General features: G+C 35.9%; 1 protein-coding gene and 2 pseudogenes across 5 annotated transcripts; 2 read left to right on the top strand and 1 right to left on the bottom strand.

The window, feature by feature from the left end:
- The first annotated feature begins 88,525 nt into the window (after nt 1-88,525).
- Nucleotides 88,526-225,768, top strand: PPP1R12A (protein phosphatase 1 regulatory subunit 12A). Of its 5 annotated transcripts, none has more exons than XM_074325370.1 (26): nt 88,526-88,658; nt 89,067-89,323; nt 133,767-133,897; nt 154,344-154,462; nt 164,684-164,843; nt 169,202-169,346; nt 175,121-175,195; nt 175,856-175,944; nt 176,101-176,258; nt 181,254-181,378; nt 188,164-188,379; nt 189,571-189,665; nt 190,475-190,579; nt 191,658-191,825; nt 192,232-192,408; nt 197,273-197,363; nt 198,299-198,499; nt 198,778-198,946; nt 200,776-200,897; nt 205,060-205,125; nt 210,248-210,264; nt 211,375-211,510; nt 213,470-213,574; nt 217,742-217,789; nt 220,988-221,038; nt 223,567-225,768. In XM_074325370.1, exons 2-26 carry the CDS (start codon nt 89,087-89,089, stop codon nt 223,651-223,653), a joined length of 3,093 nt encoding a protein of 1,030 aa, XP_074181471.1. In that variant the 5' UTR covers nt 88,526-88,658; nt 89,067-89,086; the 3' UTR covers nt 223,654-225,768. The 5 variants fall into 5 exon arrangements, with proteins under 5 accessions (XP_074181471.1, XP_074181473.1, XP_074181475.1 ...); XM_074325371.1 differs by lacking the exon at nt 88,526-88,658 and adding an exon at nt 220,220-220,250 and having other exon boundaries at nt 88,822-89,323; XM_074325372.1 differs by lacking the exon at nt 192,232-192,408.
- On the top strand, nt 149,279-150,918 carry LOC109457974 (uncharacterized; annotated as a pseudogene).
- On the bottom strand, nt 201,593-202,532 carry LOC109457975 (mitochondrial inner membrane protease subunit 1; annotated as a pseudogene).
- Nucleotides 225,769-264,758: the final 38,990 nt, after the last annotated feature.

The following is a 264,758-nucleotide window of genomic DNA, read 5'->3' on the forward strand; positions in this document are numbered from 1 at the left end:
TTGAGTACGATATCCACGAATAGTGCTTAAAATATTGGCAAATGAAAGGCACCCACCTTTCAAGTAACATTATAATGTATCAACTTCTAGCTAATGTGCCCATGGTATCTGGATAAAGAGCCAGGAGAATAAAGCACCCTTGCAAAAAATTTTACTCAGACCAAGATTCCACTTTTGGGGTGAATGAAGGAGATAAAGATTTCAATTGATATAATAACAAATGTTGAGCCTAGAATGAATAAAAGTATCCTCTATGTATAGAAAAGTAAATTCTGAGTGAAGGGTACATGTAGAATATCTGATCAAGGAACAAAGAAAACATTTATATTCTACTAGAAAGAAAATAGGCTTATTTGGAGGCATATAGGAGCTAAAGCAATCAATTATTAAGATGAAATCAGTTCAGAAGATCATTTGTCAGTGGCTGCTAAAATCAACGTAGACATGCTCATGACCCAGCAATCCCACTCCTGGGTGTGTAGCAAACAGAAATGTATATAATGTATATTAAAAGATGTATACAAGAATATGCCCAGCAGCACTATTTGTTACAGAAAAAAGAAATATGGGGAAAAAAACCCAAAGTCCATTCAATAGTAGAATGGGTAAATAGTGGTATATCTACATAATAAAGTACTAAAATACAATTATGTATTAACAGTGAAAGAGTTTTTCTTGCACACAACTTAATGAGTGAATCTTACTTATATCCTCTATGATTCCATGATCCATTTATATGAAGTAGAAAAATGAGCAAAATATCTACACTGTTAGAAATCTGAATATTAGTTACCCTTTGTAGGGGTGTTGTGATGATATGAGGGGTTTCTGGGGTGCTGGAAAGATTCTGCTTCTTGATCTATTTGCTGGTTGCACAGATATGTTCCCTTTGTGAAAGTTCATTCAGCTGTTCATTTTTCTGTTTTACATTATACTTTATTTAAAAGTTTACTTAAATTAATACAAAGCTGACTCTATATTCAAGTCCTGACTCCAGTCTTACAAGCTGCATGATCTTAAGCAAATTACATAACCTCTCTTAGCCTCAACTTTTCAATTTATAGACCATGGATAATAATAATGCCTACCTCAAAGAGTACTTACAATTACATAAGTTAATGGGTCTGGCACAAATAAGTGTTTAATAAATTATTTAGTGCATGTCATGAAGCAGACTGATTCTTTAATGGTGAGTTACAGAAGAAAACAACCTAAAAGCTAAAAGGAATGTCACTGGAGAGAAGACTTATGGCAGATAAGGAAGTAGACCATTTCGAAGCAAGAGCCATCAACAATGCCAAGTGCTACAGAGAACTCAAGGAACATAAGGAGAAAAATGATTTGGCAATATGGATGACATTGGTATTCTTTATCTGAGCTGATTGAATGGAATTATGGGCAAAACGTACACTATAGTGAATTAAATGAGAGGTGAGGAGATGAGATATTGAAGTAACTACTTCAAGAAGTGTGGCTGTGAAGGAAAAATAACAAAGAAGAGGTCATAGGCAGAGGAGGATATGGAATTGAGAAGATTTTTTTAAAGGGAAAGAGAGAGACGACATATGGAAAACCAGTAGAGATTGATAACATAGGAAACAGGAAGATCAACAGGGTTATGACCACAGGGAGGTGAAGAAAATGGAAATGAAAGCTCCAGATAAAGTCATCTCGTGCAGGAAGAAGGACATCTCTTCCTGTGTGCCAAGAGGAAAAGAAGAAAGGAAGAGTGCAGATACTGAGCCACTGGTAGGGAGGGAGACATTCTCACTACATGGTTTCAGTTTTTTCAGGGAGGTAAGGGGCAGCATTATCTACCAAGACTAAAGGTAGAATTGGTAGCATAGGGAGTATAATAAGATTTTTTTTAATAAAATAAAATTACTGAGAGAATGGGAAAGACCCTAACCAGAGATACAAAAAATATTGCTAAGCAATGTTGAGGTCCCAACTGTTCTGTGAACCATGGCTGTTCTGTGAACAGAAAAAAGGGGGGTGTTCTATGGAAAGTAATACCACAGGGTGATCTAATCAGAAATTCCTAACTAGGCAGGTCATGGTGAGTAGTCATGCCCCAGGCATACCACCTTTTTAGTAAAAGGTTTATCTAAAGCTTTTAGTCATAATGGCAGAGTAGGTTAATGCTGTGCTCACCCCCTCCCACGGCCACATCAAAATTACAACTAAACTACAGAACAGCCATCATTGAGAATGGCCTGAAGTCCAGCTGAACAGAAGTCCTATAACTAAGGACATACAGAAGAGGGGACATGTGGATCCATAGGTTCATTGCAATATTATTCACAATAGCCAAGACATGTGACTTGATGGACTAAGTGTCCATCAATAAATGAATGTGTAGAAAAAGAAGTGCTATGTACTTGTAAATACAATGAAACATTACTCAGCCAGAAAAAAAGAATGAAATCTTGCCATCCAAAACACCATCGATGGACCTAGAGGATATTGTGCTGAGTGAACTAAATCAGACAAATACAAATACCACGTGATTTCACTTATATGTGGAATCTAAAAGACAAAATAAACAAACCAACAAACTCATAGATACAGAATAGTTTGATGGTTTCCAGATGGGAGAGGGGTTGGGGAGATGGGTGAAAAAGGGGAAGGGATTAAAAAGTATAAATTGGTAGTTACAAAATAGTCATGGGGATGTAAAGTACTGCATAGGGAATGTAGTCAATAGTATTGTAATAACTATGTATGGTGTCAGATGGATACTAGATTTATCAGGGTGATAACTTTGTAAGTTATATGAATGTCTAATCACTATGCTGTACACCTGAAATTAATGTAGCATTGTATGTCAACTGTAATTTAATTTAAAGGGTTTATCTTTGCCTTAAGCAAGCCCTATCCATGTTTCTGTGCTTCTAGGTTAATATGTGTTTGAAATACACCATAAGAACACTCAAAGGAGAACATAATCTTAACTAGCCTGTAATTCAATCCCCTCGTTGCTTTCTCCGACCTTCATGTAATCTTTCTTATATTCCCTCCTTAATTTCAAATGCATAAAGAAGGTGCAAATCTGTTATTCTTTGGGAGTATTTGAGATCTTGCTCCCCAGAATGTTATCAATTTGGCTCAAATAAAGTCTTACAAAAATTCTCTATGGGTTTGGACATTTCTTACATTGACAGTTTCATGGCACCAACCCACTTTGCATCTCTGAGCTATTCTTACAATGACTCCACACATATTACTGATTCTCCATGAAAAACATCTCTTAACTTTGTACCTTGGAGGACTCATTATCTCTCCAGGGGCAGACGGAGATTATATATAAAAACTGATAATGGCCCTCTTTGCGAAATTAAAGATGTTGGCCAACTACCTCTTTGGCAGCTGTCCAATTTGCATAATTGCATTTGCCTTTCTAAATTTCCCCTGCAGTTTCAGTTGAATAAGGTGTTCTTTTGCATTTGCATTTTGAAAAGGCTTAATTGTGCTGCACTAAACAGCTGCCCCCAGCTGCAGTCTCAGACCTGGCGGGTGTTGGTGAACTTCCTGTGTGTTGGCAAATCACTATGAGAATTTTCCAATCAATGGAGAGCCATTAGTAATCATGCACTTACGTGAGCAAAATGTTTAGATTATGTCAATTAGCTGCAATGAACATTCCTAAGGTAACTTTCCTACAACTCTACTCAGAGTTAATAGCACATTCAGTAGGGTTTGCTTACTGAGGATTCTGCTTAGAGTGGCACAACACGTAACAGTCAGGAAAGGGAAGTAGGGTTAGGTTTTACTCCTCTTATATCCACCAAAGACTCTTATCTAATGTCATCTAATCTCTAGTGTAAATAAACTCGAAGTCTGAACTGGAGAAGAGCCTCATGTCTCCAAGACCTGCTATACCTATAGGTAGTTTCTGAGAAAGCAACCAAATGTAACTCCTAATGCAAGACTGCCTGAAGTTGGTTGTATGTGATTTGACTACGCAGACCTCAACCAATTCCTTCCTCAGAAGCACCTGACAAGCTGAACCAAGTGCCTCTTAGATAGCCTGGAACAAAAATTTTGCATGATGGGCTCTATATTGGATGAAAATATTGCTCTGGCTGCAATGTAACAAACTGGTAAAAGAGGTCAGTGGATATGGGGGACCAAATAGAATGACATTGCAGGATTTCAGGCTAGAGAAATTTGTAGTGTGGGCTACAGTAGTGGCAGTAGAAAAGGAGAAAAGTGAATGGATTCACAGAATATTTAGGAGATAGATTTGAAAAGATTTCTTATGAAGTTTAGACACATTAAACTTGAGAACTCTTTGAGACATTCAAGTAAAGATAATGAATAGATAATTGAGTGTATGTGTTAGGAACTCAGAGGTCTGGTATAGATGTCTCAATTTGGAAATCATTAGCCAATCAATAAAAATTGAGCCACTCAGTAAGAGAGAAAACATGTGATAGACAGCAAGATGCACCACTCACATCTCCCGACAGACATTCTCTGGATCTCAGCTCCTTCAGCATCTGCCCCAGATCAGAGAACCTCCTCAAAGGACTACATGCCTTTTCTGGGCATCCCACACCTGGTGAATGAATAAGGCAGGAGTATGAAGGCTCAGCCACTTCAATCCAAATCTATTCATGGTGGATGCGTCCATGATTTAAAATGGACCCCACTCCCAGGTTGGCCAAAACTTTGTTGGAACTGCATCAGAGTTCAATTTATTTCTCACATCTTTGCTTTCTTTCCACAGGTGTCTATTTATAATGAACATTTTGCACCCCAAACACTATCACAACATCTGGTCTAAAAACCTAACCTTTAATAGTGTAAAATGAAAGGGGAAGGTTCTTAGAACAACCCAACCAACCAGAGAAGGGTAAATCTGCAAATCAGAAAAGGAAAAGCTGGAAAGTAAGAGGGAAAACCTGGATAGCATGGTGTCCTGGAGCCGAAATGAACACATGTTTCAGAAAAAACAAAGAATGGACAAGAGTGCTTGGAGATCAGAAAAAATTACTGGAAAATGTCCATTGTATTTCAATCATTGAGGTCATTGGTGACCTTAGCTACAGTTGCTTTGGTGCAGTGCTAGAAACAACGGTCATAATGAAGAGAGTTGAGGAGTTAGAGGTAAGAAAATTGACTCACCAAATAATGAAATCTCCTTAGAAAATTTAGATTTAAATAACGGGAAATACTGAGAAAATTTGGAGGGGGAACATGGGAGTCAAGAAAAGGTGGTTGTTTTTAAGATGGAAGAAACATGAACAGGTTTAAATGTAACTGAAAATAATCCAATTGAGAGGATATGTTGAATAAATAGCAGAGTGGAGGTGGAGAGGCGGAATTGATAACATAAAATTCCTGATAAGACATGAAGAGATGAGATGCAAAACACAGGTGCAGAGATTGGCCTTAAAAGATCAGAAGACTACATCCTACACTAAAATAGAAGAAAAATAGAAGAACATGGGTGCAGATGGAACTGTATAAATTGGGCAGCAGGAAGCTGAGGGAGTTCCCATCTGATGCGTTCTATTTTCTTCAGGAAGTAGGAGGTGAAGTCATCTGCTGAGAATGAGGAGTTAAGAATATTTGAGGTTTTAGAATGTAGAATGTTGAAAACAATTGTTGAAAATAGAGGGAGAGGATTTACCAGAAACATGGAAGGATTAGCAGACTTAAAGGACCCAATGTATTAGCACCAATCTTCCCTGATGGCTGACTTTTCATGGTAGTGCCAGGCTGTTCAGCTGTAGGCATAGAGGAGGCATATAGATGCATTCACCCAGAGTTGGGCTTTTTGTCAGATAAAGGCCGAAAAATGCTTAAGAGACAAAGCAGCAAGAGAGTTAAGAATATTTCTGAGTGTTATTCAAAGAATGGACTGTGGGATCTAAACTAAATGATGATGATGAAAGAATGAAAAAAGATGATTAAGGTGGGAGCTGATGAACTTGGAAAAAATAAAGGGGTTATCACATTAGGGAAATACTTCTTCAGATCTGAGGTACTTGTTAATAGGCAGAATATCATTCAATTCTGGAGGAGGAACCTGAGATTCTGCATTTTTAACAAGTTCCTAGTTAATGCTGATACAGATTTTGAGTAGCAAGGTATTGGAAGTTCAAATAAGACCAAAAGGAGTTTTGAATTTGAGAATGAGAGAAAGTGAAAGACAGGCAGAAGCAACAGGAAAAAAGCAGGGGACAAATAAACAGAGAAAGAGAGAAGCAGAAACAAAGGAAAACTGAGGCATTAAAATTTGAAAGGAGAAATGGATGCCTACTTCTGAGGGCAGGCAAATGACCAGGTCACCAAAGATGCTATTAGATCACTGGAGCTTCAGTAACTGAACACTGAACAATTGATGAATGAGATTCCATGAAGGACATACACCTGCTAAAGACACCCCTCTCTTGCTGTCTATCCCCTCACATCTTTACAAAATACCCCCATTCACATGAAGTTACCTGAGTGACTCTCTGTCCTGGCCATCTCAGCAAGTCTAACTAAAGGAGACGCCTTGCTCTGGTCAGCTAGGTTGTAGTTTAATACGGGAGGGACATCCACACTACTACTAGACAGGTAGAAACGGAAGGACTGGTTTTTAAGGATAACACTATAGCAATAGGAATTTTAAGATTAACTTCCAATATATACCAGAACCCCAAAAGACAGGGTAGGCTAATCTGTAAGATGATATTTTTTAATTGGAATGTTTTGGACTTTAAACATATATAAACAATAAGGAAGGGAAAAGGAAATTTCTTAGAACTTCTAGAAAGGTTCTACTGTGACTTAAGAGATGGTTCAGATGGGATTACCTAACTTTAGGCTCAGATGATACAGATAGGTCCACAAAATCCATTTTTCTATCCCTTCCTATGAACCAAACCTCCCCAAGAAATTATAACTTGCCTTCTAGTTCCTAAGTAAGCAGCTAAAGATTTCCTCAAATACTGAGTGTAATCAACCATCAGGGCCTTGTATTCAAATAACAACAAAAATAATAAAAGTGATAAATAAAAGCAATGCTTGTAATTCAAAGTGAATTGATCAAACTCAAATTTAGGAGGCAAAACAAGGTTGGATTAAACAAATATTGATAACATCTCATTTTCATTTTTGTTAAACTTTAATTGTGCTTAATGTGCAATTTTCTTTAAATCTCACCCTGTATAGGTAATCATTCTCCCTTGGAAATGTACAGATTTGTACAAGAGTAACCATGGAATGGGCATTTGCCTAGTTTATATGATTTGCAGAGTATCGGAAAAAAACTACTGCTCCCCATGTTTGCCCTGCCAGTGGGTCAGGGTGTCAGAAACAACTATATTTCTCATTTATTCAGGTTGGTACAGTAAAGCTATTGTTGAATAGTAAATAAATCCTTTTATGTTTGGGCCATTTGTCATCTCATTGCAGATTTCAGGTTTGCAAGGGTAATTTACATAATGCTGCTTGCTACTTCCTTAATACTCTGCCAGAAAACATATGACATTATTACTTATTACTCAGATACACTTATAACCTACCTGTGCCTAGGTAAGGGGGCTTGTTTGTGGTCCAGAGAGTTTAATTTTTGAAGTATGGTTTTGACGTAATGGTTGTACCCTGTTTTTCTGTTCATTGTTTCTTTTTCATTAAGTTAGAATTCTTTCTTCAAAACAAATATTTACTAATATTCTATCATCACAATTTACTTGCTGCCTGGGACTGTGATTTATTAGGAAGCGTTAGACCAACTAATGTCACCCCAATAAATAAAAAATGAAATTAGCAAACTAATTCTAAAATTTATATGTAAATGAAAGCATCCTAGACTCGTCAAACAAACTTTTTACATCTGTGTTTATCAGGGATATTGTCTTATACTTTTCTTTTTTGTAATGTCTCTTTCTAGTTTTGGAATCTGGATTCTCATTCTATTCCATTGATCTATATGTCTATCCTTATCCAGTGATTACTGGCGTAATCAACCAAACTCTATGGCTTTGCAGTAATTTTTTTTTTTTTAAGATTTTATTGGGGAAAGGAAACAGGACTTTATTGGGGAACAGTGTGTACTTCCACTGCATTGGGGTGCAGCTCAGCTCCAGGTCCAGTTGCTGTTGTTAGTTGCAGGGGGCACAGCCCACCATCCCTTGTGGGAGTCAAGGAATCGAACCAGCAACCTTGTGGTTGAGAGCCCACTGGCCCATGTGGGAATTGAACCGGCAGCCTTTGGCATTAGGAGCACGGAGCTCCAACCTCCTGAGCCACCGGCCAGCCATGCTTTGTAGTAAATTTTGAAATCAGAAAGTGTGAGTCATTCCACCCTCATTCATTTGCAAGTTAGTTTGACTAGTCTGGGACCCTTTCATTTACACATAAATTTTAGAATTAGTTTGTTAATTTCTTTATTTATTAAATTTATTGGGGTGACATTGGTTAGTAAAATTATATAGGTTTCAAGTGTACACTTCTATAATACATCACCATATATTTGACCTCTTTTTCCCTCTTCCACCACCCTTTGCCCCTCTACCATTTGGTAACCACTACACTGTTGTCTCTATCTATGAGGTTTTGTTTTTGTGTTTTGTCTTGTTCCTTTGTTGCTTTCAGTTTTATATCACACATGTAAGTGAAGTCATATGGTTCTTGACTTTTTCTGCCTGACTTATTTTGCTTAGCATGATAACCTCAAGATCCATTCATGTTGTTGCAAATCACAGTATTTCATCTTTCCTTATGGCTGAGTAATATTCCATTGTGTATATATATCACATCTTCTTCATCTAATCATCTGTTGAAGGACACTTAGGCTGTTTCCATGTCTTGCCCACTATGAATAATGCTGCAATGAACATCGGGGTACATATATCTTTACAGATAAATATTTTCAGATGTTTCGGTTATATACCCAGAAGAGGGATTGCTGGGTCATATGGTAATTCTATTCTTAAATTTTTGAGGAAGCTGCATACTGTTTTCCATAGTGGCTGTACCAATTTACATTTCTACCAATAGTGTATGAGGGTTCCTTTTTCTCCACAGACTCTCCAACACTTATTATTTATCTTGTTGATGATAGCCATTCTAAAAGAAAGATCAATGGAATAAAATTGAAAACCCAGAAATAAACCCACATATATATGGGCAGATAATTTTTAACAAAAGAAAAAAGAAAGTCTTTTCAATAAATGGTGCTGGGAAAATTAGAAAGCCAAGTGCAAACGAATGAAACTAACATGCTATCTGTCACCATATACCAAAATTAACTCAAAATGGATCACAGCCCTAAACATAAGACCTGAAACAATATATTTCACAGAAAAAAGCATAGGTACTAAACATAGGGCCCTTGGGTTCAGAGAGGATTTTATGAATTTGACCTCAAAGGCAATGGAAGTAAAAGCAAAAATAAATGAATGAGACTCTAAAAAACTAAAAAGCTTCTGCACAACAAAAGAAGCCATCAACAAAACAAAGAGGCAACCAACTGAATGGGAGAAAATACTTGCAAACAACGCCTCTGATAAGGGACTAATATCCAAAATATATAAAGAACTCGGATAACTCAACAAAAAAACACAACATACAATACAATTAAATGGGCAGAGGACCTGAACATCACTTCTCCCAAGACATACAAATGTCCAACAGAGGTATTAAAAAATGCTCAACTTCACTAGCTATTAGAGAAATGCAAATCAAAACCACAATGAGATACCACCTCACACTCGTTAGGATTTTTTTTTTTTTTTTAAGCAGCTGGAGTTTTGATAGGGAATGTACTGAATCTGTACATCAATTTGGGGAGTATTTCCATCTGAATAATAAGCAAGATATGTATTTCCATTTATTATGGAGCTTCCTTAATATCTTTCAAAAATGTTTTAGTTTTCAGGGTATAAGTATTACACTTTTTTGTTAACTTTATTTCTAAATATTTTATTCTTTTTGATGTTATTGTAAATGAAATTGTTTTCTTAATTTGCTTTTCAATTGTTCGTTCCTGGTATATAGAAAATACAATTAATTTTCATGTATTGATCTTATAACTTGTAACCTTGCCGAATTCGCTTATTAGCTCTAATAGTTTTTTGTGTGTGTATGTGAATTCTTTAGGACTCCTGCACCCAATATCATATCATCTGCAAATAGAGTTTTCCTTTTTTTGTTTCCAATCTAGATGCCCTTTATTTCTTTTTCTTGCCTAATTGTCCTAGCTAGAACTTTTAGCACAACATTGAATATAAGTAAACCATTCTTGTTTTAAAATCATAATCAAATATGACTTGTTTCAGGAACTTAAAGGTTATTTAATATAATAATACAAAGTAATACACTGAATGAGAAATTTCAAATGATCATCTCAATATATTTATATAAGAACACTTATCTCATGCTTGCTATGTTCCTGATAATTTTAAGTACTTTATATGTATTAACTCATTGAATCTTTAAAACAATCCTACGATTAGGTGCTGTCATGCCCAATATTACACATGAGGAAATTAATTTGTCCTATATAACAGCAGTAAGTGACAGAAGTAGAATTTAAACCCAGACAGACTTATCCAGACTCCTAACTCTTAACCATTCGGAATGCTGACTCGTATGTAGCTATTCAGCAAGTAGCTTAATGATGAAATTTGGGAAGCATTCTTATAAATGTCAGGAAAAGACAAGGATGCCAGCTCTCTCTACTGCTGCTTAACATTTAAGAGTAGGTTCAGAAAATGCAAGCCAATACATTTTTTTGGCATAATAATTGAAAAGGAAGAGACTTAATTGTTGTTATTTGTGAAAAATATGGTTGTCTAGACAGAAAATTCAATAGCCTCTAAATTCAGCCATGACAATTTAAAAAGAGTCAGCAGATTTATGGATAAAAGGGCTACATACAAAAAATGATGGCATATTCTTAAGCACCAGTAACAATCCAGTAGACAACATAATTTTAAAAATCCATTCAAAACAAATACCATAGGATATCTAGGAGTACATCTAACAAAAGATAAAGAAGTAGGGGAATAAAGTGTTTGAGAAAAGAAAGAAAAGAAAAAAGGAAAGTAGACTAGAATGACTATAGTATAAGATTTCTCCAGGGGGAAGTTCAAAAAAAGAATTTGGCCAGATTAAAGAGGCTTGAATATACATTCTATATATAGTTTTTGAGCAAAGAAGTGGCAAAATTAACATAATAATTAGGGGAATTTAATCTGACACCAGTTAAATGGAATCCACTGGTGTAAGCAGCCCTGAAATTGTGATACTGATATTCAGTTGTGACCACCTTCTCATGTGGAGATTTTTACAACCAGACCATCCTCAGTGAAGAGCAATATACTGCCAAATAAAAGGAAAACCAGTATTTTAGATCTGATCACGTTTTTCACCTACAGTGAAATTGAAAAGCAGGAAATACTGCTGCAGTGCTACTTGTCTCACAAACTCTGGTCCTCGTATTTTTAATATGAGGTCAAATGACGGAATGTTGAGTCATCCAGAGACCTGGTTGATGACCAGGTCTTCTATCTAATGACTAATTTTGGCATTTAGAAAAAAGACTAAAAATATCACTGTGCTCACCGGCAGAATTCACTTATTTAAAAAAATGAGACTTCAGGCCAGTTTCATAAAATTGTAATGAAACCATGGTAATAAGAGGCAATAGCTTTAAGGGATAAACCAAGGATTAAGAAGATTTTAACATCAAATTTTGGTGTTAGTTTGGCATTATACAGAGGGAATTAAGTCCCCAACGGACCTCTTTTGGTTAAACATAAGTGACTATATTCAGGCCCTTATCTTTTCTGACTTCTCTATAACCTCTTTGTTCACCAAGTATGTCTGAGGCACTCCTATATGTCAGGCACTGTGCTAAGTCTAGGGAACTGAGCCCAAATAAAGCAGAAGCAGCAGCTGCCATCTCAAGGTTTACATTCCTGCCTGAAGCTCACACTGCTGCTTACCCTCATCACTCTCTTTGCTGGTTCCTTTTCTTTTGATTTTCTCTTCATATTGGTTGCCCTCAATCCTCAACCCTCTTCTCTTCTCTCCTGTTATCCATCCAGAGCAATCTCATATACTCCCATTTTTCTGTTTCATTTATGTAGCACAATTATATATATGGATTGCTATATAATATATAGTATATATCTATGGATTACATATATTTAAAATATATATGGATTTCATATATTGGATTAATATATGTACATATGTTACTACGTGCCAAGCACTATTCTAACCATTTTGCAAATATTTATTCATGTATTTCTCATAACAAACCCTTGAGGTAGATACTATCATTTTACTCATTTTCCAGCTGAGGATACAGACTGGTTAAGAAAGTGGCAGAAATAGAATTTGAACCAAGGCGGCCATGACCTAAGCCACTATGCTATGCACACTCCCAACATTCACCTGGGCACCTCTGTAACCCCACCACCACCACCAGGGGCCTTAGGGAGTAAGGATATCAATGCAAATGTGAGGTTCATGCTGCTTGCTGAGCTGTGAGTAATGACCCAGGAATTTCCTGTCTTCTGCCATCATCCATGAAACTGTGACAGACTTGTCAGTGAGGTAAAATCTCAGACTCCTTACAGTTCTAGTCATATAATGAGTGATGAGAAAAGCTTTAACTAAGTAAAGTGACCATGTGAAGCAATGCTGGGGAACAGATTAGAATGATTAGGATAAAGACGATCTAAGGAGGACCACAATCTACAGGTAATAGGCAGCCACTGAAAGTGTTTAGCCTGAGTAAAGCGTGACAAAGGTGTTACTTTAATAAAATTAATCTGGCAGTGGTACGCCAACTGCCAATGGAGAGCAGAAATTAGACCCAAACATCAACAGCCACATTTACTGAGCACTTACCATGAAGAAGGCATTGTGACACAAACTCTATTTAATCCCTGTTACAACTGAATGGAGTCATTATAATAAATAGTAACACTTACATAATAGTTGCTATGTGAATAGATTTAAATACATGAACTCACTAAATGTACATCACAACCTTATACAATAGATGCTATTAATACCACCATTTTGCAAATAAGGAAACGAAGACATGTAAAGATTAAGTAACTTGCCCAAGGTCACAACAAACTACGAACAAGTAAACAGTAGAATTTGGATTTGACCCTGGGAAGTCTTCCTGCCAGAGACTATGTTCTTACTCATTATCCTATGCTACCCCTTAGGTAGGACATATACAATCATTATATCTATTTTATAGCTTAGCAAAGAAATGCAGCAAAATCAAGTTGCTTACTCAAAGTCACAAAGCCAGTAAGTGGTGAAACCAGACGTACTCTGCTAAATATGAAAAAATACAGTCAATTATACAAATTCAATTTGTGGACTTACTTTACTTCTTTTCATCTAACCTTTCTGTGGTTCAGATTTAAAGGATTCCTTTGGAGATTGTTATGGAGAAGGGCCTAACTGAGACTTAAAGGGGACCAGCAGTCATTGTGCTGGTGACCAAAATAAGCAAATGAAGCAAGCAATCAATGACTTACAAGACTGAATCACTTCACGTAGGACCCTGTGACTGAGAGTGACAGGAACACAATTCAAAATTCAACGTCAGCAACAACTGGAACCAGGGCCTCACGCTCCCTCTTTCTCTCTTTGTTTGGTGCCTCTGCTTCTCTCTGACCAACGCTTGTGAGCAACAGGGTCCTCTGCTGGACTAACCCAGGTCACTTCCTCATCCCTGGATGGGGGCACTGTTGGGGAGACTGTAAAGAATAAGTCAGGAAACACTGATCAATAGTTCGTCTACTACCTCGTGGTTGTGGTTAACAAGCTAGTTCCCAAAGGAAGTAAGCACAAAACGGGGCAGTGGTCTCAGGCGACCAGGAGCAACAGAACATCTGAATGGGGACTCTTTCTATTTGGCTTTCGCACCCTTTACATTTGAAACACATTTTGGAATTCAGTACATAATTCAATTAAGTACAAGGCTGGGTTTCATTGCTTTATTCGTGGGTGTCTCGATTTCCTTAAGGAGATGATAATCACCTTGGGGAAGGGGACTGAGCTCCTATTGGGCATTTTCATACACTAAGTAAATTCCTGCTGAAACGATGTTCAGCCTACTTTCTACACTATAAATGTGGAAACCTTCCTTGGATTATGGCAGCAATGGTTTTAGGAAAACTGTCGTTGTTTGAAATTCTTCCTCTTTGATTCACAGCTGGCACAAAGCTCTCTCTCCCAAGGAGTTGGTCCCCACATCATTTTGTCTTTATAGCACTCACAGCTGACTGTCACTAACAGCTTAATGCAGTTGAATTAAATGCGCATTGATTTCTGACTCTGTACTGGTACTTGACATGTTCCAGGTTTTTTAATGTTTATATTACAGTCTTACCAAGCCAGTTTTTAAACTTAAAATAGTACCTACTACTCTTTAAGCATTTGATTTGGTGTTTCTGCATATTTTAGCTAATTAAACAAAGTTAGTTAGCATTCACACACACACACACACACACACACACACACACACACACACACACGCAGAGTTAAGATGATTAAAGAAACTGAGGTCTAGAGAAATTAAGGATGTACCCGAGCTCGTGACCCTTGTATGTTGTATAGCCAGAGTTCCCAACCAGGTCTGTCTGACTTCTAAGGCTGCCTTATGCCAGGCGCTATTTGGCTAAACAATCAAATTCTAATCGCATCCCTAATTATCGCACAGTTAATGTTTCCTTTGCAAGACATTAGTGTACATTGAGTCCAAGCAGAAACATTCACCTCCTAACATAGTGACACTTTCTGCTCCGCACACCCAGCATGGAATTTCCAAACATTCATAATCATCTTCACGTTAAGCTACTTGTTTAGAGAAGTCCTCATCTTGAACACTTTGGGCTGTCAAGAACAGGAACAAATTTGTGTTCTCATGATACAGAGATGATTTTCTAAAATTATCTCCAGGAATAAAATTATAAGAAAGATTTTGGATGGGGATGGGGAAAAGCTCTTTTTTCTTTTTTTTTTAATTTTGTTGGTTTTCTCATATCAAAGAGATTTTTCTCACATATTCTAAAAGCTTCATTTGGGGAAGAAACCAAACCAAAGCCAGCATCAGCCAGGAAAGGGAAGGAAAGGGGAAGGAAGGAAGGAAGGAAGGAAGGAAGGAAGGAAGGAAGGAAGGAAGGAAGGGAAGGAAGGAAGAAAGGAAGGAAGGAAGGAAGGAAGGAAGGAAGGAAGGAAGGAAGGAAGGAAGGAAGGAAGGAAGGAAGGAAGGAAGGAAGGAAGGAAGGAAGGAAGGAAGGAAGGAAAGGAAAGGAAAGGAAAGGAAAGGAAAGGAAAGGAAAGGAAAGGAAAGGAAAGGAAAAAACGTATGAGAAATAGTTGACTGATGGTCTTGAGCACTTATGTGTCAACACCTCTCTTTCTGGTAGCCATGTTGGTACAGTCACCAAGAAAGGCAAAAGGAAAACATTTCAACTATATGAGCTCAGCCAATATTACTGAAGTTACTGAAGAGAACGGTAAAGTAGTGTCAGTAATCAGGATAACTGTGGTTTAGGAGCCGTGTGGTCTCTAACACAAAATTCGGTTTTTATTTCACTACAATGACTACAGAATCAGTGAGGTCAAACATTGCTATCAAAAGGGAAGGTGTTTCTTCTTTCTTAATTATAGAATAAATTGGGTAAACAAGATATGAATCTAAGAAAATTGAATCACAGAGATAAATGATTCCCTAAATTTTCCTTTGGGACTAAAGGGACCCAAGGAGTTTCTTTTCTTTTCCGAAACAAGTTGGAATATATCTGCTGATGTCACTGATATAGTTTGATACTCCCAAAGGAGAGGAGATAGAAACAAAAGACAAGGAAATCACTTCAAGTTGGCATTCTCTTGATTTTACCATCTGGCTAAAAAAAATATTAATCCTAATAAATTGGAGACAGTTCACAGCTGAACTATAATGGAAGGAAAGCCCTGTGAGAGCTCGAAGAAATGTACAAACAGCAGTATTTGTGATAATTTTCATATTGAATCTTTATGTACTCTTGTTTATATGACTATGCAAGTCCATAAACTATCATGCTATCCATATGCTCTGTACAATCATATATACTATAATAAGTTTAACAATAACTTTATGTTTTTTGGAAGGAGAGAATTATTTGTTTTATGTATGGTTTTGGATTTGCGATGTATGTGTGTGCATTTGTAAGCCATTCTTTAAAAGAAACATTCATGTATCCACATAACACCTTAGGAAACACAATGAAAGAATATCATTATAATAGCACTTATAAAAGCAACAATAGAAGATAAAATTCCAAGCAATAAATATAATATGAAATTTGCAAGATCTATATGAAGAAATTTTTTTCTAAATGCTGAGAAAGGGGAAAAAAGAAAACTTGAACAGTTGGAAAAACATATTATGGTCTTGGCTAGGTGCACACAGTAGTATAACAAGAATACCAATTTTATTTACTACAACTTAAAAATTAGCATGATCTTATTAAAATATCTTTAGGATTTCTCAACTGGACAAGCTAATTCCAAAGTTTAAATACAAAATAAATATGAAAGGACAGTTAAGGCAATTCAGAAAAACAAAGGTATAAAATGGAGGAAATTGCCTTATTAGACATTTAAAGCATATTATAAAGCTATAATAATTAAAACAGTCTGTATCTGCGCATGACTAGACATAGAGATCAATGGAACACTATGAAAAGTCCAGAATTAGAGCCACATACATACCTGAATTTAGTGTATAATGAAAGTGGCATTACAAATTGTGAGGAAATGATGGATTAATAAACGATGTTGGGAAACTGGGTAGTCACTTGGAAAACAAGCTCATTCTATCTGTAGCACTCTTACACAAAATAAATTTCAGATGGAAATTGTAAAAAAGAATGTAAAAAATCAAATATAAAAGTTGTAGAAGAAACCATGGTGGGTTTTTAAAAATATGTAATCTTAGACTATGGGACAGTTCTTAAGTATGACTCAAAAGAATAATAGAACAAAGAAATACAACTATAAGAAAGTAAAATTTCTTACAGAGCAAAACATATAAGCAAAATGAAAAGACAAATGAAAGATTTAGAAAACATTCTCAAGAAGTATCACAAAGTGCTATATTAAGGGCTCATACAAATCAAATAGCAAAGCCATTCACCAAATTAAAACAAGGAGTACAAATAGACAGTTTCGTGGAAAAGAAAAGAAAAATGAGAGAAATGTAAATAAATTTTACGTTGATATATCATTTTGTACCCATCAGGTAGTCAAAGATCCAAAAGTTGTATTGCACACTCTGTTGGCAAGTGTATTAGAAACAGGCACTCTCATGCATGCTGAGAGGATTGGGTATTTGTAAAACCTCTTTGGAGTGCAATTTAGCAATGTCTATTGAAGGTACAAGTGTGCCTAACAAAGATAAGCCTATAGATTTACCAACGTACATGTATGGAATGTGAAGGCATAAGATTATACATTACAGACTTTTTTTTAATAGCAAACTATTGAAAACAGCTTAATATCCCACAATAGCAGCTGGCAAAATAAAAGTTGGTGCATCCATTTCACCATTCTTACTTCATAAAACTCCAAACAACAAAGAATAAAGCAGAGTACAGGGCAGAGCATATTTAAAGTGCTGCAAAATCCTGGTTTCCAGAGCAGTTTGAGTTTATGCTTATTGTCCTGGCATTCCATCCAATTCATATAGCCTTTTACTCTCAAAAGTGTTTCTGTCTGCCTGATAATTTGGTCACCCTAAGTATACTTCTTGAAAGTGAGAGAAGAGAGAGGGCTGAGGTATGGAGCAGAATATTAGGTTGGATGACAAGATAAAGAGAGACAACTTGATGTTTTCCTGGGAACCTGGAACAACTCAGTTCTTTCTTGACCTTATTGAGGCCATAAGTCTCTAGAATCAGACAGTCTGCGTTCAAATCATGACTCCATTACTTGCAAGCTATCTAACCTCAGAAAATTCCTTAATCTCTGAGTTTCCTCATCTATAGAGATACATCTCGTAGGGTCATTGTAAGGAGCAGATAAGCTAATGTATCTACAGCACTTAAAAGTGTCTGACATCTGCAAAACACTGTGATTCATAGTGCCTTGGTGTGCCTAACACATCGAGACCTTGACAAAGAGAAATACTTAGCCACTGAGAAGTCACAGTTAAGATCTGCATATAACCTAGAATCATTCATTCAACAGTTTTTCATTGAACACTTATATTTAAGGCTGTGAGCTAAACTCTAGAGGGATACAATTATATAAAATACAGTAGGAAACTAAGGTGAGTTGGCATGTAGCCCACATGCATAAAATGACACTTTTTGCACCATTATAAAAAGAGACCAGAGAGGGGCGGCCAGATGATTCAGTTGATTAGAGCACGAGCTCTGAGTGGCAGGGTTGCCGGTTTGATTCCCACATGGGCCAGTAAGCTGTGCCCTCCACAACTAGATTGAAGGACAACGACTTGGAGCTGAAGGGCCCTGGAGAAACACACTGTTCCCCAATATTCCAATACAAAAAATAAAATAAAATAAAATAAAATAAAATAAAATAAAATAAAATAAAATAAAATAAAATAAAATAAAATAAAATAAAATAAAATAAAATAAAATAAAATAAAATAAAATAAAATAAAATAAAATAAATAAAATAAAATAATAAAATAAAATAATAAAATAAAATAAATAAAATAAAATAAAATAAAATAAAATAAAATAAAATAAAATAAAATAAAATAAAATAAAAAACGGTGACAGGACTTGGAGCTGAGCTGCGCCCTCCACAAGTAGATTAAAGGACAATGACTTGGAGCTGATGAGCCCTAGAGAAACACTGTTACCCCCCCAAAAAAAAAATTTTTAAAAAAGAGAGAAATTTAAGTTTAAAAAAAAGAGAGATTGACCAGAGCGCTTGCTCCGCACCCCCTTATACCACAAGGAAAGGCTACATGAGAACACTGGTGGGAAGGTGGCCATTCACAAAGCAGGAAGAGAGCCCTCACCAAAATCCAAATCCAACCATGTTGGACCCCTGATCTCAGACTTCCAGGCTACAGAACTGTGAGAAAATAAATTTCTGTTATTTAAGCCAAAAAAAAAAAAAAGAAAGAAAGAAAGAAAAGACACTAAGATTTATTGATTATAGTTTTACCTCAATTAAATTTAGCAAAAAAAAAAGTCTAGTTCCAGTAAATTTGTTAATCTCTTGATTATCTGGCAATCTAAACAAAATTTCAAAACAGAATAAAAGCCTATTCATGTAGACCAATTAGCTAATACTGAACAATAAATAAGGATTTAAATGGATTCTCATGGTCAAGAACTAGATCTTTGGAACCCAGATAGGCTCAGGTTTGAAACTGGTTCCGCCACTTTCCATGTGTGACCTTGGGCAAGATATCTAAACGTTCTACCTGTCAATTCTTTGTGTGTAAAATGAGTAACTCTAGCTACCTACTTCAAGTAGGATTAAATGTAGGGCATTTACGTAGTGATGAACACCTAATAAATGCTTAATAAATATTTGCTGGCATCACTTTTATTTCCCTGAATTTAAATAAACAGCAGTTATTTTTTACCCATGTTACATCTTCCCCACCTAACTTGTCTCCATCTATCTCCAAGCAAATGAGACAATAGAGCATTTGTTCTTGTTAGAATATGCAATATTTTTTTAATGTATTTTCAAAAAACAGCAAGTTGCTGATATTTCTCATAGCAGGAATATAGACGAACTCCTCCCGAGGGAGTCACATAGCCAACTGTGTTTAGGTGATTTCTGGATTTCCTTTTCAGGCAAGGCCCTGATCTAGAAGATATAACTTCCTATAATCCTATTCTGATGACACAGCATGAGCAATGGAGCTATAAAGATTCCCTCCTCCTGTACACACCTTGTATCTGCAGAAGGAGGGCCCAGTTAGTGGGAATTCACTTATAAAAGACAAATGGTAAGTACTTCTTTCTTCAGGACACATCTGTAGCACCATAACTTTTCACCTACACACCATCTTCCTCACAGTAACTATCCAAGCCAAAGAAAAAAGTGTTTGCTAGGTTACCAGTTTGTAGGTATTTGTTTTGTCATTTTAGAGTACTAATACTGAAACCAACTTAAAATTATTTAAAGGTTTAAAAAGGAAAAAGTTGAAGAATTACTAATGTAATTAATACAGTGCATCTTAGGAATTTTAATGTCACATGTTCTAATGGGGGGAAAGCATGTTTGAGGACTAAAAAGATTAACTGAGAACTGAACTCTGAAGCAGGTATTTTTAGGAATCTTTGGTAGTGTTTTAATGTCAGTAGCTTAAGAAACTAAAGTGTTTGTTTCTCATAGTTGCTAAGCAACATATTGGGCTTGATTTGGTTTCCAGTTACTTAAAATAACAGTTACTTAAAATAATAATAATTAAGCACTATCACCTTTTTATCAATTTACTATCAAAATACTTAAGAACAACTGGCTTTGATGAAGTCATTATTACTTAACAGATATCTTTGCATTGTTTTCCATATCCTTAGTCCACAATCCTGAAAACGTATACTGTACACTTCAAATAATAACTGATGGTCCAATTGTGCACTAGTCTGTATTTCTATTTTAGATTAGAAATTTACATAAATTTTAAGATATTGAACTTTGTTTCTTTTTGTCTGAGTTTCTACACACTCTGATCACCATATTTCTGAATCGCTAAATATACTCTTTTTTCTAAGAAGGCAAGGGAGCAGCATGTACCTTAGAGAGATTTTCACTGAAAATAGTTAAAATGTTGTTACTGAAGAGGGATAAACTTCAGGTAGCTAAACATACAAACACACACACACACACACACACACACACACACACACGAACCTAACACCCCAACCAAGCTAGAAACATTAAGTGACACTAGTAATGTGTTTTTGTGAGTTTTTAACATAGATATTTTTTATTTTCTTATAAGGTTGATATACTTTTTAATTATTTGTTTAAAATCAGACATTACAAAGGAGTACCAAATTTAAAGTGACCTCCCTCTTCCTAGTTCCTTCTCAAGTTGAATCCAATCCCCAGGAAAAATCCTGCTAACACTTTTTTGTGAGCATATATGTTTTAAAATTCTGCTTGGAAACTGACATTGTAGATTTTACCACCAACGCATCTACTGTTAGAGCTTGACTGCATTCTTTGTTACCACCCATTTGAGAGGGGTTTTTGGTGTTTTGTTTTGTTTTTAACGGCATTTTTTTTTTTTTTTTCAGCAAAACTGTACCTGGACCAAACCTGTCCCTTCTGGCTCTTCTCTGGTAGTACCTCTTTCTCTCATTCCATTTATTTACAACATGCACACACAGTCCAAGGACCCAGCGAACTTACATTTTAGATGGCAGTTACTTGGGTGTATGTTTTTTACTATATGTGCTGCCAAAGCAAGCATTGGGTGTACACTTTTTAAAGGTGAATGTTCCTAGACTGTGTAGATGCCTGACCACTGCACTGTGCACCTGAAGCTGATGTAGAATAATATTGAATGTCAACTATAATTTTATGTGTGTGTGTGTATGTGTGTGTGCGTGTGTGTGGTCACAGGATGTATAGTACAGCATAGGGAACATAGTTAATGGTATAGTAACAGCTATATATGATGTCAGAGGGGTAGCAGACTTGGGGTGGGTGTTATCACTTTGGGAGGGGTATAAATGTCTAATCATTATGTTGTTTTGTACACCTGAAACAAATTTAAAAAAACATATAAAAAATAAAAGGTTAATGTTCTAAAGTAGGTTTTCAGTACTTAGCTGAGTCTAAATTTAAAGTACCAAACAGGCCAGCCCGGTCACTCAGGCTGTTGGAGCTCTGTGCTCCTAACTCCGAAGGCTGCCGGTTGGATTCCCACATGGGCCATGGGCTCTCAACCACAAGGTTGCCAGTTCGATTCCTTGAGTCGCAAGGGATGGTGGGCTCCGCCCCCTGCAACTAAGATTCAACACAGCACCTTGAGCTGAGCAGCTAGGCTCCCAGATGGCTCAGTTGGTTGGAGTGCATCCTCTTAACCACAGGGTTGCCGGTTCGACTCCCGCAAGGGATGGTGGGCTGCGCCCCCTGCAACTAGCAACAGCAACTGGACTTGGAGCTGAGCTGCGCCCTCCACAACTAAGATTGAAAGGACAACTTGACTTGGAAAAAAAAATAATCCTAGAAGTACACACTGTTCCCCAATAAAGTCCTGTTCCCCTTCCCCCCCTAAAAAAGAAAAAAACCTTTGCTCTTTAAAAAAAAAAAAAAAAGTAAAGTACCAAACAATCTCTCTCCCCACTTCCTTTCCCTCGCTCTCTCCCATCCTCCCCTCATTTCATTCTTTCTTTTAACCTTTTTTCGTTTGTATTACTTATTCTCATTTATATGTCACATAAAAGGCTGGAAGGTTGAAATGACCTGGGCCCCTTAGAGGTACAGGAAACCCACTCTAATTACACGTACAAGCTAAGGCTGCAGTAAGAAATCATTAGTAACAGTCCCTGTCTCACACACACACACACACACACACACACACACACAGAGACACGCACACACACACACACACACACACACACACCTTAAATCAGAAGACTTTTCCTCTAAGTCCTGTCCTCCAGATTCTAGTTTTCTGGCTAGTCTAAACAATTTTCATCCTCCAGCCCTAGGACAACCTACTGTGCTTAGACTCATTTTTGATATCTAGAAAGGTTAATGTCCTTCCTGTTTAGGCCTGATTTTTTTCCATAATGGGAATTCTATTCTCTCTCTCTCTCTCTCTCTCTCTCTCTCTCTCTCTCTCTCTCTCAGAAATATGCACACATTTGGAATATCTGCCATAAGCTGTTTTTCCAAACCATTCCTCAGCAGCCACACTCTGAATTAAAGCCATCCTGGGTACTCAGCTCACTGCCTGTCATCACACATTTGAAGGTACTTGCCCAGCTCATGTCTTCTTCTCCAAGAGCTGCCTTGTCCCTCTACAGTCCTGGCTGTTTATAACACAAAACCTCATTCCTCCTTGGCCAACAGCTGATTGGATCACAGGTGGACATCTGACCCTTGTTCTGGTCCCATCAGACTCTTTCACTTAAGTACTTGAACTAAGACTCCCAGAAGCTGGGAATCAGCTAGAGCTGAAAAGATGCTAGTGTCAGAGCTAGGGTGGCCATTTAGGTGTAACCTTGCTGATGAGAAAGCAGAAAGCACCAGATTTCAGAGAGAAGAAAGCAAAATAACACATTCACAAACATGCAGAGACAGGAGGCCATGTAACAAAAGAAAGCAAAACGAGACCAAGAATGTAAGAGAGAACAAATCTTTCTTAATTACTGATAACTTCCCATTTCTTCGTGAAGCAACAGATATCTTTTCTGACTCGGCAGCCTTTAAAAAATCCCAGGATTTTACAATAAACTCACCTTCATTTAAGCAAGCTTAAATGGGCTTTTACGTCTTACAGAAAGAAAAACAAAATCCCTATTTATGCTCTCTGTTACTCTCTTCTCTTTTTTTCTTTTCTTTTCTTCCTTGATTTTTCCTGACCTGAAGGATAATGCTCTCTGGATACTTTCTCTTAATCTCTGAATCACGCCCAGAAATTGCATGGTAGATAGCCAATAAATGTTGACAGACTTTCATAGCATTGGAAGACAAATAATAGGATCATTTGCATAATACAATATAAACGTCCAATTTTTAGTACTAACTTTGATGTGCTGCATCAGATACTTTACAGCCATCAGCTCTTTTCTTTTTTTTCTTTTACTTGTTTGAAATATTTGTTACTTTCTATTCTTAGGAATACCTGAGAACTGAGACGGGAGAAAGGAATAACTCTAAAATTCAAGATAAAAAACATTTAACATTTGGATGAAGGATTAGACACAGCAATAAAAATGACTATTCAGCATGATGGAACAGTGGAAGCTCTCAGGATTAAGGGAAGGAGTTTTGAAGACAGCAGATACTTCAGTATATACGAGAGAAGGTATCAGAAGAAAGAAAAAAGTTGAAAATATGTGTATGTATACATAAAATTTCAATTACTTATCCATCCTAAGATCAGCAGATTAAGTCCGCCTTATTTAATCAAGACATGTACTCTGTTATAGCCAAAAACTAGAACAATAAAACCAAACCAGAAACATAAGCCTGTCAAATAAAGACGATCATATCTTCTTGTTTTTTTAAACCATAGTGCTATTTTTTCAAGGTGCATAAGTACTATTAGAATTTAACTGTGTTATACAAACATAAATAATTCATTATTTTTATTATTATTGTATGCCTTACAAATATCTGAGCCCAATTAACATTTTCTGAGACACTCATAGAATATTGGCAATATAGGGAATTAGTCATCAACTCTTCTTACAGCATCCATTCAAGGTGAGAGTTATTGGTCCATTTTACAGATGAGGAAATAAGAGTCTGAGAACTGTATGGGATAAAGCTGCCCAAGGACACATGGCGAATATGCTCAAGAGTCAAGGTTGTAACCCCAGTTTATCTTGCTCTCAAATAAACTCTCTACTACACCAAGGCCATATAGTTCCATATATTTCATCTTTTAAATACAATATCAGTCTTAAAAAAATCCCAGTCTCCCATCGGAGTGCTCATAAGAAATGACAAAAGCAACAAGGCTTTAGCACTGCTGGAGCCAGAGAGGCAACGTTGCAACACAGCAATAAGAATTATGGAATGAATAAGTTCTGGGCATAGAGGCAAAAGTGCTCCCATCTCAATGCCAAGGCAGAGTACAAAAATCTCTCCCACTTCATCAGCACATCAGAAAACATGCAGAACAGGAGGCTGGGCAAGGAGAAATGCACCTCAGCCATCCCCAGAGGAAGGAGCAGTTGTCACCGGCATTTTGAGAGCCTGTGTTACTCTGGAAACTCCAGGAGGGCAGGGATCCTGTGCTGCAGCAGCTGACATAGTGCCTCCCTAGCGTGTATCGGGAGCTCAGTGAATCCTGTGGAATAAACGAACTCCAACCTCTATAAGTTTTAGCCATTGCACAGAGTCTGACAGTCCTAAGTAGGAAGAGAGCTGAAGAAATACAATTGATAATGACTACAATTGAAAGGATAAAATCTGAGCAAGTGTTGATGGAAAGACTGATCGACCATCCTCTGTAAGTGGGAAGGAGGCGGGGATGTTCCCCAAAATGCAAAGTAACCATTCGGTCACAAACAAGAATGGAAAATGAATTAGCATGGAACGCAGAGGAGAGTCAGTGAATGACAGAGAACCAGGGAAATAAACTTAGAAAAGACTACAGGAAAAACAAAATATCAACACATTTCCCATAGTGACACCTCCATAAGAATATTGCCAATATTCTAGTGGGAAGAGTTGGAAGTTAATGCTGTGAATACATAGTAGATCATATAATAACGACAATAATTATATAATGACATAGCTAAATTTTACTAAGGACTTAAGAAAGTGCTCTAAATGAATCTATTCGCTCAAACTTTGAACTTTGACAACAACCTTTAGGTGGTGGTGATCATTATTCCCATTTTTGCAGATAAAGAAACAGAAATTCAGAGAAGTCATGCAATTTCCTCAAGATGAAAAAGTTAGGAAGTGACAAAGCCAAGTTTTTAGCTTTAACAAAAGTGACATGTTCATAAGCAATGAGCCACACTACTCTTATTGCAAACTGTTAAGTCTGTTCTTCGGTGATTCAGTCATTCTCAGTCCATTGTATTATCATTATAAAGTTCTGAGTTTAAACGAATGAATTCCTTTTAGGCCTAGCTGTAGGTTATATGAGGATCCAAGTCAGCTCCACTTAACATTTGTAGACTGATATGGTAGCCAGAACTTCTGTCCTTTAACCACTCAGAACTTGCCCTTCATCTGTGACCACAGGACTTGAATACAACTAGAGGCAAGAAGTCATTTCCTTTAAAAAACCTTTAATGACTTCTAGGCCTGCCTTTGGCCCTCCCTCGTTACCACTGATGACTACACCTCATTTACAATGCATGCCTGTTTAAACCTTTCAAGGCTCATGGATTTTAAGGGTAGAGATGATAGATGATGGGGGAGGGAGATATGATAGATAATAGATAGATAGATAGATAGATAGATAGATAGATAGATAGATAGATAGATAGATAGACCGACAGATAATAGGTAATAACCTATCTAGTTTGGGGACTACATTCTTAGCTTTGTTTCATGCAGGGACTCTGGTCCCGCTCCCCGCATAAGAACGCTGGATATGGTGAGGCCAAAAAGGAACACTCACGGAGCCATAGATAGGGGAGTCATGCCACTATATTCTGGCTGGTAGCTGGGTTGGAGAAACAGGAAGCAGGAGTCACATAATCCTCAAACTGCCGTCTACTTCTCTGCCAACCAACCCACCCCACTTGCTAACCGCAATCCACGCTTTCTAGCTCAGCCACGGCAGTTATATCAGTGTCCAATGGCTAATTGATTACAGCTGATGGCTAACTAGTTACAGCTGGTGGCCATCTACTACCCAAGCTAGCACCTTTCCACATGAGGCCGAGAGCCTGGAAACTGTTTTCTGGGACTCTTTCCCCACACTTTGGTAACTGGACTTTTGGCTCAGAGAGGAGTTAGTTGTTAAGTTTCAATTCTATGCACTCTTCTAGTTTTGTTATAATTACTAATTTTGCATGTTTGGGTTGGTTTGGTTTCATTTTTCTGTACTTCCTGTACATAGGACCCATTCTCCCATTTAGGCAGCTGTTTAAGCAACTTAGAACAAAAAACGAAAGTGTCAAATTTTTTTACTTTTGAGTTTCTAGGACCTGGGCTTTATAACTTTTAAAGTAGCTAAATAAAGAGCTCAAGGGATAAAGCTATGCTATAAATAATATCTCTGTGAGATCATATTGTCAGTTAGTAGCAATATTTATAACTCCCATCGGAAATCAGATCTGAGTAAGATAATGACTCAGACATCGGAAGAAAAGAATGTGTACTCTGGGTCTCTATAGGAGCCCAGTGCCCTGGCACTATCCACAGACCAAATCCAGAATTTGGGGCAGCAGAGTGGGAAGGATGCCAAATAAGAGAGGCTTGGAGTTCCCTTTCTCAGATGATACTCAAAAGACAGCAAGACTCCGAGATTCCAGGGCTCAGTAAAGCGCAGGACCAATGGAGTAGTATTGACTATAGGGAATGTAGAAGCACACAGAGGCTAAGACATCTCACCAAGATGCCACTGCCCCTGGAGGGGTCACTTAGTAACCAAACGTTTCTCTTTCCCACTAGACCATGAGCAAGAGACAGTGCACCACAACCTGCAAGGACTGATGGCTAGGACCAGACAGATAATGTTCATCTCAGCACATTCTTGGACGAACTGGTCAAAACAATCGAGGCAAACTATAAAACTTCCACACTACTGCATTGGTACTCTATAAACAGTCCGGGAAATTGGCTGCAAGCTTGGAGAAGTGTTGTGAATCCCTGAAGCAACTGGGACGATGTTTCAGCCATTCCATGTAACTAGTGCTCAAAATGGGTGTTAATTTCTGTCGTGCAGGGAGGCCTGCGGGGTCTCTGGTCCCGCTCCCCACATAAGAATGCAGGACATGGTGAGGCCAAAAAGGAACACCCACGGAGCCATAGGTAGGGGAGTCATATCACTATATTCTCACTGGTGGCATCCGCCTTCTCTGCAATCCGCTCTTGCTAGCTCAGCCACCATCCTCTTGCTAGCCCCCATTTTCTTGCTAGCGTAGCCACAGCAGTTATATTAGTGGCCAATGGCTCACTGGCTACAGCTGACGACCAACTAGCCACAGCTGATGGTCATCTAATCACAGTTGATGGCCATTTATTACCTGAGCCAGCAGCTTTCTATGTGAGGCCGAGAGCCTGGAAACTGCTTTTTGGGGTTCTGTCCCCACAATTTCAATCACAGAAAAATTACAGAAGTTAGTTTCTGTGGGTACAGAGCCAGAAGTGTAGTTTCCCGGCTCTCGTCCTCACTTGGAAAGGTGCTGGCTCAGGTAGTAAATAGCCATCAACTGTGACTGGATGGCCATCAGCTGTGGCTAGTTGGCCGTCAGCTGTGGCCGGTGAGCCACTGGCCACTGATATAACTGCCATGGGTACGCTAGCAGCAAATGTGGGCTAGCAAGAAGATGGTGGCTGAGCTAGCAAGAGCAGATTGCAGTTAGCAAGTGAGGTTGGTTTGCAGAGAGAAGTGGATGGCAGGTTGTGGATAGTGTGGCTCCTGTTTCCTGTGTATCCAGCCCAGCCACAAGCGAGACTATAGTGGTATGACTCCCCTATCTATGGCTCCGTGGGTGTTCCTTTTTGGCCTCACCATGTTCTGTGTTCTTATGGAGGGGAGCGGGGCCAGAAGCCATGCATGACACACTACATGACAGTTTCTCACACACATATCTTTGAGAGCTGATACTGCTGCCCTGTTATAACTCAGCTTTCCAATTCATGCCTTTATGAATTATTGTTACTATTTCTCCCATCCACCCCTGATTTAACAGGCATCCACAGCTTTGCTACAATTCCAAGAGAAATCAATCAATACTTTTATGTAGTCTTAATTCTTTGAGTTTTCCTGATAATCAGGTATCAAAAATGTTCACCTATCCTGTATCAGCTTTAATATTAAGAATGTGTCCTACTCATTGTTACATTTTTATGTAATCAACCAGAAAAAAACACGAATTCGTTTTATATGATTTTTGATGATAAATAGAATTCAAATTACAAAGTAACAGAATTGATAGCCTAATAATTACGGTCAAGTACCCCCATGTCATGCAGCTCACTTTATTTTTTCTGAGGTAGAACATTTCACTTCACTAATTAATTTGTACTAAAATATGTCACCCCTGTTATATTAAATTTTAATTAAAATTGTTATAAGAATGTGTTCTAAAGAAAAAAACGCTTTTATTTAACTGTAAAACATCAGAAATATTTGTGTTATTTCCACCTCATGGAGCTATAGCCATTAATTGCATTTTAAAGGTACAGGAAGGGAAGATGTATGAAGGTTAAGAAAGTTTTCTGTGGTTATAAAAGTCAAAACTTTTGACAAGATGAATTTTTTTTAAGATTTACTTTTGTGGATGTGTGGTACCCCCAGACAGGAGGAGCATTCTGGGAAAGGTTATCTCAGCTAAGCACATGTAAGGTGTGAGCAGAACGTGAGGCACACCTGCAGCAGGCCTCGGGGAGTAGGATGGCCTTGTTCAAAGCTGTGAAGGCAGACTGGATTACCAAAAGCCTGTGGATTGTGCAAAGTTGGAATTAAGGTCAAACATCCACACCAAATCCATGCTTCCAATTCACACACCAAAGTCTAGGGGTTAATGGGGTTGTCCTAGCGTAAGACAAGTTGATGCAGCCAAGAGTTGAGAAAGAAGCAGTGCCAGATTGGATTAGCACCCACTCGAAAGTCCTCATTTCAGCTTAATTACCTCTTTGATGCTTCCCATCTCCAAATACAGCCACATTTGGAAGAACCGGGGTTTAGGGCTTCAACATATGAATTTAGAGGGACACAATTCAACCTATAACACTTGTCCCCTCTAAAATTAGACTAACAGCAATAACAAAACAGAAGAAAAAAGTCTCTTAAAACACAGAGTTTTCTGAAATTAATAAAGTGTTTTAGGAAGCTGTACAGAATCTGTTGAATTAATGGCATCCTATAGAATACACAGAAACATTATATCGTATTATTTGAACTGCAAAAGTCTATGCAGCTGCCTAAAAACCCTTAGAACCACTAAATGCTTTATATCTTGGGAACATCTGTATCATTTAAAACCATGTTTATTTTGAATATTGTACATCATGGAATCCAGTGTGTGTGTTATAATGTAAACTCTCCTTAGCCTTCTTTGGTCTCTCAGTCTGTTTTCCATATTCTTTTGTTCACTTTTTCCACTGGGCTTCCATTCCCGGGAGTGGGAACTACTTGTTCTAAAACATATGCACTCTTCCTAGGGACTAATAATGGATGATTAGTAGAAAATGTACTCTTTGATATTCTCTGCTTGCTTACCCATTTATGATTTCTTCAAAGCCAAATTCTTGTCACTGACCTCACTCCAAAGAAGGTCAGGCCTAGGGAGAGGTTCCCTGTATCCAGAGGTCATAACCAGACCATGGCACCAGCGTTCACTTTTCTATACTTTAGAACAATGTATCAGTACTACAGGGCATCAGTATAGTCCACCCTTTGTTAGAGACAGATTCATTCTGTGTAAAACCATTCACTGGAGAGTAAAATTTCACTTCTTTCTTCCTTCAAAAACTTTTTTTCATGGCTTTTGATTTTAAAAAAAAGACAGCTAAACGATTTTTATTTTTGTAATTTGTACTGCTTTGCTCTTGCTATTAAATGACTATAATTCCATCAGAATACATACTGGCATTGCACATAGAAGCCATGGAGTAAAGGCATAATCGTTTAAAATATAAATAAATAGAAAATTTACCAAGCGTGTGACTTTCTACAATGAATGGAAATTTTACTTTGTAATTCTCTGTAGTCCCTGCATTTTTTTAATAAACTATTTAACAAATTTAATTTACTTTGCTCATTGTAAATCATGCTTCAGAGAAGTGGGCTATGGGGGTATAATATTAATATATTTGGGCTTTATCAAAACTGCTGCAAAGTAACGATACTGTACATATTTAAGGTCAGTATCCAACTATTCTGGAAAGCTGATCTACATAAATATAGAACAGCCTCACACTTTTCACCAGTCACTACATAGTTGGGAAACTATGCATCAGTTAAACAAAGAAATTAAACACATAGGGCCTGCTACATTTAAATATTTAAGTGCCATATTTTAAACAAATCATATTATTGTAGGTCAGAGGATTTCCAAGGGAAAAAGTAAAGTCTGGACCTTTCAGAGAACACCTTTTTTTTTTCTCGAGATTTTGAACTTCACACAATAATGTTTTTCATTTCTGTACTTTCTCAAAATGTTTCAACTTCTTAGAGGCTACATTGTTTTGTAAGAATAAACTGTACGTTTTCCAAAGAGCCTCTCTCCCACTCAGCTGCCCTGAGGGAGTTAGAGCTTCTGCCCACAACTTATTTTCATTGCCATCACCCCGAAAATGATCAAATAAGGACTGTTTCCCCACCAACATTTATAGGGCAAGAGGCTCTGACAAGTGCAACCGTTATCACCACAAACATCTCTTCTCTTTCCTGCTCTGGCATGTCCAAAGAAAAAGATTATTTAACGTGCACCAATCGGGATAGAAGCAGGGCTCCAACAATTACAAAGACACACAAGGTGAATATATAGTATTAAGCCACTGGAAAGTGGATATGGTGAGCATCTCTGGAAAGCTCAGCGCATGCTACAGAATCAGTACAATCTCTTTTCAGAATCTGCCCCTTCTTGCCACCAAAATAGATATTTGTTGGCTGCCCGATACTCAGCATCCTGGTTCAAATAAGGATACCGCATATTACATATTCTTTACTATTTTGGAGTTGCCATGACAGAGAAGAAAAGATATTTCTGTTGATGGAATGTCTCTTAACAGAGTTCCTTATTTTGGCCTTCTTGACTTTCTGACGCAGTTTTCAGATCTACTTTAAAATGTTTCCCTGACTTTCTTTTTTTCTTTTTTTTTTAATTATTTAAAGCAGTCAACATTTCAGCATCTGAGAAAGAGCAGAAGATACATTATTAAATGTGCAAATAAGCAGATGATCGTGATTTGAAGACAGCGAATTCAGATGAGAAGAATGGATAATCTGTCAGAAATGTAATGAGCTCTTTAACTTTCAGCCCAAATTTCTCCTGGTTCTTTCCCAGCATCCTTTTCCCTTTTTCTCTTCATTAATTTTTGTCTTCTACTTATTCATTGCTGCCTTATCATTTAAAAAATCAAATTAATGTATCAGACTGGACTAGATTAAGCTGTCATTTGAAAGAGAATTTTGATGGCTTAAAATAAAAAGTTTTATTTTTTTCACACACGGGATATCCTTTGTGGATCATTTGGGGGCTTTGGTCTGTGTTATCCTCCCCCTGGTAATCAGGTTTATGGAGAGCCTCCAACTAAAACAAAGACCAAGCTACGGCCTATAGACCATATCTAGCCTGCTGCCTAATTTTTGTACGACCCAGGAGCTAATAATGGTTTTAACATTTGAAGAGTTAAAATAAATTTTTAATAATATTTTTTATAAAAACTATGTAAAAATTATATGAAATATACATTTGGGTCCACAAATGAAGTGTTATTGGAACATAACTAAGTTCATTCATTTACGTATTTCCAACGGTTGTTTTCCCTCTACAACAGAGTTGAGTGCTTGTAACAGAGACCATACAGCCTACAAACCCTGAAATATTTGTTATCTGGTCCTTCACAGAAAACTTTTGTCAACCCTTGTACCAGACTATGGCTGGTCACTGTGGCAGACAGTAAAAGAATGAATGGTGAATCATGCACTGATTCTTAGGACTTCCACCGAGAATTGACACACAAACTTCTGCTCACTTTTCATTGTCTAAAGCAAATCACATGGCTACACTGAATTCAGCACAGAGGTGAGGAAATACAATCCTACCCTGTGCCCAGGAGAAGAAGCAAAAATATTTTGATGACCAGCACTGATAACTACGACAATTAAGAAAAACAATTAGTTATGAGGTCAATAGATTTGCTATTTTACAAATAATCTATTGGTTGTCATAGAAAAGATGGCAAATTAGCAAGAGCTTCTGACTACTTTCCCTGAAAACAAACTCTGATGATGCCACAGAAATAAGGCAGAGGTTGAGGAATCTCAGAACTTTGCACCAAACGTATGGGAAGCTCATAGGGATAGAGGTCAGAGCATGGTGTAACTGGGGGGGGGGGGGGGGGTTGAGGGTAAGACAGCAACCAAATATAGAAGACTGAGATGCAATTACAGGGGAAAGTCTGCTGACGAGCTTTCTAATGGTGCTCATTTATTTCCATAATGCTACCCTAAAATGTCATTGCTCATCTGTTTGCCAGAGTAAAAGAGATCAGCCCAGAACCAGCAAAATGGTGGAGAATAGCATCAGGAGAGCACAGGAGCTCAGCTGGGGTTAGACTGAAAAACTGTAAGTATAGGCAGGCTGCATCCCATCCTGAGCATTCACTTCCTTCAAATCTTTACTCTTTTTCCTCCCCCTCTATTCCAATCTGCCATAATTTATAGTTACAGCTGGGAAGACAACTCCTTAAAAAGATCCATGCACTGGGAAAAGTCACTGGAGAAGAACACCTGATGGGAGATGGTGAGACAGAGAAGACTGTGTGCATGAAAGTGGTCTAGCCCACAGGTTCTCCATTCTGAGGATTATCTCTCTTCCCCTACTTGGAGCAATGTAATCTATATCTTTTAAAATCAGACAAAATGAGAAATAAATACAAACAACTGAAAATACAACAGAGGTTGAAAAAAATACTACAAACAACTATATGCCAATAAGTGTGAAAACTAGATGAAATTAATAAATTTACTTTAAATTGAAAGCTTGAATAAATTAATATCAAATAAGTAAATTGAAATATTAATCAAAGACCTCTTTAAAAACCACCCAAAAAGCCCCATGTGCAAATTATTTTACATGTGTATGCTCCCAAAATTTTATGTAAGAATTAATTCCTTTCTTATACAAATTAATCAAAGAATTAAAAAACAAACTAATTTTATTATTCTTAATCCAAATAAGAAAAAATTGCCAAAAATTAGTAATTTAAGTAGATTCTAAAAAAAAAGCATTTGATAAATTTAACACATATATATATATATATATATATATATATATATATATATATATATATGTAGGAAAAACTAAAAACACTAGAAGTAGAACTTCATCAATTTGATCAAGACTTTCTACAAAATAACTAATGTAAATATTACAATAAATGGGGAAATTTTAGATACCTTTCCTTAGGATCCAGAACAAGACAAGGAATAGTATTATCACTGTTATTATTCAGTATACTACTAGAGATCCTACCAACAAAATAAGACAAGACAAAAAAATAGAAATAAAGATTATAAAATAAGAAAGAGTTTAGAATGGATTAAGAAGCAACAACTATATGCTGCCTAGAAAAAACAACTTTAAATATAAATACACAGACTGGATGAAAGTAACTGGATGAAAAAAGATGTATTATGTAAATAGCAAGTATAAGAAAGGTAGAGGGACATATTAGTATCTGTCCAAATAGACTTTAAGACAAAGACCATTACCAGAGATAGAGACATTTCATAACAATTTAAAGGTAAGTCATCAGGAATAAATGATGAACATAAATCTTCATGTACTTAATAATAGAGCATCCAAAATTATGAAGCAAAAGTTGACAAAATTAAGTAGAAATATAAACAAAGCTGCCACTGGAAATTTTAACACTCCTCTCAGCAACTGATAGAACAGGACAAACTCAGTAAAAACAGAAGAATTAAAAAAACAGTATCAACCTGCTTAACCTAAAGATGTTTAAACAATACTACACCCAACAAAAACAGAAAACACATTTTCTTCAAGTTCACATGGAATATGGACCAAAATAGAGCATATTCTGGACTCTAAAACAAGTCTAAATAAAGTTTAAATAAATTTATAAGATGAAATCCTAAATAAAGTTTGTTCTCTGACCATATTATGACCATAATGAACATAGTTTAGAAACCAATAATAATAAAATATTTAAAATACCCCAAATATTTACAAATTAGATAACACACTTTTAAATAACTTATGTATTAATAAAGGAATCACAAGGAAATTAGAAATATTTCAAAAATAATGACAATGAAAATACATTTCAAATTTTGTGGGATTTCCAACTAAATATCAAGGAAAATACAATGTATCAAAATTTATGCTTTGAGGAAAATTTATAGCTTTAAATGCTTACATTGAAAAAGAAAAAAGATATAAAATCACCTTAGGAGACTAGAAAGACAACAGCAAAGAAAAGCCAAAGAAAGTAAATGAACAAAATAATAAAGGGAAAAAAATCAATGAAATAGAAAACAAATAATAGAGAAAATTTACAAAGCCAAAAGCTGATTCTTGGATAAGACCAACAAAATTGATAAACCCATTATTAGACTGATTAGGAAATACAAAGGAAGAACACAAATTACAAAATATTAGAAAGTAAAGAGGGCATATCACTACAGATCCCATATACATTAAAAGAATAACAAATAATATTTGCAATTTTATGTCATACATTAAACAACTTAAATGAAATGGACAAATACCTTCAAAAAATACATCTTACCAAAACTGGCACAGATGAAATAATAAATCTGGATAGCCTTATACCTATTGAAGAAATTAAATTCATTTTCAACAGACATTCCTACAAAGAAAGCCCTAAGCCCAGATAGTTTCACTATTGAATTCTATCAAATATATACAATTAGTATATTTTTTAATCTCACACAAAACTCTTTCAAAATGATCAAGGCAACCTAATGTATTGTGGGGAAAACACAGAGCTATATAGCAAGGATTTCTTAAGAATCTAAAATACAGGCTATTAGGCCAAAACACCTCACACCAGAAAGCCACATAAGACTGGCATAGGCAGATACATAGTGAAAGTGAAGATAAATCAAAATTCTGCATGTTTTCCTCCTTCAGCACACCCAGCTCTAGTTCTCAGAATAAGCGGGCCTGTTTATCAGGCCTCTTCCCCATCACCTCCCATCCCCCATTCCCCATCACCACAAAGCTGGATCCTGAACCTTCACCTAAAGAGCCTCTAAGAAGCTGCTCTACTCTGTTTGAGCAATAACCATATCTGTGATGCCATGGTCACTACTGAGGTTTTACTCTTCAGTCTTTGACCTGAGGGAACTCAAACACTAACCGCACCTCCCATTCCACATTCATTAGATAAAGCTCTTAAAATCCTCCTTTGCTTAGCCTGCATCCAAACACCATGATAAATCTTATTTATTTAAGATCTATTTTTTCATTTGTGCTTAATCTTCTGGAGTCTCTTTGTTCCATACCAATAGTGTTATATTAGTTGGCTTGAGGGACACACACACACACACACACACACACACACACTCACACAGTATTCCTTGGGCTACCCAAAGGGGTTATTAACCTCCAGCAGATTTATTCTCTGTGTGCCTGCCCCATTTTCAGGGAAACATATTGCCAAAACTGAAGGAGTTGGACTCCACACCTTCACTTCCATTCTGTAACCAGAAATAGTACCAGATACTTGTGGATTCCTGACAAATCTGAAGCACTCCCACATACCTCAGGTGGAGATTTAACACCAGCTTTCCTTTCCCATCCCAACTTCCTGTTGGTGTCTAGAATGAGTTCTTCTTGGGTTTCCATCTTGCACACCCACACTTAGAAAGTGTACCTTTGGCTTAGCACTGTGTGTACAACACTAGTGAAAAGATGTTGACAGTCGAAGTCTCTTATTCTTGCCATTTGCACTCTCTTCAAAGGAAATTTCTAAAGGATTATGTTTGCTTTAAAAATGAATACAAATGATGTTCTAATCTACTGTTACCTTGTTTCGAATAGCTTTTGTGGGAAGAGTTATCCACCTAACTTCACAGTTAGCCCCTGCTAATGTAATTTCTCATGCACACCAGTATTTGAGAGTAATATATCCAAGTCCCCTTTCTTCACCACAAGGAAATCTTATTCGGAAGTTTGGACAAGTTTGTTGAGCTTCCATTTCGATATCTGCAAATTTGGAATTGTGATTCTTAACTCACAAGGTATTGTGGAGATTATAAAGTGATTGTGAAATCACTTTGTAAACACATCATGAATATATAAATTCAGGTAATGAAATTTTAATAGTATTGACAACTAAAACTCTGCTACTAGGATGTCCTGGTTCTCTTAGTCAGGTCTCATTGATCACAAGTAATATAAACCATATAAAACTAGGTTTTAAAAAATGGAGAAATGTGGAATTTTGGTCAAGATGGCGGAGTAGGTAAATGCTGTGCTTACCTCTTCTCACTACCACATCATAAATACAACTAAATTATAGAACAACCATAATTAAGAATTGCCTGAAGTCTAGCTGAATTGAGGTCCTATAACTAAGGACAGGCAGAAGAAGCCACCTCAAGACTAGTAGGAGAGACAGAGATGCAGACAAGCTGGTCCCACACCTGCATGTGACTGTTAAAAATCGGGAGGGATATGGGGGGAGGAGGGTTATCACTGCATGAGGGCTGTAAATGATAAATGTCTAACTATTACATTGTTTTGTACACCTGAAACTAATTTTTTTTTAATGTTAAAAAAAAATTGTTAGCCAATCTAGAAATAAATAAATAAATAAATACCCTATACCAGTGTTAAAAAAATAAATCGGGAGGAGTATCTTGGCTACGGAGATCCATCCCTGAGGAGCGAAAGATCCCGGCCCCTCCCCAGCCCAGGGTTTCAGTGCCAAGGAGAGAAATCCCCATAACTTATGCCTGTGAAAACCAACGGAGATTGTGTCTTGGTGAGACAAGAGTGGCTACATTCCAAGGTGTTCCTCTTAAAGGGCCTATGCATGGATGTACTCACTGATGGACTCATTCACTCTGAGCTCCAACACTAGAGCAGCAGCTCAAAAGGCACCAGAGACATACGGGAAGGAACTGAATTGTCTGGCTTCAGAGCAAGGGCAGGACGGGGCAGCTTTCTCCCAAACCAAGGAGCTGCCAGAACCCACTGTTTCTTTGTTAAGCTCTCCTCCTTCCTGGCATACACATGCAAGCAGCTGCCATATTTGAGTCTTCATCAACATGGCTCCACCCTGGACATTCTCTGAGACCCCTGCCCCACCCACCTTTTGGTCACACCCAAGCCACGTTCATTGGCTTTTTGATACCAACCGCCTGCCTTGATTCATGCTGCAGACTTTCCTAAAATCTCACAAAGACTCACAAAACCAAAACAAGCAGCATCTGGCCTTGGCATGTCTGGTATCTCTGGCTGAGCTTGGCACTAGCAACACCCAGCTTTGGTTGTCAGCTTGGCCCCTCAAGGCACCTCCAAGCACAGCACGGGCAGCAGATTGTTCTGTAGCTCATGCCAGGTGGCCCTGGAAAGGGTACAGGATGCAGCTGAATTTGGTCTATGACAGGTCCCCTCCCAGGAGGCAATGGGGCTGGAACACCCAGTGGCCAGCTTCAGACCAAGCCAGAGCATTACCCTGCTGCCTCTAAGGATGACACACCCAAAGGGCAAACTGGGCAAGCAGTAGAGCCCTGCTAAAGTGAATCCTGTTCTGCAGGGTCAGCCTTTATACCACAACTCTTCCACTGTAGTCACATCCAGTCTCCACAAATAATCAGCATGAGACTCAATCCCTCCTACTGATATGCAAAAGCAACCAAGGCTCAATTACACCAGGACAGCATACACAACCCATACAAGGGACACACCTGGAGAACCCAGTTCTGGTGATCAAGGAGACTGCACCACTGGGCTCCACAGGATAAGGACTCTACTGAGGCCACCCTACTAAGACTGGGAAACATAGCAGCCCTACATAATACATAGAAACAAACAAAGGGAGGCAGTCAAAATGGGGAGACAAATAAAATAACAGAACAAAGCTCCACAAAAAGAACTAAACAAAATGGGCATGAGCAATCTACCAGACATAGAGTTCAAAACACTGGTTATAAGGATGCTCAGAGATCTCAGGGAGAACTTCAACACAGAGACAGGAAATACAAAAATGGAGATAGAAAGCATAAAAAAGAACCATTAAGAAATGAAGAATACACTAACTGAAATGAAGACTACAGTAGAGGAAATCAACAGAAGATTAGATGAAGCACAGGGTCTTATCAGCAATTTCAAGATAAGGTAACAGAAAAGACCCAATAAGAACAGCAAAAAGAAAAAAGAATCCAAATAGATGCAGACAGTTTAAGAGGCCTCAGGGACAAATCAAGCTTACTAATATTCACATCATAGGGGTATGAGAAGGAGATGGAAAAAAGCAAGGATTGAAAACCTATTATAAGAAATAATGATGAACCCAAAGAGGCCAACACCAAGACACATGGTAATTAAAATGGCAAAGGTTAAAAAAAAAAATCTTAAAAGCAGCAAAAGAAAAGCAGTTAGTTACTTACAAGGGAGCTCCCATATGACTGTCAGCTGATTTCTCAACAATAACTTTTCAGACCAGAAGGGATTGGCAGGAAATATCCAAAGTGATGAAAAGCAGGGGCCTACAACCAAGATTACTCTACCCAGCAAAGCTATCATTTAGTATCAAAGGACATATAAAGAGCTGAATGGATAAGAAAACAAGACCATAAAATGCTGCCTACAAGAGACTCACTTCAGATCGAAAGATACACACAGACTGAAAGTAAAAAAATGGAAAAAGATATTTCATGAAAATGGAAAGAAGAAAAAAATGATAGGCTAGCAATACTTATACCAGACTAAATAGACTTTAAAACAAAGGCTATAACAAGAGACAAAGAAGGACGTAATAATCCCACTTGTGGGTATTTATCCAAAGAAACCCAAAATGCTACTTCAAGGGATGTGCTCATCCATATGTTCACTACAGTATTATTTACAGTAACCAAGATGTGAAGGCAACCTGGGTGTCCCTTGAATGGATGAACAGATAAAGAAGAGGTGGTACATACGAGGTGTGACAATTAAGTTTATGAACTTGTTGCAACAATGTTGCTAACATTTTTTATATAAGAGGGATTATTCAGTATGAATTTGTACCAAATGGACAGTTAACCAAGTTTACTATTTGGAAGTGCTGAAAAGGTTACATAAAAATGTTAAACAACCTGAACTTTTCGCCAACAATTCATGGCCCTTGCATCACGACAACGCACCAGCTCACACAGCACTGTCTGTGAAGGAGGTTTTAGCTAGTAAACAAATAACTGTATTGGAACATTCTCCCTACACACCTTATCTGGCCGCCAATGACTTCTTTCTTTACCCAAAGATGAAGGAAATATTGAAAAGAAGACATTTGGATGACATTTAGGACATCAAGGGTAATACAACAACAGCTCTGATGCCCATTCCAGGAAAAGAGTTCCAAAATTGCTTTGAAGGGTAGACTAGGCTCTGGCATTGGTGCAAAGCTTCCGAAGGGGAGCACTTCGAAGGTAACCATAGTGATATTTAGCAATGAGGTATGTAGCACTTTTTCTAGGATGAGTTCTCAACTTTAATTGTTGACCTCATATATACAGTGGAATATTACACAGCCATAAAAAAGAATGAAATCTTGCCATCTGCAACAACATGGATGGACCTAGAGGGTATTGTGCTGAGTGGAGTAAGTCAGACAGAGAAAGACAAATGTCATATGATTTCACTTATAACTTGAATCTAAAGAACAAAAAAACAAACAAACAAAACAGAAAACTCATAGATACAGAGAACATTTTGATAGTTGCCAGATGGGAGGGGGGTTGGGATGGGTAAAAAAGAAGGGATTAAGAAGTACAAATTGGTTGTTACAAAGTAGTCATGGGGAAGTAGGGTATAGTATAGGAATATAGCCAATACTATTGTAATAACTATGTATGGTGTCAAATGAGTACTAGATTTATCTGGGTGATAGATGGGGGGGTGGGGGACAGCATGAAAAAGGTAAAGGGGTTCAGAAGTACAAATTGGTAGTTACTAAATAGACACAGGGATGTAAAGTAAAGCATAGGGAATATAGTCAATAATATGGCAATAACTATGATTAGTGCCAGGTGGGTACTAGACTAGTCAGGGGAATCACATCTTAAATTATATAAATATCCAACCACTATGCTATACACCTGAAATTAATATAAAATAATATTGAATGTAAACTGTATTTGAAAACTTAAAAATGGGAGGAAAAGATAAGACAATAAGAGGTTCAAATTTCCAGGTATGAAATAAATAAGTCATGGGGATATAATGTACAGCATAGGGAATATAGTCAATAATATTGTGATAGTGTGGTACGGTGTCAGGTGTTTGCTGGACTTACCATGGTGATCACTCCCTTGGGTACATAAATATTGAATAACTGTGGTGCACACCTGAAAGTAATACAATATTGTACATTAGCTGTATTTTAATAAAATCCTTAAAATTTATAATAAAAAACACAAGCACACACAAAAAAATAGAGAAATGCTTTATAAGAATGCCATGGCTTCTTAAAAAAAAAACACACAACAATAACAACAACAAAAAAACTAGAGCAGGGAAATAGCAGAGCCTTACAAGGGACTAAAGCCAGAAATTGGGAGTACCCTGGGACTCTTTCTGTCTTGTCTCTTGTTTTATCACTACAGTCTACCTTACTCTTCTCCAATACTACCCTTAGATCCAGGCAAGAAGGACCTGTGCCCTAGGCTCAGAATTTTAGAGGGACCCACTCTTGCTCTTCCCTTACTGTGCCCTTCCGCATGAGGCAAGGAGTTAACAGGGTTAAAAAGATTATGTCCTGGGGCAGCCGGATGGCTCAGTTGGTTGGAGCACAGGCTCTGAATGACAGGGTTGCCAATACAGTTCATGCATGGAATGGTGGGCTGTGCCCCTTAACTAGAGCTTGAAAGCAGTGACTGGACTTGGGGCTGGGCTGTGCCCTCCATGGCTGGATTGGGGGACGGTGACTTGGAGCTGATGTGCCTGGAGGAACATACTGTCCCCAATATTCCCCAATAAAATTTTTTTTCGGGGAACAGGACTTTATTGGGGAACAGTGTATACTTCCAGGACTTTTTTCCAAGTCAAGTTGTTGTCCTTTCAGTCTTAGTTGTGGATGGTGCAGCTCAGCTCCAGGTTCAGTTGCTGTTGCTAGTTGTAGGGGGCGCAGCCCACCATCCCTTGCGGGACTCAAGGAATTGAACTGGCAACCTTGTGGTTGAGAGCCTGCGCTCCAACCAACTGAGCCATCCGGAAGGCAGCTCAGCTCAAGGTGTCATGTTCAATCTTAGTTGCAGGGGGCAGAGCCCACCATCCCTTACAGGACTGGAGGAGTTGAACCAGCAACATTGTGGTTGAGAGCCCACTGGCCCATGTGGGAATCGAACCGGCACCTCCGGAATTAGGAGCACGGAGCTCTAACCGCCTGAGCCACCAGGCCAAGCACCACCCCCAATAAAATTTTGTTTTTAAATGGGTAGAAGTCTACAAATGTATAGTATAGAAATAATTAAAAAAAAAAAAAAAAAAAGATTATGCCCTCACACATGCAAAGCCTCTCCCCTGTATGGCAGGGGCAGGGGGGCATGGAGTATATAGGAGCTGTCTGTATCATCTACTCAGTATTGCTGTGAACCTAAAACTGCTCCCAAAACATAAATCTATTAAAAAAAAAATAACTGTGTCTTTCCAGAGCCCACAAAGCTCCTTCCAGAATGTGCTCTGGGCACTTGAGTCCCCAGAATTCCCTGCCCCCAGTGGACATGAGTTTATTTCTAAGCCTGCACCAGCCTCTTTCCTGGGTCTGTCTTCCTAAGACAACTGTTCTGCAGGTGCGCACTTCTGGGCCCAAAGCATGGTCAAGGAGAATGGTGCTCAAATGAACTTGTGGAGTGTCCATGTATACGCAATGCATGGCCCACTGTGCTTAACAGAAAGAGGAGAGGCTACAGACTTCTTCTCTCCCCCAGAGTCACTTTCTGTTATGGAATTCTGAGGAGTCTCAGAATTTTCAAACCTCTCTTCCCAGGTTGTTCTGAATTATATTTGTCAAGATAGGAAGACAGACAATATCTTATTTAATAGTTTGGCTTCTTAATTTATGTCTTTCCAATATTTAAACACATGATGTTGGGATCACCACCTCTACTGTTGCTCCTTGTCCCATTAATGTTAAGGATAATCCAGTTCTTTCCCAAAGGTAGGCTATATCCCTAGCTCCAGGGTAACAAGCAGTAGGCCCTGTCACAGGTGAAGAACAAATTCCAGTCTCTCAGCTCCCACTATAAATTCCCAGGAGAGAGTCTGATTGGCTCAGCTCAGGTTGGGGAGAAGAGGCAGACTGCAACCTCTGGTCCAGTCAATTGAGTACTTTGGAAGTGTGCCTTTTCATAGAAAAAGAACTATTAGGTGATGGAGACATCCTTGTGGTAGAATGGACAGTTCACAAAGAAATTTGTCTGGATAGATTCCCCACTAAGTATTCAACTTCACGGATCAAATAAATGCAAGTTTTATTCCTCTTATTTCTACAGGAAAACTGGTGGGAACTATGGAAAATCAAAATATTCCAATTAGAAGACAAATTATGCCTTATTTTTAGCTTTTTCATAGTTGGCTTTAATAGTAATAATTAATATGAACTATAGTGGAAAGGACATTTCTGTTAAAGAGAAATTAAAGTTTTATTAAAATGACATTCATCCTCATATATTTTTAAAAGGTGATTAGTGTGCTAGTACAATTCACTTTTTTCCTTATTAGAAAATCAGCTAAAGTGTTTTTAAAACATTCCATTGACTTATTCTTCCCTATCTCCTTTGTTAAAAAAAAAAAAAAGTAGCAAACCTAATAAGGTATACAATGTTTCATTAAAAAACACTTGCCAAGCCTTCTAGCTATAACAATGAATACAGTTCATAACTGAGATCTCTAACAGTCCTATTTGAAAAAATACAAAGGACTGGAAACTAGTATTTGCTTTGGATACAAGGAAAGCATGTAGAATAACATTGTTTCAGCAAGATTATCTCCATGTCACAGTATGAAATATGGAAGGAATGAGAAAGTATACTTTCAACCTTTTCTGAGAGAAAAGTAAAATTTTATCAAAAGAAGAAAAAACACAGGCATACATTTTACTGTTTCCATATGTGTTTCTTAACCTCAAATAACCTAATGTTACTGCTTACACTTAAACTGAAAGGTCCATCCATTCTACCCAAGTCTGAAGCTTAAACTCTTCTACCGGTTACACAGACAAAATTTCTGCTAATTTCGTTTGACTCCCATAGACAATATGCAACCATCCAGAAGTCATCAGCAATTCTAAACAAAGACGTTATTTGCTCCAGAGTAGCCGAGGATTCCTAATTCTATATAGGAAGGGCTTGTGGGCAGTAATCCGGTTACAATGGGAAATATAATAGAAGTAGCATCTTGAAACATTTTTACGTGAGTATATGTTTAAAGAACATTTAAATACTATGAAGCCCCTCCATCATGTTCAAATCTAAATATAAAATTCCCCCCCCATAAGTTAATATGTTAATAGTAACAAAAGATGCAAATCCAACATATTGTATATGTTGACATTTTAAACATAAAATAGTTATAACACTTTTTTAAATGTATCAGAAAGAATGTAAATAATATGATGATTTGACACCACCATTATTCATTTTAAAAGCATGTAAACAACTTATTCTTTAACAGTTCTTTTTGCTCCTTCAATTCTTATTTTCTTTTCACATGCCTCACAAAATTGTGTAACAATATATTTTGTGTTTTCCATCACATATCAATCACATCTATAATGTTTCTTTGCAATAAAACTTTGTATATAAATTGAAATTAAGTGGGTTTTCCCTATAACCACAATGATCTGTGTCTCATTAAAAGTCTTCTTGTTATCATTAGTTTTAAACATCAATAATTGCAAAAATCATAAAATATTGCATATTTGCAGTATGCTAAGATTGAAGATGGGAGAGAGATAATGGGCCTTTTTTTAGTCAAGTGAGAGAAGGACAATTGTAAAAGGAAAGGCAGCAAAGAAGATATACAATGACTCTTGACCACAGGGAAATTCTCAGGTAGATCAATTTTCAGAAGGAATAAATATGAAAATTTAATATGTATTAACTGACCCTCGTAAACTTATATGTGCCCAAGAACTCACAGGGAAATCTTGTATCCCAGGCGTGGCAGGCTTTGGTTTGAAAATCTTTGACCTTGATGAATTTACTTGAGTTTACATGTACATAGTAAGTACATTCTTTTTACATAGATTGTGCCAATTGTAAATGTTTTGATCTAGGATAAGTATTTGTATTATTTGGTTGATTTCTGTCTTTCCGTCTAGACTAATACTACTTGTAGTATGGTCTACTGGCCAGTGCAAACTATTCATTATTCATCCTCCAGGACATAAATATAAAAATTAAGATTAACTGCTTAGAAACTCTTATAGCAATTTGATATATATTAATTAGGGCTTTTATTTTTCATTGATTTTTTATTTTGTTTTTCTAGTGATTTATTTTTATTATAACCTACAAAGGTGTCTGTCCACAATTTATTTTTTAATTTAACCAATCTTCTCAGAAAACAACTAACATAATGGTAATAGTAAGGCCTACACTATCAATAATAACTTTAAATATAAATGGATTAAATTCTCCAATCAAAAGACAGAGTGGCTGAGTGGATTTAAAAAGAAGAAAGAAAACCAAGACTCACCTGTATGCTGTCTACAAGAAACTCATTTTAGACTTAAGGACACACATAAGATGAAAGTGAAGTCATGGGAAAGGTATCCATGTAAATGGTAATCAAAAGAGAGCAGGGGTAGCTATATTACATTAGACAAAATAGATTTTAAGTTAAAAAAAAATCAGAAGAGAGAAAAAAAGACATTGCATAATAATAAAAGGATCCAGAGACTCCAGTGGGGTGGGGCAGCTGGGACACAGCTTCTAAATGGGAGGGGCAAATGGCCTGTCCTCCTTGGGCCCCTGGGATGGCCACTGCCTCTCTGTGGGCTTTTGTGTCTCCTCAACTGGGACGTGGAGGGCTCACCATCCAGTGCTATGGGCCTCACAGGGTGGTCATGAGGTTCAGGGAGAAAAGGACTGTGCATAGCTTTCTGCCCTGCTGCACCGTGAGGTGTGAGGGTGAGAACAATGTGATAGTAATATGACATACCAAGTCCTCGGGCAACCTGAAGTTCTCACACTTTCCAGAGGAGGAAACTGAGCTCAGGGAAGTCAGGCCCCAGGCTCAAAAAAAAAAAAGGATCAATCCAGCAGGAAGATATAACAACTAGAAATATATATGCACCCAATGTCAGAGCACCTGTATTTATACAGCAAACACTGACAGAACTGAAAGGAGAAATAAACAACAATAAACCAATAATAGGAGACTTCATTTCCCTACTCTTAATAATGTACAGGAACATCTGGACAAAAGATCAATAAAGAAACAGAGGGCTTAAATAACACTATAGAAAAAATGGGCCTAATAAACTTATACAGAACATTTCACCTAACAACAGTAAGCTGCACATTCTTTTCAAGTATACACAGATCTTTCTCCAGGATAGATCACGTTAGGTCAAAAAACAAGTCTTAAAAATTTTAAGAAGATTGAAATAAAACTATGTATCTTTTCTGACCATAATGTAATGAAACTAGAAATCAATAGAAGAAAAACTGAAAACTTCACACATGTGAAAATTAAACAACATACTCTTGAACAACCACTGGTTCAAAGAAGAAATCAAAAAGAAAATTGGGAAATACTTTGAGAAAAACAAAAATGAAAACACAACAAAATGCATGAGATGCCACAAAATCAGTACTAACAGGGAAGGTCATAATGATACATAACTACATTAAAAAAGAAGAAGGATTTCAAATAAACAACCTACCTTTATACCTCAAGAAACTATAAAAAGAGCAAGGTAAGTCCAAAGTTAGCAGAAAGAAAGAAACAACAAAGAGCAGAAGTAATTAAAAAGAAAAGAAAACGACAATAGAAAAAAGCAATGAAACTAAGAGTTGGTTATTTAAAAGATAAACAAATTGACAAACACTTGGCTAGACTAAGAAGAAAAGAGAAGTTTCCAATAAATAAAATCAGAAATGAAATAAGAGACATTATTACTGATGCCACAGAAAGAAAAATAATCATGAGACTACTGTGAACAACTACATAACAACAAATTCAATAACCTAGAAGAAATGGATAAATTCCTGGAAACAAAATAAACTTCCATGACTAAATCATGAATAAATAGGAAGTATGAATAAACCTAAAACCAGTAAAGAGATTGAATCAGTAATCAAAAACCTCCAACAAAGAAAAGCACAGGACTAGATGGCTTCACTGATGAATTCTACTAAACATTTAAAGAACTAATGCCAATCCTTCTCTTTGAAGACGGGGGGGAACCCTTCCAAACTCCTTTTAAGAGACTAGAATTACCTTGGTACAAAATCCAGACAAAAACACAGGAATACTACATGTCATTATCCCTGATAAAAATACATGCAAAAATCCTCTACAAAATATTAGCAAACAAAATTCAACAACATATTAAAATGATAATGCACCATGACCAAGTGGAAATTATCCCTAAATATAAGGATATTTCAACATGAATACCAATTAATGTGATATGCAATATTAATAGACTAAAGAATAAAAATCATATGATCATCTCAATAGATGCAGAGAAAGCATTTGAAAAAGTCCAACACTCTTTTATGATAAAACTCTCAGCAAACTAGGTATTGAAGGAATGTACCTCAACATAATAAAGACTATGTATGATAAGCCCAAAGCTATCATACTCAATGGTGAAAACCTGAAAGCTTTTACTTTAAGATCATGAACAAGACAAGCAGGCCCATTCTCACCATTTCTACCTAAGGTAGTACTGAAAGCCCTGGCTAGAGAAATTAGGAAAGAAATAGAAATTAAAGGCCTCCAGATTAAAAAGGAAGAAGTAAAATTGTTCCTACTTGCAGTCACGATGTATACTATAGAGTATACAAACTATAAGATATACAGAAAACCCTAAAGCACCATTAAAATAAAAAAACAGAACTAATAAACAAATTCAGTAAAGTTGCAGGATACATAATCGACATACAAAAATCATTTGCATTTATATAAAACAACAATGAACTATCTGAAAAGAAAATTATGAAAACAATCCCATTTACAATAACACCCAAAAGAATAAAATACTTAAGAATAAATTTAAAAAGAGGTGAAGACTTGTATACTAAAAACTATGAAACACTGAATAAAGAAATATGTAAAACAAGACACAAATGAAAAGACATTCTGTGTTTATTGACTGGAATAATATTGTTAAAATGTTCATTCTACCCAAAATGATCTACAGATTCAGTGCAATCATTATCAATATCCCAATGGAATTTCTTTTTTACAAAAACAGAAAAACACAATTATAAAATTAATATAAAACCACAAAAGACCATGAACAGCCATGACAAAGAAGAACAAGGCTGGAGATAGCACACTTCGTAATTTCAAAATATATTGCAAAGCTACAGTAATTAAAACAATATAACACAATATTATAGTAATCAAAACATAAAGAAGAAATATAGACCAATGCAACATTGTAAAGAGCCCAGAAATAAATCCATGCATATACGGTTATCTAATCTTCAATAAGATTACCAAGAATACACAATGGGAACAGGATAGTCTCTTCAGCAAACAGTGTGGGAAATGCAAATCAAAACCAATGAGCTATCACCACACCTGTCAGGATGGCTATTATCAAAAAAAAAGATAAGAAGTATTGGTGAGGATGTAGAGAAATTGGAACCCTTGTACAATGTTGGTGGGAATACAAAATGGTTCAGCTGCTATAGAAAACAGGGTGGAGATTCCTGAAAAAATTAACAATAGAACTATCATATGATCCAGCAATTCCACTTCTGGGTATTAATCCAAAAGAATTGAACTCAAGATCTCTGAACAGATATTAGGACTTTTATGTTCATTGCCGCACTATTCACAATAGCCAAGATATAGAAACAACTTAATTGCCCATCAACAATTGAATGGATAAAGAAAATGTGGTATATACATATAATGGATCACTATTTGCCCTTAAGGGGAAAAAAAGGATATTCTGCAATACGCAACAACATGAATGAACCTTGAGGACATGCTCAGTGAAATAAGCCAATCACAGAAAGACAAATACAGTCATGCATCGCATAACATTCTAGTCAACAACGGACAGCATATACAACAGATTTTAATGGAGCTGAAATCTCCTTCCGTCTAGTGAAGTTGTAGCTGTCATAGCATTGGAGTGCAATGCTACACTATTTTTTAAATAAATTTACTGTAGCCTAAGTGTACAGTGTTTTTAAAGTCTACCGTAGTGTATAGTAATGTTCTAAACCTTTATATTTACTCACTGCTCATTCACTGACTCACCCAAAGCAATTTCCAGTCCTGCAAGCTCTAGTTATGGGAAGTGCCATATACAGGTGTATCATTTTTTATCTTTTATACCATATTTTGATTGTACCTTCTTATGTTTAGATACATAAATACTTACCATTACATTACAATTGCCTACAGTATTCAGTACAGTAACATGCTGTACAGTTTGTAGCCTAGGAGCAATAGGCTGCACCATCCAGGCTAGGTGTGTAGTAGGCAATACTAAAAACAACAACAATATCGCCTAACGACACATTTCTCAGAACAAATCCCCATCGTTATGGGACACATGACTGTATTAAATACTACCAGTTATATTAGATATCTAAAGTAATCAGCTTCATAGAATCAAAGAGTAGAATGGTGATTGCCAGGAGGTGAAGACAGGGAGAAGTGCGGAATTATTAATCAATGGGCATAAAGTTTCAGTCAAGCAAAATGAGTAAAGTTCATTACAGATAGTTCAAGAAGCACTGTTCTGCATCAGAGATCAGCAAACTTTTTTCTGTAAAATGTGAAATAGTAAACATATGGGCTTTTCAGGTCATATAATCTCTGTTGCAACAACACAACTCTGTCCTTTTAGTATGAAACTAGCCATCGACAATCCCCCAAAAATGGATGGGACAGTGCTTCAATAAAGCTTTATATTCAAAAACAGATGGTAGGCCAGACTTGATCCACAGGCTGTAGTTTGCCAACCACTATTATAGGCCGTAAACTTCCTGGGAGCAGATGTCTCATTTGTTCTATTCTTCATTGTTTCCCCAGTGCCTAAAATATCTCTCATATAATAGATACTCAATCATATGGATTAAACAGATGAATACTCTACTCTCTGATACAGGCACAGATCTTGCTTGCATTAATGGGGAGGTCACATGTCCAGGGCCACCAATGCCAGGGATGACCATGATAGGGTGTTAACTGGCCTAGGTTAACGACATAAAAACAATGGATCTTCCAGGGATCAAATATGGTGTGGGAAGTAAAGGCAATCACCAGTTGCTTGAAAGAAGAAAGGAAGGGGATATTGGCACTTGGTAGGGTTTTAAGGAAGCTGTGAAAGTTTGGGAGGAGTGGTAAGGAAAGATAAAAGGGGCATGAGATGGATTTCTTAGCTAAGGTTGGAGAGTATGAGTGAGAGGTGGCCATGACCCAGAGGGCAGGAGTTTCCTCTAACAAGGCCCGGGACATAGTGGCCCAAGTAGATTAGCCTAGAAAAGACTGTTGGATATATCGGTGCCACTTTCCTCTTTAAAAACTGTGAGAGTGTGAGGGAGACTGCAAGTTCCGTTTCAAGGCAACACGAAGCCCACTGAGTAGACACCATGAGCAAAGCTCACCCTCCCAAGCCGAAAAAATTTAAGGACAAGAAGTTATCATTGAAATTAAATCATAGCAGACATGTCCAAGGTATATTAAAGGGATTTTTTCCTTTTATGAATCCTAGATGTAGATGAATGTGCAGTGATCACAAGTAGGGGCCACAAAACACTACTTGAATGGTGGTCATCTAAGGAAATCATATCATCGTGTAACTAGCCTTGAAAGGAGTATAAACAATGGCTGTGTTCAGCAGAGAAATCAGTTGCTTCCACATGTCTCCTATTCAACCGGCCTGTTTTACTGTGATGTAAAAATGAGGTAATGTACACTCATCATGTTAAATTCTTTTATTAAAAAAGAAAAGGCTGCTAAGATTTGGTCCAAAACCTCTGACTCATATACAAGGTCCTTCCTCATTTAGTCCCAATCCATCTTTCTCGTCATTTCATGCCAATAGCCCCTTTCCCAATATGTATTTTAACTAGAGCCGCACTGGGCCATTCACCATTTTCCTCAACAACACCGGGCACTTTCCCAAGTTGATGCCTTTGCTCTACCTATTCTCTGCTTTGCAATGCCTGTCTTTTCCTGTCCATCCAGCAAATTCTTATCCCCTGTGAGACCTACACTGTGAAACCTTCATGACTCACTTATCCAGATAGTTGGTCTCTCATTCCACTGCTCTGTCATTACATTATATCGCAATTGTTTGTTTGTATGTCTGCTTTTGTGCTGAGACAGGGAGCTCCTTGAAAGCTAGTTTTAATATTCTGGTGCTTAAGCAGAATTGGTAAAAAATGCAAATGGCCCATGATGTTGCATTTAAAGCAATTTTAGCAGCACTTTTTGTCCAGCATTCTCTCTTGCTACACTAATGTTCCTTTCCGTATTTATCCCTTTCCAGCTGAATCTCCTATTTTGCTGCTCTCAGACCCCAAAACAAGAGAAAACATCTCTATGCAAGGTTGATAAGCTTATCTGTAAGAAGGACTAAATAAATGTTTCAGCTGTGTTTTTAAATTATTGAATATCCAAACCCACAAAGACCCTTTAGAGAACTTTTCAATCCTTTAGAATGACTGTGTGCATTTTCAGGGAACTGTAACTAGTATGTTTTCATAAGTTAATTTACATTTAACTTATCAACATAACGCACTTTCAGTCACTGCACTTCAAATCTAATGTATTTCCTTAGCAAGCAGACAATCTATTTTTTCTCTATTAACAGGGTGTTGTTGTTTTTTCCAATCAAAACTTGGCACATAAATATTAATTGAACCTAGTTCTTAGGTTCTTCAAAATAGTGTTCCCAAGTGAACACAATAGAGGTCACGACTTCTGGGTTAGTACCATCTGGAGACTACAATGAAAACAACCTTTTCTTTCTTCCTTTCTTTCTTTCTTTTCTTCTTAATTTGCTGCATCAGAAAACAGTTTCATATAATAACATTATAGTGTTTTAATTTTACAATAATAAATAAATTTGTAAAGCTATTTGAGGTTACATGGACCACATTCAAAAGTTGTAGCACCAAAATGAAACAGTTTGAATATTGCCATTAAATAAAGATCCTCTGAACGTGGCCATTTTACATTTATTTCATAATAAATATTAAAGTAGGCACATTCTTCTCAAATTTTTCTCACTTAAAAGTTATCAAGATACAAGTTTTCTTTTTGTGAGTCAATCTGACCCTTCCAACAAAATATCTGTGACAAATGATACTAATTTTCAACTGGACGTGCTTATTCAACAACTATTTCCTGAGCAAGATACTACGCTGGACTTGTGGAAGATAACAAAAAGTTAGTTTCATGTATCTTGAGAATCCACCAGATATAGTCCAGTTAACAGCAGGGAAATAAAGGAGGGGCTCAGTTCTGATAACAGACTCATCCATGGGAGTGGGGCAGACATTTGGAACCAACTCAGCCACAGATGCTGGGAGAAGGCCCAGTGAGAGAACAATACTCATTATCTGAAACATTACAACAAACAACAGGGGTAGCCCAGGAAAATAGTCCCTCAGGTGGCTTTTACAAGGAAATAGGAACACTCCTAACCATGAGATGCCTAATGACTATAATCCAATCCTCCAGGAGCTTTCAGAAAAGCTGACAGCAGTACCAGTGAAGACAGACAATTGATGCAGTCATAATCTAACTCTCTAAAACCAAGCGAGAGTCAGGTAAAGCATCAGATTTTCAAGGACAAATTACATGCAGCGACTCAGGCCCCAGGTATGAAGGTGGGTGGCTCATTATTAGAAGTAAGGCACAAAGTCAGTAAACAATATAGGAGCAAAACTCATAATGCTGCATCACAGAATTCTTTAGGTTACTGTTATTTCTCTTTAATATTGGTCCTGAAGTTTAGAGTGAGGTTGAATATGCTTTGGGGTTCAAGAACAATGAGCAGTGTTTGGGGTGCATGGGGTGGAGTACTGCAAAATCCCACTAACAGTGCTGAGAATGGGTCCCTAACATCATGACTTATACTGCAGGAACTTAGAGGAGATAGGGAGATGATACCAAGAGGAAACAGAAGTTAATACTTTACCAAAGGAAGAGTTCATGAATACTGAGTTGGAAAATAAAAAAAACCTGTCCCCTACAGTGAGTTTTCAACACAGTTCTTTTATCTAATGAATAAAAAAGAACAGGAAATTGATAGCATGTATTCTGAGAGATTTATGGAGATTTATGGTCTAGATCCATCCAAAATCATTAACTTCTGTAGGATTCACATGATTTTAATGTATTGGACAATAGCATCTTCATCTTGTTGAAAGTTCTAGGTGAACTTTGGGTTCATAATTGAGCTTGCTGTGTGAATGCAGTAATGAACTTTGCTCTCTTTCAACTTCCCTCGCTCGGCCTACTGAAAGCTATAAGCATATACTTACAGCTTAGCGTATACAGCAAGTGCTTTGAGTAAGTCAGCAAGTGCTTCAAGAACTTGTCACTATTCTTTCTGGTTGTTCAAGATCAATTCAGCTAATTAGTGACATCAAGAATAAAGAGATAAGGAGATAACAAATGCTATTTGAGAACAATCTCATGGCCATTGCCCATCTAGCCCAGGAGTAGAGAATGGGTTGATTCTAGGGCAGCAACCACCAAAGCCTAGGAATATGATCCCAAAATAACCCCCAGCTTCCTTTTATAGCAATTATAGATTTTCACCATTAGCCAATTTTTTTTTCAAAATTATACTTTCTTTTCTACCTGAGTTGAGACCTATAAGTGGATTATGAAATTATTTCAGTGGGTTGGGACTAGAGTTCTTAAACCGAAAATAATAAAATGAAGAATAGAGAAGATGAGCAAAGAGAAGGAAAAAAAACCTTTTGCTTTAGTTGTGTGTTTGTGTGCTGCATCCCAATATAAAATGTATTTTTTTCCTGCGGATTACAGTTTAAAAAATACATATAGACACAGACATAGATATAGATATAAATACAGAGATAGAGAGACAGAGGTTTGACAACTAAGTTCTCGAACTTGTTGCAACGATGTTGCTAACCTTTTTTTGATATCAGAGGGATTATTCATTACGAATTTGCACCAACTAGACAGTTAACCAAGTTTACTATTTGGAAGTGCTGAAAAGGCTGTGTGAAAAAGTTAGACGACCTGAATTTTTTGCCAACAATTCATGGCTCTTGCATCATGACAATTCACCAGCTCCCACGGCACTGTCTGTGAGGGAGTTTTTAGCAAGTAAACAAACAACTATATTGGAACACCCTCCCTACTCACCTGATCTAGCCCCAATGACTTCTTTCTTTACCCAAAGATCAGGAAATATTGGAAGGAAGACATTTTTATGACATTCAGGACATCAAGGGTAATACAATGACAGCTCTGCTGGCCATTCCAGAAAAAGAGTTCCAAAATTGCTTTGAAGAGTGGACTAGGTGTTGGCGTCAGTGCAGCTTCCCAAGGGGAATACTTCGAAGGTAATGGTAATGATATTCAGCAATGAGGTATGTAGCACTCTTTCAAAAATGACTTCACGAACTTAATTGTCTTACCTTGTATATAGAGAAATAGCAAATTCTCCCCAAAATATTATCACCAACCCCATGGAGACATTCTTCACCATAATACTCATGGTCATCTACAGAAATACAATCATAATAAAATGACTACCTTTCACAAGCCCAGGGATAACTAAAAGTTAAAACAGAGAGAACAGGTTACTTAAAGATGGGAAAACAAGCTTCAAACTTAAGTTTAACTTCTCCAAACTTAATTGTCTCGTGTAAAAAAAAAAAAAAATCAGAGATGATTTAAAGAATATCTAAGCTCTCACAATACTTGATACTATTTTATTCTATTCTGTTCTATTCTGCCAACCCCAAAGCTGAGTATTGTCATTTACTTTCATCCAATTCTAATGTCAAATGTTTTTCATATGGAATGTTTATGTCTTTGTTATTTTAAGAAAGTTTCTTTTTTTCTACTATGGAACGAATTCCCATTCAACAGAGAAAATGTAGATGAAAGAAAATCTCTCTTAGGCCTACCATTTAAAGCAAATAGTGAAGATTTATCCAAGCAGTAAAAATTAGCCAATACTTTCAGAGAGATTTACTCTAAACTATAAGATAAGGACAAGTTTAGAGATCACATTATATAGGGTCTTCTGTTTGACTTTCTTTATATCTTTGAGTTATAAAGAGTTATACAAATGTACTTCCTGATAACGTGAAGAGCGAATCAGCATAACATTGCAGTGTCAATTTTTTGTGTTGGCAGAAATACCCAGTGATATTTTGGAGCAGGGGTGAACACTGGAATTCCTTTTGAACAGAGTATCAGCTGCATAATTCTGCTCTAATCTCACACCCACTTATGCCGATCTTCCTTTTTCTCTGCCCAGGCAGAGTAGAGAGATCAGAACAGAATTCTTCCAGGGATGCAGTTTGACCCTCCCCTCCCATTTGCTCCAACTCCAGTTCAAAGATAGAAATGAAATCCAAGCAGGGTGTGGTTCCACTGTGGGATATGAGCTGGGCCAAAGCCTGACCATTGTTATCTCCACTGCTTCACACACTCCCTGAGCTCTCAAAGTCTATCTCTGATTCATTCTTTCTCAACCCTCTGAACCTTGACCAGAAAGAGCTAGCATTTTTAGAACTGGATCAGAGTAATGAGTATCATTAAAGCCAGAGTCCTTACTGTGGTCCATGCAGTGCGTCTTCATCACAAGGCCACTATCTATCCTGTGACCTCCTCTCCTGCCACGCTCCCCTTCATTGCACGGCCCTCCTTGAGAGACTCAGATGCATTCAGAAAGCCCCTGCTGCACACGATATTCCCTGTGCCTGCAAAGCTGAGGTTTCCACACGACCTAATTCAGATCCCGGCTCTACGTCTAGAGCTAAACCTTCTCTGGCGCCATCACTGTCTCCCATGTAACTTGCTCTATTTTTCTTCACACAACTGAATTGCTTAGCTTGATTTCTTCTGCTATAGACATGGGCTTTAGAGTCAGAAACACTGGGGTTAGAATCCTGTCTCAGCCTTTGCTCTGATCTTGGACAAATCACATACTCATATCCCATAGTCTCCATTTCCTTATTTGTAAAAATGAATTATTGTGTAGTTCAAATGGAATTACGTGTCAAATCTCTGAATTCAATGCCTTGTTCCAACAGAAGGCAATTTTCATAAGGACAAGGATTTTGCAGGTTTGAATCTGTACTTCAAGCCCCAGAGCAGTACCAAGAATTGGTTTAATAAATATATTTTGAAGGGAGGGTGGGGAGGAGAAAGAGAGACAAGGAGGGAAGGAAGGAGAGAGGACAATTATGTGGTCAGTCAATGTCAATTTATGATGACTTATATTCACTTATCCACCAAAATGACTCTGAAGTGCTTCTATGAAAGAATACATGTATAATGAATATGCACCTAACTTTTCCTAGCTCACAGCAGTCCCCACCTTCCTTTTTACCATCTGACTTTTTAACAGTATTTAATCTTTATTTTTCGTGACATCAGAAACCAACATATAAAGTAAAGCATGAGAAGTAACATACTAAAGCTAGGATAGCAGTGGTATAGGTCAGACAGGCAATAGTTGAGACCCAGAGTCTAGTGAGCCCAACCAGAGCGAGATAGCCCATATTGTTGATGGCCTGTAATTATCAAGCTCTCCAGACAAGAGAATGAATTCTTTGCCTATTCAGTGGTAGGGACTTTAGAAGACTTGACAAACCAAGTCCAGAATCAGAGGTATCTGTCAATGGAAGTCCTGGCAGAAGTCCATGAAGGCATGAAGTTCACATTGGGAAAAACTAATAGGAGTCCTGCAGTCAGCTGTGAGCTTCATGCGGGCAGGGCCTGCCTCTGATCCTTCTCTCCTATGTCCACAGCACCTCGCCAATTCCTGACAGATCGTGCATCCTCAAAGATTATCTACTGAGTAAATAAATTATGAGTAAAGTAAGATTTGTTTTTCAGTTGTAGCAAGCCCCAACACAAATTCTTTTAAACAACAGCAAAAAAATAATAACATAACCAAGGAGTCCAGGTTTAGCTTTGATGTCAACAGCAGCTGAATGTAGGGCCCAAATATTAGCATCAGGATGTGGTCTCTCCATTTTTCCTTTGGATGACTCCATTCTCAGACCACCAGCTACTGTATGCTTCCCTAGTCTCATCCAGCAAAAGAAAGGCGAAGTCTTTCACACACATGAATTGGCGGGGGGAAGTATATTGCATTGCCTTTGCTTGGAACATACATCGTTTTTGAGCCAATCATGGGAGTTAGGGGAAGGCAAAGTGCTGATTGTCTAAAGCCTCTTGGGGAATAGCATAGGGTCAGCTTCACAGTCACCACTTGTACTGACAGAGAAGGCTTTGCTGAAGCAAAGGTGGTGGTAGCATTCAATGATGAATTAGAGAATAGAGAAGTATTTAAGATGTTAGATGTAGAAAGATCAGGGTGATAGTAAGGTTCAGAGTGTCACCATGGCAACCCATTATTATCTCTTACTTTATTAGGTCTTGCGTATCTTCTCCCATACAGACACTTTACCTTTAAGCATGTTTCAGATTATTATATTAAACTGCATGTTGAATATTATCTACAAAGATGTGCCACAGATACCTAACTGCAGCTTCCACCTCTCCTTGCCCCAACCAATACAATATTTTCTTCCAAACCTGGCTCTTCTCCTATATTGCCAGTCTCAACCTCAGTTAGTAGCACCTTCATCTAAGCCAGAAATCTGTCCATCGTCTCTATCGCTCTCTGTCTCTCCGTGCCTCTTGCTCTCTCGCTCTCACTCTCTCTGTCTCTGTCTCTCTCTGTCTCTATCTCTATTCTTTCTCTTATCTAGTCAATCATCAAATCTTTCCTCTTATATATTGCTTGACTCCAACCCCTTCTGCCCACCCCAAAAACTGTTGCCATGATTCAGGCCCTCATCATTTGTGAAAAGCACTGCAATTGTCCCCTCACTGGATTCCCTACTTTGAGATACATTCCTGAAAACCATGGTCCACATAGTTCCTCTGGGTTTCCACAGAATTCTGTGCTTGGTTACTACTTAACATTTACAATATTATATTGTGATTATGGGTTTATGTGTCAGTCTTTCTGGCTGGATACTGAATTTCTTAAACATGAGAGTTCATCTTTAAATCCTCAGTACCTGACATAGTGTCTATAGAAATGAACCTAATCATCAAGTATTTATAAATTTAAAAGCAAGACTGGACCAATAGATACTACCAATTCTCTGCTAATCACATGACCATACACAAAACTAAGAGTGGCTTATCTTGAGACCAAGTGTAAAGAATTTTCCTTGGCACTTGCAGTGCAACGGACCATACTTTTTCTGAACTAGTAGACAAAATTCTACTTTATTGGAATCTTATGCTTAGACAACATGATTTACTTTCATTAGCAATTTGCAGGTTCAATGGCCTATGGTTCTGTAATATGCATATTATATTTGTGAAAATGAAAGAAAACATTCCAAACTTGGGCTGTCTCCCTCACTTATAATTATACATAGCCTACTTTGCACCATCATTCTGGAGAAGATCCAGAGTATCTTTGGGCACCAGTTTGAAAACTCTACCATAATATTCTAACCTCATCTAAATAATCCATAAAAAAATTCCTAGTAGACACAAGAACATAACACTCTATGAGCAGACATTGAATTTTCTTCTGAATTTATAGATTAATATGTAATCATTTTGGCTCACCTACTTAGATGATGCTTTGATTATGTAAGATAAAAGAATTTTAATCATGTTTCTAGGTTACCACATGTGTTTATCTTTGTTTTGATGTAATATGTGACCTGCTTTAACTATTCAGACAAGAGACATTACATAATATGTTTATAGGTATGTGCTTTGTAGTAAAATTGCTTAAATCTATGATAGACTTTGATTCTAATAACGAAAAATTTTTGAATGTGCTTCCTCTTACCGTTTCCTGCAAAAAAGTTTATGTGAAAATGAACAAATTTTAAAGGATAAAAGTACTTACCAATATTTATACACTTTTAGATACTGTGACTAATGTCCCTTCTTTTCAAAAAATAAGTGTCATGTTAGAGAATGTTCACCTTGTAACTGCAATGAATAACTTACAAGTAAGACTGATGAATTTGCTTAAGACACAGCCTTAGAGCTGTGTAATGAAAAGACTATAGGTGATGGATGCTTTATAAAAATAAGTTATCTAAAGTTTAACCAAAGGATCAAGGGCACAAAAACAAAAAAGGCACAATTTAAAGATAATGTTATTTTCAGAGACAACCAAACATGTAAAATGCATTGTCAAGTCATTCCAAAAGATTTAAAATTTGGTCCTTTGAAAATAATACACAGCCTTGTGTTTACTTTGTAAAATTTATTAAGCTATTTAATGATTTATGGATTTTATACTCCAATTTTAAAAGTTTACTTTAAAAAGGTATACCCTCTAACACATTTAATACGCACTTGAGATGATGACAATTTTAAGCTATCAATACAAAAAGTAAAACTCACTATTCTTTAGTTTTTCCTCAACATGCATCTCTTTAATTTATAAAACAAGATCACTCGTTCATGGCAAGGATTGCCTGTTTGTATTGATGATACATGTTGTGTTAGAAGTTAAATGAAGGGGAGACTTCCAGTCAAGATGGTGGAGTAGATAAATGCTGTGCTTGCCTCCTCTCGTGACCGCATCAAAATTACAACTAAACTACAGAACAACCATCATTGAGAATAGCTTGATGTATAGCTGAAACAAAGTCCTACCTCTAAGGACATACAGAAGAAGTCACCTCGAGAACAGTAGGAGGGTCAGACACTCAGAATGGGTTGGTCCCACAACCACACCTGACCATTAAAAATCAAAAGGGCTATCTTGGCTGTGGACGTCCCTTGGGAGGAGCAAAGGTTCCCCAACCCAGGTATCCAGTGCCAAGGAAAGATATTCTCATAAGCATAATTTCTAGCTGTGAAAACAAGCAGAGATTGTGGCTGAATGAAATGGAGGGAGGCTGCAGTCCCAGGCCCTCCTCTTAAAGAACCCACACCTGGACTTACTGGCTGACGGGCTCCCTCACTTTGAGCTCCAGTGCGGAGACAGAGCCTTAAGAAATGCTGTGGCATGTGGAGTGGCAGCGGGGTGGAACAAGGTTGTCTGGGTTCAGAGTCTGGGAGCTGGAAGGGTAGCTTTCTCCCAGACACAGGTGCTGGTGGAGTCCATTGTTTCTTTGTTGAGCCCTCCCCACTCCTGGTATGCTGATGCAGGCGGCAGGTGGCCGCAAAATCTGAGTCTCCATCAACCTGGCTAACATCGTCTGCCCCACCCTGTCATTCCCTGAGACTCTGCTCCACATACCTTTCAGGCCCACAAAAACCACTTCCAGTGGCTTTTCCATACAAACAGCCTGTCTTGGCTCATACTGCCGACTTTCCTAAAATTTCTCAAAGGTTCACAAAACCCAAACAAGCAGCAGCTGGCTTTGGCGTGTCCCACACTTCCTGCTGAGCAGCCCCAAGCCCAGTTTTAGTGGTAGCCAATCTCAGTTCACAGCTTAGCCTCTTGAGGTAGCTCCAAGCCCAGCATGGGTGGTGGCCATCGATGGACTGCTTTGTGGCTCATGCCACCTGGCCCTGGGCAGGGCACAGACTGAGGCTGAACTTGGCCTGCAGTGAGGCCCCTCCAGGGGGTCCAGGCCTGGCATGCCCGATGGCCAGCTTCGGATCAAGCTGAAGCACCACCCAGCTGCTTCCGTGGATGACACACTGGGCAGGCACCAGATTCCTGCTAAAGCGAACCTGCTCCATAGGGTCAGCCCTACACAGCAGCTCCTCCACTGCAGTCACAGCCAGGCCTCACAGCAATTAGCCTGAGGGTCAATCCCTCCCACTGACATGCAAACAGAAACCAATCAAAAGATCTGGAAATATTGGACTGTCATTACTATATGGACTAAGCCGATTACTGCTACTCCCTTTAAACGGGGTGTGATTCTTCCGTTCAAGGATTGTGTCCATGCTTTGCACACACAGACTGCTGCATCATTCATGTTACCTGCCTGGCTCCTGGGGACATTGGAGGTTGCAATTCCTGGTTTCCATAGAGACTAATTTAATTACCCGGTAAATTTGTTAATCAAAAGTTTATTTTCCCTGTTTCCTTCCTACCCCATAGTGGAGGATACTGATATGTTGACTGAAGTATTCTCTTTATTAGCTTTCAAAATGATCCTTTGTAAGGGTCTTATGATCCTTAAACAAAAACAAAACAAAATCCTTTTTGCTAGTTGTTTTAAAAACCAGAAAGTCAAGTCTTTCTACTCAGCAGATTATCAGTTTTTAAAAAAATATTTTTGTAAGTTCAGATTTCCATATAATTATTTACGTCTTCACTAGAAAAGCATTCTTAATGATAATTGACAAATAACATTACAAAACATTGCATATTTCCATGGAGGTAGCCTAAGATCAAGAACCCCGCCATCAGCAGGGGGAAGTATCTATGCCTTTTATTTCTTTAAAAGTGATTTTTAAAAAAACAATCTTTGAGGGTTTTCCTTAAAGCATGTAGGAGAAGTATGTTTTTGCCATTGACTTTCATTATTATTATTATGTGCTCTATAAACTTTCCCTATTTGTTCAAGTATTAGATGCAGGGGAAAAGCGGGCATACGGATAAACCACCACACTGTCCATCATCGTGATAACTTTACACTGAGAAGCCTTATAGAACAGTCTGCTGATAGCTGTATCGTTCAAGTTTTACCTTGAGTCATTTTCCTAAGGCTGAGTTAAAAACAACATTTTGCATGGAAACATTGAGGCATCCTTAGCTAATGTTAGTGGATGCAGTCTGCTATATTTAAAAGTGAGGCATTTAATTTTTGCCTCCTTATAAGGATGCAAGAGATTAACCTCTAAATTTTTTTAATATCTCTAAGACCTGTTTAATGTGCATAGAAAAAGAGCTACATATTTTACGTGCTGATGTGAATATTTAAATGAACTAATTTTACCAAATGAAACATTTTAGAAGTTATATAACCTAAAAATTATATTACCATTAAGTTAAACATAATTTCCTTGAGAAATTATGTTCTTTCTTCCTAACAATAAATTTGTCTGAAAAAAAGTAACAATTCTTTGTACCAATGATAGCTTTGGGAAATAATTTGAGAAATTTACCATTTATTACTTACTACCTCCTACAAAGATGGTATTTCCACTCACCTTCAGTAGCCTCCAGTTACTTCCCCAGGAATAGCAATGAACGCGTAACCTTCCCCCCATTTCACTTGATGATTTGGATTATTTGTAAGTGGGATGTAGACTGTCCCCAAGAGCAGGAACAATTTGTCCAGTCTCTGTAGGGAACTGAATCGGTGATGGAACTCTAACCAGCTAAGTCAATAGGTATATATATACAGATAATACTGTGTTCACAGACAGGGCATAATTTTCCCTTCAAACCAGATCATCCCAGTTCTCCTACCTTCTCTCCCACCATTTCTCAATGCCCTTTACCAGCTAGTTTTCCTCAACATAAAATAGAATGGGGTCTTCTTTTTACACTCTGAGAGTCTGAAAACTCACTCTTTGTCCTCAGCCACATCAAGAGCTGTTCTTTTCTACAAATACATGGGTCAGGTTAGCCTCGTTGGCATTGGCTAACATGGTTCACCCACTCAGACCTACAGACCCTAATCTGAGGACACCCAGAAGTTGGGGAAATTATAATAAGTGCTTCTTATAGCTTTTTGTGTAAACCTGTTCTCCCTACTCACCCTCAGGACAGAGGATGTTATATTTTTTGTGGATCATAGTACACAGAAGGTGTTAAACATGTTTGCTGACTTAATAAAGGAACATAGGGAATCTCGTGGCTTAAACTGGTTCCCAAATTTTAGTATGCATAAGAAATCACCTAGAGGGTTTGTGAAAACACAGATTCCTGGGCTCTATCCCCAGTGTTTCTGATTTAGCAAGTCTGAGTTCAGGCCCAAAATTTTGCAATTTTAACCAGTTGCCAGATGATGCTAATGTTGCAAGTCTAGAAATTACACACTGAGAGCTATTAGCTTAGCCCATGACAGTGCATTATTGTAAAACTATAAAGCGTTCTCTCCATATATACAGTAAAGTAACTATTTTTCTACCAGTGATCTAGTTCTTGCACTCACATATACAAGACAGGAATATTACCTAAGGTTTAACAGAAATGTAGCAAGACTATAAAATAAATTGATTCCTCCAAACTATACAGGGAACTTTATTTAATTATTATTAAACAGTAATGATAGGTGCAGACTGGTAGGGGAAGAAAATGGCATAGTTCAAAAAGAGGGGAAACTAGAGGTTGTTTCTGGGAGCGGCAAGGGTGGAGTTGCCAATGGCAAAAATAGGACAGTTCTACTAAGAAGCTATGCTGCCTGGCAGCTCCAAAAGGGTGAGCCTGAATTTTCTCCTTTCAAAAACAGAACGTAGCTGCTCTGCCATCTCCCTCACTCTCTCCCCTCCAAATCAAGGAGATCCCTTAATCTAAGCTCTCTCCATTCTGTGGAGAAGAAATGAATCACACATTTCTCTGCTATTTCACCTAAGCTTAAATCTAATTGGAGAGAGGTGATTTTCAGTGCCATTCACTAAGTCCAGATGTCATAGCAGGATAACAGCATCAACAAGAAATGATCCAGTTAGAAGTCTAAACAACATTTAAAAAATCAATGTTAGGGATTAATTTGCCTTCATTGCAAAGAAGGCAAGTGCACATTCAATAAGAACTTAATGCAGCAAGCAGCAAAAAGGGATCAGTGGAACCAAGCAATCAAAATGCCTGAATTTAGACAAGAACAGTTCTTTTATCTAGAGAAAGGTCTTCCATTCCAGGTAGAATTCAATGTTTCTGAAATTTGAATTGCTTCCTCACGTTTAAATTGGAATTGTTCTGTAAAACAAAAAAAATCTTCCTTTGTGTTTGGGTAAAATGCGCAGACCAGCAGCAGCAGCATATTATGCTTGTGAAGGAATACAGCTTTTAATAATAGCTGAGGGACACAGCCCTGCCTGTCTACCTTCTAAATGCAAAGATCCTTCAGGCTTCTCTGCTCAAACCCTTTTGCTAGCTACGTACAAAAATGGCCTTTTGGCAATTTGACTTTCCTTCTGGTGTCATTAAACTAGTTCTTTTTTATTCCTTTTCCTGTAAACTGGGAACGGGGTCTAAAACTTGATTAACTTTAGTTTAAAAATTGGGGGCACAAATACTTCACACTGACACTCTAATCCTGTGGCCACATAATTCAGCTTGTCTGTCAGTGACACTAAGTTTGATAGTTATCTTAAGTGATCAGGTGTCTCCACTGCAAAAGGAAGGTTTTCTTTCCCTTTGCAAATAACAAGTAATCTGTGGTGCTACTTGGACACACTCTGCAAATATGCTTTGCCCCATCTTCTTACCTAATAATTTGGGCTTCTATTGATTATCCTTCCCTGAATCAATAATTGCATTAAAGTTTCCAAATGGTGATTTTTCTCATTGTATTATTTCTTTCATATTAATAAGCTCTCATTCTTTTATTAAAAGAGAGAGAGAGAGAGAGAGAGAGCTGTCACATATTAATTGGTTTCAAAAGACATAAATAGTTTCTTACCTATTTCCAGAGTAAGGTATTGCTATGTCACCTCCAAAGGTGGCAAATGAGTTTCTCTCTCTCTCTCTCTCTCTCTCTCTCTCTCTCTCTCTCTCTCTCCTCAGAACTCATGGATTTATTTATTTATTTATTTATTTAACATTTTATGATAATTTACTTATTTAGGAGGGATGCTTAATTTCTTACAAATTTCATTAATGGAAGCCATGAACTCATGAATTTATTTCATTCAATGTTTTCTAATCATTTGGTTATTCTTCTCAGATGGTTAATTTCTTCCAAACTTGGTATGGAAGCTGCTTCAAACCATCTCCTATGTTTGAGGACTTTCTAGCTTTCTGCCGCAAGATCTTGCAAGCTCAATTTTTACCTAACTGTCTCAGACTTGGCATAAGCCATTCTTTAAGTAAACCTGGTTTCTTTCAGAGAATTGAATAAATAAACAAGATCTGGGCACTATAGAGTTGTCATTGCTTCTAGACCTTTTCAGTAAAGACATATATATATATATATATATATATATATATATATATATATATAATGTATATCATATATGTACCATATATGACATATATTATATATACATTAGATTGATAGATGATAGACAGATATATAGATAGAGTGCATATCAATATTTGCCATTCAAATTTAACATTACAGGATTTTTTTTTAACTTCTTAATTTTTTTCTTAACTTCTTTGATTTCATTTCATGTGTCCTTTTCTTACATGAAATATTGTTCCTGAAACACTTATTTTTTCCCCAAAATATGCAATGATTAAACAATTATAATAATGACATTACTACTAACAATAAAATCAGTAAGTGATATTTAAGTGTTCTTATTGTTCTTTCAGTCCTTAGATTATATCTCACTAAGGATGCACAGAGTATTAAATTCAAATTTTACTGGAAACAAATTTTTTTTGTCTATGTGATTATGTTAGCAATTTGATATACAGTTAAGGTTTATTTACATCTTTTTTTTGTTTTTAGAGGTTTTTTTCTTTTTAAATTAATCCTGTGTTTTTTAATATAAAAATATTTACATGATTCGAAAGCTAAATTAAATAAAAAAGCATACTTAGGTTTCTAAGTGTCAAATCTTTCCCTCCCCCCTCCTTTTCATTCCAAAATCACCCTATAGATAACAATTATTTTAGTTCCTTGGTTATAGTACCAGTGTTCTTTTTAGCAAAAACAAACAAAACATATGTACCATGACATTTTTTTCACTTAGCTATATATCGTAGAGATTTTTTCTTATTCTTTTTATAGCTGCGTAATAATTAAAATAGAGGTGTCATATTTTATTAAATCAATGATTCCTAGAAGTAGGATTACTGGGTCAAAGGACAAACACAAATGTAATTTTCTTGAATAAGTTTCCATATATGTTTCAGTTTTGCAGAAAACTCTGGTAATCAGCCAGCTTTGATAACCAATAACCTATATACCAATAGCCACAGTATACTGTTTTAATAAAAGCAACAAGTTGTAACTGAGCCACCGCTTTGAGCTGGGCATTATGGGAGAATACACGCATTCACTCAGAAAAGCATATATCATTTGAAATACTTGGGTTGGGGGAGAAGAAGAGCAGGAAGTTCAGGTAGTTCATGTGAGAAAAACCATTTTCTCTGGTAGTTTGCTGGAAGGAAAGAGGACAAGGAAAAGAAGATAAAACACAAGAGAAGGGTTGAGTTACCTACAGGACGGTGATTGTTGGAATAGTTAGTGAAGGGAATGGAAGAAGCAGCTGGATTGGGGTATAAAATCAGAATGTCAAGAAGCCCTGTGGGGGAAGCTGAAATTGGACGTCATGTTAGAGTGGCAATGATGTCAATATTTGCTGTTCTCCAAGACTGCTCTCCCTCTCACCCAGGAAGAATTATGCCTCCATGTTCTGCCTTTCTGTGCTCCTACTGCTCCAATAGCACATGTCAATATATTATTATAGCTGTCTAATGTATCTACCTTTACACACTGTGAATGCTTCATCTTTGTATTCCCAGCACCTGGCATAGGGCCTGCCACATAGTAGACACACAATCAATGTGTGTTCAATTGAATTGCTTATGTAAATCAAATGGTTAACCCTCCTGCAGACTAATCTGAAAAACAAGCTAATTAAGTACTTATTTCCATGGGAGTATAAAAATGTGGGGTTTGTTTTTTTGTTTTGTTTTGTTTTTTGGAACCATTGAGATATGACAGGTAAAAATTTATGAGCCCAGTATCATTCAAAAGTGATAAATTTAAAAAAAATCACAACTTATATTATGAGTTGCTTAGATCAGGTTTATGGAAATACAAAATTAAAAGCAAAACTTTGTGAACCAAAGCTACCATGTTGTTGCTTTTTACTGTATGTAGTTGCACTTCCTTATGAGATAACCATCAGATTATGTCAGACTGTTTCTTGTGTAATGCCAAGATTAACTGAGCAAGAGTTTCAAAAATAAAATTGGGTTCACAGTAAAATTGTAGAGGTATAATCATTCAAAATGTTTGTGTTGCTTCTCATGAATCATCTAAAATATTTTAAAATATTTAAAACTCTGTGTATGGTCAGTTCTGTTGAAATTTTCACCTCTTCTGTTGACTTGGGAGAGGAAACTAAGTCTAAGCATCTTAGGTGTTCATATGTGTATAAACATAAAAGGTGATTGGGTATAATGAAAAGGATTAATTCCAATCTGCTAACATTAAAAAAGAAAGGTTTTGTAAATAAAATTTAAGTGGAGTTTTCAAGGAGATATTCTGGCAGGAAGGGAAAAGAACACTCTAGGGAGGAAATAATGCGTTAGGCAAGGGCACCAAACTATCCAGGTAGAAAGGAGGGGTTGAGTAGATTTAAAGTCACTGATTAGGGAGATTTCCAATCCAGATGGAAGAATAGGTAAATGCTGTGCTCACCTCCTCTCAGGACCACACTAGTTACAACTAAACCACAGAACAACCATTATTGAGAACCGCCTGAAGTCTAGCTGAACTAAAGTCCCACAACTACAGGCATACAGAAGAAGCCACCTCGAGACTGGTAGGAGGGTCAGAGACATGGAAAGGGCTGGTCCCACACCTGTGTGTGACCATTAAAAATTGGGAGAAATATCTGGCTGTGGAAGTCCCTCCCCCTGAGGAGTGAGAGGCCCTAGCCCCTCCCCAGCCCAGGATTTCATTGCCAGGGAGAGAAGTCCCCATAACTTCTGGTCGTGAAAAACAGCAGAAACCATTGTGGCTGAGAGAGATAGAGGATGGCTGCACTCCCAAGCATTCCTCTTAAGGGGCCCATGCACAACTTACTCGCTGATGGACTCACCCACTCTGAGCTCCAGTGCTGGTACAGTGGCTCAACAGGCATCAGGGACATACAGGGAGAAATCAAGTTGTCTAGCTTCAGGGTGAAGGCTGGACAGCTTTCTCCTGGATGGAGATGCTGGAAGAAGCCATTGTTTCTTTGTTGAGCCCTTCCTGCTTCCTGTGTGCAGATGCAGGCAGACGCCATATCTGAGTCTCTATCAAATTGGCTATCACCTTTCCTCTGCCCCACCCTAGTGATGTCCTAAGACCACGCCCAACTCAACTTTCCTGCACACCCAAAGCTTCCAGGGGGTTTTCAACACAAACGGCCTGACTTGGCTCATGCTGCCAACTTTCCTAAAATCTCACAAAGGTTCACAAAACCCAAACAAGCAGCATCTGGCTTCAGCATGTCCCGTATCTCTGGCTGAGCAGCCCTAAGCCTGGCATTAGTAGCAGCTGCTTTGTTCGCAGCTTGGCATCTCAAGGCACTTCCAAGCACAATACAGGTGGTGGCTATCTGGGGATTGCTTTGGGGCTCATCCTAGGTAGTCCCGGGCAAAGGCACAGACTGCAGCTGAACTTGGCCTACAGCAGGTCCCATCCTAGGAGGACCACAACCCAGCTTCGGACTGGACCAGAGAATACCCCGGCCCCCTCCAAGTACGATGCACCCAAAGGGCAGACTGGGCAGGCACCAGAGCCCCGCTAGAGCAAACCCTGCTCTATAGGGTCAGCCCCTGCAGAAGAACTCCTCCACTGTAATCACAGCCAGTCCTCACAACCAATCAGCGTAAGGGTCAATCCATCCCATTGATGTGCAAACAGCAATCAAGTCTCAACTACAATAGGAGGGCACACAACCCACACAAAGGACCCACCTGGAGCACCTGGCTCTGGTGACCAGGGAAACTGCACCACTGTGCCCCACAGGACACCTACTACGTAAGGCCACTTTACTAAGACCAGGAGGCATAGCAGCCCTACATAGAAACAAATACAGGAAGGCAGCCAAAATAGGGAGATAAAGATACATTTCCCAAATAAAAGAACAGAACAAAGCTCCAGAAAAAGAATTAAACAAAGTGGAGACAAGCAATTTACCAGACACAGAGTTCCAAACACTTGTTATAAGGATGCTCAATCATCACAGGGAGAACTTCAACAAAGACATAGGAAACATAAAAATGGAGATAGAAAATATAAACAAGGGCAGGTCAGAAATAAAGAATTCAATAACTGAAATGAGGAATGCAGTAGATGGAATCAATAGTACCACTAAATGAAGCAGAGGATCAAATCAGCAATTTAGAAGATAAGGTAGCAGAAAACACCCAATTAGAACAGCATAAAGAAAAACAAATCCCCCAAAATGAGGAAAGTTTAAGGGGCCTCTGGGACAACCTCAAGCATACTAATATTTGCATTATAGGGGTACCAGAAGAAGAAGAAGAAGAGAGAGAGCAAGGAATTGAAATCCTGTTTTAAGAAATAATGGTGGAAAACGTTCCTAAGCTGGCAAAGAAAATAAATACACAAGCCCAGGAAGCACAAAGTCCCAAACAAGATGAACCCAAATAGGCCCTCACCAAGACACATCATAATTAAAATGCCAAAGGTTAAAGGCAAAGAAAGAATCTTAAAAGAAGCAAGAGGAAAGCAGTTAGTTACCTACAAGGGAGCTACCATAAGACTGTCAGCTGATTTCTCAACAGCAACTTTGCAAGCCAAAAGGGATTGGCACAAAATATTGAAAGTGATGAAAAGCAAGGACGTACAACCAAGATTACTCTACCCAGCAAAAAACTGAAGGACAGATAAAGGGCTTCCCAGACAAGAAAAAGCTAAAGGAGCGCCTCACCACCAAACCAGTATTACAAAGAATGTTAGAGTGACTTCTTTAAGACCAAAAATAAATAAATAAAGATAAAAAATATTAATAATAAAATGGTAATAACTATATATCTATCAACAATTACTTTAAACGTAAATGGACTAAATGCTCCAATCAAAAGACATAGGGCCTGCAAGAGACTCACTTCAGATCAAAAGACACACAGACTGAAAGTAAAGGAATGGGGAAATATATATTTCATGAAAATGTAAACAAACAAAAAGCTGTGGTAGCAATGCTTATACCAGACAAAATAGACTTTAAAACAAAGTCTGTAACAAGCGACAAAGAAGGACTCAACAATCCCACCTCTGGGTAATAATCCAAAGAAACCCAAAAGGCTACTTCGAGGGAATGTGTATATCCATATGTTCATTACAGCATTGTTTGCATTGGCCAAGAAGTGGCGGCAGCCTGGGTGTCTGTCAATGGTTGAATGGATAAAGAGGAGGTGGTACATATATACAATGGAAAATTGCTTTCCCATGGAAGGGAATGTATTCTCATCATCTGCAGTGGTATGGATGGATCTGAAGGGTATTGGGCTGAGTGAAGTATGTCAGAGAAAAACCGATGCAATGTGATTTCATTTATATATGGAATTTAAAGAACAAAATAAACAAACAAACAAAACAGAAACAAACTCATAGATACAGAGAACATTTTGATCATTGCCAGGTGGGAGGGATTTTGGGAATGGGTGAAAAAGGGGAAGGGATTAAGAAGTACAAATTGGTTGTTACAAAGTACTCATGGAGATGTAGGGTATAGCATAAGGAATATAGTCAATAATGTTGTAATAACTATGTATGGTGTCAGATGTGTGCTAGATTTATAGGGGTAATAGATGAGAAGGGGCTTGGGGGACAGGGTGAAACAGGTAAAGGGATTAAGAAGTACAAATTTGTAGTTACAGAATAGTCACAGGGATATAAAGTGAAGCATAGGGGCTATAGTCAATAATATGGTAATAACTATGTATAGTGCCAGTTGGGTACTAGACTAGTGTCGTGCAGGAGACCCTGCTCGCTGCGCCATTTGTCGTGCGGGGCGGCCTGCGGGGTCTCTGCTCCCGCTCCCCACACAAGAACGCAGGATATGGCCAGGCCAAAAAGGAACACCCAGGGAGCCATAGGTAGGGGAGTCATACCACTATATTCTCTCTGGCGGCACTATACTCTCACTGGAGGCTGGATCCACACTGTCCACAAACCGCCATCCACGCTTGCCAGCCCAGCCGCCATCTTCTTGCTAGCCCCCATTCTTTCTCCTCTTCTCTTTCTGCTAGCGTAGCCACAGCAGTTATATTAGTGGCCGATGGCTCACTGGTTACAGCTGACGGCCAACTAGCCACAGCTGATGGCCATGCAATCACAGTTGATGGCCATTTACTACCTGAGCCAGGAGCTTCCTATGTGAGGCCGAGAGCCTGGAAACTGCTTTCTGGGGCTCTGTCCCCACAACTAGTCAAAAGGATCACTTCTTAAATTATATAAATGTCTGACTGCTATGCTGTACCCCTAAAATTAATATAAAATAATATTGAATGTCAATTGTAATTGAAAAATTAGAAAATGCAGGGAAAAGGTGAAGAGAAATAAGAGGTACAAATTTCAAGGTATAAAACAAATAAGTCATGGGGATGTAACGTGCAGCATGGGGAATATAGTCAATAATATTGTGATAGCATAGTACTATGTCAGATGTTTGTTGGACTTATGGTGATCACTTCTTTAGGTATATAAAATGTTGAATAACTGTTTGTACACATAAAAGTAATATAAGATTTTATGTTAGCTATATTTTAATGAAAATCTTTTAAAAAAAATAAAGTCACTGATTAGGCAATATTTGATAGTGGGTAAGATTTCCAAGTGTTAAATATTAAAGGTAGGTGCTCTCTCTGATTCACTCCCTTCCAGGCCATCAGAGCAGTAAGACTGGGGCTAACCCAGAATGTCAGAGGCCTGATCAGCTAGCTCATCTCTATTTCACACTAATTTTTGTTCCAAGTGACCAGAATAACACCTAAAATGTGGGTTTGAGTGCTAGATGGTCCTTTGGACTTAGGTCATTTAAATCCAATTAGATTCGAAAAATGGTTGATCCTCTAAAACTGCAGTTTAGTATATGATATTCCTCTTCAGGTGAGGAGTCAAAATGTCAACTTTGCTTTACTTTTCCATTATTTCTTTTGCATTTTAACAAATTTTAACAAATTTTTAAAAATTTAGCAGATAATGCTATAGTAACTTCTTGAGGGGTGTTGAAGTAGGATTTGGGTATTTGTGCTTGGCCATAACACCCTAAACATAACAAAATTTTAACAAATAATGATTTTTTAAAAAATTGGTATGTGTTTTCCTAGGCATTGGTTTGGGCTGTGTAATGCTACTGAAATTACCTCCTTACAGGTTTGTTTCTTCCATTAGACTATTAGTTTCTTAAGGATAGGACTGTTTGGAGTCTACTTTGTATTCCTAGAGTATAACACAGAACTAGGCGCATAGTAAGCACTCAGATGTTTGTTGAGAGGAACTGTTTGTCCAGTGCCAATTGTATAATTAGAATTTCTTTCAGTCTTGCAGAGTTAGGAACAAAGCTGCAGTGACCTGCTGCTATTTTGAGATGCTAACTTTCCTGGAAATTTTCCCGACCTGCTTTGTTGGGATAGCCCAAACACAAGAGCTCTATTCAATGGGAAAAGTGTACCAAGTATCTTTTGTCCAACCTTGGGGCAGTGAGTGTGAGGCTATGCAAGGAATACCAAATTGGGAATGTTCTAATCTTGGCTCTACTACTGATCTACTAACTATGGGAAAGCCACTTTATCTCTCAGAGGCCTTAATTTCTTCCTCTGTCCACTAAGGGGTTTGTATTAAATTACCTCTAAATTCCCTCCCAGCATTAGCATCCACAGTAAATTCATCTTTGTATTCCTAACACAATGCTGGACTTATAATATGAGCTTAATATTTATTGGTTGAATTAGATTGAAGTTGCCCCAGGGTCTCTAATACATTGCTTTACAGTGATTTAGTTTAAACCTTACATTGCTTTCAATGTTACATTTGAAATTAAATTCTAAATGGTCTCAAAGAAAGGTTATTTTTCCTTTATATAGCTAACTTAAAGGGGAAAAAAACACAGTGAGGAAAATCACAGTAAGCCAACCTGTACTTTTGAAAATCTAGGTTCACAAATTTTGCGTTTAATTGTAAGTAAAGAATTTTCTAAGAGAATGAGATTTCAGGGAAAAAATGTTTTAAATTACTTGTGCAGGTACCTCAAGAAGTTTGAGTAACACACAATAACATACTAGCAATCTAGTAGTGAAAAAGCACTACCTTTACCTCTATAACAAAATGTATTCCCTCAAAGAACTTATTGAAAACACTCCTTTTAGTTTACTTGCAATTATTAAATAAATTTAAAAGTAATATAACTATCTTTACTTTATTACAAATTTTGTAATTCCTATTTTTCACTAATTTAGGCTTCTTTCTAACAATAAAATTAGTTGGTGTTACATATTTCTATGACTACACACAAAATTATACAAAACTCTACGTGAATATGGAATTAATTTTAATGGTGATTGTTAATATGTTGAGATTGAACACTCATGTCTCAACAACATTAATTAGTACCTACTGGATATGGAGCATCATTAGGATTATGAGGGAGAAAGACTGATATTTTTTGAGCATTTACCGTATGATAGGCACCTTGCATTGCCTCATATGACCCTCTCAACAACGAAGATTATTTTCATCTCCATTTTTAAAACGAGAAAACTAGGGCTTAAAAAAGTTGTTACTTCTCCTAGAGAGAACAGTGTGAGTCCATCCCAAACTGTCAAATAGCAAAGCGTATCCATTCTCCTAAACACCATGCTAATATGTTCACTTTGTTATGTTAACTGCCTCATATAGTACTTCCAAGAATTCATAAATTTGTCTGGCTATGAGTTCATCGAAAACTCAACTAACGAGTTAGTCACTGAAGGGTAAAAGCTCAAGATCTCTGAGTTACCAGAAGAGGATTTAATATGAGTTTACCACTTCCATTGATATGTGATAACCAAATTACAGTTATAAAGAATCACGCTATCATTGGTAGGGAACATTAGTCACAGTTCACATCACAGCTAATATCAACCACAGGAGCATCTGTGGTTTGGTATTTCCCCATGGCAGACATTGATATCAAGACTTTGATGGTTAACAATGTATTGAGTTTACCCAAAACCTTACAACAAAGATTCTCAAAAATTGTCTTACTAAACAACCATTTCAAAATACCTGTTAGTACCTCAAAAATATACTTTTGTAATATAGCTTCATATAGTTAAAATATTAGCCATTCCATATTAGCTTAACAATCGTTGTGTCCCTATCCATCAGTTATATTGTCTGATGATCAGTCGGTATACACTGATCTCATGCTGAGAGCTCAAACTCCTGCTATGCAATTTCATGTCAAGGAATTTTTCCTTAAGAAAGATGAGTCAAAAACGTTCAACTATGCTTTTTTTAATAATAAAAAATGTTTTAAATGTCTGAAAAAATTACCAAAAGAAGATTAATAAAATACAGTGTATAGAGTGACATTTATGTGCTGTAGACCTATATTCATTGACACGGGAAGATGTCCGTGATACACGGCTAAATGAAAAAGATGGTTCTTAAACTGTATGTGTAAAGTGATCTCATTTCTGTTTTTTTTTTTAATAAACCTGTTCAAAATCACCATGATTCAAAATCACCTCACACCTGTTAGAATGGCTGTTATCAAAAAGACAAGAAATAACAAGTGTTGGCAAGGATGTGGAGAAAAGGGTACCCTCATGCACTGTTGGTAGGAATGTACATTGGTGCAGCCACTATGGAAAACAGTGTGGAAGTTCCTCAAAAAGTTAAAAATAGAACTACCACGTGATTCCACTGCTGGGTATTTATCCAAAGAAAATGAAAACATTAACTCAAAAAGATATATGAACCCCATATTTATTGCAGCATTTTTCACAATAGCCAAGATATGGAAACAACCTAAGTGTCCATCAGTGGATGATTGGATGAAGAAAATGTTGTACATATCACAATGTAATATTATTCGGTCATTAAAAAAATGAAATCTTGCCATTTGTCACAACATGGATGGCACTTCAGGACATTATGTTAAGTAAAATAAATCAGACAGAGAAAGACAGATATCTTATGATTTCACTCATATGTGAAATCTGCAATACATATATATATATAGGCTCATAGATACAGAAAACAGATTGGTGGTTGCCAGAGGTGGGGGTTGAGAGATGGGAGAAATGTATCAAAGTAGAAACTTCCAGTTTTAAAATAAACAGGCCATGGGGATGTAAAGCACAGCATGGTAACTATAGTTAATAATACTGTATTGCATATTTGAAAGTTGCCAAGAGAGTAAATCTTAGTAGTTCTCTTCATAAGGAAAAAAACTGTCATTATGTGTAGTTACAAATGTTAACTAGACTTATTGTGGTGATTGTTTTGTAATATGTACAAATATCTCAAATCATTATGTTGTACATCTGAAACTAATACATTATATGTCAATTATACTTCAATCAAAAAAAGAAACAAACAAATATGTATGTATTCATGAACGTATTCAAAGGAAAAAAATCTGGAAAATATGTGCCAAAATTTTAGCAGATCTCTGAGTAATAGAATTATGTGACATCATTTTCTTCTTGATATTTTTATTATTTCCTGTTAAGTTTGTAATGAGAATAAATTAACTTTATAACTAGAAAACAAAAACTACTCAAAATAACTCTGAGGAGCATTTGGAGAAATAATTGCCATGTCTATGTATGTAGTACATTTGAAAAGAATCTATTATGTTTGCTATAGCCCCACTTGCAAACTAGACTATGTCAGTTAATCATTTATAAGCATTTTTCAAGCATGCACAACGTGAGAAACATGGTGCTTCATAATGTAGGCGAATAGAAGAAATTAAGTCTGCCTTAATGGACCTTAGAACCAACTGAAGAATGAAAACATACCCTCATGATCCATTTTTACTATTAACCAGTAAGGAATGTAAAAACTTGCTAACTTATATTTCTGGGCAGAAGGAAGTTTGTCTTTTAGCTACAGTTTCATGCTTGTGCATAAGATGAGGTTGAAGCAGACCTCCAGTACTCTTTTTTTAATCATTTAAAATTTCTAATTTTATAGGCATTAGTGTCTTAGGATCTGTTGGACTCTACTATGCCAAAAGTTAAATTTATGAATTCATTATATTTTCTCCTGCAACAATGGAAAAAAAGCTAACAGACTTTATTAAATATAATTAACTTTTAATTTAAATAATCTGAAAATGTGGTGTTCCTTATATCTAAATTTTGTTGATGTCCAGAGCTTACATTTGCAGGGTCATACTTTTTATCATTTTACCAAAATATTCATAAAGCATGTTCCTGCTTTCTTAAATAGCTAAATAAAATTTGAAACTTTCTCCATAGTTCATTATAATATCCACTACTAGATAAAGATTTCTTCGAGACGACTGAAGAGCATAGGCCAATTTGCCCTTTTGTTGACTGGGTTCAAGCTGTTATATATTCTCAGTTCTTGTGTCTGCTTTTTGTTATTATAGTTTTTAATCTATATAATCTTTTGCTTTTCAAGTCCCTCCTGTTACTTACTGCCAAGAATGTGACTTTAGCAGCACCCCTCTTCTGACTTCTTCCTCTAATTTCCTGCAGGCTAAGAATGAGAACCTGGATAGGAAAAAGTAGGAACTCTCACGTGAAGGACAGGAGCTCGTGGGCTTTGAGACATTTACATTAGCTACTCTGAGGCCTTTTATGTCCTCCAATTTCTCAATACTGCCATAGATTGCAGAGCCTTCTATAATCTCCAGACTTCTGAGAAGTTTTGTATTTCAGAAAACATTGATGGGACCTAAAATTGATTTTAGAATCTTCATAATATTTTCAGTTTAAAGTAAGGCATCCTTCAGAAAAGAAGTGTAAAGAAGATACATAGAATAAGTGATGAAAGATGATGCAAAATAGAAAAAGAAAGAGATACAAAAGGAAAGGGAGGGGGAAGTGAAGAGAGAAAAAAAGAAGGGAAGGAAGGGGGGAAGCCAAGATGGAAAGATTTAGAGAGGGGGAAGAAAGGATGCAGAGAGGGAAACAAAAAAATGGAAGGAGAGAAAAATTAAGGCAGCAGTGAGGAAAAGAGAAAGTGAGATTTGGGCAGAAAGTGAGAGACAAAGAAAAAGAGATATAAGGAGAGGGAGGTAGAGAAATAGAGGTATAGAGAAAGAGTAATAGATAAAAAGAGAGAAAAGAAGAAAGGGAGAAATATGCCACCTGACAACTTTCTAATCCCCAAGAATCCACATATTCCTCTTGAATATTTTTTCCTGTCAGTAGGCAATTTATAAATAGGTATGGAACTTAGATGTAATATCTGGTCTTGGGGGGCGGCATCTGAGAAAAACCTTGTAAAAGGAAAAGAAAAGAGGGCTACAGACAAAATCCTGTGAAATAAGATGTAGGTAGAGAAAAAGGAGTGTATGAGAGGAGTCTTAAAAGCAGTTAGAAAATTTGGAGGAAAAGCAGCAGAAAGTGGTATCATGGAAGATGAGGAGAGATTTTTAAGAAGGAGGAAGTATTCATCGTATCAAATATTTCAAAATGTCCATGGATTTAGCAATAGCATTAGTGACCATCTTGATAAGACCAGTTTTTAAGGAAAGGTGGTTGTGAAACCAAACTAGAGTGAAGTAAGGAATAAGTAGAAAATGAGGAAGTGGAAACCATGAATAAAGTTTACCTGATTATTTTTTGTGGGTTGAAGAATAAACACTAGAATTGTACATGGAGGGAAGAGAGGATGTATTTGGAAGAGCTTTTTGGTTTATTTTTAGGATTTCTCAACAAGGGAGATATTGTCATTTTGAGAATGGTAATTCATTGTTGTGTGGAGAAATCCTTCATATTGCAAGTTATTTAGCATCCATGCCACCTCCCTCCCCACTAAATCACAGTAGTGCTCCCCAGTCATTTTAATAACCGAAAATACCACCAATCCACATTTCCAAATGCCTCTGGGCATTAGAAACCACAAACCACAATAGGATCTTTTTCCTTCTCAACATTTTATTATGAAAATTTTCAAACAGAAAAGTCAAAAGAATAGTATAATAAACACTTGAATACCCATTAGCTAGATTCAGAAATTGTTAACGTCTTGCCAGTTGGCTTACCTATTTATGTGTTTGTATTTATTTTTTTATTTTGCTAAACCATTTGAAATAAATGTTGTCAAAATCATGACACTTTATACATACATCTCCCTAAATTAAGGACAGATTCCATAATCACAACATTATCACCACATCTTAGAACACAAATAACAACAAAAATTCCTAGTATCAATCTAAAAACCAATCTATACTCAATTTTTCCCCATAATCAATTATAACTTTTTTCAAACCAGAACCTAACCAAAATTTACATGTTTAATTTGGTTATGTTTTTCAGTCTCTTTTAATGTAAAACATCCTCCCTTGTGTAATTTTTTACAACACTGATTTTATTTTATTTTTTTAAGAGACCATGCCAAATGTCCTGTAAACTACCCTACATCTGTGTATTTCTGATTAAATTCTTATGGTATCATTTAATATGTTCTTCCAGTCTCCTTATTTCTTACAAAATGATATTTGATCTAAAAGGCCTGGTTAGACTCAGGTTATTCATATTTGGCAAAAATATATCATAGATAATATAAGGGCACATAATGGAGGCTATTCTGCTACTCATCATGCTATGTTTGATCGTGGTATTGAGTTACTGCCCCGCATAAGCTGTTGATTGTAGGGAATATATGTTTACCTGGTTTTATAACTGTAGCACTAATATTGGGCTCGGCACATGACAGGTGCTCATAAATATTTATTGAACGAACAACTGAATAAATTAATGATATAAACTAATTTTAAAAGATAGTTAACAAAATAGAGGGAGTTGGGTTCTGACACACAACTTCTAGAATAGTTAGTTATAGATCTGTGGAAAGAAATTACTGAACATTTATTCTTTAGTTTTAAATCTTATGTTTTATAATGAGTATATATTTTCTGCTCATCGTTATTATGCTGGGGTTCAGAAACGTATATCTTGATTCCATTTGCTTGTGAAAAGTGGTTATGAAATATTTCCTATGGGGAAAAGTTCTCACTTGATGGAACAAAATATCTTAGAGAAATAAAATGTTATTAACAACCTTGAAAACTTTCTCTGATGATCTTCTTCACAAAATAATAATAATACTGTTACCAGATAGGTTCTTTGTTGCTAGCACAGAAATTGCCTCTAGTTTTAAGCAAAAAATAAATTTATTGGAAGGATATGGGATAGTTTCCAAAATGAAAGAAAATCTATAAAAGTAAGCATTACAGGAACCAAAGTGGGGGATGATAAGAATGCTACCGTCGTTTTAGGGCACCATCATCTGGCCAAATCCACTTTGTCAGCTAGATGCTAAGGAGAGCAAACCTGATTGGTTTAGAGGGAGTCATGCCATTTTTCTGACATCTGAATACCTTTTAATTGGTGACAATTCTCATTTTGTGAAACTTGTTAGAAGAAAGGACCATGTCACCCACTGCAGAAGCTACATGGGGTTAGACCTTCTGTCTTCCAATGCTGCAGCAGTTAAGCTTGACCAATGGCATATTCATGATAAGGATTTTGAATTTGAAGAAAATGTTGGAAAGCTGAAGGAAGAATTCATGATTGTTCTCAGTGATGGTGGAAAAAGGGTAAGAAAACCTTATCTGTAAAAGCTAGATGGTAAATAATTTAGATATTCCATGTACATATAATCTCTTTTCCATATCCACGTTTGCTTAATATCCTCTGAAGATGTAGAAACCATTAGTTCATTGGCAGCCAGAACCGAAGGCGTGACTGGGACTGGATGAGCGGTTTCTAAGAAGCCTCATTCACTTAGCTGGAGCCTTCAGTTCTCCCCAGGTAGGTCTCTCCACAAGTTGCCTGAGTGTCTTCACACATGACAGCCCCACAGGGTGAGTGATTCTAGAGAGTGAAAGAGCAACAAAGACTGAAGCCACAGTGTCTTCTAGCACCTAATCTTGGAACTGACAGCTCATCACTTGTGCTGTATGCTATTGGTCACAAAACAACACAGGGACAAAGCAGAGCACTAGATAGGGTGTGACTATCACAAGGTGGGGTTTATTGGGGGCCCTCTTGAAGCTGGTTACCACAGTTGTTATAACAATTACTATCTGGTGGTGGTGGCACCAACAATGTCACTCTATCAGAATTTTCATATTGTGTGATCTTGACAATGTTTATTGTTATCTGCTTTATATTTTGTTCCTGCTCATTTTTGAGGTTCATTCTCCAGCCTTCCCACTAATTTTGGAACCATTCAACATCCTCTCCATAAATATCTTTTCTGCTTATGGAACTTGTAGGCAGAATTCTAAGATGTCCCCAAAGGTTCTTGTCCCTGGTGTACATAATACGTATAATCATCTGGTGTGTTGGGAGGAACTGTGAATACAATGAATTTCACACCTGTTATTAGGTTATATTATATGGAAAAAGGTGAAGGAATTCTGACGTTGTAATTAATGTTCCAAACCAGTTGATTTTGAATTAATCTAAAGCAGACATTCCTGCTGGTGGGAATGTAAAATGGTGCAGATGCTATGAAGAACAGTATGATGGTTCTTCAAAAATTAAAAATAGAATTGCCATATGATCCAGCAATTCCACTTCTGAGTATATATGCAAAGAGTTTAAAGTAGAGGCACCAAAAGATATCTGTACACCCATTTTTATAGCACTATCATTCACAATAGCCAAAAGGTGGAAATATTCCAAGTTTCCATTGGCAGATGAATGGATAAACAAAATGTGGTATACATATACAATGGATTATTATTCAGCCTTAAAAAAAGAGGAAAATTCGGACACATGCTACAACATGGAAAAACCTTGAGGACATTAAGTGAAGTAAGCCAGTCACAAAAGGATAAATACTGTATGAGTCCTCTCATATGAGGTACACAGAGTAGTCAAATTCATAGACACAGAAAGTAGAATGATGTTTTCCAGGGACTGAGAGGTGAGGGGATGGAGTTACTATTTAACGGGTACAGAGTTTCAGTTTTTCTAGATGGAAAAAGCTCTGTGGATGGATGGCGATGGTTGCACAGCAATGCGAATGTACTTAATGCCACAAACTGTACACTTAAACTGGTAAGCTTTATGTTATATATATTTTAACACAAAAATCTTTTTAATTTTAAAATATGAAAAACAAAATTTTTAAAAAGGAGATTATCCTGAGTGGGCCTGAGTTTATAGGGAAAGCTCTTAAAAAAGGGACTGGGCTCTTCCTGGAAGGAGATTCTCCTACTGGTGTGGACACCCGTGTTGTGAGCTGCCTATTAAGGAGGTCACATGACAGGACCTGAAAGCAGCTTCTAGGAGCTGACAGCAGCCTCCGGCTGATAGCCAGCAAGAAAATGGGAACCTCAGTTCTACAACTACAGGGAATTCAATGCTGCCAACAGCCAGTGATCTTGGAAAAGGACCCTGAGCCTCAGTTGAGGATGCAGCTGGCAACAACATCTTGATTTCAGCCCAAAAAAAACATGAACAGAGGATGCATCTAAAATGTGCCAGACTGCTCACCCACAGAAACTATGATTTAAAAATTTGTGTTGTTTAAAGCCACTAACTATAAAGATCTGACAATTAAGTTTGTGAACTCATCCTAGAAAAAGTGCTACATACCTCATTGCTGAATATCACTACGGTCACCTTCAAAGTACTCCCCTTGGAAAGCTATGCACCGACGCCAGAACCTAGTCCACCCTTCAAAGTAATTTTGGAACTCTTTTTCTGGAATGGCCATCAGAGCTGTTGTCGTATAACCCTTGATGTCCTGAATGTCATCAAAATGTCTTCCTTTCCTGCTGTTATTAGGCTCTGTTATGTGGTCAATTGACCTTAAATTAGGGAGATTATCTAATCTCAGCAACTCTTAAAAGCAGACGACTCTCTCAGGATGGAAGCAAAAGGGGAAGTCAGAGAGAGGAAGCAAAGTATGAGGATTGGACACATGGCTGGCTTTGAAGGTAGAAGGCCCGTGTGTATGAAATACAGAGAGCTTTCTAGCTGCTGAGAATGACTCACAGTCCACCACCACCAAGGAAATGGGGACGTCAGTCCTGCAACTGCAACTTGAATGAGCTCCCAAGATCCTCCAGATAAGAGCCCAGCCCAGCAGACACCTTGCCTGTGGCGTTGTGATAATACCCTAAGCATAGAGCCTGGACCGGGATTTCTGAGCTACAGAACTGTGAGATAATAAATGGGTACTGCTATAAAGTGTTACATGGCTGGTAATTTCTTACAGCACCAATAGAAAATGAACTATATGGCAACTATATGCAAGGCTCTTTACATGTGTACTGGGAATGAATCTCACTTTAAAGACTCCTCATGTTTCCTAATTTTCTATAAAGAACTTCATTTCAACATTAACACCTGACTAGTAGAGAACTCCACATCAGTCATTCTTGGATGTCTTTCACTTCACCAGAATTGTGTGCCAAGTTCTGAGATCATACTACATGGTGCTACTGTGGTCATCAGTCATATTTGCTCATAGCTAATACGGCGACACTTATCCTCGTCTGCATGATCTCTTTTGACATTCAAGTCCCAGCTAGGGGCAGATTTACTGTGAAACTTTGGGGTTTCTCACCTGAATGGGTCCTTTCCAAGACCCTATACTTGAGTATTTGTAATTTTATATCCTTTTTCTTAAAGAGGACCCCCAAACTGCATAAACGTCAGACACCACAAAACCTGCATATTCCCTCAGTGCAGAACTTTACTGATTAACTAAAGTAATTCTTCTTCCCTACCCCATGTCCCCCACCAGTAACTTCACACATTGTCTTTTATTTCTCTCATCCTAATATTTTTTTCACTACACTTACAATATCTGAATTTATTTATTCATTTAAAATATATTCAGGAACATTTGATATCTTGCTTCCCTTCCATATGTTGTCAATTCGGCTCAAACAAACTCTTACAAAAATTCAAAAAAAAAAGGGGGGTTCATTTTATATCCCTCCCTACTAGAATGTAAGCTTGTGGAAGGTAGGCACTTCATTTGTTTTAGTCATCCTCTATCCCCAGAACCTAGAATGATTGATAAAGATAGGTGTCAATCAATCTGTATTGACTGATCCAGCTCATGTCTACCAAACTGCTAGATTCCAGGTGCTTTAGTCCATCCTGACTGCTATAACAAAATATGATAAACGAGGCAGCTTATAAGCAACATTTCTCACAGTTCTGGAGGCTGAGAAGTCTTAAGATCAGGGCACTTGCAGATTCAGTGTCTGGTGAGAGCTCCCTTCCTGGTTCATAGACGGTAGTCTTTTTCAGAGTCACTGTGTCGTCACATGGTGGAAGGAGACAGGGAGCTTTCTGGAGCCTCTTTTATAAGGGCACTAATGTGACCTAACCACCTCTCAAAGGCCCTACCTCCTAATACTATCACCTTGGGAATTAGAATTTCAACAAAGGAGATTTGGGGGCACACAAACTTCCAGACCACAGCACCAGCCATGTTTGGCTAGTGGGAATCTCTAGTGGTTGTCCCAGGCCTAGTGGTAGTTTCAGCCTCTTCAATGCAGCATTCAGCTATTTAGTCTGAAATCCTGTCACATTCTAGGGACGTTCCAGGGATCCGGGAACAAATTCCCACTGCTCTAGAGACCCACTGACTTCTTTCTCATCCTTTTAGCCCAGACATCACTTTTTATTCTCAGCGAAATCTTTATTTCCCATGGCAGTACCCAAGGATAGCTTTGAAGAACCCCTCTGCTTGGTTCCTCCTTCTCCATCCTAAATACAAATAATATTATATGATATTATGAATTGACATTTTTAAGAGTGAGAATAAAAGCAAATGTAGAAAATGTTCCTGTTTGTATTGATAATACTCTGCAAATGCAGCTTCAATAAATCCCTAGCCACTTGGTACACCATAACCAGATTGCTAGCCCCAAACTTATTAAATAGAAATTTGGGGGTGGCCACTTCAAGCCAGGAAGGAACCTGTTTTGAAAGCAACTTCTGCTTTCTTCCCTGCTGCAAACATACCCTGAGGCAAGGAAGCAGAGTTGCTCTCAGCTTAAATGGAGGAAGGAAAAGAAGCAAATACAAGAAAACAAACAAAATTTCAATTTTATTTTCTTCCTCACACACATTATTCATTTAATCTTAAAACAACCACATGAAACTGACGGTATTTCCACCTGCCAAAACTGGGCATAGCCTTTACCAGTGATGCTGTGTCTGTGACCACTGCACGTATTTATTCTCAGTTGTATCCTACTCTGTTTTTGCACTCTGGTCTCTGGAAGAATTTAGAAGCTTTTCCTAGGATTTGAGTTGAATGACATTTGAATGAATCCCTCAACTAAATGCTAGTGCTCCGAGATGGAGTTCATACACCAAAATTCTCCTTGTAGATGTTGGAGCAGCTTTTAGTTGTTCTTACAATTTCAATGCTATGGCAGATGCCTCTTAGTTGTGAAGTTTCCTTCATGTTTTCTCTCAGAGCTCATAGATACTTTCATATAAATGGGCCTTCCAATGGCCTGCCTTGATACGCCAAGGTGGGTGTGTCACAGAGGTCTTTCTTGTAACCTTCACTACATTAATTATAATAATTATTATACATGGTAATTAAAGTCAGCCAGTGTTTTTCAAAGTGTGGGACATGTAGACTGGTGGTACATGAGGTAATTTTAGACAGATGGGATATTAAAATACCAGTGAAGCCACTCAGCAAAAAAGCTATTCTTTTTTCAGTACCCTTTAATCTTCCTGATTATATTAAGCAGAAAAATATCAGGTTGAAGCTAATGCGTCCAACCCTTACCAATCTTCCTTTTTTTTAACAAACTGAGAGCCAGCCTTGGGCTCAGATCCTTGATAGGGTATCTAACTAGAATAACACTGTTTTGTTTTCATTACACTTGTTTTTAAGGTCCTTCTTTTATTTATGTCAATTGGAAATGTTTTCTATTTATGAAAGACATAATGTTTCTTTTTAAAATAAACCTATTTTTAAAAATCTAAGTTTTTTAAAAGGTTAATATTTATTCATTGATAATAGCATTTGTTATTAATATTTGTGTTCCCTAGAGCAGGCAAAAATTGTGAGTTTGGGAAACACTAAATTAAGGGATTCATATGGATGGCCACATGATGTTCTGACACTGAATAACACAGGTTGAAGGTCATGTGCATTAGAGGCAAGTTATCATCTCTTTAGCACCATGCTTGTACTAGGGATTTTAGCACCATGCTTGTACTAGGGATTGTTGCCAGTCACTTATGATTCCGTTTGTGGGGACCAGGGAACTTCATGGGAATATCAGCCACAAGCAACTGCTAGAGTTAAGTTCTTGGGATGAAGCCAGATGTGGCAGAGAATTTCCCCTGGAGAGTCAAAAACAAGCTGAATTTCAGAGTTGTGGAAGGAACCACTAGGTCTGGGGAGTGAGGCTGACTTTGTAACCCAGGGGCAAAGCAAGGAGTTAGATGCTATGATCCAGAAATCAGGATTGGTCTAAAAGTAGAGTCTGAAGCAATTTTAGGGTGGTTCAGTGTTGGTTCCAGTCAACAACTTGAGTGGGACTGAGTATCTTAGAATGCTAGCAGATTACAAATTTTTCTTCAGGTTCCTAAAAAACATTGGAAAGGAATCATTATACAATGTAAGAGAGCCTAGCCCAGATGTAGTAGAGTACAGGAGATAAGACCAATGCCTTGCTGACTATTGTATTCTCCAGTCTTAAATGTAAATTAGAAGGTTTGAATTAGGGATGAGGAGAATTTAAATATATGACTTAAAAGCACTTATCAATATCTTATATACACTTTGTACCTACATACATTTCCAACTGTATAATAAAAGTTAATGGGGAAAAAAAGATTCACTGAACAGAAAGTTAGTTTATAAAAAAATCTGGTATATTATTTTGTATTAATGACATACACCTTCATTATTATTTTATAAAGATTGTAACGGTCAGCAAAGCAATGAGCTATCAATCAAACAAGCAAAGAAACAACTTAGATCCCAGGAGCTCTTAACTATTTTCTTTGTAACAGAGACTAACTTCTTTTTACATGTAAAAAAGGTTTTTACCAAATGACAAATAACTAATCTTGTACTAGAAAAAAGACTAACTGTGAAATTATTTTTTTTTACTTGGGTTGACTTAAAATTTTTCCTTTTCTTATCCTGTCACATATTGCTACATAATCAAACCAGATATTTTCAAGTTTAGGTTCAATACTAAACAAACAAATAAATCAATCTCCACATTGCATAGGTTGGTACTAAGCTAAGGCCATCCACACACAAGCTTTTGTATTATATTCTCTAGTTGTTTAGCTAATAATAAACTTGACTGTAAGTATAGTGCCATATTATCATGGACACTTTAGGTGATGGTAGATCAGACAGAGAGCACAGAAAAAAATCTAAGCTTTGTAGGTGTGAGCATTTAAAATAAATTTATGATTTAATTAAAAAGTCTTCAAATTGATCATAATTAACAAGTAACTTAATGGTTAGTAGGGGATATCCATAGTGTAATTAAGCTTTGAAAAAGATATGGGCAGATCCTCTTCTGACAACCTTCTGTCTGTAATAAGTAAATACCCCAACATGATTAACGATGTGCTGCAACAAAGAAAAACAATTAGCAAATTAATAGTTTAATTTGCACTTCTATTTTAAGGATTAATTTGCCTGAAAGGTGCTGAAAAGTGTCCTCACACCCCAATCTACTTAGAGGCCATTAGGAAATGAAAATATTTGCATTTCTCAATTTTTTCTTCTGCTTCAATTTTTAAGTTCACTAGGCTATTAAGGTAATGTGTTGTTTTTTAAATAAAAAGTTTTGCCTGCTCAGGAATTAGGCATAGGTCTTTAGTATCATTAATTTAATAATATTTTTTTTACAATCCTCCCTTAAAAAATCCAAGCAGCTGGCCATTTAAGAGTGCTTCCAATAAGATGAACATAGACCCTTAAAGCTGGGGAAGGAAAGCTAAACTCCGTGAAACTTGCATACATTAATGGCCCAGGTGGGTTTTTGTTTTGCTTGATAAACGTTTTGACTGGTAGCCTTTGGGAACTGATACTTGTTTGTTTTTTTAAAAAACTGTTTTTATTAATTTTACATCCTGAAGTGCTTGAATCTGAAATAGCACACTTCCCACCAAACTCTTGCTCAAATGAAAACTTGACATACCAATCTGTATTCCAGGTCCCTTTTAAGAACTACCAAATAAACCACAACATTCTTGGGAAAGAGTAAGGATGAGCTGTCAGTTTTTCTAGGTAATGGAGGAGCTGACGAGGCAATCCTCAAAGTCCTATCGTTTATGCTAAGAGCTGTATTCTGGAGTTTTTTTTTAAGTGAATAGGAATTTCGTATTTTAGTGCTGACAGAATTCTTCATCATCTAACACCATCATTATTCAAAGGTCTGATATTACCATTGGTGCATTTTATGCATGTCACTTTCTCTTTCTACATTTTCAGGGGAAATATTTTTACCCTAACTTGGGTTCTATTACTATCCTAGTAATTGCAGTTCAGAAAATTCAGTCTTACAAGCAAGTGGTTTCCTAGTCTACCGTCATGTTATTTCTTAACATGATAGCCTGCAATGTAGTGGATGAAAATGGTGGAACGTTTAGGATATCAGTTGGTGAATACAAATAGATGACTCAAAAGACATTTAGTATGTTACTAATCGTGTGTGTGTGGGGGGGAAGTGTCGAGTCATCAAGACAAAATTAAAGCCTTTTTTATTACTATAAATCACAACGTTTTTTGAACACGTGACCTCAAAGGTGGTTTAACTATGTCATTGTCCTCATTCTATCAACAGTGCCTAGCTAGAACAATGACTGGCTCATAGCATGTATTCAACACCGGTTGAACTAATTGCGTAATATTAACATTCCTTTTGAACTCTAGAAGCTGCTGGGTCTTTACTCATCCTTAGAAAGCGATGGAGCAGGAACCAGAAATCCCTTAAAAGGTCAGAACCACTCACAAGACTGAACTAAGCTAATGGGTAGTACCCGACAGGCTTAAAGTGTAGAAGGAAAGGGAAGAGGACCCAAAACACGCGTAGAGAAAAAACAAAACAAAGCAACCACCACCACAAAAAAAAAAAAAAAAAAGCGTAAGAGGAAAGACGTTTCTACAGTGGAGGTTGGGAGGAAATCACAATTACCGCAGGTCAACCCTTGTCACCCTTGTCACCAGGCGGCCACTTCGGCCCAGATCTGGCTAGCACCAAAGCCCTTCGGGTACACAAACCCCATTTTTAAAAGAGCGTTCGTCCGAGTTCCTTAGAGAAATCACAAACGCCTAATTCACAACCTATCCTCCATTCTATTCAAATAACGCAGCCAATAGGAAAATCCTCCCTGAGCAGACGACTCGGCAGAGCTGAGACTACCCCGCAGTCAGGACTGCCCCGGAGAGAGCCGCCGTACAGCCCGACTGTTGGCCTCCGGAACCTCAGGAACCCTCGGCGGGGCAGGACAACCTCCCTTCCCTGTCTCCGCCCATACAGGTTGGTCCCAGGCCCCGCAGCCCGGGCGGACTGGACCACACCCGCTTCCCTCCGGTGGCCTGTCCGCCCCCGCCACAGTTCGCGGGAGCGCTCTTCCTGGGCCGGGCGCAGGCCTAGGACGCATGCGCACTGGCCGAAGGGCGCCTCCCTGTCCGGATCTCGCGAAGTTACGTTAGATTGGCCGCGGGTGACGGGTGGCCGGCTGGGGGCGGGAGGGCTTCGGTGGTAGAAAGGGAGGTCCGCTCTGCCGGGCGCGCCGCCCCAGTGCTCTGTGGGATACTGGAAGTCTCAAGCGTCTCCTCCCGGTTCCCAGCCCTCCTCTGGCCCGCACTCATAGAAACAGTCACACACCCCCTGCCTCCCCTCTCTTCCCTCTCCGCCTCCCCTTCCCCCCCTCGTGATAAGAAGACCCGGCGGCAGGAGAGGGGATGAAGATGGCGGACGCGAAGCAGAAGCGGAACGAGCAGCTGAAGCGCTGGATCGGCTCCGAGACGGACCTCGAGCCTCCTGTGGTGAAGCGCCAGAAGACCAAGGTGAAGTTCGACGATGGCGCCGTCTTCCTGGCTGCTTGTTCCAGCGGCGACACGGACGAGGTCCTCAAGCTGCTGCATCGCGGCGCCGACATCAATTACGCCAATGTGGACGGACTCACTGCCTTGCACCAGGTCTGTGCGCCCCGCCGCCTGCTCTCTGACCGTGCGGGTTCTCATCGGCCTCGCGCCGGGCCTCCCCTCTGCTCTGGGCTTCCTGAGGCTGGGGGCGGCAGCAGACTCCCTGCTGCGGGGTGAGGGGGCGGCTTCTCGCGTTGGAGGGAGGGAAGGAGGGAGAAAACTGGTGGAGGAAGAGCGCTGGGGCTCGAGGCCCCCTTCAGACCATTTGGTGGTGGAGTTGGGAACCGGGTGATTTCCGGGGCAGAGGGGAAAAGGGACTGTGGTCGGCTTGGGGCTCCAGGGCCATATGTGGACATGCGTCTGGGATTTGAGGTCGAGACCGGGAGGGTTGTGGGGTGATTGTGCCTGGGCCCCCATGTCAGTGATATATTTGGAGGACGGGGGATGCTGAAGAAAACGACCAACAAGGAGCATTAGGGACGCTTGGGCAGATGGACGTCTTTGGCTTATATGTGGGCATTGGATTTGTTGTGGTCTTTAGGACTTGATTACAAATGACAATGTTGGTGATGATGATGATGGTGATGATGATAGTAATCAAGAGCCCTAAGCCGAGTGCCCTGAGCGAACGATTTCCTGTTTTCTTCTTTATTACTCTTGGTCACTGGGGAGGGTAAAATGGGGTGTAATTAGCTGATCTGCACCGGCCGAAAGGGAGGGGATGGGGTAAGGAAACGTTCACAAGGGCTTGCCCACCGCGGGAGCGGAACGTAGTGAAGAGTCTCTTCAACTAGGGGAAGAGTTTGCCGCAGTGTCAGAGATCCTTGAGCCCCAGGTCCTGGGTGTGCACTGGGGTTCGAAAGAGAAGAATAAACACGGGGCAGTCTTTTCAAAGACGGTTACCAGGCTCTGATTTTTCTTTTGGGGGTGGGAAAAAAGAAAGCTGGTCACAAACTTTTCTCAAAATGGATGCTTTGTGCATGTTAAAGTTTTATAGTAGTCCGATTGGGATCTCTCAATGTTAGCCAAATAAGGAGAAACTATTGGCAATCCAGAGATAATGTTCCTTTGCCTTTAACAGGCCAAAAGCAACACAACCGCGTAGAATTCTGCATAAAAAGTAATTTTTAAGTGATGGTAATAGGTGACAAGACATAGACTTTCCATTTTCTTAGTGGGCACTTGGAATTTACTAGAAAACAACTTTACAGCAAAGCTTCCCCTTACAATGAAAAGACTTGTACACTATCTCAAAGTTGCCTTCGTTATATGTGGAAGATTGCAGCTTTATTTTGATTAATATTAAAAACTTGTCTGGGAGGTTGAAACTTAAGACTGTATTTTATACACATCACCTTGCTGACTTTTTAAAAGAGAGGTGTGTAGTGGCATTTTTCTTTTTACTGCTTCCTGTTTAGGGAATGAAGATCACTTTAAGTTTTGGTTAATTGAATTCTCATATCAAACTTGGCTTATAGCCTTTGTTTACAAAGTTGACTGGATGAACTGAAATGACAGACAAATTGCAGGACAAATCTGGAATTCAGAATGTGGCGCCTAGTAAAAATATAGCATGGTCTTTATATCTTTATCTGTTCCATTAATGTAGAGTCTGTAATGTGTATCAAGCTTTTTATTTGGCTGAGGTTTATTTTAAGGCATAACATATCTCTAGATTCTAAAAACATGGTGTTGAGAATGAAAGTAAGTTTTGGATTAAAAATGATAATGTAATTATATGAGATGAATCTTTTCAAATTTCTTTCAGGTGTGATTTACACATGTTGGTATGGAATTGATTTTGAAAGACAGTTATACGCTTGAGGTCAGGATACAATTGGATAATGGTTTACATCAATATGTTTTATTAAAATTGTCAGATAGAAATTTAAACTTATTACTGCTGTGGAGGAACCCAATTGTATTGGCTTGGAGGAAGAGGAAAATTCCTAACACTTAATATTATTGTTTTAGGTAGGAAGAGAAAATACATATAACAGTCTTCTTAAAGGTTTTTTCTTTCCTCCCTCTCAATTTGGACATGTTGCAAGAATTATCAGACTTATCAGTGTTTTCCTCATTAACTGAATTCAGTGGTTAGTTTTGCATTATATAGGTGTGTAGTCTTTATTCGGTATTTTGTTTTAACTGACAAGGGCTTAAGCATAAGTTTCCACGTTGATGCATAATATCTTTTTGTAATTTGTTTGCCAGTTCCTTAAATCAGTGAAGTCAAAGTCTTTAAAATATTAAGCATTAAATTTTTTATTGTGTTTTCTCCACTCTCATTTCTTTTATTAAATACTTGTACTTTTTCCCCCATAGTGATTGCGAGCACAAGGAGTTTGCCTGAAGCAAATTCAGGACAACAGATAGTGAAAGGTGATAAATAAAACTCTTTTAAAAAGAATTGCAAGAAAATGTTAGGCTTTTAAGGAATCTCTTGAATGCTACTTGTTTTAAATACTTAAATTATAAAAATGTAAAGTTGACCCCTGATTTGTTTTATAGTCCTTAAATAGATGTTTTGTTTTGTTTTTTTATTTAACCTCTAGAAAGATCATAGGATACCTAAAATGTTTTTCTTAGGTTAATTATTGGTTAGTCTTTTGGAATATTCATTTCCTTTTTTTTTTTGGTTTTGATCAAGTATTCTAAATTTCACTGTCAGGAGAAAAGTTTCTTAGAGGCTTCACAATACACAAATGTGAGTCTAATATTTTACTCCCAGTTTTAATATAAGTATCTTATGTTTACAAGTTTATTTCTTAATTGGTTAAATGTGCTGTCACTAGAAGTCAAAAGATAATCAGTTTGCAGTTCTTCTTTTTGTATAGAAATACAGAGGGTGCCAAAAAATGTACACATTTTAAGAAAGGAAAAAACTGTATTAAAATTGTAATAATATATATACCGATAACAAAAGATGAATGCAAGTCATGTGTATACATATTTCTGGCACCCCCAGTTATGTCTCCCATATAGGATAAAAAGCAGTGTTTCTTGTCAACTTTCCTAGCCTGTCCTCTAGAATAGCTTCCACACACACACACACACACACACACACACACACACACACACACACTCCCATAGCTGGAAAATGTAGGGATATTACGATATAAATATCTGATTTTTTTAGAACTGAGGTCTACAGTAGATTTTCAGTTTTACATTGGGTGATAATCAACTCTGATATTATAGAGCTATCTGGTAGCGTTTTATACTGTGTGATCTGTATTTCAGTTTATAAAGATTTTAGGAGAGTAGTAATAGAGCTTTCTATATAGTACTTTATTGCTGATTCTTAGTAATACTGATGTGCATAAAATGCAGGACTGAGATCTCCAATAGTTTTTAGTTTGGCCTTTCGATTTTACCTTAAAATCTTAATCTGCTTCCTCTGTGCCAGTGACTTCCAAGTCAATTTCCAGTTCTCGCATTTCTGCGGAGCTCCAATCCCTCATTTCCATTTTTCTATTGATGATGAAGTATTGATTTAAAATGAAATATTTATTCATATATTGTGATTTTATATTTTGAAATATATCTTTTAGTTGTAATATAGTAAATAGAAGTCACCCCCATTGCCATAGAATTAGCAACTACTGTGTTGCATTTACATTTATTTACCGTTGTGATTTCGTCAAAGGACCTTATTCAGACATGTATTTTCATAATTGTAATTAAGTTGTATAATCTACTTTTATCACTTCAACCTGGAAATGAAACTTATCATTCTTCACCAAGCCTACTCTTCTCATTGATGCCTGTTTCTGTTAATGATGTCATTAATTTCTAGATCAAGCTTTAAACATTTTAATTGTTTTCTCATCCCCTTGTTTGCATATATTCAGTCAGTCTTCGTCAAAATTGCCTTTGCATCAATTCTTTTCCTTGTCACTCTCACTATCAACTTAGTTCATAACTTTATTATTTTTATCCCTGGAGTATAGTAATAGCTAATTGCTTTCCCCACCTCTCCTCTCCTTGGTCCAATCCAGCATTCATATTGCTATCAGATTAATCTTTTAACAATGTCATTTTGTGTCACTCCTCTCCTTAAATTCACATTTAAAGTGTTTCACCATTTAGCTTATACCTGGTGCATCTCCATTGTGTTATGTCCTTTACGCTTTGCTTTTTTATTTCCATGCCTTTCAACATGCTTTTTCCATCGCTAGAGTATCCTCCCTCTCCTTTGCCAGTCAAAATCCTAGTTCTTCAGGGTTCAACCCAGTTGCCAGCCAGAAGAGATCTTTCTGTCTTATGAGTTAGTGTAATACTATGGTTCTGGAGAGACACTGTCCTCCGGGGTGCTCGCTGTAACTTACACTTGGCCTCTCTGCTGCTATTAAGAGACTTCCTACTGAATAGTGTTTGTAAGTTTGTCTTGTCTGGGTGATTCTAAGGACCCAGACTTCCACATTTTTGTATTTCCAGAGCATAGTAGGTGCTCACTAGAGATTTATTGAATTGTATCTTTTGCTTGTATCATAGATGTGAAGTTTTTTGTTATTTGTATGTTGGGAGATGAATCTTTAAAACCTTCACATCCAGATACTTATTGTTCTCACACATAGTAGAACTTTTATATTTATAAAGAAATGAAAAACTTTGTTGTGGATCTTCTGTATATTTTTTTTTCAGTATCTTGTGATTTTTAAAAAATCTTAATATTAACCTCCTTCCTATTAAAAAATCCTAAACCAGTTTAAGTCTTGGTTAAGTGATAGAAAAATATTTAGTTGAGTCATTAATTTGCTGCCTTCTTTATAAGGGTCTGAACTATGTCCTATAGAGGAATACAAAATAAGATCCGTGTTCTGTGCGATTATAATTTTAAAACACTAAAGTCTTCCTTTTACTTTTGAACACAGACAGACTTGCAGATAATTTTGTATTAAATCCTTTTGCCCTTAAAATACAAGTTTTATCAATTTCTAAGGGAGCCATTTGAAGCTTCTTTGTAAAAATATGTAACTCCCCCCTTGTCAGTAAAAGGAATACTTTTGTGCAGTCTTTTCTTAAGTGCTTAATCTTCTCAACCAATCCGTTTTCACTGAATTGTAATCTGAAATGTAACTCTTTTTTAAAAGTATTCTAATAGGGCTACTTAAAAGTGTTTTCCAACCAGAAGGAAAAGAGACTGGAAGCAGCTGACACTGAGACTCTTGTTAAACAAAAGTGTAACTGGTATATAGGAGACATCTATTTATAGCTAAATATAAAGTTTATAATTGTTTTCCCTTTTTTTGGTGGGGGATGTTAAGATCTTGGAAGAATATTAAATAATATTAAAATCTGTGTTTGAAAGAATGCAGTTTAAATTATTTTCTCTCCATAATTTTCTTGTTAAAAAATGATTATACTTTATGCTGATGGCTCTTAAAATTTTTTGTTGAAATCATTCTAAATTCATGTTTTAAAGCCCCCCACCTAAGCAAACAAACACAACTTCGAACCCTGTACTGGCTCCTCATTTCCTGCAAGTAAATGGACAACCCTCGCCATATATGGGGTGTGCTGGTAGGGTATCAGAGCCCACACTGCTGCCGTTATAATGCCTTCTCTGCACTGCTGCCTTTGTGCTTCCTGGCAACAGTTTTGTGGTCTGACTTTGAAGTGTCACAACCAAGACCATCTTTCATGTGCCTCAGCTACAGTGTGATTGCACGCTGTGACTGAGCATTTTCTAGTGTAGCCAGGTAGAAGCACTAGATGGAATAGAGGACATTTTTTTTTCATCATCCATTTGTTACCATATTTACAAATACTCTTCAAATAAGAATAAGTAGTTGTGCTTTAAGAAAATCTAGTCATAATTTTTAATATATAACTATTTAGGAACCTTTTGGGGCAGGTATATAAAAAAATATTGTTCTGTTACTGCTGTAACATATTACTTCTTGACACTTCCCAAATTGCTATTTTCATTGCACCTCTGCCTGCAAAAAATTGCCATTTTTATCCCACTTTTCTTTTGAAAGTTTGTGAGGTTCCATAATCATGTTGAAAGGATGGAGTTTTGGCCTTTTGGTATACGCATACATCTTTGAAAGGTTGAAGACCTCTAACAGTCATTTTGTGTTTATTTAAGTTGGGGTTAAATATGTAGTAACCACGACTTATCACAGGCTTTTATTGAGGAGTGGAATTGGCTGGTGAACATTTGCTGCGGATTTGTTACATGTGAAACACTACAGGAGGTGCCTTTGCAATCAGTATCTCATTTAATTCTCACAATGCCCGGTTTCTCTTGATCAAGGTTACTAAGATAATAAACGTCAGAGCTGGGCTCTAACTTAGGTTGCTCTGGTTCCAAAGCCCAGACTTAACACTATGCTGGCAGTCTTCTTTTAACTGATGAAGTATGTATTCTTAAATCTTCTAGTCATTATGGTTGTTGATTAGTAGTTGGAGGTTTCCCGTTAGTCAGCAGAAAATCAAATGAAACACATATATGTAATTTTTCCTTCATCTATGGTACTTTTGTTTTACATAGCCAACACCTTTAAGAACTTTCTATGGTAATTGAAAAGCAGTCGTACTATATCTAAATTAATCTCAGAATCTGTCCTAAATTTTAATAACTGCCAACATTGTGTTTTACTAACCATTATATGCAAAATATTTGATCATGTGCTTTGGGAAATTGCAAAGGAAGTTACAACAGCAACAGAAACTCTTCCTTTTTGGGGACATAGTTTAATCTTTAAACGTCTTAATTTACCTTTATCCTAATAACAATTTATATTGTTTTAGGCATTTATATATACTCATTTGTAGTAAACATTTTATACATACACATTCTTACCTCATTTAATGAAAAGAGATACATTTTAGTACACTCCTATCAGTGATAGTAAAAGAAAGATAGGAAGAAAGAAAAACAACCTCCAATTTATTACTACCATGTAGCTGACTCTCCTGCAATTTACTTTCTGTGCAGTGATTATTGGTATTTATAAATAGGACTTGAGACATTACATGAAATGCTAATAAAGATACTTGAATTAACTCCTGAATTAGTAAAACAAACTTTTTAATGTTAGTCATGTTTGATTTTAATAGGAAGCCTTTTTTTTAGTAGGAATAGCCAAGTTATAAGAATATTCCATTCCTTAAATCATTTTGCAAAATTTAGCCAAATTATGTTTCAGGTCTTAACTTGGAAAAAGCAATATAATTTTTTTCCCTCATTAGTAATAAGTGAGAGCACCATTTGAAATGTGATTTGCTTGTTGCCCATCAAATCATCGATTCCCAGAATTTTACATTTCATGGACCAACAACATATTTAAAAAAATTTTGATGACTAAAAGAGGATAGCCTAATTTTTATTTTACCATGTTTAGGGCATTAAAAACAAACAAGCTGATCACCCTCTATCATTTCATAAAGAAAAATAATATTTTAAGGATACAGGATATGGATATGTCTGAATAAAGGACAGTGGGGACTCATATCAGTCTATATTGCTGTATTGACAACAGATATTTTTGGTGCTCTTTTATGCAAATAGTAATTGGGGGTGAACAGATTTCATAACTATGTCCTCCTTTTGGGTAAGCTATGAGAGTGCAGGTGGTGTGGCAGGCTAGATTATCAGGGTGCAAATGCCCAGCTCCTGATTACTCAGTAAGGAGCAAAAAGGAATTTACCTGAAGAGATTCAGAAGATTGGTGAAACCTTTCTTTAGGTACCACTGGTTTCATATTTATACTTCTATAAGCCTTTGCACATGTAATCTTCCTCTGGAATGTATTTGCCAGCTTATTTACATTAAGGAACAGCTCAGAGCACGAAGTGTGGGCTTGCTTGAGCACTGGGGCACACTGATTCTCTAACTTACTGTTTAAACCCCAAGTTTGGCACTTATACACTACCTGCTATTGTTCGTATATCTTATCTCCAGACAAAATAGTGAATTCCTTCAATAGGGACTTTGATTCATTTTTCTTTAAATCCCCTTTGGTATCTGCATTTTTTTAAAGCAGGTGTACAGTAAATGTGTGTTGATTTAAAAAATGAACACAATGTAGACTAATCTTGTGAAGGGCAGCGTTCTTAGAAAACAGAATTATCACAGTTTGTGTGGGTAAATATAACAGAGCTAACAAACATTAAAACTGTTCTAATAAAAAAGCTTATACCAATAGTTTTTATAATACTTATAATGTAAAGGCACCCATTATTGCATCAAAGTTTGGCAGGATCTTAGATTTATTTTTGAAATGAAATATATTCCTGATTATCAATACAAGTAGAATTATGCTCAGTTTATGTTAACTTTTTAAAAATGAATTTCTTTAAACAAATTATTGGATGTTTGTTTAGAAAAGGAATCCCTAGTATACTGGCATTAGAAACTAATTCATGTTTTCCAACAATTTTAATCACTTTTTTTCTAAATAATATTTTCACTGTGGATCCCTGTATGTCAGTATTTTCTGACCTTATTAGTATTTTGGTTGTTTATCTTTTCATTATTGTGCTGGCTAACCATAAAAAGACAAACTTGAGCTCTGTGTTACTGCCCTAAGTGTGCCTGCTCAACTTGAATGTTCTTTCATGGGTGGAGACATTCCACATTGTCATGTGTTATATAGGCATTTCTGAAATGACATTCAGTAGAAACCATAGAAAGAAATGAGGCATTCCTCAGCTGTCACCTTTTTAGTAATCTATTTAAATACATTATGTACATTGAGTGTGATATTCTGCAGGGAGAGCCTCAGTGAATAAAAAACATTATTTTAACTTGATTACTGACCCATATTTGAGCTGAAATTACATTTTTTGTTATTTAACATATGTTCTCTAAGCAAAATATAAGGTTATGATATTTTCTCCCTTGCATAGTGCAAGGGAGAAATTTTATGAGATATTAATTGATACCCTCTTAGAAGTCAGCCATGTGGGAAAGTGTATTTTCCTGGATTAACTGTTAAAACACACACTCCCAGACCCCCAATTACCTTTATTTTGTATTAAAAATACTAAAGTATATACAGAGGGTGACGAAAAAATGCATACACATTTTAAGAAAGGAAAAAACTGTGTTAAAATTGTAATAATATATACTGATAACAAGATGAATACAAGTCATGTGTATACATTTTTTGGCACACACACACCCACCCCACCCCCGGTACATTTTATTTGCCTTCAAAATTATTTTAGATGGTTATAAACTTACTCCAATATTTATGCTTTTGCTTCGAACATTTCTGGAAGTCTTCTATTGGAACTTGAGCTTGAGAACATTCTTTTGAATATCCTCACCTTTGAGTTTTTTTGTTTTTTTTCTTTCAAGAGAGTTTTTAAATTTTGAAAATGATAGTTATTTGGAGACAAGTTTAATGGGTAGGTAGATTGTGGGTAATAAATACTATCAGTGATTAGGTATTTTCTAAAAAGCTTACTCCTCATTGGAACATGATCATAAAAAGTCCATCTTGGATTTTAGTTAACTCTTGTTTGGACTTCATAATGCTTTAGAGTTTCTTTATGATTAACGTAGTGTACTCTCATTTGTGTTCTAGATTTTGCATGAAACAAATCAAAGTTATAGCTTGTAATTTGAACTTGATTTGTTTTTTGTTTATTTTTTTGTGAATGTTTGTGATTTCCACAAAAGAATTTGATGCTGTTGTTGCCAGATCATGAGACTGTTTTGTCAAGAACTATTGTTTACTCTAAAATATGTTAATTAGCATAGTTTTTCTTAAAAAGATTAGAACAGACGACATGTTCAGCAATTTTCTATATCCTTTCCAAGTACATGGAACAATCTGCATAAAAACTTCGCCTCATGTTCAAGGTTTTTCCCTTTCAAAAAGTCTATTGCTGTTTAACTCGTCCAACCATCATCTTTATAGCAAAATGTCTTTAAACTTCTTCTCAGCGTTTTTATTTCTTATGTTGTACATGAAAATGCCGTAAGTAATCATTAAGCCTTCAATGCCTTTTACTCTTGCTTTTTGTCTTCCCTGTCTTCATTTTATTTTTAAACATGGCTGACTTTCAAGTTTATTACTGTTCTATATGTATTTTATCTCAAATAAAAATTTAAGAAAAACAATTATTTAAGTAATTAAAACGTCAAAGAAAAATGTAAGACAAGAAATTAAATGCTATTCAAATTTTCAGGCCTGGAGGTAGCCCCGTTTAAAACTTTGGTAAACTCCGTTTATCTACCTCTAATACATAATTTTCTATAATTATTCTTAATTTTCTGGTTTATAACCTGTTTTTTAAATTACAAATTTTTAGAAACATTTCTGTGTTGATTAATATTGATTCTACTGTTTGATTTCTACTAGGAAAATTTATTTTCCTAGTTGTCCGGTGATGAATATTTAGTATATTTTCAAATTCTTTTTATATGGTGAATATTATACTATGTACATCTTTGCTCACTTGTGACATTGTATTGCTAGGATTGTTTCTTAGAAATTTCACCTGCAATTTTATATGTTTTGCTCAAAGTACCATGCTGTTTTAATGCTTATTTATGCAAAATACATTTTCAGTAGTCCCTACGTAGTATATCTAGTATAGAAGATTAACCTTGAAAGTAGTCCTGAAGACACATTTGTTATAGTCATAATGTGATGTCATCTTCCTTCTCTAAGTTTCTCATAGGGCAGTCTGTTTTATTACTGTGTCACTGTGTGTGTATTTAATACAATTCGCAGTTTTTTAATATATTAAACAGTATTTTCTAGATAATATGGTGCTATTCATTTAAGTTAGTGATTAACTCATTCATGCAACAAATCTATGAATCATTATTTACAGTATGCCTGGCCCTGTGCCAATCTCTCAAAGCAATGGTCCCTGCCTGCATGTGGTGTACAATTTAGTGTAAGTGGCAGTATGAACAAGTAATTACAATTTTAGTAAATGTCAGAATAGAGGTTTGGGTGGGATGAAAGTTTGTATTAGGTGGAGATAACTTAGAATGTCAGAAAAGACGTCCCTGAGAAACTTACGTTTAAGTTATAGGTAACTTCACAGATATTTTGAGCCCTGCTCCCTCTTTCTTTAGCCTCTGAATTTCTCTGTTCAGTTTCCCTTTTTGATCTATTTCTTTTCTTTCTTGAAGAAGAATGTTTCAGTGTTGTTGTATGTCTCTATTTTTTTCTTTTCAGTATCATTCATTCTTACAGTTTCAACTGTTTTCTTTCTATGTGATCTCTTCTTTTTATATAATCCACATCTTATTTTTGCTATCATCACTCTTCCATTTATCAAACTAAAATTTCAGGGTAATCTTCTGTTTTCTCCTTCACTTCCCACGTACAGTCAATAACTTCCATTACACCTGAAAAAAATACTCCTAGATTCATACTAGCTTTTATATATTCATATAACAGAGTTAAAGGCTTACTCTGTGCTATACACTATTAAGTATTGGGGGATATATTTCAAAGCAAAACAGATATCAACATTCCCCTCATGGAGTTTACAGTAAAATGAAATTACTTAGCCATCAGGGAAGTGCAAATCAAAATCGTAATGAGGTACTTTTCTACATGCACTAGAATGACTATAATAAAAGCAACAGATAGTAAGTATTGATTATGGTTTGGCGAAATTAGGACCCTTGTACACTGCTGGTGGTAATGTAAAATGGTACAACCACTTTCAAAGCATATAACCCAGCAATTCTACTTCTAGGTGAGTAGAGAATATGTTCATGAGAATTGAAAACATCTACACAAAAATGCGTACATTAATGTTTATAGAAGCATTATTAATAATAGACCAAAAAATGGAAACAACACAAATTAGTCTATCAACTAATGTGTGATGTGTGTTGATGTGTGTTCACTACAAAAAATTGAGGCACTGGCAGAGGCTGTATTAATTTGCCCATCCCCCAAACCCATCCTAGGCTTGGTATTTGTCACTGTAGTTATGATGGCAGAGAAGACAGCCAGACATTCCTGCCCTAACACAGCTTGCAGTGTACTAGGATATATAAATAACTGTACAGGCAAGTACACATTTCTGTCAGTTACAGGTAATGGTATGTAATGGTGGTAGTACAGAGTGCTATGGAAGTTCATGAAGCACATTTCACTTAGATTTGGGGAGAGAGAAGGAGAGAGTTGATGTTTGAGATGCTGAATGATGAGTAACAACAGTTATCCCAGGTTGTGAGGGAGGGAAGAGTATGGGAAACTATTTCAGAGAGAGGGAATAGCATATGCAAAGACTTGAACAGAAATGTTGAAGGATTTTAATCAGGTTAAATGGGACAATCAAATTTTCTCTTTAAGAAAAAATCACTGGCTTTAGTGTGGAGAATGCATCTTTTCAGTGCATTTCAGGACAAGACTGGAGGCAGGCAGACTAGTTTAGGAAGTTGAGTAGCTAAGAGATAAACTAGCTCAGTGGCAGTGGAGTTAGAAAATAGTAGACGTACTCAAGACATATTTAAGAAGTAGAATTGGTAGTAGGAATTGGAACTGGATTGGCCTGAGGGAATGAGTCAAAGATGTGTGTGCACTTTGTTCCTGGTTTGGACAACTAGGTGAACGGAGGTGCTTTTCACAGCATGTATTCACTCAGTAAACACTTCATGTACTTACTGTATAGCTCAGGGGCGGAGTATATTTGAATGAAAATGGGGGAGACAGGCAGTAAACAAGAAATTACATTCAAGTATAAAATGTATGCTAAAGCATGTACAGGATGTTGAGCCAGCATACAGAAGGGGTTGCCAAACTAGAAATAATAGGTCAAAATCTTATTTGGAGGTGTTTTTTGTTTTGTTTTGTCTTCGACTTAACCTCTTTTCTTAGGTATTTCTGGTTCTCTGGTAGTGTGAATACCAAATAGAAAACAATTTATGAGACTACAGAAAACCCACAGGATAAATAAAGACGGTTAGATTTTTTTTAGGGTTTTGGTGAACTATCAAATAAAAATCCATGCAAAATTTTGTGTTTTTTTCCTGTACTTTTCAGTTTAGAAGAATTACTTAAGAACTTCTAAGTCTAGCCAAATTTACCTTTATGATAGTGTGGGTGAGGAGAGAGTGTTTTTTAGAGGTATGGGAGAGGGGTGGAGCACAGGCCTGTTGGAGAGGAATAAAGGGGTGGTAGTAGTGACAAACTAAACAGCTTTTATTGCCTGAAATAACGCAGTGTGAATATAAGGTCATAGGTTAAAATAAGAGGTGAGAGTACATTTTCTCAGAGCATGTTGGGTTTTTGCTAAGAATTGAGCAGTTAGAGAATTTAAATTTACGAAATGTTGTCTTCAGGGGAAATAAAGGTAAAATATTAATTATAACTAAGAAACTTACACCTTGATATATTTTTCTTTTACCGAATATATTTTAATACTTTTTTCTGTTTTTGCCCAAAATGTTGCAAGACTTGCCTTATTTGCAACTTTTTTGCAGATTTTAATGTTTTTTAAAGTTGTACAGTTAATGAGGAAAGTAGCAGTTGTACAAAAAAGTGTGGTTTATTTTGATCTTGAGCAAGTGTAATTAGACTTGTTTCGTAATTAGTCTTGTTTGGGCTTAGATGAAACAGGAAATGGTTATTATATGTTAAACTTTAACTCAAAATTAACATGGTATCATCTTCTCTTTTCAACCCACCTTGACGTTTAAAGCCAGTCTTGAGGTAGGGGATGGTGGTAATATGTTTGCTTGTTTTATGTATGAAATAGACTGATAGTATATAAATTGTTCGTTTTCAAAAATCACTGAAGTGTCAAAAAGTTAGTTGCAAGGTAATATATATATATGGTATGATTCAATTTGGAGGCAAATTGTATAGAAAAAATACCTGGGGAAATTATCCCACTTTATTAACAATGATTAGTTATGTCTGGGAAGAAAATATAGCATACTTTGAATTATGGCATCTTTGGATCTTTTACAACAAGCAGAAAAAAAATGGTGAAGATGAATCTGAAATGGAGAATAATGTTGAAATGGTTACTTTCATTAATGTATTAAGGATTAAATGTAGAGACAATGCCATAATTAATGAATTTTAGTCTTTGGCCACTCAAGGAAGCTGGTGTTTGATGGTTAAGTATTTCTGCATTATGCCTGCATTTTCTCTTAACCTTTTATTTCATAAGGAAAGACTGGCTGACTATGTGATGGACACGTTGGGAGAGTTTTTAAAACAAGTAAGAAAATAAATTAGGGTTTAGTTGGATGTATTTTGAAACTTTTGGCAAGTAGACTAAGATAAGCATAATTCCCAAAAAGGCAGATAGTTTTTGAGGGATAAAGGAATTTTAAAACATAGAATTTGGATTTCAGAATTTTAAACAGTTTCAGTGGGGGACAGGTAGAGGAAAGATCTAGAAAAGCATTTTTTTTATATACAGTGAGCTCTTTTGCTCTGTTTTATATGAATATAAAAAGCATTTAATGATGGTTTTAAAATGAATTGAAAAAACAATGGTCACAGATCTTGTAGATTCAAGAATTGAAGCTCAGAGTTAATATGAATTTTGTGAGAATATTTTTGAAGACAATGAAAAGAAGGCTTTTAATAGTTGTAAACTGGAGCAGGAATAGGAAGGAAATAACTGTTGGCAAGGCATTTAATTTCGTGTACATTTGTTTAAAATGGTCTTCTGCTCTAAAGGGAAAATCTAATATCCATTATTGAAAAGTAGTTTTAGAAGATTATGTCTTGATTACCAGATGCCGATTTTAGGTTTCTGAAAACAAGTTGTGTTGACCTGTCCTTGCTTCCTTTTTTGACAGAGTTGATAAATTTAAATGAGGGAAATGTTGCAAACCGAGTATAGCTTGTTTTTTATTAAAGCACTTGGACTGGCTCTTGTTAGATCTTTGTGGTTAATGTGACAAAAATCTGGCATGACTATTAGCAGGATTAGATGGATTAACCGCTGGATGAACCACTATTATACATGTCAGCCTACTGATTAATCTCTCTCTGTCAACCCAGGAGGAAGAGTAAAGTAGTGGTCCTTGTGTTCTAATCTTTACCCTATGCTATTCAGCATTTTAGTAAATAGAACTGTAGAGCTGCGAGAGAACTTCAGAAAGCATACAAAAGTAGGCTTTAAGCAATGAGATGAAAAGATAATGAGTATTAATGTAAAATTTGCATTAAAACGTTGTACAGGTTGGTAGACATCATCTTTGACAAACATGAGAAAAAAGTCACTGAAAGTTTAACAGCAAGCTCAGTATCTGACAATAGTATAATAATTTTAAAACATACTAATTCACTGTAAACTAAATTAAATTAACTTTTAGCCTAGATTTTTAAAAAATCTGTTCCTCTATACTGTGAGATCACATCTGTAGAACTGGATCTAGTTCTGCAGTTTGATATTTGTCTACTGTTTCGGCAGCGCTTACCAGTTATAGCCTTTTTTGATTACCCACCAGGGGAATGGCTTTGTAGAACAATTCTATAGAGAAAAACAAACATATGCAAGTATTCCAATACTGTTTTCTATAGAATTATTAACAAATTTATGCATAATTACACACCTGACTTGCAGTTATTCATATGCTCTAAGATCCGACCTTCCCCCCAAACCATCAACTCAACTATTTTCTTTCTGAGCCCTTCAGAAAAAGAAGGGAACCTATTTTCAAAACCACATACCAACCACTAGTAGGAAATGGTAGAAGAACCTCTTGCATATATTAGTTAGGCTTCCTCGTTAAGTAAGAAAAGGCCATTGGCACTAGCCCGAATAAAGTAATTCAGTGTAAGATTGTAGAGGATCTCATAGAATTTGGGCTTCTGGAATGAATTAGAACCAGGAACTATATGCAGCCCAGGAAGTCTTCTAAGTTTCTCATTATTGTTTTTAACAAATCCACTTTATTCTTTTTTATAGCCAACTAGATTTCTTGTTTTCCCAGTTCAGAAGGCAAAATATAAGCGACCAACAATTCCAGAGTTTGTCTTTTGGTCTAGATAGCTAGAGAGATTGATTTCCTTTTGAGTTCTAATAATTCCCTATTTCCAGAAAAGGGACCAATTGATCCACCTTAGGTGGTGGATCTACTATATTAGGTCTTCAACACTGGGTGATGGGCTGGGTCCCTCTGAACAAACATACCTACTCTAAGTGTAATTCTAAGTGTAGTGTATTTTGAGGAGATGAGGGAGACATAAAGCTAGAATTAAGTGAGTTCAGAAAGACGTAAATATTGATTGGCACATCACAAAAGAAAATACTCAAGTGGTGATAAAAGTACAAAGAGTTATTCAGTATCAGTCATCAGAAATGCAAATCAAGACCACAGTAAGGTGTCAGTATAAATCCACCAGAATGGCTGAAATTTAAAAGACTGATAATACTACATGCTGAGAAGAATGTGGAGAAACTAGTCTTCTCACACACTGCTGGTATAAGAAGTATGTGACGTTTCACATGTATTCAGAGCGTGGTTCTCTTGCTGGGTTGGACATTCTTCATACCAATGGAAACATTCAGTTTGTGTATTAATATATACTTTAAAGCTAACATTTCACAGGACTCTCCTGAGGCTCCTTGTTAAATTGATTCATTATAAAAATATTAGAATTTATATTTATAGATGGTAGGTATTCTCTTATTAGTTGGTGATTGAACTGTCAGTGTTTCATGAATTTAACAAATGTCTGTTGAGTGCCTTGTATGTGTCAGGCTTGTTGCTAGGAGCTAGGGAGTACAGAGATTAGCAAAAGGAGACAAGACTTTGCTCTCATTAATCAAATAATCAATGCAAGTTGTGTTAAGTATTTTGAAGGAAAAGTATAAAATATATATGTCAAACATATTTCAATAAATAAATAATAATATTATAAGGGAGCAAAAGGTTTTGAGACTTTGGATGGGGTCTCTGTAGAAGTGATGATTGAACCTAGAACGGAGATATGAATAGGTAAAGAGTTGGTAGAGGGTGGAGAGGTAGATTCTTGGTGGTAAAAGGTAAAGAAACAGTTTCTGGCCAAAGGAAATACATATAAAGGTCTTTCATAGGAAGGAGGGGGAGGAAGCAAGGCTCAAAGGAAGAACTAGAAGTGTGACAAGCACAGTGGGTGAGGGGAAGAATGGTGCTACAGAAGATATGAAGACGTAGATAGAGGTCAGATCTAGTAGAACCCTAGAAACCCTGTTCAATCACATTTCATACAAAGAGCTCTAGAAATGCACCCGAGACTTGTAATTCCCATAATGTCATCAGATTTGCATTTTTAAGAGACAACTGCTGCTTATAGAAAAGATTGGGGTGGTGGTGGGGAAGGATTTCTACTGGGAGACCAGTTCCCGAGGCTATTGCAGTAGTTCAGACTGGAGATCTTTTTTCAGATGGCTCTTAAATTGAACACTGGTATTTCACAAAATGTTAAAAGGCGTGGTAAGGGGTTGGGGGTGGGGAAGAATTCTTTGGTCAGTATGTTTGAGAGATGATTCATAACACAAGGTTAAGCAAATTTTGCTAGAATTATTCACAATCTTTAAAATGTGCTGAAAGGCATGAGTGAGGGAGGAGCTGAACCCAAGTGACAGAAATGGAATTTGAGCCTGAAGGAGGTTTGGTTTTAGGAAATAGAGCAGAGTCTGTGAAGAAAGGTTGGGTGGAGCGATCCTGGCAAGTCTGGAAGTATGGGCTTGATTTATACATTGGTGAAGAATTTGTAACAACAGTAGAGTGAATGAACTAAGGTCTACTGTAGGAGGATTACTTTGATAGTTCTGGGAAGTAAGTAGATTAGGACTCGGCAGCTGGGAAGCCATTTCTGCAGTGAGAATACTGCTTTGGGTCTCCCTTTGATTTTATTTGATACTATAAGTTTCCTATTTACCGAAAAATATATTTTTTAATAATTTCAATCTGTAGAATTTTGTGTTTAAGTTACAGGGTGATTTATATTAGAAGCTATAAGAAGTTAGGAATTGATACTTTTTTCTGCTTTCCCTGTTCGTGAGTAATACTAACTTTCTTAGCCATTACATTCTGTGCTTTAACAGAATTGCATATACTTAACACTAAATTGACAAAATTTTAAATAATTTGAACTGTTAATATTAGTATTCATCTTTGTACTGTGACTGACCCTTGAAATTTGAGGGTTTTTTTAAATGTCCTAGTAGTGTATTAATCCTACATTTTTTAGTGAAATTCATAGTAGAATAAACCAAATTTAAGGCATTTTAATTTTATGTAGCTCTTATAAGATCATTTAAAAAAATTTTAAGAACAAACTACTTCATGGATATTACATTTTGAAATATACTTTAAGGTTCGTTTTAATTATTAGGTTGGTGCAAAAGTAATTGCGGTTTTTGCAATTATTTTTAACCTTTTAAACTTACTAACTTTTGCACCAATCTAATAGATGTCATAATTGTCCCATCCCCGTTTTAGTTGAGTCTTTTAGATTAACTCACATAGGGCTTTTCTCACCCAGTAAACTCCTTTCTTCTTTACTACCACCCAAATGAGAAATATGATTTGTTGTCAGTTTAAAAAATGATTCCTCTTTGTTGTAAAAACAACAAAAATATGGCCTTAAAGAGAGGCTATGGTTAGGGCATAGAACGTTCACTTCATAACCGGTTCTTAGAACATTTCTGCATCTTCAGAGGGACCAATTTCATTGGAATAACATATAGTGAACACTTTTATAATAGTGTTTATGTAACAGAGACTGTTGTAGGCTGTTATAGTGTCTCACAACAATAATATGAAGTAAATATTTTTTTTATTCTTATTACTTCATTAAACCAATGAAGAAAAGGAGGTACAGTTGTGACTGCAAGGTCGTGACAAAGCTCATACATTGCAGAGCTGGGAGTTAAACCTGGACAGTTTGACTCAACACTGTTCTCTTAAACACTATGTTATAGTCCCTGTGGACTGCTGGAATCACCAGAGTCTGTCTGTAGTATCCTCAGAATCCCTGCGGCTAAATTATAGGACAATAGATAGGCCGGAGCAGATCCGGAGCAGATCCGGTAGGTCAGTTACCTTCTAAAGCTGTACCAATGGAGTGTTCCAAGAAATTTCCCTTTATAGATACAGCGAGGAAAGCACCAAGGTTTGGCTTCTGCAAGCCAGCGTGCTCTACTGTCCCAGGGCTTGGGGTTTGTGATCGTGGGTGCTGTCAGAAAAGAAATTTAGGACCCTGTTGGATATGGTTAATTTTTATATTATCAGTCCTTGGTTCTACATACTTATACTTGAAAAATGTTAACTGAACATATAATGACTAAAATATAACAGAATAGCAGGTCACAGGTCTTATGTGAGCTTTTTATGTTTTCCATTAAATTCTTCAAAATGTTCCTTTTGTCAGATGTTGTGTAAAAAGCCTTATTAAATGCTTCTGTTTCATTTTCAATTTACATACATGGGATCTCATACCTGCTTTTCTGCTAGCTTCTGCTCCTATATTAAGTCATTTTTTCCATTACTAAAAGCTTGTTTGTTTTTATTGGATAATCTGATTCCAAGTTTAGAACCTCTATGTTTTACAGGACTGTGGATGACAGGGAGATAAAAAACCAAGACTACAAGAAAAGCAGTTCCTAGTTTCAGCAGGAAAGTCAAAGGCATCTGGGTTTTTTCTATTATTAACTGCTCTCTTCCTATTTTGGAATTAAAGTAAAACTAGAGCCTAGTTTAGGGATGGTAGTTACCATAGATACTTATAGTACTGCAAGCAATATACTTCTTGAAGATCTGAAATAATTAAATAAAATGCTTTGGATTATCACCCTGTTTTAAATAGAAGTAAGTTTTCCAGAAAGATTCTACTCTTTAATTACTCTGCAAGACACTGTAAAATTTAACATTGTTTAAAGAAAGCTTTATATAGGAAAAATGAATTGTGAGTTAGTAGCCTAACTAAACTTTCCCAGTCCCAGACACACGATTTATATGTTTGGAAATTTACTGTAGCAAGCAATCTGGTTGCTCCTGGACTACGAATGGAGATTACGCTATATAAAATACTATAAACCCTTATTGACTATGTACCATACAGTATAGCTGTTTTCCAACTTTTTAAGAAAATAGATTTATTTTTATATAGAGTAATAAAATTAGGTTAAGCCACCATTAGTGAAAGCAGACAGTAGCAGAATGAACTTTCATCTTCCTTTGAATGTGCTTGCTGTTTACCAGTGTCTTCTTTTCATCCCCTTCCAAGGAAATATTCTGTACTTTGAAATTTTTGTTTTTATTTTGTTTTCTTTAACTTGATGATCTTTTTTGTTAGCATAGGCTGAGTGTCTTTGGACGCTAAATTTTCCCCCCCAATTTCAAGAGTTCAGTTTTATATTTTCAGTTGTTTTTTGAAAGCCAACATATGTTTATTATAAATTAAAAATCAGGAGCAAATGAGTTCCAGTAGAACTAAGAAAAGGTTTAGTACTTGTCTTAATTTTTTACGATAATTGGGAAATTTATCAAAACACATTTTAATTTTCTTCTTAATGTTTTTCATAAGGGCTTTTCTAGATGGCAGCTGCACTCCTCCCACCTGCCTCTCTTGTCTCTCTCATAGAAATATACCTAAGGGACCATTGAGTGAGAGGAGCCAGAGAATTATTGTAACCTGTATTTACATATTAATGAAATACATTTTAAAATTTAATTATGCATGGGTAAAGATAAACTTAGGTAATTTATGAAGTATCAGTTTTATATAAAATAAGCAGTACAAAGCAAGCTGATTTTTTTTCTGCTGACATTTGTTAAATGTTCAGTTTTTAGCTTTTAAAAAAAAATTTAATGGTTATATATCTGCTCTACAGAAAACTTCGCAAATACTAAAGAAAGAAAAGAATAGTCCCTTTATTCTGTGTTAATAGATGGGTGTTTTTTCCTTGTAGTCCCTCTACCTTGCATAGGTGTTTGTGTGTATTTTTTATATACTTGTGATTGTACTTCAGGTACAGTTTTTTAATCCAACTTACCATATAGCTATTTTTTTAAAATTTTTACTATTGAATAGTATTCATTTGGATGTTTATACTTTTTTTAACCATTTCAATTCTGTTTCTAGGTTTTTATTATTCACAGCTTACTCATTCATTAATTTATTCATTTTTTTCAACCAGCAAATATTTATTGTGTGCTTGCTCTGGCACTTATATTTTGGTGAACACTTTAATGTATAAGAATTGTTTTCATACAATCAATAATGTAAAGATTTTGTAGGGTGTCAAGATGGGCACATGTCTTATTAGGGAGACCACTTCATGGACTGCGTAGACACCTGACCACTGCACTGTACACCTGAGGCTGAATAATATTGTATGTCGACTGTAATTAGTATATATAGTCACAGGATATGGAGTATAGCATAGGGAATAGAGTCAATGGAATTGTAATAGATATATCAAAGGGGCAATAGATTGGGGGGAGGGGGTTATCACTTTGTGAGGGATGAAATGTCTACCTATTGCATTGTTTTGTACAACCTGAAACTAATAAAAAGAAGATTTTTTTTTCAGTGAAAGTATCATAATTTCTTTAGCATAGATTCTCAGAACTGAATCTTCTGGGTTAAAATGAAGGAATATTTTAAACCATTTTATATAAGCATTACCAAATTGCTCCCAAAGGATTGCACCAACCTAATTGCCCTCTTGAATGGGAGTCTGTTTTACTCTAGCCTTACTTGTACTGTACACATCTCACCCCCATTCAGATGAGTTTAGAGATATGGATAATTTTTAGCATCTAAATATATTACAAGTAGATTATATAAATTGTCAAAAGTGTGTGTAAATGAAATCCATTTCATAATTTATTTTAGTGGTTCTACAGAAAACGCTTGAGTCAAAATCATAATTAAAAATACATAAGAATTAAGAATGAAGCAAAAACGTAAACAAACGTACAAAAATTTGTTTAATTGGAAATGTGGATGATGAAAGCCTGGAAAATGATTGCCAGGAGAAGTAGGGAAGAAGATTTGGAATACTCAGTTATTGTATGCCTCTCCTTTAGGAAAAAAAGAAAAAGAAAAGGAAAGAAAAAAGATTCTAGAATAGGATGTTTGAACAACTTTTCTTTATGTAGCTCCAGCTCTCAATTATTGTTACCATTTTAGTTTATGTTATGAAGCTCTGCTGGTGCTGTCTTTAGATTAGTGGGTTTTTCAGTTTTATTTTGCTAGAATGCTTACACGGAATTTTGCAGAATGGCCTATAAAAAATTGTTTGAAGGCTTTTAAGTATACCAAGCAGCAAAATAATAGCTGTAGTAAAACATGAATAGAATTAATGGAGAAAGATTATTTTAGTAACATGGCAGCTGGAAGAAAGATTAGCCAAGCCATCTGTGAGTTAAATTACACTATAATGTGTTAAAGTTGATTTTCAAACACGAATTTTGCTATTTTGGGTTTGGGAAATGTTTTTGTATTTATATTTGAACTTTTATGTTGTATTGGTATTCACTTCAAATAAAGTGAAGATGCTTCAACGTGTCTTGAAGAAATAGTTGCTTTTTTCTCACCTTTTTTTCTCCTTTACTGCTATACCACACACACTTTTGTTTGGCCCTTGTAAGCATCTAGAGTTGTTGTCTTTTAAAAAGTTGAATATGGAACAAGTGAAATCTGCAGGTATTTTCAAGTTTATTAAACAGTCGCTTGCTTAATATGTGTAATTTTGTAGGGTGATATCGGAGCTTAAGAAATAGAGAGCTAGTGAAGTGTAGAGGGAAGAACAACTACCAGTGCATTGAGCTATTTCATCTCCCTGCGTCCTTTTCCCTTCAGAGTCTGCTAAGGAAGGATAATTATGTTCTGCAGCAGGGTTTTCAGAGGATGAAATGAGATGGTATATGTGAAACTACCTAGCACAGTCTTTCCTACCAGAGGGAAAGGGAGCTAATATTTGAGTAACTACTCTGTTTCGGACTTTTTGTTAGGTATTGGGGCACAAATACAAAGTATTTGCCTTGTCTTTTTGGGGGTACAAAATTGAAGTATCTGAAATGACTTTGGAACATTTTCTCTCTGTTTAATTAAATACCATATATAGTATGATTTGAAACCATATAAATGGTATCATTTCATTCTAGTCAAGCAGAATTGGGAAGAAAAGGGAAGAACTTTTACATAAAAGTAATTGTTGTCCTGTTTGTAAATGATATACACAAGCAGATTTTCCGGGGGAATAATCTAATGTAGCATAGGGGGAGAGGCAGAGGTATTGAGTAGAGGAGAAATGGGTTAGATAGTCAGTAATAGTGTTATGTGGTTTTACATTAATTTTTTTTTTTTTTGGAAAAGATGTGAGTTCATGATTGTCTTTATATTTACCTTAATTTTCCCAAAGAATTGTAATATGTAAAATAGATAAAGTATATATGCATAAAACTAAAAGATACAGTCTTATCAAGATCCAGTCTTATCAAGATCCAGATTGTGATATTTAGAATAATACAAAAGAGTAGGTTCTGCTTGATTGGTATTTTAGGTAGAATCAGTTAAAAATGACTTTATGTGGTAAACAGCATGGAAGCACGACTTTCAAAAAAAAGTTATTTTCCAAGTTCAACATTTATTGTTTATCTCTTTGAAAACCATCTTTTGTGTATCAGATAAAAGTTGAGTGGAATTTTATAATTTTACAATAAGAATCTCACACTATTTTTTTTCAATTTGGGAATCAAAAATTTCAAAGATCTAGCCTAGTGTTTGCTAGAAAAATTGGACGCATTGTGAGGATTAGATGAAATACTGAATATATAAAAAGTAATACTAATAAGAGGGCTTAAGAAGAAATGTCAGATTTCACTTTCAATATTGGTACTGATATTATCTGTAAGAAAATGATGTTCTGTTAGAGAATATTTATTATAGACTTGAAATTGAAATCAGCTTTGGATTTCTCTCTCTCCCTTTTAAATGAATTGTCAGGTATAAAGTAATTGACACTGTCCAAGTTGAACAAATTTGTTAGGGACAAAGATCCCAAATCCTTAACAAGACCGATAAGGATTCTGCTGACTTGTAGTCTCTTCCTCTTGTTCATCTACATTCTAGCTACACTTTCTTCAGACCCTTAAATATCTTCATACCTCCAGCCCCAGTGTGTTTTTCTCTTTGCCTGAAACAACCTGTCCACCTCTCGACTAACTCCTATTCCTTAAGCTTTGTGACTTCCGGGAGGAAGCCTTCGCTGACAGGGATCCCGGTCTTACTCTCCACAGACCTGTTCCTATCACCGCTCTGTTCTTGCAGACCTGTTCTTAGGGAGTAATTATGCAATTATTTATTTACTTATTTGTTGATTTGTCTAGCATTGAAGTCCAAGCATTTTTCACAGTGCCTGGCTCATAGTGAATACTCACTAAATAATTGTTGGATGGTTAAATTTAAAAATTCAGTAGCTTCTCTTTGAATTTCAGTCTAGTTTTTACTTTGCTTTTTCGCTTTCTTACCTCTTTCTTTTTGGCAGGTTCAGTTAGCAAATAACTTACTATTACTGTGTGGTAATACTTATTTACCTTTAAGGAAGCTGTGCGTTTCTTTGGGTGTTTTTGGAATGACTCCCAAAAGGGAGGAGCAAGTTAAAGAAAGCTTACTTTTTCTTCGAGAAAAATGAAAACATAGTCACACAAAAAACAGTATGCAACCTTTTGTAGTGGCTTTATTTAAAACAAATCGAATGTCCTTTAGCTCTCACATCAAGAACCCAAATGTCAGTAGGAACCCCTTTGAAGATCAGTTGCTGTAGAGAGAGCTGGTGCTTAAGCATGATTACTACTGAGTGTTTTAACTTTCGTGGATGACCCCTGTTTTTCTGGCTCACATGACTGGGTATCTCATGCAGTCACTTTTGCCAAGAAACTTATCCTAACTTGTTCCTTCCTGATCTAGAGCCCTCTTGTGTGTTGTCCTTGAACACTTGGCATATTTCTCTAACAGTTCTGTGATTGTTTATTGACTTGACTGTCTCTTTCAGTAAAATATAAGTTCCTTAATTTTGTCTTTGTAGCCATAGCACCTAGCACATTAACTAAAATACTGATTGTAGGCATTCTCTTCACAATAATCCATTTCAAAGACCTCAGTCTTAGGGTTTGAATAGAAGTGGATATTTGGAAATTGTTCTTCCTAATTTACTTGATGCGTAGATGTGCGGGTGAGTAAATTAAGATTTTTAATGGGTGGACAATCCTGTAGTGTGGTACAGGACATCTCATTGGCTGCTGGCTTGATTTGATCTATCTGTGATTACTATTCTGGAGCCTTTTCCTTTCCTTAAAATTCAGTGGGTATACTTTCTGAAGCCGTATACTGTGCTTAAGTTACGGAGAATTACCATTCCAGATTGTGTGAAGATACACTTTAGAAAATATTTTAAAATCCCAGACAGAAACCTAAATCTGTTTCTGGAAGAAATAAATTGAAGGGTAGTTTCCAACCCTTGATTGTAGCCTCGTTTCACAGATGTGCCTTTTTGCGTTTTTTTCATGGCTTAACTACAACAAGAAGGACAAATAAATTTTAATAAGTAATTTAGATAAACTGATATTTATTTTCCAGCATGTTCAAAGCACTGTGCTATAAACATTGTAGGGGAAAAAGAAGGCTAACACAATTTGTAACTTCAAGAATTCTATAGTCTAATAGAGGCATGTCAAGTGCACACATAAGTAATACCATGCAGAACAGGATGAAAGGTACAGCCCAGTGCCACTTCCTCATAAAGGGGGGTGTTACACCAGTCAGTGGCTAAATGAAAGAAAACTTACATCATCAAATGTTGGCGAGGATATGGAGCAATTAGAACTCTCATTGTTGATGGAGATATAAATGGTACAATTACCTTGGGAAAATGTTTATCATTTTCTTATAAAAGTAAATGTGCACCTGCCCAAAAATTCCACTCCTAATGTTTACCTAAGAGAAATGAAAACATATATTCTAAAAAGACTTGTCCCAGAATGTTCATAGCATCATTATTCTTAATAATTGAAAACGGGAAACAGCCCAAGTATTATTCATCAATAGGGGGATGGATAAACTACTAGGCAATAAAAAAGATAACTATAGATGAACTGGTAAACAGTATGAACCTCATACACATTTTGTTTAAAGAAATCTTTCACAAAATAAGCATCTATTCAAGAATTCCACTAACATGACTTTTTAAATGGCCACATCTTGCTTAAGGTGGGAAAAAAAGAAACAACAATAGTGGTTACCTCTGAGTGCGTGTGTCTGTGTGGTGGGGGCTTTGACTAGAAAGGGACCTGAAGCAACTTTCGGAAGTCATGTTAATGTTCTAAATCTGGAGAGGGGGTTAGCTTACACAGGTTTATGCATTGGTTAAAACACACCTGCTGTACATATAAGATCCCTGTATTTCATAGTATATACATTTTGCATAAAAAGAAAACTAGGCAAATACTGAACTCAGTGATACATATGCTGAAATATTTACAGAGATAATTTACTAATTATACCAATTTCTACAGTTCTACTTTTTCAACACATTTCAAAGAAGCTAGATTAACAGCTGGATAAAGTAATGACAAGATGTATAGATATGTGCCAAAGCAAGTAGTAACATGCTAGTAGTAGAATCTAGATGGCGGATACATACATATTTACAGTAAAATTTGTTCAGCTTTGCTGTATGAACATTTTGTAATAAAATGGGGAGAAAGGGGGGGATATATGTTGAAGGTAGTATCAGGAAATATTTTTATGTTTTATGTAGTTTTTAGGATGTGGAGGGATGGAAAGGATTTGGGGAGTGGAGGCTAGGGATAGGCAGAGGTGTAGGGGAAAAGCACTATAGGAGGAGGGAGCAGCATTAGAAGAAATACCAGGATAAAAATTGGACTAGTGAGTAGTTCAGTTTGGCTGAAGCATAGGGTGAAATATTGAAACATGAACATAGAAAAGTAGAAGCCATCTATATATGAAGTCATTAGGAATTCTTTTTTTTTAATCAGCCCTAGAGTTACAAGGCATTCTGGGGTGGTGAATCGATATAGTTGAAATAGACAGCAGGCAAGTAAAGCCTGTGAATGGACTGGAAAGAATTGGAAGGGGTCAAGAATCAGGAATTCACAAGGAGTGGGGGGAAGGAGAAGGACGGGAGAGATTTGTTGGTTCAGTCAAAAGAGGGAGGAAGAGATGAAATGGAGGATGGGATACATACTCTTCTCTGGGAATTTCAGAATCCTGAGATCTTAGAGGTGACAAACTTGGAAATGGTTGCATTATCCTCCACCTAATCACATAAGCCAGAAGTTTAGGAGTCTTAAAACTCTCTTAAACTCCATCTCAGCAAGAATTTTCTTTTTTTTAATACTAGTTTCAGGTGTACCAAACAATGCACTAGTTAGATATTTCACCCCTCACAAAGTGATAACCCCTCTCCCCCAATCTATTGCCCCTCTGTAATCATATATATCTATTACGATTCCATTGACTCTGTTCAGCAAGAGTGTTTTAATTCTCGAGGTTTCATTGTGAAGATAATCTAAATATATGAGCATGAGTAGCTACGTAGATGGGTAGATAGACAGCAAATGAATGAACGTCTTACAGCTGGATATTGCTTCCTAGTTTCAGTTGCATACATTTCCATTTATGTTGGAGTTGATACCAAATATAATAGATTAACTGTCATAGACAAATGAGGAAAGACCAAGATGAATTTAAGGAAAATGTCATGGTTGGAATGGGTGGGGGTCAATACCCAGACAAATGAGATCACAGACTTGCTTTACAAACTAAAGAAAACAATGGTGAGAAAATGTATAAATTTGTTTTGATTTCTACATGTACGAAAGCACATATAAAGGCCTGGGTTTATGTTGGTAGCTCTTTAAATAGCAGGATAAATATAATTTCAGTCAATTTTAGGGAAGTCTGTGGGAATTTTTTTCTTTTTAGAGGGATCCCCTTATATTATTCATATTTGGCAAATACTGTGTACAGAGTAAATTTTGCCTCCTTAGCCTGGTTTATGAGGCCAGCCACTATCTCCCCCTCTCATCTCTACTTAATTCTCCCTAATCACCTTCCCATCCCTTCTCGAACTTGATGATCCTTCAGCAATACCCACGCTCTCTACCTGCTATACTGCCCCCCCACCCCTTTAGGAAAGTTGTTTAACCTTCACAATTTTTTTATCCTTAAAGACATGGTTTAGGTTCTCCTAGAAGCCCTGATTCCTCCCCCAGACTATTCCTATCTACCGAGCTCCTGCAACATAATAGCACTTGTCCTATGAAAAAAGGTCGCCTTATTTCCTCTTTGGCTCCCAATTAAAATCATAGATTTCATGAGTATCTGTATCAGTATGATTCATCTTTATATGCCCAGCATATTGTACCTAATAAATGACACTCAGTAATTGTTGTAAAGATCTGAACAGTGTAGTAGTGCTGGTGAGGAGCGTTAAAGCCCAGAAACAGGCTTCGGTTTTCTGGAAGAGGAAGTTTATTATTGTCATAAAGTCGAGCTTTGGGGTTTACCTCCATGTCTTATTTATGTATTCTGTTCTCATATTATTATAACATGAAACAGCTATAACAGAAAAGACTTCCATTTGTATCACACATGACTATTCCATTATTAAACTTGACACATTGCTAAGTTCTATAAAATGAACTTCTACTTTTTCTTTTTTTGTTGCTCCTTAATTTTTGAAAATGAAATCACTAAGTTATTAGTACATTTTATTATTCTAAACATATGAGCATGCAAAGTTGTAAATAAAATATAAACAATATAAAAGTAAACTCTTATCTGAGGTCTGCATTTTCTTAGGGTCACCACTGTTTTTCCCAGAGCTCTGAAATGATCACTAGTTGCGTCACGTGATTGTTCTGAATTACTGCCATGCAGAGGAAACATTGCCAATAAAATTTATTAGTTTTCTTATTTTCAGCAGTTGTAAGTTTTGATGTTATTTGGTTATAGGTCAGCCCTCTGCATTTTACAGGGCATAATTGTTCAATAATTTTTTGTCTCATATTGGAAATTTTATGATTTAAAGAGTAACTGGAAAATAAGCATTACTCATAGAACTGGAACAGACATAACAAATCCACTCTTAAGTACAAGTACCTTCATTTTACTCGGGAGAAGTCCTCACATAGTTTCTATGTACTCCTATATTAGGCTGAATTATTTTTTAATGTTTGGCAAATTAAGAGCTACGAATTAAAATGAAAAACAGGAGGCTATCAGGTAATTTAAAGAGGTGACAAATGGAAGCAAAATCCAAGACAATCTATTCCCAAAAAGCATTTTAGGTATCCTTTTGGCTGCCTAAACTATTGGCAAGAAGGACATTGTTGTGTAATATTTGAGTTTAATAGTTGATACCATAATTAGTTAATAGAGAAAAGTTAAATTACATTTTTTGTCCTTGTTTGAAATGACAAAGGAATGTGTAACAGACTTTAGGAAGATTGTCATCAAAAGTTGTTTTGTTTGTTTTTTAGGAAATTTCAATGATTAATATATGTTCTATTGATTTGATTGTATTGTTTTGCAGGAACACTTTTGAGATTATTTGCGAGAATTAAGTGAAACTAGAATTTTTTAAAAATCCTCTCATGGTAGTTCAGTACCTGTGTTTGGTATATTTTAAGGTTATTAGATTTGACTGTTGTCTAGGCGTTTCCATCCATGGGAATCCCAAGGCCTTATATGGTCAAGACTTAGCTTTTAGACTTTCAGGGAAATGCAAGGCAGCACTCCAAAACAAAAAAAATAAAACGAACTAGCTGGCTTTCTTTCACTTTGTCTTCAGCGCTGTCTTGGCCGCCTTTATTACCACAGTAGCTAAATTACTAAGAACTTGATGTGCATGGGGAGTCTTAGTAGTGGAAGAAATTCCTTTTGTGGCAGTAGTTTTATGCTAGAATGCTAATGTTATTTTAACAAAACATTACATGCTATTGGTTATATAATTTGATTTTTTTTAAAAAAAGGAAACTTAGAGACAATTCTGTTTTATTTTATGTCACTATGAGGGAGAGGAGGGGATCATATCTGATTTCTGCATGTGGTACCATGGGAAGTGTAGGTTTCGTTAATGGCAGGTATTACAGAAAGTGAAAGTGAAATCATTTGCTTGGAGTCTTTCCTGCCTTGGAATTCCCCCTACCTGGTTAGGGGACACAGGTGAAAATGGTGTGAATATTCAAGAGTGGCCAAAACAAAGGGCTGTTAAAACAGTAACTTATTTCTGCACTGCTATGATCTTTTCAGCTCTGGTCATCCGTTTGCTTTGAAGAATGTGATTTTTTTTTCTTTCTCTCTTTTTTTTTTTGTGTGATCATGAGTATCACTCATTTGTACATTTGACTACAAGATAGTTTACTATTTTGTAGGTATTAAATTTCGTATGAGTTACACATTTTTTCGTGTAGGAAAAGAGAAGATATTATTCCCCCTAAGATAATAAGATTGCAAAATGTTTTGTAACGTATCCATCCTCCTGTAGTAAGTCAGATATGACATGGAAAAATTAATTTCTCTGATATTGTCTTCCACAGGTGACAAAGAATCAGCAATCTGTTTCTGAGTCCTACCAATGAAGCTAAATCATACTTGTAGGTTCCTCCGTTCAACATTTGATTACTGACTAATGTATTCTAGATACTAAGTTTTGAATATACCTGGAGTGCCAAAAAAATGTATACACATGACTTGTATTCATCTTCTGTTATCAGTGTATATTGAGTATTACAATTTTAATACAGTTTTTTCCTTTCTTAAAATGTGTATACATTTTTTTGGTACCCTCTATATAATGGAGTCCTTGCCTTTGAGAACAGTATAGTGGAGGCAGAAGGAAAGGAAAATGAATGCAGAGTTAGTACATTTGGGTAGATAATTATCATACAATGCCTTAAGTGTGTTAGGACACATGTTCAGTCTTACGTAACATGGAAGGAGAGAATGATTTAACTGTAGCTGTATTAACACGGGCTGTGGAAGGCCTTAGAAATAAAGGAGCAGTCTGTAGGGTCCAGCAACGCCTCAGCCATCACTCGGGTACCCTTTTGTCTTCTTCCAGAGAAGTTACAATAGCCCAAACTACCTTGGTTAATTGTTGTTATCAAAAGAATTGAAATTTTATTAGGTTACTTTTTCTTGACAACTCCTCCCACCAGGTTAACCTGCTTTTTTGTGATGGAACTAAGAATGTGGATTTTGTAGGGTTTTTAGCACTGGGATTTTTATCTGAATACTTTTTATATCGGAATACTTTTTATTTGTCATGTCTGCCTCAGCAGAGTTTTGTAGCTTCTGTGTTTCTGGCAGGAATACCTACCTGCGTTTTTTAGAGAGGTGGAGAACCATCCCAAAGATGAAAATCTCATTTGTAGTGGGAGTCAGCCGTGTTAATCGTTGAGTGTCTAGTTTAGATAAGCAGTATAAAGACCGTTCAGAAGTTTCTTGGATCCATGTAGTTATTGGTGCATAAAATCTGCATACAAAGTTTTCCCCCTAAAGGACTAAAATTGTGAAATTATTAATCCATTATTGATTATCTGTTCTGAGAGTGACTTAGAATTCACAGTGCAGTGATGTACACATTTATTATATTATAGATAGATTGTATGTATGGGACAGTGGTTACCAAAATGTGTGCCTCAATTTAGACATAAAAATAGATTTTGGTAATAAAAATAAATGTTAGGGGGAAATGGGATTTGTTGACAAGTTCTGCAGTAAAGAAATCTGTTTTGTTCCAGTATTTCCTAAATTTAATCGTTTTTAAGAGCCTTTTTGTCAAAAAAGTTTATTAACTTTTCTAGTTCAGTAGTTTTTTAGAAACAGTTTGGGAAATACTGCAGTAAATTTTGGGGATAAATTGCTTTCAAAAGGGCTCCATACTGACAGTTGTTTCAGGAGGCAAATTGAATATTTAGGTATTCTTATTTCTGCCTTATTACTTTCTCTTTTGACAAGTAGTGATTTACATTTGAAGGAGTGTTAAAACTTTATTATCTGTAAATATACAAGTATTAGCATCTTTTCATAACAATTTGGGCAAGATGATTGAATGAATGAATTATGCAATACAAATTTATACATATCCCTTTTCCTCAATGCAGAGGATTGTATTAGGTTGCTGCAAAAGTAATTGCCCTTTAAAAGGTTAAAAATAATTGCAAAAAACCGCAATTTTGCACCATCCTAATATAAAAGCTTCCTGGTTGCTATTCATATGCCTTCCCTCCTCAAAAGTAAACATTGAAGGAATAATAATTTTTATTATTTTTTTAGGATAGCTCTCGTTAGTTAAGAAGGTTATGCTTTTATGCCTTTTAACTCACCAAGCGTGAGTACTGGCACATGATCAGGTGATTCTTATTTATTTTGAATTTATGACTTCAGATTGTTTTGGCATTTCAAGGAATGGAGGATGGTTCAGTGTGATTAGAGCTTTGAATTTGTGGAAATGGAGGGTTAGGTCTAAATTTAGATAACTTTAGCTTAAAGGACTAACTGATGACATTTAAGAGGAGTTAAAATACAGAAGAAAAGACAGATTAGAGATTAAGAAGAGAAGGGAACGTGATGTTTGAATACATATACAAGCTGAAGCAAAGAAAGCTAATATAAATGCCTCTACCTTCGTCAGTAATCTAGCAATGTAGCTATTATTTATTGCTGCACAGAGAATTATCCTTAAACTTAAAATACTAAATATTTATTATCTCACATTTTCTATTGTTCAGGAATTTGGATGTGACTTAGCTAGGTGCTTCTGGCTCAAGGTCTCACAAGACACTGCCCTCAGTTCTTGGCTGGGACTCTGATCTCATCTGAAGACTTAAGGAGGATGGGGCGGGGAGGCTGGAGGTAGGTAGGGATGCACTTCACAGCTCACTCATGTGGTGATTGGCAGGCCTTGCCACATGGGCTCTCCACATGACTGCCTCTTCTACTGGCAGTTGAATGCACTCAGGTTGTGGGTGATACGAGAGAGGGAGGGAGGGAGGGGGGGAGGGAGGGAGGGAACAATGCCAGGATGAAAGCTACAATGTTTTTAAAACCTAATCTCAAAAGGGCCACCCCATCACTTCTAGTTCATTCAGTTTATTAGAAGCAAGTCATTGATTGGTCTAGCCCACGCTCAAGGGGAGGAATTTACATACAGGTGTGACTACCATGAGGCAGGGATCATTTGCCATCTTAGTGGCTACTTACCATAATTAGCAAACTAAAATAAAATAATTTTGTGGCGTTTTACATACCTCAATTTATATTAGTAAATACAGTTGGTTGCTGTTTACTATGCTTTGCTTACTAGGAGCTGTTTATTTCTCTGTTTCTTAGTGTTCAACAAAATACTTGAAAGTCAATTATATCTTTGCTTCCCCCCCCCCCCGCCGCCCCCGCTCTCCACCAGAATGGTGCCCCTCTTAATTTTGTGACTTGAAGTATTAACTACTGCTTCCTAAACTCCTCCATCAGTGGTCCCAGAAATGCAGAGTAGCTTGGTAGTCTAAAATGGAAAAAAAAAAAAATATTTGGTTAAAGTAGCCAAATAAGATTGTTCTTTTCAATTTCCTTCCCCATGACCCAGAATTACATATTTCAACTTCATCCTTGGTAGTTTTTGTTGAAGCATATCTGAAGATAGCAAAACAACTACCAGGTTCTCAGCCTTTGTTAGACATCTTTGTTGTTTCCTTTCTGAAAAGGATGCAGGAATATACTTCCAAGGTTTAGATTGCCTCTTCCCTGCTTTTATTCCCCTATCCATATCCTGAGATGACCAAAAAAAATTGCCTTTCTCTTTCCAAGTCCATCCCCTTTTCATCAATTTGAATTTATACACACACACACACACACACACACAATCTAAATTTTTAAAAATTTGACATTAATTCTTCAGGTTTCAGAAAAGGTATACTGAAATAATCCAGGTATATTAGGATGAGGAGAATTTGAGATAAAGGAGATAAGATCATTTCGTAATTTTATCTAAGTATATGTTTATTTCTAATTGGACTGTGAGTTTATCGCAGGCAGGGTTTGGCTTTTTTAACTTTGAGCTAAACACTGTGCTGTATGCTAAAAAGTAATAGTAATTGCTCAGTGGATGTTAATTATCCACAAATATCATTCGTTTAGGGAACATTTCAGAATCTCTATGCAAATCCTTTGACATACTTTTATTTAAATGGACACATATTATGTAACTATTTTAATTAGAAAGTGTTAAATTTTGTTTGGATTTAGTTTGCTAAAAAAAAAAAAACAACTAAAGAATGAAGTACTGGTCAAATTTTAGATAATGTTTTTTGCAACCAGAGAGTATTTCCTTAAATATTCTTTAACATTACAAAAATAGGCTATGAATACATTGCAATAAGATTTTTTAAACCATGCTCCCATTTTAGAAAGATTCTAGGAAAGAGAAGGAAGTCAGCACTCATCTGTTTTTGCTTTCCCCCATCTCATTTTGTTAGCCATATTAATATTTGTACCTTGCTAAGAAATTATAATATTTACATTCTTTTTGATTGGCTTATTATGAGTCTTTGACCATCTTATCTTGATTTCTGGATATATTTTGTTCTTTTCATTGCCTGATTTTATTCTTAAATAAGGTTTATCATCTTACCTTTCATCTCGTTTTATTCAATATGTTATTAAGTAGCACCAAAATGTGGTGCATTGCCTTTGGTTTGTCAAGTTGTATTTTCTTTCCACACTGTTTTTTCTATCTAGATTTTTGCATACTTACATACTTTTCTTTTTTCCATTTTGCCTCCCCTCTAATAGTTATTGCCTCCCAGGTTTGGCATAGACTTTTTCCAGTAGCATTTTATATATGCTGCCTGTGTCTTGTCATTTATTTATCTAGTTTCAATCACCATGGGTATCAGTGGTTCTCAGTCTAGTGTGTTTTTATAAATTAGATGGGGGACTTCTTTAAAGTGGAAATTCTGGGCACCACCTTCAGAGATTCTAATTTCTCCTCTTTCCAAAATCTAGGTTAAGTAATCTGGTTAAGGCCATACCATTTATCATATTTCTTTTTGTTATTATTTGTTTAGTTATCTGTCTTGCCTTCTGGATGCTAAGCTCTATGAGTGCAGAAATCGGCTCTGTATCCTTCACCAGTGTACTCATTCCTATCAACTAGCCTAGTGTCTGGCTTTAGTTGGCACTCAATAAATATTTGTTGAATTCATGAATAATCTATGCTCTTTATTGGCCACATATTTTGCTGAACACTGGAGAAATTCGTCAAGAAACAATTAGATAACTAACAACTGTGAATCTTTTGTTTTATTTTGGAAAGCCATAAGAATTTTATGTCCTCACTATAGATAAGCTTATGGAAAATGAGTCAGCGACTTTGACTTCAGTTAATTAATATTGGCATGTATTCTAGACTCTTGATTAGGCCTGTCAGTACCAAGATAATACATACTCTTATAACTTGTTGGGTTTTTTTAATTGAATGAAATAGGCCGATTCTTTTATTTCTTCCACTGAAACTAAATTATTTTCTTACTAATATGTATACTTGTAGTTGACATTCATTATTGTTCAGCTTCAGCTTCAGGTGTACAGTGCGGTGATCAGGCATCTACATCTTCCCTGAGGTGGTCTCCCTAATGAGACAAGAGTCCATCGGATACCCTACAAAATCTTCACAACATTATTGATTACATTCCCCAAATGAACTTTTGTATCCCCATGGCCATCTTGTGGTTACCGACTGTGCTTTCTAATCCCCTCACCTTCCCCCTTATCCCCACCCGTCCCTCCCATCTAGCAACCCTCAGTTTTTCCTCTATGTCTCTGAGACTGTTTCTGATTAGTTCATTCATTTATTATTTTCTTTAGATTCCACGTATAAGTGAGATCATATGGTATTTGTCTTTCTCTGTCTGACTTATTTCACTTAACATAATGTTCTCTAGGTCCATCCATGTTGTTGCAAATGGTAAGATTTCTTTTTTCTTTATGACTGCATAATACTCCATCGTATAAATGTACCACAGTTTCTTAATCCAGTCATCTACCGATGGGCATTTCGGTTGTTTCCATGTTTTGGCTGTTGTGTATAGTGGGCAGTTTCCATTCTTAAGGGACTATAATCTATTTGGAAGAAAGGACTGGAAAACGTGAAACAATAAAGGCATCATGTCTCACACAGTTACTTAGTATAGTTTTATGTATACGAGGTCTGGCAGTTAAGTTCGTGAACTCATCCTAGAAAAAGTGCTACATACCTCATTGCTGAATATCACTATGGTCACCTTCGAAGTACTCCCCTTGGGAAGCTGTGCACCAATGCCAGCGTCTACTCCATCCTTCAAAGTAGTTTTGGAACTCTTTCTCTGGAGTGGCCATCAGAGCTGTCGTCATGTTATCCTTGATGTCCTGAATGTCATCAAAATGTCTTCCTTCCAATATTTCCTTTATCTTCGGATAAAGAAAGAAGTCATTGGGGGCCAGATCAGGTGAGCAGGGAGGGTATTCCAATACAGTTATTTGTTTACTGGATAAAAACTCCCTCACAGACAGTGCCATGTGAGCTGGTGCATTGTCGTTATGCAAGAGCCATGAATTGTTGGTGAAAAGTTCAGGTCGTCTAACTTTTTCATGCAGCCTTTTCAGCACTTCCAAATAGTAAACTTGGTTAACTGTGTGTCCAGTTCGTACAAATTCATAGAGAATAATCCCTCTTATATCAGAAAAGATTAGCAACATCGTTGCAACAAGTTCACAAACTTGTCAGACCTTGTACATAGACACAGTAGGTTATAAATGCTTACTGATTAAGGAGAAGTTAGCATTTTATTTTGATTCATTCTGCATATGTTTATTATGTACTTGCTGTATGCCAGGCACTGTGCCTGAAGGAAATAGAGAATGTACTGTCTATTGCTGATCCTTGTAGCCATCAAAATGGCTCACTCAATCTGTTATACATAGTAGGTAATCAATAAAGACTGTGAGAGAATGATCTTAACAAGGCGATTTCTTATATATGTCCCTAAGGATTCTAAACTCTAAAAAAATGCTCTTCCCTTACTAAGTCCCCAAGTAAAAGTGTTGGCCTCTAAATATCTAGGTTTAATAACTTAGTACTTTATAGATATTTATCAATAAAGGAAATACAGTGCTGTGTAATAAGAGTAGATAAAGGGTGTACTTTAATCTTTGAATATTATGGTTTCCTGTTTGGGACATTCTCATTCAAGTATTTAGTGCCATGTTTCCCTGAACGTCAGACCTAGCTGGGCAGTAAGCTCTACTGCGTCTTTTGGGGCACAAATTAACATAAGACCCAGTCTTATTTTACTATAATACCGGATATAATATATAATATAATATAACATATAATACCAGGTACAATAATATAATATAATACTGGGTCTTATTTTACTATAATCTAAGACCAGGTCTTATATTAATTTTTGCTCCAAAAGATGCATTTGAGCTGGTTGTCTGGCTACATCTTATTTTCGGGGAAACAGTACTTGTTGGGTGAAGTATGGATGTTTAAATAGGGATGTTTACTTAGATTACTTTTACCCTAGAAACTTTTTTTTTTTTAATCTCAAAAATGTTTTCTCAGATTTTCTTACAGCCTATACTTGCCTTGTCTAGTTCATTCAGTCCACAAAGATATATTTAGGTCTTCTGCTAGTCGGGCATTGTGTCTCCTGTATTCTCTGTAGGATACTACTACATATATGAGTCTGTGAGCCTGAACTTTTCTTAATCCAAATGAACAATTTCCCATGGTCTAGCCATTGTGTATGACCTATTTTGAATGTATTGTTCCAGTCATTTTATCGTGTGAATATATTATTTATTATGAGGTCAGGTTTTTATTTTTATATCTAGATTTCCTACTTATATGCTAAGAGTAGAAAGGCAAAAGCATTTAAACTTAAATGCAATGCTGAACTCGTTAGCTGTTTCCATAACTACATATAATAGATGACCTCCTAAGATTATGCTCCAAAGATATGTTCATTTATTTGCCAGTCTTAATGCGAAATCAAGGTGTTTGTTTTTTATTATTTAGTATAGAAGTAGTGCTTGGAGTTTTTCATTTTCTTGTATAACCATACCCATAATTCTTTCTTTGATATGTCTAAATTCCGTTTTCTTTAAAATACAACAAAAGCTTGTTGTGATAGCTCCAGTTCCTTTCCTCTATAAGCATCGTGACTGACATCTGTGTCTCACTCAGAATGCGTAGGGCTTGGGTGATTTTCTGGTGTATCTACAAATTTCTGTCCCCACCAGTTGAACAGAACTGAGTTTTCCTTCCTAAGAGTCATAAAGAGTTGTTTCAAAGAAGTGAAAATTGATTTAGAGAACTTTTGTCTCAAATTAATTTGCCTATCATTTATCAATAATTAACTGTATTACTAGTGATTAGGCACAAATTGCAAGTATTTCAACTAATTGGCTAAAATGACATTTTCACCTAAGTTGCTATTATTACATTATACAACTAAGTCTTTTGCTTTACTCTCCTGCATTGTATATAATTTATATGAATGAACTTATATAAAACTTTAAAAGTGTTTGAAGGTTTGAAATCCCTAAGATTTTCTAAGATTAAAATTTAATCATCCTCTTCAAAAACTTTGGTGGATGGAACTTTTACCAAAAGTAGTGATACTAAAGGGAATATTTAACAACTCTCCACCATTTAATTTTGTTTTGTAATTTGTAGAAGGATGAAAAAGTAAGTTTTGGATAAAAATTTTAAAAAAGAAAAATGTAAATGGATGATGTAGAATGTGGATTATGTATTGATGTAACAATAGCACTTTGGGGCAGGTACCGTTTTAAGTGCTTTATATATTAATTCATATACCTCTCATAATAAACTTTTGAGGTGGGAACTGTTATTATCCTCATTTTCCAGGGCAAACCATGGCACACAGGATGTTAAGTGATTTACCTAATGACATCCTGGCCAGCAAGTGGCAGAACTGGGTTAATCCCAGACTGTCTAGTCTGACCCTTAAGAGTCTATACTTTTAACAAAACTGCTTTCATGCAAAGGAATATAACAGTGTTAGAATGTATTTCCAATACTACTAAATTTGTGATTGTCATTTTACTCAGTTGAATTACATAGTGGCTAAACACATTTGTTTTTATCTCCTAGAAATGAAATTTAATGATTTTTTAAGATACATATGCCCCGCCCCAAATCTGTTTTAAGCCATGAACTCTGTCTACTTTGAGCCAATGTTGTATAAGCTCCTGTATTGAACTTTCTGTTATTAAGCTGCTTAACTTTTTCCTTAAAATGTGTGGGGAACAAAATTGATCCTTAAGCTAACTTGCTGAGAAAAATAATAGGCACCCTTTAAAATAAAAACAGATGTTTAATATACTTGAACTACCTTGTTGAATTAGTTTATAGCTCAAGTTGACAAAATTGCCTGTACCTGAATTTAAATGACAAAAGTGTCATCATACAGCCATTTATTATTGGTAATTGCTCTGGATATGTATTCCATAAAAACTTAAGATAAGCCACGTCAGATAAGATTTTGGAAGTATATTTGAGCCGTTCTTTTTTTTTCTATATGGCTTAATAAACTGATCAAATTGAGTCAATTATTTATAATCAGCAAATCATGTGTCTTAATGTGTTGCTTGTGCTAGCTTTTGATTCTCTTAGCAACAATGTTTTTATGGGCATGCTTTTCCCAGTTTCTTGTATATGCTTTATAAATAAATGTTCAGGAGAATACTTGGAACAATTTATACCACAAACTTGAGATTTACATATAATGTATATTTTTGTGATATTGTTTTTACATTTAATTTATATTAAAATATTTCAAAAGCTTATAACAAAATAAAGGAACATGCAGATGTAGCATTAACTGCTTTAGGTATTTTTGGTGTTTAGGTATTGTTGGTGTTTCTTACTGTAATAAATTGAAAAACATAATCATTTTACATCAAAATCAGCAGTGCTCATTTACTGGGAAATAACCATTCCTGTATGTTAATATTTTCAAAGGACCAAGGCAAGCACCTTCCTAAAATGGAAAAACTTGAAAAATTAACCATTCGTCCTGAGAATTTTTTATCTTCAATGTCAAAGAATTACTCAGATAAGATAAGGCAGACGAGCCTCTATTCCGGGTCCTACCTGTCTTTCCACTCACCATGTGACTTTGCATACCCCAGGAAGTGTCTTCATTTGTTCACATGTTAAGCTCAGGTGGAGAGCCTCCTCCAGGAAATAATCCCTGACTACCAGCATTCCTTTGTGGCTCTTTTTCCCCTGAGCTTCCACCATTAGCAATGCACGGCTCTATAATTGTATTTATCATATTCCTTTTGATATAGCATCTACTGTGTGTTTATCTTCCTTACTAGATGGTAAACTTCAGAAATTTCTCTCTCTTGAACTAAATGAATAAAATACCAGAGATGTCTTTGATGTCTACATTGAGTATACTGGTTATAATTTAACCTTAACCCTTTTCTTAAAGTTTTCATAATCACTTTGATTTCAGGTCCCATGTTTTAATTACTACCTTAATGAAGATAATTCCCAAATTGATATATTAATCCCACATTTATTTTCAAAGATCTGCGTATCCAGTTGAGCACTGTATATGCATGGTTAGTTAGGTGTACAGACGTATAAATTCAGCATATCCAAAGCTAAAAAATCATCTTTTCCCAACCTGCTCTTTGAATCTGTGGTATTTATTTCCATGAATGGCTTCTCCCTGTCCTTCATTCTTCATATTCAATCTTTAATTAACACGTTGCGTACAGCGGGGTTTAAATCCCTCATACCCCTCTGTTCCGGCAGGTTTTTAAAAGAAACTACTTTAAAATGTACTCTTCTCTTTAAAGCGTAAATGCTTCTATGTCATTTATTATTTTTCTATGGAATTTTTTAGGATTTACTCACCTATGATGTTAGTAATCCCTCCTGGTGTGATACTGCAGAAAGCAGCTTCCTTTGTGCAGCGGGACACGGCAAAAATTGCATATGTACCGAGTTTCACTTCTCACTTTTTTTGATGTGCACACTTTACACACCCGTGTGTGATATTTTTTCTTTCCTCTTCCCACTATGGGCTCCAGATGATGCGTGGCCAAATCTCCCGAGAGCCTGGCCAGATTGTATTCCTTGATATTAACGAAACACAAATAATTCAATAAAATATGCAAAGTAAGAAGAGTCAACAGTAAAAACGAGAATTCTCGTTATCCGTCCTTAATGCATGGCTCAGAAAAAAAAACGAAGATTCTCGTGATCCGTACGCAAAGTGTTAAACTTGTACATTTTCTCCTAAGTTTTTCGTAATATAGACCCATTCTGTGTAACTGCTGTTGCTCGGTTCAGGCTCTTCCATCCTAATATTGATTGCTTCCAGTAATCTTTCTGAAATACTGATCTGATCATTTCAACCCCTGTGCTTGAAAACTCTGAATAGCTTCTCAGACATCATCTTGAAATTCTAAAATGTTTGCTCCTACTTCTCCTTGCTGCTGAATTGAGCTACTGTTACTGATGGGAGTGCAGATTCCTTTGATGTGTAAGTGTAAAAAGTAGATTTAAAACAACCTATAATATCAAATCCAGTCACCTTTGCAGTATATTCAGATCTTTTACCTGATACATATTTATACCTTTTAGCCTTATACTATTTTGTGATTTACAGATACTCTATACCACTGGGTGACTTGCTGTTTGGTTTATTCCATGCATGTTTTTAATCATAGTACATTTGTTCATTGAAGTTCCTTCCAGTTAACTTGCTAAGGGAACAACTCCTATGTAATCTTCAAAACCTAGCTCAATTATATATACTCCTTAATGAGACCATCTTAGTCACAAGAAGATCTCTTTATGTCCCTGGTGATATTTTAGATTTTCTTTAGATATTGTTAGATTTTCTTTTTATGTAAACACTACCTATTCATTGTAAACATTTTGAAAATAAAGGAAAGTTTAAAGAAGAAAATAGAAATTGTTCAGTCTCGCAACCAATGGTAATGACTATATATAGCATTCTAGTATTTTGGTGTTCATAATTTATAGTAAAATTGGACTCATTTGGCTAATTGTCTTGCATCCTTTTTTAAAAACTTAATATATTGTGAGCATTTTCCCATTTCCCTTTATAAAGAATTATTTCTTGTTTGCTTGACATTCTCTACTTTTAAAAAAGAGAATCATATTTGTATTGGATGCATTTATCGAATAGAGTTTCGTATTTTTAAATTGATGATAAAACTCAAAATACTGTTTTGGAGTCTGTAGGAATTAAAAGAGGTTGAGAGAAAGGGAGCATAGCGTTTAATATCTTTTTTAAAGGAAAATTAATGATTAAGCTTATAAATAGGTCTGTTATTTCAAGCCACTGCGAGTCTTCATCTATCTTAAATAACATCTTATAAACTACTTTCTAAGACTATAGAATTTGGATGTTTCTTTTGTTATTAGATAGCTATGGTTCTGAAATCTCTCCTATTCTTTCTTTAACCACTGCTCCTTGATAAAAACCAGTTCTTTTCCCAAGCAGTGCATACTTAAAGTTCATATGAATAGTGCTTACATATTCATTTCCTGTCTGCTGTGTGTAAGGTAGTGTTCGGGGCTCTTTGGGACCTGGCCATCAGGTTGTTTGTAACTCGTTCCAAGGGGGAGAATCATGCATACATAAAAATGTTAAACGTCTTACGGAATTTTAGTTTCTTCCCTTCACTTGAATGATAAAGATAGCAAAGCCCCAAAAGATTAAGTTGCTTGTCCACAGCTACAAAATTTGTCGCAGAGTCAGAACTAAAGCCTAGAGCCAAAAACTATGATTCCCTGTCAGTGCTTTTCCACTTTAGATGTATTTTGTTTTTAGTGCTTTTGTTGACACCAGCTTTGTCATTTCCCCCCTAAGAAAATGCTAATTGCTTCTATGATAGGTAAAGAAAAATAGGTTTCATTTTTATATAACACTTAAGTGCCTAGAATGCATGATATCCTGCTGCAGAGATGGCATATAGGTGAGAAATACATTGATGAACCGGGAGCATCTGTGGAAAGCAGCGTTAAATGTGTAAAAAGCCTGTTTTTTGGAATGTGAACATCTGTGTTAGAATCTCAGCGCTATCATTTCTCACCTGTGTGGCTTATTCAAGCTACTTAAGCTCTTTGCTTTCTCCTCCATTCATTCATTTATTGAGCCCCTTACCATGTGCCAAGAACTGTACAAAGTGCTGGGGATACAGCAAAATTCTTGTTCTCATAATGGTTTCTGTGAGGGTAACATATAAATCAGTAAAATAGATAAAGCACGAATCATACTACTTGGTACAAAGTAAGCATTGATAAAAGTTCCCTTATTTACTACAAGCTGAGGTTCTGAAACTTTTTCATCTCAGGACCCCCTTTTACTCTTAAAAATTATTGAAGGAACCCCAAAAGAGCTTTTGTGGGTTGTATATATTAATGTTTACAATACTAGAGGTTAAAACTGAGGATTTTAACTATTATTTTAAAATAGCAGAACTTTGCCCATGTTGCATGATTAACTTTTTAAATTAAAATAACTAATTATTTTACTCTTGAAAGCTTGAATTTATCATGGACAACAAATACTTTTAGTTGTTTTTCTTGAAATGACAGGCTTACTTTGTTCATTTTCAAGAAAATTCCTGCCAAAAATCCAAGTTAGGCGAACTGTAGTTTGTTATTTAAGTAAAAATGATACTGCATGGAAAAAGTGGCTAGTTCAGCTCGCACCTGTTGCACAAGTGCCTTTCATCAGGGCAGTCATCCTTGTAAGAAGTACTTTATGCATACTTCTACCTTGTCCCACAGACTATGAAACGATGCATATTTAAGAGTCAGATTTTAATAGTTTATAATTTTGTAGTGCTTTGTAAAGAACATTAATAAGTAAAAATAGCATTTTAAAAACTGAGTACATAGGGAAGACAGTAATTGTTAGTTTGGTTTGAATTTTTTTTTTTTTTTGCCACTACTTTAATTTGTGGTAAGGCACAAGCAGTTTTACCACTAGTGCTTTTGTACCCACAAATGCACATGTCAACACAGTGAAAGGGGGAAATACCGTCTTAGTATTATTTTGAAAATAGTTTTGACCGTGTCAACTCCCAGAAAGGATCGCTCCCCCCCTCAGCAAACCACATTTTGGGAACCACTGCTATAGAAGGTATTAGTGATACTTAATTACAATGTTTTGATTGTTTTCAATTTAATGAAGTGTACTTGTTTTCCTCATGGGGTGACATAAAGAGTAGTCTCATACACTACTGTTGTACGTGTATCTGAATAAGGACTATATTACAATTTACTTAGTACATTGGCCTGCTGTGTGGCAGTACAATCAAGATAGAAGCAGACTAATTTGTGGAGGATATGTTATAAAAGCGACAAAAGAAGAGTTTTATTCTATTGGTGTATTATTGGGAGTGTTGATTCAAATTTTTTCTAATGCTTTCTTTTGTGTTTTTAGGCTTGCATTGATGATAATGTTGATATGGTGAAGTTTCTGGTAGAAAATGGAGCAAATATTAATCAACCTGATAATGAAGGCTGGATACCACTACATGCAGCTGCTTCCTGTGGATATCTTGATATTGCCGAGTAAGCTAGTTCTCTATTTACTTTTATCCAAATGAAAATTTAAAGCCTTGAGATTTTACAGAAATTGTTGTTAATGATAAAATGAGGGAACTTTTTTTGTTAACTGCAAATCCCCTCTCCTTGTCTTCATGTAGAGAATTGTCAAATGATTCAGTTAATATTCATATTTAACAACCTAGTCTATCCCTGTATAACCATGAATTGTTAGGGGTAATTAACAATACTTTTTAATTTGGTTACTTTGCTATAGGGAGAATATGATAAATACATAGTTCTCTAGTCGATGTATTTATGCTTCCTTAGTTTTTTATTAAGGTTGTTTTCTAGAAATGTTTTTTTATAAAAATCAGTGAGAAATAGTCATTGTATTCTTAACTACCTTTAATGGGCAGGTACTTAACAAGAAAATTTCATTCTTTAAACTTGTAACAGGAGAGTATAGATGGCCTGACAAAATAATTTTTAATTAAATAATTTTTTTTCTGATTTGGGTCAACACCATCAAGTTTTGTTGTCTACCTGCTCACATCAAAGCTTTTCAACTATAAATATTGAATATGGGAGTTGTATTCTATGGAGCCTCCCTTAGTAAGGCTTCATAATTTTATTTCTTTGTGTATTTCACATTTCCCTTCCATATATATTGGAGATAACAATACTTAAGTTTACATTGAGGCCGTGTTTGGTGTAAAGAAAAGTGCTCTGGCCTGGGAATCATAAGATCTGAGTTGAGTTTTATTACCGACTCGAACACTAACTGTACTACATCTTTTGGTAATTGGTTTCCTCTTTCTGGGCCTTGATTTCTTTAGTGTAAAATGAGGAGGTCTTTTTGCCATTGCAAAACAATAGTAGTCGTTTATAATTATAAGCATGGTTCTGAAGTTCCTTACTCCTTTCTGTTCTTTTCATGCTCATCTGAGGACTTGGATCTTTTCTTTATAGAAAAAAATATCTTTATCTTTAGCCATCCTTAAATATTTGGTATTTAGGCTCTGGAGTCAACTGATGTGGATTATGAAGGCTTCCTCACCCACTCTCAAGGGATATAACCTTGGACAAATTGCTTAACTTCTATAAGCTTCAGTTTTCTCTTCTATAGAATGGGAATACTACTTGCTAGGTTTGTTGTGAGGGTTAACTGAAGAACCCATCAAGCATAGTACTTGGCCATAGGAAATACTCAGTATGTGTTAACTTTTGACCATTATCTCATTTATCTCCTCTGGGAAAAAGAAAACCCAACTTCTTTTTTCAGGTGTTTAATCCTTGTGTTAACTTTTTTTTAAGTTTGTGCTTCTGAGTTTGAAAACTCAATAATAATTATCCTGAATAATTTCCTATGAAATAATTTCCATAGACTTGATTGATAACCCATTGTGTCAGTTGGTCAGTTGGAATGATTTTAGCTGCAAGTATCAAATTTAAAATAACCTAAAGAGTAAGGGCTCTTATTATACAGGATGACGTGTAGTTTAGAGGGAGGGAGGGCATTCAGTTTTATTCAGTTTCTCCGTGATGTCATCACGGGCCTGGGGTCTTTCAGTCCTTGTCTTTTTCTGACTTTCCCAAATATGGACTTTATTCTTAGCCTTGACCCCTCCTGGTCACAAGGTGATTGCTACAACTCCTGAATTGGGTTTTTACAGGTGCATATCCCAAGAGCAAAATAAAAATTGGGTGGGGTGTGGGAATAGTCTTCTCCATATTCTGTATTTGTCAAGGAGGGGAATCTTTCCTGGAGCGCCCTCTGACTGTGGCTTATTTCCCCTTAAGGGATTTCCTTTGGCCTGGCTTGGTCATTTGCCCATATCTACTCTGGGAAAAGCAAGTATCTGGCATATTCAGTTTTTTATATGCCAGTAAACACGTATGAGGAGAGTGAGCAGTCTGCTGCAGGTGTTAATATTTTCAGTAGAGTAACTACAATTTTTTATTTTTTGGAAGGTAGGGTATGGCGTATATGCTTCATAGGACCTGTGCAAACAAGAGATCTGTTTGGTCAAGGTTGACTAGAGTTGTGCTGATTTTAACTACCTTTTTATAGGCAGTTAGAATTTATGGCTATATATTATCCTGCATAAAAAGAAGTATAACTGAAGTATAGAAATCCACAGTTTCTTTGAACCAAATTGAAATTAGAAAAATGATGACTTTTGCTTTTTTGCACTTCAATGACACAATTTAACAAGTATATACTGGGTTGTTTGTACTAACTAGTATATACTGGGTGATGATGGCCCCAGACTCTTCCAAATGCGTGATTATTTTTATCAGCATTATACTTTTCCACAGTTTCACTAATGAGTGTGAGAAGTTAATGAAACCCTAGTTTTCTTTGGCCTAGATAAATAGAGCATGATGGCTTAAGAGACAGGGTGAAGATAGCCCCCAAATCAGAACGTTTATAGAGTAAAAGGCCCTGTTAATGATGTAGAGACAATAGTTATAAACCAGGAATGACATAGGAATATTGGGTCACTCTGTTAAGTGGAGTATTTGGAGTTAAATTTTTTTTTTTTTTTTTGTAATCCTGGTTCAGCATTCACTAGCTTTGTGCCCTTGGCTAAGCTACTTACCCTCTATGATTAATATTATTTGTGAAATAATATAATGATTTGGGAATGATCTGGCATTCTCCTAGCTCTTATTTCTCATTGCTTTCCACATTTTTCACTTTGTCACTACTGAGCTACTTTTAGTTTCCCATTTCCTGCTGGCTCACATCAATGTGTCTTTGTTCACAGTGGTTCATTTGCCTCACTTCTTTACTTAACCAGCTCCTTACAAACCTCTTAAAATGCAGTTTGTGTAAGTGTCACTTCTTCTAGAAACCTTTCTGATGTTCCTGGCTGATTCGTCATCATCTCTAACATATCAGTTGTTTACATTCTTCTTTACCAACTGCATTATGCACAGAATAGTACTAATTCAAGCCTATTGAAATGGGAGGTGAAACAAACAGTGAAACGCAGATATTTTACTCTGAGGATTTGAGGATGATTAAGATACGGTGAATTCTAAATTTTTGACCTGTATTGGAGATGGTGGAGCAAAGAATGTAAATTTACAGTTTAGTTTCTAAACATTTAACAGTTTCATAACTGGTGTGTAACCTGCCAGAAGCCAAGTGAATAGGTGAATGATAGCTCTTCACATTCTGGCTTGATTTTCTCACCTTTTCACGGAAATGATTACTCTCAGCCTCTCCCTGCTTTGAATAAGGTAGAAATCGTAGGGAAAACTAAAAAAGTGGAGATTGTTTAATAATGCCCCTTCTCCAGATTGGATTGGAAGAAATATAAATGAGGTGAGTTTGGGAGTATGATGTTAATGTTCAGCATCCGTGTTGTTTTACTAAATACTGGTGGGTCAGGTGGTGAAATGTGTGCATTAGCATCATTCTCTCCTTTGGTGACTGAGTTAGCAGTGTTAGGGGCTGACTTGTGTCTTTACAAAATTTATGTGTTGAAACTATAACCCCCAGAACCTTGGAATGTTACTGTAGAATTGGAGCCTTTAAAGAGACAATTAAGTTAAAATGAGACCTAGAGAGTGTGCTCTAATACAGTCTTACTGATATCCTTATCAGAAGAGGAAATTTGGGCACAAAAAGACACCAGGGCGTGCACACAGAGAAAAAAGACTGTGGGAGGATACTGCGAAAAGGCAGCCGTCTACAAGCCAAGGAGAGAAGCCTCAGAAACTTTCCAACACTTTGATCTTGGACTTCCAGCCCCTAGAACTAGGAGAAAATAAAGTTTTATTGTTTGAAGCAGTTAACCTATGGCATTTTGTTAGCACCAGCAAACTAATAGAGGCAGTATGGAATTTCTCGCTGTCATATCAAGGTATTCTTTCCTAAAAATTATAGTGTTGATGTCATAGGGCTATGGATTAGAAGTAAAATTCAACATATTAGGAAAAAAACAAACAATTGTGGAGCCCAAGAAACCATGTATTCAATTTATCGTTACAATTTATAACAATCAATTAGTTATAGATCTCTCACTGTAAACTAACTAAATTATGTTATAATTTAAATTATGACTGTGCAAAGCATTGAAAACCAAGTCCCCTCACTTAAGAAATAATTGGATGAAAACATAAGAACTATACAATAGTAGCATTTTAATTTTGTCATTCTTTTTCATTTATTAGCTGGAATATTTCTGTAAAAGAAACTTCCTCATATCTACTATTTGGCTATGCCCTAGTACAAATTTTATAGGAAAGATAGGATATATTACTCTTTCCTTCTGTATACTGAGTTTTTAAATAATGAGTTGGTTCACTAGTTACCTTCAAAAAGGACTGATTGGTTTTATTGAGGTCTAAGTAACTTTAGGAGCTCCTGCATTTAAATATAGGTGATGTGTTTCAATCCATTTGTTATTATCCTTATTGATTAGCAAATTGACCATCTTTGGTCACTAAGAGTCTCTTCATGCTGGCATCTGAGTCCTTGGAACATGATCAAATAAAGTGATCTTTAAAAGCTTCCTTGCCCTTCAGTATCACAGTTCCAGACATCAGTTACATTCCTGCCCTGGGTCTAGACTTGCCATTTCTCCAAGGAGCCCTCTTCTTGTAATGGGTGCTAGCCGTGTTCATTGTTACTGCTGGTCATTGTTTCCGATTCAGATTCAGCACCAAGGTGAATTTTTCTTTAATCTCTTCTCTCTTTGATCAGTATTTCCTTTCTCCCTCACTTGATTGCCAGGATCTATAGTATTAAAATAATACATAATTACTAATTTGCTTCATTCTGTGTTACACATATATTAAACTGTCTATAACAACAATACCACCAACAACATTATTACTGAAAGCAATCTGAAGTTTTTTTGTTGGGTTGGTTGGGGTTTTTTTGGCAGGGGTAAGGGGAGAACATTTCATTTTGTCCTTAAGGTATCCCACTTGGATACCTTAGCCATACGTACCATCAAATAACTTGAAATTACTTGAAGTATTTTTTTTTCTGTGATTATGTCACCAAATATATATATACACACGCACACACATGAAATTAGGTTCATTGTTTAATTTTATTTATTTTTTAGAATTTACTTGTTTTAAATTTAATTTTGTTTTATAATTTATATAAAATATCAGGTTCTAATGGCAATCGCTGCTCTACCACCCTATTTCCTCCGACATCCTATATAGGTAACCGTTTTTAATTTTGCATTTTATCCCAGTGTGTTTTTTAATGTAAGTGTTTTTTAAAATCAGTATTTTTCCACCTTTGTAAATAAATGGTAGAATATCATACACATACGAGTATTTCTCCACTTTGTTTTTTCACATAACAGTCTATTATGGAGATCACTATATAGTGGAATATAGTTATTTTGTAATTGTTCTTTTTAGGTTTAGTACTCCGTTGTTTAGTATGTCATTGTAGTTTATTCAGCTTGTCCCTTTTGATTAACCAATGAATTTTACTTATTTGAATGACTACAGTTTTAGCCTTGGAATTGTCTTTCTGTATTCTTGCAAATCATAGGGATTTTTGTTTATGTGACAGATATTTTTACCAATTTAAGAAATACATAAACTTCACCACGCCAGGAAGAAATAGCATTACTGAGCTCAAGCTCAGGAATCAGACAACTCTGTTTAAATCTTAACTCTGCCAAATAGTTGCTGTTAACTTTGGACAGATTGCCAGCTTCTCTGAATCTCTGTCTCTTCATCTATAAAATGGAAATGTTAATACTTGTCCTGCTTTATAAGATCATTTTGAAGATTAAATGAGATAATGTGTATAAGACACTCAGCATAATATGTGGCACATATTCCGTAAATGTTAGCTAAATTAGTTATTATACATAATGCAGTTTTTGGTTACTTTTAGTGAAAAAGACATAAACTCTTGATCCTCCTGGATTATTATAATTTTGTCTTAGGACGACCCTAACTAGATGAGAGGAGCAGAAGAGAGTGATATAGCCATTTACTTTGATATGTGAGTATTTGAGCCCCAAGAACAGTCGGCAAATCCATGAATATTTGTTTTATTTACATATTTCTTATGAAAATGATACTTTATTAGTGTAAACCAGACCATGTATTTTGATTAGAAGTCTCAAGGTGAAAGGATCCTATGAAAATAGTAAAATTTTATTTGAGAGATATTTACGTCTTGTGATAATGACAATGAGATACATTTGTCTAAAACTGTAAAAATGTATTCATACATTCTTATTCCATTTTTTAACAACTATGAGAATGTTCACTGTGACTTCCATTTCAGTTAGGACTGGACCCTCATTCTCACTCAAATTCTGATGTTCTTTCCATTATCGCACAACTGTCTCCTATTGCAGGGTTAGGCATTGTGAGATATAAAAATTACTGCAACACAGTCCCTAATCTTCAAGCTTACAGATACATGGGAAGTCAATTAACTAATACTAGATAGAATAAATGGACCAACAGATGTACAAGGAACACTGAGGAAGAACTGATTAATTCTGGTTAGGCCAATCAGAGAAAGATTCTAAAGAAAGCAAAGAAAGCGACATTTTTATATTTAACAATGAACAGAGTTTTTGTCTTTGGGAATTGGAGCTGCCTGAATAAAGTCACGTTATTCATGAGAAATAATATATGTAAAGTTCTTTCACTGCATTAGCTAACATTTAGTATTTCTTCATTAAAACGTACTGATTCCCATAAAGTTGTTAAAATGAACACTGCAGCTAATAGGCTACTTCTGCTAAGCTCACTCACTTCCATTTCCACCAGCTGATTTGCAAGACTACCAAAAGTTAGTGTGTGTTTTCGCCTTTTGATGCCTGTTGAACTTGTTAGTGGTTAAGTAATTTAACCAGATGGCCCCCAAATTGACGAAATGTGTACAAAAAATAAAATTGTTACTATAACTTAGGTAAACACTCCAGAAACACTCAATAAAGGCAAGGCCCCCAAAATACAATTGCTGTTTAATCAGATGTGGGTATGGCCACTGAAAGACTGAGAGAAAAAATATCTAGACTGTTTTTCTGTTTACTTCAAGTTTTTCCTTCACTTTAAAAGCACTTGGAAGTCTTAGACAACACATTCTGGGTATGGTTATCGCAAGCAAAGCAGCGTGGATTTAAGTCATTGGAGACATTCTCCGATCTTTTATGTTGAAATAAATGTCTTATTTACATTTATTTCATATATGTATTATGTTTTATTATTCCCTTTTTTAATCAGCTTTTCTGGTTAACCAAGCAAATATCAGGTCTGATTGCAGTGGATAAAAGGGTTTCTCTGGAGCTATAGTTTTTGGAGGAGAAGAACATTAGTGGAATACGGAGACTAGCTGGTAAGACTGGGAAGTCTTTGCTTATCCCACTTAGTGTAACTTTTTTATTTTTATTTTTTTTTTTATTGGGGAATATTGGGGAACTGTGTTTCTCCAGGACCCATCAGCTCCAAGTCAAGTCATTGTCCTTCAATCTAGTTGTGGAGGGCGCAGCTCAACTCCAAGTCCAGTCGTTGTTTTCAATCTTTAGTTGCAGGGGTCACAGCCCACCATCCCATGTGGGAATTGAACCGGCAACCTTGTTGTTAAGGGCTCATGCTTTAACCAACTGAGCCATTGGCCGCCCCTGTAAATTTTTTTAAATGATTTTTTTATGTTTCAGTTACACTTGACATACAATATTAGTTTCAGGTGTACAGCATAGTGATTAGACATTTATACTCATATAACTTATGAAGTGATCACCCAATAAATCCATTGCCCATCTGACATCATGCATAGTTATCATAATATCATTGACTGTGTTCCCTATGCTGTACTTTACATCTCCATGACTATTTTCTAACAACCAATTTGTACCTCTTAATCCCTTCTCCTTTTTCAACCACCCGCCAACCCCCTCCTATTTGTCAACCATCAAAATGTTCTCTGTGTATCTATGAATTTGTTTCTGTTTTGTTTATTTTGTCTTTTAGATTCCATACGTAAGTGAAATCATATGGCATTTGTCTTTCTCTGCCTGACTTATTTCACTTAGCATAATATCCTCTAGGTTCATGCATGTTGTTGCGGATGGCAATATTTCATTCTTTTTTATGGCTGAGTAATATTCCATTGTGTGTGTATACCACATCTTTATCCATTCATCTATTGATGGACACTTAGGTTGTTTCCATATCTTGGCTATTGTAAATAATGCTGCAGTGAACATACGGATGCATATGTCTTTTCAAATTAATGTTTTGTGTTTCTTCAGATAAATACCCAGAAGGGTAATTACTGGGTTCTTTGTCTCTTGTTATAGTCTTCATTTTTGACTGGTTCTTTTTTGTGTTTTCTATGCCCATTTTTATGTTTCCCGTCTCTTTGTTGAAATTCTCCCTGAGATCACCGAGCATCCTTATAACCAGTGTTTTGAACTCTGCATCTGGTAGATTGCTTGTCTCCATTTTGTTTAGTTCTTTTTCTAGAGCTTTTTTCTGATCTTTCATTTGGGATATGTTTCTTTTTCTCCCATTTTGGCTGCCTCCCTGTGTTTGTTTCTATGTATTAAGTATGGCTGCTATGCCTTCCAGTCTTGGTAGAGTGGTCTTCTGTAACAGGTGTCCAGTGGGGCTCAGTGGCACAGTCTCCCTGGTCACCTCAGCCAGGTGCTGCAGGTGTGTCCCTTGTGTGGGTTGTATGTGCTCTTCTGTTGTCATTGAGCCTTGGTTGCTGTTGGTACATCAGTGGGAGAAATTAACCCTCGGACTGATTGGTTATGAGGCCTGGCTGTGACTACAGTAGAGGAGCTGTTGTGCAGGGGCTGAGCCTATGGAGCAGGAATGACTTTAACAGCCTCCTGAGGCTGCCTTAGGTGTGTTGTTTGTTATTGTTCATGGAGATGGTTGGGGGGTGCTCTGATGTAGCCTGAAGCTGGACATACCACCCAGTATGTTGGTTCTGGGGCTTCGTGGGAGTGGCTATGATTCGGGCCAAGGTCAGCCACTGCCCGTGCTCTTCACAGGGCCACTTGGTACGAGCAAGAAAGCAGTCTGCAGATGGCTGCCACTTGGGCTGTGCCTGGAGGTGCCTGGGAGGGGCTAAGCTGTGAACCGAGGCCAGCTGCCGCTGCCGCTAATACCAGACATGGGGCTGCTCAGCAAGCAGTATAGGGCATGCCAAAGCTAGATGCTGCTTGTTTGGGGTTTGTGAACCTTTGAGAGAGTATAGAAAACTCCACAGCATGAGCCAAGTCAGGCTGTTTGTATGGAAAAACCTCTGGAATTGGCTTGGGTGAGCCCACAAGTTTGGTGGAGCAAGATCTCAGGGAATTACCAGGGTGGGGCAAATGGTGTTAGCTAAGTAGATGGAGACTTAGATATGGCACTCAATTTGGTCTGCAGGCTGGGTAGGCGAAGGGCTCAACAAAGGAACAATGGGTTCTGCCAACTTTTCTGTCTGTGGGAAAGCTGCCCCTCCAGCTCTTGCCCTGAAGCCAGACAATTCAGTTTTTCCTTGTGTATTTCTGGCACCTCTCAGGCTGCTGCCCCAGCAGTGCAGCTCCGAGTAAGTGAGTCTGTCAGCAAGTAAGTCCATGTGCAGGCCCTTTAAGAGGAAGGCCTGGGACTCCAGCTTCCCTGTGTCTCACTCAGCCACAGTCTTCGCTGGTTTATAAAAATATTAATGCATTTGGTTATAGAGCGCTTAATAGTATTAGACTATGTCTTTGGCATTTTCTTCTAAGCCACTGATATTCATTCTGTATGTTTCGATGTTGGTACTTTCTTGATCTTACCAGAAGGTATCAATAAAAAGTCTCAGACAACATCCAGGAAAACATTTTAAACATTTAAGCTCAACAGATTAGGTACCAGCAATGCACATAAATCAATTGAAGTGTGAATAATATGAAGAGCTGTGACAAGGGTCGCATGCGGACAGATATTGACAAGTACATCTTGTCTGCCACCTGGCCAGTTTCCATTTTAAAAAATCATTTATTGTAAGATCCATTAATTGTAGAAGATTTCAGTGATATTAAAATGTAGAGGAAATGAATATCTTAGAATTGCTATGCAATGAGTAGGATTTTTGCCTCTAGAAATTGAGAACTGCAACAATAAAGTAACAAAGTAATTGATTTTAATGAATGAATGTGTGTTTTCAGGAATTAGTACATGATCAAAAAAGCATAAAGCTGCTGCTTTAGGGGAATAATTGAGAGAAATTGGAAATGCTGAAAACAGAACCTTCAGGATTTCCTATATTTAACAGTGACTTTGCAAAGAGAAGGGAGGAATAAAATGCTTCCCTACATTTTGAATTTGTTTTTCTACAAATGTCAATTCAGGTGCCTAGACAACTGGAAAATAGAGCTCAGTTTCACAAATAGACTCATTTCTCTCACAAGTGTTAACCTGGTCTTTTCTATTGGCATAATTTTATCTAGCATAATTATGGAACTTTGATGTCAGAAATTAAAATTTGGCAAGGTGTCAGGACTACTAACAATTGTGCTAATAACATGATTTATATACAAAAATAATACTTCCACCTGTGGGGTTTTGGCAAATTGAATTTTTTTTAAAGATTAAAAATTGGTATTATTATAAACTTCACAATTTCTTCACAGTTAAAATTGGGAGAGAGAATTTCTGCCTCCAAGTAAATAGAATAGATACTTTTTCCCCTGTTCTTTCTTCAAAGTATAACTAAGAACCCTGAACATTATATATAAACATAAGGAGACTCTAAACGATGGAGAGAAGAACACAGAGCAGCTAGGGATCTCGAGACCCAAAGAATGACACAATGGTTTGTTTTCTGGCTTGCTTTTTTGCCTCATATATCCGACCCTTGGAGTTGAAGAAACTGATAATCCAAAGCATTGATGGGCGCAGATCAAAAAAGCCTTTTATCTCTTTGGCCAAATACTGGGAGAGGAACCCCTAGCAAGACAGAAAACTTTAAAAGTAAATAAATAAATTACCACTCTACTCCAGCCATACACTACTGGAAAAAAAAAATCTTGGTCCCACCCACATCCTCACCAGCAAGGGCCACTTAGGGAGTGTGGACTTCCACCCTTACTAGGCTGTAAAAACACCCCAACATCCACACTGTAGTGATGTCAGATGAGGCTAGATACAGAGCCAGACAAGACTTTTATCCCCATCAGATGGTTAACTGGCCCTTCCCTCACTTGCAGTGGAGAACATGTGGGAAGCCTGGACTTCCACCCTCACCTGGCAGTAAGAAGGAGCTCTTACCTCCTCCCTGGTGTCCAAAGGGGCCTAGTGGAAAGTGAATACTTTCACCATCTCCAAGCAGAAGAGTCCTGCCTCCCTTCCGTCATGGTGCCAGGGGAGGCTACATGGAGAATGGCACTCACACCCTTCTCAGCCAGGGGGGTGTCAATGAAGGTGCGGTGAGGAGCCACAGATAACAAGCTGCTGCCTCATCTCTGGTATCAGTGGAGGCTAAGTGGGGAACCTGGACTTATTCCCCACATTGTAATAACGAGATGGCACCTCCCCACCTTCCTCTGCTGGAGCAGGGCCATACAAAACCCGCTGGCATAGATTTCAGTAAGATCTGGAGTCTCATAACATTACTCAAAGTGTCCAGATTTCAATTGAAAATCAATTGTCATACCAAGGAAAATCTCAAATGAAGGAAGATAATCAATAGAGACCAACATTGTTATAACAGCAACATTAATCTTAAAATTATCTGCCACAGATTATAGAGCAGCTATCATAAAAATGCTTTAACAGCAATTATGAGTATGCTTGAAACAAATGAAAAAATAAGTCTCAGGAAAAAAAATAGAAAGTCTGCAAAGAAATAGAAGATATGAAGAACCAAATGGTAATTTTAGAACTGAAAAATTAATAGCAAAAATAATAAAAATTCAATGAATAGGCCCAACAGCAGAATGGAGGAGATAGAAGAAAGAATTAGTGAACTGAAAAATAGAACAATAAATTATTCGAATCTGAGCGACAGAGAAAACAGACTAAAACAAAATTAACAGAGCTTCAGTGGCCCATGGGACTGTAATGAAGAGCTAACGTTTGTACTATTGGAGTCCCAGAAGAAGAGGAAAAAGAGGGCATGGCTGGAAAAGTAGTTAAAGAAATGATAAATGATGTCCAAACTCTTACCCAAACTGCAAAAGATGTTAACCTGCGGATTCAAGAAGGTTAGCATATTCCAAACAGGATAAACCAAAGCCGTCCACACCAAGACATGCCATATACAAACCTCTGAAAAACTAAAAAAATTAAAAATATTGAAAGCTATGAAAAAGAAACTGCATCATCTTGAAAAAATTGAATGACAGATTTATCATCAGAAACCATGGGGGCCAGAAGGAAGTGGCACATTTGTCAAGTGCTGAAAGAAAAGAAATTATTTTTTTAAAAACTTCTAAAATTCCCAAGTCAGAACTTTTGTTTGGATTCTTACTCTTATAACTATTTTCAACGTGATATAGAACGTCAAAAATGAAATAGCAAAGTGCATTCCCACTGAAGATGCGTAAGATTTTTACACTTATTTTATGATTTTTGTTTCTTTCAGAGACTTCCAAAAGAAAGTAGTATTTATTTCTGAAGTTACTAGTGTAACGTTCTACTTACCCATCTTTGAAAAGTTCAGATAGCTTAGTTTTCATAACTTCTGTCTCATATGATAGCTTTGAGTAATTCATTTGGCTTTTCAAGAAACAACTATTTCACTGGTATCCAAACTTCCTGATATTTTAAAAATATTTTTATTGTGATTAAAGATACAGAATATTACATTTATCATCTTAACCATTTTTACGTGCACCATTCAGTGGTGGTGTTTATTGTTGTGCAATAGATCTCTAGAATTTTTCATCTCGAAAAATTACCCACTAAAGAGTAATTTCCCTATCCCTCTCCTTCCCGCCCTTGGTAACAACCTTTCTATTTTCTGTTTCTGTGATTTTGGCAACTTTTAGGTACTTAATATGAGTGGAATCAAAGCATTTGTCCTTTTGTGGCAGTCTTATTTTGCTTAGCATAATGGCCTTGAGGTTCATCTATGTGACAGAATTCCCTTTTTTAACTTTATACTCTGAATTTTAAAAATTCATGTATTGGTTAAAATGACTTTTGATACTAGTTTTCCTGCAGTACATAAGGAAGTCAATGTTCATTAAATTTGGACACTAAGTATATCGAGCTCTTGCTGATGAAGTTACTTTCTCCTTGTCTCTGATCACTGTGTTCTCAGCCTCTGATTTAAAGAAAGATTTTCAATTAAAAGATCAAAATTTTTAAATGAACTTTTTTTTCTCAATTTCTTCTGTAGTTTGATTTTTGACAAAACTCAGAATCCAAGTTAATTAAGAGACACTGTCAAAATTTGTCTTCCAAATTCAGTTAACACTGAGTGATTCTAGAACAGGTAGAATACTGCCTGAATATTTATTTACCGTGTCCAAATTTCAACCAATAACTTGGTTAACAATTTTACATCTTTTGTTAGGTTATTCGTTGACTCAAAGCTGTAGATTATTGTAAATCTCAATAAACCTGGTAATTAACCATTATTGACTTACACAATTTATAAAGAATGTCATCATTCACTAAGTGGCATCTCCTATTTTAGCCCCCTTTGTATTACTTGAGGAAATCATTAACCATCGTTAAGGAAATAAAAGCCTGCTTTTTTCCACCACCACCCCGCCCCAACACCCCTGAAGTATTACAAAAAGTTGCCCATCTGAGACACAGCCCAATCTTCTGATTTTCAGTTTGGGACTCCTCTGAGAAATCTTTGTGTTGTTGTTTTCCCAAGAAATCTTAAAATAAATAGAGTATATTTTTCTTAATTAGCAGTCACAAGAACTGCTTATAATAGAATACCCTAGCTTTTTTGTTCTGAAGGAAGTCTAGGCATCTGTTTTCAGTGTCCCTCAAAGTGAATTTGTGTTATTTCAGATAGGCTATATTTTGTTTCACATTATCTTAAACATTACTTTGTAAATGTCATGATTTTACATGATGTGGTAACAGAATTTTAATTTTATTTTTAGACATTACATGAGATGACTCATTTAAACTTCACACAGCCCTGTAAGTCAGCTATAAACAGGGCTTTAAATGTTTTAAGTTAATGAATGTCACACTACTGTCCAAGGCAGAGTTTGGAGTCTAACCAAAGTCTGCAGAACTTACACATTTATGGTTTTTTTCCTACTAACCAACATTTGTGAATGGTTTTTGAGACTACTCATGATAGATAAGAATTAATACCATGGGATTTTATTCATTTTAATATATATTTTTTAATATATTTACATTGCAAGTAATAGTAGGAGTGCAGAAGAGGCTTGGAAATTGTATTCGCGCACATGTGTGTGTATGTGTGTCTGTATACACACACACACACACAAACTTTTGGCTCAGGGAGTACTCCGGGCTCTACTTCCTGCTAGTAGTTTTGGAGCTTTGCTCGTCTTAGTTTCTCTTAACATCCTTCCTGTTTATATAAATTTTAGATTGTCTGTAGTTGGCTTTGACCTTGTATTTCCTTGAGACTCTGCTTCCCATATATAGCTCCCTCTGCTGCAAGCACAGTAGCTACATTGAGGTATTCCTTTTGTTCTCAGTCTTTATATCCAGTGAATGATTTCTAATACTGTACCTAAACAAAATAGAAGTGGTTTTATGTGGAAATATCCCTAATTATTTGGTTGAGATTTTTGCCTAACAGAATAATTTCATATTCTCTTGGAGCATAGTACAGTTTCTTACTCCACTTACATCTTTCTTCTTTTTTGCTTCAGATTCATTTATTTGCAGTACATAAATGTTCTTGTTTAGTTTCATATTACAGTTTAAAAAAAAAAATAACCTCAATTCAAGTATGACTTCTGTTTGTAAAAGTACCATGAAAATCATAAAAATGAAACATTACTTTGTACAGGAAAAAAATGTTTACAACATATTGTGAAGTGTGAAAATGTCAGGCTACGAAATGATATGGTAGCCATTTTGTGGTCTGACACACAAAACAAAGCTTGCTGCAGAAAACTTGAATAACAAAAATTACTTCTCTTATCACCGAAGAAATACAACTAATACAAATCCCTCCTAACCCTACCTCTTACAGGTAATTACTAACTTTATAGTGTATATTTTTTCATTCTTTTTCTGTGTGTATAGTGTGTGTGTGTGTGTGTGTGTGTAAAAGTTACATCTCCACGTAGATACATATAGCTAGATGGAAAGGGCCTTCTTAAAGCCCTTGACAAATTGACAAACCTGATTCATACAACCTTTAAAATTCAGTTAAATACAAAATAAGGAAAGTTTTTTCTTAAGGCAGTGACAATATGGAAAAATATTTGTAGTACAGCTATTTGTCAGATGTAGGGAATACCTTAAGTTTCCTGCATATCATTAATTAGCACCACCATCCATTACAGCATATGTCAAGAACTTCACTTTATCCTAGACACCTTTTTCACCCTTATTTCTCATATCCAGCTGATCTCCCAGTATCTCTTAGGTCTCTCTGAAATTCATCATTTCCTCCATCAAATTCAAGCTTCCAACATGATTTTCTATATTACTGCTGTATCTACTTAACTGGTCTGCCTTTTATTCTTTCTCCATTCTAATTTATTTTCCATACTGTACAAAATGATCGTTTTGAAACACGTATCTAATCATGTAAGCATCTTACCCCAAAAAACACTCACCGACTTTGGAGGCATGTGTGTGTGGGGTGAGGTGTCAGAGACAGAAATATATAGAGATTGATCATTTATTTCAGTTACTCACGGGAATATGAACCTGGCCCTTGTCTAGCCATACACACTTCCTGTCACAGTGTTTGGTGCCTTTTGTTCTCTCTTCCTGGAACACACTGTCTTTCCATTATTTTTGTTAGTACCTACATATTCAGAGAATTCTTTCCTGACCTCACTAAATCAAATTATCCTATTATTTACTCCTAGACACCACAAAATTATCTGGCATGAGGCTTATAGGGAGTCAACCCAAGGACCTGGGCAGGCCCGCTTTGGTTGTTCTGCTGGCCCGGCCTCCCTCGGCCTCTGACTGGGCTCAGTCCAGCACCGTGGGTGATCTATATGAACCCAGTAGCCATGGCCAGATCAAGGGGTCCAATCCAGTCTTCGGGGCCAATGATCCAAGATTATCTGAATTGACCAAGGCCTACCAGGGAAGAAGTGAAAGAACAACTGGAAAACAAAAATACTGCAAGGCATTAGCTGAATTTGAAGAAAAAATGAATGAGAACTGCAAGAAAGAACTAATAAAACACAGGGAGAAATTATTAAGTGGAGATGAGAGCTCGTCCGAAAAACAATAAAGAAAAAAGAAAAGAAATCTGGTAGGTATTTATCTTCATCAAGCTCTGATTCTTCCAGCAGTTCTTTGGATTCTGAAGATGAGAATGAGAATAAGAAATAAGGAAAAAGAAAAAGAACCATTCACATCCACCTTCTGATAGCTCCAAGTCAGAAACGGAGTCAGACAGTAAGTAGTTTAAAAAAGAAAAGTCAAAGGATGCAACAAAGAAAGAAAAGGTGTTCCAAGTCTCAGCGAAAAGAGGGAGACGTATCCTGAAGAAAAACCTTTATCATCTGAGACTTTATTAGGTCAGATTATATTGGCGTATGAGTGAAAAAGAAGAAAAGCAGTGAAGAACAAGAAAAAGCAACAGGAAAAAAACAAAGATAAAGCATAAGAAACACAGTAAGAAAAAGAAAAAGAAGGCTGCTATGTCAAGTCCTGACTCACCATAACATTAATAAAAGTCAGGATTCTTTTAAAACGCAAGTGCAGTGTTTGAGGGAATCACACCTGTGAAAATTATGCCATATTTTCTAAAATGCATGAATTTTCTTGTTTTTAGAATTATTCCGGAACTATTTAATGGCAACTCCAATGCCGCTGTGTAAAAAGGCCGTAATAGTTGCTTGCTGCTCGAACATCTGTCTTTTTCTCTTCTATTGCTTAATAACCCTGGGAGATAATACGCTACAGTCATGTACTAGTGGTTGATATTTGGGGATAATGTTAATATTTTTTACTATAAGTATTTAATGATAACAGAAAATGAATCTGGGTACATCATTAAGATGTAATCAGAAATGATCAGGTGGCTTTTAAGTAACGTTTTTGAGGTAGGGGTTACATTGATATTTCAAAATACTTACTCTGTAGATAAGTGTATTTTAATTTTTCCCCTCGTATGTTTTATTTACCTAGGGAAGGATCTTCTAGGGTTGGAGGAGGGTGGATTGCTGTTTCTTTACCTACAAGAATAGCATGCTTTTTATCCTCATCCGTCCTATTTTTGCAGACACAGTAGCCGTGCTTCGTGGGGAGTCACAGTTGGTATGGCAGCCTCAGCCTTTACTGAGCTTAGTGACATCCTTGGACTCTTGTCATGTGCTGCTTTGAGTAACCGGCGAAACAGCCTTTTGCAGTCCGAGAAAACCCCAGAAGCTCTGGGATTTACCTCCACTTCAGTAATACTGACTGATTTTTTTAGCATTAGAATGTCTTACATTTGAATTAATTTGGCTACATTTTGGCTTTGGAGAGGAGTCATTTCAAATAGACACGGGTACTTAATTGAACTTGATAGCTAAAGATTCTAAAATGCATGTTTTATACTTTTTTATGTTTTACCCAGTCAGGAAAATTTTATGTAACCAGTAATAGTTTGTGGTTTTTTGTTTTTTTTGGGGGGTATGAATTTTGTATAGGCTGTAATGTTTAGCTCTTATTAACTTTATTTTTGCTATCTTCAATCTTTACTGCATTTAATGGCATTCTTGCTAAGATATTTAGCATGTGAAAAGCAAGTTTTTTATTTTTGGGGGGAGGGGTGTGGGGTAACAGCTTCATATTGAAGTTGAGACATAACCATATACAAGTTGAGTGACAGGTGTGGTATATTGTGTTGTTACATAAAGCTGTTGCCAGAATCTTGGTAAATACAACATTTTAAAAGTTTGTCATTGGATAGTCTTCACAAATTATGACAAGTTAAACTTAGGTGAGAATTACATTATTGCGCTTTCTTTGTCATTTTACCGAGATTTTGTGCCTTATATCGCCTGCAGAATTGTTTACTAGTAATGTTAAAAGAACTTGAAAAGAACTTAATAAGTCATTTTCGCTTTACATGTTTATATACTGAGGTAGCGTGAAATACAATTTGATGTACAATTTTCCCTCTTACAAAGGGTGTGCTAATTATAGTGGTTATACACAAAATGTTTTGGCATGACAAGAGGCTGAATAAATAGCTATATTACTTTTATAAAAAGACATCTTAGTTTTTATTCATCTACTCTTCTACTAAACTGGGAACTTTCGAGGGGAAAATCCATCTTTATTTTTGCTTACCATTGGATTCCTGGCATGAAACATAGTGCGAGATACATACCAGACACCTGACTTAGTCAACTTTGGCTGCTGTAACAAAATACCATAGACTGGGTGGCTGAAACAACAGGCATTTATTTCTCCCAGTGCTGGAGACTACAGAGGCCAAGATACAGGTGCTGGCCGGTTCTGTGTCTGGTGAGGGCTCTTGCCTTGCAGATCACTGTCACCTTGCTGTATCCTCTGGCAGAGAGGAAGTAGTGAGCTCTAGCTAGTCTCTTCCTCTTACGCAAGAACACTAATCCCATCATGGGCGCTCCACTCTCATGACCTCATCTAAACCTAATTACCTCCCACAAGCCCCACCTCCTAATAGCATCACATTGAAGTTTAGGGTTTCAGCATGAATTTGGAGAAGACACAAACATTTCAGTCCATAACAACACCCCATAAGTGTTTGTTGAATTAATGAACACATTAGAAGTACAAGGAAAAGATGTAAATAAGAAGTTCAGAAAAGGAGAAAATACAAATGCCGGTCAACATCGAAATACTTTTAACCTCATGAGTAATTAGGAAATAACAAGTTAAAACAATGATAAAATGTTTTATTCACATCATGCTCGGAAAATTTTTAAAGATTGATAATATCAAGTGTCCATTTCAGAACATGTCCATTAGGAGGATGGTATTAAATAAAAGTGTGATCCAGTCATACTGTGGAATATTCACAGCTATTGGAAGGGGGAAGCATTGTATTACAGTGCATTTAAAATAGTCCCATTAATTTTTGTTTTATAAAAAGAACCTCAAAAGTAACTGTATATATGTTTATATACACCCATATATAAATTAAGAGCAAAGGTACTGGAAACATACTTGCCTTACTATTGATAATATATATGTGAGAAGGGATCGTCGTAGAAGAAGAGGTATAAAGAAGTTCTTTCTTTTTTTAACTTTTTTTTTTTTTTTACTGTTTTTATAATGAGAATATTTTTATGTAGTCTGAAAAAAAATACAGATAAGAGTTAAGTTGGTTAGGGACATAGAGAAAAAAAGCTCATTCTTTACATACAGAAAGGTAAAATCAGGGATGCCAAAGAGCATGGTTTAATTTGGAACTATAAACAGTTCCTTATTGAAGCCTAAAGTGTGACACAGGAAAGAAGAGGAATGAGGCTGAAAAGGAATATAAAACTAAATTATTTAAGGCCATGTGTGTTTTCTCCTAGTATGCTACAACCATTCAAAAATTTTTAAGTTGGGAATTGACACTGGTCATGTTAAACATTAGGCTGGTGCAAAAGTAATTGCGGTAATTGCAAAAACTGCAATTACTTTTGCATCAACCTAATAGATGATTCTAGGAGATGTGTGGTTGACACAATGAAAGAGATTGGTAAGCTTTTTTGTATCTGGATCCCTTGGGCAGGTTTGATGAAGTCTGTGGACATTTTCTCAGGATTGTGTTTTGGATGCATAAAATACAAGTACAATGAAAAACCAATTATATTGGATTTCATTTATCAAAATATTAGAAAAACACATTTGTGGTGGTATAGTTATATATGTGCTTCTTTGACACATTAAGTAAGAAGACCTAATGGTTGGTCTAATAATTAATTTCAAAATAGTGATGAGCATAAATAATATTTTAAGATACCTGTGTGAGTTGAATGGTCTGCTATATTTTGCCCATGGGTCCCACGTTAAGAACTGTTGCTTATGGCATGAGACTGGGAGCATGGAATTCGGTTAGGAAACCAGTCGGTATGGAGACAATGAAAAATCGCAGTGGAGACAGCCTGAAGTGATCCTATGAAAGACTTTCTAATTACTATTAAACATTATTTTGTGTTAGTAAAGCAATGTGTGTACATAATAGAAAAGTTAAGAAATACAAATTACAAAAACAAAACATGCTCCATGGTAGTCTTTTAAAAATTGTGTAATACATATACTATCCTTGGTTTTTATTGCTGTGTTTATGTAGGAGTTTTCTTCATTGGCTGTGCATTTAGTCTTATTTCAGTGATATACTCATTGCTTAACTGTTTTCCCTTTGATTTTACAGGTTTTTGATTGGTCAGGGCGCACACGTAGGGGCCGTCAACAGTGAGGGAGACACGCCTTTAGATATTGCTGAGGAGGAGGCGATGGAGGAGCTCCTTCAAAATGAAGTTAATCGGCAAGGTAACTAACAGCAACTTAAATGGGAAAAGTGTTTAAAACGGTTTTAGAAAGAATATGATACTTGACTTTTTCAATAAAATGATTGTTGACATTAAAGGACAACCATGGTAAGCTGAAAAATCAGCTTACCTAACGTGCAGTGTGATTCTATTTGAAAAAGTACATCATTCTCAATTCTGCATCTTCTTAATATTCTGTGGTAATAAGCTTTGAAGAGAAATAAAACAGGCAGAGAGGATAAGAAGTGTATAGGGTGAAGGTGACACATTGTAAATTTAAACAGAGCAGTCAAGAAGTCCTCACTGATTAGGTGGTATTTAAGCTCAGATCTGAATGAGATGAGGGGATGAATCATGTGAATCTGGGTGTCGTGCGCGGAAGCCTTCTCGCGGCGCCCTCTCTCAGGCGGGGCGGCCTGCGGGGTCTCTGCTCCCGCTCCCCACACAAGAACGCAGGATATGGTGAGGCAGAAAAGGAACACCCACGGAGCCATAGGTAGGGGAGCCATACCACCACAGTCTCACTGGAGGCTGGGCCCACCAGACGCCGACCTGCCGTCCGCTTTTCCGCCAACCGACCGACCGACGGACAACTCTTCTCCACTCTCTCGACTCTGTTCCTTTTCAGCCTCACCATGTTCTGCGTTCTTGTGTGGGGAGCTGGAGCAGAGACCCCGCAGGCCGCCCCGCCTGAAAGATGGCGCGGCGAGAAGGCCTCCGAGCACGACACTGGGGAAAGAACATTCCAGGCACAGAAGCAACGAGTGCAAAGATGGGAGGGTTTGAGGTAGAGAAGTGACATGATCTGTCTGACTTCAGAAAGGATCTCTGTGGCTGTTGTGTTGAGAAAAGATTGTAGGAAAGTAAGGGCAGAAGTAGAATGGCAGTAGCAGAAGCAGAGTAGTAGTAGACAAAGTGATGAGGAGAGGTTGGATTTTAGATATCGTTTTGAATGATCAAGAGGATTTGTGTCGCGTCCTATGCGGCGAGGGTTGTGTAGAGCGAGGAGGACAGCGCAGGATTAAGAAAAGACAGTAGCCATGAATAGAGTGCAAGCGGGGCCAAGGGACTCCAGCCTCAAGGACTGGACCCCAATAAGCCTACGCATAGCTTTTATTAGTTAGGTGGGGAAGTAAAGGAGATAAAGCTTGTCAATTTCAAGATCTGTGAATCCCACATATTATAATAGGAAACTGATTTAAGCAAATCACCCTTGCCTGCAGGCAGCTGGACTGTAAGTCTCAGGATGTATGTACTTCCCCAAGGGACAAAACCTTTATGCTTATGAATAGACCGAGAGCACATCATTGAGTCACTTCCCCTGCAGGTTGTGGGAAGGAATGCAGCCACTGAGGCAGAGGCTCTCCTTCCTTAGCCGGGGGAAGGTGGGGGGCTGTGCCCACCTCTGTGAACCCTGTGGGTTCTCCTGTTGGTCCCCATTCAACTGCGCTTGGCTTGAGTTGTCCCCCCACCCCAATCTTACTCATCATTGGCTGACCAGCCATCCCCTGGGGCCAAACGGAGACATAAGGTGTAAGCACAAAGGTGAAGCAAAGTCCCTGAAAGGATCCGTCTCACAGACTCTTCTTTCTTTAGGGGTAGGTACGAGGGGACAGACAGATAGGCTGCTGCGTGGCAACAGATTTGAGTGATTAAGTGTAGGGTGTGTAAGAAAGAAGAAGGCAGGGGCAATTCTAAGATTTTTGGTTTGAGCAACTGAATGGATAAAGTTTCTATTTGAGAGGTGAATAATGTGGGGAAAGTAGGTTTTGTAGGGAAAGTTAAGAGGTTCAAATCATATTAAGTTTTTTTTTTTGTTTTTTTACCTATTAGATATCCAAGTAGTTGAATACGTGAGTAGAGAGAGGTACTGGCTGGAGATATAAATTTTGGGTGGTGTCAATTTATAAATGAGAAGTGATTGCTTATGGGTAGATTTAGGAGTGATAGGTGTTCTAAAACTGTAGTAATCGTAGCACAACTCTAAAAATTTACTAAAAATCACTGAACTGTGTACTTTAAATGGTGTATGAATTATACCATGATAAAGTAGTTACTTTATATATAATATATATGTGTATAATCCAGCAATTCCTCTTCTGGGTATATACCCAAAGAATTAAGAGGAAGGTATCAAAGAGATATTTGTGACATTATTCACAATAACCAAAAGATGGTCGCCAACCAACAGATGAATGGATGAATGGATAAACAAAATGTGATACATACACACACACACACACACACACACACACACACACACAAATAAACAATGGAATACTTTTCCGTATTAAGGAAATAATGACACATGCTACAGCCAGGATGAACCTTGAGCATATTACATTAAGTGAAATAAAAAACAAATGCTGAATGATTCCTCTTATATGAGGTTCCTCAAGTAGTCAAATTCATAGAGAAAGTGGAATGATGATTGTTGGGAGCCAGGAGGAGGTAGGAATGGGATTTGTTGTTTAATGGGTAGAGCATTAAGTCTTGCAAGATGAAAAGAGTTCTGGAGACCCTATCATTTTACTTAACACTACTGAACTATTACTTAAAAAATGGTTATTAAGATGGTAAATTTCATGTGTAGTTTACAATTAAAAATATAGAAATTAATGAAATTACTGTATGTTATTTCTACTATATTTCATTATGGCAGTGATTAAATGGGTATTATCAGAAGGCAACTGTGTTTTGCTAAAGTTAAAAGATAAAGGAAGGATATGGATATTGCTGTAGAGGGTAGACTCCTGCCGAAGTGTGGTTCATCAGGAAATAGACGCAAAGGAATAGAAGCTAGGCCAGTCCGTTAAAAAGAGATTTTTATTTCTTGTGATTAGGAAAATTCATGATGACTACTCAGTTGTTTAAAAAAAAAAATCTTAGGCACTAAAACTGGGAATATTTAAATGCCTAAATAGAATGAAGCATTATAACAAATGGTTGAAGATAACCTGGAGCCCAGGAGAAACAAAACACACACGTTAGAAAAATAGTCATAAACTGAGGCTTAGATAAGTACTCGTACACAGAACAGCTTCTAACAACTATGTTCTAGGCAGGCATTCTGGAGTAGTGGGATCTTCAAGACTTGAGAAAACCAGAAAAATAGATACCAAGCACACAACCTAGAAAGAAGAGTGAGTACCTTATCTGCCCATCTTGCCCAAATGAGTGGCCAGATAACAGTTTCCTGTAAAACAACGGTTAAAATCTTTTTATACTATCTAATATTAGCTAGTGATTAATATGACATAAGAAATGCATGGAGATGTACTGAAAACATCTTTCCTTTGGTTTCCTTCTATTGTTAGCAATGCTGATTTTAATTAAAATGATTCATTCAGTATTGATTAATGTGCTAGGAAATGTATTGAAGAAAAAAGAAGACAACCTTTGTTCTTAAGAATTTCACAATGAAGTAGAAGTGGCACATATACAAACCACATTACAGTGCAGTGTCCTATGTGCTAAAATATAGATAGGAGCAGGATGTTGTGGGAGAACAGAAAAGGCTATGACTAACTGCTTACACTAGTCAGAATGATGACATTTGAGAAGGAGTTTCCTTGACAGCGGAGGGAGGTGGTGGACAGCAAAGTCATGTCAGCCAGGGCTATTAGCATGTGCAAAGGAAAGGAATTGGAGACATAGCCTGCTCTATGTGAAGAATTCATTAGAATTGTAATGGAGATAGAAAGTCAGGATGGAATTAGGAGTTGGAGGTGAGAACTGAAATGATTATCCCAGAGCCCTATGGGGAAGGACATCAATTTTGTAGGCATTAGACAGATGCAACAAAGATGTCAGCAGGAAATTAACCCAGTTGGATTTGGTTTTTAGTAATAAAACTGATGATGGTTTGGAGGATGAATTAAAATGGGGATGGGGGTGGGGGGAGTGCATGGTGACATGCCTTCTTTGAAGGCTCTTAAATATTAGTTCAGGTGAAAGTAAGAGCCATAACGATTACTTTTAAAGAGGAAATATTAAAGTAAAATTAAAACACTTTGGTGAAGAATTGAATGTGGAGATTAAGGAAGAACTCATTTGCCTCCTGAAGTTTTCAGTTTAAGAAGTGATGACTGGATGAATTTATATAGGAAATTGTGAGATGAAGCAGGAACAGATTTAGGAAATACATGAGTTTGTTTTGGGATATATTGAGCTTGTGGTGCCTGAAGGATATCTAGATGACAGTGTTTAGTGCACTGTTGGAAATTAGGAGATGTCAGGAAGGGAAATGTAAATCTGGGAGAATATTACATGGGGGAGAATTCTGGGGAAAGGTAGATGAGATGACCCTGGAACTGAAAAGTGAAGAGCTAATATTAGGTTGGTGCAAAAGTAATTGCAGTTTTTGCAGTTATTAACCTTTTAAAGCGTAATTTCTTTTGCACCAATCTAATAATAGTAGCTAACTCTTACTAATGCTGATTATAGGCCAGGCATTGAGCAAAGAACTTTTTATGTGCATTATATCATTTCATTTCATCCTCAGAGCAATTCTAAGAAGTCAACACTATTATCCCCATTTTACAGATGAGAAATTGAGACTCAATGATTTGCCCAAGGTCATACAGGTAGGACGTGGTGCTGTAGTTCAGTGCCAAACAGTATGACATAACTTGAGCCCACATTCTTCATTACTGTACCAGACTACGTTTTATTAAAAATGTCTCCTAGAAAATACTTAATGTTTGTTTTGTTATATAATGGGAATACATGAATTTATATAGCATAATTATATTCCAAAGAAACCATAAAATAGAGACATATCTAACAGATTTTAATAATTACAAAAAACACACTCTAAATATGTATCTAATAATAAGATTTCTCAAATTGTTTATCCTGGTATAAGTTATTATTTAATGCTTTTAAATTCTTTAATCATTCTTTTGGTTCTTAGTTCTTACTCTAATATATTTGATCAATAACAACTTATGTTTAAGTAAATTGCCTTTGAAAATAGTAATGATTGAACAATAGCTAAAACTATTTCTGGTTTATATTTTAATGCAATTTTTCTTTATTTTGTTTGTGACACAAGTCAAATTTTATATTTCTCAGCTGACCAAATTCCAGTTTGATTTTATTTTTTCTTACCTAAAAGATCTGGCTACATTTCGATCTAAAATTTACTGCTTTGTTTGTTTTGTTTTGTTTTTTTAATAGTAGTGACAGATGTTAAATAGTCTGATTACTTTATTATGTCATACCCAATTTAGTTTTAATATCTATTGTTTTCATTGTTTAAAACCCCTGTGATTATAGTAGGTAAATTAAAGTCCAGTTAAATGGATTATAGGATTTTCTTTCTATTGGACCATAAAACAAAAAAACAGAAGTAGAATCACAGACTTTTAGACCTTATAATGATTGTTAACACCTTAGTGCTTACTCCTGATCTAAGCAGTCACATACATCAATTAATTTAATCCTCACAACAACTCTATGGGATAGGTACTTTAATTACCCCAGTTTACAAATAAAGAGACTGAGCATTAGCATAGATTAAAGAGTCTTGCCCAAGATAATGTAGTAGTGGTAGATCAGGTATTGAAACCCCGAAGCCTAGTTTCAGTGTCTGTGTTCTTAACCCATTATCCTAATATTTAAAGTTGTGGCTTTCTCAAGGTCACTATCTAGTTAAAGCACTGGGATTAGAAAGCAAGTATTGTAATATATGGTACAATGAATTTTTTTAAAAATTTTAATGAACTAAGTAGGGTCTATAACTATATATAATCAGTAATATTTTTTTAAAAAAATTAATAACAAGGGACTAGTTTTCTAACTGAATCTTCTTAAGCATAAGAAAGTGCCCCTTCAGATATACTTTAATTGTAAACTTTTGTTTTTATGTAATTCATTTAAGAGCACGATTTGGACGCAAAAAAGGGTAATTGCTTTGTAATTATATGAATATAATATAAAAGTATATAAACCTACAACAACAAGTAGGTATTTTTTATTTCAAGTCCAGAGGAAATTTGGAACAGTGAAAGTTAGAAGGTTTAAGTTGGTGAAAGCCAAAAACATAGATAATAAAGAGATCCATGTTTTAAAAGACATAGTAAATGAATAAAGCATAAGAAAATAAAATCAGTCTGAGAAAAATCATTTAGTAAAAAGATCATTTGTTTTATTAGTTCCAGGTATACAAAACAACAGTGATTAGACATTTACGCACCTCACAAAGTGGTAACCCCAACAAGTCTACTAACCATTTGACACTACATAGCTGTTACAATACTATCGACTATATTCCCTGCACTGTACATTCTATGACTATGTTTTTTTAATTATAGTTGACATTCAATATTATTTCATACTAGTTTCAGGTGAACAGCATATAGCGGTTAGGCATTTACATAATTTGTAAAGTGATCCCCCCCGTAAGTCTATTACCCATCTGACACAATATTATTGTCTGTATTTCCCATCCCTGTGACTGTTTTGTAAAGTACCAATTTGTACTTCCTAATCCCTTCACCTTCTCACCCACCCCCCGAACCCCCCCCACCCCCATTCTAGCAACCATCAGTTTGTTCTCTGTATGAGTCTGTTTCTGGGTTGGTTTTTTTGTTTGTTTGTTCTGTTCTTTAGATTCCACATATAAGTGAGATCATATGGTGTTTGTCTTTCTCAGTCTGATTTATTTCACCTGGTACAATATCCTCTAGGTCCATTCATGTTGTTGGAAATAGTAAGATTCCATTCTTTTTTATGGCAGAGTAATACTCCATTGTATATATGTACCACAGTTTCTTTATCCAATTGTCTATTGATGGGCATTTCCATTTCCATATCTTGGCTATTGTGAATAACACTGCGGTAAACATAGGGGTGCATATATCTTTTCAAATTAATGTTTTGCATTTCTCTGGATAAATACCCGGGAGTGAAATAGCTGGGTCATAAGGTAGTTCTAGTTTTAATTTTTTGAGGAACCTCCATACTGTTTTCCATGGTGGCTACACCAGTTTGCAATCCCACCAACAGTGCACAAGGGTTCCCTTTTCTCCACATTCTCGCCAACACTTGTTTGTTGATGACAGCCATTCTAACCAGTGTGACGTTGAGCATCTTTTTGTGTGTCTATTGGCCATCTGTATGTCCTCTTTGGAGAAATGGTTATTCAGGTCTTCTGCCCAGTTTTTAATTGGATTGTTTATTTTTTGGGTGTAAAAAAGTTACTTTTAATGTACAGAGGGTGCCAAAAAATGTATACACATTTTAAGAAGGAAAAACTGTATTAAAATGATAATATTCAATATATACCAACAACAAAAGATGAATACAAATCACATTTGACTTCTGCAATTACAAGAGGTTCTCAAAGTGGTTTCCATCAGCTTCTAGACACTTATGATTACAGCAACTACTGCTTGAGCAACGTTGACCAAAGTGTCTACTTGTATACATTTTTTGGCACCCCCGTATTATAGGCTTTATAATTTTTTTTCTGAGTTACATTAAAGGCATCTTAAATAAGATGGGCTGATTATCTTTTGGTGGGAAATTTTTAATATATAAAATTGCTTTATTAAGGAAATTGTAATAGTTTTTAAATAAAGATTATAATAGATTTTGTTCACTTATCTATGGTGTATATGTTTGTTATTTTTTATAAAGTCTATTTGAGAAATCCTTGCTGCAAGTTTCTTTCACATGTGGTAATGAGATTACAACCTCTAGTTTAAAGATTATCTGTACTGGTGTAATCTTGGAATTAAATTTTTTTTCAATTATAGTCGGTTTTTTAAAGATGGAGCTTCAATTGACCAGTGTAGCTGTATCTTGAATAAATGGTAATTTGCTAAGCAGGCAAGATAAGAGCACAATCCAGGGAGAGGGTGATAGCTTGCACAACAGCATGCAAGCATGATGCACGTGGGGAGCTATGCAGTGATCTAGATGGTTAGAGCACTGGGTGATGATAGAGGAGACTTAAAAAAGCGTTGAGACCGAATCATAAAAGGCTTTGTGTGCTACAGTACAGTGCTTGATCTTTGTCTTATAGGAGGTGAGCCATTTATGTAGAAAAGTGAGGCAAATCATATTTTGATACAGAAAAACTAGTATGACGTTGGTATGCGGAATGAATCAGGAGGGACTGAGGCTGAATGAGTTCAAGGCCAGTAGGAGTAGTCAAAGTGGGAGACGTAAGACATGAGCGAAGATGGCCAAGAAGACGGCCTAGGAGATGGCAACTCCAAATCTGGTGATGAAAGGGACGGGTTAAGGATGTCTTCCAGGTTGCTGGTTAAGTGGTGGTACCTAGTATAGTAAGGACAAGACAGCAGCAAGCAGATGGGCTGGGGAAAACGGAGGTAAGATTTTAGCCTTGAGTTGAGGTGCCCGTGGCATATTATTTTATTATATTATTAGCCTAGTCTTAACATCATTTCTGTTCTCTAGGCTCAGATATCCAACTGACTACTTGATATCTCCAGTTACATGTCTGTTAGGGCATCTCAAACTTCACATTTTTTATATTGAAAATTTAGTTTTTCAAATTGCTCAGGCCAAAAACCTGTGATTCATCCTTGAATTCTCTTTTTCTCCTACATCCAAACTAACAGCAGATTCTGTCGGTGTGCTTTGAAGAATCCAAAATCTAACCTCTTTACCAACTTCACTGCTACTACTGTGGTTTTAATAATCATCATCTCTCGCCTGAATTATTGCAGTAGCCTCCAAATTAATACCTCAGTTTCTACTCTTAATTTTCAGTTTAAGTGATCCCATTAAGCCAGCTCAGGCCATCCTGTCCATTGTAGATACCCGAGCCTTCTAAACAAAACAGGCCAAGCAGGCTTCTACCTCAGAGCCTGCTAGTACTTCCCTCTGCCTGGAATGTTTTCCCAGGTTTCAGTACGACTGTCACTCATTTCACTTCTTGATGTAAGTGTCACCTTATCAAAGAGACTGTTCGACACCAACCCCTATGAAGTAACACCTCTTTTTTCATTATCGTCTGTCCTTTTACCTGCTTCAGTTTTCTTCATAGATCATCTTCTGCCATATAATAAGTTAACTTCTGTACCCATAGGACCTTATAAAGGTACCTGACACATAGTAGGCGCTTAATACATATTGAATGATTGGGTGGATACATGCATGGATGGATGGATGAATAAATCAATCAAAAAAAAAGTCCTGGACAGGTAGTTGGACACATGAATGTGAATTATAGGAGAGATCTTAACGGAGGACATGTGTGTGTATAATTGTTTTTCACTCGTTAATTAATTACTCATTTAGTAAACATTTACTTATCCCTTTTACTTGGTATCAGGTACTCATCCTCATACAATGGGAATACAAGATAAAAAAAGCAGTATCTTTACCTTTAATAAATTCATAGAAAAGAAACTCATGATCTTCAAGTAAGTGTAGATAATAAGTACATTGTGGTATGTGCTGTTTATTAAATAAATAGCAGGTGAACCCATAAGACAACATGAAGTCATTCATGAATTTCAGGATTATGTTTTCTATTTTAATTTTTTTCTCAGGAAGTTGATCTCTTTGAAGGTAACAACTATAGCATCCTTTTCCTTTATGAAATCTCCCCACTCCTATTATTATTATTATGTCCGCCTAGTACAGTGCTTAATGAATTCTTTTAAATTAATGAACATCTATATAAGTTATTAAAATTATAAAACTAATGATATGAACAATGTACTATGTTGGAAAAGGAAAGAGAGTTTGGTAGAGAAGTAATCTGTTTTAAGGTCTAGTCAATTTTAGATCAAGACAGCACCTCCAAGTTGAAGTGTACAATAAACATTTATATCTAGTAGGCTGGAGTTCATAGAATTGGTCAAAGCAGTAGATAGACATTTGAGACTTAATTACCTATGATTGATTTTTTTAGAAAGCATTTTTTAGACCAAGAGATGGTATACCTAGAGAAATATTCAGATTTTTAAAAACAAAATGAATAATCAGAATAGGTCAAAAGAGAGCCAAAATGATATTGTAGGACGAGAACTAAACTATAAGTAAAGAAGGCTAAAAATACCTACAATCTTCCCACATTTCTGCCTTTAACCAGTTTGTTATCAGCAGTCCAGTTTTCAAAAGTATAATTTCACTTTTTGTTTTCATTTAAACTTGAAATATTTTAGATAATTTTATTTCCCATCATATAGAAAGAGCGTTTTCTATGAAGAAAAACTAAAAACAATTTTAATTTTATCAGGGGTTGACATAGAAGCAGCTCGAAAGGAAGAAGAACGGATAATGCTAAGAGATGCAAGACAGTGGCTGAATAGTGGCCACATAAATGACGTCCGACATGCAAAATCTGGAGGTACAGCACTTCACGTTGCAGCTGCTAAAGGCTATACAGAAGTTTTAAAGTAAGTATTGTTTTTCACAGTTGTTTTCCTACTTTGGTTTGTTTTCTTTATTTCATTATTCCTTTTCTTAAGATACCTGCAAACATTTTGAAACAGCTTATAAATGTTATTCAGTGTACATTTATAGAAAGAAAAACTACCTTGGATATTATTGCTTTGTTTCTAAAGCTCTTTCTTTGACTCTCAAATTTTGATTTTTCTGCTGTTGTTTTCTTTAGTTTTAATTTTCCAGTAAGTTAAATTTAAGTGTCAGACAACCACTATGTGCTACCTTCTGAGCTAATACATTATTACAGAGTCATTTTGAGATTCCCAGATTGTCTGACTCTAGTTGCTGAGACTAAGAACAGTGTCATATATAAACATATTTCTGTTAATATATTCTGAGAGCTTGGTTCCTATTGAATATTTATTTACCTGTAATTTATCTAAAATACAGTTTCTTTTTACTACATGAACATTGAGACTCGAATGCTATTAGCATAATATTAAATGTCAAGCCATAAGCAACTTATTGATCAGCAAATACATTGATCAGCAAATTTCCTTGGAACAAAGCTTCTTTATGTCACAATAATTTTTTGTTTTGTTTTTCACTTATGCAATACAAAGGTGTTGGCAACTATGTGAAAACAATGATTCCTTGTATAACTTTTGTTATATGTATGTATGTGAAAGGAAGTAAGATTGGCCCTCAGCAAAATCAGCTGCACCCTTTTGTTCTCTTGGGCTTCTAATACCACGTTCTTATTCCCTCTCCTCAGTAAAAACGGTGAAGTTTAAGTGGGTCAGCTATTTCCAGATTTCCTCTGTTCAATCCCTACTCACTTCAATAGCTTAAGCCTTTTCCTAGAGTAGTAAGTTAACTTTTAATTAGTTTTCTTGTCCCACATTTGTTTCTGTCTAATCCAAAACTTTTCAAATTTTCAGACCCCATTAGCAGGTCATGAAATGAACTTAGTCACCAACAGCATTTTTTAAAGAGAGAATTGAAAATATCAAGTAGTATTGCATATGGTAAAGGTAAATATTGTTTCTTAAAACTCTTGTTTCTGTAAACATACAACACACACACACACACACACACACACACACACACACACACATTGGATTACATTGTAAAATAGGTTTCTAGACTTCTTCCAAGTGGTCTTTGCAATTAGGTTATCCAGGCTCTTAAAATCCTTCATTAAGATTCTCAGTGGAGGTCAGCGTATATATTAAATTCCTCAGCTTGGCACGTAAGACCATTTGTCATCTGACCACTGGTTCCTCTTTTAAACTAAGCTGCTACCATTGCTCCTCAAGCATGCATTATTCCAGCTATATATCTTCTTGAAGTTCTGTTATGATGTCTTAATGCCTGCTCTTGTTTGTCTAGATATCTTTATTCACCATCTCTTCAACTTGGAGGCAAATTCCTTTCAATCCTTTGGCTCAGTTTAGGGCTCTTAAGCTTATAACAACAACAACAACAAAATGCTCAACCTCATTCATAATACGTGCAGATAAAGCTATAATGAATTACCATTTTTCATCTATCATATTGACAAAGATCAAAACATTTGGTACCCTGCATTGGCAACGTTCAGGGAAAAGCCCTCTTACATTACTGGTGGAAGTATAAATGACACTTGAGCAAATTCTGTCAAAGTAACAATTACTCTTTGACTTAGCACTTCTACCTTTGGGAGTATTTTTTTAAAGGTATTCTCACACTCACATAGCAGCATTGTTTATAATAGTAGGAGAATAGTTGAAAAGATTATGATACATCCTTTCACTTGAATACTCTGTATCAATTAAAACATTACAAACATATGGAAAGAGCACTAGTATTAAGTGTTGAAACCAAAGAGAGAAGTATACATTTCTGTTATTTAAAATATTTTTAATTGTATTTGCTTATATGCCTAAAATTTCTCTAAGGACACAATCAAAATTAGTATGGTTATGTATAGGGAGGGGAATCTGGTTACTAAAGGTCAGCAGTGGGAGAGTGACTTTCCTATGTAGCCATTTATTCTTTTATGTTTTTGAACCTTGTGAATATATTACTTATGAAAATAAATATATAAAAGTACATATGAAATGAAAAATAAATAGAAGATATCTTTTTCAAATGTAATCTCCCCACTTACCCCTCCTCCCAAACACATACAACACCATTCAATTGATTTTGATGTTTCTCAGTTCTGTACTCCCATTGCATCTCCATCACAGAATCTGTGAGGGTTGATTGTTTTACTTAACTTTTGTCCTCCATCAGAAGCTCCTTGAATACAATAAGTACTGTCTTACATTTTTGAGTGTCTTTGTATGGCCTGGCATATAAAGAGAACTATATGTTTGTGGTTGGGGGGTTAAGGGGGAGGTGTATCTACCTTCCTGACTCTTTCCTCTCCACACAAACTCCCAAGTACTTATATTTTGACATCATTCAGGCTATTTAATAGTACTATAGTTCATATTTTCCAATGGGAGATTTGTTTTTATCTTATATCCCAGTATTATTTCTGTCTCTGTTATAAAGTTTCTGGTAACGTATACGTTAATGGATGTATTTTTTTTTTTAACTTAAATCTCTGGGTTTATATGTGTTAGCCTGTTCTTCACAAGATCGATGGCTCTTAAATGTTGGTCTGCAGGTGACAGGCAATGATAGGAGAATTATATGGGGGACTTGTTAAAAATACAGATTTCCAGGGCCGGCCCGGTGGCTCAGACGGTTGGAGCTCCATGCTCCTAACTCTAAAGGCTGCCAGTTCGATTCCCACATGGGCCAGTGGGCTCTCAACCACAAGGTTGCCAGTTCAATTCCTTGAGTCCCATAAGAGATGGTGGGCTCCGCCCCCAGCAACTAAGGTTGAACACGGCACCTTGAGCTGAGCTGCCGCTGAGCTCTCGGATGGCTCAGTTGGTTGGAGCGCATCCTCTCAACCACAAGGTTGCCGGTTCGACTCCCGCGAGGGATGGTGGGCTGTGCCCCCTGCAACTAGCAACGGCAACTGGACCTGGAGCTGAACTGCGCCCTCCACAACTAAGACTGAAAGGACAACTTGACTTGGAAAAAAAAATAATCCTGGAAGTACACACTGTTCCCCAATAAAGTCCTGTTCCCCTCACCCCACCCCCCATAAAAAAGGAAAAAGAAAGAACTGGAGCAGTCAATGAACACATGAAAAAAATTCAATCTCACAAATGAGCAAATGAAATATTTTTTTAAAAAAAATACAGATTTCCAGGGCCCATCTTCCAATATGCTGGGGTGGAGCTGGGCAATCTTTTTTTTTTTCTTAATAAACTCTTCAGATGGTTCTCTTATGGAGCCAGAATTGGAAACAGCATTAGGTACTTTAGATACTAAGCATTAGGGAATCAGTTTCTAAAGCATAAATAAATGGTTATGTGTTAGCTGTCACTACCTCATCCTTAGGTAAAAAGAAGTTGTTCTCAAGCTCAGTGTCTTGGAAAGTAAGGTAAAGGTCACCAGATTTCCTGAGTTGTGAAGTACTTAGTGTTTCGCCTGTGTGTGTGAGGCTGTGCTTTGTGCAATTTATAGAGCCATTCTTTGCTCTCTGGGAGCTCAATTTCTAAATAAAATAAAGGTCGATGTCAATATACAGTTAGAAGGGCATACTAACATATTTTGTGCAATTCTTTGTGTTGTAATAAAATGTATTTCTATTTTCTAGCTTTGTTGATGATTGGAATATTTGCTGTCTACTGCTGCAGAAAAGTAGACATGACCTCTTGGAATATTTGTTTTGCTTTGTTCCTAATAGTCAGATTGTCATTTTCCTATGAAAATTTCCCATAGAAGATCATAAAGGTTCATGAAACATTCATAAACCAGTTCTTCAACTGTAAGGCAACAAAAACACTACAAAATGAGCTTGTTTGATGCCCAGTGTATTTTTAGAATACATTTAACCTGGTGTGCTGTATCATATGGACACCTGAGGACATGTCCTGCAATAAATCAGTTTAACGTACAAATGATTCAGTAGTTTTGGATCTCACCTGGAAAAATCATAGGCTTTCCTCTGAAAATGTTAATTACAAAACATATTAACAAGAATTAATCAGTGTCACACCAAACTATTTAAGACTTACAGTCATTAGGCATTAATTAAAGCTTAATGTATTATTATGGCAGTAGCTCAAGATCCTCTTTGCCAGTGTTTTCTGAGTATTACTTTCGTTTGCCCTAGTTAATTTGTTGAGGAGAAGGGGTATTGAACTATAAAAAGAGAATTATATTGCCAATTTTTGTTAACTCGCATGGTATAAAGCTGTTGATTATGTTTACTTATTTCTATATTGTAATGATTATCTAATTACTGTAATTTCTTTAGACTTTTAATACAGGCAGGCTATGATGTTAATATTAAAGATTATGATGGCTGGACACCTCTTCATGCTGCAGCTCACTGGGGTAAAGAAGAAGCGTGTCGAATTTTAGTGGACAATCTGTGTGATATGGACATGGTCAACAAAGTGGTAGGCCTTTTCAATGTTTTAACTTTTTGAAATACAGTTTTAGTCTCAAAAAATATTAAAAGAATATAAATTTTATAATTGTGTTTTTTATTAACTATACAAAACAATGTTTTGTCAATTACTTACTGATTTTTATTGTTAACTAATTGTTTAAGTCTTTTTCAGCTACATGTGAGGTGGTTTTGGCCTTATTCTGCCAAGAAAAAAGTGTTACTCTTTCAGTAATCATTACTATATGTATAGAGAGTAGATTTGGGTACTTCCATTGAAATTATATTCTTAGGATTTCATAAATTAAGAAAATTTTGCATCACTATGTGTTCCTAATTCTCTGTAGCTGATAGTCTTACTAACTTGCTTATAAGCTTTTTAAGAGACATGGATATTGGAGAATATTTAAAAATATAGTTGTGTGCCAAAGAAGATCATTGAGATGCAACATCTGGTCTCCTAGTTTTGCAGATGAGAAAAGTTTAGTGAGGTAAATGGTATACTTAAATATTACCCATTTCGGTAGAGAGAAGGGAGGAGCAAATGTCATGTAAGTGCTTTTCACAAAATCATGAACATGCTCAAGTTTTCAGAGTCCTTAGTAGATTAGATTTTTCTCCTCTGCTCCCTGTCACATCCCATCAGTGTCACCACTCTTCTTACTAGTTCCCACTCTTCTTACTAGTTCCTTCTTACTAGTTCACTCTGTTGGTGCATGATAAAGATCATTTATTGAGCTTCTAGTGAGCTTAACTACCCTTACCTGCCATAGAATATCCCTTACAGATTACATTTATAGGCTAATGTAAATTACTTAGCAGGGTTTCTAAAAATAATTTCATCTTTATTCAGACATGTACATCTGATTCTATTGTATCCATTAATATAGGTGCTGGTGTTGGTTACTCTAGTAACTGCAGTTTCTAATCGGTGATCTGCAAAGGGAATAGAGAATACTACATGCCCAAGATTTTCCTACGGGTACATGGTTAGAGGTTGAGGTTCATAATGGTACAGATTCATGTCCTAGTTGCTGACATAAAAACAGAAAGAAGTACTCTGAATTCCTTTTCTCTTTCTGGAGTATTTCATATACAGAAGGTGCCAAAAACAATGTATACTCATACACATTTTAAGAAAGGAAAAAACTGTATTAAAATTGTAATACTCAATGTATACCAATAACAAAAGATGAAGACAAGTCATGTGTGTACATTTTTTTGGCATCCCCAATATGTATTTATAACTGTATTTTAAGTAAAAAAATGTGCAAACAAGAAAATCATAGGAGGTTTTGAAAGTCTTCGGAAAAGTGAGGATAAAAAATGTTTGCGAGTGATCCATCTGTAAGTGTGCACTTACATATAATAGTCTTCAATCTAAATTTTTATCAAAACTTGATAATTTGCTTTCTCTTATTTTTTTTATTATAACAGTTTTTTGTTCTGTAGTTAGCATTAGAAGACAAAATATTGATACTATTTAATTTTAGTGAAAGGCCAACTAATTTTAGCTTGACAATTCATATTCCTCTTCTTTGTAGAAATTCCCCCAGCTCTTGGGATTTTTCTGAAGAAATTAGTGAATGAATGAATACCTGTTACCTTCTCTCTGTTCTGCATTCCTCTCTTTTCCAAATAGTGTCTCCTGCAGGCCACTTGTCCACTGAAATGGGCAGAGCTGATGCTGGTTCATTCAGTGATAGTGACCTCTGGATAAGGACCAGAAGAGAGAACCTTGTTAATTGAAATGGTTTTCCAAAAAGATTATACCACTTCCTACTTCATGTTGTTTTGCTAGTGAAACATACACAACATATAGTATGTATGAGAAAAAGTATCTTGCATCTGTTCTATAATTGTCTAATTCCTGTGCCATACAATTCGTAATATGCTCTAGGAGGAAAACTACCTATAAAATCTTTGTTTTATCTTCTTTTGTTTCTGTATCACTGTAGTAGCAGTTTCGTGTGTCACCCTATATTTTAATATCTTATCACCTCATTTCATAACTTTAGTGCATCTTTATATGATCTTAAAAGAGTTGTGCCTCATACTTCTTTAGAATTTTATAGTTTTCAACTTATTTTAGGACAGTGCTATCCTTTTAACAACGCTGTGAAGTTGTTATCTGAGTTTTGAAGATTCAGGAACATGATCAGAGAAGTCAAATAATTTTCCTAGCGCCCTAATAATTGTTTCCTTTTATTCTGCTAAGTTCTTCTGCAACTTTTCTTATGTTTTTATTTCTCATATGTTTTATTTTTCCAGATACTAACTCATAAGTTCTAAAAATAGGATTTTAAAATTTTTATCAAAATAAGATTTTCTTTTAAAATATCAAAATTTTCAAGACACCTGCTACTAGCAAGGAGCTACATAATATGTAGAGAGAATTTTAAAGGCCCTTGTAGTATAAATATACCCAAATACAAGCTTTATTTTTTGAAAATTATATTGTAATTGAAGATATTTTTGTAAGACTTAATTTTATAATTTTGCCTATGTAAGTTAGGCTGTTTGTTTTCATTGGCTACATTTTAAAATAACATGTTATATTTCATGTTCAATCAAACAAATTAGTCTTCATTGTGTAAGCCTGCCTGTATGAATTTATCTTGTCATTGGTACCTTCAGTACCTGTAGATTAAAGGTTTTTACTAAATTTCTTTTAAAAAATGATATCAAGAAATGTGCATAAAGTACTTTCAGAGTTTAGATGATTTTTCTACTAATGCAAAACATAATTTGGGGAAATAGATAATATGGAAAATGCAATAAATCATATAGAAAGCTTGAAAGTTTTTCTACATGAAAGTGGGGAAAATGTTCTAAAATTACAGTATGTACAGATTTTGATCTCGTTTCTTTAACTTACAAACTATAAAACAAATTTGCTGTCATTTTAACTCGTTATAAATTATGTGATACAGATTTTAAATACAAAGATTTTTATTTCACTTTCTTAACTTATTAAAAGAATTGTTATACTAGAATGTACCCAGATATTGACCCTTTTGAAATATTAGCTAAGGTGCATTTCTAGTTGGAATTTTCTTTGAATGCAGTGTTACAATCATTAGTAAACAAGTAGCTTCATAGCTGTCACTGTAAGGATTTAAATGAGTAACAAAACTGCTTCTGTTACTAATGGGCACAAAGATTTTCCCCCCCTAATTTTATCTGAGCTTATTCTTGTTTTCTATAAAGATGATGCAATACAGACCTGGATTGTAGTTCCACTTTCCATTCATTACCTGCATGACCTTGGATAAATATTATACACTCAGAGCCTGGGTTTCCTCATCTATACAATGGGAATCATAATCATGCTTGTCCTGACTACCTCACTGGTTGTGAAGGTGAAGAGATATGCTAGCTCAAAAGCAGTTCAGTTCGAATAAATGAGGAAAGAAGAATGGAGAGACTATGAAGTTACAGACTTAAGCAATGGCTCTAATATGGCTCTTGTAATTTACCAATGTATTGGACTGATTGTTTTTTAAGCAGTGATTTTTTTTTTTTTAAAGATAATTTTCTTGACTGATAGAGTTATTTTTTCATACCTCAACATTGTGCTGTCCTCAGTTGTTTCCTGGTTGTTTTGAGTGACAGCTTATATGCCCTACTTCATTAGTGCCCCATTAACAAAGGATAGTAGCCTTATAGTAGCTATGAATCAGGTGATGTTTATAATTATACAGTTGGTTAGCTTCATAACTGTCCTATTGATTGGTTTTTAAAGAGCATGGTTAAGTTGAAGTGTGCTTTTTCTTTTAAATTAGAAACTTTTCTATGTTTATAGCCTACATTTTACTTTAGTTTTTATTCTCTATCAGCTGCTGCTTGCAAAGTAGACTCCTTTATCAAGGGAGAAAGTGAAAAGAAAGGTTAGTAAGGCGATCCAATTTCTTACTCTTGTAAAGGAAAATTCCGTGGTTACTAAAATAACCCATTGCATTTCATTGCTGCTAAAATTTTATTACAATTCAAAAAATGCTCCAAGGTGTGGTATTTCGTATATGAGAAGGATAAGTGCTTAAAGTAATACTTAAAAAGAAGCCAGTGAGATATTTCCACATGATAACATGATCTTGAACACAGTTTGCTTAATAAGTATAGCGTGTGTAACATTGTAAACTAACCATACAAAGACAGTATGATACAGCAAAGCTGAGATTAACATGTATTGCTAATCTAAAAGTCACCCTCAAATTTGGAGCCAGTAACTTGTTTCAGAGCCCTTTATTCTTTGGGAATTTAATTCTTAGCATTTAATACTCAAGGTGGAAATGGGGGAAAAAGATTGATTAAAGCTAAAACTTTTGAACTGAGTGGTGAAGAATAGATTGCCTCTTAAATTCCTACTGGAAGATGTTCTAACAAGAAAAGGTAGATATAAAAGTGTTTTTTGAAGCTTGTAAAATTTAAATACATACATTCCCCTATCTTAATAAAGCAGCATTTTATGTACTTTTAAGATATATGTCATAGACCATATCTTTTATTTTATAAACAGACACTGGAAAAAGTAGCTCAAATGTAGAGTAGCTTATATTTCGTTTTATAGTGTTGGAAAATTTAACTCCTATGTAAGTAGATGTCAACATCCTATATTGGTATAGAATTGAGGGTTGTAGTTTTGTTTTTAAATGAAAGAGTAAGTGGAATTTTTTCTAAGAAAGAATCATACATTGGCTAACATATTCGGTAGAATATATTCTAAATAATGAACTTTTTGGCATTCTGGAAACTTGTACCAGTAAGGTTATTATAAGGACTAATGCAAGCACTAGGAAAAATCCTTACTATGTTTGGTCAACAGCTCTTTGAAATTTTCTTTTCCACAGTGCATAAAAATAGATCGACAGATGTTCATCTGGACTAATTTTTGAAACTAAGCCATACCTGTGGCTGGCTAAACTTTAAGCAGTTTAGAAATATATGTTTTTATTTTATTACTCTACTAAAAATATAGTTAACTTTTATGGAGGTATCAAAAAGAAATAAGGCCACAAAAGGTTAAACATGGAGTAGTTACCATATGACCCAATAATTTCACTCATGGTTATATATCCAAGAAAATGAACACCCATGTTCACACAAAAACTGTACACGAATGTTCATAGCAGTATTTCTCATTATGTATAGCCAAAAACCAGAAAGCAAAAGCAAATTTTCATCAACTGATGAATAGATTAGTAACTGTGTTGTCATACAATGCAGTATTATTCAGCAATAAAAAGGAGTGAAGTAGTTACATGCTACATGAATGACGTTGAAAACATTACGCAGTAAAAAATGGCAGTCACAAAGGATCATGTGATTCCATTTACATGAAATGTCCAGAATAGGTAGATCCATAGTAACAGAGTAGATTAGTGGTTGCCTCAGCCTAGTGGAGATGAGAAAGTGGAGCGGTGACTGCTAATGAGTGTGTCGTTTCTTGAGGGTGATGAAAATGTTGTAAAATTGATTGTGTTGATGGTTGTAAAACTCTGTAAATATACTACAAACCATCGAATTGTATGCTTTAAATGGGTGGTTTGTATGGTATGTGAATTACATCTAAATAAAGGTGTTACCAAAAAAGGTAAGGGGAGGTTTATCATCTGCTTCTGACATGGATTTCTCCTAATCTCCTCTGAGTCATATGTACTATATTTTATAACTACCATAGAAAATGTTATCTAACTTCTTTTTATATAATCATGCAGAATCACCAAAGGCATTTTATAATTTATTGACTTTTTACCATCACTACCTGCCTTGTTTCCTACCTAGGGCCAGACAGCCTTTGATGTAGCAGATGAAGACATTTTAGGATATTTAGAAGAGTTGCAAAAGAAACAAAATCTGGTATGTTTGAAGACTGTCAAAAAATTGTCTGTATTAGTGAATTCTCTTAATAGCTTTGAATTTCAAACAGTTAAGAAAAGTATTCTTGTGATGTTTGTACCTTTTGGTTTAAATTATTCTTGGGAGTCAAACTAAATGACAGTGATCAACAAATAAAGGAGTAACAGTGCTTTGTCTTTCTGTTGCTTACTCCCATTTCTCTAACCTCTGTTCGCAAAATGAATACTTCAATGATGTATATATTCTCAAGAACATGTTTTTATGATTTCATAAGATAGTTTGCTTAGAAAGTGGAGACTATAAAATCTCAGATTTCTCAAATGACAGGCTCTAGATAAGCAAGGAGTGATAAGACTAGGAAATACCGTAGACGTTTAAGTAAAGTATCCCCAGACGTCCTAAGTAATGATTGGACCCTGACATTTTCCGTGAACTAAAGTTGGAGGGATCTAACAAATCCAACTTAGTCCTTCCTGGAGCTTTTGGGCTGTCTAATCTTTTTTATTTTATCCAGGACCTTTTCAGGTACAATATAAATCATTTGTTTTGTTTTTGTTTTGTGTTTGGAAAACCACTTTGTTACTATTTTAAATTCAGTATTTTACTTATTAATATTATTTTAATAGTATTCTTATTTTCCTTTGCATAACTTTTCTAAAGCTCCACAGTGAAAAACGGGAGAAGAAATCTCCACTAATTGAATCAACCGCCAATATGGACAATAATCAGTCACAGAAGACCTTTAAAAAGTAAGTAAAATATTAAAGTAGGTATTGTTACTGTTGGGAATGAGTTGGCATGATGGCTGCAGACATGATTGTTAGATTTTGTGGACCTGGGGAAAAAATTAATGTATTTTGACCTTTTGTGTTTATAATTATTTGAAAGCTATTTTCCTTTCACAGCAAAGAAACCTTGATTATTGAGCCTGAGAAAAATGCGACCCGTATTGAATCTCTGGAACAGGAAAAGGTTGATGATGAAGAAGAAGGAAAGAAAGATGAATCTAGCTGCTCCAGTGAAGAAGACGAAGAAGATGACTCAGAATCAGAGGCTGAAACAGGTACAACTGGAAGGGTAAAGGGATTTTCAGTGACACTTAGTGTAAAGTAAGAGATCAGGTTTTAATTTTGAAACTTTTCAGACTGATTTGCTACTTGTTCAGATACCTACTAAGCCAGGAAGTTACCTAATTCATGGAGTATTGAATCCCTAAGTATAGCTGTGATATTATTGTTCTCTAATTACCTGGAGGCTTTTGTTCATCTCTGTGTTTTTCTGACCTATATTTTTAGGTTTGAAGGTGAAGAGGCTCCTAAATCTCCCATAGAATGTTGTGTTGCAGATAGGGTGTAAGTGGGTTTCCAGCAGTTCAAGGATATTCCAGCTGCTTTCTGAGGCCCAGAAGTCTAGAAAGCTGGTCCCTGCAGCATCCCAAACATTACCTAAGAAATAGTAATTAGAAAGTGGGACATGAAGCAAGATACTTTCCTATGGGAGTATGGGCAAATTAGCTTTGTTTGAGAAATTTTAAAGACACAGAAACATATAATATTCATATTCCAAATACATAGACTTAACGGTTATTGATATTTAGCTATATTCACTTAAAATTCTCTTTTTAATAAGATTAAAACATTCCAGTTGTCTTCTTTAACCATGAATCCTAGTCTACTTTCCTTTCTTCCCAAAGACAATCACCGTTATGAGTTTTTTTCTGTAATCTTCTAGTCCATTTTTATACTCTTACAGGTATACTCAGAAGTCATACATAGTAATTATAAGGTAGTTTTGTGTTTCTATTTTTACACCCTAGGAGTTGTTATGCAGCTTGCTTTCTTTCACTTAAAAGTGTTTTGTTTTTTTTATTTGTTCATATCTATCTATATCTTTATCTACTTAACTTATCCCTTTAGTTGTTTTATAGTATTCATCAAATACATCCATTTCCCTTGTGATAAATATTTGCCTTATTCCCAGTTTTTCTTATTGCAAATGATGCTGCAGTGATCATTTGTGTAATTGCCTCTTGGTGGTATGTTTGCAGAGGTTTCCCTAATAGATAGACTTTAACATTGAATTATTAGTCACATTTTTTTATTTTCATAGATGCTGCCAAATTGCTTTATAAGGCTTCTATAATTTACATTCTAGTCCTTTTTATTATCAAGGATATTGTTTCTGCATTTTTTTTCCTCTGGCCCACATGTTTTTGTAGGTTTTGTTTACAAATTTCCTTTTTTAAATTAACATTTTAAATTAACATTAAATTAACATTATTCTGTACCAGTTAATGACTTAAAACTTCTGAACAGCATGAGATTCCAGTATTGCCATCTTTGAGTTGTATAACCTGTCATTTTAACATAACTTTATAAGAAAACAAAATGCCATTTCCATTAAGACTTAATCAGTGAAAAAATGGTCATCATGATCAGAACCAGTTTGGTGGTTATTGATAAAAACCAGTAGAGCCCTAGAATTTCTTGGGCTCCCTATATTTCCTTTAGAAACAACAACAGTTTTGAATAATTTAATTTTTATGCACTCAACAAAATGTTTCATATAAAAAAATGTGAGAAGCTAAAGTTTACTAAATAAACACATGTCAAGGAACATACTGATAATTCTGTTTCCCATTGAAAACAATATGTTGTTAAACAGATATAGGCTAGTTATGTTGCCAGGTAATGTGTTTTAGATTCCTTTATTTTCTTGAACCTTGCTAATCCTACAGGTAAATTATTGTTGGGTGATAAACAGTTTTTGAGATTTATAAATGGCTAGATTCTAGTCACTTGGGGCTTTCATTTTTTTTTATTTATTGCTATCACATTGCTGGTCAGGTGAGCCAGTGTATCTTTTACCTTGGTGAGACAGTAGCCTGGGTAAAATTGGAAGCTAAAGCAACAGGTAGTCATTGAATATTATAATTTATTTGTATAACATGCTAATTAAAATATTTCTAATTATAAAAGCAAAAAGAATCAGCATGCACAGTGTTTAAGAACACAGACTGATTCATGCATGTAATTGTAGATGTGTAATTTATGTAATCTCAGATTTCTCTGTAAAATCAGGATAATAGTATCTGATTTACATGGATACTATATAACAATTACTTTTCAAGTGTTTGCTTTTGTATGTATAAAATGAAACTACTAATTTAAATATGATCAATATACATGCTTACTTTAATAACGCTTTAAATTTGTGCTATTTCCCTTGTTCTTTTTACTAAAACTGAAAAATGAAATGATATCATTGACATTTAAATTGCCTCAGATACTTTTGCAAGTATTTAAAGTTGTTTTTATGTAGTTAATTTTCTCCCTCTGAGACAGACTTTGACCCCCAGTATATAGAAAATATGTAATTACAAATCACACTATATGCACATGTGCAAGAGAAAGCAGGACTAGTACCCAGATCTCCTAATTCGTGTGTCAAGGCTTTTACTACTTATGTAATAGAATTCAAGAATTGGAAGTCTAGGTATCTTGCAGAGATTTCTGAGATTTTGTTATCTGAGTTTTTGCTTAATTGGCTGCTCTCCTATACAAATCACTGTTCAATGTTAGGCACTAAGGATCTATTTAAAACAAATAGACTTCAGATTTAGGCCATTCTTGCCACCTGCAATTCTCTCAGCCTCTTTTGGTTCAAATATCCTTGCTTGTAAAATGAGAACAATTCAACTAGATGATCTAGCCAGTTCTCTAAATTCTATAAATATAAAAAGGACTAATTACCCTCAAATTGCATTGTATTAGTTCCCTGTTTGGAGTTGAAGCATACCAATCACTCCAGTTTCTCACTGAGCTAACTTTAAATGTTCCTCTGAAGCATTGTACTATGATAATTTTGTTCTTCCTGTTGCTAGTGGTCAGTTGTGCCAGGAAAATTTGACTCTGTCTCAAGAATTAATCCATGTAAATGCTGTGTGGTTTCTTCCCCTCTCGCTCTTTTAATATCAACAAGGCTTTATCATACTTTATTTGGCAAGCTTGAGAAAGCAGCTATTTCCCTGTAGAGCTACAGCTTGATTTGACAATTTCTAAACTGTTTCTTTTTTCTACTTTTTGTAAAATTGTTTCCTTGGGAAACTATTTGATGTAAAATAGGTATTTTGCTGAATTTTGTTTCATAAAGCTTTTTTTTATCAGTGTTCTTTTCATAAGTCAGGTGAAATAAAATAGGAATTTAACCAAAAGTTTAATTTACTTTCAAATGATTTATAAATTTGAGAGGTAGTTGAGGGAATGAGAAAAAAGGAAGGTATATTTTTGCTTTTAGTGGTTTTTTCCTTTAGGTTTTGAAATTTTCATTCTTCATTGAAATCGAATGAATAGAAGAGCTTCAACAATATCGATAATGTTTACTTGAGTTGGATGGTGGGCACCTGGAGTTTGTGTCGCTATTATTCTTAAACCAAACAAATGTTTTCATGCATGCATATGCATTCTTTGGTGTGTAGATTTCACTAATATAAAACAAAATTTTAAATCAAGAGAAAATAGGGGGAAAGGAGAATATAAAAATGAAAGAAAATCTCTTGAATTTTGTCTTATTCCTTTACTAGACTGTAAGCTCTATGCTGTTAAGATATTTTGTCTTTTCATTGACTGATACATCCCTAGCACCTATGACAGTACTTGAAGTCTGGAGGCACTTAATAATATTTGTTTAATTACTCTCCCCAGTTAGGTGGATTGTTTTCCAGAAGGATGGTCTAGTTAAGTTATATATGATTTGTACTTTGCTGAATAGACTAGCTTCTGTTGAAGGAAAAGGAGTATTATTTAGCAATGAGAATAAAGTTTATTAGACTGAGAGTCTAGCTCATTCCATTTATTTGCAAAGCTAAGGTTGTAGTGATTTTTAGATGTGGCAGTTGGGCCTTCTCCTTTGGTATAATTTGAAATATTATGCTTTTCACCTTATTGACATCTTACGGATATTTTCTTAGTCACAAATAGAACTGAATGAGTCATTGCAAATTCAGATTGTTAGTGGGATGTTTATACTTGCCCTAAAGATTAAGGATATTTTCATATTATCTACTTATAAAGTATACCAGCATATAATAACGATAACTTAAGGTGGAAGATTTCTTTGGAAAACTGACCTAAAGGAAGGAGAGAGGTAGTATAATAAAAATGAGTAATATCATAGGGTTTTAAAGCACTATACTTGTTCCCAAAACCTGTCCTACCTCATTTTGAAACCAAAAGAGTACTTTCAAACTAGATAAAATGACTTTTGACCATTTGGAAAGGAAGCTTTTCTAGCTCATTTATAAATTCCAGTTAATTTAAAGATTTAAATTTATGTGGCCATTTTGCTAAAAGCCAATCTGATTTATATGTCAAATACAGTCTTTGAATTTTTTCTAGCATCAGATTGATTTTTCTAATATTTTTAAAAATCTTTTTCTAAGTGATTCACTCACTATTAGTTGGAAATTGTTTTAATACATTGTGAAAAGAGATTTGACCTAATTCAGCTGATAGTATGCCCATTTAACTATAGATTTTTTAGGGGTGAAAAGGCATGCTCTTTATGACATTGAAGCATGCTGTTTGACAGGAATATAAACTGGTTATTGACAAAAACCATTTTTAGATTTCCTGGAATATAGAGGAGCCATCAATATTAGATAAGCAATGTAAGTTGTTTATCCATTAGAAAATTGCATGGCTCTTGTAATTTTTTTTGTTACATTGTATTCATGCATTCAAATTTTAAATATTAATTTTAAAGATTTTTTAAATTTCCATAGTGTTAAAGGCACAGAAGTCAGACTCTATTTGTGCTTTTCATTTAGAAGCTTTGTTGTGTTTCTTCATGTAATCTTACTTACTTCAGCATACATACTGAGACATTTCTAGAAACTCCTTTAAAAAAATTCACTTGTTAAAATGGTAGTAGTAGAAAAAGACTTTAAATTAGCAAAACCGTAAACAAAAATAGAATGTAAAATAATATTTTCCTACCCATTAAAACCGAATTAATGTAGAATCTTGACTCTTAATGTTGTTCTTTTTTGTTAAAATAGATAAGACAAAACCCATGGCTTCTGTAACTAATGCCAATACTTCTAGTACACAAGCAGCTCCTGTAGCTGTTACAACACCTACTGTGTCATCTGGCCAGGCAACACCTACATCACCTGTTAAAAAGGTAAGCCAAAATTGTGTTTGTGAAAAATACATATATCCTGTTTACGTACCATTTGGGCTAAAGCATTAAGTTACAAATTTTTATAGTTCATTCTGAAAATATTTAAGGTTTTAGAATAAGAATATATTTTTCTTTAATTTGACTGAGGTTTCCTCTGAACTACATTATATTCTTTTTGTAAATACTTTTTGCCATTCATATTACAGTTGATAGTTGTCAGAAATAAATGACATTAAAATTCTTATGAAAACTAATCATGGTAAATTTTATTTCTGTTGAACTTTTGAGAAACACGGACTTCATCATATCTTTTATCTCTGATAAGTAAAGGTGCAGCTTGATAATTTCATATGAGCATCAATTAAGCACCAGAAGTACTACCACAAGTCAATGAGAGAACTAGAATCTAGATTTTCTAACTCAGTACAAAGCACCAAGCATGCAAGTATGGTACACCAGTAAGAGCATAATCTAGGATGAGAAACCAGAGATTAGCTCCTGATTCCACCACCTTTTATAAGTTGTTATGAGCTTGAGCGAGTTACTATCTTCCTTATCTGCTCAAAAAGGTAAAACAAAAAGAATAAATAGAGAAAGTAAGTTAACCTTGTAAGCTTCGGTTGAGAGAGCCTGGCTAGTGACTAACCCTCCCAAAATATTAGTTTCGTTTCTTCCTCTTGTCCCTTATTTGGTTCTCCATTTATTCTCTCTTTTTTTTTTGCTTTCTTTTCTCTACCAAACATTGCTTTCCTTCCAGTATGTTGATCTTTTTAAAGACTTTGTTTTCCTACCATGTTTCCCTGAAAATAAGACCTAGCTGGACCATCAGCTCTAATGCGTCTTTTGGAGCAAAAATTAATATAAGACCCAGTCTTATTTTACTATAAGACCGGGTATAATATAATATATGATACGATATGATTAATATAATATGATTAATATAATTAATATAATATGTAATACTGGGTCTTATATTAATTTTTGCTCCAAAAGACACATTAGATCTGATTGTCCGGCTAGGTCTTATTTTTAGAGAAACAGGGTACTACTACTCCAGAACCTGTACTTCTTTTAACCCAAATTAAAGATTAAGGATTCTGTTTTGTTTTTTTACCTACTTTTTTTAAAGACTTCTTTCCACCAGCCTTACTTGTCTTTAATCAACATATTCTTTTCCCTCTCTGTTCGCAGGCAGTTTTGTTTTGTTTTTTCAGAACCATTTAACAATTGGTTCCAGTCAATGTAACACTTGACCTCTAAATACTTCAGTATGTATCTCCTAAGTACAAAGTCATTATCCTTCACTCCTACTCTAAAATTATCATACTTAGGAAATTTAACTTTGATACAATACTATTAGCTTTGTTCACTAAGGACCATACTCAACATTTTCCCGATTGTCCTTCTAGTAATGTCTTTTGAACTGTTTTGTTTTTTCAAATCAAGAATCCCCTCAACGATTGCACATTTTGTTTAGTTGTCATGTCTCTGCCGTTGGACTTCTGATTTTGTTACTTGTCTGACATTATTTGGTTTGCATGGGTTTGAGGACTGATTTGAAATCCCTGTTTTAAATCACTATTTCTATCACAGCGTCAGTCTTGCTAATCTTTGGATTTGACTCCAACGGGTCAAAATGTGAATCTTCTAAAATCATAAACTAGAGAATGTTGTTTAAATCCATACTGTTAGTAATAATTCTCCTCTAAAACTTTTCCTAAGGAAAGCAATAATGTGAATTCTTAGTGGTAAAAATGTATGGATTTCACTGGTATGGTTTGAATATTAGGAAACTGTATCAATGAGTTATCTTACCTTCTGTGTTCTAGAACTTAAGGCTTCTTGTATTCAGTTAGAACCCATGTTCATGATCATAATTATATATGCTTTAAAATGAAATTCTCCAGAAGCTGCCGGTCTGCAGAATTTTAAGATGGTTATCATGCCATAACTGGTATCACTATCAGCTGCTTCATTAAAGTTTTATTTAATTCTAGAACCCCTATGTACTTCTCCAATGAATACTAAACTTTAGCTCTTTTGATTTATTATCTCCTAGAACTGTAGGATTATCAGAAGTTCCCAAAAGCCCCATCCCCTTGGAATAGCCGGCCTAAAAACTGACTGTCTTCTTTTGAGTATTTACTAAGCAATCTTCCTACCATAGTCAAATAATTATAGTATACTCCTTATGATCAACTATATTTTTCTCAAGCATAGCCCCAGATTTATGACAAATTCCCGATTTATGCCTATTGCCCTAACTTAAAGCAGGTAGCTTAATAACTCTGTTAGATTAGTGGGCTAATAACCTCTTTGCTTATAAAATTCTTATTCAGAATTACTTCTGATTCTGTAATTAAATTGATCCAATGACAACTATTTGCTTCTTTAATGTGACTATTTAGAAATTCCAATTCTCAATTTCAAGCATCATAACTTACTTTGAAGATTGTATTGTTTCAGTCTTTGTTTTTAAGGTTTTGTATCCAAATTTTATTCAAAGCAATAAAGTCATGGTATACAAAACATTTGAAGTGTTATTTTAATGGATGAAGCAATCTTTTTATCAGTATTGTATGATTTTAAAGACCTGTTGTTATGTTCAGTGATACTTTATGTACTTTAATTTAGCATTATAGTGTTTCTTAAGTTTGGTTCAAGATTTTTCCTGTATTTTAGAGACCTGGTAATACAATTTTTTTACATGAATTGTTAATTTGTAACTGCATCTTAAAAGATTATGCAGTTAAAGAGTTCCATCTATTCTTAGATTCGCACTCACTACTCTGCTTTTGATATTTAGACAAAGTTATCTTAAGTTCTTTAGCTTCATCCACCAGTGCATAGACTACGCGCATGCACACACACACACACACACATGTACACGTGTGATCTCATGGCAAGGAATAGATCACAAACCAGGAAGCTCTAAAACAGTATTAAATATCACTTATATTTCATAATAACTCAGGATAACTACAGAGAAACATGAATGTGTTTAAGTGATCTTCCCTTAAGTACTCAACTCTTCAGCTGAAAATAAAGAACTATTTCTATAGCAATGAGATCAAGCCTATGATTTATGGAGATGTTAGCTATAAAACCATCAGTTTGATTTTATGATTTAAAATTTTAACTAACAAATTTATATAACTCTCTAGTGAAAATAAATATTGTTGGGATCTCTGAAAAAGATTACTGATCTTTTTATGTATGAGCATAAATTCCAATAAGTATAAACTAGTTTTTCTTTACTAGATCATAAAAATTAGAATGTTCTTGAATTAAATGTTTTGGTTAATTAAATCCAGTTTCTAAGCATAATAATGTAATTAAAGACTATATATGCTGTAAGTATATGAAGTATGCCAATAAATGTACAAATGTAGAATGATTTAAAAATGAAAGAAATCGTATTTGATTTGTGGTAATGGAATTAGCACATTTGAGATCCTGAATGAGTAGATAGTATTTCAACTAAACAAAGACAAGGAAGATTTGTACAGTTTGTTGGAAGGGAGAGAAGAAAACAGTGTGAGCCAAGTAGGGATAATGTGGAGTATTTTCCATGAAAAATGGATTGTCTAGTTTGATTGACGTATAGGGTATATATACAGAGCCAAATTGTGGAATGTCTTCATTTCTGTGGTAACATTCTTGTAATTTAATAGAGAATTATATTAGTAGAGAATTATAGAAGATGTTTGAACAGGAGGAGAGAATTATTTTTTATAGAATATTATTCTGACAGCAATGTACAGGTTTGTTTGAAGGCGAGAGGCTGGTTGAGAGGTTTAGTAGAGTCATTGAAGTTGCCCAGGATAAGAATGTAAACTAGAGAAGTGGCAGTGGTCTTGTAAAAGAGAGAAGGAGATTTAGAGACTTAGCACTTATAGAGGAAGATGACAGAGAAGTCTAAGTCTAACATGAGTATGAAGTTTCAAAAATAGGAGATTGAAGAGGTTATTAGTGCCATTGACAGAAATAGGGAACTAAGGGTTGGTTTGGAAACAAAGGTGTTTGGTTTTAGGTATGTTGAGTTTCAGGTTCTGATTATTGTTCTAGATCGTCCATTCTGCAGGTAAATAGAAATTCAGGACTGGGAATTTAGGAGTTAGACTGAGCTAGAGAGTAACAAATCTGAGAATAAGCGGAATATAATTAACATTTAGCCTGAGGAAGTAGAGAAGAGCTTACTCCCAACCCTTGGGAGAAGAAAGTGGAAAGGGAAGATGGGAAATCGGAGAACAGTCTCTTTGAGTGCTTATGTTACAGGGCTATGACAAGGAAAGTTGCTAACAATAACAAAAAGACCAAGAAAGGGGGGGATCAGAAAAGTAGGCAAGTTAAAATGGTGTCTTGTTATAAAAGCCAAAAGGAGAGTTCAGGGAGTAGGTATAGTTGAGTATTTCAGAGGTTCATTTATACACCAAGAAAAATTGAAAGGTGCTTTTAAACACATAAACCAGAACTTAAATGCAAATTCATGTTAGACAGACTGCAACAAATGTCCATTTCAAAATTGATAATACTGCCTCTCTTTTCGCAACTCTAAAATAACAGTAATAATAGTATTTCCATGGGTGATTTTAAGGATTAAATGAACTAACCCATGTAAAACACTTAGCAAAGGGCCTGGCACCAGTAAACATCTGTTATCAATTAAATTTATTAAATGTAAGCTTCTGTTGTAACATTCAGTAAATGTTATCTGCTATCTGACTATTCTATTATGGAGGAAGTAACATTGGTTTCCAGTGTGGGGTGGATTTTAGGGTGGAGTTAGTAACTATGGTCTGTGGGCCAAAGTCAGCCCACATTACCTGTTTTTCACAGCCCACAAGTTAAGAATGGTTTTTACATTTTTTTAATGGTTGTCAAGGGTGGGATAAAAAGAAGATTTTTGTGACACAAATTGAAATTCCAATATTCCTAAATATCTATTGGAACACAGCCGCATTTATTCACATAGGTATTACCTGTGGCTGCTTTTGTGCTACAGCAACACAGATGAGAAGTTACAACAGAGACTGTGGTCTCAAAGTGTAAATTTACAATCTGGCCCTTTACTGAAAAGAGTTTGCCAACCCCTGGTCTGGAGTACTATGCCTTCAGTCTCAGAAATGAATAACCAGTCACCTCAGCACCTTCATATAACATAAAGATACTGTAGAGGTTCCTGAACTTAGCGGTCAACGAAGCAGCCCCTGGTGTTTTACTAATTTTTTTCTTAGTGCCACTTGGCCAAAAGAAATACCTATTTGTTTCATTTATGAATTAAGTAAGTGCAAATAAGTTAATAATGGCAGTTTGAGCAATGTCCAACAGATGTCACTGTGCTTCTCTCAAAATGTTTCAAGTATCTCATAGCACCCCTGTGATTCTGTTCTGGCGCCCTGGAATGCCTCAGTGCACATTCTGGAAACTGGGGAATGCTGTGTATATAGCCTGTGACTGTTATCGACCCTATTGATAGGAATTAATTACTGGAAGTATCAAAGGTGTAACACTTATCTGTGAAGTAGCCCTCTGACATTATGGATATTTTAACGAGCTCTATTAAACTGCTAATTATAGCAAACTTTGGCAATAAATATGAAAGAAAGGGTCTTTTTTTTTTAAGTACCTATAGCCTATGCTTGTAGCAACTAGTTAAGTTACTATGTTTACCCACCTATATTTAACTGTGGTTGAATATTTAAATTCCGTAAATGAAGTTGGTGAAGTGAACTAGTTAAAGATAACAGATTTTTCATTTTTAGGGCTGTTGGAAGGAAATCCCTGGAAATGAAATAAATATTTGTACAGAAAAATACTTTTTAGTTTGAAATGTTTATATTAATGTTTGGTGGAAAAATCAAGCAGTTAGTATAAGGTTATTACACTAAAAATATTACTGAAATAAGTATTATAATTAGAAAATATATCAGTATTCCTTTTTTTATGCTGGATTTTAAAAGTGTTTAATCCAAATATATAAATGAATAAAAGTAAAATTGAATTGCAGTAGTTTGTTCACTCACATATAATATCATCTGCTCTATATGCCTTTAACTGCTTTAGAAATTTCTCTATTAGATTCTTTTCAGATTCTCTCATGATGAAAGTGGAACTCGTTCCCAGTGACTTTCAAAGATTGGATTTTTTACCCAGTTACTGGGCTTTAATTTATTATAATATTCTTTTAAAAAAGAAAAAAGTGTGTTTTGCTCATAACTTCCTTTTCTGTTTCATGCTTTCGATCTTTATCTCTTTACCTGTCTTATTTTAATTGGCTTTAGTATGATTTCATTGCTCCCATCATGCCTGTGGTGGAATCAGTAGATCCTGCATCATGGAGGCAGGGCTTGCGCAAAACTGGCATTGTTCTTGTGCCCAATAAGGGTGAAAAATCTATGGTGAGGCATTTCTATGTGCAAGCATTTATGTTAGGTTACAACATAACAACTTTAATATGAATATTGGTTCCAAAGATGCATGGTTTTAAGTCCTTATGGTGTGCTCATTTCTGTTCTCTATATTTGCATCATAATATTTCTGCGTGATATAAAGTGTGGAGTGTGTTTTCTTAAATCTAACTTCTGGAAAGGTAGTTCATTCCTTTTTTCAGTTTTCGATCTTTACACTTTTGACTAAGATATTAACCTACTTAGTAAAAATGTTTCTCCTGAAACTATTAACTATAACTTTAGACATTTTATCTGTGAACTTAGCTTTTCCAGCTTAAGGACTAATAGGTCTTGATAATTCTTTTTTCTTTTCCTTAAAAATAAAATAAAAAGTTTCCAACCTCAGCTGCAAAAATTTCTTCCAAAGAAGAAGAGAGAAAAGACGAGTCTCCTGCATCTTGGAGGTTAGGACTTAGAAAAACTGGCAGTTACGGTGCACTTGCAGAAATCACAGCATCTAAAGAGGCTCAGAAAGAAAAAGACACTGCAGGTGTTATGCGTTCAGCTTCAAGTCCCAGACTTTCCTCCTCTTTGGATAATAAAGAAAAGGTAATCTATTTCACAGTCTGGTTTCTATAAAAACTCTTATGATTTATTTTCCAGGAATATCAAATATGGTGGATTTTCTACTGTATATCATTAGATCTGTGTTTCAACTTATTAATAGTTCACCTGACTTAATGCATTACATGACAATACAAATGTACCTACCTGCCTTAAATATCTGTGTGGAATTTTAAGTATTGGGAGGATCAGATTATACTCAAGTAAAGGAACCCTTTATCTTACTTGTGAATTTATAATAAAATGTATCAAGAGACAAGCTTATTTTGTTTATTAGGGAAGTTTTCCAGAGTTTAGGAACACATTTATTCTCGAAGGTGATTATGCTCATAGTTTGTATTCATCCAGTACTGTGATTTCGTTACCTAATTTGCATCTGATACATCATAAGCAATTTTTAATAAGTAGTTTTAATTACATTTTGAAAGGCAGTATAAAATTTCATCAAATACAGTGTACCACAGTTCATTCATTGTTATTTTATGTAGTTGGATTATTTATTTTCTACTGCGTTTTTCAATTGGGTGTTTTTTTCCATATAGTTTTTTCCTCTATTTAGGAGTGTTTTCCTTGTATTAGAAATTCAGAAATGGAATTTCTCATCAAGTAATTTTAATTTATTTTGTATAAATGTATTGTCCATTTGTTTCCAACTACTTGATGCTAATATAATGAGACTGTATCAGGTGCCATTGTAACTACACACTCTACCTGATTTGGATAAATATAAGCTAAATTGTTTTGTTTTGACTATTTTAATGTTTTAAAGGATAGGATGTCAGGGTAGTAAATACCTTATATAACATAAGTGATTGAGACATATCAATGAGCCATATTTGAGGCCTTATTTCTTTGGGATATAGAAGGATATTTTACCTAATGATACTATGTTACTTTAAATAATCTGTTACAGAAGTTTTAAAAAAAGTCATTAAACTGCAGAGGAATTTTTCTTGGAGAAAGAAAAGAAAATTTATTTGAACAGGCTGTCCTTTAGTGGTTACAGTACTTTTGATAGACACCAATTTTAGAGTTTAGGTAGGAACTGAGGAAATACTATAAAGTGAACTGTGATGGCTGTGTAATTATACATTTTGGATACTCTTTAATCTCTTAGCAGCACCTATAAGTATCACAGAGATTTATTTTCACTCATTTTTTCCCCCTGTTGTGTAGGAGAAAGATAGTAAAGGAACTCGGCTTGCATATGTTGCACCTACAATACCAAGACGACTAGCCAGTACATCTGACATTGAAGAGAAAGAAAACAGGTGGATTCACTATGATTTGCTTTATGTTTTTACTATAAAATCTTGATTGTCTATTATGAGAGTTAAAGCATGAGCATTGTTGTAATTATGTGATATGGATTATGGTAAGAGATGGAGAGTATTCCTGATAAAGAGAACACCAAGTGCTCTTCCGGACATTCTGGCTTTGTATGTTCATGAATAGGCAACAACAACAAAAAGGCATGTGGTTAGAACAGAATGAGGAGACTGTGGTGACAGGTGAGGTCACAAACTAGCACATGCTCTCCAAATATTTGGAATAAATAGAAAAAGAAAAAAAAGGGAGAAAAAAGCCCTTAATTTAGTTTGTTTCTTCCTGGTTTTCAGCAATAGAGTGTGAGAGCTTTTTAATATAATTGTAATCATGTTATAGCGTCCAGTTTTGTGTCTTGATTTTTTTTTCATCTAACATTTCATGCATATTCTTGGATGATAATGTATATTTTCAATAAGCATTGTTTTTCATCAATACATAATGTTCAGTAGAGTAGATCTGCTGAGCTTAAAGTAACCATTTTCTCTCCTCAAACTGTGGACATTTAAATTGTCTGATATTTCATGACCATAAATTAAACTTCTATAAATATCGGAATTTCTGTTCTGTAATTAGGATTATACCTTAGGGATAGACTCTTAGAACTTGAATTACTTCCACTTCTTAATAAATATTCCAAAGTATTTTCCCAAGAGATTTCTCTAGTTTCTACTTCTAATGTTTATTAATTAATATTCAGCTTAACACTGTTTACAAATTATCTACCAGAATCTGAACAATGTTCTTTTCACAGAGACTCTTCAAGTTTGCGAACAAGTAGTTCTTATACAAGAAGAAAATGGGAAGATGATCTCAAAAGGAATAGCTCAATTAATGAAGGATCAACTTATCATAAAAGGTAATAATATAATTCTTAAGTAACTTTCGTGTATTCTATAAAAATATAAGGCAATTTGTTTAGACACCTCAATTTAATATCACATAGGAAAATATGTACTTTTCTTAAATATAGCATTTGTTGTTTACATAAAACTTCATTTAAAGACACAGAATATATATTTAAAGATGGGTGGAAATTTGCTCCTAGTAATTCCTTCCTGTTGTATTACAGTGAGCTCTCAGATAACGTTATCAGTAGGTTCTGCTTAAACAAAATGATGTATAACGAAACTAATTTTATCATGGGCTAATTGGTATGAATGAGAGTTACATTCCTACGGTGTCTCATCAATCTTGTAATGAAATGATCTTAAGCAAAACAACATTATTTGAGGACTGCTATATATTTAATTAAAACTGATATATTATGAAATATCTTTTAGATTGTAGCATATTACAAAGAAAATTCTTATGTAATTGACTAGAGCCATTGAAATTGATCAGTTTCTTAATCAGTCTGGTCATAATTTGGTAACCTGGGAAGTTTTCACTTGTCTTAGAACTCAGAGCTATGGAAATGCCTTGAATGAGAATGTTGGTAATATCATATTGGGGGAGAGGGACTATAAATTGTTTATCTGCTAAAAGCAACCAAAAAGAAAGGTAAAAGATGAAAAGTGTAATATAGGCATGAGTTGTTCCTAGGGGTGTGACCCATTGCTGCAACAATTTTCTTCAAAAATATCAAAGTCTTAACTTGCCCTGAGTAAAACCAAACCAAAGTGTTTTTCTCAGACCCAGCCTGGCATGACCGTCTGGTCTGGAACAATTCCAGAAATGTAAACTATCAGATCAGATCATCTTTGAGTCTTGGCAAGGGAGAGGGGGAGGCAGTAAAACGATACACTACCAAATTAGTGAACTCATCTAGACTCTAGCAAGTTGTGGGTGCAACTCTTGGTGCTGGAGCTGGTGGTGTATTTAGGAACACAGCTTTTTAGATTTTTCCTAGCCTTGGGAATCTGTATAATGTATAGACCTTAATTATAGAATACACATACAGACACATCCTATATAGATATGACTCTTTCCTTTAGTTGCTCCTTTGGTAGAAGACAAGATGATTTGATTAGTTCTAGTGTTCCAAGCACCACATCAACACCAACAGTTACCTCTGCAGCTGGGCTTCAGAAAAGCCTGCTTTCCAGCACAAGCACTACTACAAAGATTACAACGGGTTCTTCCTCAGCAGGCACACAAAGCAGGTGAGTCACAGATACATTTTGTGTTCAGGCTTACTGTGTGCTTATGTACGTGCATGCGTTTCTGTTTAGAAGATTGTGGGGCTCTGGATTTTTTCATTTACCTTGTTAAAATTATTTACAAATAAAAATTGGTTCCATTCCAAAAAGAGGCAGTTATGCATGTCTGGGGGGTAAAAAAATTAAGTTCCTGAATGACGAACTTGCCTTGAATTAGGCTGCTTAAAATATAAATTTTTCTCTGTGACAGCTCTGGGTGAGCTTTTTGGTTCCTAGATGAAAAGAGATCTTGCCTTGTGTTTTAAAAAAATCCATCCCTGTAATCACGTGTTTTCAGCTGCTAGAAAGTGCTTTCATTGTTTAGCTGTTTTCCTTTTCTCTTTTTGTGTTGCTGCTTGTGATGTTATAGTACCTCAAATCGTTTGTGGGCTGAGGATAGTACTGAAAAAGAAAAGGACAGTGTTCCTACGGCAGTGACCATCCCTGTTGCTCCAACTGTTGTAAATGCTGCAGCCTCTACCACAACCCTGACTACAACTACTGCTGGCACTGTTTCCTCCACATCAGAGGTCAGGGAGAGACGCAGGTGTGTAAAGGTCCTCACGGGACCGCTGATAATACCTTGCCCGGTGATGAAAGTTGTTTGTTTTGTTTTTCCATCTTGTAAAGTTGGTAACCATCTCTCCAGTAGGTTAATATGAAATAACCTGTAGCAGCTCAGAACTATGCCAATTGATCTAATTAGCTATTATTAGCACTTAGGCTTGATAACCTACCACTGACAGATGTTTTTTGTTTAAGGCAGCGAGCCAGAAAGTTGTCTTCTTACTTAGCCACGTTAGTTTTTTCTTAATGGCCCTTTTAACTCAAAATGTTTCTGTGATGAAGATCTAAACACCCATAGTCACACTCATGGAAAACCAGATGTAACATGACAAAAACAGGTTTTCTTATTTTTCTCATTGTTTCCTCCTATTATTCAGAAATCTGATGGATGTTAAACTGTTTTTGTTATTGAGAATTTCATTTTAAGATTCTCTTGATGAAGAAAGGATTCTTGTGCATATGTATAAGCCAAATAATTTTAACTATGTTAATACATTCACTTAGTTTTAATTTTGGTACATAAAGGCATTCATTAATTATATTTTTTAAAGGGTCTGTGACCTTATTTTGTGTGCTTTAATGCATTTACGAGCATTACTCACTTGTTCCTGCTACTGTTAATGGTATGGAATTATAGATGTGGAAAGGAACTTACCTGTTATCTTTTGTGATATCCTCAATTTACAGAAGTAAACTGAGATCCGGAGATATTAAGTGACTTTTCCACTTTTATATAGTTAATTAGTATGAGAGCTAAGGTTATGCCCAAGATTGCAGAAGAATCAGTCCAGTGTTCTTTCTGCTATATCATGCATAGTCCTTAGCTTTGACTTTTGTTTTTCCTCTTAAGAGGAAAATCTTAGGAATCTAACTGTGACCTTTTTAAATATTTCATTCTTATAAAATTAAACTAGCTACATAACTGATATTTTCCTTACTAAAATATCGACCAGATTAACTTTCTTTTATATCTGGCACAGAGTGCTCATAAACAGACAGTCTTGTACATCCTTTGTTTCTGGAGCCTTGCAAAGTACGTTAGAGTAGGATTTGTAGTGAATATATGAAAAGTAACAAAATGTTAAATTTTTAGATGTTAATTTTCTTTCCTATCATTGCATCTTTAGTTTCTGTCCATATATTTACATTTTATCTCTATTTTTATGGTGAAATTTAGTGATACTTCCATAAGACCACTATAAAAGCAGTTCTAATTTTGTGATTTGAATACCAGCATAGGTCATATCATATTTTAATTATTCTTTGTTTATTTTTCTATAAATTTAAGTCAGTTTTAGATTTTTGAAGTATTCTCAATAAGACCATACAGCCAACAAAAATTAAAGGAGCTTAGGCATCCCCTCTTCTCTTCTAGTGAAAATAAATTTGAGGGTTTTGCTTATATGGGGCTGGGAGTGGGGGCAAGTTGAAGGTTGGATATGGTTAGAAGTCCATGGTTTTTTTCTCCTTCCTCTGTCTTAGTCCTAAAGTTAGAGTTCTCTCTGGATCAGAATTTTTTTCTGTAAAATGAGGTGTTTGATTTATATAATTTTTAACTTCCAAAATCCTTAATCTGTAGCATTCCATGCTTTAAAATTTTTTCCAGTGACAAAGTCCAGTGGATAGCTCCCCGAAATCTCCTGTTGTTTCAGAACAAATTATGATTCTTTAATTTCAGATTTCTTTATTTTTTATATTGTTAGAGAGAGTTGAGTTTCAACTTTTTAGAATTAATCCTAGAAGACATTGGATATTAAGAATTAAATATTTAGAGATATTGTAAGGATAGCAAATTCTAATAGCATAAGCAACAAAATGTGTCTATTGACATTTTTCCTGGTCTCTAGTACAGAAATTTTGTTTGTCTAACATTGTGTCAATGATGTTTGCAGTAATATTAATGTTTGTGTTTTGTTTTACGTCAAACATTTGTTTGCGAATTTGAATATATTGCTGGCCTTTTCTGTTTGTCTTTTAATGAGATTTCATTAATTGTTTTGAAATGTATATGATTGAAAATTTGCCTCCAAATGTATAGACGTATGATGATTTAAGAACATATTGTGGCTGACCAAAGATAAGTCAATACATTTATACCGTTTGGTACCCTCGCATACGTACTTTTGGATATTATGTAAAGTTAGCATGCACACTATTAAATTCTATCGTATTTTAGAATTTTCCTGTTTTTATGGGTCAGGTTTAGATGAAGGGTACTGTTTTTGTTAAGGTGTCCAATGAATGGATTAATGGGGAGTAAGGAGGAGAAGCTAGCTTTAAATAGATGGAGCATAATAGCAGATTCTTTCATTGTTTAAGTATTTCTGCTTCTCCATAGTCTTTTTAAACTGCAAGACAGTACCTTTCTGATAACTTCATATTTGTAGCATGGATTCACATGGAACTGTTGCTTTAATGTAACTACACTCATTTCCCATTGGCTCAGTCATCTTCCATTTGCCCATTTATCTTCCCTCTGGAAGGAAAAAAGCTGAGTGAAACGAGTAGGTGTTCAGGTTTTAAAAGCTGTAATTTGGTTGACTAGCCAAAATGTAAATACTATAAGTCAATATAAATATTTCAGCCAATAAATGCCAGTGAAATATATTTGGAGTAATTGTATTTATTGAAAAAAATCCTTAATTTGAAAATAACAACCTTTAAGTTGCTCAGAAAATAATTAGCAATCTAAGACTACCAGAAGACTACCAAGGAGTAAGCTTATATTCCCTTGTAGTTATAAGGAAGAGATCTAGTATGGCAGTATGATATAGTAAAGATTAAGGCAGCAGTGGTGTTTCGTATATTCAGCCGTCTTTTTAATGATCAGCTCTTTGGAATTAAAAATGCATAAAATATATGAATTATTTTTCTACTCTGAATCCTATTCTTAGACGTCTTCTCTGTACAGACACCTCAAGGATAGAGAAAAGATCTGAATATCACATGGGGACTGTCAAATGTAGGAAATATATGTGTTACAAATCGATAGGCTAGATTTTTATGCAAATGTATATAAAATTTAAATGAACAGATTTTACAAGTCTTTTGACTATTAATTTTTATTCCCCTAACCTGTATTTTATTCCATGAAATGTATTTTATTCCATGCAAATGTATGGAAAATTTAAATGAATCAGATTTTACAAGTCTTTTGACTGTTAATTTTTATCCCCCCAACCTGCATATATTAAACCAGATATGATAAATAGATTTATTAACTTTCATGGCAACTTGAAACTGTGTTAGAAAAGAATCTAGGCTCCTTGAAGGAGAGTGGGATGGTTGATTAGTGCTATTTGCCATAGGTTAAAACAGCAAAGTGGCAATGCAAATTTCCCTGTTCTAAACTAAATAGGAAAAGTTTGACCATATTCATAGGAGTTAGAATTCAATAGTCCATGCTCATGCTTACTTTTAGAGCAGCTCATGAAATTCTGAAGTGATATGCAGACATATGGGCTGCTATAAACTTTTTGTTTAACCAGATTTGCTGTCACGTTTAGGTTTCATCTCCTTGTATTATTTTCTTCTTATCTAAAAAGCAGTAAATTGCATAGGACCAGTTGGTGTATAAATAAGTATTAAATGAATGGATAAAACAATAGCCACTGGACCATATTTTCTAAGCTGATATCTCATGGAACACTTGTCCACATTTAATCAGTGGACCACCAAAGGAAAAAAAAAGTGTTTCCTCCTTAAATGACTTTGGGAAATGCTAGGTTAAATATAAACCAGTGTCTTCCCTCAGTACTTACACCTTTTAATATGTTGTGATTTTCCTAGAGAAGAGTATATATACCATTTTCCAAATTAAAAAACCAACTTCAACAAACAACTCCCTCATATTCCAGAGTTAATGTTCTTAAATTAAAAACAAGTTTACTGGTTATTCTCTTTCTTCTCCCTTTATATTACTTGTCCCAGAAAAGTCATTAGAGTTATAAAAATAGGAAGTATCTGCTGTATCTAAATAAAAAACTTAAACCTCTAGAGAGGTGATATATAGACAGAATGAAAATTATAACACAGAGCCCTGCAGTAAAAAAAGAAAACTCCTAAGTAATACTGATCATTGGAGGGAAGATTTTTTTTTTTGTATTGCAGGACTTGTTTTTGCTTGTTCAGCCCTTTAATTAATCGTTTAACTCTTGACATAGATTGCATGCTTTTGAAATTATGCGTGTCTTAAGACAGGATAGAAAATAGACTTATAAGATGAAATTTACTGAGGATAAATGCCAAATCCTCTTCTTTATATCAGAAAATCAATTACTCAAGAGTAATGCTAATTTTAAAGCAGTTCATGTATAAAACCACTTGAATTTTTAAAGAACTCAAAAGTCTGAACAAGAGTATGATGTCTGCCAAAAACATCATTAGTAAATATACAATGACGAGACTGCAGGAGTGCTGCTTACGCACTAGTCATCCCATATCCTGAATGTTGCGTTCAGTCCTAATAACCATTCTACCATAAAAGACGCAGACAGTCTAGAGTTTAGCCAGATCACTTCACCTATGACGTAGGGTGGTGTTACAGGGAATCAAAAACGAAATTAAAAGGAATGGCATTATTTGTTTTTTTTAAAAACAAAAAGAAACTGTAGTTAGGAAGAACTTGAAAAATATGATATGTTAATATTAGTTCTGTCTAATCTGAAAACTTATCTATCAGATTGCATTGTTGAATTTTGGAGTGCGTGTAACCATTTTCTGAAGACTCCTTTTCTTAAAACCCTTTAAAATGCTAAACTTACATGTTTCATTCACATACATTTGTATCTAATTACCTTCCTAGGTATTATATCTCCAACTAATAATTTTATTTATTACTATAGATCATACCTCACTCCTGTTAGAGATGAAGAGTCTGAATCCCAAAGAAAAGCAAGATCTAGACAAGCAAGACAGTCTAGAAGATCAACACAGGTATATTTAATGTGTGTAATATATAAAACTTCAAAATAAATTGCTTTTCCCTATTCACTTCTGTGTGAAATTATTGATGTCAGTATATAATGTGAGTGAATCTTTAAAGATAAAGGTTGCCTTTAGGACTCCTCCCGTAACCTTTTTATATGGTTATGCTGTTAATATTATATTTAATCTAATTAGCATATGCCTTGTACCTCAGTATTTTTTTGTTCCTAATATTGTCTCTGGCACAGAGTATTTGATAAGTGTTAAAATGAATTAATCTTATATGATGTCTAACAATTACTAAAGAATTCTGTGAATATATAGAGTTGAGGCAAATAGTTCAATTAGGTATATCAGACAGTTACTGTGCAAGTATGAGAAAAATGTCACTCAGACTAGTTATCATCTCCTTACCTCCTCCTTGCCATTCTAATTACATCCATATATCCCTTTGTGGCTTTCCTTTCCTCCTTTTGAGGAGCACCAAAGTCTAGATTCAGCTGTTTGATCCTTAAGCAGGGCTTGACCTTCAAAGTTACTTCTTTACTGAAATTTCTGTGTGCATATACATATGTAAAAACATAAATAATGTATAAATTTAATATAAACAATGTATTTTTGCCTTTTCCTTTTGCTGAAATTTTGGGAATATTTATATTCATATTTCTGTCGTCTCCTATGCTAGTCTGTTAACTACTTGAATATAAAGACATTTTTCTCACACATATTTGATATCTTCCCCAGTGCCTGTTATTGTGCTTGCTCCTGATGATTCTTCATAGAATGAATGTAACCTGCTAAGTAGAAGTTGTTTCAATTTCCAAACCAATTCCAAATATGCATATTTGAATTTTAATACATTAATATTTAATTTACTTGTAAAATGTTCGTTTGAAACGAGCTTTAATGCCTCTCATAATTAAATTTATCTTTTTTATGTGCAGGGGGTGACATTGACTGATCTTCAGGAAGCTGAAAAAACAATAGGAAGAAGTCGTTCTACCCGAACCAGAGAACAAGAAAATGAAGAAAAAGAAAAAGAGGAAAAAGAAAAACAGGATAAAGAGAAGCAAGAAGAAAAGAAAGAGTCAGAAACATCTAGAGAAGATGAATATAAACAAAAGTACTCCAGATCATATGATGAGGTAACAGAATACCAATGACACAGCGAGGTCAAGTGGTAGATAATAGTTCTTGTGACTCAAAACACAAAGAGATTTATATATCAACAAACTATATACAAAATATTCAATAAGATTTTAATTAGAAATCTGAATTATTTTGACATGATTAGAATTTTATTTTTCCACTTAAGTGAATTTAAGTGTTCTGTATGTTTTTAACTGTGTTTAATATTTCAGGTGTGTTTTAATATTAATATTTCACAGTTATATTTATAATATTTAATATTAATATTTCACAGACTTATCAGCGTTACAGATCAGTATCATCATCCAGTTCATCCACTCCATCCTCTTCACTTTCTACCATGAGCAGTTCACTCTACGCTTCAAGTCAACTGAACAGGCCAAATAGTCTTGTAGGTATAACTTCTGCTTACTCAAGAGGATTAACAAAAGAAAATGAAAGAGGTAAGAAGACCAAATTTTGAAAACACTTAGTTTCCTTCAAATAATCCTTTAAATTGATTTTCCCTAATTAATATTTCAACAGAAAAGAAACAACAATCTAAACTGGGAGTCATTCTGCCTAAATGATATGATCTTTGAGAATGAGAAAAGTAGAAAATAAAAATAGAAAATTATATGACCTGGCATTGATATGTATATCTTTGTAAACTAAGGTGTCACAAAAATCTTTATGTCTACCAAGATAAAAAAGTCAGTATAGAAGAACTGGTGGGTGACTGTTTCTAGGAGCAGTTTATTAGTGCTTTAAGTTATTTCTTACCTATTATGTAGATCATATCTTTTAAATGTTTTTCGTGAAATTGTTTTAAACTAAAATCACTTACCACATGTAATGTCCTTGCTAAAGCAAATTGCTCATTTCTTGAGAAATAGATTTTTTTTTTTCAGCTAGATTGGCATACTCACACTCACTGTTAACATTTCCTATTATTTCTTATAAACTTTCTATTTAAATTCTAATTCTGCCTTAAGACAGAGATGGCTACTAAATAAAATTACTTCTAATTATAGGCATTTTATGTTTTAAAAGCAAAATCTCATAATATTAGTCATGATAATAGCAGTAATTATGTAGGCTAAACTTCAGAAAATTAAGTTTTTCCTAATTTCCAACTGGCTTTTCTTTTGTTGGTCATTGAGTTTCTTTGGTGCTACACTAAGTTGAGATGCCCACATAATTTTTATAAGAATTTTGATCCAACGTTTAAAATTAGGGACATTCGCATAAAAGTTCAGATTTCCATCTCTGTTGAATAACTAGAACATTTGGCATCACTGGTTCTGAATTCTCAATGTCATCAGTTGGCTGGAGCCAAGTAGTAGTGGCCCCCACCCCCTTGTAATAGTGCCCCCCGACCCACATTACACATTATATTACTTAGACTGCCACTGTAGGCATCGGAGTTGGAGATCTTTGCTCTAAACTGATTCCAAAAATAACTTTAAAAACCTCTGTTAGTACTGTAATTTTGAGATGTCTTTTTTGCTGTGACTCTTTGCTAATGACGCAGGGAGCCTTTAAAACATCATTTTAACGTTACTTTGATCTATATATGTACTTTTTAAAGCATATTCAAAAGCCCTAATATTCTTTTAGTATATGTATATGTCTGAAGCCATTTTAACTGTCCCAGGAAGGAAATAATTTTAGGACTAGCTTTTTTTTTTTTACACGTTGATTTGCTTTTAATGAAAGAAAAATAATTTTTCCAAAAAAAAAAGAAAAAAGAATATACTGCTAAATGCTATCTAATAGAAATGAAATGAATACTGTATGTATTCTGTTGAATGAGGACTGGGAATAGTAGAAGCAGAAACTGATTAATTTATATGATGCCAACTAGCTATTCCATCATTAAGGAGTGTGTGTTTGTTTATTTTTTTGAAGTGTTAACTTTGGGTATAATAACTACCTCCCTATCAGGCATTAGTAAGTGGAGCCCCATTCTCTTGTTAGTATTCAATTATTTTCTGTTCAACAAATATTATTAAATGCTTCTTTTGAGCAAAACCTTTGTTTTAGGCACTAGGAAAATGAAGTTAATTAAAATTAGTTCTGTCTTGATCCTCAAGAACGTATCTAGTGAGAGGTACAGATACATGTTTAAAACAAGTGGTACAGGAGCACTGAGAGGACAAAATTTAACAATCATTGGAGAGAATTTTAGAGGCTTCATAAAGGAGGTTGACTTAGAACTGTTTTCACATTTGCCTTGCAAAATACTGCCAAGGTACATTGCTGCCATGTGATGCACTGTAATCCTTAACAGAAGGAGAAAAGAGAGAAGAGGAAAAAGAAGGAGAAGATAAATCACAACCTAAATCAATCAGAGAACGACGGCGACCAAGAGAGAAAAGAAGATCTACAGGAGTTTCGTTTTGGACACAAGATGTGAGAACCTATTAAAATAAAACTCCTTGATAGTATGCTTAATCTTTTCAAAAGTACACACTAATAATTTCTTACATTCCTCATATATATATGTGTGTGTGTGAGTGTATATATGTGTGTGTATATACATATACACACACACACATATATATGTATATACTCTTTAGATCATCACTATGTATGTTTTGAGCCACGTTACTAAATAAGAAAAGTTCTTCCTAAAGGATAGTTACCAGCTATTTAGATTTTTGGTATTACTTAAATGCTTGAGCTCTGTCCTGATTTTGTAATAAAAATAATGACTGCCGCTCAATATGCATATATTGATAATAATGCTCCCTTAGAGATTCTTGAAAGAAAGATGTTTTATATTTAATCCCATTTTCATGAATATGATTATAAGATATACATAACAGTTATTTCCATCTCAAGTGATGCGGGATAGAAGCAGTGCTTTACTTACCAAATTATAACAATTCTGTATAATTTCATTTTTTTTTCCTGTTCCTTAATTGTCTGCCTGGCATTGCTAGTCATACGCAGGAGGACAAGAGAGCTGTGGGGTAGCACTGTTAATGTGCAAGTTATACTTTTTTTTGAATAGCAGATAGTTTATTAGAAAGTACATGGTTTCAGTGGCAATAACAAATTCACTTGATCAGGAGATAATAATCAAATCAAAAAAGAATTGCTTGCTAATCATCAGAAAATCTGTGGCCATTAGGTCTATCATGTAGAAATCCAAAATCAGGGCCTGCCCAGTGGCTCAGGTGTTTGGAGCCCCGTGCTCCTAACGCCGAGGTCGCCAGTTCGATTCCCACATGGGCCAGTGAGCTGCACCCTCTACAGCTAAGGTTGTAAACAATGGCTGTCCCTGGAGCTGGGCTGCCATGAGCAGCCAGAGCAGCCAGAGGTTGGTGTGAGCTGCCACCGGTTGCCATGTGCTGCCATAAGCAGCTGGTAGCCAGCATGAGTGGCCAGCGGCCGGCGAGAGCTGCGATAAGCTGCTGTGAGTGACCGACCGACCGATGACTTGCAACCGACTGCCTCAGCCCGGGGGCAGCGCAAGGCTCATAATACCCGCATGGGCCAGGGAGCTGTGTCCTACACAACTAGACTGAGAAACAGCGGCTTGAACCATAGTGGCGGTGGGGGGTGGGTGGGTAGAGAAGGGGGCAGAATCCAAAATCATTCAGAAGCCAAATCTTAAAGAAGATACATCCTCTTATTAGTCCATTCCACATGAATGGGTCCATAGTACCTGAATCTGTAGAATTCTGTAGATCATCACCTTCTAACCAAATATGACCCGTTGGCACATAAGTATGGCTTTTAAAGATATCTGATAGACTGTTGATGAGGATTTTTGTCTCCTTCCAAACTAATTACTCTTTTACAAATATTTGATTTTGGATCACTCGGGCTTTTTGCAACCACAGTGTCACCTCTTTGGATACCGTAAAAATATCAACTTAAGATTTTCTGCAAAAACAGTATCTAGATTTTGAATTATAAGCTCCTTTGATGGTCCAGAACACATGACACCACCACCAACATATTCAAAAGCACAATGAGCTATGGCTGAATAGTATAGCTAACAAGTCAAAAGGTTTGTCCCAGAACAACACAAAGCATAGTTCTATGTAGACTCAGCCAACATTGGCCATAGGTCTGTTCTATAATACATACATTCAGTTTTTAGGGTAGTTGCATGGCTTCCATTAAAAAAAAACGTCTAAAGCATGTGTCAAAGCATATATGGGTAATCCGTAGTTTGACGATTCCTCCAGCACCAGAGATCTTGGGAAGACTCACCCAGGACTCAGGTGAGCCTTTCTCACCTGGGCCCCACAGAAGTCCCTATACTGTTTCATTGCAACGTATAACTACAGAACGGCACATAATTTGTTCGTCTTGTTTTGTTTTTCTTTTAACCTCTTGGGTTTTTTTCCTTTTTCTTTTTTTAATTTTTAATGCAGAAAAGTTCAACAGTACAAAACTAACAGAGAAGTATTATTGACCCTACCCCAGTTATCCATTATTTAAGCTAAATCCTCACCACTTCCCCAACTCCCATATTATTTTGAAGCAAATCTTAGACGTGTTTTATCTGTAAAAATTTCAGTATGTACTTATAGGAGATAAGCATTTTTTTAATTATTAAAATTTTATTTTTAAACAAGTAACCACAATACGTTGTCACATAATAAATTATCACAATACCATGATCACATTTATTGTTAAATAAATTAACACTAAATCCTTAATATTGAATATCCAGTCAGTTTTAATGTCCAGTTAATTCATGTATGCCATAAATGTTTTGTTGTTACAGTTTTATACTTTGCAGGTTTGATTAGGATCCAGGTAAGGACCATACATTATGATTAAATATTTCTTTCAAGTCTCTTTCAACCAGTGAGTTTCTCCCTCCATCCCATTTTTTTCTTATAATTATTTTCTAGTGAACTGGGCTCTCATATCCCTAAAACGTACTTTAACACAATCATGTAGTTTTTTTCTATTTCCTATCAATTGGTAGTTGCAGGTAGGTAATTGATCAGATTCTGGTTCAATATTCTTTTGACCAGGTATTTTTGCTCCTCCATTAGGAAGTATATGATGTGTGACTGATTTTAATTGACTGCTGGGTAACATTTTGATAACAGTAAAATAAAACCACAGTCTTAACACCCTAATGTAGTAACTTATCACTTAAAATTATCTTCTTATTAACTCATGTATTAGTTTCATAGTCAAAGCTGTATTTATGATAGTATAGTATTTCTTTTTCCCTGGTTTTATTCCGACCAGCTCTCCCTTCAAAACTCCACTTTCTGGAGTCATACACTTGACCAGCATTATAAGGATCTTTTCTGAGATCCATATTGGCAATACTTATCTTTTTAACTTGAGCCTGCATTGAATTGTGTTCTCACCAATCATCAAAGCACAGATCTCCTTTCCCCTTCATACCCACACATTTGAACCTATATCAGACAACATACAAAAAGAACGAACCAAGGGCTCCGTCAAAGAAAGGGTAGTGTGTATTAGGCAGCTTTTTGCTCTATTGTATTATTAGGTTCCTTTTTTTTTTTTTGTCTGTACTTTTCAGGACCTCTGAACCTCCCCCCCTTTTTTATTTCCAGTTCCTCTGTTCTCCCATAAAAGAAACTGCAATGCATAAAAACGATCAGTTCATGATGTGGAATTAATATATTAGTAAATAATGTAGCAGCAGCAGCATTGATTTCCTCTGTTACGAGCCTTGTGTTCACATATCATTTTTACTAGGTACCAAAATGGTAGCTCATATGGATTCTGTAATCCTTAGAACAATTGTGTAAAGTTTTTATCCTCATTTTTATGGATAAGGTTACTGTGGCTCAGAGAAATATAAAATAAATTTGCCCTAAGTCACATAGCTGAAAATAACTATACCATATGAAACTAGGATGGTCTAGTTTTAAAGCCTGTGGTATTTTTATAGTGAGCCTGGAGCCAGATATGTTTGAATGCAGGTTTCCCCTTTTTTCTTTTTTTGTTTTGGTTCTTTAAGGCTTCTTGAGATGTTCAAGGTCCTCTAATAGAATATAGGGATTCTAAGCTTTTAGCTTGCTGAGACTTTGATTTTCTATTTGGTGTGCTGCAAACTCCCAAGAAATTTTTAGATGGATTAACTATCTAAACATAATAAAGCTGTTGCATAAATCTTGCCAAGCTTATATAATCCAGCTTTTCTTGCTTATGATAATGACTTTACTATTTTTGTGGCCTTATTATAGTTGAGCAGCTAAATTGTGCGTATATTGACTATTAAAGTACATACATTATCATTACAATATAAAATGGAATATCTTCTTTTTCTTGCTAGTCCTCCAACTTTCTCATCCCCAATATGAAAGTTTTTCCTAAATCAGGTTGTTAGGTGGATGGTCTTTCTTCACCATGTGTGCTAACCTACTTCGATTGTGCCATGCAGACAAAATAGGCTTTCTCTAAATAGGGTAGACAAAATCCTATTTAAAAATCAGTTTTCCTTTTGATCTGTTTCCTGGTAGATTTTTCTCAAGGGCCATTTTATATTAGAAAAACCCTAAAGTATATAAATACTAAGTTTTGAAATTTAACTTTTCTAAAATAAATTAATCTATTTTAGAGTGATGAAAATGAACAAGAACAACAATCAGACACAGAAGAGGGATCTAATAAGAAGGAAACTCAGGTAAAAAGCTTTATTTTTTGCATTTAGAAGTATTTGTATTGTTTAAGGATTACTTTTTACTTGTCTTTATGTTTATTCATGCATGAGTTACTGCACAATATACCTGCATGCTGGATAGACTTATCAGTGGTTCTCTGGGATCAAGGGTGGAGGGACCAGAAAGGAGCGCAAAGAGTATTTTAGAGGCAATGGCCGTCATCTGCATCTTGATTATAGTGGTGGATATATACAACTGTCAAAACTCATCAAACTGTATACTGTAAGTGGATGTAGTTTATTGTATTAAATTAATCTTCAAAGTTGAAAAGAAATAAACAAAAAGAGAATAGTACCCTTGACCAAAAAAATGATCTGAAGGATATCCAAAAGTAGTAGATACGTTACCAGACCTAGATTTCAGTTTTGTAAATGGCAGAGTTATGTTCTGGAGGAGACAGTAGGCTTTTTAAATTTTCTTTACATTTGTTTAGAAATTTAGAGTCTCTAAAGGACTTTTGCATTCATTATCACAACTGATCTTTCCAATAGTCTTTTGAATAAGGATTTGTGTCTTTAATACTGACCAAGAAACTAAGACAAGTTTGAAATACTGAAGGTTGCATGGCTAACAAATGCTGAAAGTTTCTTCCTACTAGCTCCCACTGCCCCCATTTGCCTGTTGTTTGGCTGTGCAGAAAACTGAGATACTTGAAAGAGTTCTTTCATATGACAGAGCTGTACAGCATGATAGAGCTGTACAACATGAGTTCTAATCTTGTAAACTCAGCACTATCTAGCCTGAAATGACATTCTGGTTGTCTTCTTCATTTTGACTCAGAGTTCCTAAATAGAGCTGTTAAGATTTCCTTTAGTCATCAAGGATCTACATCTACAGTAATGTGAGAAATGACCAGAAGTTGGTTATCCGTGCTGTGGATATTACTTTTAGGACCAAGTTTTCCTAACCCAAATGGTACTTTTTATTTTATCTTTAGGTGACCAGGCAGACAGATTGAGAAATTAATTACTTCTAAGGGTAAATTATTTGCAGGACTAAAGCTCTGTCACTTTTAAACCCTTTGCCTGTCAGTTGTCAGCACTCCCTCCAGTTCACTTATGTCTCTTGTTCATAATACTCTATAAACTTGTCCATCATCTTTCTTTCCCAGTATCTGTGAATTCCCATCTTTCAAGGAAAAACAATGGTCAGGTAAACAAGAAGGAGGGAATTAGTACACCATCCCCAGCTGACACTTCTCACTGCCCTGTCAGGCACAGACCTCATGTCCCACAAAGCCAGGGTTGGAAGGAAAAGATATTCCAGTTTCCAAAATTGTGACTTTGAAACATATTGATATATGTTGTTTAAGTTTCACTGTTAAAATTATACATGAGATACATTAAGGTTGAGTAGAACATTTTTCTAAGAAAAATTTTCTTAGTTTCAGACAGTTTAAATAGTTTTTATTCATTTTAAATAGGGGGTGGTTTATTTCTTGCTTTGTGCCGGCATTCTTTGAATTGCAAGTAACAGAAAATACAACTCAAACTGGATTAAAAAAAGAGAATTTATTGTAGTCCACTTACATTAACCAAACCTCTTATGTCAGCTTCGTCCTCAGGCAGGTTTACCTCATAGGGCTGGGATTATGATAATTGGCTTAGGTCAGACAAGACATTTTGCTACTAATGTGGTCTGGGTACCATCTCACCTAAACCTAATGACTGCTACACCATGAGGAAAAGGAGGAAGTTCAGACATTAACCCGGTGGCTTCTACAGAAGACGGGGAAAGTGCTTCTACCCAACAAGGGTGCTGCTCTCTTTTGCAGATTTGTAGCATTAGCCTTTCCTTTTCTGTTAAAAAGTATGAGCAGTAAAATTCTTCTGTGCAGTTTCTGAAATAGTGTTATCATCACCTCAGAAGAGTGTTTGATAAACTCAGTAACACTTGTTATCAAACACACTTAGATTCTATAAACTCAGTAGTAGTTTTGTTATGGACTCTAAGTTAACCACATTGAAAGTGGTTTTCTGGCATGTACTTTTCAAAAAAGTAAATTGTCAGATGCCAAAAAGTTCTTCAAAATTCTGCACAGCATATGAAGTTCAAGCTGTCTGCCTTCAGGATATAAGTTAAAAGAAAGTTAATAAATTTTATCACAGAAAGCTTGAATTACTTACCAATATTGTTTATTATTTCAAAAATTGGACTTCTGTTGCTTGGGTTATGATTCCCTTTCATTAAAATATTGGATGGTAAAACTTAGTATGCAGAGGACATTAGTAATTAATCAAGAATTTAAGTATGACACTAAAGCAAGAAACCGTTAAGATTAACAGATTTTATTATTTAAACATAAAGCTAGACTGTAGCAGAAAAGACACCGTTACTAAAGTTGAGACACATTTTTGCTGAGTTAAAGTAAATAATCTTAGCCTTCTTTTATAACATTTAAAAGATTAATATTTATGCTGTATAAAAGACAATAAAAAATAAATGGGGGCATAATATATCAAATTTATAAATTTACAAATGATGAAATATTAATGGCCAATAAGCTTAAAATGCATTTAATCTCAATAATAACCAGACATAACAATACAAAAATAAAATTGACAAAGGTTAATAATGCCCAGATTTGGCATGATTCTTATTAAAATGGCATTTTCATGTAAGATTTTGGGGCTGAAATAAATTCATCCTTTCTGGAGATCAGTTTAACAATACATATCAGAAGCTTTCCAAAAAACGGCTCATGCCTTTTAGCTTAGCAATTTTCACTTCTAGAAATTTATTCCCAAAGAAATGACTGAAGAATATAAAAATAAATCCACAAGGTGTTCATAGCAGTATGGCTCTTAAAGCAAATTATCGAAAACACCCTAAATGTCTATTGGTAGGGAATAGATTAAATAAAATGTCTTTGCATAGATAGATATTTTACATGTTCACATAGATATGAGTACAAAAATGGTTAACAGCGGTTATCTAGGGGATTGGAGGGATTGGGAATTATAGAGGAACTTTTTATATTGTGCTTTTATATGAGCTTATGGTACTGTAATCAGAAAAATTAAAAGGGTATTTTTACCTTGGAAAAAAAATTGAAACATAAGGAGCAAGGACATTATGCTAAGTGAGAGAAGCTGGTCACACACACAAAAAAACACATACTGTTTGATTCCACTTATATGATGTATCTAAAGTATTCAAACTCATAGAAACAGTAGAGCTGTGGTTGCCCGGGGTTGGAGATAGGAGGATATCTGGAATTATTCAGTGGGTACAGAGTTTCAGTTTTGCAAGATGAAAAAATTCCAGAGGGTCGTTGGCCGGTTGGCTCAGGTGGTTAGAGCGTGGTTGCCAGTTCGATCCCCATGTGGGCCGCTGTGAGCTGCACCTTCCTTTAAAAACAAACGACAACAGAAAAAGTTCTAGAGATCTGTTGCATAACGTGAATATAGTTAGCACTGCTGAACTATATTCTTAAAAGTGGTTTAGGTGGTAAATTTTATGTCATGTGTTTCTTACCATAATTTAAAAATATTTTTTTAAAATGATGGCACCATGACTTTTAAAGAAAAAGAAATAGAATTTCAGTGATTTCTGTGATTGCTTAGAATTTTTATTTACTCTTGAATTTTAAATCAGTGAACCAGAGTGCAAACCTGAGGTGAAATGTGATATTTTTATTTGATGTGCACACATTTTATTTCATGCATAGATGTTTTCCTGAATTTGAATAACTTTTGTTTGTTTCTGCTCTTTTCTTTTGATATATAATTGGCATATAACATAATATTAGTTTCAAGTATACAAAATAACGATTTATTTGTATATGTTGAGAAATGATCACCATGATAAGTCTAGTTAACATCCATCACCATAGTTATTACAGTTTTTTCCTCGTGATGAAAACTTTCAAGATCTACTCTCTTAGTAGCTTATGAATTTGAATATCTTTTTTTTTTTGTAAGGAGGGTGTAGCTCACAGTGGCCGATGTGGGGATCGACCTGTCCACCTTGGTGTTATTAGCACCACGCTCTAACCAATTGAGTTAACCGGCCATTCCCTGAATTTGAATGTCTTGAGAATTAAAATTTAACTTCAAAATTGTTTATTGTTATAAAACTAAAGAATAAATCAATAAAATAAAGCATTAGATAAAAAAATAGTGAACAAGTACAAAATTAGTTTTGCAAAAGGAATTTAAATAGACTTTAGTAAGACATTTTTAGTGTGAATTAGACTTCAAACAGTCCCAAAGGAACCTAGTAATTTTACAGTGCAATCAAAGATAAGTATAATGGGAAAATACAAATATCTAAATTCAGGAATTTAACGCACCATTTGTGAACAGTTAGTTACCTTACAGAAAATTATTGATTCAGTGAGTGTTTCAATAGAAAGAGAAAGAACTAGAGGTGACCACCAAAACAAACCTACTTTGGCCCCCAAGAAGTTTATTTTTATCCTATTATTTCACCACTTAGATAAGAGCGTTATTGGAGCTTCAATATAGCATACCATTAGCTTAGGAAAATTAAAATTATCTTAATTTTCTGTCTCATGATTTCTAAACCTTGAAGGATGTATAGCTGGACTTCCAAGAAAGTAAATTTTAAACAAGATGTGTGTATGCTGTTGTGTATAAAATACCTTAGGTATTCATTTGTTTGTCTCATTTTATTGCCTCAAAAATAAAAAAAATAAAAGGAACAATAGTTGCTTTGAGATGTCACATAGTAAACTTGACTTTTCTTAAATGTGAATATGTTACTTTCTCCAGCTGAACGGGTATAGGTAGTGGATATGTATCTTAGTCTCTACTTTTTTTTTTCCTGATTAAAAAATAAGATATGGTGGCATTTGTAGGAATTCACAACATATGACCAGAAATTGCCAAATGTAATTGTATGGTATTGTGCTTATAAAAATATACAGTGATTCTGTGCTTTAGAACTTCTTTCTCAGAACAACCACATTAAAATTAAAACATACATAGTAAATAGATGTTAGTTTAATAGTGAGAAAACAATATTGATATTATGTTAAATATACTTGATTAATCAGTAAGTTACTTTAATGAAAGCATAAAAATTTAATATGCCTATGTTTGCTTTTCTCTTTTTTTCTAGACGGATTCCATTTCAAGGTATGTTTTACCTCTTTTTTTCCTGATCACTTTCTTGTTTTTATCATTTCTAAGACTATGTTGCTAGATATTTATGGATTTTAGAAGTTGATGAAATATTTTGTGTAATAAAAATCTATCAATGTTTAGATATCCTAGTCACTGTTATTAGCTTTCTTTGTCAAAGGATTCTAGTTCAGTAGTCACAGTAAGTCCCTTAAGAAAGACAATTTTTGTTAAATGTTTTTAGGAGTGATAAATTATCTTAAGTTGTCCTAAGCTTCCTAAGTTACTTCAGCGATGACTATCTCATTTTTAAAATCAGAGGCTGCTGAAACCCACCAGAAATGTATTTCATTAGGTGTTCAGAATCTTCTCTCATCTCTGCTTTAAATAAAAGAAAGCCAATGAAGACTCTTAAGAAGTGTCATCTAGCTCAAATTGTTGATCTTTTTAGAGAACTTCCATAATAGCCTTGAATCTAAACCTCCATTCTGTTTCTCTTACCCATAATTGTTAACCAGAGCCTTGTAAAACCAAGAACAAATTTTTGTATTCTGATAATTGTATTAAATTGAAATACAGAGGCAATAGCATTCATCAGATAATGTAACCCAAGTTCAGAACCAGATAAGAGAATTCTCGTTTACAAATGAGATGTGTTTTCCTTGTTTAGGACAAACCTATTGTCACTTTGGATAGACTATATAGTTACTTCATCAAATCAAAAGGTATTACTAATTTTAAAGCAAAATGATATATGACTGGAAAAAATGAAAAGTGCTATCAATTAAACCATAATACACTATCAATTGTAAGCCATGTTCTGATTTCACAGATGTTAATATTGAAAGAAAAATGTACAATTTAAAATTTTTGAAATAATTTGTCATGTGAAACTAGTTTTGACTTAAGATATAAAAATATTGAATCCCTTCCACAAATAATGGAAATTAGTAATATTAAAAATAATTTCCCGTTTATGATATATTGCAAAACTTGATTAGTTAACAGATGAGGGAGAAAGTTACCTACTATTTGGAACATAAAGTTAATATATACTAGGATGCATGTTAATGTAAGTTGCGAAAGCCTCTAATTGAGATTTTGACTGAAACTCGTCTTTTGAAGATACGAAACCAGTTCCACATCAGCTAGTGATCGGTATGATTCCTTGCTGGGTCGCTCTGGATCATACAGTTACTTAGAAGAAAGAAAACCTTACAGTAGCAGGCTAGAAAAGGATGACTCAACGGACTTTAAAAAGGTACCTGGGTTATTTAGTTATATTTAATTAAAAATAATCTGTTTATTCAGATACATTATGTTGAGATATTCCTAGAAACTCATAATGAAATCAGTATCTTGAAATAACTTACTTTAATTTTCAGTTTGGGTCAATTAATGGTAAGTAGAACATAAATTGTTTGTTTGTTTGTTTGTTTGTTTGTTTGTTTGTTTGTTTGTTTTAAAGGAAGGGGGAAAATTACCCAGTACTGTATTTCGCATTTAAATGTCACGGATCAGTACTTATACAGTGACTGAGCTATAAAGGGACATTGAGGTGAGAGAGAGAGAGAGAGAGAGGAAACGAACGCAGCAAGCACACACACACACTTTTCTTTATTTGTTAATAGAAAGCAGCCAAAGAATATGGCTTTTCCTAGGAGAATATAGTTTTCTCTCGGTAACTGAAAAACTTGTGGTAGCTCAACTGCTGTTAATGATTAAGGATGGAAGTAATTAAGAAATAAGTGGAAAGTCAGCAATATAGGATTCTTACTGTTATGATTCTTCATATTATGAGCGTGGAATAAACCTGATAAAGTTCGTTGGAGGGGGAAAAAGACTTGTGAAATTTGTACATGTCCCCAGGTATTTGACAGCTATTTCAGTTACTCACTTTCTTACAAGCCACATCAGCAAGAGAAGGAAGGTAGGGGATCATTTTACCTTAAGAATAAGATTCAGTCATTCATTCATTCAGTAAATAACTAAACACTGAACTGTGCTAAGTAGTGAGCTTCTGCTCCTGGGAGAGGGAGAGGGAGATACTGTCTCTGCTCTTACGGGCATCTTCCATGTAGTGGGAGAATCAGACAGTATCATACAATCACAGTAATGAATGTATAGTTTAAAAATTGAAACAATTATCCTCGAACAGTTTTATAAAGTGTATAACAAAGTTATATAAAGTTTTAGAAATTAATGAAACAATTTTATAAACATACGCAAAGGAAAGTGACAGGGCTTGAGGATGGATTTCCTAAGGAAGTGAAGTTTCAGCCAAGAACAGAAGGATAATTAGTAGTTAACTGGCAACAGTGGGACAAAGTATTGCAGAGGGAGTGAACTGCGAGCACATAGAGCTGATAGTGGAAAGGGTATATGATGCATTGAAGTAATTAAGTTTTCTTTATGGCTAATGAAACGGAGGGGTGATGCTATAGGATTGCAGCTAGGTGTGTGGGCTGGGACCAAGAACATAGTGCCTTACAGGCTACTTTAAGGATATCCTATATTGAGAACATTGGGAAGCCATTCATAGGTTTTTAATGTATGAGGGTAGGTGATAGAACGTTTGCCATATGAAAATCATTTTGAAAAGTTGACTCTTGCTGCTCTGTATAAAACAGATTAGATGGAGGTCAGGAGAACAATTCTAGTATTAGAATAGCCTAGATAAGAGATGATTATCACTATCTATGGTGGTAGTTGTAGAGATGAGGGAAAAAGATGTAGTAGATTCAGGTGTTATGAAAGTGTTCTAGAAATAGTTCATTTTCCTTTTAACGTTAGTAAAAATAATGTAAGTATAATGATAAATGCAACTTATACTCCATCGCATTGTCAGGAATTCATGAGGGAATGATAGGCAGAAAAGCTCAGAGACCACGAATAAGCAGCTGTCATTGCTCTGCACATACGTGGTCCCTCTTTATCATGTAGCTGAATTTTTTTAATGGAAACCGAAAAGTCAGATTATTCAGCAATGTCTTAAATTTTAAATACTAGAATTAGTGCTTAAGAGTTTATGTAGGACAAACATATCTGCATAACCAAAAATTTCTGCCTTGCAGCCACAAAGCATTAAAATGTATTTTAATGTATCATTTAATAGCTCATATGTTACATTAATCTTTCTATTTTAATATTGGGAAGTAAAAAGAAATCTTAAAATATTAGGAGAGCAGAAAAGTAATTGGTTCTCTCCTTGTTTTTATAGCTTTATGAACAAATTCTAGCTGAAAATGAAAAGCTGAAAGCACAGCTACATGATACAAATATGGAACTCACAGATCTTAAATTGCAGTTGGAAAAGGCCACTCAGGTTTGTAACTTTTTCTCTTTATTATTCTAAACATAATGGTTGTGATTTATTTTATCTAAAATACTGCATTGAAGTGTTCTCTAGTGTTAGCTCTAAACGTAAGTTTAGTTCCTGATAATAGCTTATTTATTAGTAAGAAGAAAACAAGATAATACAGTTTGCAGATAACTTCACGTACTTTTTTCTAAAATAAATTAAAAATATAGACATATAGCCTCATAATGGAAAGACAAAATATTTTTAAGCCTTTTTAACACCTATGTTGTGATACATTTGGGACTTAAGCGGTTATTTCTAGCATACCAAAGTATCAAGGTATTAAAAGCAATTACGCAGAATCTTCTTAGAGGTGTAACATTTCTTTGTTATCGTTTTTATTAGTATTTCCAGTTCAAAAAACAGTGATTTGATAATAATTCTGGAAGAAGGTAATTTTAGTCATAACTATTACCTTCTTTCTGTTGCAACAGCCTAGAGGAGACAATTTAGACAAGAAAACTGGGGTAGCCAAACAGAACTCACAGGCTTGCACATTGATCTAGGATGTATATGATCTAATTGTTGTTTCCCAAGCTCTTTTTCCATAGAACACCATTCTGGGAGACAGTAATAAGCACAGTGTCTCCTCATTTTCCTCCTGCCCCACTTTAAAAGAAAGAGCTTTGTGATCCAAGAAACATGGGGAAAACTGTATATTTTACATCGTGGAGGTTTTATAGGGTCTATTTATATGTTAAAGACTCTAAGAGGTCCTAAAATTTTTAAGAACACTAACTTGTTTAAATTTAACCTGCGACTTTTTAGCATAAACACATTTCTGCAGTACAACTTTTGGAATCCAGTTGGAAAGCACTGATCTAAAATGTCATCTCCAGTTCTTTAAATAATACTGCATACTTTCTTTGGCCATTCATTTACATCCATCTTTTTCATAACTTTTAAAATTACTTCTCTGTGTGCACCTTACACTTGTTACCAAATGGCTTTTTGTTGTCATTGTTAGCCACTATTACATTGTGAAGTAATTGTGTCTGTGCAAAATGGAAGCTGTGCTAAAATTGCTGTGGCCAAGCTAACCTTAGGAGGTTATGAGGGCTCTTCAGATTTCATCAGTTAATAAGTGTATGCTAAAGATACACAGAACAAACAAAGCAAACTCACAGACACAGATAACAGTACGGTGGATACCAGAGAGAATGGGTCTGGTGAGAGGATGAAAAGGGTAAATATTTGGTGACGGAAGGAGACTAGACTCTGGGTGGTGAGCACACAATGTGATAGATATACAGATAGTGTATTACAGAATTGTACACTTGAAACCTATGTAATTTTACTAACCAATGTCACTCCAATAAGTTTAATTTTAAAAATGGGAAAAGATTTAATTTTATAAATGGGAAAACATTACACAGAGAAGTAAGGCTGAACAAGAACACATTTCGTAGTGAGGTGTCATAAAACCTTGGAATGTCATACATGTTAAAACTTGCTGGCTTATACTTAGGCTTCATGGTAAACTGGAATGTCATCATTCTTCAGCTTGCATTGGTAGCTTAGTGAGCCTTCACACATAAAAACATCATAACTAGTCCTCTGAAAATAGCTTGAGCACTAGAGATTTGGTAATAATGTTTTCTGTATAAAAATGTCCACTGTTCTCTAGTGTCGTGTTCTATCATTGTGGTGACTCAGCTGATCTGTGTTTCCACTGCTTACTGCTTCTTTGTTTTTGCTCTTCTGCCCACCCTGTTGTTATCTAATACTTCCTGTGTGTCTCTCCTGCAGTCTCTACAAGAGAGGTGAGGGGACTGGTAAAATTAGCCAGTTACTATCAGCATGGAGCAATGCTTTTAGTCAGGGCCCTTAGTGACCATTTGGTAGAACACCGGATAACTTAACAGCAAACTGCCTTTGGGTCCTAAACAAATTTCTGATCGTGTGGACTGTGGACAGAGAAACACAGCACTGGGTTAAACGATATGACAGTTTCTGCTGTCACAGGCATTGAGTGTCGTGCCCAATATACTGAATTAATTAAGGGAAGGGTAATTCAAAGTATAAGATAGTGAGGTATTCAAAGTTAATATTAGTTGGAAAAACTGTAAATGTTTTCAAAATTTAGGGATATATGTAAAATTAAAACGGATAAACATTACACTTTTCATTCATCTTTAGATTATCCTGAGTATTTAAGTCTGCTGTGAATCCTTCCACCTGATTTTTTTTTTTTTTCAGCATTACTTCCATGCTTTTCATGAATATACGTAGAGGTGGCAATTTTGATATTTGCATGGAATTTTTCCAAGGGAACTATCATCCTACTAAGAATTAATCTTGACATTTAGGTGTATTTGATAGTATTTAACCAAGGGACTCTCGAATCCTTGAATTCTGCCTAAGCCCCCCCACCCTCCTCCTTGTCTTCAAGGGTGGGAAATAGGCTAGTTTACCAGAAACTGGTTTGATGACTAATCATTTTGTCAAATGTCAGTTCACCAAATTTACTAGTAGTGATTTTAACATAAGTTTTAACTAGAATCTTTACCAAAAATATTAACTGAAGTTAATTTTTTTAACCTAAGAAATTCACAGATACATCATAAAATTGTGAAAATATTCCTATATGAAAAAAGGTCTCCAGTGAAATGCTAATTTTTTATCTAAAATTTATTTAAATTACATGCGATAGCATTGTTCCAGCTATTTCGGATTTTTTTCAGGTGCTTTTGAAGGTAATTTTGAAGTTTTTCAGTCTTTTAAGTGTTTTTAGGATTCATTTATATGTCCTCCAGTAGTATATTAGTCTTTGTTTAATATTTCTAGCTATTAAAATATAGACTTAAATTTAAAAACATCAAAAAGAAATCAGAATTAGCTGAAACACTCATCGTATTAGAAATTCTGAATTTGATTTATAACAATAAGCAATTGGGATACATCAACTTTTGTTTTTCCAGAAAGAGCACAAAAACATAAAACCATTTAAAATAACAACAATTAAAAAAAAATAGTAAGGATACCTGGCCGTGATTACATCTATACATTTTATATTCCTTAACCATAAAAAAGACATTGTGAAAAAGAGATTAAAAAGTAACTTGGTTTCAAGTCTTGGTGATGCTAAAACATGAATGTATAAAGGGTTGACAGAAGAGAAAATTATGTAGAGAAATATATATATATATTTTTAAGCATATTTGGCAGTTAATAGTTGTAAAAGAGCATTCTTGTTAAAGTTGTCAAAAATCATTTTTTGGTAAATGAGTTATTCAGCAAATTAAGCAGGAATCCCAAGGGACATGTACGTACAAAGGTCAATGTAAGTAACAACTAAGATAACACTTGTTTTTAACTGAGCCTGTGCTCAATATCCAGATGCAGAACTCTCAGATATTGGGTGCAATATGTGGCTTAAAACCCCCAGGGTCCTTTCCACCCCTAAATAACAGGATTTTATCAACTTTGAGTTGGTTGCATAGCACAAGAAGCAGAAAAAATGGGAGACCTGAGCTCACTTTTCTAAGACAAGAAAAGCTATTATATAGCTAGGATTTCTTATAACTAACGGTAGGTAGAACCCTCTTACCAATTCTGGAGCATGGATGATTGGAAAAGAAAACGAGAGAGAGAGAGAGAGAGAGAGAGAGAGAGAGACAGAGAGACAGAGAGACAGAGAGACAGAGACAGAGCAGTGAGAGAGGACCAGAAGGACAGTTTATTAGTCTGACTGCATGGATACAAAGTCACTCAACCTGGTTATAATCACATTGCTGTCAAGGTACTGGAATCTGCGCGTTCAGATCAGCCACTCCTCCTGGGGGTATAGGAAAGGAAAGAGCTTGGGCATAGGAGGGAAAAGTAGGGTGTTCTTGGTTTTGTTCCTCAATATTCACACATCCTTCCCCCTAGCAAAGTATGTAAAGACCTGAGTAAAAGGAGTATGTAGTGCCTGAGAGCTGTGACCATTCTGTTTCTAAACATTTATTTAACTCTTTGTTATTTCAGTACAAACCTCGTTTTCTCTTTCCTTTCCTTGTACCTGTGTATTACTCACCTGAGTAGTGTGATTTCTTTGAACACTAGAGGAGAGTTACCATGGTTCTCTCCCCACCCCACCCCCATTTTATTGTGCTTAGATTCCTTATACATTTTCTTATTTTCTTGCAGAGACAAGAAAGATTTGCTGATAGGTCACTATTGGAAATGGAAAAAAGGGTAAGTGTCCTTCTTATTGAATAACTAATCATTGTCCCCCTTTATTGTTTTTTATAAGCAATGGTAGGCGTTCTTTTCCTTTAGTTTTTATTTTTATAGATGGTAGTTTTGGTGTAAATGAATACAGTGCTACCTTGGTTTTTTAACATAATCCACGAGCTCTGAAACATTCGAAAACAGCCGACAGCTAGGCCTCAGGATCTTGCACTCAGCGGAAGCTGTGTGACATATTCGACTTCTGAGTCATGTTCGAAAACCAAACCATTTACTTCCGGTTTACAGCACTCATAAACCGAAATGTTCGTCAACAGAGAGGTTCGAAAACCGAGGTACTACTGTACTCATTAATTTAATTAAAATGTTTTCTAGCTTAGCTTCTACATAGAGTTCTGTGGAGTGTCTCTGATTGTGAGATTGCCTTGTTAATAAATAAGACTTGATTTTACATATTATTCTTTCCGTAGATTAAAAAATATCTAGCCTTGATTCTGAAATATACACATTGTGATAGTGAATCTCCTATTTTTAAAATGCCATTTATCTCTGTCTTTGGTTTTCTGTGGTGATATACTTAAAACATTTTAAACATGTATACATGTATTCTTGAAATAAAGGTTTTGAAGATTGTGGGGACATCAAACTTTCAAATTCTTTTTAAAGTTAATTTAATAATGTTTTATTTAATTTTGAGTTTAAGTATTTAACTTAAGTAGAATATTTTAAACAAAAAATGATTACAAGAAAATCCTTTTGCCATATTGTCTTTTTACAATTTTTTTAATCTGCTATGATGTATTCACTTGTTTTTCTTTCCATTTGTTAATATCATTGCTCAGGACCATAGGAATAACTCTACAAGTTTAGTCTGAGCAGTTAAGAATGTTCAAATCTTCAAAAGTTAAAGGAAAAGTGCTCAAAAAGTATCTGTAATGCAAGTGAGCAGTGGCTAGATTTGCAGGGTTTCGACCAAAGAAATTCCTGGGTAACTATGATCTCTAGATCGAAGAAAGAATAAATAATCAGGAACAGTTGATATAAAAATACTTTCTTCCATTCCATTTTTAAAATAGCCAATTTACCTTTCTGACGGAGAGAGAGAAATTATTTAAAAAAAAAAAAAAAACATATAATAAATAAATAGTCTGTTAATGTCTGTGTGGTTTACTAAATTGTACCTTATGATTTCAGCAAGTTTTAAAAATTACTGTTCTGGGCCATTTAAAAAGCTATTGGCATAACTAATAGTTGCAAAAAATTTAGACTCACTTATTTTATAAAATTTAGTATTGATTATATCCTTTCACAATATAACTTATTGAATTTTATGTCTAAGATATGCAGAAATAGTAAAAATCTCTCATTTCTCTGTTATCCATACTACTTTTTGAGATGAAAGACATAGATGACAGAAAATAGTTTATTAAAATAGTATTTTGAGACAGATTTTTAAAGAATATTTTAATTCTTTTGAAAACAATGTTTATTACAAAAATTTTAGCAAAAGAAAAAAATAAAACCATCCATAATCCTATCATCAAAGGTAACTGATACTTTGATGTCTGTCCTTTGTTTTATCTAGGCTTAAGCTCACACGATACATGTTTTTGTATTCTGATGTTCTAATCTGGCCTTCTCTTTTTTGTGCCTGTCAAATGCAGATAAATTACAAAGTAGCTAAACCACTCTCAATGTAACAGACAGGGGTAATCATAGTATTATTAATGATAAATACTAATATTTAGTCAGCACTCTTTTTATGTACCAGACAGGTACTGGGCTAAGCACTTTATATGCATTTTCTCTTAACCGTATTTTTTAATGTTGTTAAGTTTATTTGTCATACATAAGAAATTGCTTGCACCTTTACGTGCATTTTTAATGTTAAAAAGTTTATTTGTTAGACATGAAAAATTGCCTGCAACTTTACAATTGTCAATTTGGCACCAGGGCAGTTTGATACTGTTCTTGCTTTACCACTAAGTAGTTAAAATCTTGAAGGCACGTAATAAAATGGAGGATGATGGGGTGGTTGGTTACCTATCATTTGGATAAAATAATGCTATTTCTGGTATTTCACTAAGTTATGAGGATTAAATATGACACTATATGTCCTATTTTAAAAAGTGCAATGGTTTTTATGAATTTGTCATGGCTGCATTATTAACTAGGAGAAAGGTCTATTTATAGAAAATAACATTTTTGTCTATGTAATAATGTTCAAATATGCTGGTAATAGAATAACATGGTACTTACAAAACTATTAGTAGGATTCCATCTATTTTTTTAAATCACATACCCTAAAGACATTAACATTTACAGGTAAATGTACTGCTTCACTAAATATGAACATTAATTATTAATCTGGGAAAGAATGTCTTGGAAATAGTTTCAGTATGATTAAACTAAATTTAAATGGTTTGTATCTGAAAGGTGACCGGCAAGAGTCAGTATCTTCTGGGCGGTATGACCTAACCAAAGTTTTACAGCACATTAATTACTGCTGCTTGCTTTTTGCGTAACACCCTAGAATGCTTACGATTTAAGGGGGAATAAAACAGAACACTGCAATAATTAATGTATGTTGCCTTTGCCTGTCACTCTTTGAAATAAGGTAGTTTAAAATAAAATAAGTGCTGCGGTTGCTTCTTCCTTAGATTCACTGCATTAATGCTACACAGTATCAACCTAAATAAAAAGCTATAAAGCCAGTTGGACAAATAATGGCTAGTGAACATTGCAGGTGGAAGAGATGAACTTCTCTTAGATCCTAACTGAAATTTTAAAGTACCCGTATTTTAGGCATGTTTGCTTGTTGCTTTTCTGCTTCTGTCACTGTAGAATAATTGCATCTCTGTGTGAGTTTTTTTTTTTTTTTTCTTTCTGTACAAGCCTCAGTCTTCAGTACCGGTTTACTCTATCCTTGAGTTTTACATGAACTAAAATAATACTTTAAACATGTAGCATCTCGCCAGAAAATCAAAGCTTTAAAGAAAAAGCTTATAGAAAGTAGTGGAAATAATGATCTTTGTATTTTTCTCAAATTTTGGAAAGCTCTTTACACATCACTGGCATCACATCTTTTTCTACACTGCTCCTGATTTGATTTTTCATTTTAAAGTGTCACTATTTCACAATTTAGAAGAAAAATTAAGAATATAATAATTATATAATTAATATTGATACCTTGAATTGATCTAGGAACGAAGAGCTCTAGAAAGAAGAATATCTGAAATGGAAGAAGAGCTCAAAGTAAGTAAACCGTGCTGCTTATGAGAGAGAGTGCTGTTTATGAACTCAGATTTTACATGGTACTGTAACAGATGTTGTGTTCTCAAAGCTGTTTATGCAGTTTGTGATTTATCTGTATCTATGCTTCTCTTTCTTCCTAAATCCAGGTTTTAAGTGGTCTAGGAGAGTATTAAAAATGCAAATCTTATGCTAATCAATTTTTTGGCACTTTTGAAGTTCAGGCATAGAACAGATTAGACAATAATGACTATAAGATTTGAGATTTACCATTTATTCTTCACATTTCACCTACTCTGTTTCTTGGGGGATCAATATAAAAATACTCTCCTGTGAAAATAAAGGACATTAGAGTAGTGGACAGGCAGAGCTATATTTTATTAAACTCTGCATTACCTGTGAAAATTACTGTTTTGTATGTTGGAAGGAACACTTTTTGCAGGGATAAAATAGCGTCGTTAATTGATTAACCCTTATCATATCGTCTTGCATAAAATATCTCTCATACTATGAATTAAGGAACTAATGCATAGGAAATTGTGTACATAGAATTTGAATTTAAAATTTAAAAGTTTTAATATTGAATTATTTGGTTACTTATTAGAACATTATTATGGAATGGCTTTGGAGACAAATTTTTTGAATTTTGTTTGCTTATGTATTTTGTTTGATAGGGAATTTTAGGACTACGCTGTTTTAATGTGGTTAAATCTCATGGGATATTCTTTTAAGACTTAATTTTTTCCTTATATTCATTATCTGTGCTTCTTTATATTTTTATTGTACTCTTTTCCATTTTCTTATTTTTTACTTGCTATTTCTTTATGTTCTGATTTCTGCAGAACCTGCACCAAATAAAGCAGATTCAAACTCTGAGAGAGTTAAATGAACGACTGCTGACTGAGAATAGGGCCTTGACGAGAGTGGTAGCCAAGCGCTCAGGGTTCTGTAGGAAACTGCAGTCTGTGAACCTATAATTTATAGTTTCATCATTTCTTCTTGGTAGAGCCAGGCAGGTGTTTTTGTATCAGTAAGCGTGTCTTGAGTTCACTTTTACAAATTAATGCCATTTTGTCTGGAGCTTATCATATAACTGTTTAATTATGCATGGCTTCTCAGAATGTTAGAAAGTCACTAATTGTATATTGAGACTGATAAACTACAAAAAACTTAGGGAATGATTTAGGAATTTAAATAAAAGACTTGTCTGCACTTTTGCAAAAATGTTTGTACACATTTTTTGGCTGAAGAGAGATTTTTTGGCTTAAAAATATTGCTATTTAAAATTACTAGAAAGAAAGTGGAATATAAACAATATAAAATGTATTTTACATATAATTAATATATGTTGAAGCTGAAGATTAACCATGTGTTCTGTTTTTCAAAAGAATGTCATTTTTAGTCATAGCCATTTTAATTAATATTCACTTAGTTCTGTATTGCAGAAGTATCTTAATACATAAACTTCAGATTACTGTATTTTATATCTATCCATTTGAACCTAGGTAAAAATTGATTGGGTGCGCATAAAAGTAAACTCTTCATAGAAAAGATTTTGCTTAAGTAGTTTTGCAAGTAGAAATTTTATTTTTATCAAATTCAGTAATCTAGTACATTTTAAAAACTGAGGAAGAGGACTAAATACATATCTTGGAAAGTACATTTTAACGTCCAAAATATAAATTACTCCATTTCCTAGCAAATCTGGTAGAGCAAATGTAATATAAATCCTTCTTAGTGGAAATTCCAGTTTAAACATTTTCACCCCGTCCTTCAGTTTGTCTGTAAAACAGAACATTAATTTGCTCTGTTTTGAGGATCTGAAGGTATGTTTTCCTCTTTGCTCCAAATACTGGTTATTTTTCCTATGCTTGAATATTGTCATAAATAGTGACTTAACTACTTTGGCTTATAAATTATTTTATTCTGATAATAGTAACTGCTTTGTTGCCATTTAATGAGCACCTATTTTTGGATCAGACATTGTACTATGCACTTAAACTAGTACTATAGGTGAATTGTTTAAGGAATTTTAATGATTTAGAACAAATCTAGTAACCTCAAGACTTTTCCCAGATAGGCTGGTTTTGTTGTGAAATTATGTAAGTATTATGGTTTGAGGTCTGACGTAAATAAAGCAAAAGCCTTGGTTTAGGTACTGACAGGAACTCTTAAAGGAGCTCCCTTCAAGCTCTCTTTTGTCCTAACAAAAACAGGCTTCATTTTCTTGGCTGCTCTAATATGGTGTGCTTGTAAGTCATAATATCAAGTGGTTTAGTACATTTCAGTTGATAACTTGGGAGAATAAACCTTTCATTCCATCATTTATTAAACTAATTAGCTGCACAAATCAGAGGTTTGTTTTTTTGGTTTTGTTTTTTTTTTCTTCCTGATATATGTTTTAGCCACTAGAAATATATATAACTGACAAAGCTTGTTCATGTGTCTTGTGGTGAAAATATAACATTTATTAAGACTAATATTTTATCTTTATTGAAGCAAAACTTTTTCTTCATTTTTTTCCCTCATAGATGTTACCAGACCTAAAAGCAGACAACCAGAGGCTAAAGGATGAAAATGGGGCCTTGATCAGAGTTATAAGCAAACTTTCCAAATAATTTTTAAAAAGCAGCAAGTAACGGAATTGCACATATTAGTAACCCAGTGGACCATAATTGACAGTCACTGGAAGCCTGGGAAGATCCCTTGGAGACTGTCGTTTTCGGATATCCTGCCAAATGCCCTCTTATCTAGGAGTTTTGTTCTGTTTTGTTTTATTTTCTGTTTTTTTTTTTGTTGTTTTTTTTTTCTTGTATCAAGACCATTGTTTCATGTTAATGCAGCTGCTGAGAAGATTTTTTTTTTAATGACTGAGAAAACTTGTTTACAGCTCCAGCATATAAGGAAAGTGTTCAAGGCCAGATATGCCTCAGATAATTAACCAGTAAGCCTTAGTTGTACATAAATACTTTTGTGTCAACAAAAACTTTCAGCTCTCACAGAAGACAGTTATTCAGCATTTTTTGATGTGCCACAGTTTCCAGTTTTTCAATATTTAAATACTTTTTTTTGCTTTACATCTAAGTTTGGGTTTGTATGTTTTTCCTTCTAACTCTTCATGTGGCAGACTCTTCTATGTTTTCACAGCTTTCTCATTTAGTGAAAAGAACACTTGTTCTTCTGAGGTCATTGTCATGTACTAGGCAAATGCCGTGTTGTCTCCTCCCACCTGGAACTGAATTGCTTGGTGGAACATTGGCTTTCACTGTTTGTGCAATATGCATTTATTTCCTATATGAATGCTTTAAAGTCAGTTGAGATTAGATTCTTTTAAGTCCTATTTTCTGCCTTCATTGGTCACTTTTTTTTGTTTTTGTTTGTTTTTTACTATTGCAGTACAAGAAGTTAGATTCTATAATCTTCACTTTCATTTTAGCAGGTACTGAGTGATGCTGTATATATAAATAAGTGTATTGTTTTGATTTTTAAACCACCACATGGCATGCTTGACTATTTTCTTATTTCAAATGTCTGTTAATGCAAAGTAGGCTACTCCATATTAGTGTTAAAAACAAAATTTGCTAACAATGTGATATAAAGACTTTAACACATCATGTGGAGCCCTATCTTTACAAAAGTTTTCTACTGTAAAGTGCTTTTACTTTTATTTTCAGTTTTCATTTGATAGTATTCAACCATAATTAAAGTTGCATAAGATAATTGCTTCACATTTCACATACCTATATTTATCTGAGTGCTGTCTAAAACTGTTGTGCTAGCCAAAGTGATGCTATGAAATCATTTGCAGACCGACCCGTGAGTTCATGTTAAATGCACTGTTATTGCCATGTGAAGAGGCATTGACTTTGATACCACCATCATGTTCAGACCATTTTATACATTTCAGTGGCCTTTTAAAAAAACAAAAGACAAAAAAGTAAAACCAAGTACATAGTGAAGATGGCTTTTATTTGGACAAATAGCTTTTATATTTTCATTGAACCATGCAAAAAACTATTCCATCTTTCTGGCACATAACTGTCTCCTTAACCACTGAACAGTTCAGCCATTTAAGTAAATTGTACATTGTAAAGCTTATAGTAGCTAATTGTATTATTGATTGTATTGTATACTATATTAAATGTGAATTTGTACCCCTCCATTTTAAAAGGTCATTGTGTTCTACTGCCTATTTTAGATTACTTTAGGGTTGGGAAAAGGTGTTTTGGTAAGCAGGATTTCAAGTCCTCTCTCTTGATTGGTTTTATGAAGATATAAGGTTATGCTCTTACTACCAAGCTCAGGATTCTTGATTTTTAAAGGTACAAGGATAGTTGTGGGAATTTTATTTGGGGTTATATTTGAACTGTATGAATGGTGGGTCTGAATATAGAGAATTTCCATGGTCTTATGTGGACATAAAATATACAGCTAATTGACCAGTTTGAATGACTGCAACGTGTTCTGGTTGCACAACAGTTAGGCATGCTAAGGATTATATTTGTGAAGTTTGGATGCCTGTGAAGAATGATTAAATACATGTTTCTAATATTTTAGTGTTTTGTATTTAGGTTATTTATTCTTTGTATCTAAAACTGAACAGCTACTGTGCTATATTGATTTTATTGGTAGTATTGAGCAGACCTTGTTTCTGCATGAAACTAGTTGCAAAACCCACTATTTTGGAAATAAAAAATGTATTTTGACATATACAAATAAAACGAATAAAACTATTTTAAATGTGTGAACTTTTACTGAAGACATTTGAAATTTTGTTCTGAGATATTTTAATTCTGCATGGGTATTTTTCCACTAATTGCTTTACTTTGATTCCAATTTGAATAATTTTTGAAATTGTAATATTGTGATAATTTGCACAACATTGTACATGCACATATGTAAATGCAATCTTAATTGCCATATTTATGCAATCTGTGTACCAATTTGGACAAATGTTTATATATTTTACATAAAGCTGTCTGTATGCAGAATCTGAGAACTAGTTTTTTATGATAATAAGTGGGTAAAAAATGATGCTAACAGTGAGTTTCAAGATAGTAGCTTTGTAGCACAAGATTTCATTTACATAAACATTTGGTGGTTTCTAAATTAAACCTGTGCTTTTTCTTAGCTGCAAACATAGGCTTTTGAATACATATGAAGGTAATATTCCATTGAAATATGAAATATCAGATCATTTTGCAATCTAGATTTGTCCAAGATCTAACCCCAATCTAATAACACATCTGTAACTAGATAAGACACACTTTCAGTTGGAAACTTTGGTACAGGACTTGTGTTTAAATTAATACAAGAATTGAATTCTCTTCTTTCTGCTACCCAGTATTTTCCCTGTGCATGCTCACAGAATGATAGATATTACTGTTGTTGTTTGTCCTCTATAAAAATGAATTTCATATGCAAATACTTCAGAGCCAAATGGAAAGCAGCTATAGAACTATAGGAGAGATTCATATAAAAAGTAAAGTAGGGCGTGGGCAGATGGCTCAGTTGGTTAGAGCGCAGTGCTCTTCACAACAAGGTTGCCAGTTCGATCCCCACATGGGTCACTGTGAGCTGTGCCCTCCACAACTAGAGAAACAACTACTTGACTTGGAGCTGATGGGTCCTGGAAAACACTTAAAATAAATAAAAGTTAAAAAAAAAGGTAAAGTAGATTTCATTAATCCATTAGGCTATTTTATTCTCTTCCTTAAACGTTTATTACCACTTAGTCTTTCCTGGCTAGTCTGAAACACTGAGTCTGTTGTAAGAAAGTATCCAGAGTGCCAAATTTTCTCCAAACTAGAACCATGTATTTCCCATAGGACATAATAGCCTCGTAAGTGTCCCTCACTTTGTCATGATAAGCAGCATACAGAGCAAACTCCATTAACAATTATTGACTATCCATTAGCCATATCTTACTGATGAAAACCTTTGGTTGCGAAGATGAAAGCTGGCTGATAAGCAGTCTTTTTCTGTGATGTTCCCTGTTGTACGCTGTACGTGTGTGGTCTCTTGTGTCTTGAACGTGCATGTTCAACAGGGGTAATGCACATCTGACAGAGTTGCAGTCCAAAAGGATTGGGTATAGAATGAAGTATTTATTTTCCTATTTTATTATATATCTAAATAAATACATTTCTTTCATTTTGGAAAAGTTCTCTTGGGTTAAGTGCTATATAAACAACATAGTGCTGTTTCTCTTAGGTAAGTGGTATAGGGAGTGTCATATTGCTGTTCCATGCCTACAAAATGACCAGATTACAAAGTAATAAATTCAAAATAAAAACACGTTTATGATTCTATAATAAGGTAACAAATAATTCTATCTTATTGTAACAATTTTATTACCAGTTTTCTAAAGTGCATTAGACCTAAGCTTTTTTGAGCTAAGCTGCCCCAACTTTTCACTGTTTAAATTCCACTAAACATCTAGGTCACAAAATAACTAGATTTTTGTTTTAAAAGGCTGAAGAAAAAGAAGGGGGGAAACTGAAGAAATAAACATTTTTGATATATTCTGCCCTGAATAATATACAGCTAGTAGGGCCTGTGCTTTGTTCTTGTACATCTGGGAGAGAGAGTGGTGATGGGAGAGAGAAGAGATTTACCTTCCCCTTTCTCATGCTCAATTTTTCTTACAGGTCTGTTTTGATACAAGTCCATCCCAATAGGATACCTCATGATCCTTACAACAGACTGGGTAAATAAAAGTCTTATCTCCCATTTTATACGTGAGGAAAGCTGAGATTTGTAGATTAACTGATTCAACATTCCAAGCCTAGTACAAAGCAGGGCTCTTACCCATATTTAGTGGTGGTGGTGATTGTTTTTGCCAACTCTTAATCCAGGACTTTTTCCACTGTTTGAGTTGGATGGTTTTTTGCATGAAATTGCATAAGTTATCTATGCATCTGTTTTATATGTTTAGGCTTAAAATACTTGATTATCTTTGAGAAATGTGTTTGATTTTTTTTCTTCCACATTTTTCTCTGATCCCACATCCTCATCCCACATCCAGTAAATTCTTCCTTCTCTTCCTTTGGATTTATTACTAAATCATTTGTCTTACAATGGGATTTAAAGATGAATGCTTTAATGCCCAAGCAACTAGTTGATTCCCCGGTGTAAATCCTAACTATGTCCAATAGACCATCATAAGTTTGTAAAAGATTTTCCTGTAGTTACAAGTTCTTTTGCATTCTTCAGAAACAGGTTTTTTCGTTAATCAGAGCTTAATTCCCAAGAACCCTTTTCAGTCCCAAATAAGATCAGCAACATTAATAGAGCTGTGGTTTTAGTAGCAAATTTTCTCCTCCCAGTGAAAACATGGAATACCAATATATAAAACAGATAAAATTCGTATTTACATTAACTCACAGGTACGACTCCACCCCAAAAGAAAGCACTCAAAATCAGCCTCTGTAAGAGCAGCATGATGACTCCCTGACTTGTTACTGTATAACTCTTAGGACCAGAGAGAGTTGATGAGCAGATGCACGTTATCTGCACTTGCTTTTATAATAAATGTGTTAAACGTGCTCTAATACATTAATTTGTGTGCGTGAAGGTGTTCTGGCCCAAAGAAAATTTGAAAAAAAAGTACAGGGCAGTAGAAGCTCCACACAAAAATGAGGTAATTTGAAAGTGTAAGTAGTACATTAGTGCTCGCCAATGTTTTACAATTCTGGGTGTGTCTAAGGATTGTTTTCACAAGTTTTAAGAGAGCATTTTAGCATTTGAATCAAAATTTTGTGGAATCCATAGAGTAACTTAACAAAAATCTGTGGATTGCTTATTTTTAAACACTTGACATGGTGGAAAGAGTTTTGGATTCAGATTTAGATGTAAATCTCAGCTTCACCACTTTATAATCTGTGACTGCTTACTGAAATTACTGAACCATTCGGTCTTAGTTTCTTCTGGTACATGTCAAATGTATAAAGTGCTTTCAATAGTTCTTGGAGCTTAGTGGATAGATGCTCAACAAATACAGTTACTATATTATTGCTTTGAAGAAATTACATTAATAATTTGTGACTCTTTAAAGTACTCATTTGGAATGTAAATTATTTTTTCTGGGATCATTTGATAAATGTTGATAACTGGTCATTTCAAAGACTTGTAGCATTAAAAAATTTGATAGTATTCTTAGAATATATTAAAGCAAAATTTTGGAATAATTTGCATAGTTACCATAAACACCAATTTTTTTTTTTTTTTTTAACTCTTGGATCAGTAAGGGAGAAAGATGTAGGAGATAGATTTCAGCCATTGGATAGAAGGGAAAAGTACACCTCTGTAACCATGTCACATCTAATGGGTTCCAATGATACTGACTACTCATGAATCCAATCTATTTATAGACCCCAGTTGCTGTTATCATAGATGGGGGAGAAGGAAAAGTAGAAGGGCGTTTTGGGGAATAGCATACAAAATGTATTTGCCATAGAAAATGTTTTAATGCTTACTGTTCAATATTTCTTGTTTTCGTTAAAATTTATAACTGTTGGAATGTCAGGATTATCACTAATTTTGGATGCTTTTAAAGTTTATATAGTGCTTCTCATAAAATCTTCTGAGGTCCTCCGGGCCTTTTATCAGCCTTCAGACCAGACTAACCTTGTTGCGGAATGACCTTCCACATAAATTTTATAATCTCATGTACTCTTGTCTGCAGTTAGAATCCTGCCCATCTCCTTAATCCATTGCTAGGCTGTACTTCTAGTGTCTAGTAGTACTTGTTTTACTATGACCAATAGTAGGAAAACCAGGGGGAAGAGAGCTAATTTTTAAGCTGTTTTATTTTACTCTACTATGAGCTCCTTGAAAGGTAAAGGTCTTTTTCTCCTTTTTTCTCAGCAGTTAGCACAGCATTTGGCACATAGGAGGTGATTACTGAATTTTTTTAAAAGGAAAGAGTAAATCTGAACAATTAAATTGTGATATGTACGTTTTGTGGAGGCACAAATCTTGACTGGCATCTAGATTTTTAAGCAAGTTTTTTAAGCTATTAAATACAAACATCCTGCCTCCTGCAGACTTTGTCTTGTCATTCAGTAAATTCTTGTTTTTCACTTACATGCCAGACACTTGCCTATGTAGGAAGAATACACCCAGAAGCAAAATAAGCAAAAATAAAATCCCTGCCTTGGGGATGTTACATTCAAAGAATGGAAAGATTGAAAATAATCGTTACACTATGTTAGAAGATAATCGGTACTATAGGAAGCATAAAGCAGGATAAGAGATTTCAGGAATGAGAGGAGAGCTAGTCAGAGAAGGCTTCTCTGAAAAAGTAACATTTGAGTCCAAACTGGAAGAAGGCAAAACTGGGAGGGCAATCACTGCAGATTTCTGTGTGAAGAGCATTTCCAGGCAGAGACAGCAACAAAAGCCACGGCCTTGAGGTACAGATGTTCTCGACTGTTTGACAAACAGGCTAATGTGATTACAGCCGTGAGAACAAGCAGAAGAGTGTAGCAGAGGTCAGAGGCAGCAGAGCTAATTAATGAGGGGCTGGGCTTCCACGTTACTGACCACTTACTGTGAGAGACTTGCTCCTTTAAGAACCTTACTTTTTGTAATCTGTAAACTAAAATTATCTTTTGTGAGATAAGAATTGGATTATAAATTGGGGAGAATGCTTGTACTAGGAAACCTAGGCTAAGTTTTGTAAGGGGAACATTGAATTAAATGTACAACAGCTGCAAAGACTCCTGACAACCAAGTTAGAAATGGAAAAATGGATTATTGCAAACATCTTTACTATATAAAAGAAAAGCATCAATTGGTTTGGGCCAAATAAACACTTTAGATAAATTCTCAGGAAAGAATTTTCTCATTGATTTTACCATTGGTCTGTACAGCTAATATACTTTGTCTTCATTTGTCTCTTTTTGGTAGTGCTTCTGTTCAGGTGCTGATTTCTTATTTCTGCTTTCAAAAGCAAAATAGAGTATATAAGTTATGCTTCCATAAATGTTATGATGTTGTTCCAAGAGGAATCAGAGTACTACTATTATCCAAGTGTGTAGTATACAAGGTGTGACCAAGAAGTACGGTGAATGTTTAAATTTTAAAAAATGTGTTACAGTAAAAGACACTCTGCCATTAATCCCCTGTGAAATCCTCCCCCTCACTTCGAACACACGTATCCCATTGTTCTTAGCCACTTTCTGAAGCAGTTCTGGAAGTCCTCTTTTGTGTCTTTAGTTGCACTGCCGTGGCTGCATTGATGTCCTGAACTATTTTGACTTTGGGAAAGAGCCAGAAGTCACATGGTGCCAGATCCACTGAATAAGGTGGATGAGGACACACCATAATGTCTGTATTTGACAGAAATTGCCAAACCAGAAGCGATGTGTGACATGGAACATTTCCATTGTGATCACAAAATACAGTGAATGCTGCTGCCGAGTGCCATCCAACGGAAAGGCAGGGATCTTCAATATGGGAAGCGGTGCATCGAACCTTAATAAGAGTGTGTGACAAGTTTCAACTTGTTCAGTCAGTCGGGTGTGAGCTACAGTTGAGAGAAGGTGTGTTTTAAAATGTGCCACAAATCATCCTCCATCATGACAACACTGTGTCACACCTCGCTTCTGGTACAGCAATTTCTGTCAAAAATAGTGTGTCCTCATCCACCTTATTTACCGATCTGGCACCGTGTGACTTCTGGCTCTTCCCCAAAGTAAAAATGATTCAGGACATTGAGGCAGCCATGACAGCGCAACTAAAGACACTCATGAAAGAGGATTTCCAGAACTGCTTCAGAAAGTGGCAAGAATGATGGAATAAGTGTGTTCGAAGTGAGGGGGAGTATTTTGAGGGGGATTAATAGCACTGTGTCTTTTACTGTAATTTTTTTTTAAGGAGGGCGCAGCTCACAGTGACCCATGCGGGGATTGAACCGGCAACCCTTGTGTTATTAGCACCACGCTCTAACCAACTGAGCTAACCAGCCACCCCTAATTTTTTTTTTTTATTTAAACATTCACCTTATTGTTTGATCATACTTCATACACCATCTTTCTTGTCCTAGCAATGTACCAGGTATGGTTAGCTGACTCATTCCTCTACAGCAGTGGTTCTCAAACTTGAATCACCTAGAGAGCTTGTTCAGACATATTTTGGGCTCCACTCTTATTTCTAATTCAGTATTTAGGGTCTGGTGTAGGATCAGTGAATTTGCATTTCTATCCAATTCCCAGATGATGCTGATACTGCTAGTCCAGGGACCATATTTTGAGAGATACTGCATTACAATATCAATTCATCTTCTGACTAGAAATAGAGAATTCAAATGTAAAATCCCTCAGAGAACCTAAAATGTAGGTACAGTATGCTATGTGAATAGTTAAAAGGAGATCATCTCAACATCAAACCTTGAGTAACACCAATGATAATAAGAGATCATGTGTCCAATCCTGCCACATGTACCCTGGCTGGGAAAAGGACACATGCACACCAATCGAATCCAATTTACCAGGAAATCAAAACAAAAGGATTTTTTTTTCATACAAGACAAGCAACTTCACAATAGTCCCATACATTTCATCAGAAAAAAAGAAAAGAAAAAGGTAGCCTGTCCCCTACATCGCCTTTTCTCTCCTCTCTGCTTGCTCAAGAGAGAAAGCCTAAAACTCTGGGTGTGGAAAGACAGCTATTCTAAGATTACATCAGGCAAGCCAACATAACTGCCTTGACAGGCCCAAACTGCCTGCTTTCCATGCAGTGCATTATAAACACTGCACAGCATGCAGTAGGGTCTCTACTACATCTAAAATACACATCCAACAAATTTTTAAGAAAATGCATCCATTTTTGTTGCATGGCTTAAGTGTCTAGATATACCAGGGCTGCTGCTTACTACAGCTAAACGCCCTTGGATTAGAAGATGCACTTAACCAGTTCATGCATACACATTTTCAGGTTGTCATCCAGGGACCAATAATATCAACATCACCTTGGGGTCTGTTAATGCAAATTCTTGGGTCCCACCCCAGACCTACTGAATCAGAAACTGAAAATGGGGCTCAGCAGTCTTTTTCAACAAGCCCTCCAAGCAATGATGCAAGATGTAATTTGAGAACCACTGGCCTATAGGTTTCAAATCTAGATCACCTGGGCTGAAACTGGACTAAATTGTGTGTGTGTGTGTGTGTGTGTGTGTGTGATTTTTTTTTTTCCTCGACTACACTAATGGAGAGTGAAAATTATCACTGGGGTGTGAGAAATCTCTACCTGTGTCAGGAACGTACTGCTGTTTCCACTGAACCGGGAAGATTTTACTCTTGAAAAGATTGGGGGGGGGGTGTTCCTGATGAGATGAATTAATCTGAAATGGAGCGGATTCACCTCAAAGGACGAGAGCATCAATCACCTTTAATGGATCTCTACAAAAGGCACCCAGCAAGAGATTTTTGTTTGGGGGGCGATAAGGTTATACTATAAAATGAGGAGTTTATTATTCAGTGCTCATCAAGTTACAAGTGAAGTTCCAGTCCATTAGCAGACTCTATCTGTGGGTGAGGTTCAGGATTACTGACAAAATCTCATCCCTGAGACCAGAGATACAGGATCTGGCTAAGGCTCAGGCTGAAGCAGGACCATAGAAAGCTCTTCGGGCCCATCTCTGTCAACCCCACACCTCAGCAACCTCCAACTAACGAGTACCAAGTAACAGTAACAAGTAATAGAAGTGTATGGATGGGGAACGGGAAGATCATGGAGAAACTCTCTGAAGCACAAACTACTAGAGAAGCAGAACATTGAGAAAAAAACTGATAAACCAATTTGCACCCAAACCACAAATCCAATGAAATTTAAAACCAATGGTATATAGAAGGTAAATGGCAACAACACAAGACACCCCCAGCTCACTTCCTAACTATGTTATAACTGTATGACACTCGACAGGCCTAGCAGAAGAACGGCAATTCCAGTAAAAATTACGATTTACCTTAGTCTCTACTCTTCTATACATTATATACAGCAAGTAAACAATAAGTGTAAGATCGAAAAAAAGCAAACAAGCTTTTTCAAACCCATTGTCAAGAGACAAAGCAATCAACAGGACCAGATTTAGAGATGGCATGGATATTGGAACTGTCCGATAGGCAATCTAAATTAATTATGAGAGTATATCTCATTTTTTAAAACAATTTATTTGTGATAAAGAAATTTATAATAAAGAAAACCTTTATTTGTAATAATAATTATGAGTAATGTTAACCTATGGTAGAAACGTGGGGAACATGAACAGAAAAGGAAATTCAGGAGATATAGAAGCTATAAGAGTTAAAAGGCAATGGTAGAATAAAATCACATGGTAACAGATATAAAGAATGTCTTCTAAAGTCACATCCGATTTGACACAGCCAAGAAAAGAAAGAGTGAAGCTGAAGATAAGTAAATAGAGATTATTCCAACTAAAGCTAAAAGAAAAGCAAAAGGAAAACAAAACAAAACAGCTGTGGGACAATATTATATGGCCTAACACGTATGTAATTTGAATCTCAGAAGGAGAAGAGAGTTAAAATGGGACAGAAGAAATATTTGAAGAGATAGTGGTCAAGAATTTTCCAGAAATGATAAAACACATCAAACCACAGTTGCGAAAAGCTCGGAGAGTGCCAAGAAGGATTACAAAAAATAATAATAAACTAAATACATTATATTCAAACTGCGGAAACCCAAAGATAAAGAGAAAATCTTGTAGGCAACCAAAGGGGAAAAAAACATACATTATATCCAGAACAAAGATGAAACTAATAGACTCCTCAGAAACTGCAAGCCAAACAACAGTGGAGTGAAATCTTTAAAGTGCTAAAAAAAAAAAAAAAGAAAAAAAAAAAAGGATGGCTCTGATTTCTAGGTACAGCAAAACTGTCTTAGAAAAATGAGGGAAAAATGATTTTTCTGACAAAAACTGGGAAAATTCAATATCAGATCTACACTACAGAAAAATCTTAAAGGAAGTTCTTGAGGTAGAAGGAATAGGATATCAGGCAGTAATTTGGAGCTCCACAAAGAAATGAAGATAGGAGGTGCTTAAAATGTAACTAAATATAAAGGGCATTTTTCTTATATTTAGTAGCTCTTAAAATAATTGACTAAATCAAAAATATAAATATATTGAGGGTATATAACATGTAAAAGTATAATATATGACAATAGCACAAGATGTAAGGAAAGATTTGAAAGCATATCAGTGTAAGATTCTTAGACTACACCTGTTGGTTATAATGTGCTTTAATGTGCTCTCAATTCTGGGATGAATTTTGGATAAGTGCCAATTGAATTTTCATCTGCAATATTTAAATAAGCTTGTTCACATATGTAAGGAGTTGAAAACTGCAGCAAGACATTCATTATTTTCCTATGAATTATATCATATTTTTTGTGTTTTTACAGAAATCTGGAACTTGTCTAGGGGCAGATCAGTAAATCTCATCTGAGTATACAGACTGCAGCTCACAAATTCTCAAGCTAAGCGAAACAAGTAGAGAAAGGGACACTCCCTGAGCCATACAGTGTTGGAAGGCAGGGAAAATACTGTTTAGTTTTGTTCTGCAGTTCTTCCAGGAAGTTTTAATAAAATTGGATACTTGGTGATATCCCTCCTCACTTTCAAACTCAAGCAGCACTGGAAACATTTCAAAATTTCCTTTTGCAACATGATTTTTCCAAAGATGCAGTTTCCCTTAAAATCCAAGAATCTTGTCACTTGATAACAAAACCTTTTCTACGGAGTTTTGCAGAGATTTGTTCAACTGGTTCATGTGATGAAAAAAAGAAAAAAAAAAGTCTAAGTAGGCCCATTTCTGTAATCCTTTTTCATTTCAAAGCTCTGTGCAAACTCTAGCCCTCTATTTTCCTGAAAGTACTTCTGCCAGTCTCTTAAGCTCTACACCCTTTTGAGAACTCTTCCCCTGATAAACCCCTGGGTTTCTGCATGTTGTGTGAAATGTATGCACTCTTTGTCTGGGTTTGCACACAGCTTTCAAAAACGTTCCTGGGTAAACTAGTTATTGTTTAATAAAGTTAACCAATTTTATAACATCATTCCAAATTTCTGAATTCTCTACGAGTTTTTGACAAGCATCTCTCTGTAAAGAAAATAGTGTATTATGACAACAGCAGCATCTGCATTTTCTTTTTTCTCCTTTTTTAACAAGAGGCTGCAGCCAGCCACTGAAAGGGCATCATTAGGTTTGATGCCAACACAGTTCCTTTCAGACAGATCTTTTATTTCCAGATATAAAGACAAAAACTTAATATGTCTTGGCCTTTGCTTATTCCAGGCACCTCATGAAATCATGATCTCTAACAAAACTCCTAGCAACATCTTGCAGAAACTTAGGTTCCATGGAATGCCAGTTGAGAAACTCTGATGTAGGGATTTCAGTGTGCATCCTTAGCTTATCACAGTCTACTGCTAGTGACTATTATAGCACTTCATATGAAATGGAAGAACCCTACAACAGTTTATCCCATTTACCACCCTTCACTCCTCACCCTATTGCTATCCCACATTTTATATCTACTTATTTATAAATACCACAAAACTGTTACAATGTTTACAATAATAATCAGTTGTCCTTTAAATAAATTAGGAGGAAAAGAAAGGTCGGTGTGGTAGGCAGAATGATGACTCCCAAAATATATCTATGTTCTAATCCTCAGTATTTGTAAATATGTTAGGTTATGTGCTAAAAGGGAATTATGGTAGCAGATGGAATTGAAAATGTGTTGAATGAATTGACTTTAAGATAAGGATGTTACCTTGGGTTTTCCAACTGGGCCCAAGGATTTCAGATGGAGAAAGGGAGACAGAAGAGAACCAGTGGCGCTGGTAGCATGAGGACGCAACTTGACATTGCTGGTTTTAAAGGTGGAGAAATGAGACCACAAGCCTAGGAATGCATGTGGCCTCTACAAGCTGAAAAAGCAAGGAAGCAATTCTACTGTAAAGCCTCCAGAAGGAACATGACACCTTAATTTGAGTCCAGTGAAACCCACTTCATACTTTTGATCTCCAGAGTTATTATCTTAATAAATTTATCTTATTGTAAGCCACTAACTTGGTGGTAATTTGCTACAGCAGCAATTGGAAACTAATGTAGTCTTTTTTATTTACCTTTTCAGGTGCTCTTTATTTCTTCCTGTAGATTCAAATGTATCATATACCATTTACTTTCAACTTGAGAAACATTGTTTTGTATTCTTTGTAGTGGAGGCCTGCTGACGATGAATTCTCTCGCTTTCATCTATATTTGTGGCTTCATTTACCTCATTTTTGGAGGTTATTCTCTCTGGATATCGAATTCTCAGTTATTTTTTCTTTCCTTCAGCCATTTATAATTATCATATCATTGTCTTCTTGTCTCCATTTTCTCTGATGAGAATGTAGGCCATAATTTGTTTATTTCCCCCTTTATATAGAATACACAGTTTTTCCTTTGGTTGTTTTGGACTTTCTTTATTTTTGATTTTCAGCAGTTTGGTAGTACATAGGTGTGGTTTCCTTTGTATTTTTGCTGCAAGGAGTTCCTGAAATTTTTGGAACTATACGTTGATATTTTCACTGAATTTGAGAAGTTTTCAGCTTTTTATTCATATTTCTTCTTCCCCATTGCATTACTTGTCTCTCCTCCTCTTGGATTCCAGCCGCAGGCACGTGAGGCTGCGTGGTGTTATACATCAGTGCTTGGGTCACTCTCTAGTTATTTTTTATATTTTGTCCAGAGTCCATATTCATAATTGTGGGAAGTTTAGCCCAATATAAGCTACTCTGCCACGGCTGGAAACAAAACCTCTGTAGTACTTGAACAATGTAAGAACTAGCTTTTTAAAAGGCAGAAAAAATGGATGAAAATACAGCATTTTATATGAGGGAGTCGCTTTAGAGGTAATATTCCTCTATTTTCCAAATTTTCTATAATGTGATATTTTTGAAATTAATCTTTCTTTTTAATGGATAGAATTTGCATGGAATGAGAGGCATCCCAGATAGGAGAACGTGTATAAGATTTCCTGTAATGTGGTATTTATTTTTTAAATTAATTTTTTTTTTAAATGGAAAGAGTTTGCACGGAGTGAGAGACAGCTCAGATAGTAGGAAGTATATAAATTAAAGGTGTGTTTGTGTGAAGAACATAAGTCATCTATGGGGCAGCTGTTGGATAGGAGCAGAATGGTTTTGCAAAGGTGGAGAAGTGTAAAGAAGCAAGGAAACTACCATTATACAAAGGCAATTAGTGTCAACTCATTGCCACATGCCTGGGTTATAAACCTGTTGCATTGCCACACGTAGTAGAAGAATAACTAACTCTGTCATAGAGCACCTTGAATATTTTATTTAAAATTTCCAACTTAATAGTACATAAAAATAATGCCTTTGGATATGGAAAAAAGAAAGGGATATGGAAAAAGGAAAACAACTAATTTGTAGTAGGCAGTATATCTCAAAAATTTCCCCCCGCACGGACATACATAATGGTGACTTCCACCTGCCCATCGAATTCCTAGATGGTGCCCTTTGGTACAGATACGACACACTGGAGATTAGGAAAAATTCCCTTTCAGCCTGCAGTGAGACTCTCCCCTCACCCCACCCCTTTATCTCTCCCACTCAGGAAAGTACAGTACATTAGAATTCAAGTAAGTTGAAAAACATTATCAGAAAAACACCAGATTCTACTGTAACTTATTAAATAATTAGAAAACATTCATTTAACAGATATTTCCTGAATGAATGCCTATCATGTGCAATGTACTGTTTCTCTTTCAATTATAATATTATCACAAATTATTGATTACACCTTTTATGACTGGTTTATGTAAGGCCTCCATGTAAAGCAACAGAGATTGAGAAAATCCCTGTTTTAAATAATTTAGATTGTTACAAATGTGGACAAAAAAAGATATTCTGCAGAAAGTAAACTCACAGGGCGATCTGATCACAAATTCCTAACTGGGCAGTCATGTCTCAGGTATATATACCTTTTTTGAGCAAAAGGTTTATCTTTGCCTTAAGCAAGCCCTGTCCCTGGTTTCTGTACACCGAGGTTATCACACCTTTGAAATGCCTCTTTTCAGAAGCCACCCTCAAAAGAGCACTTAATCTTATTAACTGTCCTGTAAACCAAGCTCCACCTTGCTTTCTGCCACCTCCATGTAATCTCCCTTAGTTCCCTCCTTAATTCCAAATGCATAAAAGAAGCTGCAAACTGCCATTCTGGGAAACTTTTCAGATCTCACTTCCCAGCAATTGTCATCAGTTTTAGCTCAAAAAAAATCTTGTAAAAATTCTTTACAGGTATAGACATTTTTTACATCGACATAAAGTTGCTTGTAAAGTAAGGCTAGGTTTTTAATAACCCAGAAACAGGTCAGGCTTCAGTCAGTGCTCAATTCCTTAAAAGGCTTGACTTCAGACTAACTTCTCAATTAGTGGAGATAAACTGGAAGGTAGGAAAGGAAAGCAAAGCAAACGTCCAAAACTCTTGTCTTGCCTTTGTTTACCACATTTACTCACTGCTAATGTCCTTCCCCCCCCCCCCCACACACACACACTTTTAAATAGCATTTCATGGGTGTTACTTGCCCTTGGTTCTGAGTATTAACCTTCCTGCCTGGTTTATCCTGCATGTTTTTATCACCTAATGTTTTCCTCCTGTACTGTAACCTCCATGAGGGTAGGCACTCTTCTTTTATTCACTGTTCTATTGGCACATCCTAGTACCTGACACATAGTAGGTGCTTAATAAATATTTGTTATTGAATTACTCATTCCTTGACATTTTACTTTCACTATCTCCCAGTCAACCTCAAGATTAATCCAAATTCAGGACACTAGGGATGCACACACAGAAGGAAGACCACGTGAGGACACAGCAAGAAGGCAGCCATCTGCAGGCGGGGAGCGGGAAGCCTCACCAGAAACCGGCTCTCCTGGCCCCCGATCCAGGACTTCCAGCCTCCAGGACCGTGGGGAAAAGAAACACAAGGAGAGGACATTTCCAGACTATAAGGAATAGACTATATGAAGGTCTGCCTGGGAACATTTGGGGATGTAAACTCTCACAGTGGCTGGGGTATGTGCTTGGCCTTGGAAGGATTGGCTACCCTCCCAAGGACCAAGAAAATATTTACAGGATGTGGAGCCTGGCCTTCGCCTTGGCGCAGGTGGGCCAAGCTCCGATACATCTAATCTCCTACCAAGGACTGGCCCGGCTCCTAGCCAGATCCGAGACCAGTTCCTTGTGTTGCTGACACATTTGCTTATTGGCTCCTTGCCGCTGTTGTTAGTGAAGTCCTCAAAACCCAAGAAAGCCAAGGCTGGCACAGTTGTTCCCTGGGCCGCCTCGGCTTCTGCGAGATATTCCACCTGTGTTGATGACTTTACTTGACTGGGATTTTGCCCACGCTGATGAAGGGCCGGTGCTTTTTCTACAACTCTAATTGACTGGGCCCTGGTGGTATGATGAATTGCCTCCTTGCTTGTTAGTGGTATGATGATATGTTCCCCTAATGTCTGTCTTGTTTTACTTACTTTCGCTTTGTGATAAAACTCTTTAACCCCTTCATCCCGGTTTGTGGTGGTGTGTCTTGCATATCGGGCCTTGAAATTAAGTCTGTGCACAGCAATCAATCATACTTATTGATACACAGACACAGGCCGACCTCTGCTCCATCTTTTCCACTTCACCTTCAAGGTTTTGTTGGCGTTTAAAGAAATATCTTCCCATCTTGATACCAGCCCTCCCCACTTCTGAAACGTGTAGGAGCCTACATGGGGCAGTTGGGGGAAAGTATGGAGGGGGGAGAAGGTTGAGGAAGAGTTTTTCTCGGCAAAACCAGCATTCCCTGAAACTCCCAGCTTTGGCATTACTCATGGGACCCTGTTTTTGCATCTTCATAGTGTCATGTCATGTGCAGTTTACTGAGTCAGAGAGACTATACCCACAATTTTAGATAAATAATGACCAGTGCCATATGTGATACAGCGATAAAGAGGCTCGGAGATTGAGAGGCAGGAGATATCAGCTACCCCTGGGAAGATCAGGGAAGGCTTCCTGGAGGAGATGGCCTTTGAATTTGTACTTAAAAGACAGTGTTTGGATGTGTAGAGATTGTGAGGAGGAATTTCAGGAGGTGAGAGCTGTGTGAGCAAAGACACACATGAGGATGAGGAGCAGTGGGTACATTTAACTGAAGAAGACAAAGGGTGTGTGAAAGGGACAGTGGAAAGGCAAATTGAACGAATGGGTAGGGGTCAAGCTAAGAGGTTTGGAATGCTGGGATGGTAAGTCGGTACTTACTCTAGCAGAAAAGAGGAGACTCTGAACAGGTTCTACCACAGGAGTGGGAAGACTGGATTTTCGGAGGTAGGATTTACCACGCTGTGTGGGAGGTCAGGGTTTGGCAACTCCAGTCGCTCTCAGATCCTGCCTACTATAGCCTGTGTATGTCCCCTTGGAGTGACAGGGGAAAAGGACTTTTACATTTTAAAGAGAGTCGAATAAAAATATCAAAAGAAGGGTTACTACTTCATGACATGTGAAAATTGTGCAAAATTCAAATGTTGGTGCTCATACATGAAGTTTTGAATTCTGCCAATAAAACATTTATAGGAAATGAAAAAAGTAAGTCCAGATTCCTCAGGCTTGTTTTCAGGGGCCTCCTTTTGTAAGCTGGCCACCCAACCTTGTCAGTTCTTCCTCTCCCACTTGAACACACTAAGCAGTCCTGTCCCATGGGAAGGTTCATTCCCTCCCTGTCTTCCTAGCCACGTCCCAACCACCATTCCATGTTCTGCTATTCTGCTCACATCCCACCTGCTGCAGTTTACCTTTAGTCCACACTCCTTACTTCTCTCCTGCAGGACTGAGGAGCCTTTTCGCTCAGCACAATCACCGCTGCTCTTTTTCCTACAGGTCCTCACATTCTTACTACTGAACTCCTTCAGATGTCCATGTCTTATCTCCCTGCCTGGAATGTGACTTCCTGGAAGACTGCGACCTTAAGGCTCCAGCCATATCAAACGTCTCTGATTTCTTCCCACTCCCTTTTGCACCTTCTGTTTCCTCATTCTGAGATACTCTTCATTGTCCGCCTTTCGTCCAACTCACCGCTCACGTGTCAGCTGGAGCATCTTATCCTTTAATAAGCTTTCATCTACTAGACAAGAATATCTACTCTGCCCCTTTATACAAAATGCTCCTTACGCTTCACGATAAGCCCACGACTGGCCTCTAAGCTCTGCGAGAATAAACCTGTCTTGTTCACGGCTATATTCTCAGCACCTCGCCCAGCACCTGGACATAATAAATGCCCAACAAACACTGTTCACTTGAAGAATCATTCATTAATTTCTGTTGTTTCTCCCACATGCATAATTACATACTAATTATATTCCTATTCAATGAAGGAAAAGCCTAAGAATTTCTGGAGGCTGCATTGGTAACCTAGAGATTAGTAAACAGGTCTCAAACTAATGAGACGTGTCCTGCAGCATGATTGCATATGGTATTCAAAGGCTTCCACCAACTAGCTCCTTTCTTTCCCCAAATAATTTATTGAGATCTCCTCTGATGAAGGCATGGAAGATACAGTGGTAAACAAAATGGGGTCCATCTCCTCGGTGACTTAACTTATAACCTAGTGGGGGAGACAGAATATTGACAACTAAACAAAGGATTAATAATGGGCGGCAATAAGTACTATAACGATAAATCAAAATAGAGGAAGTGGATAGTTACTGTGTGGGGTGGATGACAAGGAAGGTATCTCTGAAGAGGAGATGCTTGATCAGAGACGGGAGTGCAATGACACACGGAGCTGTACTCGTATCTGACGGGAGTGGTATTAGCAGAGGGAACTGCAAATGCAAATCCTGAGACGATGGATTTAGCATGCTTGAGGAAGAAAAAGGAGACAGTGAGCCAGAGCAGAACTAGCCAAGGTGAAGAGTGGTGAGAAATAAGGTGAGAGGGATGAGGAGGCAGGAAACAGGGCCTCATGAACCACAGTAAGGGCCCAGGATTGTACGCTGAGTGATGGGAAGATTTTGAGCATCCATCTTTTTTTTTCCCTTTCAACATTGACTAAGCTTCTGTTATGTGCCAGCCATGGTGAAGGCCTGCTTCTCCCTCACACTTTGATTGGGCCCCTCTCTCTGCTCCATTCACACTAGCATATTAGCACTCTTGGAACAGGCCTCAGACTTTCCAAGTTTTTGTCTGTGATTTACCTTGTTCCCTATACAGCTGTCAAGACTTAGCTAAAATAGGGCCCCTTTCGTGAGGCCAGGTTTGGGGGCTCCCGTGGCACTACATTCTGCCTCTGCCACACTAGTTATAATTGGCCCTGATTCCATCAGTTCCTCCTACCAGACAGACCATGTCAGCAGCATGTCTCATTTTTGTCTAAGGCCCTAAAATGAGTCATTTCTTCCCTTTACACTTACACAAACCGAATCCATTTTAGAGGCTCTTTTAAGCATAAAAGAACAATATGAGATGGTAGGAGGTAAAACTAGCTCAGTAACAACAAAAAAATACCCATTGACTCTAACAAGGTACTATAGTAATATCTAGGTTTAATGAAGAATTTTTGTCATTCATCAAAAAAAATATTTAATGAACATTGAATTGCAGACTTGGAATTGATCTTGCAGCCTTTTAGTCTGCTTCTCCTTGTCAAGCCAGCGAATTCTTGGGCAAACAGGCTACAATGTCACAGAGGCATAAATGGAGACTGAAGGGCAAGAGGAGAAGAACATGGGTGCTAGTAACTTAGAGATGTGGAAAAGCCCTCTGCGTGCTCCCACCTTCAGAGCCTCCTTGCACTTGCCTTGACTGTAACGGCAGCTCACCTCACCCCTAAACATGTCCTCTTTCCTGTACATGGGAGGGGTGGACGGGCTGTTAAAGCAACACTTGGAAGGTCCTAGACTCACATCCATACTTCCCCGGAGACAGGAAGACAGACAGGAGTGTAAGATGACGCTAAAGGCAAGTTCCGCTGACTGCTCAGAAGCGTTAAAGAAATGCACTTGGAAGTATTTCTCCTGCTGCCTCAGCTGGAATTATGCATAAGAATCACAGGCAAATCCACACTCCACCCCCTAGTGTGAGACACTTCCAAACGTGAGTGAACGAATGAATGACTGAATAACTAAGTGAAATAATATTAGATGTAAATAAAGAGACAATAATATAAATTTGAAACAGCAAAGAATAATATTGAAGGGCTTTAATTTTCAAAATGATGCAGTCGGACAAAATGAGACAAAATACATTTAGTGGCTTCATAAGGGAAACATTTAGCAAGATTTCAAATGGCAAATCTATATAAACAGGCATACGTAAGGACTATTTCTTACATATAATTATTACTCCATTTTAAAAGTTTATTTAAAATGTCTATTATAAGTTTACTTTAAATACTGCCAGATTTTTAAAAAGGGCTGAACCTGCCCTTTACCAATATGCTAACCTTTTTTTTCCCTATGTTCATCAGTAAATGTCTGAGTTAAGAACGGCTATGTCTACAAGCACAACTTTATTAATGTGAGGGTGGGTGAGTATTAAGCAATTGTGGAGGATCCCTAATTAGACATTACATTCCCATAGTGACGTTTTCTCAGTTATGGAATGTTTATGTTCTCGGTTTTAGACAGTAATAACATCAGAAGGGGTAGTGAGTCGCATAAAATCCTTAAAAATCATAATCTCTATTCATTTATCCATCTTTGCAAATGTTCACAGAAGCAAGAGTATGCTGTCAAATCTCGGTACAAAAATCTCTTCAGATGCCCCCAACATGTCACATTTGGTTGACACTGATCCTAAAAATAGAAGTATCCTTTTGTAGCCTATGTACTTATTTCCTTATTCTTTAAAAAGTTCCATGATGACTCTAAACTTAGAAATTAGTGACCTCAAGTTAGAATGTAACAAGTGAGTTTCACGATCTTGTACTTAGAAGGTTTAAAAATATGTATCCCTAGACACCAAATCTCCTTGTGATAATTTACGTGTAATAATAGATTCTCAGGGCATTAAGAATTTTATGGGACGCTTTACAAACAGCTCATGACTTCTTTGCCAATGCAGGTCTGTGCTGCCAGTGATAACCAAAGGCCCGTGGGAAAGAAGCTTGAACGCTTTGCTGATCGCTTTTAGCATTGTCTGGTATGCTGAGTCCTTTTTTTTTCTCCTTGTTATTTTATTATTTTATTCTTTTTTATTCATTTCAGGTGTACAAAACAACAGAATGATTAGATATTTACACCTCTCACAAAGTGATAACCCCACCAAGTCTACTACTCCTCTGACACCATACATAGTTATTACAATACCATGACTATAATCCCATGTTGTATTTTACATCCCATGAGTGTATATATATATATATATATATATATATATATATATATATATATATATAATTGACATTCAATATTATTCAGCTTCAGGTGTACAGCACAGAGCTTAGGCATCTACACAACCTATGAAGTGATCCCCCCGGTAAGTCCAGTGCCCATCTGACACCCTACATAGTCTTTACAACATTATTGATTATATTTCCCAAACTGTATTTCACATCCCTATGACTATTTTGTGACTGCCAACTTGTACTTTCTAATCCCTTCACCTTCTCCCCTATCCCCCCATCCCCCCTTGGGATGTTTAATCTTGAGGGGAAAAAAGAAATGACCGTTTCTGGATCACCTACTGTATGCCAAGCATTCATAAGCACCTTACACACACAACATATATTGGATTTAATCCTCACAATGACCATGAGAGGCAGAATAATTCCCAGTTTACAGAGAAAGAAACTGAAGTCGTGAGCTCAGGGCATCCGTGCGCACTGAAGCCAGGATCTGTACACTATCTGACTCAATGCCCATTCTACTTCATGTAACTTTCAGAAGTAAACATAAAAGTTCTCACTTACTTTTCCTGGAAAAATCTGAGAGTATTCCAATAGTGTTCAGATTTTTCTTTTTTTTTTTTTTAAGGAGGAAACTTCAGTTTGTCAGTGGGTTCTACCCATCAACTTCATCTCTGAACCTAGCCCTTGGAAATGGGCTACATTCGCTTCCTATTATCTTAATAAATCTCTTTGGAATTGGCAGTGTAGAAATATACCTCTAGTCAATGGTTTAAAAATATCCAATTATGGAAAGCATAATTTGCACAGGTTGAACTTTTAAATGGGCACTTAAATTTGTTTGCCAAATTTCTCTTGTTAAACTTTTTCAGTCCTCTCAAGCATTATCTCAGATCTTTTTTGCTTTTGCCAGGGTGGTACCTCACCTCTGTTCCTAAAGCCTTATTCTCTTCTCTCTCTGTTCATTGAAAAATAGCCATTCCTTCTTTTTCTCTCTTTTTTTTTTTTTTTTTTCTGAGGAGGGCACAGCTCAAAGTGGCCCATGTGGGGATCGAACAGGCAACCTTGGTGTTATCAGCACCACGCTCTAACCGACTGAGCTAACCGGCTGCCCAGAGTGGCTGCTTTTGTACCCTGCTATTCTTGGATTTACTCAGGTTCCCTCCACAGACTGAACAATTTCCTTTGTCCTTGTCTACCAAGTATTTTTCATGTACTTGCGTATTTAATCATCATTATCATAATTGTTCTGAAAATAACTTTGATAAGTGGGCCATCCAAGGAGACCAGCAATTTCTAAAGTTAGTAACTCCTTGAGCAAACAAATTATTTTGTGATTCACTCCTTTCATGACCCCTCATAAAAGAAAGAAAATTGCTATATGGGAAGAATATAGAAGTAATTAAGCATTTTAAGTGTTCAATAGTTGTTGAGATGGGTTTGGTCTGCTCAAATAATTGCTTTGATGTTAGGAGAAGGATTATATCTGTTAAGTATAAGTTTTCATTGAAAGAAATATATGTGCATTAGAAAACTTCAAAGAGTCAAAACCCTTTTAATGGTTAAGTTGTGCACTTAATTCTAATTGCAGCCCTTATGACATTAGCCTTTAACATGGTCACAAGATTTTTTACACAGAGTAATACTTGATTTAATAAAAAGTTTAAATTACAGATTTTTTTAAGAATGTGTTCATACTTTTAAGTCCCTACCATAACCTGCCTATTAGGAATCCTAAGGGTCTGGACTAAGTAAGGATTCACTATTCTGATTTAAAAATTAGTTGTAACTAACAAGTAGTTTGGGCTTGAAAATAATTCATCTAAGTAATTTGCTCTAGCAAGAAGAAAGTTTTTAATGACCAAAGACCAGAGATAAATTTTATAGCTAAACCAAAAATAAGCCTCTTCCTTTGTATTCTTGAAGGCATTTTCACCTGAAACACAAATAAAGTGGCTGAGGTAGTTGCAATGGCTTTTAGTATGTTAATTGAAATAGTCCTAAGAAAAGGGGGAAGTCTAAAATGTCTTCTGAATTACTACTGTAGTATCTATCACTTGAACCACTAGGTGGCAGTAACAAGCTTTTTCCAAATACGTACTCTAAATGATGTACAAGACACTCCTTGAATTCCATCCACTCCTTGAATTCCAAAAAACAATATCCGATACCACCACTACCAACATGTCTACAAATTCGACCCATCTGTTTAAGGGAGACTGTATAAAGTATGGCTCTAAACAACAAGAAATGTTTTACTTTACCAAATTTCTAGCTGCTTTAAGACGCTATCTACATTGTTGACAAAAATGTTGAGAAATCAACAGAAATACAAGACACATTATTTAGTGAAGAAAACACTGGATAGAAGGTCAGTAGTCCCGGTCCTGTTTTCAGCTCCACCACCAACTATCTTTGTGTCTTGAGTTAGTCACTAAACCTCTCTGGTTACCAGGCTCCTGGTCAGTATATGAAAGATGGGATTAGAAAAGTTGATTTCAAATGCCTTATGCAAAAAAAAAAAAAAAAAAAAAAAAACTTTTCTTGTACAAAATCCCTCAAATTTCTAGTATAGAAAACAAATGAAAGCAACGCTAAAGGGTGACAGCGATGGGGGCGGAATGTTAGAAGGAAAAGGATGTATGGGATGTAATTGCTGCTCTACTTCCCATCACTCTCCACAATGTCCAACCCATGGTCCCTATGGCCCAGGAAAAAATAATTTGGAGACCAATAAAATAGAAAATGATGAAGGTCTCCCTTCTGTTCCAGAAGTCTGATTCTAAGTATGTAGCTGTGTGCAAATTCGTAAACATTTTTGCCTTTACTTGCCCAATTCCAGGATATAGTGCAGATATTATTTCCTCCATTTTACAAGTGAGTAAACTGAGGCTGAGTAATGTAATGTCTTTCTAAAAATCACCTGGACACAGGATCAGAATCCAGAACTTCGGGTCTTTTTTTTTTTTTTTTTTTTTTGTAATTAAACTTTTTATTTTGAAAAAATTATAGATTCGCTTACAGATTCCTCTGTAAAAAAGAACACAGAGGAATCCCATGTACCATTTACCCAGTTTCCCCCAATGGTGACATTTTGCAAAATTATGGTGCCATATCACAACCAGAATATCGACATTAAGACAGCAGAGAACAATTGCACCAACACAAGAATCCTGTGTTGTGCTGTTATAGCTGCACATTCTTCTCTCCTACCCCCACTCCCTCCTTAACACCCCCACCCCAGGAACCACTAATTTGTTCTCCATTTCTTTAATATTGTCATTTCAAGAATGTTATATACGTGGAATCATATAGTATGCAACTTTTTGCGATTTATGTTCTCACTCATAATAATTCTCCAAAGATTTATCCAGCTTGTTCCTTGTATCAAGCATTCATTCCTTTTTATTGCTGAAGAGTATTCCATAATATGGCTGTACCACAGATTTTTGACCATTCATCCACTGAAGAATATCTGTTTTGTTTTCAGTTTGGGGCTGTTACAAGTAAAGCTGCTATTATGTTCACATTTGTGTGAACATAAGTTTTCATTTCCCTGGAAGAAATGCCCAGGAGTAATATTGTTGAGTCAGTATGGAGTTGTATGTTTAGTTTTTTAAGTAACTGCTAAACTATTTTCCAGAACAGGTAGACTATTTTACATTCCCACCAACAGGGTAAGAGTGATACAGTCTCTCCCCATCCTCACCAGAATTTGGTGTTTTCAGTACTTTTTATATTTTATTTAAGCCATTCTGATAGGTGTGTAGTGATATCAAGCATTCATTCTTTTTTATTGCTGAAGAGGATTCCATGATATGGCTGATATTGTGGTTTTAACATTTCCCTAATGATTAATGATGTTAAACGTCTTTTCATGTGCTTATTTGCTACATGTATGTCCTTTTTGGTGAAATGTCTCTTCATGTCTTTTGTTCATTTTCTAATTAGATTTTTTTTTAATGTTGAGTTTTGAGAGTTCTTTATGTATTTAAACACTGTCTGTGTCTTTTTATCCTCTTAACAGACTCTTTCACGACACATAAGTTTTTAATTTTGATGAAATCCAGTTTGTCAATTTTTCTTTTTATGGATAATGCTTTTGGTGTCAAGTCTAAGAATTCTTTGTTTACCTCTAGATTTCAAAGATTTTCTACTACTTTTTTCTAAAAGTGTTTTAATTTCTCAATTTCATTTATGTACTTGATCGATTTTGAGTTAATTTTTGGACAAGATTTGAAGCTCAGGTTGAAATTCGTTTTTTTCTTAAAAAAATGAATGTCTAATTGGTCCAGCACTATTTTATTAAAAAGGCGATCTTTCTCCCACTGAATTGCATTTGTAGCTTTTCAAAAATCAGATAGGCATATTTATGTGGGTCTATTTCTGGGCTTTTTATTCTATCTCATTAATTAATGTCTCTATCTCTCCACTGATAACACACTGTCTTGATTAATGAAGTATATAAAAAAAATCTTGAAATTGGATAGACTTATTCCTCCCACTGCATTCTTCTTTTTAAAAATTGTTTTAACTATTCTACTTGCTTTGTCTTTCATATAAATTTTAGAGTGATCTTGTTTATATCCACAAAAATCTTACTGGGATTTTTATAGGAATTGCATTAAATTTATATATTAAATCAGGAAAAATTGACATTTTACTATGTTGAGTCTTCCAGTCAATGAACATAGTATGTCTCTCCTTTTATTTAGACCTTTTATTTCTTTTGCCAGTGCTTTGTAATTTTCAGTATAGAAGTTCTGCACCTTACACCTAAGTATTTCAAGTTTTTGAATGATTGTAAACGGTATTGTGTTTTTAATGTTGATCTCCACATGTTAATTGCTAATGCATAGAAACATAATTAATTTTAATATGCCTATTTTGTATCCTGTGGCGTTGATGAACTCACTTGGGAGTGATAGGAGTTTTTTGTACTAGATCCCTTGGGATTTTCTATGTAGACAATTATGTCATTTGCAAATTCAGACAATTTTTATTTCTTCCTTCTTGATCTATATCCCTTTTACTTCCTTTGCTTGCTTTACTGCACTGGCTAGAAGAACAGCATGGTGAATAAGAGGGGTGAGAGTAGACATCCTTTTCTTGTTCCTGATCTTCGAAGAAACGCATTATCATTCACCATTAAGTGTAACGTAGTCTGTAGGATTTTTGTAGAAGCTCTTGATCAAATTGAGGAAGTTCTCTATTCCTATTTTTCTGAGCATTTTTATCATTAGTGTTGGATTTTGTAAAATGCTTTTTCTGCATCAATAGCTATGATCATGTGATTTTTCATTTTTCAGCCTCTTAATGGTGAATTATATTGATTGAGTTTCAAATATTAAGCCAATTGTGCATGTTTGGAATAAACCCCACTTGCATGGTGTATAATTCTTTATGTATGTATGTATATGAAGGTCTGAATTTTATTTGGTGATGTTTTTTAAAGATTTTTGCATTTATATTCATATTATTTACATGAAGGATATTGGTTTGTGGTTTTCTTTCTTTCTTTTTTTTTTTTTGTACTGTCTTTTTCTGGTTTGGGCATCAGGGTAATAGTAGCTTCATAAAATGAATTAAGAAGTATTCCTTCTATTTTTCTGGAAGAGATGAGTTTATGTGTAATTGGTGTTAGTTCTTCTAGTAGTTGGTATCTTTTTTTTTTTTTCATTCAGTTTGACATCTTCCTGGTTCTAGGTATGTGACTGAATTTCAGTTGAAATGGGGACATTTTAGGTATTATGTTGTGACACTCTGAGTCTTATTTAAACCTTTTGTTTTAGCTCACTTCCTCTGATACCTCTCTGCCATGGGAAGAGGTAGTAATGGGAATGCTGGCTTATTATTTCCAGGTGGGGTAGAAGTTTAGTTCTTTGCCTCTGTTGCCAGCTCAGGTGGAGGCTCCTTGTTACTGCTGGGTAGGAGTGTGGGTTGTAGCTTCGCACTAGACCTCCACTGATATCTCCTTAGCTGGGAGGGGTAGGAATGCCTCATTGCTGCTGTCCATGTGACTTCTATTGACACCAAGGTTGGGGGGGTGGGGGTGGAGAATAGCCTTGTAACCAACCATTAGCGCTGGGCAGTGGTGAAAGTCCTGTCTTTCCACTCCTGTCCTGACACCATTACAATGAGGAGTAGGAAGGCATCTGCATGACTGCCGGGTGGGAGTGGAAGTCCCAGCTCTTCACATGGTTGTGCTGTCATTGTGGAGTATGGGTGGGAAGCTCATCACTGCCTCATAGGAGTAAACAATTCCAGCTTGCTCCTTACCCTTCTCTGACACCACACTGTTGGGCAGCTGGTGTGCTTCATTTCAGCTTGGAGAGGATGGACACCTAGGCTCCCCATCTGGTCCTTCCTGATGTGGGTAGGGGTGGGGAGAGTTTTTGTCTGTGGCGTTTGGCTGGAGCAGACTGGTTATTGTCTCAAAGTTTTCTATCTTGCTAGACTGCCACTTTCCTGGTCCTTTGATTAGACAGAGCAAGTGGGTGGGGGGTGGTGTTTTTTTTGGCTGTGCCTGTTGATGTTTCTAGGTTGTTAGCTTCTCCAGCACCCATTCCAGGATACATAAGGCAAAAAACAAAACAAACAGAACAAAAAACCCAGGGTGTTCACCACCGTATTATTCCTTGGATCCCAAGGTCCCTAGCTGGTCTGCCTTCTTCTCTCCACCTTTCGGAGTCTATTTATGTTTGTTTTTTAGACAATGGGGAGAGTTTTAAGATGTATTTAATGGGAGAAGTAGGGAAAAATATACTTACTTCCTATTCCCAGAAGTAGACGTCTCATTTATGATCCTTTTATCTCATGCTTTGAGGCCGTAATTTCTACCCTACCATAAAAAATTATAATAAAGGTATCTCAAAGTGTGCAATTGGTGTCAAATGCAGAAGAGATTGTTATAGCTTAAGGACTTCGTGAAGCAAGGACTTGAGTTCCCATCCTAATAAGTAAATGCCATCATATAAGTACTGTAATTCTTCAAGCATTATCTAATGAAGAGCTCAAAAATAATTATCGTTCCTGTAGCTTTTACCATGTGCCAGACACTGTGTTGGTTGTCTTATATGCGATTAATGTTCTTAACAACCAGATGCAGTAAGCATCATTTCAACTACATAGTCTACAATTGAGGAAAGGGAGAATTAGAGACTTGAAATAAGACAGGTCTTGCATTTGAACTGGATCTATCTGAAACCAAATACCAAACTTGAACTACTCTGCCATACTGACTCATTCCTTTCAGAGTCAAAACAAATGCATTTAGAAAGGACCCCCAGGCACCATCTGCCTAGTTCTAATGAAAACAAAACAACTGCAGACTGACAAATGTCAAAAACTGTATGAGCACACAGTCATATTGGACTCAGACACTTCAAAGTAAGGTATGGACATACCAAATAAGGAATGTTCATACATATTTAAGATAGAGGTGGAGATTTTTACTCCTGACAGTTCCTTCCTTTGTGTTCCTCAGTTTCTCTGTGGGAAGATGAGGTAGGGAAACAAGCACTGTTCTGTAACTGAATGTGATGTAAGATGTGCCAGCATTATGAGTCACAAGACAATGAAATATTTTATGTGGCTTGAAAGCTCCTGCGCCTCAGGGAAAATACATTCCTGGTCAATGAAGTGTTATGAGGTTGTGTATCAGTTCTACCTTTTTAAGTTCTATAGAAGCAGTTGTCATATTAGCGTTAATGTTAGCCTTTCCAGTAATCTAATGCATGGCAGTGGTATCACCTTTGAATTCGTTCCTGTTCTCTTTGACACATGGATCCGCAGGCGTGTCTTTCTGAACAAACACCTCTCATAATTATTGGAAGACTCCATCTGAGCTGATCTTTTCTTGTTCGTATCCTATCTGCTTATCTCCCAAATTTTCTGAGTCGATTTCAGTAAACGTTCTTGGTCTTTGTTCCTTGCCTTCTAAATTGTATCACTTATAACAACATTCTCATTGGAAGACTATCTCGCTTGAGTTGAAGCCTTATATGAATCCCAACACCACTGTGTCAGCGCTATAGAGAGATTTAAGAAAGGGAAATGTAGCATGAGCTGTCTCTTCATATGTGAGTATATGGCCCCTCTTTACTAAGCTTTTATGGCAATGCTTTTTGTTGCCTTTCCTTCACTGTAGAGATCCACAAGATACTCCTTTGTTTACCAAAAGACCAAGCAGTATTTTTGTTTCATTCTTTTTAAAACATTTTTGTTAAATAGAACTTTACGAGTATGATTTTATGCTACGTTAAATAATATTTTTAAAGTTTTTATATGGTGCTTGTTTGGAAATTATAACATTGTTCATACATTTAAATTATATAAACTAGTAAATCTATGGGATTTTTAAAATTCTAATTCACTTCTTAAAAAGTTAACTAGGCAATGACTATTACAGACTAGTCAAGAATAAATTTGTGAAATAAACATTTTAATGTTTAATCTCTTTTTTGAATTGGTTAATTTTAGGAAACTAAGTAGACGTTATTTGTAACATTCGAGTTGATGTAATTGATTGTTATTAATACTAATAGCTACAAATTTTAAGCTCTTAATGACTTCTCTGTTGAGTATTTTACACAAATAATTTCATTTACTTTGCACAACACCCATGTGAATTAGCTATAATCTTTTGCCCATTTTACAGATAAAAACAGATGATGCTAGAAAAGGTAAATAAAGTTCCTCAAAGAACCTAGATCTGTTTGACTGATCAAAGACTGACCTCCTCTAATGAATCTATAAAAATAATCAGAAGCTCCCAATTCTTATTTGCCCTCACATGAACGACTGCTAACTTCATGGCTTCCTACCTGATTGAAGAAGACCGACAGAAACAATATCATTCACCTCTTGGTTTCTACTAAGGTGCAGTTCTAAGATTACTACAATTTTATTTCCTTTAATCTACTCAAAAACTCAGTGAGATAAGTATTATTATTTGTCTCTTTTACAGGTGAAGAAACTGAGGCAAAGGAGATTAAGTGACTTGACCAAGCTCACACAGTCAGAGGTATAAGCAGGATTCAATTAAACAAAGTCTGGCTTTGCAATTCAGATCTTAACCAATTAACAATTAACCCTGGCTAATTCTGTTACTGAAGCGCCGCCTTCATTTTTGTTGAAGCCTTCAAGGCATTAACAAGTAATGAATATATCTTTTACAAATTATGTTCCTTTCCTTTTGCTATTAGGTTGAGCCATATGAAATTGATGCTAATTCAACCATTTACAAAATTGTAATTTCATATAAATATTTTTTTAATATACCTGTCTTTCTTAATATAACTCTTTTCCCTTCCTTGACTTCTTGAATGCCTTATTTCTCTCTTACTGTTTAATCTGTAGATCATGCAACTAGAATAGCACATAAGAATAAGAAACTGGGGACACTGCCCCGCCCCATCCCTTGGTCCAGCGGGAGGAACTAGGACTGAAGCCCCAAGCGGATTTCTTGCACTGAGTGGGGGAGGCAAGGAAAGGGGGGGCCAGGGAGGGTTCTAGACCCCCCACCCACCAGCACAGCGCAAAGATGCTGTTGTCAGGAAGCTCCAGAGGTGGGAGAGTCCTCCTAGGAGAGAACCCATCTTACAATGTTTGTCCAGGGGGACCAGCAAGCCAAGCAGCCCGCAGTTTACGTTATTTTTCGCAGGTCATTGCCTTATAACTGGGCTCAGAGGCTGGAAGATACACTTTGGGAGGCCTGGTATCACAGTTTGTCTCAGACCAGGCAGAGTAGGAGGTAAAGACTTGTGACAGCTGCCTTCTTGGAGGAGGTGGGAATCCCATTTCTCAACCAGGAATCCATGATACAGGTGCTCTCCAGACAACAGCCAAGTTTCTAACCGGATCGAATTGTGCAAGAAGAGATTTCCTTAAGACTTGTTACTTGCCTGAAATGCCTCTCTTGATTTCCAGGATGCTGCTCAAATTCACCCTCATATTTCCAAGGTTCTCTGAAGTTGGTGCATTCAAGGTCATGACTTGCTGAGGAATGTGAAAAAGAAGAAAGGCACGTGGTTTAGTCAAACTAGAGGGGAGGAAGCCAGATTGCAAGTGGTAAGACAATAGAAGAGACTTTGAAGTACGAGCAGTTAGTGAAGATTACACTTGGTACATAAGTAATTGAAAGAGAAGGGAGTGTGGTATACAAGAACACTAAAAAGGTCCTCTGAAATGTCATGAAATTATTTTAAAGAAAATGTAAATAAAGATGTAACTGCACCAAATGAAAAAATAAATAAATTGGGCCTCACCTTCCCTTAACACAGGCTACCTTCTGACAGCTACCTTTTAAACGCTGCTTTGTACATTTATTGTGATATTTAAATGGCAATAATATAGGACAACAGGGATACCAGTCATGATTTTAGTGATTTAGAGACTAATGAGGATATTTTTCCCTGTTATTCATCCAGGTTTAGAAGAAACAAGCCCAAGGCAAAAATAAAGTTGGAAAAAAGTTTCAAAGTAAGTTTCTCCTTTCAACATTTTTCAGTCAACATGTATTAAGTACCCACAAGGTATTAGCACCCTATGAGGCCCTCGGATGTAGAAAGATATAAAATGGTGGGGGGGCATTAGCATCTCGGTTCTAGAAAAACTTAAAGGACAGCGTATATTCTTAACTGTTAAGCTTTCTCTGCAATTTTCTGGTTTCTAAGAGCTGTCCTTGAAGGAAAGTTATATAGAAAAATCTGCCGGGGGCTATTGTTGTTTCACCTTATTGTTGACTAACTTTGCAAATTTACCAATTATAATTTTTTGAAAAAGCGTTTGATAGTTCACAGAATAAAGTTTGAACGATGAGCCATATGGCTCAACTGATTGCACACCTCAATTCCTTTTCTTGAATACAGAGGTGGCCCACAAAAGCCACTCCAAGTTAGGTTGCTTGGCTTCAAAAACATGGGTTCAGGGAACACTGGAGGTGCAAAGGGTCCCAAGGTCAGGCTTTCACAAGCTCCAGGGCCCTGTGCAACCAAGGGCTTTACACCAAGGGCTGTAGGGGGCAGGCGGGGCTAAGGCCAAGCCTCTTCTTTGGCCCTGACTCCCTCGTCAGATTTGAAGTGATGGATATTTTATAACTTTTATATCTCATAGTATTTATTAAGGATTGTTCTTTCTCAGTTTCACACTATTTACTTATTGGTTTGGCAAACATTTGCTAAGGGCCTGCTGTGTGGCAGGACCAATGCTACGTGTGGAGGATATGAAAATAGATAGAATATGCTTGTTGACTTTGAGGGCTCAGAATACCCAGAAGTGCAAACAATTATAAAATATGATGAAAGCTAAAATAGGGACTTGTTGTGAGTTAACAGCTACAGAGGAATAAGTGTCCAGCTCCCTCGAGAGTGGGCCCAGAGGGCATCAAAGGGAGCTTACGAAGGAGCTGACATTTGATCCGATTCATGAAGAATAAGTAGGTACTTTCAAGGCAGAAAAGGGAGCAGGGGAAGCCCCTGCAGAAGGAGAGAATAAAATTTTTACATACTGGTTGGTTTGTATGTACCTGAATCGACTTGAAAGGGAGGTAGAGACAAGATTTCAAAACATGTTTAGGTTATGCTAAGATTAAACTGTACCCTGAAGCAAACTAAAGGGGTGAAAAAAAAGGACTTTAATCAAATAATATAATCATCAGATTTATATTTTGAAATGTCATTCTGCTTTTATTGTAGAGAATGACTTAGGTTACAGGAAGTCATCCAGGCTAGAACAGATAAGAGTTTTCCAAAATGGGAGATAGGGCAGGAATGTAAGATACTTGGGAAGTAGAAACTCCAGGGGCTGGTTACCGATAGAATGTAGGGGTTGAGAGAGGGTAGCCTGGATGACCGGTAGGTTTTTGACTAGATAGATCGTGATAACAATCCATATTTCGTTATTTCAAAGCAGCAGTGTTTTTTTTTTTCACCGTTAACCATTGCTGAAATTGAGACCCATCTTATAGCGGATGGTGTGTTTACTTAATTTTTTAAGTAGTTTTTTTTTTCTTTTTCAGTGATATTATAAATAATGGTGCATTACCAAAATAATCACATCTTTGCTTTAATATAATATAGGAAATAAGATTCAGGAATACAAGAGGAAGATCAGTTTGGGGCAGGAGGGCGAAGGGGGAGAAAATCACCTATGATAGACGAGGGGGATGGTGTTTTTAACTCCCATTCATTACTTTATTATTTAAAACAAGAACCACATTCCCGTCCTCCTGATTATCCCATGCCTGATTATACCAGGCAGACAAAATGTTCAACTCTGATATCTGGACTTGGGGGGATGTGTCAGGCTGACGCAATGCAGGTTCAGAGCTCCCCTGGAAAGCGGAGCTTACGGAAGGATGGAACGATCTATTATATTTTTTCACAGACTTACCTTCTGTTAAATTGGACAGCCTGAATTGTTAGATGTCAATGATCAACAAAAGCTTTTAATATAAATGAACATATCCGTATTTTCCATCTTGTAGGATCTCAGCAAAATATTTTCATTTATCCCGTTCTAAAAAATAAATGTTCACAGTACTGTCTGTGGGAACTATAGGCCGAGTGTCTACCTCCTAGTGCCCTACTGTCTCCTGCCTTCTGCTCGTCCTTTCTAGGTGTATTCGCCACATATTCACCAGCATGCTCATTGACAACTGGAATTTCACGTGGTTTCCCTGCTCAAAACTCTCCAGTGTTTCTCATCACCCTTAGAATAAAATCCAAACTTACCTCAGCCTATGAAGTCACATGTGATCAGATCTGACCTTCTCTTTTACTCTCCTGTGCTACTTGCCTCTAGTCAGACCTGCCTTTGTGCTGAACCCTGGTCCCAATTGTTTTCCCACCTCAGGACCTGGGTCCTGTTCTCTCTGCTAGGACTCTCCTTCCTCCAGATCTTCCCATAACTTTCTCCCTTCATGCGGGTAGTTTACATATTGTATATATGTAGTTTATATATTGACTTTAAAATTAGGAGCAATTTCTATTGGAAGATCAGGGACTAGCACTCCATTGAGTAGCCTTAGAAAATGTTAGTCATTCGTTCACTGAAGTTATAGTCGAATGCCCACCAATAAAATTGCCCTGGGAGAATTAAACTGTACAAAAGTGCAATGAATGGATTTTGCAGAAATATGTAAATTCACCTGAAAGAGGTCTGACCACTAAAATGTGACCATAACCGGGTTAAAACCATTGGCATCTACAAAGAAAGAATGTGTCTACCAGTGACAGAGTGAGCAGCCTCTTCAGCAAACAAGGGTTGGAATGCAAAGGTCCTGGGGAGAGCCATTGTGTTCTGTCGAGTCTGGCAGAGCGCTCCTTATTTGTGGAGATGAATGTCTCAGGCGCTCTTAGCAGAGGCCAGTAAACACTGGATTCCTCTAATTAAACCCTCTTGTTCTTTTTCCATATTTACCAAATAAACTTCCAGTTATGCTTTCGCTCCCATGTGGGTCTGCCTTCTTGCAGAATACATGCTGTTCATGACTTTTAACATTCCAGTGTTTCTGACCTTCATATTTTTCATTATAAATCAATGAGATTTTTGGCTCTTAGACATCAGGCAAGTGGGCTACAGTAATGTGACTGTGTCCCTGAGACAGTAATATACTCTTCACTTGCTGATAAAATCAGGGTTCTGAATCCACAGAGCTAAGGATCAAAGGCTAGCTATGGTACAGACATCAAGGAACACTTCCCCACCCTGAACCGCCACCACCTCCCAAGTAAAGCCCTGGGAGACAGTTTACTTCCAGGCCAACCTTAGGACAGCCATCCTGCCTGTGTGCCATCTGACAAATATTTATACATAGAGCACCTGCTGTGTGCCAGACACTGTGATGCAAAGGCAAAGAAGGGAGGGACTCCTCAGGGACCCCAAGGTATGTGGCTTGTCTAGTCCAGTTGTCCTTAGCCTGAAGAATCACTGATCATGAAGCCCTAAAATTTTGATGAAATCCAAACAAGTCTTTCATAGAAAAATGCACAGAAACTGAGCTGTTTGCATTCCATTGATTTTATTGCCTTGAAAATTAATGTCTTTGACATATAATATGGGTTCTGGAATCAGACCGATCTGTGCTGAAACATTTGCCTTTATCATTTACTGCCTGTGTAACCCTGGACAAGTTACTTCATCCTCTCTCTCTCTCTCTCTCTCTCTCAGCCTCAGTTTTCTGATCTCTGAAAGGGAGGAAATATTAACGCTCTCCTCATCAGACTGTGTAAAGGGTTAAGTTTAAGTTAGACCTTGTATATGAAGTGATAGTACAGTAGTACCTAGCTTGTAGTAAGCAATACATTACTGCTATAAGTATTATTATGCAAAATATTATCTTCATTAATTTGAATTAAATCCTAATGTCAATAAAATAGAAGGCAATCTTAACTTTACTCAATAGCAAATTCCAGTGAAAGGCTGCTTTTTCTATTTTTTTAAAGGCTGCTTTTGATTTCAATAAGAAATTCGATTGTGTCATCCATTTGATTTCATTGTTTTTAATGGCAAGAAACACTGAAAACATTTGTTCATATAGGTCAAAGAACATACCCCGAGACTGAGTTGAATTCATGCCTCATCATCCTTATTATAAATTAATGGCATCTTTGGTGAGGTATATATTGTTGAAACTTTTTGTGGGCTAAAAAGGATGATAAAGGCATGTTTTAATTTTAAAGTCATCTGAGCAGAAGTAACATTCAAAAGAATTCTGTGCTGTTTTGGGTATTGAAGATTTTTACTTGCAGAGAAACTAACATGACTTTTTGTTTTAAAGTTTATTGGGGTGACAATGGTTAGTAAAGTTACATAGGTTTCAAGTGTACAATTCTGTAACACATCATCTATATATCACATTGCGTGTTCTCCACCCAGAGTCAGTTCTCTCCATCACCATATATTTGACCCCTTTTGCCCTCATCTACCACCCTCCTCCTCCCTTACCCTCTGGTAACCACTAAAGTGTTGTCTGTGTCTATGAGTTTTTGTTTCTTTGTTTGTTTGCTAACAAGACTTTTCAGTGGGCTTCAGACCACAGAAAGTTCTTCCTCCTCATTGGAAGGTTTACATTGCTGGTTGCATTCCATCTTCACTTTCTGAAATGGTGGTTGAGCTACAAGAGTTGGTGGTTTCTTTTAGCAGCATCCATAATGCTCTATGTAGGACCTTGAATCAAAAGATTTACTTTACTCTAAAGGTCAAAAATATCTACGCTGTAACAAAACCATGATTGAACAAGCTTCTGTCTTTGTGTCTCTCTCTCTCTCTCTCTCTCTCTCTCTCTCTCTCTCTCTCTCTCTCTCTCTCATACAACTTATGTATGAAGTTCAATCACTACTTTAAAATTTGTTCTTTGTTTCCAGACAAGAAAAAGCTGAAGGAGTTCATCACCACCAAATCAGTATTACAAGAAATGTTAAAGGGACTTCTTTAAGAAGAAAAAGAAAAAAAATCACAACTATGAATAAGAAAATAAGGCAAAGAACAAAGATTCTCACTGACAAAGGCAAACACATAATAAAAACAGTGGATCAACTAACACTAAAACTAATAACAAATGTTAAAAGGTAAAATACAAAGATCATGTGTAATTACAACAATAGATTAAGGGATACATGCAAACACATACATGTGAAAGAAATAAAAAAAAAATGACAAATATTAAACATGGAGGGGGCAAGTAAAAATGGTAGTGATTTCAGAATGTGTTTGAACTTAAGTGACCATCAACTTAAAATAGACTCCTGTAAACATAGCTTGGTATATACGAAGCACATAATAACCAAAATCCGAAATCTGCAAGAAGTATACAAGAACTAAAGAGAAAGGCATCCAAACACAGGACTGCAGGAAGTCATCAACATACAAGAGAAGAGAGCAAGAGAATAAGAACAGAGAACTACAAAAACAATCAGAAAGCAATTAATAACATGGCAATAACTACATACCTATAAAAAATTTCTTTAAATGTAAATTATTAAATGCTCCAATCAAAAGATGAATGAATAAAGAATATACATATATACATTGGAATATTACTTGGCCATAAAAAGAATGAAACTTACCATTTGCGACAAATGGATGGACCTAGAGGGTATTTTGCTAAGTGAAATAAGTCAGACAGAGAAAGGTAAATACCACATGATTTCACTTATATGTGGACTCAAAAAAACAAAATAAACAAACAAATAGAATAATAGATACAGAGAACAAACTGATGGTAGCCAGATGGGAGGGAGTTTGGGGGGCTGGGTGCAAAAAGTCAAGAGATTAAGAAGTACAAAATGGTAGTGACAAAATAGCCATGGGAATGTAAAGGATAGCATAGGGAACATAGTCAATAATATTGTAATAACTCTACAGTGTCAGATGGGTGAAACTTATCGGTGGATCACTTTGTAAGGTATATAAATGTCTAACCACTATGTTGTACACCTGAAACTAATATAATATTGAATGTCAACTATAATTGGAAATTTAAAAAAAATTTTGTTCTTTGAAAAGTCAGTGGACTATGTGCAACAGAGGAAAGCTCCTAGACTGATCTCTTTTCTAGTAAAAATTTCTCAAAAAGGTTGAGGTCAGGACCCAGCTCTGCTAAAGGGAATGACTTTCATAGCAGTTGACCGGACTCCTTTCAGTATTTCTGGCACAGACCAGTTCCTGTTGATGCTGAGAGCAACGAGTCCTGAGAATGTATGGCGCATCTTCAGCAAAGCAGCCCAACCAGGTGTGTTACTGAGCTTCTGAGATGCTTCATCTGTGCCCAAAGAACCAGAACATTCTGTCCACACAAAGCTTTCCTTGGCAAAGACATTTTTTCCATCATCTGAAAATCACTATGGCTTGTCACATTTCCAAAAGTGGATCAGAAAAATTGGAATACTTATTCAATGGCACCAGTGTACAAACAAAGAATGATGAAGAGCTGGTTTAATGAGAGGCATTACCTGTTTCATCCAGTTCTTTGCCTGTTGAAGGAAAGTGGCTTAGCAGTTTAGAGACCTGTTTCCAGACATTAGAAGAAAGATCAGTGATACTAAAGGGAATAATGCTGTTTGAAATTGGCATGGGTTCACTTTCCTTCCTTTTCCCCAGGCCATAAACCAATTCAAGTATTTGCAGGGTACTTGGATTCATTAAGTTTCCTACCATTTTGTGTCCTTGTCTGCTTGACAAAAAAAAGGTGATATTTTAAGGTTGCCCCAAGACATATATATTGGGCAAGTCCAATTTGGTTAAATTTGTAGCCTTTAAGCTGTCATGAAACAACTTATAGAAATCCAGGCATTTTCTTTAAAATAACTTTAAATTCTAGCATATTTCCAACATACAAAAGTACAGAAAATAATCTAACAAAAAGCATAGGTATCCCCCACCTCTGAGATTTAACAGACGTTAAATATTTTGGAACATTTATCTTAGACCTCTTTCTTTTTAAAGAAACAAAACATTATAAATTATAGCGACATTACCACTTCTATATCTTTTCCTTCTATCTATCCTTAGAAGTAACTAATAAGCTGAATTTGGTGGGTTTGTGTTCATATTACAAAAGTATGTATCTATAAAAAAATATTATTTTACATTTTAGAAATTTATATGGATAGCATACTTTATTTTATTTCTGTTGGGGAACAGTATGTTTCTCCAGGGCCCATCAGCTGCAACGTCCGACAGCAATCTTGTTGATAGCTCACGCTCTAACCAACTGAGCCATCCAGCCGCCCAGATATCACCATACTTTACATACAAGTTCTGACAATTAAGTTTGTGAACTTGTTGCAACGTTATTACTAACCTTTTTCTGATATCAGAGGGATTATTCATAATGAATTTATACCAAATGGACAAACAGTTAACCAAGTTTACTATTTGGAAGTGCTGAAAAGGCTGCGTGAAAAAGTCAGACGACCTGAACTTTTCACCAACAATTCATGGCTCTTGCATCACCACAATACACCAGCTCACACGGCACTGCCTGTGAGGGAGTTTTTAACCAGTAAACAAATAACTGTGTTGGAACACCCTCCCTACTCACCTGATCTGGCCCCCAAAGACTTCTTTCTTTACCTGAAGATAAAGGAAATATTGAAAGGAAGACATTTTGACAACATTCAGGACATGAAGGGTAATATGACGACAGCTCTGATGGCCATTCCAGAAAAAGAGTTCCAAAATTGCTTTGAAGGGCGGACTAGGCACTGGCGTCAATGCATAGCTTCCCAAGGGGAGTTACTTCGAAGGTGACCATAGTGATATTCAGCAAGGAGGTACGCAGCACTTTTCCTAGGATGAGTTCGCGAACTTAATTGTCCAACTGCCTATTTGAAACTGTTTTTTATGATGTTTCTGAGATGCCTTAAAGGTTCTATTGTACTAATAACCTATAATCTATACATCCACTCTGCTGCTAAGTACAGGTAGTTTTTTCATTATTTCACTATTAAAATCAGTGCTGCAATAAACATTTATGTCCATGTGTCCCTGTGTACACGTCAGTTTCTGTAGGGTAGGTACAGAAGAGTGCAGTTGCAGGCTTGTTGGGAAGTCACATCTTCAACTTAACCAGATAAAAGGGGGAAACCCTCTGTTCCTCTACTCTCAGCACCAAATGTTGAGAGGTGGGGAGGTTCCCACACCAACCAGTTTCCCCACTCTCTGGATGTCCTACAATTGAGTTCTGCTGCAAATGCCTGGGAGTTAGCACAGACCGCACAGGTTAAAGGCTTAGCCCCATAAAACTGCAACAGCGACTGAAGATAACTCTTCCAAGAATTTTGACTGTGAACACAGACAGAGAAATAGGACATTGACCAGATTTGATTCTAGAGTCTAGGGAAGTTGTTTTTTGTCTTTAAGAGGGTGTGGCAGTCAGAATAATGGCCTCCAAAAAGTTCTAGGCCCTAATCCCTGGAAATTGTGAATATAGTAAGTTACATGGCAAAAGCCATGATACCAAACGTGGATTTAATACCTAACCTAATTGCAATTTGGACGTTCGCTAGAAATGTAATCTTAACCAGTCTGGAATTTTCTGGTCAGCACCAATGAGGTCATCTGTCACGTGGGCCCTTTCCATTTCCCCCAAAGAAGACAAAATCTGCATGATAAAATCCTTCCTGTTCTCTTCCCCAAAGATATCCTGGCCTAAAAATAATCTTTTCTTTTGCTAATCGCTTTCTTGCACTACCCTTGTTTTCTATAAAAACCTTTCTTTTTTGTACAAACCTTGGGAGCACGCTTCTAGCTGCTAGTAGATGGGATGCTGCCTGATTCATGAATTGCTTCATAAAGCCAA

The sequence above is a fragment of the Rhinolophus sinicus genome, linkage group LG02 (assembly GCF_036562045.2).
Source record: "Rhinolophus sinicus isolate RSC01 linkage group LG02, ASM3656204v1, whole genome shotgun sequence".
NCBI lineage: Eukaryota > Metazoa > Chordata > Mammalia > Chiroptera > Rhinolophidae > Rhinolophus > Rhinolophus sinicus.

What these genes read in the sequence shown, in the direction of transcription:
- PPP1R12A (XM_074325370.1), top strand. Translation starts at nt 89,087, where the DNA reads ATGAAGATGGCGGACGCGAAGCAGAAGCGGAACGAGCAGCTGAAGCGC. An exon ending in ATTGAAGAGAAAGAAAACAG is followed by an intron (nt 189,666 to 190,474) that starts GTGGATTCACTA and finishes TTCTTTTCACAG; the next exon opens with AGACTCTTCAAGTTTGCGAA. An exon ending in AGTTGGAAAAGGCCACTCAG is followed by an intron (nt 213,575 to 217,741) that starts GTTTGTAACTTT and finishes ATTTTCTTGCAG; the next exon opens with AGACAAGAAAGATTTGCTGA.